At 40.9% G+C, this 250194-nt stretch overlaps 1 protein-coding gene and 1 pseudogene across 1 annotated transcript; one reads left to right on the forward strand and one right to left on the reverse strand.

The window, feature by feature from the left end:
- Positions 1 to 68835: 68835 nt before the first annotated feature.
- On the reverse strand, positions 68836 to 68953 carry LOC126096078 (5S ribosomal RNA; annotated as a pseudogene).
- A 25145-nt stretch (positions 68954 to 94098) lies between these two features.
- On the forward strand, positions 94099 to 222671 carry LOC126094586 (epoxide hydrolase 4-like). Its single transcript, XM_049909051.1, has 6 exons — positions 94099 to 94328; positions 157191 to 157315; positions 157425 to 157537; positions 183673 to 183829; positions 183935 to 184095; positions 222286 to 222671. The coding sequence occupies exons 1-6, from the start codon at positions 94140 to 94142 to the stop codon at positions 222570 to 222572; spliced, it is 1032 nt and encodes a 343-aa protein (XP_049765008.1). The 5' UTR covers positions 94099 to 94139; the 3' UTR covers positions 222573 to 222671.
- Positions 222672 to 250194: the final 27523 nt, after the last annotated feature.

The raw sequence follows: 250194 nt of genomic DNA on the forward strand, positions 1-250194 counted from the left end.
ATAGAAGAAACAGTGTAGACTTCACATCTTAACTCTCCTTTTGTGAGAGTATAGCTGACCTGCTGTATTCTCACGAATCCTCCAGTGCATTCGGTTTCCATGGAGTGAGTGGGAGTGGGTGTAGAGGTCCAGCCTGCGAATCCTGCACATGAAATAGCGTAATTACTTTGTGTGTGTTTACAACAGAATAACGTCGATCCTTTAACCCCAAACATCACTACATGTACGTATGTTTTATCGCCAGTAGGAAACAGGAACATATACTTATTAAAAATCGAGACAGCAGCAGCACAGATCAGCTTCATACACAGCTCATCTCCCTGTTGCAACTTTGTTTCCAGACTTTGAGTTGTCATGTTAACAAAATGTCTCATTGCGTCGATGTCGTGATCTATCAGCCAAAGACATCGGAGCACAGTTCTCAATTTCTGTATCATCGCTAAACCACTCCCTCCATTACTTTGCGAGTCATATACATGTGGACACATCGTGAACCGTGTTTCACAGCCTACATCATATGGCATAAATATTATTTCTCAGTGTAGGAAACAGCCATCAGCAGAGAGAAAGTGCAAAAACTACATTCCTCAACCGAAACACTTTATAAACTCAGTAAGATTTTATTACGATTTGTCATCTCCTTCCTATATGGATGGAGTTTTATAACTCCATTCGAGGGATAAAGACGAAGATTCAAAGCTCTAGCAGTCATCCCTCAATTTCAAAACGAGCTACTCCTTTTCTGAACCTTTACGCTAAAGACCCTGAGCAAAATTCTATATGGTATCTCTCCATGCATCTCGTAAGTATTCCTCTGTCTTTAACCAACCCTCCCTGCAACACTATTTCTGATTTAATTTGTAACTGAGCAGAAGTGGGAGGGTACTACACCCACTACATTCGACACCACGTGAAGGAACAGAATAGGCTGAGCTCCACGTAATCGATATACTTCAATATGTTGCTATCACAAAGTGTATAACACTTGTTCCAAACATGTAATGACTGGAGCTAGTGATACAGACTGGTTTTCTCATTACTGTAACTGCCATTCTGCAAAGACTGTTCCATACCAATCTTAACGTCCCTCGTCCAATTACATATGCTCTGGCTAGGTGTCGAGTAATTTAGCACTCCTTGGATTATAGTAGGTACAAGATCGATTCATTTGAGAGTGTTCTGGTGATATAACAGCCAACTAAAAAGAAGAAGAAGAAGAAATTGTAACAAAACTGATCTTCTGCCACTCTGACCAATTTCTGGGTAGCACTCCTCTGAAACAATTGGATGGACCCCCCTTTTGTCAGGGTTAAAAATCTGGAATTGCCGATGCTTTATCATTTTTTCTTCGGCATGGCAAAGGCTTTCGTAATCTCCGTTAGATAAGAATTCACGCGAACAACCAGCTTGTGGCAATTTAATGTTTGAATTACTTGCACAAGTTGGTATTGTGTGCAAATGGGCAGTAACTGGCTCTGTAGTCGCTGCCAACTTCTGCTGCTGCCCTGTATTCATTTGTTCTGAGCTTTGTTGTGAAGCGCGCATCGACTCTTCTATCGTTTGTTTCCAGTGCTCTAAATCAGCACCTAACTGCTGTCGCACCTCCTCAAGTCCTTTCGCAAACAAATTCTTTTCCTGTTTGCCAGATAAACTCTGGAATGCTGCCTTAACATTTTGCTCAACGTTTTCACACATTAGCCTTTTGTTTTCTAATGTGATTTCGGATAATTTACCCGTTAATTTTGTGGTCTATAACGTCTTGACGCTCTGTCAGATGTTGCTTTTGTACTAATTGCGGAACCATGTCCACTTGTTCCCGTACAGTATCTACACTCCTGGAAATGGAAGAAAGAACACATTGACATCGGTGTGTCAGACCCACCATACTTGCTCCGGACACTGCGAGAGGGCTGTACAAGCAATGATCACACGCACGGCACAGCGGACACACCAGGAACCGCGGTGTTGGCCGTCGAATGGCGCTAGCTGCGCAGCATTTGTGCACCGCCGCCGTCAGTGTCAGCCAGTTTGCCGTGGCATACGGAGCTCCATCGCAGTCTTTCACACTGGTAGCATGCCGCGACAGCGTGGACGTGAACCGTATGTGCAGTTGACGGACTTTGAGCGAGGGCGTATAGTGGGCATGCGGGAGGCCGGGTGGACGTACCGCCGAATTGCTCAACACGTGGGGCGTGAGGTCTCCACAGTACATCGATGTTGTCGCCAGTGGTCGGCGGAAGGTGCACGTGCCCGTCGACCTGGGACCGGACCGCAGCGACGCACGGATGCACGCCAAGACCGTAGGATCCTACGCAGTGCCGTAGGGGACCGCACCGCCACTTCCCAGCAAATTAGGGACACTGTTGCTCCTGGGGTATCGGCGAGGACCATTCGCAACCGTCTCCATGAAGCTGGGCTACGGTCCCGCACACCGTTAGGCCGTCTTCCGGTCACGCCCCAACATCGTGCAGCCCGCCTCTAGTGGTGTCGCGACAGGCGTGAATGGAGGGACGAATGGAGACGTGTCGTCTTCAGCGATGAGAGTCGCTTCTGCCTTGGTGCCAATGATGGTCGTTTGGCGCCGTGCAGGTGAGCGCCACAATCAGGACTGCATACGACCGAGGCACACAGGGCCAACACCCGGCATCATGGTGTGGGGAGCGATCTCCTACACTGGCCGTACACCACTGGTGATCGTCGAGGGGACACTGAATAGTGCACGGTACATCCAAACCGTCCTCGAACCCATCGTTCTACCATTCCTAGACCGGCAAGGGAACTTGCTGTTCCAACAGGACAATGCACGTCCGCATGTATCCCGTGCCACCCAACGTGCTCTAGAAGGTGTAAGTGAACTACCCTGGCGAGCAAGATCTCCGGATCTGTCCCCCATTGAGCATGTTTGGGACTGGATGAAGCGTCGTCTCACGCGGTCTGCACGTCCAGCACGAACGCTGGTCCAACTGAGGCGCCAGGTGGAAATGGCATGGCAAGCCGTTCCACAGGACTACATCCAGCATCTCTACGATCGTCTCCATGGGAGAATAGCAGCCTGCATTGCTGCGAAAGGTGGATATACACTGTACTAGTGCCGACATTGTGCATGCTCTGTTGCCTGTGTCTATGTGCCTGTGGTTCTGTCAGTGTGATCGTGTGATGTATCTGACCCCAGGAATGTGTCAATAAAGTTTCCCCTTCCTGGGACAATGAATTCACGGTGTTCTTATTTCAATTTCCAGGAGTGTATCTTAATAGCCACATACTCCTTCATTTCGACACGTACGCGGTGAGTAGATTCCTCACATTGTGCTTTCACCAATTCTATTTGTGCAGTTAATTTTCGTTCCGTCTCTTCGGCCTGATCTTTGAGTTCCTTGGTCTTCGCCTCAATCCGCTGCTCTAATTCGGAAAAACTGTCTTGTAACTGCTGCTTAATCTCAGTCTGGACTAATTTCATCTCTTCTTGAGTTTGAGTTACTGTCACTAATTGTGCTTTAATATTGGTTTTCAGATTTTCCTGACCTTCAGTAACTGAGGCAAATTTCGTGTTAATGTCGGTTTTCATATTTTCCTGCCCTTCAGTAACTGAGGTTAATTTAGTATTCAAATTATTTTGCCCTTCAGTTACTGACGCAAATTTAGCATTAATGTCGGTTTTCAAAGTATTCATGCTCTCGGTTATCATCTCCATCTGTCTCATGATAATTACCAATGGATCTAATCCCTGCTGCGTACTCGCTGTTACACCTCCAGCCGTGTCTACAGGGCGTTCTATTGCGCTATCTGTAGCCATCGGTCCTACAACTTTTCTTACTGCTTCATTATTATCAGTGCTAACAGCTGAAGGCTGATGCGTGCTGCTTTGCTCTGATTGACTCATCCTAAACATTGTCCTAGTTAAAACCACATAAATGTTCCACTGTCGCTATATATATAACTCCCTTCTACTGTCACTATATGTAACTCCGTTCACACAAGAGTACTTCTGTGTCTACTTTCTTAATGTACATATACAGATAAATGAAACTGGGACAGGTCAACCAAAACACTTCCTATATCTAACATGAACGCAATTAATCAATGCTCAAATATCAAATAACACTAAACGGAAAAGCGTATACTTCAACTGTACTAGCAAGCTTTAATAATAAAAACTAAACTGCAAAGCGTATACTTCAACTGTACTAGCAAGCTATAATAATAAAAATATAGATCTGAAAAGCGTATACTTCAACCGTACTATCACTATATGTAACTCCGTTCACACAAGAGTACTTCTGTGTCTACTTTCTTAATGTACATATACAGATAAATGAAACTGGGACAGGTCAACCAAAACACTTCCTATATCTAACATGAACGCAATTAATCAATGCTCAAATATCAAATAACACTAAACTGAAAAGCGTATACTTCAACTGTACTAGCAAGCTTTAATAATAAAAACTAAACTGCAAAGCGTATACTTCAACTGTACTAGCAAGCTATAATAATAAAAATATAGATCTGGAAAGCGTATACTTCAACCGTACTAGCAAGCTATAATAATAAAAATATAGATCTGAAAAGCGTATACTTCAACCGTACTAGCAAGCTATAATAATAAAAATATAGATCTATCCGTTTCTCAGCGCCCAGCGTGCTGTCTTTCGGCTTTATTTGTAGATCCAATTATATCACCTGCGAGTCTGTCCTCTCTTTTCCAAGCGTCAGTTAGGTTAGCTCGTCGTAACTGACATGAAACAGAGAACAAAATTATTTTAGCAACGTCCAAAAACGTGTCCTGTCACGGTAGCCATTTTATCATTTTTAAATGTTCGGATAATAAGTTGCCGTCTCTTTATCTAAGAATAGATGATGAATGCAGCTAGCCGCTATCTCTGTGTAATGTCTTGTCTGTATAGACGTGTATCTGTTGCCTTTAAGATCCCTTCACCTTCACACACAAATCTATACAGTAAAGTAATGCCTTCCCCGTTCTTGGCTGATCCGTGATAAAACAGGCGAAAAATTAGACTAATGGAGGATTATTAGTATTATCTCTATTTTCATTCGCTCTCTCTCTTTCTCTCCTTTATCTATGTACAGTTTTTAATATAATATTTCATTACGTGAAATCAGCCAAATAGGATCTTTGGTCCTTCGTCTTGGTAATCAGCGGCTGGCTTGCTGTAAGAGATCTTTACATTTATTATTACTGTTAAACACTGCAGTCAGTCGGGAGAATCAATCGTTTGGACAATTTGTTCCTTTTACGAAAGATTGTGAATTCCAGATGTGTACGAAGCCTTTTTGGACGATTTAACACAGACTCAGTGATTGCAGGCTCTCTTCGACACAGCTGAAACTTCCCCACTAATTACAGGGCCAACGTGATCATCAAATGATTCAGAAAAAACTCATTCGTTCGTTCACTCCAGAACAAAAAAGTCACAAACCTTATTTATGGAGGAAATTGTGTATTAAATCCATCTCCATTACATATCCAGATCTCCGGTGATTCCACGCCTTAATTATTTTCCTTTTACAGTCTCTTTCTCCTCAAACAAACCGCTAGCGGCACAAATGTTAACTGTCTCGCTTTAGCGCGAAGAAAAGCAGAATATGTATCTCTCAGAAACACGTCAATCCCTCAACAGATACTCCAGAAGCTGTCCTAGTTACCACTCTAACAACCATGGAGAATGCATATATGCATCTCTGTTATTTCAAAGAATAAACGCACTAGAAAATACTTTGGCGTCGTCGAGCTGTCGCCGCATATATTACGAGAAAATCAGATCAGATAACTTTTCCAAAGTGAATGAATGTGGATGGTTTGATTGAAAATGATTAATTGGTGCGTGGTAGAGGGTATTTTCTGTGGGGACATTACAAAATGTTTGAGTTATGAACGGTAGAGCTCCAGACGGAAGGGGTTTGAAGCATTTTACATAAATCATTTGTGCTATCAGTTCTGTAGAATTGTTGTAATGTCCGGATCCCATATCAAGAAGGTGCTGGGAAGAGAGAAGTGATCGTAGAACATAAACACAAATCCATAGCAGCAGTGTTTGATATGAGAAATTGCACGCCATGCTGCACTAAGTCTGTGAACAGAACACACACTCTTCCATATACACAGCATTTCTCAAACAGATGTATACACAGGGATTGCAGTACCTCACAAACCGCTGTAGTTACGAAACTGAAGACTCGATTTATGTCCAAGATATGGCAGGGAAATGGAGTACTTCATATACATATTTGTTCACCTAGGGGAGAATGTTGAAATAGGTTTTCCAACGAAGCACATGATTCACCACACATGCTTTAGAAGTTCTCTTCTGACTGTGGTATAGAGAAGTTTGTTGTTAACGATTGTAGGTAGACAGTGCTCTAAGTTACATTCAGAATACACAATTGTATAAAAGTCGATCGCAAGCTATACCACATAAAAAAGGATTAAATGCATGATAAATGATCTGCAGCAACACGTGAGGGCCCCAGACCATACTCTGAACCTACCACTGGCAAATCCACCTTCAGCCTCCGACTTGGACAAATAGCGAGTGAATTCGCCTTCAGAACCTATCCTGGCTGTAATCCATGGTGGATCCATATCCAAAACGTATCCCAGCCAAAATACATGGTGGATCCACCTTTGAAACCTATCCCCAGCCATAATGCTTAGTGGATCCACCCTCAGTCCCTATCCCTGATGTAATGCATGGTGGATCCACCTACGAGCTCTTCCTGATCCTCTTCTGAACCTGCCCTGTGCCATGGGGGTCCCCAAGTGAAAACAATACACACACACACACACATGCAGAAAAACAGTGCATTTGCGCTAGGTATTGACAACTGTACTAAATTTACAAGCAATTTTAGAATATTTGGCGAGAAGTGTTGTTATAATCGCATGAGCAGAAGTACATAAAACCGATAACGTTACGAAAATTGACAGAAAATATATATAAATAGAAGGAAAACACGCCAAAATGTGGGGAAATTGAGGGGAAATGAGGGAGTACTTGCATTTCTTTTGCTTGGTGCAGGAAAATACTTGTACCAGGGAACTAATATGTGTACTCAAAAGGAACATGAGAAAAAGTTGACCTGGAAGCACCACGAACCAGGGAAACGTTCATTTTTCGTCGACAGCGATAAGACAGCTGGAACAGAATGTTTGAGGTGGATGACCACCAAATGAAGTGTAATAAATTTCTGTATATTGGACCATAAGACCAGGCGACACCCCAAGTTATCGACAACCATCTTATAGATTTTTATATATTGTCCTCAGCTAAAGATCCTTGTATTACCAGCTGGGGGACTGCTATATACAACTAAAGACTGGATCACGTGTTTGGCCCTGTGGAAGACCGTTTAGGTGTTTTAAACCCTAACAAATTGTACTTACGATGTGCTTCTCTGTACTCTCCATCAATGAGAACCATGCAATGTCAGCTAACAAATACGTTATAGAAAAGTTGCTGCAAGGTTTTAATAACATTCTTTTGTATGTCTATTGAGGTAGCAGTGATACATGCAGTTGACTGCTATCTGTGATGGTTTCCTGGAAAAGAGAACAATTTGCCTCTAAATTGACACAGATCTGTGTTAAAGGATCATAGAAAGCAGATGGAGTGATTGGTTGAGAGGGGTTGTAAAGAGGTATGATTTAATGGTAGGCTGATGATGATTCTGAGGAGAGGGAGATGTTTCTGCAGGTCATTTATTACACATTTAAGCATTTTTCCGTTGTTCTCTCACGGTGCATCAGTTGTGTGGTAAAACTTGCGTATTTTGAGTGTGACTTAGAGCGCTGTCTATATGCAATCGTTAGTAGCAAACCTCTCCATACCACAGTCAGCAGAGGACTTCTGATGCATGTTTGGTGAATTATGTGCATTGATGGAAAACCTATTTCAACATCCTCTTCTAGATGAACAAATATGTGTGTGAAGTACTCCATTTCTCTGCCACATCTTGGACATAAATCAAGTCTCCAGTTTCATAACTACAGTGATTCGAAATTAGTGACCGTCGTTTGTGAGGTACTGTAATCACTATGTATACATCTGAGAAATGTGTGTAAAGAAGAAAGTGTGTTCTGCTCACGGAATTAGTGCAGCATGGCATGCAATTTCACATATCAAACACTGCTGCTATTTATTTGTGTTTATGTTCTACTATCATTTCTCTCTTCCAAGCACCTTCTTGATATGGAACCAGAATTGATAGCACAAGTGATTTATGTAAAATGTTTCAAACACCTTCTGTCTGGGGCTCCAACATGTATAATTCAAACATTTCTGCTTCTTCTTCTTTCCATTCTTCTTCTTAATTAACTGTTATAACACTCTCAAATGCATCAGGCTTGTGTCTGCTATACACCAATACGGAGTGCTAAACTCCTCAGCATGCTAGTACCTAGCGATACCATGTGTAATTCGATAGGTGACATACGACTGGTATGGAACAGTCTTCACAGAATGCCAGTTACAATATTGGAGCCGGCCGCGGTGGCCGTGCGGTTCTGGCGCTGCAGTCCGGAACCGCGGGACTGCTACGGTCGCAGGTTCGAATCCTGCCTCGGGCATGGGTGTGTGTGATGTCCTTAGGTTAGTTAGGTTTAAGTAGTTCTAAGTTCTAGGGGACTTATGACCTAAGATGTTGAGTCCCGTAGTGCTCAGAGCCATTTTGAACCAACAATATTGGATTGAGAAAACCGGTCTGCATCACTAGCACCAGGTGAAATTACATAAAACCTGACAAAATTACAAAAATTGATGGAAAATATGTAAAATTGATGAAGATATACAACAAAAAACTGTAAAGAGATAAGTGTATGAAAACCATTCTATTCCTCCATCGATGGGATTGACAACTGATGGTACATACCATCTGTACTCTATGGGTTTGAGTCCTGCTGAATACCCCTTGTACCACATGTAATTATGCACTGTAAGTCACAAAAATGAACAATGCAGTGTGCATAGATTTGGAGGTCAGTATTACAATGATCTAGAACACCCCAGAAGCGATCATATACCTGGGCCATTATGCACCACCAATATAAGGAATCAATGTTTAGTATCTCTTCGAAAAATGGAACATCGAGGCATCTGCTACCCCAGCACTGTGGAAGATGAGATAGATGTAGAGATCATCATCTTTGGACAGCTGTTTGGAAACGCTTCACAATGTCACAAACTCTTCCAGTTTCATACGTCACAATGCCCTCCACAGTTTTGTCAACAAAAAACATGGCCTCTGTCTTTTATTTCAACAATCTTGTGTGTTGTGGGAGCAGCATAGTTTGCACAGTGCAATGTCCAGCTTTCTGTGACAGCCAATGGATCGAAACGTGTTAATGTCAGTTTAGCACCTGACACAGACCTCAAAGTTATGGCGGAAAAACAAAATTAATGGCGGTGCACAAAGCTGTAGTCATATACTACTTGAATGTGTTGTAGCAGAAAAACAATACATCAAACTGCTTATGGAATGACCACATAGGATCAATTTCATTAATTAGTCGATTAATTTGATATCAATGTTATACTTATACCATGGAAGTGATAGGAGATAGGAGAGAAGGAGGGAATTGGGGAGGGGGCATTTTAGATGGGCAGATTACGCCCAAGGGGTCATAAATCAATCCTCAGGATGTCATAAACCACTTCAGCAGTGCAATAGGTTAGGTGAGGGGAAGCAGTTCAGAAATCAATCAAGTTTGCCCCTGAATGTATGCTTGCCTCTCAATGTATGGAACTCACACTAGCAAATCGCCCCAGAACCCCTGTTTCCCTACTACTAATAGGTAGACTAAATTTACATCTACGTATATATGCATACCTCACAAGCCATCGTACAGTGCATGGCAAAGGGTATCCTGTATCACTACTATCCATGTCATTTCCACGTGCAAAGAGAGCAAGAGAGAAAATGACTGTCTGGATGCCTCTGTATGAGCACCAATTTCTCGTAATTTATCTTTATTGTCCGTAGTCGAAATGTATTCTGGTGGCAGTAGAATCCTTCTGCAGTCAGCTTCAAATGTCGGTTCTCAATGGCATTTCTTGAAAAGAACATCACATTCCCTCCAGGGATTCCCAGATGAATTCTTGAAAAAGGCGAACCACTAATTTGGCAGGAGCTAATAGGAACACTTCTATAAGATGTATACTGAGAGAAACCTAAGTCTGCAGACTCATACACTTTGGGATGTTGCAGTCAGTAGACAGGTATTTTGCTATCGCTCACTGATTCAGCCTTTTTGTTATATTTCGAGAACACATCTCAGAATGTTTCAGTTTGCAGGACAGATGAGGGGAGCATATTACTCAAAATCCTGGTATTTGCCCAAGTCACATTTAAGCATCCGCTCCTTCTGAGAAGAATAGGACAACTTTTGTGTGCCTCTAATCATTAACAGCTGTCCAGCAAGGAGAGTGGTGGGTTGTCAGATGAGAGCAGTACAGCCCGACCAGGTGATGGCAGTGGCATCCGTTCACATGTGACCCAGTGGTGGATAGGGATGGGGGCAAAAGCCTCACAGTGGTAGAGAGGAGAGTAAGACATCCTACTGCCCCCAAAGACTGACAGTTCTCAGCTGGATTAATTTGGGAGCAGTACAGTAGAATTCCAAGTGACTTACATCCAACAGCATGACAAGGCAACCGAGAGACAGAACACAGTTAGCACTGGATGTCTTCAGCTATTTGACGAAGGCTACCATCCTTTAGGTATTGGAGGAAGTGACAAGCTAGCCTTTAGGGAGCCTCCAGAGATGTCAGGGAAGTGTCAGTAAAGGCTGCCTGGCGAGTATAATCTGACTGCAGGAAAAAAATTACTCACCATGCAGTAGGTCTCTCATGCTTAACTTAATTAATTAGTCAACGAATTTGACATCAATTATGTGCTACCAGGCAGGCGGAAGCGAAGGCGAGTGTGCCACAGATATCATTCGAGAGTTTGAGAGGTAATCACTGTTTTTCCATTGCAGCAAGGTCTTTTAATGGAATGTCAGTCTCCTACCTACACAGGGAGAGATGATTATCGTAATAAAATCAGCTATATTACCGAATTTATAAAGTGACATGTAGTATAAACCCGATATTTACCACTTGTCTGTGCTGCTACCTTGAGGGACTACATAGGTGACCAGGGATTTGGTTACTTTAAGAGAGTTCGAAAGTGAAGAGGCATCCTGTGACACAGGTAGAGCATGCTCTTAGCACTCCATCATGAGCCAAAAAATTAATTTAATATTCTAGTCCTCTGTAACAGGTCGTGGCAGATACTAGGCTGATAATAAAAGATCTTTTATTAAAATGTTCAAATGTGTGTGAAATCTTATGGGAATTAGCTGCTAAGGTTATCAGTCCCTAAGCTTACACACTACGTAACCTAAATTATCCTAGGGACATACACACACACACCCATGCCCGAGGGAGTACTCGAAACTCCACCCAGACCAGCCGCACAGTCCATGACTGCAGCGCCCTAGACCGCTTGGCTAATCCCGCGCGGCAGACCCTTTATCAGATGAGAGAATATTTAGAGGATATATAGCTTATGCCATAGTGTTTTACAGGATTTTCACGAAAAGTAACGACACTTTAGCAATGTGGGAATATGTGTACAATCTGATTTCTTCTGTGTTTGAAAACATCTCGTATAAAAGTAAGAAATCTACATTTCACGTAAGGAATTCGAGGTGTGTTGACGAAACAACAGCCCTGTTTTGGACTGGGTAAAGTGGATTTTTTAAACTTGGGAGTCTATGTCGGGGGTGGAACTGCAGTTAGTCCAAGGTGCGCCTACTTGTCTTACATTGTGCCATGGCCAGTGGCAGGAGTTCTCACGATGAGTCGGCGACTGGAAGTCGCAGCTTAAGTCATTTTCCCAGCTGGCCGGCTCTTTAGGTACACAATACACTCGGTAGATAGTGCTGGACTAGACTGGAGGTGACTGGTCAGATTTTATTTTGGTCTTGAGATGCCATGTTCACAAAAAGTGTTGTATGATGTATTTCACATGTTTCTCTTGGCTAGGATGTGACTTGTGAATTATAAATAGATGTTGCTACATGAGTTCTGCACGTAGGGGCAGATATTTATAGGCGCTCGATGTCAGTGGGTCGCTGTTCTAATATTATTACCCATCCTTATGTTCCTCCCAGCAGCTATTCATTTGTAGATTAGCAGGAGACTATTTCCCTGCACTTCAGTGGTAGCTTGCTGTCCTCTTATTATTATTATTATTATTATCCCTCCTTCCCATAAAGGGCTATTGGCTAGACCAATAGGGAAAATATCATCTCTACATCCAGCACTTTCTGACAAAACTGGATGGAGCTAATGTCTAGTGCTGAATCAACTTCACAGCCAGAGGAAAAAAAAATTTGATTTGCTCATCAATTTTTGAATTTCCCAGCAATATAAATATGGGAGTTGGACTGTACCAGTATTCTGGGTTGGCCATCTTGGATTGTGATATTATTAGATGGCCCCACTATTCCAAAGATGACATACAAATTGAACTTCTATAATTAAAGAATATGTTATGATTGTGTCCTCTGCAATACAATATAATCAGCATTGGAATTTACCACTAAATTTGGAATCTACCACCTTTTTTTTAAATTTCCTAACAAAACTTTTATTTTCCACCATTAGTTTGGGTGTGGGGTAGGGATTTTCCAGAGGTGTGGTGGGGGAAAGGGACATGTGCTGGCTGGGGAAAACCCATAACGTTATCAGGGGTGGGGTAATTAACTGATTAATTTAATTAATTTGCATAGTTAATTTGACATGAATTTGAGATCAAAAGTGGTGTCCTTGTACTGCTATTATCCCAATGCTGCGCTCCATTAGTATGATAACATTATGGCTGCATTCTGATAGTTTGGAAATCCGATCTTCCGCAGTCATTGACTGCTTACTACTAGAGCTCCCTTTGAACAATAACGTTATGGCTACATTCTGATAGTCTGGATCTCCAATCTTCCAGTGTCATTGACTGCTTTTGATGACTGCAAGAACTCTCATTGAATGATAACATTATGGTTACATTCTGGTAAAACGAAAGATTGAAAGGGCTTTGTTCTGCTAATGACAGCTATTTTCTCAATAGAGGTGCCTGTCGGCTGAAAGCGTTGTTCTTGTGGAAACTTCAGAACAATGGCCTTTTAATCTCGATCACTTAATAAGGGTAAAACAAAGACATTGCATATCGCTCCAAGTATCGTGAAGCTGAACCAGGTCCAGCACTTTTAGTCGGCCTGCTGAAATTAATGCGTCATACAAAGACGGTATTCCCATAACTAGCACGCAACACCTGGCAGATGAGCCGTCATGATGGTTGTGCACAACAACCAAAAACTGACTGGCTTCTCTCATACACGAGAGTAACGCTTCTTGCTAATTGATGTGACACACTATCATTGGGCCTCACGTGAAAACTCGTCGGCATGACGCGCATTAATTCCGTCTGCCCTTTCGTACCTCACGCTCTCCCGCACGAACGCAACGCATCGAAAGCGATGAGTCATGCCAACTCGGCAAGGCCGAACCGCAACATCGCTTGGCGATGATACTTTATATACAGGAACTGCACAAAACCGCTCTTCGGCATGTAACAGCTGTTAGCGCACGAGTTTCAGTTCCCTTGTGACTCAGGTCAGACGTGTATGACGGACGGAGACACAACTGATATTCCGTTGCGTGCATGAAGAGAGCTAAGGCTACTCATACAATACCAGAAGCACTTCTTCCACTGCTAAAGAACTAAAAAAATTATCCTATCCTTAGGTCTGTGACAGATATTTTGGCGTTAATCTACGCTGTGTTGAAACCATTTTCTTCAAATTCTCCTCTACTATATTTCTAATGTAACTTCAATACTAACTATTCTGGTTTCACTACTATTTAAAACATTGCGAAAAATATTTCTCTAGAAATTGAGACAGTCTGGTTTTTCTGTTGGGCATAAATTCCGTCTTTGCGAATAAATGGGGTATCAGTCGCGTTTCGCTTCTTTAATTTTCGAATCATCATCAGTGGTCTATAATATACATTTTGTCTCTTTCTGTATCTACGACTTGGATACGTGATGAAATAGTAATGAATTTGTTTCCACATGACAGCTTTTTAGCTATTTTAGATTAAAAACAGCTTTTTGGTAAACAAGTCAATGTCTGTTAATAGCAGTTATTCATTCCATTTACGGTATTGTGCACAGTTGTCCTCTGCCGTCCAAGACGTGGTTTCCTTGGCACTGGCGTGAACATTTCACAACTATTCTTCGCGAATTTTTCGAAAATGTGTCTTTTAGAATCGTGTGTAAATTAGGGTTGCCATATCTAGCTGGAACCTCGTCGGGACACTGTGACGGGGGCGTGGAAATGTAGTAAAAAATTTATTTAATGTAATTACTTTTTATTTCGAACACAATTACATAGAACTTGTTGTGGCAGACGTAGTTGGTACACCACATTTTTCGGAATATGTCATCTCTTACAACTTTTTTTCCCCTTTAACGTATTTATAAAACTCCATGCAAGTCAGCCTGTAATTAAACTGGCACTCTAAGATTGATTCCACAGTCTCTGGCAGCAGTCGACTTCTTTCGTCGGTCCACTGGGTCGACATCAGCGAAAATGCATTTTCCACAGAGCCGTTGTGTGCGGGAACAGAAAACAAATACTCATCTAATTTTACCAGTTGGCATTAATGTCCAGGATTTTCGGTTTCCTTAAGAAAGTAAATCCACCTTTCTTCCACGGAGTGCTTAAACTTATATTCTTCCGAGCCACGCTTATGTTCTAAATACGAGGGCTGTTCAGAAAGTAAGCTCCGATTGATCGCGAAATGGAAACGACTATGATAATCCGATAAAGCTTTGCACAGATGTGTTGGGCAGTGTCTCTAGTATGACCCCAGATAGCATCACGTCACTCCTCTCATTTCTGAGCTCACAGTGATCGCGTAAAGTTGTCTAGAGAATAGTGTCTCCCGTCAAGTACGAGGACCTGGTGAGAAATTTCGCCTGAAGCTATACAGCCAACATTACATAACTGTCGTGCAGTTTCTTCTACAAGGCAATATTCTCAGCCGCATTCTGAAGGGGCAATGAAGATGCTCCTGCATCGTTTTCAATTGGAAATGTTTGACTACCCACAATACAGCCCGTAATTGACTCCCCCTGCGTTTCATTTCTGCTCACATGAACCGCTGGCTATGAATACAACAGTTTGGCACAGAAAACGAGCTGTAGGCCAGCGTAGAGAATTGGCGGAAAGCACTGGCGGCTGTCTTTTATGATGAGGGTATTGGAAAGTTGGTACAACGCTACGACAAATGTCTTAGTCAGAACGGCAACTACGTAGAGAAGTAGCTGGATGGTGTAGCTAACTGTTAAAAATAATACATTTCTAATTTTCACTGTGGCTCCCATTTCGCGATCAATCGGAGCTTACTTTCTGAACAGCCCTCGTAGCTCTTCATGATACTTATGATCCTGAAAACAGTTGCGGTCTGAAATCCTCACACCACTTTTACTCGGGTATATAATAACGTTTTCAATTGTCACCCAATCCGGGGTTTCAGATAGCGTCATCCAATAAAATACTTGATATTTATTTTAAAAAATCTCATTTCTCTAATCAAATGCCATGGCGTAGAACGCCATTGACTCTTCCTCGAATTTCGAAATCAAATTAGTTATTTCTTGGTTGGGGTCTTATTCAAATTCATCTCGGTTTGCATGCCAATAAAATTGGCAATCTTCCTTTCATTCAAACATCTTTGAGTGTCGATTAAAATATTTCTTATTTCAATTATCGAAACTTTATTCACCTCAACGCTTTCTATGTTTTTATGAAACAGACTCAGGTTTGACTGCAGAAACATGAAGCAAATTTTCACTGATCGGACTACTGAAAAAAATCTGAAATTATTTTTATGGTCTGTCTTCGGCCTCAAAAAATCATTTTAATGGGATCCAAAGCTTATGAATTCTCTCAACTGCGCGCATTAACGACAACCGTCATGTTTTTGCGTGAGACAGAAGAGTCTGATGATTGACGTCACCGTAAGCAGAACTCTTTCAGCTTCTCTGTCCTTACCGTGTATACTGGAAAATAATTAAATTTTTTTATGACGATTATTTCAATGTCGACAGTTAAGATTCCAGCAGTGCTTGATGCAGTATTGTCTAGAATATGGATAGAGCATCCAATTCCTTCTACATTTTTTTCCTAGTTCTTCTTTCATTTGGTTAAACACATTCCACAGGTTGTGTCTATGAAGCCCTCCGAGAATGGTATTGGTATTGTCTACACAAAACGCAATTAATTTATCCAATGGAATTTGCTGTTGTCTTAAAGCGTCTAGACAAAACTTTGCAACTGTCTCCGATGTTTCATTATTCGACGAATCGAACTTCAATGCTTCTGTTGGATTCCATCAGTTTCAATAAAGTGCTGAACAACTAAAGAAAACACCTTTCCAGCCTTGTGGTTCGATGCGTCGGTGCCTATGCCGTGAAATGAAATTTCTGCAATTGTTATATGCATTCGGAAACGGAGTGTGGTGCGAGAATATTTTTTAACAATCGCTGTAGCTTTGATCCTAGCTGTAGACTGCTTTATGGCGTCTTTTGAGTCAGGATAAAGTGCGACATTCAGTTTTACGGTACATTCAAGAGAACTGAAAAACTGATTATGCTTGACAACTTTATAAGCTGTTGTTAGTTCTGCAGCAGCAACGAGCAACCCTTCCTGGGTATCTTCTTTAATCATGAATGTAGAAATATTCTCTGATGTCGATGCAGCCGCGCATCAGTTTGTATGATTCTTCGTGGAAATGTGATACCTCACACCTACCTTACGCCCCGAGATACTGAGATGAAAAAGCTTCAAATCTCACACAACGCCTCCTGATCCATACGTCCTTTCTTGACAAAAGGCCACTCTTTTGTGGAATCATCCGAAAAGTGACACTTTCTCTATCTCTCCTTAGGCATTTTCGTAAGCTATGACAAGTTAGTTACATGGTAAACAGTCGGCAATAACAGTTTAGTGGTCGAAGTACACGTCACTATACACTTCACGCGCTGTATACTCGCAGTAAACAGTTCAAACTTTACTAACTTGCACTCATTGTTCGTATTACGTTTAGAAAGAATTGTCTTATCTCATCACCATTCAAATAGGAGCTGCCTGATTCTTCCGCGTGGCGCTGCTTAAATAGTTCCTGCCCCTTACTACTGGAGGAGTCATATTTTCTCGAATGATGACGCTAGATCTAGACGGTGCTTGCATCGTCTATAAAAGATATGCAGCATGCAACGCCATCTGTGAGACGACATTGTCAACATAATCTTGTTGGCATAAATGAAACTAACTTAGGCTGCATTTCAATGTTGCGCTAACAGATGGGGTTACTTCAGTACTTGAATCGAGCTCGTAACAGTATTTTCCAAAATCGGTACAAAATTGCGTCTCGTGGGGATGTCGGGACAAGAAGGTCCATAACGGCGATGGTCACGAAATATTGCGACGGATGGCAACCCTAGTGTAAATACTAATTAGTATGTTTTGCTATTGATTGCAGTGTTTTTAACTTCCATGATGGTCTGTCGTCTTTTGTTTGTGTTTTGATGGCTGTATGCTGGTCATTTTCTCGTGCTTATTGTTGTTGTTGTCAGTGGTAGTGGTGGTGGATGTGGTCGTTGGGGTGGTGTGTGTGTGTGTGTGTGTGTGTGTGTGTCGTTTTTATAGTAATCTGTGTTTCATTTTTATTTGATCTAATTTGCAAACGTGGAAGTGGTGACCAGTGAGTTATTACTTGTAAGGGACAGTCAAAGGAAAACGGGGCAGGAAAAAAAGTAAGTGAACTGTTTATTTTTTTAATTTTATCCATATTTCGCAGCCTCAAAAGTGACTATTCAGTACATTGGAGGTCTGAATTAAAAAACGCCTTCAGTCACAACTTTTCGTATTTTATTAAGTACACGTTCTATTTCGGATCCTGTGAGTCCAGCATCAGGTGTAATTTGTCTTAATACATGCTTCATTTTTTATCTTGAATGAGGTGAAATGCATTTTCCTGTCACGAAAAAGTTTGATGTTACCTTACGAATTTTGTAAGTCAAACGCGGAAAATATGTGCGAAATAGTGGAAAAGATGAACAAAGTAAACTTGAAACGTCCCCTTAGGAAAATTAATGAATTACTGTGCTGGTAAACCCCTTACGTTATTTGATCTTCAAACAGCTGAGCAAAACTGAACGTACTCAGACATTTCTCTCTTTACTTATTCTGATCATCACTAAGCTGACACACAATATTTTTAGCGTACCGCAATCTGACTTTCAATAATCCCTACAAAAGAATGGCCCTGACTAACAATACCCTATACCTTTCATGAATCACTTACCTCACAAAAATCTTCGTTACTCGAGCTACTGCAACACAGCGAGCGCCACTACTTCCAGCTAAATAAAAGATTCTAACTACTAAAGGCACTAACTACTGATAGGCATAGTTAGCAAATGAAAGATTTTGATAGAGAACAAACAATGTATTTACCTTAATAATGTTTAAAAGTCATAAAATATATATCAGTTCATGACATCCAGTCTTACAAATTTACTGTCTCTGATGGGCACATGTCCAGATCATCCACTCTCAAAACTCCGCCATCTCACTCCCCACATCCACCACTGCTGGCGGCTCACCTCCAACTGCGCAAAGCTACGTGGTGTTCACATCCAACTGCCCAACACTACAATAGCGAATATTCCAACAATGCCAACCAGCCACAGACTGCACACAGCACAGCCAGTGATTTTCATACAGAGCACTACGTGGCGTTACCAATATAAAAACCTAAACAGCCTACTTACATAGTCCCATGCTCCCAACAAAAAATTTTACAAATTTTTTTCGGCAGTGGCCAATAGAGATTTGAAAAAAATTTTCATAATTACAATAACAGAGGTATAAAATGCACATACTTATTGATGTAATGTTGGTCAAAAGCAAAACTTTTTATCATAAATACAGTCCTGATCATTCATCACAGTAGTAATTGAAGTTTTTTTCCTCAAAGTCTGAGCAGTAAAAGAAAATGCACACAGAAGTAGTGGATTTCCATGCAGTCTTGAAGAAGTAGTGTTGTCTTTCCAACAGAAAGACAATGCTGACTCCTGACAGGTAATGTGCCATAACAGAGCAAACCCACAGCAGAGTCAGTCGAAGTTTTGATGAATATTGATAGGTTGGTCATCGTAGAGCAGACCATTGTAGTCCTGTTAGAGATTACGGTATTGGTGGGCCACCAGAGGTGCAGACCCACTGAAGTCCTTGTAGAAATAATGGTATTGGTGGGCCATCAAAGATGCAGACCCACTGTATTCCTTGTAGAGACGGCCAGCAGCCATCTGTTGCGACAGTGCAGGTGCACAACCACCATCAAAGAGTCTTGCGGACAATATAGCAAGTCCATAAACCACCACTTGCGCACTCACAAAGTTTTTGAAATTGTCCTTAGAACCAGCAATGCTGTTAACCAGTCCGTTACTGAATTATTAACAAACATATAAACACTAACAGTCCCAACTTCTCAATATTGTACATATACTATGATCAACAGAAATGTGTGCAGTGAAATGAATGCTTACAAGTTACTTAATTTGATGAACTGGTGTCAATTACAATTTTATAACATGAGAATACAATTACATAGGTAGAGAAAACATCATTAAAAACATAATAATACAGATAACATTTGTAGTAATACAGGCTTTACAAAAGAATAGAAATAAACATATACATCAGTGTTACAGAAATTATTACATAAGTAAATAAATAAAATAATGAGAATAGTTTTCGAAACATTAATTTCACACATGAGCATTAAAACCGAACAGAATAAATAATGTCTAAACATCTTTACAAAGTAAATAACATAGTATTAATGCAAATTATATTTGATGATAACAGTATTCTTCATCATAGTGAATGTAGCTTAGAATTAGAAGAGAAAAAAATTCTATGAAACAGTACACAGAGACAGAAAGAACACAAATACACAAGGGTACGCAAACACATAGCTGGATAACACAAAAGGACAGGACAGGGTTTGTTTTACTGTGGTATTGTAATATTTAATTTGCAAACAAAACTTTCTTTACTTCTTGGAGATCTCCCTTAGTTCTTCATTTTTCCCAAAAAGTCCAATCTATACCTGTTGTCCCTAAACCCTACTGTTTTGTTCATATCCTCTTTCAAAATAATTATCCTTCATTGTACACTACTCATTTTGCCCCAAATCTTTTTCATATAACTTCTCAATGCACTCTCTCCCTATTCTCTGTAGTTAGTTTCTTATATAGTATCCCCCCCTCTTAAGCTAACTTAAATCTACTGAGCTCAGATGTATAAAATAAGGGATGAGGCAATGCACCAGTACAAAACAATTAACACAAACAGCAATGACAAAGAAATACAAATTGGCAAAGCATGCAGCAGTATATCTAAATTAGCAAAGCAAATGCAACATTACAACTAATATGGGCCAATGTGCAGCAACAAGAAAAATAAATCAGTAGTAAAACTGGCTTAATACAATGTAAAATTCAGTAGAACTATGCCTGGCAAACAGCAGCCGCAAATGCAATAACTTATATCTAAACATGACAAACCCACAAGCAGAAAAAATAGTACACTAAAGACAACAATGCAAATAAGGGAAACGTCTATTCACATCTTAGTGTCTATGTCATTAAAGTGGTGCACCACAACAACTTATTCTACGAAAAATTACCAAGTACTTGAAAAGAAAATTGTGTATGCAGATACTGTTATTAGTCCCTTCTTATTGTTCTTTCCTTTCCAAGTGCTCCTTTTTCGAAGAATGTGGATCATAAAATTATTATTTAATAGATCTGTTGACAGAAAGTGTTCACATTAGCAAATGCATTTAATTGTATTTTATAAATCCAATGCTGCAACACAGCTGGAAACCAGATATCAAATGAAATAAGCAACTATGTACAAAGCAAAGCGTAAATACATCATTCAATAGCCATGTGGCATTTCACAATTCAGTAAAAATTCTCTCAATTCTCGTAGAAAGACACTTGTCATAATCAGGTGTGCAGATGTAAGAATATTTCCCATCAATTCATAAGCATTTCAGTAAGTAGCACAAAGTACGTGCTCCACAGTATAATCTTATGTTTCCAAGTAATAGCGTGTCATATTGGTGATGCTTTCTACAAAGGAATGTCAATAGCGAGGTTCATGGCCCCTTTTTTCTCCACCTAATGGCTTTTTCTCCTGGCACAGCTGGGCGCCCACATCGCATTACGTCAAGGTCACTTAGCTTTCTTACTGAAATATTTACGACAGTAGTTTGCACTACAGTGACAGTCTCATATTAAAAAAATTCACAGATCGAAAAATTACAGTAGAAATGCATAGAAATGAAATCTTATGAATAGCAGTGTTGTGATACATTTACACATGAACACACAAGTCATAACTCTTTAAGTACGATTCTTGGTTTCCAACATCGTTTTTCATAAATCAGAGTCCCTAACTTCTATTCATTATTCATATACATATAAACACGTTATCACATTCCTCATATATGGTAGCATCATACCTCAACAGCATAATACACATCCTCATTGTAATAATAACATCATAAAACCTCAGCCAAATCTCAAAAACGTCGTAGCTATCTGCAATAATTTCAAAACCTAAACAAAATTCTCTTCTTGTTTCAATAGTGTCATCTACCTCAAACATACTTTAAAAATTATGATCCCATACCAAATACGACATTCAAAGCTCTCATGGTATCACAATGGTTCCGAAAAAATATGAACAGTTCACAAAGTTCAGACAAAATACAATTTCATAAGTGTGAAATTATCCAACTGTGTAATTGCGTAAACATGTGTCACTGACATAGTAAAAAACTGTTTGTCTCTCTCAGTTAAATGATCAGATAGCTGTATAATTCTGTTACAAAAATATGGTACCGATGTGTAAAGTTGTATAAGCAAATACCATATTAGCTAGGGCTCCTAGCGCTCGCCACGCTTAGTACACAAAGTAGGCGTGTACCCCCTGAGGATTAATGTAATTATACCCTCAGCTGTTACAGATTACAGCAATGGAATGAAATGTATCGCGGAAAACCTTTGTGTCTTTGTATTTCAAAAATCTTTAAAAATAATTGTTTTAACTACAAAATTAATCACTCTAATACGTGTACTGTAGCGCTAAACTGTGCGGCTTGTAAGATAATCTCTGTCATTACTTAAGGGCAAAAAATGTGCCAAGTGTCGTAATTATCATCGTCCGTAAGCAAAGTTCTGTAGAAGTCAATGTACTTACCTCGTAATAAACAAAGTGAAATGCTATGCGTATAGATAATGTAGTTATTACGTACATTACCATGATCAAGAAAGTACTATACTGTAACGCAGGGCTTCCGAATGTGTGGTCCGCGGATCCCTTAGGGGTCCGCCGGCACTTTCTAGGGGGTCCGCCGGCTCTTTCTAGGGGGTCCGCGGCCACCTTTCACCAAATCCTGTAAAATAATGAGTAAAATTATTGAATAAAAATGTGAAAATCGAATTTATCACTATTTTTTTCGTGTGAAAAGCATGTGTACTTTAACTTCAGGTCGTATTTCAAACAGCCTTTTTGGTTCCTAAGTGAGAATGCGTACACAGTTTAGTGCCGGAGGATGCGGCTTCTCTGATCGACTGTTTCGCAACAATACGGGGTCGTTTGTGTGCTGGCTCACGGCGCTAGATGCGCTGAAACCTTTTACGCATGCATGGAGCAAGCTTTGTCGACCAATCACAGCCCTCGCTGGCACATATGCGGCCCCTGGCATCATTAAATGTTAAACTTGCTTTGTCAGTTCACTAACTATTTCATAAGTCGATTTTTGGCCAGTTTATTACTTCTAACATGGATCAGTGGTTGAAGTCAGGATAATTGAAGAAGGGTGCAGTCTCCATCACCTTCACAACAAGGGAAGTTTCTAGTTGATATGAATGAGGAGGGAGGACGACCAAAGAAGAACAGTCACAACAAGCTCCACAGCCGAATTTATTATGTGAAAACGCTGCAAGTACTCTATTGGTTGCAATATTCTGTGGAAGTGGAATAAACAAGAAGCGTAAGTACAACGAAAGCTATTTATAAATGGGCTTTATGGAGACAAAGGAGGGTAAAGCTCAGTGTGTAATTTGTGCGCGAGTCCTTCCGAACAGTTCAATGGTTCCAGCTAATTGTGCCGTCATTTTGAAGGTACTCACCCGGATTTCCAGGCTAAAGACATCGATTTTTTAAAAAGGAAGAGTGCAGAACTAGCTGCTTCTCAGCATTGCATGAAAACTCATGCAAAAACAATTAATGAAAATTCATTAAAAGCTTCTTTCTTGGTTAGTTATCGAGTGGCGAAAACAGGCAAAGCTCATACTATTGCAGAAAATCTCATAACGTCGTGTGTCAATGATGTTGTTTCTTGCATGCTAGACGAAAAGGCAGTAAAGCTTGTATCTTTGGTGCCATTATCAAACAATACTGTCAAGAGACTCATTGTTGACATGTCAAATGATGTGAAAGACACTCTTGTTTCTCGCATCCAACACAATTCATTTTCTCTGCAGATAGATGAATCCACTGATGTTGCAGGATTAGCGATTTTATTGGCTTTTGTCTGTTATGAATATTCTGGATGTTTTGACGAGGACCTCTTATTGTGCAGACCACTACCTGCCAACACAACAGGTGCTGAAATATTCCGTTGGATGATTTTTAAGGACTAAAAAAGTTTCATGGTCTAGTTGCATAGATGTGTGCACGGATGGTGCAAAAGCTATGACGGGTCCTACAGTCGGAGCGATAACGAAAATAAAACTCCAAGAATTGCAGCAGTAGTCATTGTGCTCTCCACAGATATGCTTTAGCTACGAAACAAATGCCTGTTTCGTTCAAGAAAGTTTTAGACGAATCCATTCAAATCATTAACTACATAAAATCAAGGCCGTTGAAGTCAAGACTTTTCACAATACTGTGTGAAGATATGGGAAGCCTTCATCGTTCCCTGCTTCTCCACACAGAAGTGAGGTGGCTCTCACAAGGGGAATGCACTCTCTCGGTTGTACGAATTAAGATTGGAAGTCTTAGCTTTCCTTTTGGAGCATAACACCAAATTAGCAGACCTTATTAATGACGAAAATTGGCAGTGTATACTTGTCTATTTGTCAGATATTTTCTCCAAAATGAACGAAATGAATATTTCACTCCAAGGGCAAAGTGAAACAAAGGTCACTGATATCGACAAAGTACGAGCATTCAAGAGGAAACTCAATTTTTGGGCAGAGAGTGTCGAGGAGGGGAAGGTCGATTGTTTTCCTCTTCTCAAGGAGTTTTTGAAAACAAAACATTGGTGCTTGGGAAGAATTTGTTTCATCAAATCCTGGAACATCTCCGAAGCTTGATATCACTGTTGGAGCATTATTTCCCAACAACTGAAGATGAGAAGCTGCAGAAATACGAATGGGTGGTCAATCCATTCACTGTATCTAAACAGCCGAACATTCTGTCATCAAATAAATATGAGTTGTTGATAGAAATTGCCACAGACCCTACCTTGAAATCAAGTTTTGACATTGACGGTTGCTCACACTTTTGGATCCGTTTGGATAACAAGAAATACTAACCCGCTGTTGAAAAGGCAAAACGTGTTTACCACAACATACATGTGTGAATCTGGATTCTCAGTCTATGCTGCCCACAAAACTAAGTACCGAAGATGTCTAGATGCGGAACCAGAAATCTGTGTCCATTTGTCAAGAACTGAACCCAACTTTTCAAAATTGTGTCAGCAGAAGCACCCTCAACCATCACATTAGGATTCCATTATTATTCCTACAGACTCATCTATAGTAAAGAAGAAAGCATTTTTCTTCGTAGATGCTCAGTGAACGTACCTGAACTACAACTCTGTAGGAATTTTGTTTTTTGTCTTCTATCATTTACAAAATAATTATTAATTGAATTCTGTTGGCATTGATATTTTTGTTACTAAAATTAAAATGATCTCTAAAGCTAATTTCTTTGCTGTATAATATATTCCGTCCTCTCAGTTAAAAATATGGCCTACCTATACTTCAATTACAATTACTTGCTATTACTCTGACACTATATTGTGGCAACTGGCTACGAGTGTAAACAAATGAGGACTTTTCACGTGCCACCTTGTAAAAGGTAACCTTCTCTGCCAGAATTGTTTCCTTTGAGAAAAAAGTCTTACGTTCTGGAAAATGCTTTTTCTTCTTATATAGAAATAAGAGAATCTGTTTGTTTGTTTTCCTAATTTGTTTACAGTCGAGGCTGACTGCCACGATACAGTGTCCAAGTAGTAGTTTGTGTTGTCAGCTGTGGCTAAGCTGTTGCCACGCCACCTGACAGTTGCCAGCTACCAACTGAGAGTACACTGTTGCAACGCCGCCTGCTAGCTGCCAGCTATGGACTGACAGCTGCCGTTCAATAGATACGCAAAGACGTAAAAATAACTAGACTTTCCGAGCTGTTTACATGGGCACGAAAATCGATTGTGAAACTGGAAAACGGCTTTATAAATCCAGATTTCCAGAATCGATTTTGAAGTGTTTACCAGAACAACCAAAAGCGGAACTGGGACATCGGCTTACGAAATCCGGTTTTGGAAACACATGTAAACTGGGTGAATGTATTCCCACACATTGCACGACAGATGTCACAATAGTCCTTTAAAGGCAATTCCTTCGCCTCTTTTCTTGCGTGATGTGTTTGTATCCCGAATCATGCATCTGCCTCTTTTCTTCACAGCCGTGCGGAATGGCCGCTCAGTCTAAAGCGCCATGTCGTCGTGGATTGCGCGGCCGCTCCCGCCGGAGGTTCGAGTCCTCCCTCGGGCATGTGTGTGTGTGTGTGTGTGTGTGTGTGTGTGTGTGTGTGTGTGTGTGTGTTGTCCTTGGCAGAAGTTAAACTTAGGTTAATAGTGGTTAAGGCTAGGGACTGATGACCTCAGCAGTTAAGTCCCACAGACTTAACATACATTTGAACATTTTTCTTCGGATTTCACGAAAAACCACACACACACACACACACATACGACTGTTACGAAATATGCGTGCTCCTTACACAACAGTAGCCAAACAGTGGAAGTGAACAGACCACAAGCGGCAGCTTGTCAACAGCGAACAGTTTGGACGTGACATTGATTGCTCTTGAAGGATGGCAGCTCCAACATGTGAAATGCCAATTACCAAGTAATTTTAATCAGGCTATAGTGTATTGAACAAAGGGAGTAAATCCACTAGTAAGTGTCTGGATACAGTGGGAATTCAAAATGGTACGTTAATTTCAAGTTATTTTCATTCATCTCTAAACCAAAGACTATTGATACTTCGGGGTGGGGGTGGGGAGTGGGGTCACTGGGAACATGGCACTTGCATTAAGAAGCTTTCAGTTCCCATTGGTTTCGCTCTGAAATTTAAAGTTACTGTGCTCTTGACTGACTAGGGGTCCGCCATGAATTTTTGACTGAAGAAGGGGTCCGCCAGCTGAAAAGGTTGGGAAGCCCTGCTGTAACATATTGTTGGGCTATGAAAAAGGCTGTCTCATTGTAGCTATACCACAAAAGTTACTACTAAAACATGTTTTACTTTCCAGAAGAGTTCAGAAAAACTGTGCAGATATGAAACAGATACAGCGCAAAAGCAATAATATAAATTGTCACTCATTAGTAGTGTCGTGGTATAATAATGTAGCTGTCACATAAACAACCACTGTGTCGTCTGGTATCTCTCAGAAAACACTTTAAATCCATAATGTATTTTCAAGTAAACCAAAATGTTGCATTACAATGTCATTAGCAGTACCAGTGTATGTTCTAAGTATGTAAGCCTTATACTCATTACGTAATCATGCAACAAACAAGGAAGAATGTACACACAACAACACTGTGTCGTCTGTTCACTATAAAAATGCATTCGTAATTACTGTCTAAATAAGTTGCCTAGGTTCTTGACTGGATAGTTAACTTTAAATCATTGTTGCATGTTAACAGTTTCTTAAAAAGTCTGTCAAAGCATACTAGTAATGTGAAGTGAAAATTTTATATCAAAGACTAAGTTAAAAAGCAGATTATCTCGCAGTAAACGGTTTTACATGTGAAATGTGGTGTAGTCATTTACCCTTTCTAGTGTACAGAGTTTCAACTTCCACATTGTATATGTCGGTAAGGAATGCTAAAATTTTTCTCAAGGTTAGCGTTTATGTTATTTTTCTCCGAGCCAGTCAGCACACGTGTCTGTCTTTTTGTTGGCGCGTATCGTTATTAGGATTAGGAGACCTAATTTCTACAAATTCACCTAGTCGAGAGGGCCCTGCCCTGTTTGAATCCCGCCAGTTCTGATGAAATTCAGGTCTGTCGTTATGTCGGTAGTTTCCATAGTTTCTTGTTTGTCGGTCATGTGGTGGAGAATTTCTCCATGAGTCGTAACTGCGCGCTGAACTGTTGCGTCTGAAGTTATTCTGTCTCCCTTGATAATAATTGTTTTGGTTCCCATATTGTCTGTTTCTATGGTTATCTGTGTCATATTCATTACTACGGAAATGCAATATTTCTCTGTAACTACACTCCTGGAAATTGAAATAAGAACACCGTGAATTCATTGTCCCAGGAAGAGGAAACTTTATTGACACATTCCTGGGGTCAGATACATCACATGATCACACTGACAGAACCACAGGCACATAGACACAGGCAACAGAGCATGCACAATGTCGGCACTAGTACAGTGTATATCCACCTTTCGCAGCAATGCAGGCTGCTATTCTCCCATGGAGACGATCGTAGAGATGCTGGATGTAGTCCTGTGGAACGGCTTGCCATGCCATTTCCACCTGGCGCCTCAGTTGGACCAGCGTTCGTGCTGGACGTGCAGACCGCGTGAGACGACGCTTCATCCAGTCCCAAACATGCTCAATGGGGGACAGATCCGGAGATTTTGCTGGCCAGGGTAGTTGACTTACACCTTCTAGAGCACGTTGGGTGGCACGGGATACATGCGGACGTGCATTGTCCTGTTGGAACAGCAAGTTCCCTTGCCGGTCTAGGAATGGTAGAACGATGGGTTCGATGACGGTTTGGATGTACCGTGCACTATTCAGTGTCCCCTCGACGATCACCAGTGGTGTACGGCCAGTGTAGGAGATCGCTCCCCACACCATGATGCCGGGTGTTGGCCCTGTGTGCCTCGGTCGTATGCAGTCCTGATTGTGGCGCTCACCTGCACGGCGCCAAACACGCATACGACCATCATTGGCACCAAGGCAGAAGCGACTCTCATCGCTGAAGACGACACGTCTCCATTCGTCCCTCCATTCACGCCTGTCGCGACACCACTGGAGGCGGGCTGCACGATGTTGGGGCGTGAGCGGAAGACGGCCTAACGGTGTGCGGGACCGTAGCCCAGCTTCATGGAGACGGTTGCGAATGGTCCTCGCCGATACCCCAGGAGCAACAGTGTCCCTAATTTGCTGGGAAGTGGCGGTGCGGTCCCCTACGGCACTGCGTAGGATCCTACAGTCTTGGCGTGCATCCGTGCGTCGCTGCGGTCCGGTCCCAGATCGACGGGCACGTGCACCTTCCGCTGACCACTGGCGACAACATCGATGTACTGTGGAGACCTCACGCCCCACGTGTTGAGCAATTCGGCGGTACATCCACCCGGCCTCCCGCATGCCCACTATACACCCTCGCTCAAAGTCCGTCAACTGCACATACGGTTCACGTCCACGCTGTCGCGGCATGCTACCAGTGTTAAAGACTGCGATGGAGCTCCGTATGCCACGGCAAACTGGCTGACACTGACGGCGACGGTGCACAAATGCTGCGCAGCTAGCGCCATTCGACGGCCAACACCGCGGTTCCTGGTGTGTCCGCTGTGCCGTGCGTGTGATCATTGCTTGTACAGCCCTCTCGCAGTGTCCGGAGCAAGTATGGTGCGTCTGACACACCGGTGTCAATGTGTTCTTTTTTCCATTTCCAGGAGTGTATTTTTACTCTGCCAACGGTTGTCATACGGGTGGTGTCTGTTTTGGTCACGTTTTACGTTGTAAGAATAGCCTTGTCGTGTCCAATTATTATTTCTTTCATCGCAGAATTGTGACGGATGTGACCTGTAATTGTTGTGTTCCTGTTTTCGCGTCCCGTGATTGTCAGTGTCGATTTCCAATTCTTGTAAGAGTCCCTGAAAAGCTTCAATGTCGTCTTTGCAACGTCCTGCCAAAATAATATGTCGTAAATGTTCAGGCAATTTGATTAAGCAAATGCGGATGAGTTCTGACGGGCTGTATGGGTTTGAAAGATACAGATTCTTATGCAACATGTCTTCAAAATATTTGACAAGACTGGAAAATTCAAGATTGTTCGAAATGTTTATCATTACGATGCTATGTTTTACTCGGTCTTGAGTAGCTTGAGACCCTTATGCTGAGAGGAAGGCTTGATAAAATTCCCCTTCACTGTGACAATCGTGAATGACTGATCGCATTCTTACAGCTGGTTCATTCTCTAAGTAGCCACACATAAATTCTAATTTGTGCTCCAGTGACCAGTTGGGAGGAAAACAATGAGAGAATTGGTGAAGCCATGCTTGTGGATGAATGTCGTTGCCAGAATAGTTAAATTTATTGAATTTACGTGTAGTAATAAGCAGCTTATAGTCAAAATCATCATGTCGACGAGTCGCATATCGGTCATTGTTATGTCGTGTCGGCGGTTGCATCTCAAAATTCGGTGCACCTTGCCAATTTCTTTCATAATTTCCGAAATGCCCTGTGTTATTATTTTGTGGCTGTTCCGTATTTCTATGTCCCTCTTCCCGTATTGGAGCGCAAGTGTCCTCTGAAATATGTATTACCTGTGTCAACTGATCTTGTACTTCCCGGGTTTCTCTTTTGTACTGTGTATTGATTTGATTTTGATTTTGTTTGAATTTTCTAATTTGTTCATACTCTTCTGTATCAGTGAAGGTTATGCGTCTTGTGTCATTCAGATCATCATCTACCTTTGTAGGTAAGGTAGTCAACTGATCCGCAAGTTCGGTTACTTTCTCTGATACTGAACTGATTTCCTCAGTGTGTTTTCTGAAACAAGTTTCAGAGTGTCCATTTGTGTTGAAATCGTATCTACTGTGTACTTTAAGTTTTCCTGAGTTTTTGCAAGTTGCGTAACCGAATCGGTAGATGCAACTGAGTCAATTTTAGCTTGCAATGTGTCGTGATTTTCATGAACAATAGTCTGCAGTTCTTTTATGGCTGCTTCGTGATTCTGTAATGAATTTTCATTACGCGAAAAAATAGGTTCAAATGGCTCTGAGCACTATGGGACTTAACTTCTAAGGTCATCAGTCCCAAAAAATAGGTTGAAAATGCTCACAAATTTGTGTTTTTACTTCATTACAGACTTTTTGAGATTTCGATTCGATTTTAAGTAACTCAGCAGTTAAACCTTCACGTGTTTGTTCAAGCATTAGTTCCACTGAGTCTAGCTTTTGAAGCTGTTGCTGTGTTTGTCTCTGATTTTGTTCCATCGTGTCTAACTGTTGGTGTGTTTGTCTCTGATTTAGTTCCATTGTGTCTAACTTTTGAAGATTTTGTTCCATTGTGTCTAACTTTTGAAGCTTTTGTCCCATTTGTTGCATTAATTGTAATAACAATGCACTGGTGTCTGAAACATGTTTCTCAGTGTAATTCGGCAGTGCATTTGAAAAGCCAATATTCGCATTTTGAAAAGCAGAAAATGTGTCTTGACTTGATTGAGAAACGTGTAATGACTCAAAACCAGAATCTACGGTATTTGCAAAATTGTGTCCTGTCATTTCGGATCCCTGTGGCGAGCTGTTGCCGACCGACCGACCGACAATACTACCCTCTTCACTAGCTGTTTCACTGTCTAAACGATTATTTATTGCCTGATCCATTCCCCTATGCACAATTAGCAAATTACTATGTTGAACATTAGTTAATTCATTACACGGTGGCGCTAGCACACTGCTTTCGACTTCACTGTCATTTCTCAGTTTACTTTGGAGCCTAGTATTACGTTTTTCACACGCCAGTATTGTCACACTATTTCACACGATAACACAGAAAAGTACAATTTGAAGAGCAAAATAAGAAAACACATTAACATAGCATTGAAAATAATATGTGATTAATTGCAAGCACAGCTGCGAAATACTTTGTGCAAATCTATGTGCATGCCACGTGTGTTTTACTGTACAACAATGAAAAACTACAACTACAAAGAAGATTCTCTCTACAATTACGTGCTAGCATTAAACAATAGCTACACTATTTACACAAACTACAAGAAAAAATCAGAAGATTCCAGTGATGTATCCTCGGTTAAGGGTCGGCATATGAAACGTCCCCTTAGAAAAATTAATGAATTACTGTGCTGGTAAACCCCTTACATTATTTGATTATCAAACAGCTGAGCAAAACTGAACGTACTCAGACATTTCTCTCTTTACTTATTCTGGTCATCACTAAACTGACACACAATATTTTTAGCGCAACGCAATCTGACTTTCAATAATCCCTACAAAAGAATGGCCCTGACTAACAATAACCTATACTTTTCATGAATCACTTACCTCACAAAAATCTTCGTTACTCGAGCTACTGCAACACAGCGAGCGCCACTACTTCCAGCTAAATAAAAGATTCTAACTACTGAAGGCACTAACTACTGATAGGCATAGTTAGCAAATGAAAGATTTTGATAGAGAACAAACAATGTATTTACCTTAATAGTGTTCTAAAGTCATAATATATTTATATATATCAGTTAATGATATCCAGTCTTACAAATTTACTGTCTCTGATGGGCACACGTCCAGATCATCCGCTCTCAAAACTGCGCCATCTTACTCTCCACATCCACCACTGCTGGCGGCTCACCTCCAACTGCGCAACACTACGCGCTGTTCACATCCAACTGCCCAACACTACAATAGCGAATATTCCAACAATGCCAACCAGCCACAGACTACACACAGCACAGCCAGTGATTTTCATATAGAGCGCTACGTGGCGTTACCAATATAAAAACCTAAACAGCCTACTTACAAACTTACCAAATAATCCAAGAAAAGCGCTTTTAATGTTTTAGCACCAGCATACACTCTTTTCTCCATCGTTTTCGTACATAACACTTCATTCAAGAGGAACATTCGCGTACACATCTTTGTAAACGTTGTACTAAAGATATAATTATTAAACAATTGACATATGCAGGAAACAATTGACATATGCAGGAAATAACTTTTGGAATAGGTCTTTAAAATTTTTGAAGTAGCTGTGGCTTGCGAAATCTGTTTGTTCATTCAACATAGATTCTGTTTTTTTGATTTTGTGGAGGTATATCTCCAGTTGATCTAACAGGCGTAGGGTGTTACCATTGGCTTCATTATGTAGTACTACCAAATTATTTTCTAGATCGTTGATGACATGTTTCGTTTGCGATCTAAGTTGTGCAATGACTGACTTCTCGAAGTGGTTGAGCCTGAAAGCATTTACGTGTTCCTGAAAACGGGTTTTGAAATTTCTGCCTATTTTCCCTACATAGTAGCCAGGATAACTGGGACATGGTACTCTGTGCACTCCGCTGTTGTTGTATGTTTGCGTATTTGATTTTATGATATGGACGAGTATGTTTCCTATGCATTTCACCTCATTCAAGACAAAAAATAAAGCATGTATATAAACCGTTTATTATTTTAAAGGTAATCGCCATAACTGTTAACAAAGATGTCCCACTGTGAGGCAAGACGATCAATGTCTTCGAGGAAAAGTATTGATAGTTACCTACGGAAACATGATTGTACTCAGGTGTGTGCACCTTTTTGTCCGAAGCAAATTGACGGCCACGAATATCTTCCTTCAAGACTCCAAAAATATGGAAATCGCATGTGGAGAGACTATGGTGGGTGTGTAATGGCTTCCCAGTAAAACTTCTGCAGCGTAGTCGAAACAACCTTGGCAACACATGGGCACATCCACACATCCTCCATACAGTCTCCATCCGTCCCCATTCGATTTCCATACTTTTGGAGCCCGGAGAAAGACATTTGTGGCCGTCGATTTGCTTCGGACGAAGAGATGCACGAATCGGTGCAATCATGGTTCCGTAGACAACCATAAACATTTTACGATAAAGACACTGACCGTCTTGCCTCACAGTGGGATAGGCGTATTACCAGCTATGGCGATTACTTTTGAGATAATAAACAGTTTACTTACTTTCTTTCCATTTGTCACGTTTTCATTTGATTGCCCTTTATACACTACTGGCCATTAAAATTGCTACACCCTGAAGATGACGTGCTACAGACGCGAAATTTAACCGACAGTAAGAAGATGCTGTGATATGAAAATGGTTAGCTTTTCAGAGCATTCACACAAGGTTGGCGCCGGTGGCGACACCTACAACGTGCTGACAAGAGGAAACTTTCCAACCGATTTCTCATACACAAACAGCAGTTGACCGGCGTTGCCTCGTGAAACGTTGTTGTGATGCCTCGTGTAAGGAGGAGAAATGCGTACCATCACGTTTCCGACTTTGATAAAGGTCGGATTGTAGCCTATCGTGATTGCGGTTTATCGTATCACGACATTGCTGCTAGCGTTGGTCGAGATCCAATGACTGTTAGCAGACTATGGAATCTGTGGGTTCAGGAGGGTAATACGGAACGCTGTGCTGGATCCCAATGGCCTCGTATCATTAGCAGTCGAGATGACAGGCATCTTATCCGCATGGCTGTAACGGATCCTACAGCCACGTCTCGATCCCTGAGTCAACAGATGGGGACGTTTGCAAGACTACAACCATCTGCACGAACAGTTCGACGACGTTTCCAGCAGCATGGACTATCAGCTCAGAGACCATGGCTGCAGTTACCCTTCACGCTGCGTCACAGACAGGACCGCCTGCAATGGTGTGCTCAACAACGAACCTGGGTGCACGAATGGCAAAACGTCATTTTTTCGGATGAATCCAGGTTCTGTTTACAGCATCATGATGGTCGCATCCGTGTTTGGCGACATCGCGGTGAACGCACATTGGAAGCGTGTATTCGTCATCGCCATACTGGCGTATCGCCCGGCGTGATGGTGTGGGGGGCCATTGGTTACACGTCTCGGTCACCGCTTGTTCGCACTGACGGCACTTTGAACAGTGGGCGTTACATTTCAAATGTGTTACGACCCGTGGCTCTACCCTTCAATCGATGCCTGCAAAACCGTACATTTCAGCACGATAATGCACGACCGCATGTTGCAGGTCCTATACGGGCCTTTCTGGATACAGAAAATGTTCGACTCCTGCCCTGGCCAGCAGTCTCCAGATCTCTCACCAATTGAAAACGTCTGGTCAATGGTGGCCGAGAAACTGGCTTGTCACAATAAGCCAGTCAGTACTCGTGATGAACTGTGGTATCGTGTTGAAGTTGCATGGGCACCTGTACCTGTACACGTCATCCAAGCTCTGTTTGACACAATGCCCAGGAGTATCAAGGCCGTTATTACGGCCAGAGGTGGTTGTGCTGGGTACTGTTTTCTCAGGATCTATGCACCCAAATTCAGTGAAAATGTAATCACATGTCAGTTCTAGTATAATATATTTGTCCAATGAATACCCGTTTATCATCTGCATTTCTTCTTGGTGTAGCAGTTTTAATGGCCAGTAGTGTATGTTCGTTTAGTCGTTAATTATGTGTTGCTCATTGTAAGTCCTTTTTTATTGAAATTTCCTGTAATGTTAACTCTTTTCTGTTGCGCGTCCATCTAACTTTCATATCTTCTTTCATACTTCATGATTCATCGCCATGCTCTCTGCGTGTTCCACAAAGGGTGAATGACTATTTTCATTTTTCCAGCGTTTTATACGTTCTTTGTATCATAATCTGACAAATTATGACTGTCATTCGCAGTACAATTATTTGCAGTCTGGACACTTTAACTGATTATAGTCCTTGGTTTTTCCGTTGATGGGTGTGTTTCTTGTCCTGCATTTTATGCGTGAGCCTTGTTTCTTCAGTGTACTTGGTATCTTGTGTGTGTATTTGTTTGTGTGAGTAACTGTGTACCATTTTACTTTTATTTTTTGTTAGTCTTGTTTGAGTTTTTGTTTGAGTTTTTCTGTACTCCGTGGTTGTGTCTACGGTGGTGTCCGTCTCACTTGAGAGCGCGTCTAATCTGCGTTTCAGTGCAGCCATTCTTCTGGAAGGTTTTCTTCAGGAGCTGCATCTCAGTAGGCAGACTGCCCTTGTCGCATATGTCATGACTCATGAGCTCTGCGGTGAAGGGTAGTGGGCACGGATTTCCGTTGATCTGGGTGGTGGCACCTGTTGGCATTGAGGTACAGGTCTGTGTGCGTTTTGTTTCGGTAGACCGAGTGTCCCATAGTGCCATCCGCTTTCTTCTAATATAGAATATCGAGGATGGGTAGGCACCTATTTTATTTTTCTAATTCCACTGTGAACTTGATGTTCTTGTGTATGCTGTTCAGATGGTTGAGAAGTTCTTTTAGGGTGTCCTCGCCGTGCGGCCAGACCGCGAAAGTATCGTCTACGTACCGATAAAAGAACTTGGGTTTAGGTAAATGGCTCTGAGCACTATGGGACTTAACTTCTAAGGTCATCAGTCCCCTAGAACTTAGAATTAATTAAACCTAACTAACCTAAGGACATCACACACATCCATGCCCGAGGCAGGATTCGAACCTGCGACCGTAGCGGTCGCGCGGTTCCAGACTGTAGCGCCTAGAACCGCTCGGCCACCTCGGCCGACCCAAGGCGATATCCTCGAGGTATTTAATGTACGGGTTAGCGATACATGGTGCCAGTGGGGATCGCATAGCGACTCCATCCACCTGTTGGTAAAACTTGCCCTCACACTGGAAATACGACTCCTTAAAACTGTTTGAGAATCAGAAGACACAGTGGAACTGTGTAAACGGGGCTTAACGCACGCTTGGGCGGTTGCTACTGACTGGGAGACAGCCGGTTCCAACCCCTGTGACGGAAGAAATTTCCACCGCCAGTGTTCAACCGGCAAGAGGAAGAGACGTAGTAGCGCAAAGTACCTGACTAGCAGAATTGGTGCCATTGTCATGGTTTAAATACCAAACCTTTTCGTAGTGTCTTGTGGAGTGAGGAGACGAAACACTGTTGATGGTGACCCGGCCACCGAACGGGGACATTAAGCTCTGCGTCCACGCTCGTGTGTAACACTCAAGGAAAAGCCTCAGCATATGTACAGCCCAGTCCTATTTAAGAAAAGACTTTCTAATTGAGTAACAATCATGTTTCTGTCTATGGAGTAATATAGCACACTTAATTAAACTGGGTGGACAGAAATATGGAAACACCAAAATTATAACACATTACCATTTTCCACTAAGATACTGGAACCCCGTCGGCATTCAAAACAGCTTCCAGACGTCCTTCAACAGAATCTTATATCATTCTTCCTGCAAAGTAGTGGAAAGTTCAGGTAAGATTGATGGAGGTGGATACGGGTTCCCGGGTTCGATTCCCGGCGGGGTCAGGGATTTTCTCTGCCTCGTGATGGCTGGGTGTTGTGTGATGTCCTTATGTTAGTTAGGTTTAAGTAGTTCTAAGTTCTAGGGGACTGATGACCATGGATGTTAAGTCCCATAGCGCTCAGAGCCATTTGAACCATTTGATGGAGGTGGATAGCGATCACGTACCCTTCTCTCGAAAGCTGACCACAAATGCCCGATAATACTGGGAACTGGTGATTGTAGAGCCCATCAGAGATGCGATAATTCATCGTCGTGCTTACAAGAACAGTACTGGACGATGCGAGCTGTGTGAACTGCAGCCCTGCTGTCTTGAACATAGCATCGCTATAGAGGAACAAACACTGTACCGTGGGATGGACCTGATAAGCCAAACTGGTCGCATAGTCCTCAGTAGCAATGCAACCTTGCAGAGTAACCATGAGACGCATGGTTGGCACTTAAATTCGGTCAGAAGTTGGGCTCAGCCTACACCAAGACACATCTGACCAAATGACTTTCTTCTATTGTTCCAAAATCCAGGTTTTATGGCATCGGCACCACGTTTTCCTGTTCCAGGAACTCCATCACTGATGTGTGGATTTGGAATTCCAACTCGCACTGCAATTCCCTGCATCTGGATCTGCCTTCGTGTTGTTTTGCCGCAGATGAAGTTCGTGAGTGCGACTTTCACTTCTGCATTGAATTTTGTGGTTGTCGTTGCCATATTTTTCGTCACAATGGTCTTCAATGACCGTGTGTCAAGAACAAAATGGTTCAAATGGCTCTGAGCACTATCGGACTTAGTCCGTAGCTCGTGGTCGTGCGGTAGCGTTCTCGCTTCCCACGCCCGGGTTCGATTCCCGGCGGGGTCAGGGATTTTCTCTGCCTTGTGATGACTGGGTGTTGTGTGATGTCCTTAGGTTAGTTAGGTTTAAGTAGTTCTAAGTTCTAGGGGACTGATGACCATAGATGTTAAGTCCCATAGTGCTCAGAGCCATTTGAACTATCGGACATAACTTCTGAGGTCATCAGTCCCCTAGAACTTAGAACTACTTAAACCTAACTAACCTAAGGACATCACACACATCCATGCCCGAGGCAGGATTCGAACCTGCGACCGTAGCGATCCTGCGGTTCCAGACTGTAGCGCCTAGAACCGTACGGCCACCCCGGCCGGCTGTCAAGAACACTCAACAGACACTTACTGGATGATGTTTTTACGCTTTCTCTGTATGCGGTATAAATCTTCGATATGGAGCCTGCTGAAACGCCGTTCGGTTACCGTGGTTATGGAAGCAGACAGCCGGCGGAGTGGCCGAGCGGTTCTGGGCAATACAGTCTGGAACCGCGCGACCGCTACGGTCGCAGGTTCGAATCCTGCCTCGGGCATGGATGTGTGTGATGTCCTTAGGTAAGTTAGGTTTAAGTAGTTCTAAGTTCTAGGTGACTGATGACCTCAGAAGTTAAGTCCCATAGTGCTCAGAGTCATTTTTTGAAGCAGACACCCTACGAGCACCAACAATTTTCCCAGTTTTTAATTCGCTTAGCTCCGACACAATGCACTCATAACTATAACACTGTTCGTACCATGACTGACACTTGGCCGGCCGGAGTGGCCGAGCGGTTCTAAGCGCTACAGTCTGGAACCGCGTGACCGCTGCGGTCGCAGGTTCGAATCCTGCCTCGGGCATGGATGTGTGTGATGTCCTTAGGTTAGTTAGGTTTTAGTAGTTCTAAGTTCTAGGGGACTGATGACCTCAGAAGTTAAGTCCCATAGTGCTCAGAGCCATTTGAACCATTTTGAACGACTGACACTTGCAACATGTTAAGGACACTGCACAGGTCCGTTCGTGGTCAAATACAAAAGCGCAACCTCCAGGCTTGGCTAGCACCTGTAGTCATGTTCAAGCTGTATTTTTCGCGATGTTTCCATATTTTTGTCCAGCCCCTGAACGATTCGAATGATAGCAGTCATGGGTCTATTGCGTAATTAACTGACAATCTGATAAACTTATTCAGCAGTATGATTCATTAATATCAGTTTTCCTCAGCCATCTGGACCTAACGATAATTTGCCAAGGTAGAGGACCATCGGATGGTGGGGGCGGACCATTTTTAATATACTCCAGTCAGTTAATTTCAAATAGGACAACATAAGTCAGTAAGGTTCAGAGGTGCTGCATTCAAATTTCTACTACAGACACGACATATTGTACGTGTAAACGATCTTCCCCTGCGGCCGCAGTCCTAGCGCGATGTCTGATTTATAGTCTTAATGCCAGGAGCTCTCATCGCCCCACCGCAGGGGCCGTCTTCACTGCCACCCCTGGTAATGTTGGCGATAGAAACTACATTCTCACGGAGTATGCACACTGCCACTCCAATGCATAAAATCAAGGAGAGACTCCCTCCATTTCGTTGCACACCTGGGAAGGGATCACTTCGCCATAGATCTTAGTGTGCAAGTTGACGTCATATTTATTTGGCATGAAACATCGTCCATCATCTTGGAAGCACTCTCAGGTTCATTCAGATTAGGAGTAGTTAGGTCGCCTCGCGATAGTACACCGACGTGATAAAAGCCATGGGATAGCGATATGCACATATACAGATGGCGCCAGTATCCCGTATACAATGAATAGTAGGGCAGTGCATTGGCGGAGCTGTCATTTGTACTTCACAGTCCATCTCGGAAATCGTTAGGGAATTCAGTATTCCGAGATCCACAGAGTGAAGAGTGCACCGAGGACACCAAATTCCAGGCATTATCTCTCACTACGGACAACGCAGTGGCCGATGGCCTTCACTTAACGACCGAGAGCAACGGCGTTTCCGTTGAGCAGTCAGTGGTGACGGGCAAGCAACATTGTATAAAATAACCGCAGAAGTCATTGTGACACGTTCGACGAAAGTGTCAGTGAGGACACTGCGGCGAAATTTAGCGTTAATAGGCTATGGCAGCAGACGACCTACGCTACTGCTTTTGCCAACAGCACGACATAGCCCGCAGCGTCTCTTGTCGGCTCGTTACCATATCAGTTGGACCGTAGACGATTGGAAAGCCGTGGCCTGGTCCGATGAGACCCGATTTCGGTTGGTAAGAGCCGATGGTAGGTTTCGAGTGTGGCACACACCCCACGAAGCCATGGACCCAAGCTGTCAACTAGATTCTTTACAAGCTTGTGTTAGCTCCATAACTGTGTGTGGACTGTGTTCACATAGAACTGACTGGGTCATCTGGTCCAACTGAAGCGGTTATTGACGAAATGGCTGTGTTCGGCTACTTGGAGACCGTTTGCTGCCACTCATTGACTTCATATTGAAACTCTGTTAGTAATTATGTCGTAAGACGCACGGAAACATGTGTGTGACGTTCCGTCTCTGACAATAATGACATTGTAATTGAGAACAAGAAAGAAACGGAAGTAGCAACAGAAAATTAATTTCTCCTCCTACGAATTATAGAGCAATCAATTCTCAACTATCTGACTGCGAGTTTTAAAGAAGATTCTCTAATACCTCCTAACAACTGTTCTTCAATGCTCCACTAAGTAACAGACAACTTACCTCATCTTGCCGCTGCAACTGAGTGATCAGCAACATGCTAGAATATTTCAAAAGCAATACTGCGATCCATGCAGAGTGTAATGCATGGACTAATTGCAACAACTACTGCTATATTTTTATATATATAGAAATTGAACGTTCAGGAGGGGTTTGGTCAACTAAACTCAAACGATGTAAAGAAAAATTAAAGAAATCAATGAAGTCTATAAGCTATTATATTTGCAATATATTATTTAAACACTGTCAAACTTTACACAGACTTTTAATTATTCCACAATGTCTATACTCAATAAACACGTTTCTCGCCACGACATAGATACGAATATTTCTCTCAAAGTATGCATATAAAAATTTGACCTACGGTGGCAGGTTCGAATCCTGCCTCGGGCATGGATGTGTGTGATGTCCTTAAGTTGGTTAGGTTTAAGTGGTCCTAAGTTCTAGGGGACTGATGACCCAGAAGTTAAGTCCCATCGTGCTCAGAGCCATTTGAACCATTTTTGAACAAATTTGACAAAATCCCTCCAGTGCGCAAGCAACCAACAACTACGTGCAGCGAAAAGGTAAATTACCAAAAATCCTCAGTTAATACCAAAGTCTCTCCGGCGCTACTAGCGCGATCACGGCAGACTGCGACATCTCACATCTCGCGGCTTCCTTCCACCGCACACTGCGTCCAACCATTTCCGGCTCAACAACTGTTCGCTGGTTACTACGCGCGATAATAATACCTCAGACTCAGAGTTTGTGAATGCACACAGCAGAATCATAGACATCCGCCTTTCAATGTCGACAAACAACGATGGAATTTTTATGGATGTCAATGCGCCATGTCACCAAATTGTTCGCTGTTTGTTTGAAGAATATTTTCGACAATACGAGCGAATGATCTGGCCATTTAGACCGCCGGACTTGAATCCTATCGAACATTGACGGGCATAATCTAGAGGTTAGTTTGTGTACCAAATCCTGCACAGCAACACTTTCGCAATTATGGACGGTTATAGAGGTAACATGGTTCAGTATTTCTGCAGGAGATTTGCAACGACTTGTTGAGGCCATGCCGTATCGAGTTGCTTCACTAAGCCAGACAAAAGGAGTTCCGGGGCTTTATTAGGAGGTATCCCATGGCTTTTGCCACCCCAGCGTAGTGCGCAAGTTACCGCCGTATTTAACTGACTAGGACTGACCTCTTTGCGTAAATTCAGATTAGTGGTAGTTAGGTAGCAACGGCCTTACCGCATTGGTAACACCGGTTCCCTTCAGATCGCCGAAGTTAAGCGTTGTCGGGCTTGGCTAGCACTTGAATGGGTCACCGTCCAGGTCTGCCGAGTGCTACGGGCAAGCGGGGTGCACTCAGCCCTTGTGATCCCAACTGAGGAGCTACTTGACTGAGAAGTAGCGGCACCGGTCAGGAAACTGACAATAACCGCGAGAGCGATATGCTGACCTCATGCTCCGCCACACCCGCATCTCGTGACGCCTAAGGTCTGAGGGTGACATGGCGGCCGGTCGGTCCCCTTGGGCTTTCGAGGCCTGTCCGCACAGAGTTTGTTTTTGGCAGTTAGGTATCGTCGCGATACCAAGGCTACTTCGCCCGCCTTCATTTCGCAAGTACGAGGCTTGGTTGCTCGCTGCCAGTATCATGCGTCAACGATGCCGGGGAATTGTCGTGCTGCTCCCGTCTGTGTCCGTAACCGATATTTCTCATGTCTAACCACATCTCTCTTGACTTTTGCCTCCAATTGTTGATCTCATTTTTCTGAATACAACTCTCTAGACGCTGGACGATCTCATAGTCTAGTTTTTTGTTATGTTTTTTACAGTACTGGCCATTAAAATTGCCACACCTCGAAAATGACGTGCTACAGACGCGAAATTTAACCGACAGAAAGAAGATGCTGTGCTATGCAAATGATTAGCATTTCAGAGCATTCACACAAGGTTGGCGCCGGTGGCGGCACTTACAACGTCATGACATGAGGTAAGTTTCCAACCGATTTCTCATACACAAACAGCAGTTGACCGGTGTTTCCTGGCGAAACGTTGTTGTGATGCCTCGTGTAAGGAGGAGAAATGCGTACCATCACGTTTCCGACTTTGATAAAGGTCGGATTGTAGCCTATCGCGAATGCGGTTTATCGTATCGCGACATTGCTGCTCGCGTTGGTCGAGATCCAATGACTGTTAGCAGAATATGGAGTCGGTGGGTTCAGGAGGGTAATACGGAACGCCGAGCTGGATCCCAACGGCCTCGTATCACTAGCAGTCGAGATGACAGGCATCTTATCCGCATGGCTGTAACGGATCGTGCAGCCACGTCTCGATCCCTGAGTCAAAAGACGGGGACGTTTGCAAGACAACGACCATCTGCACGAACAGTTCGACGACGTTCGCAGCAGCATGGACTATCAGCTCGGAGACCATGGGTGCGGTTACCCTTGACGCTGCATCACAGACAGAAGCGCCTGCGATGGTGTACTCAACGACGAACCTGGGTGCACGAATGGCAAAACGTTATTTTTTCGGACAAATCCAGGTTCTGTTTACAGCATCATCCGTGTTTGGCGACATCGCGGTGAAAGCACATTGGAAGCGTGTATTCGTCATTGCCATACTGGCGTATCACCCGGCGTGATGGTCTGGGGTGCCATTGGTTACACGTCTCGGTCACCTATTGTTCGCATTGATGGCACTTTGAACAGTGGACCTTACATTTCAGATGTGTTACGATCCGTGGCTCTACCCTTCATTCGATCCCTGCGAAATCCCACATTTCAGCAGGATAATGCACGATCGCATGTTGCAGGTCCTTCACGGGCCTTTCTGGATACAGAAAATGTTCGACTGCTGCCCTAGCCAGCACATTCACCAGATCTCTCACCGATTGAAAACGTCTGGTCAATGGTGGCCGAGCAACTGGCTCGTCACAATACGCCAGTCGCTACTCTTGATGAAGTGTGGTATCGTGTTGAAGCTGCATGGGCAGCTGCACCTGTACACGCCATCCAAGCTCTGTTTGACTCAATGCCCGGGCGTATCAAGGCCGCTATTACGGCCAAAGGTGGTTGTTCTGGGTACTGATTTCTCAGGATCTATGCACCCAAATTGCGTGAAAATGTAATCACATGTCAGTTGTAGTATAATATATTTGTCCAATGAATACCCGTTTATCATCTGCATTTCTTCTTGGTGTAGCAGTTTTAGTGGCCGGTAGTGTACTTTTCCAACAGGAGAGCATACTGGCAGATAATCCATAACTGAGGGTTGTTTCATAGCGTAACAAGGCTACATCTCGTTTATTCTGTTTTTGATGAACAATACGAGGATCCCAATGGGGATGGTCAATATTGAGGATATGATAGGAACGAACATTCGAAGTAAAAACGTCCAGTAAACAAGGGCTCTAAAATGTACGCCTTAAGAGCTATGAGTAATTCGTCAGCTTCGATACTGTGAAACAAATCTCTTCTAGTGCAAGCTCTTTGCTTTCCATATTTTCGAAGCAGGTAGTATCTACCAAAACAAGCAAAAAATTTACAGGAAACATTGGCTCTAAAATGCATACCTCCAGAGCTATGAGCACTTCTTCGTCTTCGATACTGTGAAACATTTCTCTTCCATTGCAAGCTCTTTACTTTCCATATTTTGGGAGGAGGTAGTATGCACCAAAACAACCAAAAATCGTCTAGTAAACGTTGATTCTGAACTGCACATCTTAAGAGCTATGATCTATTGTTCAGTAGAAATGTGTTTCACCGTAGCGAAGATGGACAAGTGCTCATAGGTCTTAAGATGTGCATTTTTGTTTACTAGACATTTTCTTCTAGCGTTGGTACACACTACCTCCGCCCAAAATATGATAAACAACGAGTGTGCGGTAGAAGAGATCTGTTTCGTAGTATCGAAGATGAAGCCTCTTCGATTTTAGAACCCATGTTTACTAGATTTTTTTACTTAGAATGATCATTCCTGTCACATCCCTGAATATTAACCATTCCTTCTGGAACATACTGTATAAGTTGACTCCTTTAAGTGCTTGTGTTTTGCCTGTAGCAATCCTCCTCTGTCCTCCCTGTTTAATACTATTTATTCTGGCAACAGAAATGCCTGCTTGATGAGAAAAAGCCCGATGCTTCCACAATCAGTGGTTAGGCGATTTACAGGTAGGAATTCCTTCACCTGCTTACAGGGAAATCGTAAATTAGGTATTTCATTTGAATCTTTGCAAAATCATCTTCGCTACAATCTGGCCGGAGTGGCCGAGCGGTTCTAGGCGCTACAGTCTGGAACAGCGCGGCTGCTACGGTCGCAGGTTCGAATCCTGCCTCGGGCATGGACGTGTGTGATGTCCTTAGGTTAGTTAGGTTTAAGTAGTTCTAAGTTCTATGGGACTGAAGACCTCAGAAGTTAAGTCCCATAGTGCTCAGAGCCATTGACAGACTAAGTGCCGGCTCCAGGTTTCAACCACTCCTCACTTTCGTCGCCATATCAACAGCATACAGACGACACTGCACCCTGTCATCACTATCACTTACCCGAAACAGTTACGACCCCTGACACGCAAGCTACACTAATGGCATCATCAGGCCATGCGTCAGGCCATGAGCCATGCAAGCAAGTTCGGCGTGGTGTGACGTGGACAAGCTCAGTGAGGCTGCTAGGATTACATGCACAAGGCAAAAAGTTGCATCACGATAATGCCAGACCGCAAACAAGAAAAGTGACACCGCAAAAATTGAGCGCGGCGCACGTTGGTACGGCATCCGAGGTGCAGTTCCTTCATGATACTGCAGTTACGTTTCCAAAAGACAAAGAGTGTGCTTGTGTTTGAAAATAGCGTGTTAGTGTGTTTCATATACAATATAGCGAGTCTCAAAACGAAGCTAATTTCTCTTATTTCGTCTTCGCGGTCCTTTCTTGGCGGTAGTAGAAACTTTCTGCAGTCACCTGCAAATTGACGGTTCTCTAAATTTTCTCAATAGTATTTCGTGAATAGAACTCATTCTTAACTATGTCCTTAACAGATCACGAAACGTACTATCGACTATTGCTAATTCCAACCTGGATGAATCGAATTTCTTTGTAAATCGAATTAGTTGTCTATACCCTTCAAAAAGCCTCGATAAATCGAAGAATTTCTGTGTGTTTTGGTACACTCGATAAACCGATGCGACTGTTATGACAGATTACCCCTTAAAACACTGAACATAATTCGAATTCAGCGGCTATGTAATGCTCAGTAATTCGAACTGCTTCGTCAGTTGTTCAGATAATTATTTCGTCATTCAACTCTTCAGAGACCCCTTTGTTTTGTCAACAATGCTTAACTTATTACAGTACACACAAAAGTTGTAAAAATGTCATCAATGAAGTATTTAACTTTCATAGAAAAGAAGCAGGTTACTGAGACCGGAGCCGAGAAAAAGAAGATTTAGCGAAAACTTTCTAAACTCCGTCAATCCTGAAAAAGGGAGAAAACACTGACGAAAATATATCATGAGGAGAGAGGAAGCGGTCCCAGGTAGATGACTTCTCATATTTTAAGAGTACTTATTGCAATGATTTTGTCAATATAGAGAGCAAAGCGTACTTGCCGTAGGTTGTATGCAAAGAAAAGGAGGTAAACCATATACACACACCAAAAAAAAGTTTGCATCACCCCGGTTCCCAGGACTCCTAAAGATAGACGTTGACTGTGGATATTGTGTCGCAGAGATGTCACTATACCCGCCCAAAGTTGTAAACAACTACGCATGAGCAGCGCCTCTTAGACGGAGGGGGTCTGACAGCCGATCAGTTCCAGTCATTCCACCAACAAGGAGGTGCAAAGCTCGTGTTGTCTGTAGTTCGACTATGCCTAGACGGTCAATACCTCGGTTCGATCGTGTTCGCATTGTTACTTTGTGGCAGGAAGGGCTCTCAAGAAGGGAAGTGTCCAAGCGTCTCGGAGTGAACGAAAGTGCCGGCCGGTGTGGTCGAGCGGTTCTGGGCGCTACAGTCTGGAACCGCGCGACCGCTACGCTCGCAGGTTCGAATCCTGCCTCGGGCATGGATGTAAGTGATGTCCTTAGGTTAGTTAGGTTTAAGTAGTTCTAGGGGACTGATGACCTCAGCAGTTAAGTCCCATAGTGCTCAGAGCCGTGAACGAAAGCGATGTTGTTCGGACATGGAGGAGATACAGAGAGACAGGAACTGTCGATGATCTGCCTCGCTGAGGCCCTCCAAGGGCTACTACTGCAGTGGATGACCGCTACTTACGGATTACGGTTCGGAGGAACCCTGACAGCAACGCCATCATGTTGAATAATGCTTTTCGTACAGCCACAGGACGTCGTGTTATCACTCAAACTGTGCACAATAGGCTGCATGATGCGCAGCTTCACTCCCGACGTCCATAGCGAGGTCCATCTTCACAACCACGATACCATGCAGCCCGATACAGATGGGCCCAACAATATACCGAATGGACCGCTCAGGGTTGGCGTCACGTTCTCTTCACCGATGAGTGTCGCATATGCCTTCAACCACTCAATCGTCGGAGACGTGTTTGGAGGCAACCCGGCCAGACTGAACGCCTTAGACACACTGTCCAGTGAGTGCAGCAAGGCGGAGGTTCCCTGCTGTTTTGGGGTGGCATTATGTGGGACCGACGCACGCTGCTGGTGGTCATGGAAGGCACTGTAGCGAGTGTACGATACGCCTATGCCGTCCTCCGACCGATAGTGCAACCATATCAGCAGCATACTGGAGAGGCATTCGTCTTCATGGACGACAATTCGCGCCCCCATCGTGTACATCTTGTGAATGGCTTCCTTCAGGACAACGACATCGCTCGACTAGAGTGGCCAGCATGTTCTCCAGGCATGAACCCTATCAAACATGCCTGGGAAAGATTGGATCACTACTAGTCATTTTCCTCTTCCACTCGCAAATGGAGGGAAAAACGACTATCTGTGTGCTTCTGTAGGTGGCCCAATTTCTGTTGTCTTCCCGCCCGTCGCGGTCGTTACTCGAAATATAACTTGGAGCTACGTAGTAGAATCGTGCCGACCGGAGTGGCCGTGCGGTTCTAGGCGCTACAATCTGGAGCCGAGCGACCGTTACAGTCGCAGGTTTGAATCCTGCCTCGGGCATGGACGTGTGTGATGTCCTTAGGTTAGTTAGGTTTAATTCTAAGTTCTAGGAGACTGATGACCTCAGAAGTTAAGTCGCATAGTGCTCAGAGCCATCTGAACCATTTTTTTTAAGTCAGAGTAAATTGCGTACTGTATAAATTTTCTCAATAGTGTTCGCTCTAGGGCAGGGCATGCGGCGCAAATCAAGTATCAATGCGGCCCAAGAAGTGAGCATCTGTCACATGATCGTTGGAAAAAAGGTCCATAAAATTACGTTTATGTAAATTTATGGTAAACTGAAACACAATCCTAAAGTTGGGATGAAATACGCAGCCATTCTTTTCGATTTTATGTAGGAATTTGAAAATCTGTTTCAGTATCTTCGAAAAAATAATTAAAATTTTTGTGTTTATGCGATACATTTTACAGATAGTATTGATGCATTGACAGAAGAATTTTAGATGGAATGCATAATGTTGTAGTCTCTCATCCAGCTAAAAGAAATATATAGTAATGTCTCTTTATTGGACTTCTACAAATCATACCTGCTCAGGGCCAAATACCTATTGTTGCATAGTCATGCATTGTATACGTCATCCTTGGAAGGACATACCTTTGTGAACAGTTATTTTTCAAGAGTAAAGCATACAAACATTAAAAATAGATTCAAAATCTCAGATGAAACATTGAAAAATTCTGAGAGTTTCAACCACTTCGATCGAACCTGATACTTATACATTAGTTTCGCAAATTCGAAGTCAAATGTCACATCAATTCTCCGATCTGTAATTAATAAAAAATTGTTAGTGAAATCTCATATAAGATGTCAAATTAATTCCATCTCGCTCTTTTACAATAAAGAATTATCAGTCGGCGGTTATTGTTCGTGACTGTATACAGCCTCTTACAATAAAGTTTTGTGAATCAAGTCAGAACGGTCGATAGGCGGGTTATGGAGCCCCTCAGGAAAATAGCGGGTAGGTCGGGGAAGAATGCCAGTGTGTACTCGGTGTGCTTGCCGGGGGGTCTCGTCCGTAATGTGGAGGAGGCCCTTCCGGCAGCTATTGAACGCACTGGGTGTGACCGGCTGCCGATAGTAGCACATGTCGGAACGAATGACGCCTGCCGCTTGGGTTCTGAGGCCATCCTTGGTTCCTTCCGGCGGCTGGCTGATTTGGTGAAGACAACCAGCATCGCACGCGGAGTGCAAGCTGAGCTTAATATCTGCAGCATAGTGCCCAGAGTCGATCGCGGTCCTCTGGTTTGGAGCCGTGTGGAGGGTCTAAACCAGAGGCTCAGACGACTCTGCGACTATAATGGTTGCAAATTCATCGACCTCCGTTATTGGGTGGAGAACTGTAGGGCCCCCCTAGACAGGTCAAGTGTGCACTACACACCGGAAGCAGCTACTAGGGTAGCAGAGTACGTGTGGCGTGCACACGGGGGTTTTTTAGGTTAGAGGGACCCCCCCTTGGGCGAAACGATAAAACACCTGACGGCTTACCAGAGAGGACATTATCATCGTTGATAAAGAACGTCCGTCCTCAGAGACCAAAAACAGGAAAAGTTAACGTAATATTGGTAAACTGCAGGAATATCCAGGGCAAGGTTCCTGAATTAGTATCTCTTATTGAAGGAAATAGTGCGCATATAGTATTAGGAACGGAAAGTTGGTTAAAACCGGAAGTGAACAGTAACGAAATCCTAGACACAGAATGGAATATATACCGCAAGGATAGGATAAACGCCAATGGTGGAGGAGTATTTATAGCAGTAAAGAATTCAATAATATCCAGTGAAGTTATTAGCGAATGCGAATGTGAAATAATCTGGGTTAAGCTAAGTACACTCCTGGAAATGGAAAAAAGAACACATTGACACCGGTGTGTCAGACCCACCATACTTGCTCCTGACACTGCGAGAGGGCTGTACAAGCAATGATCACACGCACGGCACAGCGGACACACCAGGAACCGCGGTGTTGGCCGTCGAATGGCGCTAGCTGCGCAGCATTTGTGCACCGCCGCCGTCAGTGTCAGCCAGTTTGCCGTGGCATACGGAGCTCCATCGCAGTCTTGAACACTGGTAGCATGCCGCGACAGCGTGGACGTGAACCGTATGTGCAGTTGACGGACTTCGAGCGAGGGCGTATAGTGGGCATGCGGGAGGCCGGGTGGACGTACCGCCGAATTGCTCAACACGTGGGGCGTGAGGTCTCCACAGTACATCGATGTTGTCGCCAGTGGTCGGCGGAAGGTGCACGTGCCCGTCGACCTGGGACCGGACCGCAGCGACGCACGGATGCACGCCAAGACCGTAGGATCCTACGCAGTGCCGTAGGGGACCGCACCGCCACTTCCCAGCAAATTAGGGACACTGTTGCTCCTGGGGTATCGGCGAGGACCATTCGCAACCGTCTCCATGAAGCTGGGCTACGGTCCCGCACACCGTTAGGCCGTCTTCCGCTCACGCCCCAACATCGTGCAGCCCGCCTCCAGTGGTGTCGCGACAGGCGTGAATGGAGGGACAAATGGAGACGTGTCGTCTTCAGCGATGAGAGTCGCTTCTGCCTTGGTGCCAATGATGGTCGTATGCGTGTTTGGCGCCGTGCAGGTGAGCGCCACAATCAGGACTGCATACGACCGAGGCACACAGGGCCAAGACCCGGCATCATGGTGTGAGGAGCGATCTCCTACACTGGCCGTACACCACTGGTGATCATCGAGGGGACACTGAATAGTGCACGGTACATCCAAACCGTCATCGAACCCATCGTTCTACCATTCCTAGACCGGCAAGGGAACTTGCTGTTCCAACAGGACAATGCACGTCCGCATGTATCCCGTGCCACCCAACGTGCTCTAGAAGGTGTAAGTCAACTACCCTGGCCAGCAAGATCTCCGGATCTGTCCCCCATTGAGCATGTTTGGGACTGGATGAAGCGTCGTCTCACGCGGTCTGCACGTCCAGCACGAACGCTGGTCCAACTGAGGCGCCAGGTGGAAATGGCATGGCAAGCCGTTCCACAGGACTACATCCAGCATCTCTACGATCGTCTCCATGGGAGAATAGCAGCCTGCATTGCTGCGAAAGGTGGATATACACTGTACTAGTGCCGATATTGTGCATGCTCTGTTGCCTGTGTCTATGTGCCTGTGGTTCTGTCAGTGTGATCATGTGATGTATCTGACCCCAGGAATGTGTCAATAAAGTTTCCCCTTCCTGGGACAATGAATTCACGGTGTTCTTATTTCAATTTCCAGGAGTGTATCAAAGGTGGGTCAGATATGATAGTCGGATGCTTCTATAGACCACCTGCATCAGCAACCGTAGTAGTTGAGCGCCTCAGAGAGAACCTGCAGAACGTCGTGAAGAAGTTTCGTGATCATACTATTGTAATAGGGGGAGACTTCAATCTACCAGGTATAGAATGGGATAGTCACACAATCAGAACTGGAGCCAGGGACAGAGACTCTTGTGACATTATCCTGACTGCCTTGTCCGAGAATTACTTCGAGCAGATAGTTAGAGAACCAACTCGTGAAGCTAACGTTTTAGACCTCATAGCAACAAATAGACCGGAACTTTTCGACTCCGTGAATGTAGAAGAGGGTATCAGTGATCATAAGTCAGTGGTTGCATCAATGACTACAAGTGTAATAAGAAATGCCAAGAAAGGAAGGAAAATATATTTGCTTAACAAGAGTGATAGGGCACAAATCGCAGAATATCTGAGTGACCACCATCAAACGTTCATTTCTGAGGAAGAGGATGTGGAACAAAAATGGAAAAAATTCAGAAACATCGTCCAGTACGCCTTAGATAAGTTCGTACCGACTAAGGTCCAAAGCGAGGGGAAAGATCCACCGTGGTATAACAATCATGTACGAAAGGTACTACGGAAACAAAGAAAGCTTCATCATAGGTTTAAGAGTAGTCGAATCATAGCTGATAAGGAAAAGCTGAACGAAGCGAAAAAGAGCGTAAAGAGAGCAATGAGAGAAGCATTCAACGAATTCGAACATAAAACATTGGCAAACAATCTAAACAAGAACCCTAAAAAGTTTTGGTCATATGTAAAATCGGTAAGCGGATCTAAATCCCCTATTCAGTCACTCGTTGACCACGATGGCACCGAAACAGAGGACGACCGAAGAAAGGCAGAAATACTGAATTCAGTGTTCCGAAACTGTTTCACTGCGGAAAATCGTAACACGGTCCCTGACTTCAGCCGTCGCACGGACGCCAAAATGGAAAATATTGAAATAAACGATATCGGAATTGAAAAACAACTGCTATCACTTAGTAGCGGAAAAGCATCCGGACCAGACGAGGTACCCTTAAGATTCTACAGTGATTATGCTAAAGAACTTGCCCCCTTTCTATCAGCAATTTATCGTAGATCGCTGGAAGAACGTAAAGTACCTAGCGACTGGAAGAAAGCGCAGGTCGTTCCCATTTTCAAGAAGGGTCATAAATCAGATGCGAATAATTATAGGCCTATTTCGCTTACGTCAATCTGTTGTAGAATAATGGAACATGTTTTGTGTTCTCGTATTATGACGTTCTTAGATAATACAAATCTCCTTCATCATAACCAACATGGATTCCGCAAACAGAGATCATGTGAAACTCAGCTCGCCCTATTTGCCCAAGAAATTCACAGTGCCGTAGACACTGGCGAGCAGATTGATGCCGTATTCCTGGACTTCAGGAAGGCATTTGATACGGTTCCGCACTTACGTTTAGTGAAAAAAATACGAGCTTACGGAATATCGGACCAGGTTTGTGATTGGATTCAGGATTTCCTAGAAGAAAGAACACAACATGTCATTCTTAACGGTTCAAAATCTGCAGATGTAGAGGTAATTTCGGGAGTACCGCAAGGAAGCGTGATAGGACCTTTATTGTTTACAATATACATAAATGACTTAGTTGACAACATCGGTAGCTCCGTGAGGCTATTTGCAGATGACACGGTTGTCTACAAGAAAGTAGCAACATCAGAAGACTCGTACATACTCCAGGAAGACCTGCAGAGGATTAATGCATGGTGCGACAGCTGGCAGCTTTCCCTAAACGTAGATAAATGTAATATAATGCGCATACATAGGGGCAGAAATCCATTCCAGTACGATTATGCCATAGGTGGTAAATCATTGGAAGCGGTAACGACCGTAAAATACTTAGGAGTTACTATCCGGAGCGATCTGAAGTGGAATGATCACATAAAACAAATAGCGGGAAAAGCAGGCGCCAGGTTGAGATTCATAGGAAGAATTCTAAGAAAATGTGACTCATCGACGAAAGAAGTAGCCTACAAAACGCTTGTTCGTCCGATTCTTGAGTATTGCTCATCAGTATGGGACCCTTACCAGGTTGGATTAATAGAAGAGATAGACATGATCCAGCGAAAAGCAGCGCGATTCGTCATGGGGACATTTAGTCAGCGCGAGAGCGTTACGGAGATGCTGAACAAGCTCCAGTGGCGGACACTTCAAGAAAGGCGTTACGCAATACGGAGAGGTTTATTACCGAAATTACGAGAGAGCACATTCCGGGAAGAGATGGGCAACATATTACTACCGCCCACATATATCTCGCGTAATGATCACAACGAAAAGATCCGAGAAATTAGAGCAAATACGGAGACTTACAAGCAGTCGTTCTTCCCACGCACAATTCGTGAATGGAACAGGGAAGGGGGGATCAGATAGTGGTACAATAAGTACCCTCCGCCACACACCGTAAGGTGGCTCGCGGAGTATAGATGTAGATGTAGATGTAGATGTAGATAGGGCAACACTGGCGACTCACAACGCCGCACCCGCGTAGCGGCCGGTGTTGACAACCTGCCCCCACCCTAGTTCGGTTGAGTATCGTGTGTGTTCCGTGTTAGACCTGTTGGACAAAGAGCTTGTTTAGTGCGTTGGTTCTGAACGGAGAACAGGACAATGAACGAGCAAAGGATTAATTTTAAGTTATGTCTTAAGCTTGGCAAGACACGGGAAGAAACGTGTACAATGCTGGTACGTGTTTATGGGGTTCAATCACTGTCCATGAAGTGTGTGTACGAGTGGTTCGTCCGTTTTCGAGGAGACCGGAAAGTGTTTCTGACAATCCCCGTAGCGGATGACCGGCGACCGTCGTCAGTGATGGAAACATTGAGAAAGTGAGAACATTAATCACGAACAACAGTCGATTAACTGTGCACATGATAGCGGATGACCTGTAGTTGATCCATGAAGCCATGCGACAAATCCTTACCCAGGAGTTAGGGAAAAGGAAAACGTGTTGTCGTCTTGTGCCACATCGCTTGACTGACGATCAGAGGCAGGCACGTTTACAGGTTTCACAGGATTTTGTCGAAACGGTGAATGCGACACCCAATTTCTTGAACTGTAATCTCACTGAGGATGAAACCTGTTGTCTCTGGTACGAAACTGAAACGGAATAGCAAAGCATGGAATGGCGTTCTCCGACATTACCTCGTCGGAAAAAGGTTAGAGCCGAAAAATCACGCATCAAAACGATACTCAATAGCATTTTCGATAGTCAAGGCACTATCCCACACACATCCAATAACGCGACAGTTCCTGGCAAAAAAGGAGGCGGTGCAACTTGAACATCCGCCATCGAACTCGCTTTGAAAGGAAAGAGATTTAGCTATATTCCTGACATTCAACGAAATGTGACGCTGCTTTTGAACACCATCCCAAAGATTAGATTAGATTCAGTTTTCGTTCCATGGACCCAAAAAAATGAGATGATTTTCGTGGGTGTGGAACATGTCAGAAAGTATAACAAGAAAACATAAAACATTTGAATATATTACGTACTACCCTGATCATTTGTCAGGAGATAGTCGAAATAGGCTAATACAATGCAGTAAACTGGAACAGCTAATATTTATAGAATTAACATGCTGTCAGAATGAAACACTGTTGTGCACTATTAATAAATTTGTTGTACACAAAATACCTAATCTTGACTGTTGTGACCAAGTGTTGTCAAAACTGAAGTCTAACCGATATTTTTACTTAAGCTGGCTTAACAGTATCTGTTAAGATATTCATCTATGGATTAGGAGTTGCGTACCAAAAAGTCTTTCAAACTCTGTTTAAACTGTGCTGTATTTGAAACCAAGTTTTTAATGGTTTCTGGGAATTTATTGAAAATGTGTGTTCCTGAATATTGGACCCCTTTTTGGACCAAGGTAAGTGATTTTAGGTCCTTATGTAGATTGTTCTTATAACTAGTATTGATACTATGCATTGAGCTATTGGTTGGAAATAGAGATGTATTACTTGCAACAAATTTCATTAATGAATAAATATACTGAGAAGCAGTGGTTAGAATACGAAGTTCCTTGAACAGGTTTCTACAAGATTCTCTTGAATTTACACCACAAATGATTCTTATCACACGCTTTTGCACCCTAAAAACTTTTGCTCGGTTTGATGAGTTGCCCCAGAATATCATCTCATATGACATTATAGAATGAAAGTAAGAAAAGTACGCAAATTTTTTATAGTTATATCCCTTACATCTGACATAATCCTCATGGCGAATACAGACTTGTTTAGGCGCTTAAGCAATTCTGTGGTATGCCCTTCCCAACTGAATTTATTATCGAGTTGTAATCCCAGAAATTTAACACTGTCAACTTCTTCGATCTGCATATCTTCATATGTTATACTCATGTTGGAAGGAAATCTCTTACAGGTTCTGAACTGCATATAGTGGGTCTTCTCAAAGTTTAATGAATTGGGTTTAAACCCCTTGTTCATGTCAGTGAAAATTTGATTAGCAGCTGTTTCTAAATTAGTACTTGACTTGCTACTTATTGCAATGTTTGTATCATCTGCAAACAAAACAAACTTAGCACCTGGCAATGTAACAGATGAGAGCTCATTAATGTACACAAAAAAAGCAATGGCCCAAGATGGAACCTTGAGGAGCACCACATGTAATTAATTCCCAGTCAGATGAAGACTGACTGCTAACTGCACAGGTATTTCACAACGACACCCTTTGTTTCCTGTTAGATACATAAGACGCAAACAGTTTCGCAGCATTGCCGGTAACACCATAATATTCTAATTTACTTAATAGAATGCTGTGGTTCACACAGTCAAACGATTTTGACAAGCCACAGAAAATGCCAGGAGACTTTGTGCAAAGTTTCCAGGACATGTATCGGAGACCTCAGCGGTACACAGTTATGGGAGGTGACTATTTCGAAGGACAGTAAAGTAACTGTAGTTCATAGTTCATCTACACTAATGTTACAAGACTAATCACCGAACTTTGTTGTCAGAGGCTGTATTATGTGTGGCCCAAAAACACAGTTCTTCTTCCAATGTGTCCCAAGTAAGATAAAAGGCTAAACACTCCTCTTCTTGGGATTCTCACCTGAGTTCACGGAGTATTTCCATTTATACTAGGATGTTGATCTAACCTTCCAGTAACAAAGCTCTGAGTTGCTTCGATGTCTCCCTTTAATCAGACCCGGTAGGAATCCTAAACACTCGACCAGTACTCAAGAATTGGTGCTTTAGTGTTCTATAGGCGGTCTCCTTCATAGATGTGCTACACTTTCCTATAAATGAAGCGATGGTATGGCATTATTGGCTGGGAGACGCTGTATGGGATTGTTTGGATGGTCCATGCAAGTCTTTCTCTTTGACGCCACTTCGGCGATTTGTGCGTCAATCAAGATGATATGCTATGATTAGGACAGGCACAAATGTCTAGTCCTGGAGCGAAGATGATCTCCGACCCTTCCGGGAATCGAATCCGTGATCCCAAGATGTAGAGGCACCGATACTAACCACTAGACCACGAACTGTGGAACGTCCCTAGAATTTCCCAAAAAATCGAATACGACTATTCGCCTTCCACTTCTTACCGCTTTACAACGTTACACATACATATTTACTCAATGTGACAGTGTCAAACACTACACTGAAGTAACAGAAAGTCATGGGGTAGCGACATGCACATGTACAGATGGCGGTAATATCGCGTACACAGGGTATATAGGGGCAGTGCGTTAACGGAGCTGTCATTTGTACTCAGGTGATGCATGTGAAAAGGTTTCCGACGTGATTACGATCCCACGACGGTAATTAACATACACTCCTGGAAATTGAAATAAGAACACCGTGAATTCATTGCCCCAGGAAGGGGAAACTTTATTGACACATTCCTGGGGTTAGATACATCACATGATCACACTGACAGAACCACAGGCACATAGACACAGGCAACAGAGCATGCACAATGTCGGCACTAGTACAGTGTATATCCACCTTTCGCAGCAATGCAGGCTGCTATTCTCCCATGGAGACGATCGTAGAGATGCTGGATGTAGTCCTGTGGAACGGCTTGCCATGCCATTTCCACCTGGCGCCTCAGTTGGACCAGCGTTCGTGCTGGACGTGCAGACCGCGTGAGACGACGCTTCATCCAGTCCCAAACATGCTCAATGGGGGACAGATCCGGAGATCTTGCTGGCCAGGGTAGTTGACTTACACCTTCTAGAGCACGTTGGGTGGCACGGAATACATGCGGACGTGCATTGTCCTGTTGGAACAGCAAGTTCCCTTGCCGGTCTAGGAATGGTAGAACGATGGGTTCGATGACGGTTTGGATGTACCGTGCACTATTCAGTGTCCCCTCGACGATCACCAGTGGTGTACGGCCAGTGTAGGAGATCGCTCCCCACACCATGATGCCGGGTGTTGGCCCTGTGTGCCTCGGTCGTATGCAGTCCTGATTGTGGCGCTCACCTGCACGGCGCCAAACACGCATACGACCATCATTGGCACCAAGGCAGAAGCGACTCTCATCGCTGAAGACGACACGTCTCCATTCGTCCCTCCATTCACGCCTGTCGCGACACCACTGGAGGCGGGCTGCACGATGTTGGGGCGTGAGCGGAAGACGGCCTAACGGTGTGCGGGACCGTAGCCCAGCTTCATGGAGACGGTTGCGAATGGTCCTCGCCGACACCCCAGGAGCAACAGTGTCCCTAATTTGCTGGGAAGTGGCGGTGCGGTCCCCTACGGCACTGCGTAGGATCCTACGGTCTTGGCGTGCATCCGTGCGTCGCTGCGGTCCGGTCCCAGGTCGACGGGCACGTGCACCTTCCGCCGACCACTGGCGACAACATCGATGTACTGTGGAGACCTCACGCCCCACGTGTTGAGCAATTCGGCGGTACGTCCACCCGGCCTCCCGCATGCCCACTATACGCCCTCGCTCAAAGTCCGTCAACTGCACATACGGTTCACGTCCACGCTGTCGCGGCATGCTACCAGTATTAAAGACTGCGATGGAGCTCCGTATGCCACGGCAAACTGGCTGACACTGACGGCGGCGGTGCACAAATGCTGCGCAGCTAGCGCCATTCGACGGCCAACACCGCGGTTCCTGGTGTGTCCGCTGTGCCGTGCGTGTGATCATTGCTTGTACAGCCCTCTCGCAGTGTCCGGAGCAAGTATGGTGGGTCTGACACACCGGTGTCAATGTGTTCTTTTTTCCATTTCCAGGAGTGTACTTTGAACGCGGAATGGTAGTTGGAGTTATTGTGCATGGGACAACCCAATTCGTAAATCGTTAGGGAGTTCAATATTCCGAGATCGACAGTGTCAAGAGAATGCCGAGAACACCAAATTTCAGGTGTTACCTCTCACCACAGGGAACGAAGTGGCGGATGACATCCATTTAACAACCGAGAGCAGTGACATTTGCTTAGAGTTGTCAGAGCTAACAGCGAAGCAAACTGCGCGAAACAACAGCAGAAATCAATGTAGCATGTACGACGAACGTATCCGTTAGGCCAGTGCGGCGAAATTTGTCGTTAACGGGCTATGGCAGCAGACGGCCGACGCGAGAGCCTTTGCTAACAGCACGACATCGCCTGCCTTGCCTCGCCTTGGTTCGTGGCCATATCCGTAGGGCCATAGACAACTGGAAAACCATGGCCTGTTCCGATGAGTCCCAATTTCAATTGCTAAGAGCTGACGGTCGGGTTCGAGTGTAGCCCACACCCCACGACACCATGGACCCAAGTTGTTAACAAGGCACTGTGCAAGCTGGTGGGGGCTCCATAATGAAGTGGGCTGTGTTTACATGGAATGGACCGGGCCCTCTGGTCCAACTGAACCGACCATTGACTCGAAATGGTTATGTTCGGCTACTTGGAGACCATTTGCAGCCAATCATGGACTTCATGTTCCCAAACATGTCATCGGGCTGCAATTGTTTGCGAATGATTTAAAGAAAATTCTGGGCAATTCGAGCGAAAGATTTGACCACTCAAACCGCCCGACAAGAGTCACGTCGAACATTTATGGGGCAAAATCCTGCACCGGCAACACTTTCCCAATTATGGACGGCTATCGAGACAGCATGGCTCAATAGTTCTGCAAGCGAATTGTGAAGTTCTGCAAGGAATTTCCGACGATTTGATGAGTCCATGCCAGTCGAGCTGCCTCAGTAGGCCGGGCAAAAAGAGGTCAGGCACAATAGTAGGAGATGTAACACCATAGCTCTAATACTCTACTGATTTATTTTGCTTTTGTTTTATTTAATGTTACATCGTTGAGCTTCTGTAAACGTGTTTGATTGAATAGATAACACAAAACTGTATACTCCTTTCTTTGTAAAAACTTTGATGTCATGATTTGATTCTATGCAATGTAGTGTATCTGTTATTTAAATTCTTTGTCCCATTTGGAGGGATCGAAACTTACTGTATATATTTGGAATTTGTTTAAACAATTTTTTTTAGAAATGTCAATATGTGCAAAGGTTCTGTTTTATTTAAAGCATTTGTTCTCTGTTATGTAAACTGCTGACCTTCACTTAGGATTCTTAGTTATTCTGTATGGAAAAGGTAGTGTGGTTCCCCTCGGGAACAGATCTGTGTAGCGCGCGCAAATTGTGGTTGGCCTAGGTAGAACAGCTGGAACAAGAGTCAGTCGGGGACGCGCTATGTAGTGGGACGCGAAATTGAAGCGTCACCCATCCACCAGTGTCAGCCCAGTTTGCAGGTGAATATAAGTTTAATTTAGTTTTGTTTATGTATTTTTGTAATATTTGTAATGGTTGGGAATTGTTTAAAGTTTTTGTATTTATTTTTTATGTTTCATGTACGGAGAGGGCGGCGCAACGAACGGAGACAGCATCTTCGCTGCCGGGACCAGAGAGAAAATTGCTGGCCACTATAGTCGCGGGTCGAGAGCCAAAGAGCAACAGAAGATCCTGAAACCGAGTTGTTGCGTCGTGCTTCTAAAAATCAAATAATTGAGAATTTGTAATGTTTTGTACAACAATGATATCATAGGAAGTTTAATCTTATTGAAAATGTTAGTCCTATCTTGTCAAGGCCCAGGTTCACGTCTGTATGTAGGAAGATAATAAACTAGTGGATGCTATTAAAGTTGAAATACGTGTTCCGAGGATTTATTTATGAAGAATTATGTGAATGAATTAATAATATATTTGACAAGATTATTGAATTTTGACAGCGTTCATCGCGACTTTGAATCTCAAAAGTTTATTCAATGTGGTTCTAACACCGATTAAATCAGATAACGTGTATCAATATAATTTCTGAGGAGAAACAAACGACATCTAAAAATTGAAAAAGTTTACGCAAACCAATTGGCCTGAGTGACGTAATTCTGCGCATACGCCTCAAATGATGTTTTACATTTTCGTTCAAGAACCATTCTGAGACAATTTAAAAAGAATATAAATAATTTTGAAGTGGGTTGTAACTGACGTAGGTGACGAAGTCTGCACATGGTCATATGTCGAAAGAAAATCGTTTATAAAAAACTTACGTCGTTACACTACAGCTACCAAACTGTGCACTGCCCATGTAAAAGTTGTATATTGTGCTGGTTCCGAGAGAGGCTTTTCCTGCCGCTTACCAATGCCTCGGATGGATGGGTAAATAGCCGGAACTATTCTGGAATTGGTATCTATCATCGCCACCAAGAAGGGACGGAGTCCAGCAATTCTGCCTGCAAATTCACCTACCGACATGCAGTTGCCACCACATTGCGCAATCACTGTAACGGAATACTATAATAATGTACAGTGAAGGATCAGCTTATTGAATGTTTTAGTATGCACAGATATAAGGTAACTTATAACTGAATTTATGTAGCTACCTTGATTTCTTTCCAATCACAACACCTCTCAGGTTCCTCTCCATTTGAACTATGATTACCGAGTGTCCTAGTTTGTGGAAAAAAATGAAAGCCTCAAAGCCAAATAGTTAATTAAATAATGTTGTTTGATCTTTGGTAAGAAGGGAATATTCAGATTTACTGTGGATTTAGTGAAATTGTGGGAGGTAGTAAAAGTAGTTTTGTGCAGTTTCAAAGACACCTATTTAATCGTTTACTTGAAAGTAGAAGACTGTGGTAATAAAGACAATTTGCTGTTTCTTTTAAAGATTGAAAGCTCTTAAAACTGAGGCGTATAAAGTTTTGCTTAGTTAATGATCATAGTGCTACCTGTAGTAAATTTTAGAAGGTGAGTCAGTTTCTTGCAAATTTGTCAACATTGTGTCTCACTGTAGTAAAAGTGGAAAACTGCAACAGTGGAAAGTTATATACTCATGATTGCCAAGTACTTGTTTCTTGTAATAAGATCCACAGGTTAACCTTTTACCACTATTTATGAAAACAATAATTTCTTTATTCAAAAGACAATGAGAAGTAACCCACACTTAACCTGTGGCCAGTTCATAATTTTGCAGTGAACTACATTTATAATTTTATGTCAACTAGGAAAGTGTTTGAAAATTAATACTTAACCTATTTCCAATTTATGATTCTGCAGTGAATATTAATAGTAATGTTATAAAACTTATTCGGTTTGATAAGCCCTGAAAGAAGTAGTGTGTTCCGTTATGTGTTATATTTATGCAAATAGTCTGTCCTGCTCTGTCAGCTTCCAGTCTTAAACGTGAACATATGCAGGTGTCCAGAGTTCATTGCACTCGCGTGTGGCAAAATATAGGTTGTGTTTGTCCGTTGAAGATACTCATACCTATTTTCTTAAACAAGAATGTTAATCATTCTCTTGCCTAATTAGGCTGGCGACCGTTTTCTTTATTCTTTAAACAGTGTAGACAGGCAGAAATATTGTTTGTTACTGCTCGAAATTTTACATAATTCTGACTTTCATTTCCGATAAGCCACCTCCGTTAGGTAAAACACGGTCAACATAACAAAATTCCTCTCAGAGGGTAACACTGCTCTGTTGCTTTATACCATAATTACTCTAATAAAATAGTTCTATTTTACAAACTGCCTCCAGCTTCGAGGTTATGGTGTAGCAGCAGCAGACGGTAGTGTTATACGTGGCTTTTCCGTGACAGGACTCATAGGACGTAATAAGCCAAACTTGGTATTTGATGGTACAAGCTACGTAAAACCAGGTGCAGTGTTATAGAGATATCCCACGACTTTTGTCACCTCGGTGTATTAATAATGATTTGAAGAGTGCCGGACTGCTTTTCGTAATTATCTGCATTAACTTACATTTTTCTCGATTTAGAGCAAGCTGCTATTCTTCAGCATCATCACTTAAGATGTATAGCTAAAGTAACTCCTAGAGATTACTGCAAAAATAAATTTAGGAAATTAAACATGTTAAAAATAATAACTATACACATATGAAACAATTATTTAGGTCAAAACTAACCACGCTGCATCATGAAACAGAGATATCCATAGTTACAACGGATGAAATCAAACTAATTATCACGTTGAAGGAAACGTTCAAATTAACTGACAAAGAGCCTGTAAAAGCAGGGTGCTTTCTATACAATAGTTTGCCACACTGTATAAGGATGCTAGGAAACATGTCTGTTTGCAAAAGTAAATTAAAATGTCACGTGGTTAAAATTCGTCCGTATAGCGTTAAAGAACACCTTGAAGCTAAAAATTAAATTATTCTCATGTAACTGCGCTAATATCTAGCCTAATTCTCTTCAGGTAGCATCCATATATATTTACTGTTTAAAAATAGTTATTTTAAGATAAATAAGTATGTCTTCTATAGATATATTTTTGTAAACCCTCGTCGACAGTTTTGCAAACCTTTGTTGCGAGTTTTTGTAAAGGCCTCGTCGATACTGCTGTAGTGGCCGAGTCGCCACTGTTGTTACGGCAGGCCGAGTTAGTGAGTTCGTGAAACGGCTTCTGGTGCGGTACACATCTAACAAGGGGAGGCCGCCAATTGTGAAATTCAGATTCGATTCATACTGCGCATAATAAAAGCTCATGGCCAGAGGTGTAATGTGGCAAAGCACCAAGATGCACTTCTCAGCCGTTGTCGAGAAAATCGACAGTTAAAATAAACCGTTGCGGTGAAATACTCTCTACGGTTAATAATTTTCTACAGCGTCGTGGCGCAGCAGTAAGCGCTCGAGTTCGTAATCCGAAGGTCGCCGGATCGAATCTCGCGCCATGCAACATTTTTTTTTATTATTAGTTTTTTGTATTTCAAATATATATATATATATATATATATATATATATATATATATATATATATATATATATAAACTATTAATGAATTGCTTATGCATGTTGGTGAAGGCGGATCGCTCTCCAATTGTACCGCCTCCATTTTTCCGTTTGTTTAACAGGGCGTACCAAAGGTCTCACGTCCGCACTGATTTTCGACGGTGATATAACTTGCGCTAGGGACCGCATCTACCTTCTTTCGAAGTTAGCAGGCAACTACGCTGTTATGCGGCGGCTCGTTTCGGCCCATTCAACATCTGTCCTTCAAGTGTAACGAGCGAGTAACGGAGTTTATGTTTCATACCTGCCACAGCAAATTTGTGTTTGTGGGGTTTCTAATCTAATTCGAAGTTTGACTTACACTATACGTATTCGTTTCGGAATATCGTTTCTGCGTCTTCTGTTAACTATACGTGGTTAACATTATGAAGACAATAACATTTGTGAAATACAACTTTGTTTATGGAAAACATAATGATGTTCGAAGTCGCCAGTTTTCCCACGACAAACGACTTTCAACAACTTATTATATGCATAATTGTTGCAACTCATTGCCGGGAACTATATATATATATATATATGTGTGTGTGTGTGTGTGTGTGTGTGTGTGTGTGTGTATACACACACATTTGAATTACAAAAAACTAATACAAAAAAAAAGGTTGCATGGCGGGAGATTCGATCCGGTGACCTTCGGATTACGAACCCGAGCGCTTAACGCTGCGCCACGACGCGGCAGAAAATTATTAATCGTAAAGAGTATTTCACCGCAACGGTTTATTTTAACTCTCGATTTTCTCGACAACGGCTGAGAAGTGCATCTTGGTGCTTTGCCACATTACACCTCTGGCCATGAGCTTTTATTATGCGCAGTATGAATCGAATCTGAATTTCACAATTGGCGGCCTCCCCTTATAAGACAATTTCTGCCTGCCACTACTACACATCTATGCCCCGAGGTCAGGTAACAGGATAGGAGAACGAAGGTTCTACAACACTCCAAGAAATTGGTAACAAAGTCACACAAATGAGTTAAATGATTTACTTATCTTTGTGACTATTTGAAATATGAAGTCTGCAACACTGCATGTAATATAACACAAAAAAGGCCCTCAATCGCTTAGTGTAAATAATCGTATGTAAACTTCACAGTACATACCAAATGCAATTTACAACTGTCTGTTCACTTCCAAGAGTTCACTAAACGACGTTCCCTATCGAAGTCAGCCTTGGACGATGATCTATAACCAAGTGGGCGAGAGCTGCTCCTCTATCATCTGAGTAGGCTTCTGTCCGTTGTCGTCCGGTCATTGGCGGATTGTACTCGGCCGGCAATTGTCCGAGGCGAAGTCGATGTCTTCATCCTCAGCGCCGCCCATGGCGCTGATGGAACTCGCTCAAGTGGCGAATGTCTATAGCACTGGCAACGGATCGCATCTTTTCCGCCTGTGGTGCTTTTGCCCTGGTTGTGTCTTGTTCGGACGACACAGCATATGTAGCTTCGTGTAACAAGCTGAAAAGAAGCCTATATGTATAGCACGTCTATATTAAGATAATCATTCATTTTATTGACTTATTCATGTAATTATGCCGTTTTGATACTTGCAAAAAAAAATGTTCAAATGTATGTGAAATCTTATGGGACTTAACTGCTAAGGTCATCAGTCCCTAAGCTTACACAGTACTTAACCTAAATTATCCTAAGGACAAACACACACACCCATGCCCGAGGGAGGACTTGAACCTCCGGCGGGACCATCCACACAGTCCATGACTGCAACGCCTTAGACCGCTCGGTGACACTTGACATGATGAGTCCAGTCCGTTCAGGGTAGCCACTCAAACCTGAAAAAAAAATCTCCCTGAGGACTTCAAGTGTTGGGAGCAAGATGGCGTCATAAGATTTACATGATAATTAACGGTGAGCGTAAGAAGGTCCCTGACAGCTCGGCGCGCTGTTGCGAGCTTTCAGCTGCGAAGCACTAACGGCTGCAGCCGAAAACAGTACCCGTTCACAGAGCTGCGAGAACACTGACGCGTTACCATAGAGGTGTATACAAAATCACGTTACGTGATTGGTTGAGGTAGACCCGCAAAGTTGCCTCTTCAAGCCCACTGCAACTGTCAGAGATCAACTTTTTTTTTTTTTGCCGACACAACTGTAGCCATAAGCAGTAGTTTGACCGCAGTTTCTACATACTGATAATTTATATTGAATAATAGTCATACAGTTAACACATCTTCAAATATTAAGTATTTTAAAATTTGTGATTTATAAAACTCAATAAAATGAAATTCCAATGCTAAGTTGAAAACATAGAATTTCCTAAGATTTTATGAAATCGCTGAAATTCCCTGATGTTGTTGTTGTGGTCTTCAGTCCAGGGACTGGTTTGATGCAGCTCTCCATGCTATTCTATCCTGCGCAAGCTTCTTCATCGCCCAGTACCTAGTGCAACCTACATCTTTCTGAATCTGCTTAGTGTATTCATCTCTTGGTCTCCCTCTACGATTTTTACCCTCCACGCTGCCCTCCAATACTAAATTGGTGATCCCTTGATGCCTCAGAACATGTCCTACCAACCGATCCCTTCTTCTAGTCAAGTTGTGCCACAAACTTCACTTCTCCCCAATCCTATTCAATACCTCCTCATTAGTTATGCGATCTACCCATCTAATCTTCAGCATTCGTCTTAGTACCACATTTCGAAAGCTTCTATTCTCTCCTTGTCCAAACTATTTATCGTCCACGTTTAACTTCCATACATGGCTACAATCCATACAAATACTTTCAGAAACGACTTCCTGACGCTTAAATCTATACTCGATGTTAACAAATTTCTCTTCTTCAGAAACGCTTTCCTTGCCATAGCCAGTCTACATTTGATATCCTCTCTACTTCGACCATCATCAGTTATTTTGCTCCCCAAATAGCAAAACTCTTTTACTACTTTAAGCGTCTCATTTCCGAATCTAATACCCTCACCATCACCCGACTTAATTCGACTACATTCCATTATCCTCGTTTTGCTTTTGTTGATGATCCTCTTATATCCTCCTTTCAAGACACTGTCCATTCCGTTCAGCTACTCTTCCAGGTCCTTTGCTGTCTCTGACAGAATTACAATGTCATCGACGAACCTCAAAGTTTTTATTTCTTCCCCATGGAATTTAATTCCTACTCCGAATTTTTCTTTTGTTTCCTTTACTGATTGCTCAATATACAGATTGAATAACATCGGGGATAGGCTACAACCCTGTCTCACTCCCTTCCCAACCGCTGCTTCCCTTTTATGCCCCTCGACTCTTATAACTCCCATCTGGTTTCAGTACAAATTGTAAATAGCCTTTCGCTCCCTGTATTTTACCCTTGCCACCTTCAGAATTTAAAAGGGAGTATTCCAGTCAACTCTGTCAAAAGTCTTCTCTAAGTCTACAAATGCTAGAAACGTAGGTTTGCCTTTCCTTAATCTATTTTCTAGGATAAGTCGTAGGGTCAGTACTGCCTCGCGTGTTCCAACATTTCTACAGAATCCAAACTGATCTTCCTCGGGGGTCGGCTTCTACCAGTTTTTCCATTCGTCTGTAAAGAATTCTTGTTAGTATTTTGCAGCCGTGGCTGATATTTCCAGGTAAATTGTAATTCCCTGATATTTCCAGGTTTTCCGCAAGAATCGCCACCCCGCCGTTGCACAGAGTGATCTACGGGTCAAAATAAAACTACAGTATTACTATTACCAAACAGAAGTTCTGTCAGTCATTCCGTATCGTCTCAGTCACTTTTACCTACACTAAGCGTCATCGCAACGAGATTGCTGCTTGCTCTATCCGTCAGGTAGTTCATGTATATAGAGAATATGAGCGGTGCTGTCACACTTTCCTGGGGCACTCCTGGCGCTACGCTTACCTCTGATTCGCTGTTAGTTTGAGCGATTAAGAGTTCGCCGCTAGTGAGGCGAAAAGAAGACATAAAATCGTTTTTAATCAGATTTGTGGAGAAGGTGTGACGTTGATGACTGTTCGGCACTAAAAAATGAATTAAACCGAAGTATTCTCGGAAATTATTTACGCGCCTTTCATTTGAAATGCTAAAATAAATAAAAAATAATTAAATATGTAAAAAGCCATCTGTCTTTTGAATTTTAGATGTTACTTTATGCTTTCTGTTGTGAAGAAATACGAATGTCTTAGAAATTACGTTATCATTTCTTAAATTATACTCCTATTACGACTTTTTTCTGATTCCATCTTGATCAGTCACACATTCGCTTATCGAACCCTCAATTATTCGAAATGTTTGATAGAAGCCTTGAACTTCAAACTACCGAGAGCGGACTCTAGATGCTCACACTTACAGCTCCTACTCATTTTACTATAGAAATTGTAAATATCATTCCCCACTATTATGGAACCAGCTTTTTTTCAACCGCTTACATATTGTAGAATTGCAACGCCTGCGATTAAAACGCTCCATAGTTCGTGCAGTTACAACCTGAAGGGATTAACAAATCAAACAAACGACGTTTTTGTTAGAAGGAAAAACGCTATAAAAACTATGTATAGCGTGTAATTTAATCTGCAAGTAATTAACACTAAATCTTTGAAATATGCATTTAGTACGTCTTAATGAAACTTCCTCGCGGGGAATGCTCTTACCATTTGAGCTATCCAAGTACGTCTGACGATCCGCTCTCACTGCTTCACTTCTGCAAGTACCTTCCTCCTTCCTTCCAAACTTAAGAGAAGTTATCTTGTATACCTTGCTGGACTGGCAATCTTGGAGGTAAGGACGAAGGGAAGAAGAGTAGAGTTTAACGTCCCGTCGGCAGCGAGATCATTAGAGACGGTGGAGATAAGCGGGATACCTTCGGTGAAATTTGGTAGTTAGGGGAGAGGAGAGGTACTGGCAAAGCTGAAACTCTGAGGTCTATTTTCTAACATGAAGCGTAGGGTCTTTATCGCTCTGCGTCTTTCTGGATTTCTTCGTAATTCAAATTAATCTCCCCTTGGTCGGCTCCTATCAGTATTCGAAGTGCAAATGCGAAGTTTCAATGAAATGATTGAAACACTGCTACACACTTGAAAAGGGCATGTAAAAACATTTTCAGTGTATCGAACTCCAGTAATCCAGTGTCAAAACCCACGGAGCCCTGCCATAATGTGTTACATTAATGCTTGAACGTTGCATTTTCTACTACAGTATCCCAAAACCACATTTGAAGTTTTGCCATTGCACGAAAAACAAAAAAAAAATGAATCTCGCCGATACGCATTAGTCAAAATCGCCATTTCTGCCATTCATGTGTTTTCTATCTGTTTACCGTGTTCATCTACTGAACGTTCCAAAACTATTCATTTAAATTAATACAGGAAATAGACAACGTTAAAACAAAATATTTCGATAAGGAACGTAATTATGGTCTCTGAAGTCAACATGTAATGTAAGTGAATATATCTGACATTGCCAGAACAGGAGAAAGCGTAAGCAGATAATGAAATGTAAAATTGTAAAAAGTTTAAAAACTTTCCACAAAACTATAAAACTTTCAAGAATTTTCGATGTATTGTCACAAAGTGATGACCAGTTTCGATACATTAACTACCTTCTTCAGGTCTGAGGACAGACAAACCAAAAGAAAAATAGCCTTAAGTAAGAAAGTTGTGTAAAAACTGCTATCGGTTTACTTCTCAAAAGGTAATTAACATAGTATATCGCACTCCGTCTTCAGGCCACAAGTGGCCCACCGGGACCATCCGACCGCCGTGTCATCCTCAGCTGAGGATGCGGATAGGAGGGGCGTGTGGTCAGCACACCGCTCTCCCGGTCGTTATGATGGTTTTCTTTGACCGGAGCCGCTACTAGTCGGTCGAGTAGCTCCTCAACTGGCATCACGAGGCTGAGTGCACCCCGAAAAATGGCAACAGCGCATGGCGGCCCGGATGGTCACCCATCCAAGTGCCGGCCACGCCCGACAGAGCTTAACTTCGGTGATCTGACGGGAATCGGTGTATCCATTGCGGCAAGGCCGTTGCCAACATAGCATATATAGTGTTATAAATGCAGTCGCAGTGTACAACACCGATAATGTCCATAACATTCTTATTTCAAACCTTCAGGTAAGATGTGCTAGGTACAGCCTAAAATGAACGTAAGGACAAATGTATTATGTACTGGCAAACAAATAAGGATAGGAAATAATTGGCTCAAATGGCTCTGAGCACTATGGGACTTAACATCTATGGTCATCAGTCCCCTAGAACTTAGGACATCAGTCCCCTAGAACTTAGAACTACTTAAACCTAACTAAACTAAGGACATCACACAACACCCGGTCATCACGAGGCAGAGAAAGGAAATAATTATTTAGAGGAAAGAATGTACTCTGCTATCTGTGACTGCAACTGAAACAAAAAACCTGTACAGCGTCGTAAAAAATTATATACATTGAATCGTCCATGTAATTAGTGTCGCTACTCTCAGCAAATGCAAGCAGAAACTTACCTACGAAAATGAAGAAAGAAGTCACAAGTGTTTGTTTTCCGTTAACAGCACATAAAAGTAATATGATTATTCAAATGGCGCTGAGCACTATCGGACTCAACTTCTGAGGTCATCAGTCCACTAGAAGTTAGAACTACTTAAACCTAACTAACCTAAGGACTTCACACACATCCATGCCCGAGGCAGGATTCGAACTTGCGACCGTAGCGGTCTCGCGGTTCCAGACTGCAGCGCCTAGAACCGCACGGCCAGATCATTCAAAATAGTATTCGTAGTGAAACATGCCATGTAATCTGTACTTTAAGTCAAAAGCAAAACATAAAATATATATACAACTTCGTCACATCGGGTAACTTGTCCAAACAGTAAGGACAAATGTGCACCGGGTGACACGTGACCCCCACGTACTCATAGTTACCGCGACACTGACCGTTGTGTTTACATGTAAATGGCAAGTTAACAGTTACAGACAGTGCCAGTAGTTGGCTCTTTAGACTGTACACAGCACATTTTATCTGAAGATTTAAAATAAGAATTCTGTGTACGATGCGACGGTGTTCTACATTGCGACTGCATTTATAATACTACAAGTGCTATGTCAATTCCCTGAAAATATTTTAAAAATAATCCAGTAGCAATTTTTACATAACTTTCTTACTTCAGACTATTTTTCTTTTTTTTTTTTTGTCTGTTCCTAGATCTAAAGATGATAGTTAAGCTACAGAAGCTGTACACCACTTGGAAAAAAATTTTTAATGTTAAATGCGACTGAGACAGTATATAGAAAATATCTGAAAGTTTTAAAAAGCGTCACAGAGAGTCTTTAAAATTTTTATACTTTTAGATTTGATTGTAATGTCTGGGAAAATCTTGTTAGTGGCGCTGACGTGAGCTGTTGTGTCGGTGCCGCTGATTGCGAATGTGTACTGATATTCAAATATCCACAATTTGCCTATTTGGGCAAATATGAATACACGAGGTATTCGTCCTCGTGCTCATCAACAGCGGTTCGTTGTTAATGTGTGGGCCGGCATTCTTGGTGATAATTATCAATGAAATTCGCCAACAGCTGTGTAACTGAGATGTTATTCTATTTTATTTTGACTACCAGTTTCGGCATTCCACTATGCCATCTTTAGGCTCCATATGCATCTCTAAAAAATTAACGGTATTGTCATACAGTGCCATGTATTCCTGGATGTCCTGAATTCATAACCGTATCCCAAGTCCTTCATTCGGAAGACTTGTTTGCAGCTGCAAACTGCAGGAGTACATCGCACTGCTGTGAGGAATCATCTGAGGAATCGTTGGATCGGCCGAGGTGGCCTTGTAGCCTGGCCAGCCAGATCACGTGACCTCACGTGTCTGGGTTTCTTCCGCTGAAGACATATGAAGCAGCCGGTATATGTAACCATTGTGGAAGCAGAACAAGATTTCTTCGCTACAACTGCCGTCGCTGCTGGTACCATAGCGAGTATGCCAGGTATCTTCGAACGACAGTCAATAAATGGTTCGACGATGTGCTGCGTGCCTGCCCCAGTGGTCACGCACTTCAGCAGTTCCTGTGAATGCCACAGCTGTGGTTAGCATGCTAAACTACCTTCTGTGTAAATCGTCCCTTGCATCAGAAACATGCGTCAGGAACCATATGTATCAAAACTAAATATATTTTTTTTAATGTTCCCTACCTCCTGTATTAATTTCAAAAATTAGTTTCGGAAGACACTGAATATCGAAATTTTTCAATTCTCTATTCACCGCCATTTCAGTGCAAGTTAACGTTTAATTTACGTGTTGAACTTCGACTGCACCGAGTTGGAGCGGATAACACAATTTCTCATTGGGTCAAAATCATACTTTTGTTTTTTATTAATTGTCATTGCAGCCCTTTCCCGTTGATCTGTATTCTAATCGTGAATCACACTATTTCTTAGGAGACAACTTCAAAATTAATCCTCCTAGGCGCTACAGTCTGGAACCGCGCGACCGCTACGGTCGCAGGTTCGAATCCTGCCCCGGGCATCGATATGCGTGATGTCCTAGGTTAGTTAGGTTTAAGTAGTTCTAAGTTCTAGGGGACTGATGACCAAAGAAGTTAAGTCCCACAGTGCTCAGAGCCATTTGAACCATTTGAACCAATCCTCCTACTACAATGTAACTCGATTCAAACAACAGTTACGTCTTTTCCTCTACCCACATGCATAGGGCTTTTGTATCCTCTCGGGTTCCAGTTTTACCAGAACGGTAGTTACAACAATGACAGAGAGCTCCGCATCGTCACAGTTGGCCTCGGACCACACAAATGGAATCATTACCGGTTTTATCTTCTTAGAAAGTCATAATCAGATGGTCTGCGGACAAAGAAAGATAAAAGGCGAATAATAAAGTACCGAGTAACAAACTCAAATCAACATCTATACAGGGTGGTCCATTGATCGTGACTGGGCCAAATATCTCACGAAATAAGCGTCAAACGAAAAAACTACAAAGTACCAAACTTGTCTATGTTGAAGGAGGAAACCAGATGGCGCTGCCATAGGTCAAATGAATGTAAACTGCGTTTTTTAAAATAGGAACCCCCATTTTTATTACATATTCCTGTAGTACGAAAGAAATATGAATGTTTTGGTTGGACCACTTTTTTCGCTTTGTGATAGACTACATATGGCTCACAATTTTAGACGAACAGTTCGTAACAGGTAAGTTTTTTAAATGAAAATACAGAACGAATTTACGTTTGAACATTTTATTTCGGTTGTTCCAATGTGATACAAGTACCTTTGTGAACTTATCATTTCTGAGAACACATGCTGTTACAGCGTGATTACCTGTAAATAACACATTAATGGAATAAATGCTCAAAATGATGTCCGTCAACCTCAATGCATTTGGCAATACGTGTAACGACATTCCTCCCAACAGCGAGTAGTTCGCCTTCCGTAACGTTCGCAGATGCATTGACAATGCGCTGACGCATGTTGTCAGGCGTTGTCGGTGGATCACGACATCCATCATGTTGGAAGTACATCGCCATTCTGTCACGCAGTGAAACATCTTGTAGTAACATCGGTAGGACATTACATAGGAAATCAGCATACAATGCACCATTTATATTGCCATCGATAAAATGGGGCCAATTATCCTTCCTCCCATAATGCGGCACCATACATTAACACGCGAAGGTCGCTGGTGTTCCGCTTGTCGCAACCATCATGGATTTTCCGTTGCCCAGTAGTGCATATTATACCGGTTTACGTTAGCGCTGTTGGTGAACGACGCTTCGACGCTAAATAGGACGCGTGCAAAAAATCTGTCGTCGTCCCGTAATTTCTCTTGTGCCCAGTGGCAGAACTGTACACGAGGTTCAAAGTCGTCGCCATGCAATTCCTGGTGCATAGAAATATGGTACGGGTGCAACCGATGTTGATGTAGCATTCTCAACACCGACTTTTTTGAGATTCCCGGATCTCGCGCCATTTGTCTGCTACTGATGTGCGGATTAGCCGCGACAGCAGCTAAAACACCTACTTGGACATCATCATTTGTTGCAGGTCGTGGTTGACGTTTCACACGTGGCTGAAGACTTCCTGTTTCCTTAAATAACGTAACTATCCGGCGAACGGTCCGGACACTTGGATGATGTCCTTCAGGATACCGAGCAGCATACATAGCATACGCCCGTTGGGCATTTTGATCACAATAGCCATACATCAACACGATATCGACCTTTTCCGCAATTGGTAAACGGTCCATTTTAACACGGGTGATGTATCACGAAGCAAATACCGTCCACACTGGCGGAATGTTAAGTGATACCACGTACTTACACGTTTGTGACTATTACAGCGCCCCCATCTATAACAAAGCGAAAAAAGTGGTCCAACTAAAACATTCATATTTCTTTACGTACTACACGAATATGTAATAAAAAATGGGGGTTCCTATTTTTAAAAAATGCAATTGATATCCGTTTGACCCATGGCAGCGCCATCTAGCGGGTCAACCATAGCGCCATCTGATTTCCTCCTTCAAGCTAGACGAGTTTTGTTCTTTGTAGATTTTTCGTTTGATGCTTGCTTCGTGAGATATTTGGCCCGGTCACTATCAATGGACCGCCCTGTATATAGCTAATACACATCTGAATACACGATACACTAACTTACCAAAAATATTGTACAATCATGCGGTAAAAATACAACTGGCCAAGCCAAGGGAAGCACCACAGTGTAAGTAAAGCTGGGCTTTGACTGATGCGTTATTTCCGTCACGATCACGCCATTCCCCTGCCATGTACACTGGAAACGCTGATTTCACGCTCGTTGTTCGTTAGGCGGGCCGCAAGATGAGACGCAGGCCCGTGAGGTGACGCAGGGGGGCTCACGCCGAATTCCTCACGGCAGCGTGAGTCAACGGCGACATTCATCGCAAGTTGGATCGCAGTTTCAATACGCAGCTTGCTGAGGAACTTTGGCCCTGGCAGAGATGGCGACTACTTCTGCTATGTTAATAGATATAAGTTCAGAATCGGGAAGAGTATCTGGTGAGAAAAGCCCTTGCTGTCGCCAGGGCTACTGTATATATAGCGAGAAATGGGCAAATTTTATTATTATCAATTAACAGAAACCGTATTTTCAAATACAGATATTAGCAGAAACAGAATCCTATTAGTCATCAGGACTATCCGACAACAAATCAATTCAAACAGTGCTCATAGAAATTTGTGTCATTCTCTTTATATATATATATATATATATATATATATATATATATATATATATATATATATATATATATATATATATATAATGACACAAATTTCTATGAGCACTATATATATAATGTACTCGGACGACAGTTTCGATTCTATATTGATATCAAAGACGCGGTTAAATCCATCTATTCCGTTTTTCACTGGTAGATATGGAGGGCTACACGCAAGTAAGGAATGATATTGTAAGGAACCTAGGGATCTTTTTTGATAAACATTTAACCAGGACAGAGTACATCAAGAAATTTTGCTACAGAGTTTTAACAATGTCAATGTAAAATGTTAACAACGAATTACAATGGAACTTACCATTTCGTATGTACGTTTCGTTGGCCACTTCCTCCCACTTCTCAGCTTTCAGGTTCGTTTTCAAGTAATCTTCATGGCTTGTATCATACAGAACTTTGCGAACACGTACGGCTTCAATTAGCTATTAGCTTTTCCTCCATTTCGAACTACCAACAGCCAGAATCACCGTGAGCCTCGCAGTAAACTGCGTACAGGAGACTGCGATCCGCAGGGTCACCAAGCGCAGGAACTGCGTCACGTCACGCTGCGCTCTAACGCGCAGGACCATTCAGTTGTGTGGCTCGCAAAAACTCACCGTGAGTCACCCTGCGTCACCTCACGGACCTGCGTCTCATCTTGTGGCCAGTCTAGAGCGAGGTGGCGCAGTGGACTCGCTTTCGGGAGGGCAACTGTTGAAACCCTCGTCCGGCCAACCTGATTTACGTTTTCTGATTACCCTAAATCGCTTCACGCCAATTCCGCGATGGTTCCTTTGAAAGAGTATGGCCGATTTTCTGCCCCATCCTTCCTTAATCCAAGCTTGTGCTCCACCTCTAATGACCTCGTTGTCGACGGGACGTTAAACACTGATCTCCTCCTCCTCTCGTGTGAACTTCTTACTGCATACCTACGCGGGGGGATGTCGGAAATCCTTTTATGCGTAGTTCCACAAATGATTTATTGCTACATTCCATTTCGAAATGTCGTCGGGTATCTAAATAGTGGCCTGTTTCTTTAAAAGCGGCACGTAGCTGATTATGCACTACCTGAGTAAAAAAGTGAAACACCCCGATAGATTAGATTAGATTTACTTTCATTCCAATTGATCCGTAGTGAGGAAGTCCTCCGGGATGTAGAACATGTCAGAAAAACAATAGTACATGACAAATATTTACAACTCGAACAAATAAGCTAATGTACCACTCCACAGAACCCAAGTGGAATGATCGTCATTTTTTTAATGAACACTATATGAAACAATCATTTTACAAATACTAATGTACTGAATTTAAAAGAAAAAAAGTTTTTTATTTATACGTTAATAAACATGTAATACAACTACTACAATACTTATTTACAATGAACACATTACTGCACTGGTATTGTGCAGAAGTTACACTCCTGGAAATTGAAATAAGAACACCGTGAATTCATTGTCACAGGAAGGGGATACTATATTGACACATTCCTGGGGTCAGATACATCACATGATCACACTGACAGAACCACAGGCACATAGACACAGGCAACAGAGCATGCACAATGTCGGCACTAGTACAGTGTATATCCACCTTTCGCAGCAATGCAGGCTGCTATTCTCCCATGGAGACGATCGTAGAGATGCTGGATGTAGTCCTGTGGAACGGCTTGCCATACCATTTCCACCTGGCGCCTCAGTTGGACCAGCGTTCGTGCTGGACGTGCAGACCGCGTGAGACGACGCTTCATCCAGTCCCAAACATGCTCAATGGGGGACAGATCCGGAGATCTTGCTGGCCAGGGTAGTTGACTTACACCTTCTAGAGCACGTTGGGTGGCACGGGATACATGCGGACGTGCATTGTCCTGTTGGAACAGCAAGTTCCCTTGCCGGTCTAGGAATGGTAGAACGATGGGTTCGATGACGGTTTGGATGTACCGTGCACTATTCAGTGTCCCCTCGACGATCACCAGTGGTGTACGGCCAGTGTAGGAGATCGCTCCCCACACCATGATGCCGGGTGTTGGCCCTGTGTGCCTCGGTCGTATGCAGTCCTGATTGTGGCGCTCACCTGCACGGCGCCAAACACGCATACGACCATCATTGGCACCAAGGCAGAAGCGACTCTCATCGCTGAAGACGACACGTCTCCATTCGTCCCTCCATTCACGCCTGTCGCGACACCACTGGAGGCGGGCTGCACGATGTTGGGGCGTGAGCGGAAGACGGCCTAACGGTGTGCGGGACCGTAGCCCAGCTTCATGGAGACGGTTGCGAATGGTCCTCGCCGATACCCCAGGAGCAACAGTGTCCCTAATTTGCTGGGAAGTGGCGGTGCGGTCCCCTACGGCACTGCGTAGGATCCTACGGTCTTGGCGTGCATCCGTGCGTCGCTGCGGTCCGGTCCCAGGTCGACGGGCACGTGCACCTTCCGCCGACCACTGGCGACAACATCGATGTACTGTGGAGACCTCACGCCCCACGTGTTGAGCAATTCGGCGGTACGTCCACCCGGCCTCCCGCATGCCCACTATACGCCCTCGCTCAAAGTCCGTCAACTGCACATACGGTTCACGTCCACGCTGTCGCGGCATGCTACCAGTGTTAAAGACTGCGATGGAGCTCCGTATGCCACGGCAAACTGGCTGACACTGACGGCGGCGGTGCACAAATGCTGCGCAGCTAGCGCCATTCGACGGCCAACACCGCGGTTCCTGGTGTGTCCGCTGTGCCGTGCGTGTGATCATTGCTTGTACAGCCCTCTCGCAGTGTCCGGAGCAAGTATGGTGGGTCTGACACACCGGTGTCAATGTGTTCTTTTTTCCATTTCCAGGAGTGTATATTGTACTTCAGTGTATCAGTTGGTTCTACTGAGAAATTCATCAGTGGACTAGAAGGAGTTGCCCATCAATAAATCCTTTAGGCTTCTCTTAAACTGAATTTCATTGGATGTTAAGCTCGTTATAGCTGCTCGCAAGTTATTGAAAATATGTCTTCCTGAATAATGCACACATTTTTGTACAAGACTAAGTGACTTTAATTGCTTGTGGAGATTACTCCTATTTCTAGTATTGATTCCATGAATTGAGCTGTTCGTTTGAAAAAGTGATATATTTTTAATGACAAATTTCATTAAGGAATAAATATATTGGGAAGCAGTAGTTAGTATACCTTGTTTCCTAAAAAGGCTTCTGCAGGAAGTTCTTGATTTCACACCATATATAGCTCTTACTGCACGGTTTTGTGCCCGGAAAACATTGGCTTGGCTTGATGAATTACGCCAAAAAATGATCCCATATGACATTATGGAATGAAAGTAAGCATAGTATGCCAGCTTTTTCATTTTTATATCCCCTATGTCTGACACAATTCGCATAGCAAATACAGATTTGTTAAGACAATTCAGCAGTTCTGTGGTGTGCTCCTCCTACTTGAATTTATTATCAAGCTGCAATCCCAAGAATTTAACACTGCCCACTTCTTCTATCTGCTTGTGTGATGATGATGATGATGATGATGTTTGGTTTGTGGGGCGCTCAACAGCGTGGTTATCAGCGCCCGTACAATTACCCAATCTTTGCTCAGTCCAATTGCGCCATTTTCCTGGATGATGATGAAATGATGAGGACAACACAAACACCCAGTCATCTCGAGGCAGGTGAAAATCCCTGACCCCGCCGGGAATCGAACCCGGGACCCCGTGCTCGGGATCTATCTGCTTGTCATCGTATGTTAGGCATATACTCGTGGACGCCCCTTACAAGTCCTGAACTGCATGTAGTGTGTTTTTTCAAAGTTTAGTGACAAAGAATGGCCAGGAATCAGTGATTAATGTCCACAAATATTTTATTAGCCGAACTTTCTGAGACTACACTTGATTAGCTACTTATTGCAATGCTTGTATCATCGGCAAACAAAACGAACTTGGCATCTGGTAATGCAATTATGTACACGTAGACACAGTTGGCAGGTATGTAAACGATTATACAGTTAACAGTTCTATGTGACAGGTCGAACGGCGACCAGAGCGCATTAGTACTGTTGGCTTTTAGTGTTGCTGTCGAGTATGGTAGGATATCCAGGATGGTCCATTGATAGTGACCGGGCCAAATATCTCACGAAATAAGCATCAAACGAAAAAACTACAAAGAACGAAACTCGTCTAGCTTGAAGGAGGAAACCAGATGGCGCTTTGGTTGGCCCGCTAGATGGCGCTGCCATAGGTCAAACGGATATCAACTGCGTTTTTTAAAATAGGAACCCCCATTTTTTATTACATATTCGTGTAGTACGTAAAGAAATATGAATGTTTTAGTTGGACTACTTTTCTCGCTTTGTGACAGATGGCGCTGTAATAGTCACAAACGTGTAAGTACGTGGTATCACGTAACATTCCGCCAGTGCGGACGGCACTTGCTCCGTGATACATTACCCGTGTTGAAATGGACCGTTTACCAAATGCGGGAAAGGTCGATGTCGTGTTGATGTAAGGCTATTGTGATCAAAATGCCCAACGGGCGTTTGCTATGTATGCTGCTCGGTATCCTGGACATTATCCAAGTGTCCGGACCGTTCGCCGGATAGTTACGTTATTGCCGGCCGCTGTGGCCGAGCGGTTCTAGGCGCTTCAGTCCGGAACCGCGCGACTGCTACGTCGCAGATTCGAATCCTGCCTTGGACATGGATGTGTGTGATGTCCTTAGGTTAGTTGGGTTTAACTAGTTCTAAGTTCTAGGGGACTGATGACCTCAGATGTTAAGTCCCATAGTGCTCAGAGCTATTTGAACCATTAAGTTACGTTATTGAAGGAAACACGAAGTGTTCAGTCACATGTGAAACGTCAACCACGACCTGCAACAAATGATGATGCCCAAGTAGGTGTTTTAGCTGCTGTCGCGGCTAATCCGCACATCAGTAGCAGACAAACTGCGCGAGAATCGGGAATCTCAAAAACGTCGGTGTTGAGAATGCTACATCAACATCGGTTGCAGCCGTACCACACTTCTATGCACCAGGAATTGCAAGGCGACGACTTTGAACGTCGTGTACAGTTCTGCCACTGGGCACAAGAGAAATTACGGGACGATGACAGATTTTTTGCACGCGTTCTATTTAGCGACGATGCATCATTCACCAACAGCGCTAACGTAAACCGGCATAATATGCACTATTGGGCAACGGAAAATCCGCGATGGCTGTGACAAGTGGAACATCGGCGACCTTGGCGGGTTAATGTATGGTGCGGCATTATGGGAGGAAGGATAATTGGCCCCCATTTTATCGATGGCAATCTAAATGGTGCAATGTATGCTGATTTTCTATGTAATGTTCTACCGATGTTACTACAAGACGTTTCACTGCATGATAGAATGGCGGTGTACTTCCAGCATGATGGATGTCCGGCACATAGCTCGAGTGCGGTTGAAACAGTATTGAATAGCATATTTCATGACAGGTGGATTGGTCGTCGAACCACCATACCATGGCCCGCACGTTCACTGGATCTGACGTCCTCGAATTTCTTTCTGTGGGGAAGGTTGAAGGATATTTGCTATCGTGATCCACCGACAACACCTGACAACATGCGTCAGCGCATTGTCAATGGGTGTGCGAACATTACGGAAGGCGAACTACAAGCTGTAGAGAGGAGTGTCGTTACACATATTGCCAAATGCGTTGAGGTTGACGGACATCATTTTGAGCATTTATTGCATTAATGTGGTATTTACAGATAATCACGCTGTAACAGCATGCGTTCTCATAAATGATAAGTTCACAAAGGTACATGTATCACATTGCAACAACCGAAATATAATGTTCAAACGTACCAACTTTCTATATTTTAATTTAAAAACTTTACCTGTTACCATTCAGAAGGATGTAGGTTGCAGTTTGCAGTAGGTACTGGGAGATGAAGGGGCTTGCACAGGATAGATTAGCATGGAGAGCTGCATCAAACCAGTCTCAGGACTGAAGACCACAACAAATAACAACCTGTTACCAACTGTTCGTCTAAAATTGTGAGCCATATGTTTGTTACTATTACAGCGCCATCTATCACAAAGCGAAAAAAGTGGTCCAACTAAAACATTCATATTTCTTTACGTACTACACGAATATGTAATAAAAATGGGGGTTCCTGTTTAAAAAACGCAGTTGATATCCGTTCGAACAATGGCAGCGCCATCTAGCGGTCCAACCATAGCGCCATCTGGTTCCCCCTTCAAGCTATACGAGTTTCGTTCTTTGTAGTTTTTTGTTTGGCGCTTATTTCGTGAGATATTTGGCCCGGTCACGATCAATGGACTACCCTGTAGAGTTGCAGTTCTATACTACAGGTTGAACGGCGACCAGAGTGCATTAGTAGCGTTGCCTTTTAGCGTTGCTGTCGAGTCTGGTAGGATATACACTCCTGGAAATTGAAATAAGAACACCGTGAATTCATTGTCCCAGGAAGGGGAAACTTTATTGACACATTCCTGGGGTCAGATACATCACATGATCACACTGACAAAACCACAGGCACATAGACAGAGGCAACAGAGCATGCACAATGTCGGCACTAGTACAGTGTATATCCACCTTTCGCAGCAATGCAGGCTGCTATTCTCCCATGGAGACGATCGTAGAGATGCTGGATGTAGTCCTGTGGAACGGCTTGCCATGCCATTTCCACCTGGCACCTCAGTTGGACCAGCGTTCGTGCTGGACGTGCAGACCGCGTGAGACGACGCTTCATCCAGTCCCAAACATGCTCAATGGGGGACAGATCCGGAGATCTTGCTGGCCAGGGTAGTTGACTTACACCTTCTAGAGCACGTTGGGTGGCACGGGATACATGCGGACGTGCATTGTCCTGTTGGAACAGTAAGTTCCCTTGCCGGTCTAGGAATGGTAGAACTATGGGTTCGATGACGGTTTGGATGTACCGTGCACTATTCAGTGTCCCCTCGACGATCACCAGTGGTGTACGGCCAGTGTAGGAGATCGCTCCCCACACCATGATGCCGGGTGTTGGCCCTGTGTGCCTCGGTCGTATGCAGTCCTGATTGTGGCGCTCACCTGCACGGCGCCAAACACGCATACGACCATCATTGGCACCAAGGCAGAAACGACTCTCATCGCTGAAGACGACACGTCTCCATTCGTCCCTCCATTCACGCCTGTAGCGACACCACTGGAGGCGGGCTGCACGATGTTGGGGCGTGAGCGGAAGACGGCCTAACTGTGTGCGGGACCGTAGCCCAGCTTCATGGAGACGGTTGCGAATGGTCCTCGCCGATACCCCAGGAGCAACAGTGTCTTAATTTGCTGGGAAGTGGCGGTGCGGTCCCCTACGGCGCTGCGTAGGATCCTACGGTCTTGGCGTGCATCCGTGCGTCGCTGCGGTCCGGTCCCAGGTCGACGGGCACGTGCACCTTCCGCCGACCACTGGCGACAACATCGATGTACTGTGGAGACCTCACGCCCCACGTGTTGAGCAATTCGGCGGTACGTCCAGCCGACCTCCCGCATGCCCACTATACGCCCTCGCTCAAAGTCCGTCAACTGCACATACGGTTCACGTCCACGCTGTCGCGGCATGCTACCAGTGTTAAAGACTGCGATGGAGCTCCGTATGCCACGGCAAACTGGCTGACACTGACGGCGGCGGTGTACAAATGCTGCGCAGCTAGCGCCATTCGACGGCCAACACCGCGGTTCCTGGTGTGTCCGCTGTGCCGTGCGTGTGATCATTGCTTGTACAGCCCTCTCGCAGTGTCCGGAGCAAGTATGGTGGGTCTGACACACCGGTGTCAATGTGTTCTTTTTTCCATTTCCAGGAGTGTATAAGAGGCGTTAACAGCGTCAGATGTTGAGAGGAAGCAGTCATAGTCAGCCAACTTAAACGTGAGGAGGATAACAGTCAATCCTTGAGTTTTAGTGAGGCACAGCCCACCAGCTTGAACTCCATACTAACATAGAAAGTCATGCTGTTTTAATTCAGGATTCCGGCCCACACCATTGGTCGTTGACTAGCAGCAGCCATACTTGGATTGTACCGCCCACACGTAGGCTGCCGACAACACCACAACACAAATGGTCGCCTTGGGGTGCTACCGTGACTGGGAATCATGGACTGCCGATGAATGGTGTTGTAGTGTGTTCAGTGATGAACAGCGGCTCTACACTAGCCATCATCGGTGAGTAAGGCGGAGAGCTGTGGAGAGGTACCATTCTTTCAATATTCTGCAGAGGCACAACAACTGTCACTCCTCGCATCATAGTGTGGGGAGCCAGCAGTTATGACTTCGTGTCACGGTTGGTAGTGGCTGAAAGAACTCTGACGGCACAGCGGTACGTCATGGAAATCCTGCGTCCTCTTGTGTTACATCGCACAAGACAGTATCTTGGTGCCATTTTCCAAAATGACAGTGCTTGTAAGATGGGCATGTCATTTTGGTTTTTGTAAGTTGTCGTCATCCACGTCAGGGAGAATGTAAGTTATGTTAGTGTTAAGCAATCTTTAGTCTTGTTGTGCCACGGCCTTTGCCCCTGCATAGTCCGATACATTCTTATTTGAAATGTGGTAGGTGATCGACGTATTCAGCAGCGCTATTTTGACTTCTGATTATATCTGTTAGATGAAGAAAGATTTGTTGTAAAGGATAGCAAGGATGAATATGATGTACGTATATATTGAGAAACGAAAAGAATATAAATATTGAGTAATGTTATTTTTTTAAGAGAAGAAGTTTGAGGTAAGACTGTATCACTGCACAGCTAGTTTGTCGTAATGATTATTGTCAGCTAATTAACTTGCTCAGAGCTGAGAAAAAGACCACCCTACTTCTGAGTCATTCATTAACATATCAACTGACTCAGTTGTTTGGTTTTCATAGAAATTCTCTGTTAGCCTTGTAGCCTTTATAAATCATTGTTCATTTTGTTAAGCATTGTATGGTTCAGACCAACGTTATGTGTGAAGAGTTTTACTCTGTCTTTTTGAATACAAGCGTCATTTTAGAATCGTTGTCTGGGAATATCATTTCATAGGAATAGTTACACTCCACATCCCACAGTCTAAAGAAGATACATCATTACACACAAGCAGGTCAGAATTCCTTGATTACGCATTACCACATTGCATCATGCGGTATGCAACAGTTTGAAAACTGTTTGGAAATTTTATTTAAAAGATAGAAAGCTAGCTTGGCCGCTACCTGCTTGCTGTTTGCTGTTGTGCTTTCGAGAAATCTGCAACAATGTTGTCAAGAAGCGAGGGAAGTGAAAATTTTGATCATGGTCAAATTATTGTTTTACTTCAGTTGAGCATTTAATATAATGATAATGAAGTCCCATACTCCGAGGAGGGTAGGGGACGATGCAGGGCCGCGCGGGATTAGCCGTGCGGTCTAAGGCGCTGCACTCATGGACTGCGCGGCTGGTCCCGGCGGAGGTTCCAGTCCTTCCTCGGGCATGTGTGTGTGTGTGTGTGTGTGTGTGTGTATGTGTTTGTCCTTAGGATAATTTAGGTTAAGTAGTGTGTAAGCTTAGGGACTGATGACCTTAGCAGTTAACTCCCATAAGATTTCACACACATTTGAACATTTTTTTTTGGACGATGCAGCAGATCCACACCGCTGTACTAGGCAAGATCCTAGTGAAGGTGGTTTGCCATTGCCTACGTCCGACCGTAATGGGGATGAATAATGATGATGATGACGGCAAAACGACACCCAGTCATCTCGAGGCAGAAAAAGATCGCTGACCCCGCCGGGAATCGAACCCGGTACCCCGCGCGCGGCAAGCGAGAATGCTATCGCAATACCACGAGTTACGGACAGGTAATACAAAAACAAGACGTATTCAGAGCTGTTACAGTTCAATAAAGATTAGGTTCTGTTTAGTCAAAGATTAGCATACGAGTTTGTGGGCCACAGCGGCCGGCTGCTGAATAATAGTTTGTGGGTACACAGTTTTGGTATACGTAAAATTTTATAGACTGGGAAGTAAATTTGCCGTAACTTTGATACAGAAACACATAGCGTGAAACTTACATGCTCATTCACAAATGGCACATGTCTCCTTCAGCTGTCTGCGCTATGTTGCGGTATTTCCGTAAGAGTGTGGTTGCCTTCTACGCAGGTGACACCGCCATCTTTAGCGCAAGATTGGAAATCCACAAACATTAACTCACAACTTCAGACAGCACTCAGAACTGTCGTGCCTTGGTTGGAGAAATAGCGTGCCAAGGTAAGCATCGACAAGTGCGTGGCAGTTCTGTTTATAGATTGTCCGGAACAGCTGCACAAACATCAACATTGCAGACAAATTGCACTACATGCCCGCCGAATACATTTCCGTATGCATAACAGGCAAAGAACACTAATTAGGAGGGTGTCGAGGTCCGTGGACGTGACACTTAGTAGATTATTTTTGAAAGATTTCTTGATGCCTTCAGCTGCCATTCTCTTTATTTCATGTACGATAGTACAATTTCGGCCTTAGATCATTTTCAAGTGTCTTATGGATGATTTTTAGTAGTAAATTATTTCATGTACGTCGTTGCTCCTATGACACCATGTTATGCTCATAAAATAAATGAACATGAAGTAAATGTCACTGATCGGACTACTGGAAAAAATCTGAAATTATTTTAAGTGGCCTGTATTCGGCGTCAAAAAATTGTTTCAATGTGATCCAGAGATTAAGAGTTCTCCAAACTGCGGGATTAAACGACAGCCATCTTGTTTTTGAGTGAGATAGAAGAGTCTGACATCAACGTAAAAGCAGAGCTCTCTCAGCTTCTCTGTCCTTACCGTGTATATTGAAAAATAATTAAATATTTTCATGACGATTATTCCAGTTGCGACAGTTAAGACTCCAGCAGCACTTGATATAGTAAGAATATGGGCAGGGCATCCAATTCCTTCTACATTTTATCCTAGTTCTTCTTTAATTTGGTGACACACATTCCACTAGCCGCATTGATGAAGCCCTCCGCAATTTGGTATTGGTACTGTCTCCACAAAAAGCGATTAATTAATCAAATGGAATTTGCTGTTGTCTTAAAGTATCTAGACAAAACTTTGCAATTGTCTCCGATGTTTCGTTATTCAGCGATGCGAACTTCACCAGCTTCTGTTGGATTCCCTCAGTTTCTGTAAAGTATTGAACAACTAAAGGAAACATTTTTTCAGCTTTGTGGTTCAATGCGTCAGTGCGTATGCCGTAAAATGAAACTTCTTGCAATTGTTTGATGCATTAGCACACGCAGTGTGATGCGAGAACATTTTTAACAATAGCTATAGGTTTGGTCCTGGCTGTAGACCTGCGGCGACTTAGAATACATGGCGGCATTAAGTTTTTCGGTACAGGATCTAGGGGGGGTGGGGTGGGGGAAGGGGGACAAACCGGGGCATCTGCCCCGGGCGGCTATTTCAGGGGGCGTCAAATTCGTATTTCGAGACGCAGACTAGTAAAAACAGTCCACTCACCCACATTCAGCTCCCTAAAAAATTACCACCCTCAGCATGGTCCACGGCCTCTAAACTATATCAACGAAAACTGTATAGCTGGCTGGTTGAAAATCCATTTTATAATGTAACAGAATTTTTTGATGAAAAAAATGTAAACATATGTTAAAATTTAAAATATATGGCTAAATTTTTGTAGTTGTGTAGGTAATTCAGTATAAATGGTCGAAATTGTGTATATAATTAAGTATAAATATCTGTGATTGAGAATGTAATAAAATATGCGAAACATATCTTAAAACTTAGAGTGTACAGTTAACGTATGTAATTATGTATAGAACTAAACATATCAGTATTATGTATAGACATAAAGCCTATTCCGTTATGTTAATGGTCCACGGTGAATAAAGATGAACAAAAATTAATATTGTTGAAGAAAAAACCTTTTTTAACAAATCTCCTAGCATCCACCACACGTCTATCTATCGATTATTCATATGATTTTTAAACCCATCCCTGTTGGTTTTTGAACATTGTTGAACACTTTCTAAGTTGATTTCTAAACGAATCATAAGTTGATTTTTGAGTGTATGCATTTGCGTGATGTTTCTGCCAGGGGAATCCCCTTCACATATAGCAATATAAAAACTTTCTCGCAGACAAAAGAAGACGGGATTATACGAGCTGAGGCGAATAAACGCGAACTGGTGAATGCCAATCGCTGTTTGTTTATGTGGTTGATTGGGTGTGCGGATGATCAGCGTTGTAATAACTATTAGCGAAATCCATAGATGAAAGGAAATACATGGCTAACAGGAATAACAGGTAAGAAAGATTACTTATTATCTTCTCAGTGTATCCAAGAACACGAAATTTTGACAGAAAATTTTTGGCAGATCGACACACTACTAAAGACCAGTTGCACAGTCCCCGGTTAGCAGCCACTTAAGTTCAATTCTCGGAATAGCGCGGAAGACGCGTTTAGGAAGACGTAATAACGCCTACCCGGAGAATAAATGCTGGATAACTAAACCGATGGTTCTGGCAGGTTTGGTGAAATTAGCCGAAGAATATGTTTTGACAATGGCAGAAATAGTTACAGAATTAGTGATGACGAGAGTGTTAGAGCGAAGAAGGAGAAGGAACGGGGTATCACGCAAATTATATGGAAGAATATGAAGATTCCAAATTTATATAAAAAATTCGTTCTACTATTTTTCGATCTCGTACTTGAGAAACTGGGGTGTATGTATGAAATGTGAAAATATTTCATTACATTTTCGTTTTATCTAACAGACATTGACAAAACAGACGTAACCAAATTGCGCACTATTCGAATTGACAGCTTTTTTAGTATTAGACAACGACATTTTGATTTTTCATGCAGCAAAACGCTTGACGAAGTTTGAGGAGGTAACATGTTCTTTCTCACATAGGAAAGCACGCCGTGTATAGATGTAGCAAGATTAGAGAGGAAAAAAACTTTTGGGACCTAAGGATTGAAGAAAGGTGGTCTGTCTTGCTTGTCTCTTGTCTTTACTGGTTCTATGTTTCCTATATTTAATTTTATGTCACACAATAGAGAAAGTTATTAACTAATAGGCAACAAAGAGTGTAAATTTTCTGAAGAGGTCTTATTCTCCTGGTTACAAACAATCCAATCCAGTATTAATCGTGAGCTTTCTAAAGGGGGGGGGGGGGGGTAGGATGTCATACCGGCCGACGGGGAGCAGGAGAGGCACCACAGAACATTTTAATTTCCACTGTCCTGAATATATATTTGATGGTTTCCATTACAAAATATATGCTTTTGACTTCGACAGTGCGAAATACAATGACGCGCGATAGAAAAATGCTGTGTGAGAACCAAATAATATGTCTTACACTTCCTCTTCAGAAAGACGGGCGCTACAAAGTGAACATATTTTTGAAAAATCGATTTTTTTAAAAATTTTTTACTCTTATCTCAAACGTTCGAGGAGGAGAGGGAAGGGACAGGAAATATCGTAGATCCGGGGTATTGTATTGTATTGTATTGCATGTTAATCAGGGGCCTAGAAACGATGGAGAGGGGCCGTCCCCGCCGCAGCCGCAGTAGTCCACAACCCCACGACGACTACCAGAGTCCACTTCACCCCTCCGCGCCCCACACCGAACCCAGGATTATTGTGCGCTTCGGTCCCCGGTAAAGCCCCCCAGGGAACGCCTCACACCACACGAGTGTAACCCCTATGTTTGCGTGGTAGCGTAATGATGGTGTACGCGTACGTGGAGAACTTGTTTGTGCAGCAATCGCCGACATAGTGCAGCTGAGACGGAATACGGGGAACCAGCACGCATTCGCCGTGGCAGATGGAAAACCGCCTAAAAACCATCCACAGACTGGCCGGCTCACCGGAACTCGACACAAGTCCGCCGGGCGGATTCGTGCCGGGGACCAGGCGCTCCTTCCCGCCCGGAAAGCTGTGCGTTACACCGGAAGGCTAACCGGGCGGGCAAAGATCTGGGGTACAGATAAGAGAACTGAAGGACTGATGATGCTTGATGACTTTACAAGCCGTTGTTAGTTTACAGCAGCAATGAACAATTCTTCCTGGGTATCTTCTTTAATGATGGCTGTAGAAATAGACTTTCAATCTGTCTGTATGATTCTTCGTAGACTTGTAATGCATCGCATCTGCCTTACCTCCGTGAGTTATTGAGATGAAACAACTACAAATCTCACACAACACTTCCTGATACGTACGTTTTTTCTTGACAAAAGATCACTCTTTTATGTAATCATCCGAAAAGTAACCTTTGCTCTTTCCATCATTAGGCATTATCGTAAGCTATAATTAGATAAGTCTATTAGAAGGTAAGCAGTCGATAGTAACACTTCAGTCAGTGAAGTAAATGTTACTACACACTTCACGCCCTATACGCTCACATTAAGCATTTCAAACATTACTAACTTGCATCCGTTGTTCGTATTACGTTTAGAAAGAGTCTTCTTATCAGATCGCTATTCAAATGGGAACTGCCCAATTCTTTCCAAGTGGCGCTGTTTAAATAGTTCCAGCTTCGTTCTACTGGAGAAGTCTTGGTATTTTCTCAAATTATGGCGGAAAATCTACAAGGTGCTTGCTACGTCAATACGTCCGTTCATGCAACGCCGTGTCAGACGATCTTGTCAATGTAAACTTGTTGACATAAAGAATATAATCCTGAACGATAATGCCAAGCTTTATTGTGAGTATAGCTTTGGCATCATCAAATCTATTAGCATTGTGCTTACGGACTGTTTCCATTTTAGCGGTGTTGGTACGATGTCGCAGCAATCGGTCGCTCGTCTCGACCCCATCAAACATAAGCGATTTGTCAAGCAACTTCAACTTGTGTTACGAATGCCACTGTGTCGAGAAGTTCTGCAATGGAAAATGAACTACAGTGTGTAGCGGCAGTGGCAATTGATCGGCGCGCGGTGTGGCCGCGCGGTTTGAGGCGCCATGTCACGGATTGCGCGGCCCCTCCCGCCGGAGGTTCGAGTCCTCCCTCGGGTATGGATGCGTATATTGTTCTTCGCATAAGTTAGTTTAGGTTAGTTTAAGTAGTATGTAAGTCTAGGGACTGATGACCTCAGCAGTTTGGTCCCTTAGGAATTCACACACATTTGAATAGATGCAAAAAGTAAATTAAAAAAAAAACGGGGTCCGCAATTTATTGAACTTGTTTTGAAACTCTTTTCCTTGGGAACTGTAGAGACTTCACAGATCATATTACTTTTTCACTGGCGCTGAGTGCGTTGCGTACGTCTTTCCAGTGTTATAATACAATTCGTTTTTCGGTTTTTAGTCCTGACTTCCTCTTCCATTCATTAGTCATATAGTCTAACTGCAAGTATTTACACAGTTTGTTTTGCAGTCTCTATGTGTATTTAGAAATGTTGTCAATAACAGCATTGCTGATAACTGTAACTTTTGCTATAAATTGTATAAGGGAGGAGTTAAATTATCGAAAATGGCAGTGGACATGGTTATAGCTGTGTAATGCTCTTACCCTAAACATTTATATTAAGATGTCCACTCCATATTACGGTACTTGATTCTGTTTAGAAGCTAAAAACTTCGCCGGCCGCGGTGGTCTAGCGGTTCTGGCGCTGCAGTCCGGAACCGCGGGACTGCTACGGTCGCAGGTTCGAATCCTGCCTCGGGCATGGGTGTGTGTGATGTCCTTAGGTTAGTTAGGTTTAAGTAGTTCTAAGTTCTAGGGGACTTATGACCTAAGATGTTGAGTCCCATAGTGCTCAGAGCCATTTGAACCATTTTTGCTAAAAACTTCAATGATGCGTGTAGTTGTCTAATAAATAACTCAGTCCTCAGATGGAGCCTAGTGTATCGTAACTATTACCGTGAGCTTCCCATCAGTTCCAGTTCTACAGAAGAGGATTCAAATTTGTAATCGCTGCAAAAGGGAGGCTGATTTTCGGCTTACTTCCTAATACGAGTGTCACCTCCTGCCTCACCTTCACTCTCGGTGTGGTTTTTGGTCCCCAATAGCAAATGTTAACGTGAAGCTCCTTCTCATAGTGGGCAAAGCGAAACGAAACAAAACTACACTACATTTAATAACCAAACAAATCGCAGGCAGTCAGCCACATTGTCACACATCGCATACGATTTATGAGATTGCCTGGGATTTCCGTGCCATCAGCGAGGGATCGATTGTTGCAATTTGCACGCACAAGTATGATCTACAAAGCCATCGCATGCCCTTGCGACGGATCGCTCGTGTGTAATGGATTTATAGCTGGTCACAGTGGCATTCAGTAATCTGCGTCAAGAGATATTTGAAACAATACCATACACTTCAACAAGAAACTAGAAAGAGATAGGTTAATTGCGGTACGTCTACAGTGGCGCACCCGTGTGGAGATTATTTGTGCCGTAGCGAGTGTGTCTAATGGTACATTTCGATGTTCAGAGCTTGTTTCGCAGTAACTGCGAGTGGGGAGTGTATAAATCTGTACTTATTTGTAAACAGAGAAATTTTATGTTGTTCCTTTGACAGCAGATCCCAGTTAACATCTTGAGTCTGCCTTTTTCACTGTAGACTGTAGCTTCACAAGTGAGTGTATGAAGTAGTTAACCATATTGCTGTACTGTGTAATAAAACGGCTGGTTCACCAAGGACGTTAACGGAACAGACCGAACGGTAGGCGATGTCATCGACTAATGGTCAGTACAACGTCGCTAGCTTACTTCAGTACTGAATGGTGAAAGTGAGATTACGAGATACTATCCGTAGTACAAAAAGTCGGAATATAGTATTAGATAAAGATTGTTAATGGACAAAGCGGTCTTAATAACGAATGTTTTTGACAAAGTTACACGATAAAAAATATGTATATAACCACATCAAACAGTATTTAGAGGACTATACATAGAGTCTTATTACCTTAACTATTGTGCTTCTTCCCTTTGAAGTACGAAATAACATAAAAAATAACTACATATTTCTCCTTCAATTGAATTAACTTTTCTCTGTTAAAAAAGGGTTCTTCTTGAAATTGTTTCATCAATTTTGTTCTTATTTTGTCAGACATGCCAACTATCTCCGCAGATGACGAAGAGATTGGAGAAATGTATGATGAGATAAAAGAAAATATTCAGATAGTGAAGGGAGATGAAAATTTAATAGTCATCGGGGGATGAAATTAGATAGTAGGGAAAGGAAGAGAAGGAAAAGTTGTAGGTGAATATGGAATTGGGGTAAGGAATGAAAAGGGAAGCCACCTGCTAGAATTTTGCACCAAGCATAACTTGATGGTAGCTAACATTTATTTAAGAATCATGAAAGAAGGTTGCATACGTGGAAGAGGCCTGGAGACACTGGAGGGTTTCAGATAGATTATACTTATAACGGTAAGACAGAGATTTAGGAACCAGGTTTTAAATTGTAAGACATTTCCAGGGGTAGATGTGGACTCTGACCACAATCTATTGGTTATGAACTGTAGATTAAAACTGAAGAAACTGCGAAATGATGGGAATTTAAGGAGATAGGATGTGGATAAACTGAAAGAAGCAGATGATGTAGAGTGTTTGAGAGAGAGCATTAGGGAACGACTGACAAGAACAGGTGAAAGAAATACAGTAGAAGAAGAATGGATAGCTTTGAGGGATGAAATAGTAAAGGCAGCAGAGGACCAAGTAGGTAAAAAGACGAGGGCTAGTAGAAATCCTTGGGTAACAGAAGAGATATTGAACTTAACTGATGAAAGGAGAAAATATAAAAATGCAATAAATGAAGTAGGCAAAAAGGAATACAAACGTCTCAAAAATGAGATCAACAGGAAGCGCAAAATGGCTAAGCAAGGATGGCTAGAGGATAAATGTAAGGATGTAGAGGCATGTATCACTAGGGATAAGATAGATACTGCCTATAGAGAACTTTGGAGAAAAGAGAACCACTTGTATGAATATCAAGAGCTCAGATGAAAAACCAGTTCTAAGTAAAGAAGGGAAAGCATAAAGTTGGAAATTCTTTCAAATTCTAAAGGTGGCAGGGGTAAAATACAAAGAGCAAAAAGCTATTTACAATTTGTACAGAAACCAGATGGCAGTTATAAAGAGTCGAGGGGCATGAGAGGGAAGCAGTGGTTGGGAAGGGAGTGAGACATGGTTGTAGCCTATCCCCAATGTTATTCAATGTGTATATTGAGGAAGCAATAAAGGAAACAAAAGAAAAATTTGGAGTAGTTATTAAAATCCATGGAGAAGAAATAAAAACTTTGCTGTTTGCCGATGACACTGTAATTCTGGCAGAGACAGCAAAGGACCTGGAAGAGCTGTTCAACGGAATGGACAATGTCTTGAAAGGAGGGTATAAGATGAACATCAACAAAAGCAAAACGAGGATATGGAATGTAGTCAAATAAAATCAGGTGATACTAAGGGAATTAGATTAGGAAATGAGACACTTAACATAGTAGATGGGTTTTGCTATTTGGGGAGCAAAATAATGGATGATGGTCGAAACAGTCAGGATATAAAACGTAGACTGGCAATGGAAGGGAAAGCGTTTCTGAAGAAGAGAAATTTGTTAACATTGAGTATAGATTTAAGTGTCAGGAGGTCTTTTCTGAAAGTATTTGTATGGAGTGTAGCCATGTACGGAAGTGAAACATGGACGATAACTAGTTTGGACAAGAACAGAATAGAAGCTTTCGAAATGTGGTGTTACAGAAGAATGCTGAAGACTAGATGGGTAGATCACGTAACTGATGAGGAGGTATTGAATAGAATTGGGGAAGAGGAATTTGTGGCACAACTTGACTAGGAGAAGGGATCGGTTGGTAGGACATGTTCTGAGGCATTAAGGGTATCACCAATTTAGTACTGCAGGGCCGCGTGGAGGGTAAAAATCGTAGAGGAAGACCAAGAGATGAATACACTAAGCAGATTCTGAAGGATGTAAGTTGCAATAGTTACTTTGAGATGAAGAAGCTTGCGCAGGGTAGAGTAGCATGGAGGGCTGCATCTAACCAGTTTCTGTGCTGAAGACCACAACTAAAACATTTTTATTTGCCTAGGTACTGTAAAGCTTAGATGGTTTTTGGCTTTCAGCTCTCTGGTCTCTTTTGTGGAAGAATACTCGTAGAAAAAATATCCAAGTCGCCATGGGATATTTCCAGTGTGTCAAAAAACATACAATAAAATAAAAACCAAGAAGACAAAGCGCTAAATCTGTACTATAAGTGTGAGTCCGGTCAGTATAGGTTAACTTAGGATTTTAGCAGCCGACATTAACGTTTCCCTGTCCACGTCGAGGTCAAAACCTTCTTCCGGAGAAACGTTGTAGGTGTCCACCGTCCCATCCTGTTACGTTGCGCTGACGGTCTGTGTGAATACCGCATTTGTAACGCATTGTTGAATGTTCTGACGATCCTTCCAGTTCCATTCCCTCACGTGTAATCGACAGTAAACCTTCTGATAGCATCTACTATAATTAAAATCTGTGGTTGAATGCCGTGGTCGTTGACTCGTTACATGTATCGTTGACTCGTTACATGTTTCATTACGAGCTGTTAGAGTTACTTTAATTGACGATAACGTTCTATTGTAGTAGCTCTGCGGGCTGTCTAATAAGACCGCTGCACGTTAGTAAGGATTCGTTTTTTCGTTGTTGCTGCCATTGTGACTTATTTATCAACTACTGAATCCTCTGACTGTTGTATTAAAATTTTTTGCATGACCATGCTGCGTAGAGATAGCAATGAGCGTGCGTCGTAAATTCATCCTCTCTTTCTCTCACACACACAGAGACAATGTTTCTCCCGAACCGGTGCGTCCCGTGCACATACAGTACTTCCTAACCTTGTTTTTCGACCTTTGTACACGCTACCTGTGCCCGTTTGGCGAGCGATAATCTCTGCCTGCCGCTAGATGTCAGCACCGTCGCCGCGGATACAACTCTCGATTAGACAGACAGAAGTGAAACAAGCGAAGAGCAAGTAGGAACATGGGGCTCTTCTCCGTCCTGGTTATGTACGGGCTCTCCGCCTTCTACAGTTGTCTCGTTTTCACATTTCTCGTCGTGAAGTCGCTGTTCAACCCGAGCAAGCCCTTCTGGTACCGGAAGAAGCGCGACAAAGCTCCGGAATGTTTGCAAGACCCCGCGCTAGGTACTCACCACTACGCCAAGCTCAAGGTTCGTAAAGCTCTTGTTTCACATATCATACAAATTTTTGCCCGCGTACTCTTAGGGAACTGTTCCTAAGTATACAAAACAACTCTTTCCGTAGTAAAAACCATAAACAGCTTTATTAAAGACCTCGCGCTAGGTACTCATCACTACGCCAAGCTTAATATTCATAAACGTTTGTTTCACATATCATATAGAATTTTAACCGCGTACTCTTGGAGAACTGTTCCTGAGTATACAGAAGAACCTCTCTCCTTAGTAAAAAGCATAAACAGCTTTGTTACGTTCGCAAATAGTTGCCCGGAACGGACAAGCTAGGTAACAATGATGTTTGTACTACAAACTTTGTAGCAATGCTGGAGACGTCAATGTGGTGATAAAACGAACCTAGAGAAAACTGTCTTCAATAATGGATCATGCATCCTCAATGAGAACCTTGAATTTCTAAGTAATATGAGCAATCTGTGCTTAAATTTTATTACATAGTTTTGCATAATGCTTCCGTTTTTCATGATGTTCGGTTTTAGCTGACAAGAAATGTATGTTTCTCAAGATTCTTTTATCATTTCGTATTTGGTGTTCTTGATTATGGTATCGCTATTTTTAATTAAAATATTTGTGTTTTACGTGCAGCTCACGTTACAAGGGGTTTTAACACATCACGTCTTTTTTCCCGCTGTATCCATAGTCCAATTTTTGTCGGCATAGAGTGAAATTCTGAACCGTTGAGAAACATTTCGATTGTACACTAATGTATGTCACTAAGTACACTTAATTTTCACAGGAGCTTAAACAAACCTATGGGTTATTCCAAATGCGGCACACTACCTTGAACGATGTTTACTGGCGGCTTGCACTGCAGTCTCGCACTCTTGCCGAAGCCCTCAGCAGTGTTGCCAACTCCCCAAACCGAAATAAGCAAAACGTGTCTACAAAAAAGTCAGAAGAAAGCTGATATAAAACAAGTTGTATAACTGAGCAGTTATATTTTTGCGATGATTATACTGTGTTAGGTATTTAAGAGGGGAAGGGGTGCACACGAAAATGCAGTAGGCAGATATTTTTAGTTAAGTCCAACTTTATGAAGAACAATTGGATCAATGCTGATATTATTTCGATGGATTTTTTTTTCTTTAGACTGAAGTTCTTGAAATATAATTTTCTCATTTTTACTCGTATCAGATATGTAATTCAGTTTTAAACAACTTCAAGAAATAACTGTTCCACAGGATTTTGCATCGTGTGCGAAGATTCATTTTTATGTCTTCAGCAGCTAAAGAGAAAATGTATAGATATTCATAAAGTGCAAAAGAATACAAATTTAGAGGTGTGTCCAAATTTAGAGGTGTGTCCTCCGCATCTCGTTAGAGAAATGATTTCTGGACGCACTTGTACTTCGAACGCAGATATAATAATCTGAGATTTCATTTCTATGACATGCATATAAAATATTAGCCAATCTTTAAAACCTCGATATTTTGAGGCAAAAATGTGTTGAAATAAAGACCTTCATGTCACTTTCTTTGACACAATTTTCATTTTCTCACAGTAAATATAGAAATAATGTTTCGGCTGTGTACTTCACAATATATGCACTCTAATTTCACATTATTTCTTGTACTTATTATACTACTACACTGAGTAGAAGTTCGCCGTTCCTCTCCTCAGTTCAGTCGTTGGCACACTGTTTATTGCAACTGTGAAACATGTGATTTTTTAGTCATGTTTTGCTTAGGATAGCTTCCTTCATTACTATGAAGCTCTGATACTTTTCTGCTGTAAGCTATGCTGCAACAGCGTTCCAGCAACGCTCTCAACCTTGTATGTGTATGTTGCGGATTAACCCTGGGTTCGGTGTGGGGCGGCGGGGTGACTAGACCGCTGTAGCCTGTTGTGGGGTTGTGTACCACTGTGGGCTACGGCGGGGACGAAGCCTCTCCGTCGTTTCTAGGTCTCCAGTTCAATGTAATACAATACAATGCTGACGGGACTGAAAGACACACCCACACAGCTTTTGTTTGCTTTGTCATGCTTTTTAATTGAGTCCAGTAATACATTTTCATGGAATGTTTAAGCGTGTCTTCACGTCTTAATTCAATGGAAATAATTTTTCTATAATAAACATAGATTTAATGCTTTCCTATAGTCTAGAAAGAAATCTAGGAAAGAAACCAAATGATTGTGGGGAAAGCCATACTTCGGAACGCCAGCTAAATCACGGATTTGCCCAGTAAATGGTATTAAAAAGAAGCCAGAGTTAGCTCTAAAAAGAGCTGGTTTGGCAACACTGACCTTCAGTGAGAGGTTTTGCCATCGCCTTTCTTTTGTTTGTGACTTCCTTCGTATCTCGTATCATTTAGCGCTGAACATAGATGGCCTTCACCTCGGAAGCGCATTGTCGTCGGAGATGAGACTGGTAAATAGGGAGAATGCAAACCTCGGTTCATACGAAAGCGATAGTCTTTTGGGAGGTACACGACTACAAATTTACATTGCATGTAGTTCCTTTAGCAGTGTTTGCTCGGAAACTGACAGACACGGGCCTATATTCACTGCCAGCAGCGATTCTTCACAGGTTTGACATCGATTGCCATTAACAGTGCGTGACATTCGTCTCCGTTACCAGCGGGTTAGGATCTCTATATGTCCTCACTTCTTACGGCATACTGCATGGTTGCGAGCCATACACCATTCTTTGTAGACACACTGAACAGACTGCGTTGGTATACTGACAATTTGAGCAACTTCATTTGCTATGTAATCAGGGCACGTCTAAGCACGATAGCTACTTTCTGCGGGTCCGTCACGTCACGTCACGTCTCGTCTTCGACCTGTCTTACTGCTCTGTTTCTATACAACTATGGCCCTGCCGTGACATGACAGTGGTAAAGGCTCACATGACTGCCTGTTACTAGTTCTAAATCATCGACATCGCTCCAAATCACCTTAAAGGCGTGCAGCCACTAGCAAGTAACAGGCAAGAGCTTGCTGAAGTGTTTGCGTTAGAACAAAAATTTGCGCTAGTTTACTTCTGCAATTCGCTTGGGCAGGTTAATTTCAGAAACTGGGTGCAAGCACATGCAGAATTGTTTCCGCTAAAGTCGCATCATGAGAAGTTTACAGTGCCAGAGCAGCCGCCACTGTTATTTTACTATTAGTATTGAAGAAATATCGAAACAAAAAACAAAAGTTAAGAAAAAAAGAAATGTTAGACTGAAAAAAATTGAAACAGAGGTGCACATACTTATCAAGAGATACTATTCAATAAATTAAAATCAGAGGACATGACTCAGCTTAAAAACTTTCTGATAATGTCGTATACAAGTTTCGAGCATCTTTTGTCTGTTATACAATCAACTATGCCAAAACAGTATACAAATATACGGCACGCTATATAATCAAGAGATCACCATTTGATTACTCTTCGACATTTGCAACTAGTATTTATTTTATTACAGATTTAATATTTTTTAGACTAACATTGAAAAATCAACAAATTTAATGACATGTACTTTCCTTTTTGGTGAAACAAAGTAACTGGTAAATTCATTTCCCGCTTTCTTGGTTGACAATATCGTTACATGCTTTGGGGTGCCAAACTTCCAATGGTTATTTCGACCTATTTGTCTTTGCGCCATTCTTTTTTTCGACACTAACATTTTCTCACCGTTATTGAGCACGCAATACTTCTGCATTGATTCAGATTTTTGTGTTACGATGACTAGTTCATAATTAAACAATTATAGGTTTACAAGCATCCTTATACAGAAGTACTGGTGAACAAACTATACATCGTTATTACAAAAAAGAACAGCACATTATTTACGGTTTACAGTGTTACGATTTACAATATTACGAAACATTATTTACAGTGATGTTTGACCTGCAACGGACATGAATATACAGTATATTGCAATGTTTATGGTATTGCACTTTTTATGTCCGCCTCTGTTTGTATTATTGACAAGGTAACAGTACCAACTTTGGACGTCTATTTTTATGCTTGTCATGGATATTATACGTGGATAATTGACAAATTATTGTGTTGGTTAAGTGGAAATGAGCGTTTGGCGTCATTGGCCGGGAGGCCCCTCGCGGGGCAGGTCCGGCCGCCTTGGCGCAGGTCTTATTACATTCGGCGCCACATTGGGCGACCTGCACGCCGGATGGGGATGAAATGACGATGAACACAACACAACACCCAGTCCCTGAGCGGAGAAAATCTCCGACCCAGCCGGGAATCGAACCCGGGCCCGGAGGACGGCAATCCGTCACGCTGACCACTCAGCTACTGGGGCGGACTGTTGGTTAAGTAAGGAAGTTTGATGTAAAAGCTTACAGATATGGAGCGGATCGCTTCTGAAACAGTTTTAATTTTTAAGTCATTATGAATTGTTGAGTTTCTGACGAACCGTGGAGCATTTAATATCATTCGCAATGTCGCATTTTGGATAAACTGAGGTTTGTTGAAGTGTGTAGTCGTAGCACGGCCCCAAAAGGGGCAGGCATAACACACTACTGGTTGTATTGCCGACTTGTAAAGTAAGAAACTGGTATTCCTATTTAGAGACGACTTTAGTTGTTAAGGGACATTGGGCAGTAAACAGACTGTTTTCTTATTCGCTACGCCTGTTGTTTCTTGAAGTTTTTGTCTAAGTGAAAACAAGCATTTGGCTAATAATAGCAGTGAAGGTAATAAATTCTGTCTTTTTCTGCATAATAGGTAGCTAGACATTTCCCACGTTTATTTTGACGCGCCATTCTGTAAATCATTTTTTCAAGCGGTAGTAAAGCCCGTTGGAATTAGTCATGAATATTCGTTATGTTGTCATCGGTGTAATGAATCGCTGTACCATTAGCGCCGCGAAGGAAGCTATAATTACTGGTTGGAAGTCTGATATGTCAGATAAATGTTTCTTGAACAGAGTAGATCCTAAAAGGGTACTTTGTTATATCTCGACACTTGTGGGGTAGACATAAGAAGTACCAATGATAGATCTACTACAAGTACGACCTTTAAGATACGAACCAGTAATCTGACTGTATACCGTGGGCATTTTATTTTTATTTTTCGTAACTTTTAGAATAAACTGTATTGTTATACTAATCTGTCGAAGGCTTGAGCAATGTCCAGGTGTATGTCTACCGTAGATTTAACATCAATATAGCCACCTGTGATTGCAGTTTGAGAAAAACTAACAGCAGCTGACTAACTCGGCAAGTACTTGCACAAGGAGCAAAAACCTGTTTCCACTAACTTGCGGGAACTACATCAGGAAGTTGACGAAACTTAATGGGCGGGGCGTCTCCGCATCAAAGAACTTAAGTAGTAGTTGCGGACGTCTAGTTCACTGTGCCCTTTATGCTTTGGCGTGACGACTGATAATGGTGGAGGGTTCTCAACAACTAATTTTTGAATACCTTGAGAAATTATTTGTTTGATTGAGGTTTGCATACGAAGAGTTACTCTTTTGGTCTTGCATGAATGGTTCAAAGAACGAAAATCTTCCAGTAGTAGTCATTTTGAATTCTTACCATTAGGATTAGTGTTGTACAAAGCACCACTTAGTTCATCTCTGATGATACATTCATGCGAAACACGAAATATGCAGTAGCATATGTGGAATTGGCTCAAACAGTAACAAGACAATGGTGCCACAATCCACTATCTCGCGTCAAACCAAGAACTCCCACAGTCTAATCTACTGCATCCCAGGCTTACGAATCACTATTTAAATTTACGACACTGTAACGCCAAAATTTGGTGGTGAATCACTTTGCATTGTGCTTTTCGCCTTTATCAATAATTTCTCAATTTTTTTTTTTTTTTTTTTTTTTTTTTTGCCAAAAAAAGAAAAGAGTACCACGAACTCCCGACGTTTCCAACGTATGAAACGTAGAAATTCCAGAGAGCACGGGCTAATGTCTCGCCTCTAATGACTTCGTCGCCGCGCGGGATTAGCCGAGCGGTCTCAGGCGTTGCAGTCATGGACTGTGCGGCTGGTCCCGGCTGAGGTTCGAGTCCTCCTTCGGGCATGGTTGTGTGTGTTTGTCCTTAGGATAATTTAGGTTAAGTAGTGTGTAGGCTTAGGGACTGATGACCTTAGCAGTTCAGTCCCCTAAGATCACACACACACACACACACACACACACACACACACACACACACACTTCGTCGCCGACGGGAGATTAAATCGTAATCTTACTAAGAGGAGAGAAATTCAAGTTACTTTCGACAGTACAAGTAGTTTTGCAGTTGACAGAATGTGTCATGCCATCTTGTGAGAGATAAGTTTTTTTTATGTAGTAGCATCATCCACGCTTTCTGAGTAACAGACTAATTGCAAAGTAGTAAATGCACGTGATTTTCTGCAGGTATTGTCTTTCTGGGCGTCACTGACCCTACATGAGCGTAACACAGCTGTGACCTATCTGTCTTCTATCATAAGCAGCTATGTATGAATTAGAAAGACCCTCAGGATCCGTTGCTACGTGCTGAAAAAGACAACGTGTAGGTGGCACGGCGAAGCTCTCTCAGCGTGTCGGCTCAATGTAATCTACATGACACAGCGATACAATGTTTACTCAGGGCAGCGTCACGATCTAGCGGTTTATTGATACGAAGTGTCATATCGAAGCATTTCAGTTTGCGTAGTGTATCACTCCGCCGGAAACTTAACGTTTACATATTGTTGTTGTGCTTTAAGATGCAGTAGAGCAGACGTTTGTGGGAGACATTTTGACCAGAGACAGTGGTTTGTGGCGCTATTAGCTTGTTACTATTTGAGACAGTTCCACACACATGTAGTGCGTGTTTCGTGTTTCGCGTTAATGGTTGGTTGGTTGATTGATTTGGAGGTAGGGGGCAAACAGCGATGTCATCGGTCCCATCGGATTAGGGAAGAAAGCCGGCCGTGTCCTTGTAAAGGAACCATTCCGGAATTTGCCTGAAGCAGTTTAGGCAAATCGCACGAAACCTAAACCAGGGTGGCCGGACGCGAATCCAGTGTGCTAACCACTGCGCCACCTCGCTCGGTCCGCATTAATGGATCATCATAAGTGAACGTATGGTGCTTTGTACCAACACTATTCCTAATTGCAAGACTTCAAAATAACTAATTCTCGAAGATATGTCACTCTTTGAACCATCCACGACGAACAGAAGAGTAACTCTAGGTATACAAATCTGCATCAAACAAATAATTTCTCAAGATATTCAAAAAATACTGGCTGAGAACACTCCACCATCATCAGCTGTCGCATCAAAGCGTAAAGGCGCATGTCCACTGTCAACTAGACATCCGCAACCTCGCTTGCAGAAGTTGATTCCCGAAGTTCTTTGACATAGAAACACTCTCCCGACAAGTCGACTTACGTAAGTGTGACTTACGTTAAGTTTAGCCAACTTCCTTAAGTAGCCTCCGCAACCTAGTGGAAACAGTTTTTTGTACCTTGCTGCCAGTACATGCCGAGCTTGTCAGTTGCTGTTAGCTATTTTTTCTTCATACTGTACAGGTGGCTGTAATGATGTTAAATCTTCGGTAGACATATATCTGGACATTGCTCAAGCCTTAGACAGAGTACGGCAACATTGTAGAAGTTAAAAAGATGGGCCGTATTTTACGGAAATATTTGGCCGCAATAGCATTGCTGTCAGCATGGGAGAAATGTAGCTACAGTAGACGACAAATCTGCGGTGTGGCTGGACAACGTTGCTAGTGTGCAAGCAGTTGCAGATAGTTGCCCACGCATTGCCGAGTGGTTGCCGGTGTTGCCCATCAAGGTAGAGAATATTTCGTATTGCAAGGGAATATCTATCTCTGTCATTGGTTGAAAATTGTTCCCCCTTTCTCTCACCTTTGCTTCCTTCTCACACCAACAGCACTGCAGTCGCATGTTTGAGCGAAAAGAATATAGGTTCCCTTTTGTTCCAGAATTTCGATACGTACGTACCGCCGAATGTTTTGTAGTTGTTTGCTGTCATGAGTTTGTTGTGCACAGCAATGGAGAAGTAGACAAACGAAAAAACTGCGAATTTTATAAATGCGATGCATCTATGACCAGAGCTATGGGGTGTCGAAAATTATGTGTACACAAAGATCGCAATCTGAAAAAATAAAAAAATAAAAAAAAACGCAGTTGGCAAGCTGTTGCCGATGAGCTCAGGTTCACTCCTGACGATGCATTAAAAAATAAAAATAAAAAAACAGAAGTCTTCGAACCTATGCCGAATGCGAGGTAAAAAAGTTGCCTACGAAAAGTGGAAGCGCAGGGGGTTTGCATTTAATCTCTCAAAGAAGGCAGGTGCTGATAGTGAAAACCTCAGTTTGATAAGTCATCGTTGCAAAATGTACCACGAATTATTTACTACAGAATGTAAAGATTGGTAGAATCCGACCTCGGGGAAGATTAGTTTGGGTTCAAGAGAAATAGAAATGTAAGAAAACGTGAAGTAACACCCTACGACATACCTTAGACACCTTACGTGTAGATTCGGAGAAAAGTTGGGGCAAAGTTAACTAGAATATACTCTTTCAAATTCTGAAGGTAGCAGAGGTAAAATGCAGGTGCGGAAAAGTTGTCCAGAACTTTTACAGAAATGAGACTGCAGTTACAACAGCCGAAGGTCATGAAAGGGAAGCAGTAGTTCAGAAGGGAGGGAGACAGCGGTTTTGCCCGTCCTCGATGTTATTCAGTCTGTGCATCGAGCAAGGAAAGGAAAGCAAGGAGAAGTTTCGAAAAGGAATTAAGTTCAGGTAGAAGAAATAAAACATTGAGGTTTACCGATGAGATTGTAATTCCGTCAGTGATGGCAAATGTTTGGGAGATCAGTTGAACAGAGTGGATAGTGTCTTGAAAAGAAGTTTGAGACACTGAGAGGGGTAGATGAGTTTTACTATTTGGGCAGCAAAATAACTGACGGCGGACAAGTGGAGAAGGTATAAAATGCAGACTGGCAATAGCAAGAAAAGCATTTCTGAAAAGGAGATATTCGTTAAGATCGAATGTAAATTTAATTGCTAGGAAGTACTTTCTGGAGGAATTTGACTAGCCGTGTACAGACGTGAAACATGGTCGGCTGACAGTTCAGATAGGGGGAGAATAAAAGTTTTTGAAATGTGGTGCTGCTGAAGCATGCTTCAGTTTAGATGGGAATAGTGCAAAATTAATGAGGGAACTGCTGTGTGTGTGTGTGTGTGTGTGTGTGTGTGTGTGTGTGTGTGTGTGTGTGTGTGTGTGTGTGTTTGGTGGAAAAGTGGGGGGGGGGGGATTGTAGAGGGTGCTGGCCGCTGTGGCCGAGCTGATCTAGGCGCTTCAGTCCGGAACCGCCCTGCTGCTACGGTCCCATGCCTCAGGCATGAATGTGTGTGATGTCCTTAGGTTAGCTAGGTTTAAATACACTCCTGGAAATTGAAATAAGAACACCGTGAATTCATTGTCCCAGGAAGGGGAAACTTCATTGACACATTCCTGGGGTCAGATACATCACATGATCACACTGACAGAACCACAGGCACATAGACACAGGCAACAGAACATGCACAATGTCGGCACTAGTACAGTGTATATCCACCTTTCGCAGCAATGCAGGCTGCTATTTTCCCATGGAGACGATCGTAGAGATGCTGGATGTAGTCCTGTGGAACGGCTTGCCATGCCATTTCCACCTGGCGCCTCAGTTGGACCAGCGTTCGTGCTGGACGTGCAGACCGCGTGAGACGACGCTTCATCCAGTCCCAAACATGCTCAATGGGGGACAGATCCGGAGATCTTGCTGGCAGGGTAGTTGACTTACACCTTCTAGAGCACGTTGGGTGGCACGGGATACATGCGGACGTGCATTGTCCTGTTGGAACAGCAAGTTCCCTTGCCGGTCTAGGAATGGTAGAACGATGGGTTCGATGACGGTTTGGATGTACCGTGCACTATTCAGTGTCCCCTCGACGATCACCAGTGGTGTACGGCCGGTGTAGGAGATCGCTCCCCACACCATGATGCCGGGTGTTGGCCCTGTGTGCCTCGGTCGTATGCAGTCCTGATTGTGGCGCTCACCTGCACGGCGCCAAACACGCATACGACCATCATTGGCACCAAGGCAGAAGCGACTCTCATCGCTGAAGACGACACGTCTCCATTCGTCCCTCCATTCACGCCTGTCGCGACACCACTGGAGGCGGGCTGCACGATGTTGGGGCGTGAGCGGAAGACGGCCTAACGGTGTGCGGGACCGTAGCCCAGCTTCATGGAGACGGTTGCGAATGGTCCTCGCCGATACCCCAGGAGCAACAGTGTCCCTAATTTGCTGGGAAGTGGCGGTGCGGTCCCCTACGGCACTGCGTAGGATCCTACGGTCTTGGCGTGCATCCGTGCGTCGCTGCGGTCCGGTCCCAGGTCGACGGGCACGTGCACCTTCCGCCGACCACTGGCGACAACATCGATGTACTGTGGAGACCTCACGCCCCACGTGTTGAGCAATTCGGCGGTACGTCCACCCGGCCTCCCGCATGCCCACTATACGCCCTCGCTCAAAGTCCGTCAACTGCACATACGGTTCACGTCCACGCTGTCGCGGCATGCTACCAGTGTTAAAGACTGCGATGGAGCTCCGTATGCCACGGCAAACTGGCTGACACTGACGGCGGCGGTGCACAAATGCTGCGCAGCTAGCGCCATTCGACGGCCAACACCGCGGTTCCTGGTGTGTCCGCTGTGCCGTGCGTGTGATCATTGCTTGTACAGCCCTCTCGCAGTGTCCGGAGCAAGTATGGTGGGTCTGACACACCGGTGTCAATGTGTTCTTTTTTCCATTTCCAGGAGTGTAGTTCTAAGTCTAGGGGACTGATAACCTCAGATATTAAGTCCCATAGTACTTAGAGCAATTTGAACCATTTTTGATTGTAGAGGGAAAGCATGACTGCAGTAAGCAGGCTGATTGGTGTACGTTGAAATAGTTAGGCTGAGATGAAGAGGCTTGCACAAGATAGACGAGCGTGGAAAGCCGCATCAAACCGGTTTTCGGACTGAAGATCACACCCTTCTGACGTAGTGTTAGCTTACGTGGTGTCTGCAAATTGGCGTCGTGTGCGGCTTTAGTGACTGCTGCGCAGTATTTGCTGTAGTCTACTGGGACAGTTTTGGCTGGCCGTATTCGGATGTCTCCATTGAACGCTGAATGTCGTTCAGTACAGCCGAGTAACATCGGATACACAATCGGCCGCCAGGCATGTGACCTGCTTCGCTAGTCCGTGGATAGTTAAGTGTACTTCGTAGGAAATGCATACAACGTGAGGCGAAGAAATCAGCGAAAGCGAAGAGTACTGAGACATTTCTATACTAACCAAAAGGAGCAGACTAGGAGAGTTTAAACATCTGCATTGTGTACTGAAGAGGATCGGGGGAAAATGTTTCGACCACTACGTATTCCCCATTCAGACGTTTCAGTATTTCCTTCCAGCTATTCAACACACGATTACAAAATGGTCGAATTTCGGAAAAATGATGCAACCTGAGCCCCGAGGAATTTCTGGCTTTGAACTGGTTTTAAAATACAGGGTGTAAATTTTAAATTGACAAACCAGAATGGCTCGAAATATGAGCTTCACACGAAAAAACTGTGTTGAATCCAATGTTGATTATTTTCGAGGGGGACATCTGCTAGTACTAAAATTAGCCCGCCACCCCATCCCCCTGGGGTGGGGCGGGAGGCAACTTTAAAATTTCAAATAGGAACCCCTATTTTTTATTGCAGGATCAGATTCTACATAAAAAAACTACGTACATTTTGTCTTAAACATTTGGTTTGATTCTTGGTAGTTGGCGGAGTAATTCAAGAAAATCCATGTTCTCATTTCTGCGTAGACTTGCCAAGTCTGAAACCGATTGGACACTTCTGGGATGTTATTAAACGTGGCGTCAGAGCTCATAGCCCTCCTCCTCGGAATTTACGGGAATTAGCTGACATATGTGTGCAAATGTGCTGCCAACTCCCTCTAGCGAGCTTCCAAACCTCATTGCTTCCATGCCACGATGCTTCGCCGTTATTATCCGTGCCAGTGGTGGACATACAAACTATTAGGTAAGTGGTCTAGCGTTCTGGCTGATCAGTGTATGTGGGATGCGAGGCAAGCTGTAGGAACCCCAGAGAGAGAGAGAGAGAGAGAGAGAGAGAGAGAGAGAGAAAGAAAGACTGATGACCTCGCCTCTTCGTGTCGACGAAATCGAAAGATCTGGTGTACATTTGTGTGAAACGGTTGACACTCAGTGATCCCGATTTTGATCTAGCTAGCAAACACAATTCTAGCCTTACATCGAAACGGGACAACGGAATTCGGTTGTCGTATTTCACAACTTACGCTGCATGAAACGTAGTGAGCAAACTTACTGGCGGCGACAGCCCATCTGTGAGTGGTGTAGAATTGAAAGCCGTCAGACTATATCGTAGTCCATCTTGGTGTGGCAACTATCCCCCGGCAAAAAATTGCACGTGACAATTACTCTTGCATCAAAGCTGCATTGTACGTCTGAACTCTGCAAGATCGCTGTGTAGTTCGTGGCAGAGGGTACTTAGCGTTTTTATCATATGTTTGGATTTCCTCTAGTTCCAATTGCGAATGGAGGATCGGAAGAATGACTACTGAAATGATTCCGTGCGTTCTATAATATTAGTCCCCATGTTGTCTTTACGATTCCTACAGAAGCTATGCATACGGGCCTGAAGAATATTTGTACATTCTATACTTAATACTGGTTCTTCCAATTTCATACGTAGGCTTTCGCGGAATGATTTACGTCTGTCTTCAAACGTCTGCCAGTTTAAGTTTTTAAACATTTCCGTGACGCTCTTCCGGAACTCAAAGCTGTCACCATTTGAGCTGCCCTCCTTTGAATACGTTCAGTATCCTCTATTAGTCCTATTTGGTATGGATCTAACATGCTCGACCAATATTGTAAGATTGGGTGCTCATGTGATACGTAAGCAGCGTCCTTTCTAGACTGCGTACATTTTCCCCCGTAATCTACCAAGAAAGCGGTGGTGAGAGGTAATTTCTGAAATGCGGTATTCTCGGCATACTCTTGACATTGTGGATCTCGGAATATTGAATTTCCCAACGATTTCCGAAATGTAATATCCCACGGGTCTAGTTCCAAATATCATTACGCGTCCAGATCCTGTTATTTCCCGTCATGCGGCCATAATCACGTCGGAAACCTTTTCACATGAGCCACTTGAGTACAAACGCCTGCTCCGCCAATGCACTGCCCTTTTATACCTGATGTACGTGATACTACTGAATATGTGCATATCACTATCCCATGATTTTTAGCACCTCACTGTGTACATCTACATCCATACTCCGAAAGCCACCTGACGGTGTGTGGCGGAGGGTACTTTGAGTAACTCTATCGGTTCTCCCTTCTATTCCACTCTCGCATTGTTCGTGGAAAGAAAGATTGTCGGTATGCCTCTGTGTGGGCTCTAATCTCTCTGATTTTATCGCGAGATATACGTAGGAGGGAGCAATATACTGCTTGACTCCTCGGTGAAGGTATGTTCTCGAAACTTCAACAAAAGCCCGTACCGAGCTACTTAGCGTCTCTCCTGCAAAGTCTTCCACTGGAGTTTATCTATCATCTCCGTAACGCTTTCGCGATTACTAAATGATCCTGTAACGAAGCGCGTTGCTCTCCGTTGGATCTTCTCTATCTCTTCTATCAACCCTATCTGGTACGTATCCCACACTGGTGAACAGTATTCAAGCAGTGGACGAACAAGTGTATTGTAACCTACTTCCTTTGTTTTCGGATTGGATTTCCTTAGGATTATTCCAATGAATCTCAGTCTGGCATATGCTTTACCGACGATCAACTTTATATGATCATTCCATTTTAAATCACTCTTAATTTCCCTTTTAAATCACTCCTAAAGCCAACTCCCAGATAATTTATGGAATTAATTGCTTCCAGTTGCTGACCTGCTATATTATAGCCTAATGATAAAGGATCTTTCTTTCTATGTATTCGCAGCACATTACACTTGTCTACATTGAGATTCAATTGCCATTCCCTGCACCATGCGTCAATTCGTTGCAGATCCTCCTGCATTTCAGTACAATTTTCCATTGTTACAACCTCTCGATTTACTACAGCATCATCTGCAAAAAGCCTCAGTGAATTTCTTATGTTATTCACAAGGTCATTTATGAATATTGTGAATAGCAACGGTCCTACAACACTCCCCTGCGACACACCTGAAATCACTCTTACTTGGGAAGACTTCTCTCCGTTGAGAATATGCTGCGTTCTGTTATCTGGGAACTCTTCAATCCAATCACACAATTGGTCTGATAGTCCATATGCTCTTACTTTGTTCATTAAACGACTGTGGGAAACTGTATCGAACGCCTTGCTGAAGTCAAGAAATACGGCATCTACCTGGGAACCCGTGTCTATGGCCCTCTGAGTCTCGTGGACTGTCTTCTCTACCGTTCCACCGTCGAACAGCACGCGGGAAAAACGAACACTGAAACCTTTCCGTTTCAGCTCTGATTTCTCTTATTTTGTCACAATGATCATTTTCCCATATGTAGGTGGACGTCAACAACGTATTTTAGAATTTGGAGGAGAAAGTCGTAACTGGAATCTCGGGAAAAGATCTTGCCCAACGAAAAACGGCTTTGTTTCAGTGACTGTCACCCCAACTCGCGTGTCATACCCACGACACTCTCTCCCCTATTTCGCGATAATATAAAACGAGCTGCCTTTTTTTGAACTTTTTCGATCTTCACTGCCAGTCCTACATGATGCGGATCTCAATGCACGCAGGAGTAATCCAGAAGAGACCGGATAAGCTTAGTGTAGGCAGTCTCTTTAGTAGATCTGTTATATCGTCAAAGTATTTCGCCAATAAGGCGCAGTCTGTGTGATCCTTCCAATCTAAGTTGTTCGTAATTGTTATCCCTAGGCATTTAGTTGTATTAACAGTCTTTACATTTGTGCGAATTATCGTGTAATGGAAATTTAATAAATTCCTTTTAGTACTCATGTGGATGAACCTCACACTTTCCATTCTTTAGTATCAGTTGCCACTTTTCCCTCCATACAGATATCTTGTATAAATCATTCCGCAATAAGTGCTGAGTTTTGATCTTCTGATGACTTTACTAGAAGGTAAACGGCAGCATCATCTGCAGACAATCTAAGAGATGATGCTCCACAAGCATGCCATTTGATTAGTAGCTGCTTATGAAGAAAATGTTAAAAGCCTTCTGCCAATCTAGGAATCGGAATCAATTTGTAATCCCGTGTCAATAGCACCCATTACTTCGCGTGAATGAAGAGCCAGTATATTTCACAAGCATATTTTCCGAATCCTTGCTGACCATGTGTCAATACCTCGCTTTCTTAGAGATAATTCATAATGTTCGAACACAGTATATGTTCATGAAATCGACGTCAGTGATATGGGGCTACAGTTTAGCAGGCCGCTCGGGGTAGCCGCGCGGTCTGGGGCGTCATGTCACCATACGTGCGGCTACCCCCGGCTGAGGTTCGAGTCCTGCCTCGGGCATGGGTGTGTGTGTTGTCCATAGCGTAAGTTACTTTAAGTTTGATTAAGTAGTGTCTAGGCTTAGGGACCGATGACCTTTGCGGTTTGGTCTCATAAGACCTTACCACAAATTTCCAATTTTTTTACAATTTTGCAGATCACTTCTTTTTCTTGTGTATTGGTGTAGCCTGTACAACTTTCCAGTGGTTGGGTAAGGATCTTTCGCCAAGCAAGCGGTTGTACATGATTGCTAAATATAGAGGCATTACATCAGCATAGTCTGAAAGGAACCTAAATGATATACAATATACTGCGATAGACTTGCCTTAATTATGCGATTTAATTTGCTTCGCAGCACCAAGGACATCTATTTACAAGGTGCTCCTGTTAGCAGCGGTTCTTGATTCGAGTTCTGGAATTTTTACTGTCTTAAGAATCTCTGGTAAAGAAATTTCGCAAAACCGTGTTTAATTCCGCGTCAGTGGTGCTGTCATTCGTAACATTATGACTGCTGTCGCACAGTGAAGATAGGTGATGGTCTGTTGCCGCTTGCGTACATTACATACGACCAGAATCTCATTGGATTTTCTGTCAGATTTCGAACTGAGTTTCGTTGTGGTAACTATTAGAAGTATCTCGCACTGAAGTCCGCGCTAAATTTCGCACTTCTGTAAAACGTCGTCAGTCTTGGGGGTTTTTGTATCCTTTTAAATCCGGCATGCTTTTTTCATTGCTTCTGCAACAGTGTTCTGACGTTGTCATGTTGATTAATCGGGTTTCTGCCGGTAATTCGCGTCTTTCCTGCACGATATTTCAACTGCGTGACTCGCAGTCTTCTTCAGGTGCTGACCGATATTGATTCCAGTGTGGAATGAGTCCAGTATTTATGCCTACGTTGTGCAAGGCGTAGGCATAAATACTGGACTCGTTCCACACTGGAATCAGTATCGGACGGCACCTGAACAGGACTGCGAGTCACGCAGTTGAAATATCGTGCAGGAAAGACGCGAATTACCGGCAGAAACCCGGTTAATCAACATGACAACGCCTCACCGGGAAAGCCTGAAGAATTACAGTGTTCTGACGTGTTTTGTGTACCATGTCTGGTCTATTTCGTCTCTTACTAATTTGTTTGGTATAAATATCTAATTGTAGTCAATATTTAACCTTTAAATGGTTGTTTTGTTTCCAGTAAAAAATGAAAAATACACAAATTAAAAAACAAAACGGTTACCATGTTGACACGGAAACTAAATCAGTATTTCGGAACCAACATCTGAATAGGGAACATACAACTGAAACAGTTTTACGAATACAGATATTTGGCTAGTACAGTTGTTGATTTGCTGCACAAATATTCAATCAGATCTAGATAAAAAATGGTTCTAATGGCTCTGAGCACTATGGGACTTAACTGCTGTGGTCATCAGTCCCCTAGAACTTAGAACTACTTAAACCTAACTAACCTAAGGACATCACACACATCCATGCCCGAGGCAGGATTCGAACCTACGACCGTAGCGGTCGCGCGGTTCCAGACTGTAGCGCCTAGAACCTCTCGGCCATCCCGGGCGGCAGATCTTGATAAGATTTCAAATTTGTACAAAGATTAACAATTTACTTTAAATGTACAGAAATGTAAAATTGTGCGCTTCACAGAACGCAAAACGAAAACCAGTCTGCTATGAATTAAATATCATTGAGTTTAGCTAGAATTGGTCAACTCAAACAAATACCTGTGTGTAACAATACAAATATGGAATGAAATGATCACACACTGTCAGTAAGGCAGTTGGCAGATGCCACTTCATTTAGCGATCGACAGCAGCAGCGTTTGCGTAGAGTTGTCAGTGCTAATAGACAAGCAACAGTGTGTGAAATAACTGCTGAAACCAATGTGGGACGTACGACTAACGTGTCGATTAGGACATCACGGCGAAATTCGGCGTTAGTGGGCTATGGCAGCAGCCGACCGACGCTAGTGTCTTTGCTAACATCACGACATCGCCTGCAGCGCCTCTCCTGGGCTAGAGACCGTATCGGTTGGTTAAACCGTGGCCTACTGAGATGTGTTCCTATTTCACTTGGTAAGAGCCGATGGTAGGGTTGAGTGTAACACCGACTCCACAAAGCCATGGACCCAAGTTGTCAAGAAAGCGCTCTGCAAACTGGTGGTGGCTCCATAATGGTGTGGGCTTTGTGTACATGGAATGGACCGGGTCCTCTGGTCCAACTGAACCGATCATTGACTGGAAATGGTTATGTTCGGCAACTTGGAGACCATTTGTAGCCATTCTTGGACTTCATGTTCCCAAACGTGTCACTGCGTCACAATTGTTCGTGACTTGTTTGAAGAACATTCTGGACAACACGAGTGAATGATTTGGCCAGCCTGATAGCCCGACATGAATCCTATGGGACATAATCGAGAAGTCAGTTCCTGCACAATCTCCTGCAGCGGCAACACTTTCGCAATTATGGACGGCTATAGAGGCAGCGTGGCTCGGTATTTTCGTGGAGGACTTCCAACGACCTGTTGGGTCCATATCACATATAGTTTCCGGGAGAGAGGAGATCCGACGCTATATTACGAGGTACCTCATGACTTTTGTAACCTCAGTGCAGTGTGAAGGTGGTTCGATGAATCCTCTGCCAAACACTTAAGTGTGACTTGCAAAAAGGTCATGTAGATTTAGATGTAGATATACGTTTGGAGCAAGCAATAAAGGAAACAAAAGAAAAATTCAGAGTAGGTATTAATATCCATGGAGAAGAAATAAAAACTTTGACGTTTGCCGATGACATTGTAATTCTGTCAGAGACAGCAAAGGACTTGGAAGAGCAGTTGAATGGAATGGACAGTGTCTTGAAAGGAGGATACAAGATGAACATCAACAAAAGCAAAACGAGGATAATGGAATGTAGTCGCATTAAGTCGGGTGATGCTGAGGGAATTAGATTAGGAAATGAGAGACTTAAAGTAGTAAAGGAGTTTTGCTATTTGGGGAGCAAAATAACTGATGATGGTTGAAGTAGAGAGGATATAAAATGTAGACTGGCAATGGCAAGGAAAGCGTTTCTGAAGAAGAGAAATTTGTTAACATCGAGTATAGATTTAAGCGTCAGGAAGTCATTTCTGAAAGTATTTGTATGGAGTGTAGCCATGTATGGAAGTGAAACATGGACGGTAAATAGTTTGGACAAGAAGAGAATAGAAGCTTTCGAAATGTGGTGCTACAGAAGAATGCTGAAGATTAGATGGGTAGATCACATAACTAATGAGGGAGTATTGAATAGGATTTGGGAGAAGAGAAGTTTGTGGCACAACTTGACCAGCAGAAGGGATCGGTTGGTAGGACATGTTCTGAGGCATCAAGTGATCATCAATTTAGTATTGGAGGGCAGCGTGGAGGGTAAAAATCGTAGAGGGAGACCAAGAGATGAATACACTAAGCAGATTCAGAAGGATGTAGGTTGCAGTAGGTACTTGGAGATGAAGAAGCTTGCACAGGATAGAGTAGCGTGGAGAGCTGCATCAAACCAGTCTCAGGACTGAAGACAACAACAACAACATACGTTTGGAGTATAAACATTACTTAATCCGACGCAGGGCAGCAATATACATAACCAACTCATCAAGTTTTTTGGATTAAGAAATCTGAACGTCCGCTTCTGAAGTAATTCGTTACACCAGTATTAAAGCTTGTCTGTTGACGCATACTAACTGGTAGATAAAGATATCAGGTTGACAGACAAGCGTTTCGTAATCTCTCCTAAACACAGGTAACGTTAGGTCCTTCCATATCAAAGGAAGCCCTTCACTAACAATCCTGTTAGTTTGCTTTCCTCTGGATATCCTCTTTCTGCCAAACGCGGAGCTTTGACGCTTGTAATATGAGTTATTCCTATTACGGTTAGATGCAGGAACGTTTTAGCAAGTGGTTTTGTCTGGAGTCATTTCCTTGGTTTGTATGGAAGGGTATTAGCTGGTGACTGTCGGATGACACCTAAACGCTGCCTAGTCGCCCGATATTTTGGTAAAACATATTATAGACCGTATCAGTCCATAGTATAAAGTACTAAGGATGTCCAGTTGGGCTCCCCACGCCAATCGATTTCCAGTACTTCCTGTTTATGTAACAAGATGATTAACTTGTTTGGTCCAGGATTCTGGATCGGTCTAAAGGGTTACAGGTTTATTGTATTCTTTGGGTATGTTAGTCGATTTCGTATAAAGAGAAACACAGAAAATTTGGAAGGTATCCGATTGAGACCATTCTTCAGGAACCAGTTACATTCCTCTGTCATATTTGCGTTTGAAATCTGGGCTAGGGCCGCCGAGAACAGTAAATTACTTTACACACGTAGTAAATAAGCACAACACTTTATTTAGCACTGAAAGAACACTTATCTTTTATAGCTCTGCAATCTTATGTGATAGAAGATGATAAGCGTGGGATTAGATAACTCATAGGTTGCTGCTAATACACGAAGAAGCAGCCGTCAACATTGGTCAGAGTGACATTGATCTGTAGTACTTGAACTCTGAATGTTCTGTTCTACCCGCCACTGTTACTTTACACTTGTGAGCTGGACAGCAACTCTGTATTCACTAGATCAGTGGTTCCTAAACTTTCTGAGACCATTACCTCCAAGTGCTGCCAGATATTAGATAGTCGCCCCACCTTCCCCCCACCATCAACAACATAAGCGCCCAACTAAACTTTTGAATGAAAACAAATTTTCTTTGAACACTTCTGTTTTTTAAAATGACGTAAGATAAATGATATTTAGTTTTTGCAGGTAATGAGTCAACGAAACAATTGGTACTGCTTATTTCTGACAACTTCCTTTTATAACTGATGAAACAATTTTCATTGTATCGCAAGTGCTACCTTTGAGTCTTTGACTCTTTCTCAGGAAAGAAAGCTAACTGTCCGCATTATGGGTTGGCACCTTTTACAAAACATGCTTCCTCTGCAGCACTCTTCTCACGAACGACGCTTGCTTCACCCACACCCTGCACCCCCATTTAAAATCAACCAAATTGAAATGTATGTACTATACTTTGGTCCAATGTTTGTAAATCACTTGATTGTTGTACCCTTTACATACGAACTGACAGAAATTGGAGGAATTCAGGCTGACAATCCTTTGTCTCTCCCTTCAGCCACTCATAATGATGATGATAATAATAATAATAATAATAATAATAATAATAATAATAATAATAAACCCCGTGGAGACCCGGGTATGTTCTGCCAGTCGTAAAAGGCGACGAAAAGAACAAACCACTAATAGGGCTAACCCCCTTTTATTGTGATTAATTGGTTCAGGACAGAACTAATGAAGCCTCGGACAAGCGCTGTCATGGTCGGGGACGACGCTTGAACCCTATGCCCGTCCACAATGGTAACGACACTGCTAACCACACGGAAAATGATTTAAATCCAAATAGAAGTGTTTTGCAGGATATGCTTCCTACAACCACTCTAGAAGGAAAACAAAGACAGAGGATGAGATGGTCAGATGAAGTTAACCGACACCTCATGTTCTGTTATTACCAGGGAACAAACTTAGGAACCAAAACAATTGGATACAGATCACAAGTATACACAACATTTATTACCAGATACCCAGAATTAAAAATTTTAACAGAACAACGACTAGCTGATCAGATCCGTGTAATAATCAGAAATAACAGGATACCCCAGTCAGAATTAGAAAACATCAAACAACAAGTACAACAAATACTGGAACAAAATAATATGCAATAAGAAGAAGAAGAAGAAGAAGAAGAAAATACACTAATGGATTCCAACATTCCAGAACAAACAAACGAAGAACAACACGCATCAGTTGAACAATCAGAGGAAAACGAAATCTTAAGACAGCCACCAGAACAAGCACAAATAGAACACGAAGTGACACACATGTTAGATATAGAAGAAACATTTCAGCTGACATATATAGAATACAAAAACGCAAATACAGACATTAGACGATTCTTGCATAGACCACCAAATAACCCACAAGTCGAAACAACAATAACAACTATCAACACAATCATGCACAACAAAATAAATGAAAATACAACTATGGAAGAGTTACAACTACTGGTTTATATAGGAGCACTCACTACACTAAATATACACACTAGGCAGATATCAGAACCAACTAACACACAGAAGAAACCCACAAAACCAGCATGGCAACACAGGCTACAGATCAGAATAGAAAAACTGAGAAAAGACATTGGACAGCTAACACAAATGATAAGAAATGAAATATCAGACAAAAAACGAAAAATGTTAGGTAAAACCTCACAACAAGAAGCGATAGAGCAATTAGATGAAAAGAAGCAGAAATTACAAGCATTGGCCAAACGACTTAGAAGATACAAAAAAAAGTGAAAATAGAAGTAAACAAAACCAAACATTCAACACAAACCAAAAGAAATTTTACCAGACAATACATAACACACACATTAAAATAGACAATCCACCAAACATAACAGACATGCACAGTGGATACAAGCAGAAACACACACATACAAGATGATACCACAAATGCCTGAAGTGATAATTTTGGAACATGAAGTCACCCGAGCAATTATACTATCAACTACAGGAGTCATACCACACAATATCCACCAGTACATGAACGCAATACAGCTGCATCCAAAAGTATATTTACAACTACAGAAATCTGTAATTATTGATACATGTTCAATTACCTGAAAGTTCCTAAATGCAATGTAACATATACCGTAGAGTTAAAAGGAAGTCACGCTTGATCAAGGTCCGCGTCACTTCCCATTTTTTACCAGACGTAACGTCTGAGAAAGGAAAGAAATTAATAATAATAATTACATTGTAAGCCCTACAGCAGTATAGCAGCCATTAGATAGTTAACTTACGTTGTGCTATTAATTTGCCCATTTACTGTTGCGAAGTGAATAATGAAGCAATTTTTGCTCTTTTCGGGAACAACCTCCAACTGAGAGAAAGTATTTTCATGATATCTTAAAGCGTATGTGATGTATACGTCTCAATTTTACTATCAAAAATGCATGGTGCAAAGTACGTGTGGATGGACTATGTGAGGAAGATGTTCTTCATGCATTCGGTTCACAAGCTGTTACGTTCTCCAAATTGTGTCGTGAATTGATGCTAGTATTTGAAAAAAAAATAGTTTTTGGTAACTTTTGAAATGAGTATTACAGACAGAAATAGTGATAATAGTAATGATACAAGGTATCCATGAAGTCCCTTTAATACTGCAAAATTTTATTACGACGGGAGTTGTTGAAATATTTTAACATTTCTGTCATTGTGATCAGTGTTTATAAAAGTTTTTTGACAGTGTTTACTAGACCTGTGTAAGGGCGCCTTTAGTTGCACGAAGCACATCAAGACGGTACTAGATTTCTTGCCATGTTCGCTGTAGCATAGCGTCATCAATAGTGGCAATGGCATTACGAATCCTTTGCTTCAAGTCAGCAATGTCCCATATCCATGTTTGATACACGATATCTTTTACATACCCCCACAAAAAAGTCCATGGGAATGATATCTGGCGAACGCGGTGGCCAAGGAATTGGCCCATCCCTCACAATCCATCTGCCTGGAAATGTTTCATTGAGAAACCGACGAACACGCAGTCCCCAATGTGGTGGTGCACCATCTAGCTGGAAAATGATTCTTGGTTGTAAGTCAATCAATTGTGGTGCTACATATTCTGTCAGAAGGTCGAGGTAAACGCCTGCGGTAGCTGTTGACCCGTTGAAGAAAAATGGACCAATTATTCTGTTGCACATGATTTCACACCACACATTCACTTTTGGACTATCCCGGCGAAGCTCCCTGGTCACATGGGGGTGTTCATATCCCTAGATTCTCACATTGTGTCTATTTAATGTCCCAGAAACATGAAAAGTTGCCTCGTCACTGAAACGAACTCGCTTGAGGAATGCTTCATCTTCCGAAAGGCGTTCCAGTTGAGTGCAAACTCTGTCCCTTTTGGCTTGTCATTTGGCTCAAGTGTCTGTAACAGTTGCACTTTGTAAGCGTATAACCGTAACGTCTTCTGGAGGAGCTTATGCACAACTTAACGTGGTAGTTGCAACTGTCTGGCAGCAGTGCGGATGGACTTCGTAGGTGAACGAGTGAAGACGTTTAAAACGCGATCCATGTTTTCCTCGGATGTTCTTGGTCGCCCGCTCCTCCTTTTATCCAACACTGTCCCTGTCTCCATAAATTTTTTGTGGCATGCACGGATTGAAGGGCGCGATGGTGGATCTCTTCCATACTTCGTTCTGAAGTTTCATTAAGTCTGAAAATCCGATTTTGACTCAGTAAAGCAGGACACACATTGTGCCTTCTCTTGAGGACTTGCCAGTTTATAAAGGTTCGTTCCTTCCATCAACAGACTATCTGAAACATAAAACTACAGCATATACAAAAAAATTAGTAAACAGTGATTACAATAAAAGAAATTTTGTCAAAATATTTCAACAAGTGTCGTTGTAATAAAATTTTGAAATTGTGAAGGGGCTTTATGGACACCTTGTATATTAAAAATAAGTTAAGAAAATTACATTGTACTCCTCGGGGGGGGGGGGGGGCGTAATTACCCCAAGTTGCAAACCACTGCATTAGACCGACGTGATCCCGGCCGAACGAGGACTCGACGAGTGCAGCAAATAGAAGCAGAACCTCTCCGCTTTTCTCCTGCGGCCATATTTAATAGCAGGCTTCGCAGCAGTGGCGCCTAGTAACTGTGGGGGCGTAGCTCGAACCGCCGCCAGTGACGCTGCGTTGGCATGCAGCACCTCTGCGGTGGTCGACTGCTGAGGTGAAGTTGTCGATAGTCGACGACACCACACCAGTCAAATAAATCATCTGCGTTATTCATTTGTATTTATCCTTTGCTCATGGAAGGCTAAGGCATCCACCAAAATCTGTAACATGTAATTAATGTCCTTTCGTGAGTCTACTACGATCCGTTCAACAAAGAAAGCTAATCCGTTCAAAGCAAATAGGTCCCTGTGCTGATACCAAGACGTCAAAAATGTGCTCCACTGTCGACCGATGCGATGGTACGAAATATCTTCTCAGATTTCTGATTGGATCAAATAATTTCTGACTCATAAGACACAGTATTTTTAACTGGACAAGGAATGTTCAACAGAAACGGAAGCATGCTTAAATGTATCTGAAGTAAGAGCAATGGAGGCGGTAATATTTTGAATACGCGTAAACGATTCAATAGGGACAGCATCACTCAGGTTGTTCGCCGATGGCTCTGTTGTCTACAGGGAGAAAGATGCCTGGATGATTGTAAGGAAATGCGGATAGGTTTCGACATTGTCAGATGGTATACTGAAAGGCATCTGTACCTAAATCTTAATAGATGCACCACAATATCGGTAAAATGGTCAGTGTCAAATTATAGCCTTGGTCGTAAACTTGTCCCGGCTGTGACAACATTTAATTTCAAAGGGGTCAGTTTTCTAAGCGGTAAGGAATTGAATGAACAAGCGTCCCATAGGGAAAGCTAGAGGAAGATCGGTTTGATGTGAGAAAGTGGGAAACTGAAAAACATTTGTTACGTGTATAAATCCGGGACCCATTATTTCATCTGCGAGCATTTATCTATATATACATTACATCTATATCTACGAGTACATCCTTACTCTGCGGACCACCGTGAAGTGCAAGGCAGAGGGTATGTCCCATTGCACCAGTTATTATCGTTTCTTTGTCACGTTATGAAGCTCTCAGGAGATGAGACAGTCGCCTTTTTTTCTGCTGCGTGCAGCTGTCTGCAGCTAAGACGCAAAAAATCTCCATCATTCCCCTAAGTGCTCGGCAAACATCTCACTGGCGCACTGCCCACAGGGAACGCGAGGCTCCGTGATGCTTGTACTTTGTGTTCTACACTGCTCTCCGTGCTACGACAGCTCCCGGCGGCACACTTTGTAATAACACAATGAACTGGTAGCCAAGATCGCAGGAATTCTTTTTATTCCACGATTACCGGTTTCGGCGAAACTAAAGCCGCTCTCATCGGATCTTAGGACACATACAGGTTACATCATCAAGGCAGACAATTATGATATTAATAGTTGCCTATAACACGCAGGCCTCCGTGCTCCCTACGAAACGTTTCGTAATGTTAAAGTCTCTGGCGCATTCTCGTCCAAAGACACAGTAGTTAGATATTCTGCTATGTCATAAGACCATACTTTAACTACAAGGAAGAACAAAAACTGCTTCTACATATTTTCTATCCGATAACCTCTCTTTGCCTGTATCTCATATACAGGGTGACTCTCATTAGCATTTAAAATCCCCCGAATCGACGTAGGTGACGCTGAGACAAATAATTTGATATAGGACACATGTTGTCGCAAATGCTGGAAGATACCCCTAAAATAGATGAGAAATGTTGAACTTGTGAGCACCTCACGACGTACCTCGTCTCACGTGGAGCGGCTGGACTTGGGAAATGGATATGAGCGTATGGCGTCAGTGGCCGGGAATTCCCAATCGGAACGTGCGGCTGCCAAGTGCAGGTCTTATTGTGTGCGACGCCACATTGCGCGACCCGGCGTCGACAATGGGGATGAAATGATGGTGACAGCACAACACCCAGTCCCTGAGGGGAGAAAATCTTCTTCCCCAGCCGGGAATCGAACCCGGGCCCCCGTGCGTGGCAATCCAATGCGCTGACCATTTAGCTGAGAGGGTGGACTGGGTTCTGGAATTAAGGGATGATAGAGCGATGCCATACTTGCATTCGAGCATGCGGTGCAAATTTCGAAAACTTTTCGTAAATGGAATCTGCTGTTATTGTCCTCATGTAACCTAGTGCAGGCTGTTCTTATTTTGCGTTCTTTTGCTTTCGTCTCTTCTTTCGTTGTTTGCAGACATTATTTAGTAAAGAAAATGTAGGTAATCTACTTGTAATGACGCAATTAGGGAGCTTATACTCGATTACTTGTAATGTAATACGGTAGGTTTGTGTTGTCCGGTACTGTATTTTGCGATGAACCAGACGAGACCCACGCGACCACTAAATAAAATAATAAATCTTACCTTAAATTAACACAGAGTTGTCTAATTCAGTGAAAAAAATACTGCCTTCCGGGCACAAGACTCGAACCCTGGGTCGCACGCGCTGAAGTCGCACATATGGGCCCAGAGCCACACCGACGTGGATATTTAACTTGACTTGGGATGATCGGGTGCGACAGACCAATAGGTTCAGCTGCTGCACCTGCGGCGAGGTACGTCATCTGGTAACGTCACATGTTCAACATTTGCCATCCACTTTTTGTACTTGTCTCAGCGACATTCACGTCGCTTCGGATGATTTTAAACGTTACTAACCCTGTATATTCAGCAAGCCACCTGATGGTGTGTGGTGGAACATTTACCCCTTTCCGTGTACTGTTCGTGAAACCTGTGAAAGCCTACTTACGAAGTTTCATGAATCAGCTTGAAGTGATGAATCTAAGAGTGTACTACAATCCCTAATTACCACTCCCGCAGGGATCGCAAAGACTAATTTAGACTAATTACAACGGGCACAGAGGCGTTTAAGCAATAATTGTTCTCGTGCTCTAAATATCTACGTATATACTCAGCAAGCCACTTTGCGGTATGTGGCGGAGGGTAGTTTGTGTACCATTGTCACTTCCCCCCTTCCTGTCCCAGTCGCGAATGGTTCGCGGGTAGAAACGGTAGCCACTAAGCCTTCGTGTGGACTCTAGTATCTCTTCTTGGTCATTTCGCGAGGTACACATAGGAGGAAGCAATATACGCTGATTAGTCAGAACATTATATGACCACCTACCTAATAGCCGTTATGTCCACATTTGGCACGGATAAAAGTGGCGACGCGTCGTAGCGTGGAAGCAGTGAGGCCTTAGCAGCTGGAGGGCGTTGGCACCACATCTGTATATAGAAGTCACCTCATTCCCATAAATTCCAGGGAGGGGACGATGAGCTCTGTCGCCACGTTCAGTCACACCGCATATACACTCCTGGAAATGGAAAAAAGAACACATTGACACCGGTGTGTCAGACCCACCATACTTGCTCCGGACACTGCGAGAGGGCTGTACAAGCAATGATCACACGCACGGCACAGCGGACACACCAGGAACCGCGGTGTTGGCCGTCGAATGGCGCTAGCTGCGCAGCATTTGTGCACCGCCGCCGTCAGTGTCAGCCAGTTTGCCGTGGCATACGGAGCTCCATCGCAGTCTTTAACACTGGTAGCATGCCGCGACAGCGTGGACGTGAACCGTATGTGCAGTTGACGGACTTTGAGCGAGGGCGTATAGTGGGCATGCGGGAGGCCGGGTGGACGTACCGCCGAATTGCTCAACACGTGGGGCGTGAGGTCTCCACAGGACGTCGATGTTGTCGCCAGTGGTCGGCGGAAGGTGCACGTGCCCGTCGACCTGGGACCGGACCGCAGCGACGCACGGATGCACGCCAAGACCGTAGGATCCTATGCAGTGCCGTAGGGGACCGCACCGCCACTTCCCAGCAAATTAGGGACACTGTTGCTCCTGGGGTATCGGCGAGGACCATTCGCAACCGTCTCCACGAAGCTGGGCTACGGTCCCGCACACCGTTAGGCCGTCTTCCGCTCACGCCCCAACATCGTGCAGCCCGCCTCCAGTGGTGTCGCGACAGGCGTGAATGGAGGGACGAATGGAGACGTGTCGCCTTCAGCGATGAGAGTCGCTTCTGCCTTGGTGCCAATGATGGTCGTATGCGTGTTTGGCGCCGTGCAGGTGAGCGCCACAATCAGGACTGCATACGACCGAGGCACACAGGGCCAACACCCGGCATCATGGTGTGGGGAGCGATCTCCTACACTGGCCGTACACCACTGGTGATCGTCGAGGGGACACTGAATAGTGCACGGTACATCCAAACCGTCATCGAACCCATCGTTCTACCATTCCTAGACCGGCAAGGGAACTTGCTGTTCCAACAGGACAATGCACGTCCGCATGTATCCCGTGCCACCCAACGTGCTCTAGAAGGTGTAAGTCAACTACCCTGGCCAGCAAGATCTCCGGATCTGTCCCCCATTGAGCATGTTTGGGACTGGATGAAGCGTCGTCTCACGCGGTCTGCACGTCCAGCACGAACGCTGGTCCAACTGAGGCGCCAGGTGGAAATGGCATGGCAAGCCGTTCCACAGGACTACATCCAGCATCTCTACGATCGTCTCCATGGGAGAATAGCAGCCTGCATTGCTGCGAAAGGTGGATATACACTGTACTAGTGCCGACATTGTGCATGCTCTGTTGCCTGTGTCTATGTGCCTGTGGTTCTGTCAGTGTGATCATGTGATGTATCTGACCCCAGGAATGCGTCAATAAAGTTTCCCCTTCCTGGGACAATGAATTCACGGTGTTCTTATTTCAATTTCCAGGAGTGTATGTTCATTCGGTTTCAAATATGGCGACTTGGGACCAGTACATCAACTGGAACTCGCCACTGTGTATTTCGAGCTACTCCATCACACCCTGGCCTTGTGACAAGGCGCGGTATCCTGTTGAAAAATGCCACAGCCGCCGAGAAACATGATCGACATGAAGGGGTGTACGTGGGCTGCAACCGATGTACGATACGCCTTCGACGTCATGGCGCCTTGCACGAGCTCCAGTGGATCCATGGACACCCAAATGAATGTTCCCCAGAGCATAATGGAGCCGCTGCCAGCTTGTCTCCGTCCCGCCGTCAAGGGGCTGTTCCCCAGGAAGACGACGGATTCGCTCTCTCCCATCGACATGATGAAAAAGGTACCTGGATTCATCAGACCATTCGACGCTCTGTCAACGCCCAGTGCCCATTTCTGTCGTAGCTGCCAGTGTTGTGGTGTCAACAATGATACACGCATGGGTCTACGGCTGCAGATGCCCACAGTTAGGAGTGTTCAGTGCACTGTGTGTTGAGACACACTTGTACTCTTCCCAACATTCAAGTCTGATGTTAGTTTCTCCACAGTTCGCCGCCTGTTCTGTTTTAGCAGTCTTCCATCCATGTCCGAATTCTGTAATGAGGGATGGCCGCCCAACCCCGCGACGTCTGGACGTAGTTTCACCTTGGTTTCGCCACGAGACACTCACCACAGCCCTTCTCACACACCTGACAAGTTGTGCAGTTTCCGAAATGCTCGTGCCGAGCGTCCAAGCCATCACAATCTGCCCTCGCTCAAACTCAGACCGCGTGCCTTCCCCATTCTACACACGGACAGCACGCTCACTGATACGAGATGCGCCGTGTGTGTGTGTGTGTGTGTGTGTGTGTGTGTGTGTGTGTGTGTGTTTGGGTGTCTGGCAGTCATTCCTCGCTAGGTGACGCTGCTATCGCCTGGACGGTTTTATATCGGTAGTAGGTCGGTTGTCATAATGTCCTAGCTGATCAGTGTATTTGTTGTCTTCCTAGAAACGCACTCTCTCGGAACTTTAACAGCAAACCACACCATGACCCAGAACGTCTATCTTGTAGTGTCTACTGCTGGAGTTGTTCGCTCTGATTTGTTCATTTGAGCTTTTTTCGGTTGAGGAGATGTCTCATTGTGCCACACCTTCCTTTGTCTGTTTGTCTCAGAATCGTACTAAAAAATCCAGCATTCATCACCTGTGATCACACGTGATTATTGGCAGTCCCCTCAAGAAGACCAATGCACACGTTTCTTAAATTGTCCCTCTGCTCTGTTGTGCGGTTTTTCGGCACCATTTCGGCGCAAACCTTCCGCATGTGCAAAACTACTCTGGTCAAAATTTAATTTAGAGTGAAAGTGTTTAACAAGTCATCCATCATCCTTATTGTTAAACGTTTGTCTGATCTCACAAGAGCATACACACGTTCGACTTTTTCGACGGTTTTTGAAGTTGTTCTGGGCCTTCCGCAAATGATTTGTGCCAGCAAAAAGCTTGTGCTCTTGATAAGAAATATTCCTCGTAGGGTTTTTTCAGCTTTTCAAAGGTCGCACTTGCGGATTCCACTAGTTTAACACGAAACCTGACGGCATAACGTTGTTCTAAATTCGGCTGTTTCAATTTCGTAACACACAACAAAAACACAACTTCACTGATGGTGCTCTCAAGAATCGCGTTATGGCTGTACGGAGCTCAGCCTGGGTCTGAGCATCTGGAGTGGATGAACACGCCGGTCTACCCAAGTAAAACAACACAGCGTTGCCAGATCGATCGCAGTGTTGTCAGTCTCATTGCTTTTCTCACACAGCTCGTATGAGACTCTTTCGGGGCAAGTCCTGGAGTCATCTTTAACTCTGAAGACTTTCTCCATGGATAATGACACCCTCAACTCAATCACACTGTTGGTCTGATGCCCTGTACACTCGTACTTTGTTTATTAGGTGACAGTGTGAAACCGTATCGAGTACCTTATGGAAATAAGTAACATGGGATACACCTTCCCACAGGTATCTACAGCCTTTTGGGCCTTGTGGATGAACGGAGTAGGCTGGCTTTAACATGATCGTTGAATCCTACAGAGGAGATTTTCAATCTCCAGATATGTCATAACACACAAGCATAAAACATGTTCCAAAATTCTACAGCTGAGTGAAATAGGTAGATCTACGGTTTGTAGAGCGTGAAGCTCTTTCTACCACGTACTTCACAATTGTTTGGAGAGTGTGAATGTAAATGTTGGAGCAACGACTGTCAAAAACTTTCTGGATGAGCTCTAATTTCTCTGATCACGTTACGGTCATTTCGCAAGGTACCCACTGCATGAAAAAACAAGTGTAGCACCCAGAAGACATGGACAGAAGAAAATATAACTTCATACACATTTGCATCATTAGCAGACATCTAAATGATTAGAGCTACAATTCTCTCCGACAGTTATAATGCTACCAGACAGCATTAGCGTTGTTCATTTTTAGTGTTGCTACCAATCCTAGTAGGGTATGCAATGGGAGTGAAGAGTGCCAGATGATGAGTGACCATTGTGAATGACAAAAAGATATGGCATACACGTCTGAGACAGCGTTGTCAGTAACGGACAGAATACGAAAGGGATCTCTTTGCGGGTCTCGGTTTGGCTGGCCAGTCGAATCATGCAATATTCAGATATGTGGGGCACTCGTATGTAACAGTGCCCAATGTTGGGATGCATGGGATAACATCGGAAGTTCACTGAGGCTTTTTGCAGATGATTCTGTAGTATATTAAGAGGTTGTAACAATGGAAAATTGTACTGAAATGCAGGAGGATCTGCAACGAATTGGCACATGGTGCAGGGAATGGCAATTGAATCTCAATGTAGACAAGTGTAATGTGCTGCGAATACATAGAAAGAAAGATCCATTATCATTTAGCTATAATACAGCAGGTCAGCAACTGGAAGCAGTTAATTCCATAAATTATCTGGGAGTAGACATTAGGAGTGATTTAAAATGGAATGATCATATAAAGTTGATCGTCGGTAAAGCAGATGCCAGACTGAGATTCATTGGAAGAATCCTAAGGAAATGCAATCCGAAAACAAAGGAAGTAGGTTACAGTACACTTGTTCGTCCACTGCTTGAATACTGTTCACCAGTGTGGGATCCGTACCAGATAGGGCTGATAGAAGAGATAGAGAAGATCCAACGGAGAGCAGCGCGCTTCGTTACAGGATTATTTAGTAATCGCGAAAGCGTTACGGAGATGGTAGATAAACTCCAGTGGAAGACTTTGCAGGAGAGACGCTAAGTAGCTCGGTACGGGCTTTTGTTGAAGTTTCGAGAACATACCTTCACTGAGGAGTCAGGCAGCATATTGCTCCCTCCTACGTATATCTCGCGAAGAGACCATGAAGATAAAATCAGAGACCCACACAGAGGCATACCGACAATCTTCCTTTCCACGAACAATACGAGACTGGAATAGAAGGGAGAACCGATAAAGGTACTCAAGGTACCCTCCGCCACACACCGTCAGGTGGCTTGCGGAGTATGGATGTAGATGTAGATGAGGGCAGGCGTACTCATCGTCAAGGTTCAGGTCGATCTTGTCTCACCTCCACAAGGGAGGATCGCCGTATTGTACACCAAGCACATTGTAACCCTTTCACAAAAGTGGCTGGAATCGGAGAACAAGTAATGGATTCCTTGCGACATTCAGTGGCGTCCTGCCCCATTGGTAGGTGATTAGCAGGAGCCGGAATAGGGAACTACCATCCAGTGTGCAGACTTCTGTGAACATTACAACACCGTTGATTGCGTCTAGAATGGTGTCATGACTGGGAAGCATGGACTGCTGATGAAAGATGTCGCATTGTTTTCAGGACTGCATAGTGGTTCAGAACTATGCTGGATGACCGTCGTCGACGAATATGGCAGCGATCTGCAGAGACGTCCCATTCTTCCAATACTCTGGAGATGCACAGCGATGTTACTCCCGGAGTCATGGTGTGGGGAGCCATTGGGCATGAGTTCAGATCATGGCTAGTAGGAACTGGGAGAACTCTGACGGCAAAACGTCACGCACACCTTTGTCCTCCTGTTTTACATCTCATGCGACTGTGTCGTGATGATGCTATTTTTAACAGGACAGTGTTCCTTCACGCTTGGCACATGTCTCTGTGAACCGTCTGCGTCGTGTGAGGTACTCCTGTGGCCAATGAAATCCCCAGATCTGTCCCTGATAGAACACGTTTGGAAGCAGCTCGGACATCGACTCCGCCCCATTGTAGTATCCATGATACCAAGGACCAGCTTGCCTCAGGAGAGGATATAACGGCTTTTATAACACCTTTCCAATCAGGGCATGCATCCAACCCAAGGCGAGTGCAAAATCATACTAATAATTGGGGTCATACTGACAAATTCTCTGTAAATTTGACTCGATTTTTTAATCGCTTTGCCGACCGCTGTGGCCGAGCGGTTGTAGGCGCTTCAGTTCGGAACCGTGCTGCTGCTACGGTCGCAGGTTCGAATGCTGCCTCGGGCATGGATCTGTGTGAAGTCCTTAGGTTTAAGTAGTTCTAAGTCTAGGGGACTGATGACCTCAGATGTCAAGTCCAATAGTTCTTAGAGCCATTTTTTAATCGCTTTGACGCACAAGCGCTTATTAAACGCACACGTGGCAAAACGCGCCAACTCTTCGTTTGATCTTTTGTTTATCCAACCGTGTAAGGGTCACAGACTTAAAAGCAGCCGTGTTTGTAACAGCTGACATGCAACCCAAAGTATCTGTGGCGTCGTTATGCCTATGTAACTGTAGACGAAATGCCGTTGCCATTACACGGCGGACACTACACTGCCGTCACCTTTTGCTGTTGGAACGTGACTTGCTTTCGTACGCGTAACAGTTCCCTGTATGTGAATGTGAATAGTCTTAGCAAAGCACAGATTAAGTTCTTTCTACACCGTCTCGAATGGAATGATAAATTGTTCTTGAACGTACCGCCATGGAGACTTGGAGCACCAATGAGGTAAAACAGACCAAATGTGTTTTTTTATCTGCCATCTGGTGAAGCTACCCGCCACGAGTCCCTCTTCTGCGCCCTCGTTTCATGGCATACACGTTCAGTGTCGTCAATTATTTGTTGGATATATTCGAATCTCTGTCTTCCCCTCTTTCGTCACAAAAATTTTTCCTGCGTGCCTTAACATACACCGATGAGCTGGAACATTGTGACCATCTTCTTAGTTCTTAATAGCGCAAGGGGAAAAGTGGGCGGGGGGGTGGGGGTGTAAGAGAGGTCACTTCCGGAATCTGAAGTACATAGTTAAAGAATTATCGTACACTTCTGGAAGTCAATGTATAACCATCAGTTCCCTGGGGTATAAGAAGTTTTTTGTGTCACATATAAAATGAAGTTCTTGTTGCAGTGCATATCTCGAAATTAAACTACTCTTTTATATCAAAAAGGTTGCGCACCATGTTAGTAAACCACTCGCAGTACTCCATTCTACGATCTGGGTCGTCCTCGTTCATTGTGTGTAGCAATCGTGGGAAGTAGCACTTCCACTTTGCTGTCTTCAAAATTCGCCGGACACTTGAGCGAACCGAGCGAGGTGGCGCAGTGGTTAGACACTGGACTCGCATTCGGGAGGACGACGGTTCAATCCCGCGTCCGGCCATCCTGATTTAGGTTTTCCGTGATTTCCCTAAATTGCACCAGGCAAATGCCGGGATGGTTCCTTTGAAAGGGCACGGCCGACTTCCTTCCCCGTCCTTCCCTAATCCGATGAGACCGATGACCTCGCTGTCTGGTCTCCTTCCCTAAAGAACCCAACCCCACTTGAGCGACTCACTCCACTTTCACGGGCTCACTGTCTCACAGACTTCTGTGGTGAGCGAGTAAATTGTCGTAACACACGACGGGAGTTAGCTGGACTTGTTACTGTTACAGGTCGTCCAGATCGTTGTTTGTGTACATCTTTAACACAGCCTTCGGCTTCAAATTTGTCTCGATTGCGACGAATCGTTAAACGTCTCGGTGGCTCTGTTTGATACTCTTTCGCCAGTGCCGTTGAACCTCCTTAAGGTTTTCGTACTTAAAATACCACTTCAAAACTGACTTCCTTTCATCGAATGTAAGCCTTGCGCCAGCCATGTTTACTCGAGTAACTAGGTGCAACTAAGAACAAAACACTATCTGGCGACTGTCATTTGCCAAAACAAAACAACGCAATACAACCCTTGTGTGGCGATTGCCGGAACTACAAACTATTGCACTACCAAAGATGATACAACTCCGTCTATTAGTTTGCCAGTTATGGACTTTTAAACAGTGGATACATTTTTTTGGACCCCTCTGTAGATAGGGATTTCTTGGATTTTGTCGTTTCAGCATTGCCTTTAAGTATGATTTCAGTGTGTGATATGTGGGTCATAAAATAATTAACTGAAAATAATTGTCTCACCCCACACGGGGGAAGAATGATACACAACGCCTCTTTCTAAAATTTTTGTGTGTAGCGCTGTAATTGTACTGAAATATACTAAGATGGTATCTGTTCTTTCGGACATGCCCGAAAGAACAGATACCATCCGGCCACTTGACCATCTTCTTCTTCCGTGCGAATGTACAAACAGTGCCCGAACTCTTACGGGAATAGGCAACGCGCCGCGAGTAAAGAGTGTAATGGGCGGGGGCACTACGAATGTAGTGCGGGACAATACGTTGAGAATGTAGGTTTCGCGGGTGGCGTGCCACAGACAAATCCCTGCAGTCGCGCTATCCTCTGTGTCCTCGGTGGCTCAGATGGATAGAGCGTCTGCCATGTAAGCAGGAGATCTCGGGTTCGAGTCCCGGTCGGGGTACACATTTTCATCTGTCCGCGTTGACGTATGTCAACGCCTGTAAGCATCTAAGGGTGTTCATTTCATTGTAATTGTACTGTCGAAATCAGTATAAAGGCATGGGTTTGTCGGTTGCAGTACTTGTGCAAAGTGTATATGCAATAGTATGAGATCCAGTACAGCGACAGATGCAGTCAAATGGTATCACATTTGATGTTAGTAGTGCAGTATATAACGAGTCATCAACGATTCAGGTGGTAGAGGTTGGAGCTCGGTATAAAGGCAGTCGGCTGTGTGCGATGTTTAGTGTGTGCGTACTTGGCTTTACTGTAGATACGAAACAGGCACCATTAGTGACAGTGTATGTTGTGTATATACCGTACACCACGATTCTAACAATGCCACTCGGAAAACGGTTTTCAAGTGATGAAAAAGCAAAAACCGGTACGTACAAGGAAATAGGATTCTCTACTCATCAAATCGTCGAGAAGTTGAAAATGTTCAACTACAGTGATTAATAATTTCGTTAGATTGGGCGCACGATATGGGCAGAGAGTAAAATGTGGGCAAAGCAGAAAATTATCTAACGCATGGAAACGGTTACTTTTCCGCAATGCAGGGGCCATAAGCCGTTATTTTTCTCAACTTGTTGCTGATTTACAGCTGCCAGTAACTGCCAGACATGTAAGACAAATTTTTTCACGTGACAAATATCTGGCATTCAAGAAACGACTGCAGAAACCTGCTCCAACATTCAAACATAAACAGGGTATATTGGAGTTTGCTGAAAAACGTTTGTCATGGACTTCAGAATGGGATAAAGAGATCTTAAGTGATAAGATATTTAACTTGGATGGGTTGGATGGACTTCCATATTACTGGCATGACCTGATACAGAGCAGCAGGTAAGAACGAGGAGAATTTATGGTGGTGAAAGAGTTATGATTTTGGTAGCCTTCTGCGCGAGGTAAATTACTCATTGCTTGAATGAACTCCACAGTGAACTCTATAAAGATATCAGTGTCTCATCCTGGCCTGCAACCTTTGGGGGAATACTTCCAAGGCGAGTTTATTACAATGGAAGGCAGTTTGAAGCCGTATGTGAGCGGAGAGGGAGAAAAAAGGAAAAAAAAAATATGAGAAGAGTGGGTGAAAGAAGTACAAAACCTAACAAAATCAATACCGATTAAAATTTTTGACATAATTGGAGGAATGGGGGTAGGAAAAAGTACCGTTGATGTGGTTTTCAGTCCAAAGACTGGTTTGAGCAACTCTCCGTGCTACTGTATCCTGTGCAAACCTCTTCATGTACGGGTAACTACTGCAACCTACATCCTTCTGAATCAGCTTACTGTATTCGCGTCTTGGTCTTCCCCCTACGATTTTTACCCCTCACGCTTCCCTCCAATACAAAATTGGTGATCCCTTGATGTCTCAGAATGTGTCCTACTTAGTCAGGTTGTGTCACAAATTTCTCTTATCCCCAATTCTGTTGAGCACCTCCTCATTAGTTACGTGATCTACCCACCTAAGCTTCAGCATTTTCTAGCACCACATTTCAAAAGCATCTGTTCTCTTCTTGTCTAAACTGTTTATCGTGCATGTTTCACTTCCATACACGACTACACTTCATACAAATACATACAGAAACGACTTAAAAATCTGCACTCGATGTTAAGAAATTTCTCTTCTTCAGATATGCGTTTCTTGCCATAGCCACTCTACATTTTATATCCTCTGTACTTCGACCATCATCAGTTACTTTGCTTCTACTACTTTAAGTGTCTCATTTCCTAATCTAATTCGCTCAGCATCCCCCTACTTAATTCGCCTACATTCCACTGTCCTCGTTTTGCTTTTGTTGACGTTCATCTTATATTCTTCTCAGATACTCTCCGTTCGTTCAACTGCTCTTCTATATCATTCGCTGTCTCTGACAGAATTACAATGTAATCGGCAAACCTCAAACTTTTATTTCCTCTCTCTGGACTTTAATTCCTACTCCAAATTTTTCTTTGGTTTCCTTCTCTGCTTGCTCAGTATACAGACAATAACATCATGGATAGGCTAACACCCTGTGTCACACCCTTCTCAACCACTGCTTTCCTTTCATGCCTCTCGACTCTTATAACTGCCATCTGTACAAATTGTAAATAGCCTTTCACTCCCTGTATTTTAACCCTACAACGTTTAGAATTTGAACGAGATTATTCTAGTCAACACTGTCTAAAGCTGTCTCTAAGTATCCAAATGCCATAAACGTAGGTCTGCCTTTCCTTAATCAATCTTCTATGAGAAGTCGTTGGGCCAGTACTGCCTCGCGTGTTTCTTCATTGCTGCGGAATCCAAACTGCTCTTCCCCAAGGTCTGATTCTACCAGTTTTTCGATTCTTCTGTAAAGAATTCGTGTTAGTATTTTGCAAACGTGACTCATGTGAGTTCGCTAATTTTCGCACCTAACAATGTAATAATACAAAAGGACACTGAGTGCCTTTATACCAGTCTCCGTCCAGGAAATGCGAACGCCTGATTTACACGTGTTATGAAACAAGCTATGTAAATTCGTCATGACTCTTCATGTCTTTCCTGTATCTACTACTTTCCTAATAAATTCGATACAATTTGCTTCTGAGATTGTAAATTACCTTTGTAGAATCCCTACATTTGTACTGGTTTTCACTGCTGTATGATTTGGTGCTTTAATACTTAAACCTAACCTTGATGTTATATCATTCCGTGGCAAACGGATAGCTGCTAACTGAGGTTCAAAGTTAAGTACGTGCCATTCCCCCTCCTTGCCCTAGATACATACATTTTTATAAGATATGGAGATTTTTTTAGTATTTCTGACCTCTTGCAAGACGAAGCTGGTTGTACGTAAGTTGTAGTTTCTTCGTCAGTGTTAGCGTTAGCGTTCCAAACTGCCACTGCATTTTTAAACGATAAAGGTATCGTAGCTGCAAACAGAAAGAATAACAATTTCAGCTATCAGTACGTGCGGCGCGTGTTCTCTGAAGTGGACCCACGGCGGCTCTGACAGCTTAAGGTCGATTAACACTTGACGGAACGGAACGTCAAAACATTGCGTTTCAAATGCCTGCTTTCACACAGACCGTCACCAGGACGTCAAAGTCAAGGTTACCCGAGAAGAAAGTTTTGACGTTGGTGGGGGAACGGTGACACCGATTTCTAACATAGAAAGTTTGTCCATTCTCGCCGCTCTCCTAGAGGATTTTGTGTCTTCGTAGTCTTTGCTTTGTTTTCGTGACACATTGCAAAGAGCCCGTGGGCGCTTAATTTAGGTTCTAAAGTAACTGAACAAAGAAAAAGCCTACCGTTTGAAACTGATGGAAACAATTTTCATTAAATAACATTTTTTAACTCAGAGAACGTCTATTGAAGCAGCAAAATAAATTTTTTGACGTTATTTCATACTTACAAGGAAAGTACCCAAACTCGGACGTTTGGAACTGCGTAAAAATTCTTTTAAATTACATAGATATATCGTTCTACCAACTATCAAGATCATTCATCTGCAAAACGCATCTGTATACAATCGATGTTTGATGGTTAACTTAACCAAAGATTAGAGAAGCGTAAGTCGCAGAAGAAACATTACTGTCTAAAAGACAGTTATAGTATATGATCACCAGATTCACAGGAGCGATAAATATCATTGGCAAAAAGCTAAGCATTAGCCTGAAACAACGTACATGAACATATGGGATACGAGCGCTGTTCAAAAAGTAAGATGACTTTTCAAATTGCGCAGGCAACATACATTCGACTACCGATCTTTTTTTGTTATGTTGGTACATATGTCCTGAACATATGTTCACAGTTTCAAGTGTACAGCATACTTCGTTTGTTTTTGATAGACAAGAAGGTTAGACGTGTTTAGTGTGTTCGGCGATTTTCGATTATTGTACATACATACATTAATCCTTGTTCCATAGATCATGAATACGACATTTCGTAATGATGTGGAACGTGTCAGTTTAACATAAGTTTTCTTTACACAAAATATTTTTTTTTTTTTTTTTTTTTTACAGTTACTACCTCATATCTAAGAATTCATCTATTGAGTAGAAGGAGTTGTCATTCAGAAATTCTTTTAATTTGCTTTTAAATGTTGTTTCGCTATCTGTCAGACTTTTAATACTATTTGGCAGATGACCAAAGATTTTTGTGGCAGCATAATTCACCCCTTTCTGTGCCCAAGTGAGCTTTAATCCAGAATAGTGAATATCATCCTTTCTTCTAGTGTTGTAGCTATGCACTTCGCTATTATTTTTCAATTGGGATTGGTTATTAATGACAAATATCATACGTGAATATATGTATTGCGAAGGTACTGTGAATATCCCGGGTTCCTTAAATAAATGTCTGCAAGGTGATTTTAGGTGGGCTCTGATTACACGCTTTGGTGCAATGAATACTTTCCCTGTTAATGACGAATTGCCCCAAAATATGATGCCATATGAAAGCAGTGAATGAAAATAGGCATAGTAGGCTAATTTAATGATATTTTTATCACCAAAATGTGCAATAACCCTAATAGCATAAGTAGCAGCAATTTTGAGTATTCTACCTTAGCAACAGACTTCCGTTCATAGTCTACATTTATCAATGGTGTTATGCGATTTACGGTACAGAATTGTGTAAACTGTGTTTTATCAAAATTTAGTGAGAGTTCATTTGCAGCCAGCCGGAGTGGCCGAGCGGTTCTAGGCGCTTCAGTCCGGAACCGCGCTGCTGCTACGCTCACAGGTTCGAATCCTGCCTCGGGCATGGATGTGTGTGATGTCCTTAGGTTAGTTAGGTTTAAGTAGTTCTAAGTTCTAGTGGACTGATGACATCAGACGTTAAGTCCCATAGTGCTGAGAGCAATTTAGTCCATTTGCAGAGAACCACTTAATAATTTTCTGAAAGACATTATTTGCAATTTCCTCAGCTGATTCTTGCTTCTTGGGTGTGATTACTATACTTGTATCATCAGCAAGAAGAACTAACTTTGCATCTTCATGAATATAGGGTGCAAGTCGTTAATATATATTAAGAACAATAAGGGACCCAAGACGGAACCCTGTGGGACACCATTCTTGATACCTCCCCAGTTAGAGGACTCTGCTGGTTTTTGTAGACTATCTGTACGTTAAATTTCAACCTTCTGCATTCTTCCAGTTAAGTATGAATTAAACCATTTGTGCACTGTCCCACTCATACCACAATACTTAAGCTTGTTGTTGTGGTCTTCAGTCCTGAGACTGGTTTGATGCAGCTCTCCATGCTACTCTATCCTGTGCAAGTTTCTTCATCTCCCAGTACCTACTGCAACCTACATCCTTCTGAATCTGCTTAGTGTATTCATCTCTTGGTCTCCCCCTACGATTTTTACTCTCCACGCTGCCCTCCAATACTAAATTGGTGATCCCTTGATGCCTCAGAACATGTCCTACCAACCGATCCCTTCTTCTGGTCAAGTTGTGCCACAAACTTCTCTTCTCCCCAATCCTATTCAATACTTCCTCATTAGTTATGTGATCTACCCATCTAATCTTCAGCATTCTTCTGTAGCACCACATTTCGAAAGCTTCTATTCTCTTCTTGTCCAAACTATTTACCGTCCATGTTTCACTTCCATACATGGCTACACTCCATACAAATACTTTCAGAAATGACTTCCTGACACTTAAATCTGTACTCGATGTTAACAAATTTCTCTTCTTCAGAAACGCTTTCCTTGCCATTGCCAGTCTACATTGTATATCCTCTCTACTTCGACCATCATCAGTTATTTTGCTCCCCAGCTTATCTAGAAGAATTTCGTGATTCATACAATCAAAAAATTGAGCAAAGAATTTGCATCATATTTTGTGTGAGAAATGGAATCAAGTGCTCTAAAACGTTTGAAATGTTGACATTGGCAAACTGTGAGTCTGCTCTAAGTAAAAAGTAATGTTTACAAGTAGTACAAGGACTTCCAAGATGGCCGAGAAGATGCCAGTGACGAACTTCGCTCTGGACGCCCCAGCACATCAACAGCAGATGATAACGTCGAAGCTGTGAAGAAAACTGTTCTGGAAAATCGTCGAATTACTGTAAGTGAAGTTGCTGAGGCTGTTGGCATATCGTTCAGCTCGTGTCATGCAATTTTTTTCGGATGTTTTGGGCATGAGACGTTTGTCAGCGAAGTTTATTCCAAAACTTTTCAATTTTGATCAGAACCATAGTCGCATGAGCATCGCTCAGGAGCTCTTGAATGACATCAGTGATGATCCTGATATGGTCAAAAGGGTCATAACTAGTGACGAAACACGAGTTTACGGTTATGACGTCGAAACCAAAGCCCAATCGTCCCAATGGAAGCATCCCAGAGAGCCAAGACTGGAAAACCAAGCCAATTTCAATCAAATGTCAAAGTTTTGCTCACTGTTTTTTTCAATTACTGTGTCTTAGAGCATCATGAATTTTTGTTTCAAGATCGTACGGTCAATAAGGAGTATTACCTTGACGTTATGCGCCGTTTGCGGGAAGAAATGCTCAAAAAAACGCCCAGAAATGTAGAAAAACAATTCATGGCTTTTCCATCACGATAATTCAAGTGCTCAATCATCGTTGCTTGTAACAGATTTTTTTGCCAAAAACAACACGCTGTCTTGTCTCAGCCACAATATTCACCGTGTTTGGCCCACTGCGGCTTTTTCCTGTTCCCAAAATTGGAGAAACTTATGAAAGGATGAAGATTTTCAACGACTGAGGAAAAAAACTGCATCGCTGGAACTACTCAAGGCTATACCAAAAAGTGCTTATGAAAAGTGTTTGGAGGATTGGAAGAAGCGTCGGCACAAGTGTATTGTATCTGAGGTGGTACTTTGAAGGGTACAATATGAATATTGATCAATAAATAAATATTTTTACACAAAAATATAAAGTCACCATACGCTTTGAACACACCTGGTACATGCAGGTTCACTTTTCTCAAAACAGAAGTTCCTCCCTTATTCGCCGCTGAAACGCAGATGTAGCGTTCCCGTGAAGTGGTTAAAATACGTGGTACAATATGCATACTTAACAAGGGAAGCCAAGAGACATACTTTGTCGTTTTCTGCAGTGCACCAGTGCATTATCAAACGCTACAATGATGGCATTATACACATCTTTATCACGAGCTGTTCTATTCTGCTGTGCTTAATCGTTTTATTGATACTCTGCGTTTCCACCAGGCTGACGGAAAGGGGGAGAGCACACCATTACGCAGAAACTTCTATTTTGGGAAATATGACTCTGTATGTACTACATGTGTTAATAGGGTATATTGTTTCAAGCAGATGTTTATATTTTGCCAGATAATACCAAATTTACGGCTTGTGACTGTGCTGCCTATAATAGTCTGCTAAATGGTATTGTTTCTTGATTGGCTTTGGCTTTTGTAGTTTTTATATTCGTCGAACTTCAAACATTGATTGAATAAAAATGCTGAGTTTTACAGATAAAATACGTCGGAGTTATAGAACAAACACATCTCCATATTTTAAAATCATTTCAACTCCGTTGTAGCTGTTCGAGCTCTGGTAATTCCCTTGTTAGAAAGAAAGAAGAAAACACGGATAAGGCACAATGGAAAATAAAAGTCGATGTTTTGAAAAGTTCAGAAGACGCCTTTCCTGTTGTTTCACTTCTCAGTAGTTTGCCCTACAACTTTGTCTACAACTTGCGTTATGAATTCTGTTTTGGCTGTTAAACCTACGTTACTCGTGCGGATGACTGGTGTCATCCACAAAGCAAGCGGTCTATTTGTGTACTTGGAACGGTCTTTATGACTGGTTTTATGATTTTTTATTACATCTAAATATAACACATTTAATATTTGCACGCAGTATAATATATTCTAACGTTTGAAACAGTTTGACCATTCGAAGAACAAAATCTTCAGCTGAATTACTGGCAGTACATGGTCCCTCTTGTTGCTTACTGACCTACGGTTCTAAATTCAAAGTGTAAGCTGTTTTTACATCAACCAAAGCAAACACTTTTATCCCATACTTTGCTGGTTTGTTAGGAATATATTACCTGAACGGCCAGTTTCCTCTAAATGCCAAAAGCTGTTCGTCAACAGTAAGATGTTCACTAGGTGAAAAATATTTTTGGCAATTGTTCGTGAATAGTTCAAGTACCTGTCTGATAGCTGCCAACTTGTCAATCTTTGTGCGAACACCTCTATCACGGATATTATCAAACCTCAGACATCTCAAGAGAAACCAGAATCGGTTTTCAGTTATGCATGAATAACATGATTAAAGTCAGTTTCCCTTTAAAGTTATCCCACAATTTCGAAATACTCTTCCTAGAACTAATGAGGATGTATTGAGCAGAATTGGGGAGAAGAGAAATTTGTGGCATAACTTGACTAGAAGAAGGAATCGGTTGGTAGGACATATTCTGAGGCATCAAGGGATCACCAGTTTAGTATTGGAGGGTAGCGTGGAGCGTAAAAATCGTAGAGGGAGACCAAGAGATGAATACACTAAACAGATTCAGAAGGATGTAGGCTGCAGCAGGTACTGGAAGATGAAGGAGCTTCACAGGATAGAGTAGCATGGAGAGCTGCATCAAACCAGTCTCAGGACTGAAGACCACAACAACAACAACAGAACACCTCAAAGATCCACATAGATACAACAAACCAATGAAAGCTCCGATCTCTGTCACATCTGTTACTTTAGAGTCCCATTCCCTAGAGAAGTTGACACGTACTTAATTGATGTATATATTTGTGCATGTTGCGACAATGGTTATTATGTTTTAATCCAAGGACAAATTCAGAATTTATATTTCTGTCTTTTTTTACACGAGCTTGATTGTTTGGTCCAGGCAAATGCGTAATAAAATTACAAGATCTGCTTCTAACACTAATAGGATATTTATTTTTCCTCCGTTTAGTTATTCCATCTTTCCCTAAAAAAAAATGCATCCTCTTGAGTTACTTCTTCCTGTGATTAATCTTCATCATTTTCTGACACTTCTTGTTCTGTTCCTGAATCATGACAGCTTTCATGAACAGAATCCTGTCCCCGAGTCAGCGCCATCACTGTGAACATCTTCATCACTAGCTCATTGAACCATTGTAACCATACATTAGTATCTCTACTAAACTCTGTGCGAGTTTCAATACGTCTAAATTTACGCACGTGAAAGATCGATTGAATCTAGGAAAACAATAAAGTAATACAGACTTACTTTGTTTCAGATTGTGGCAGCAAAGCTCGCGCGGAAGACATGTGTCCTCTAGACTATAATAATGTTTCATAAACAATGTATCTTTCGTAACTGAAAGCCAACAGTGATTAGAGCTAACAGCCGGAGAGTTAACAGAAAGGTACTCAAAATGGCGCGAACTCAGTCCAGTAGAGTGGGGCAACACGATTCTTTTTCCCGATTTGGTTCCTACGATTCAATCTCACATTGCGAATCGATTCCTACGATTCGTTCACGATTCATTCATGTCTATTGTCTAGTCTGCGATGGCACGATTCTTACGGAATGCAAAAAGTTCTACATCTTACTCACAGATGGCAGGACATGTCTGAAATTGTCAGTGGGGTTAGAATCGAACTGTGTCATGATATGCCAGAAATAGTTTATTTATGAGTAAACATGCATATGACGTTACAAGTGTGATTCTCGATTTATACGTGTAATGCCTTAATTAATGAAAGGTCACATTTGATTTGATTGCATCTATTGTTTTCACGAGTAATATTACGGCCCATGAACTTCGTTTGTTCGTTCCGAGCTTCCTTTGTTCACACGCATCCTCAACTTGACTGCCATCTGGCGCTCGTAATCATTTGGCACGACTCGGCATGATTCGGAAGTTGCCTTCGAACGAGGCCAACGAGTCTTTCTCGTTGGCCTCGCCTTCGAAGCATAGCGTACTAAGAATCGATGAATCGTTGGAACTTGGAATCGTAACGACTCGGAAACACGCAATCGTTCTTACAAATCTTTTGAACGACGATTCGTCCGTATCACGATTCGATTCTTACGGTTCTTTAGAGTCGTTCAAATGAACGGCTCATTCACGAATCGCCACAACTCTGCAGTCCAGCTCTGCAGACAAAACTGAGCGGGAAAGTCATGTGGATGATTAGCGTCGTCCGCGCGAGCTACGGAGGGTTAATAAATAATTGCCGATTCTTTAATTCTTATACTACATTCCGCCTTAGTACATTACGAGTAGTATTTTATAACCTCACTTTCACCTTGAAATGCTGGTCCAAACTGAGACTGCGTTGGCGTTCCGTCTAGTGTGAACACAACACCATTGGACGCTGACGTCGCTTTCCTCTCCGCTGACGCCCAGTGTGAATCTGCCTTTAAGCGGGAAGTGTCCCAGATGCTGCGAGAAAACGCGCTCTCGCGCAGGCAAATTCGTGTCACGCGTGCTCCGCACGAGCTAGCAGGAGAAGCTCTGACTTCTGCAAATATGTCGAGGTGGGTCTGAGGAGGATGTATAACATTGTCACGATGTCACCTGGGAAGCTCGCGTCGTAAGAGCTTCCACATATGGGGAGAGAGAGAGAGAGAGAGAGAGAGAGAGAGAGAGAGATAATCAATGTGAATTTAATGGCTTGTCGATACGTACCTGTGTGGATAGTATCAGTTATCGATACTGCTTATTTTTGAGTCTCTGTTTATAACAGAATTTACAGACTTCCGAGAGTTCCGGCTTTCATGGAGGGTTTTTTTTTCCCGTACAGTCTGCTATTCCGTGAAACACGCGCACTCGGTGTTTCCTGATTCTGGCAGAGAAGGACAATGAGATACTGACAACTAAAGTGCTGTATCCCATGTGTCGCTTAAGGACCCCACACACAAGCGACGGACATCTGGCGATGTTGTAGTGATATCGGCTGCAATCGATCCTCGCTTCGACCTCGCCACACACGAGCGATTTACCAAGCAATTTCAACCAGTATTACAACGCAGTTGTCAAAGTTCTGCTATGCAAAATGAACTGCTGTGTTTAGCAGCGATGGCAGTTGATCTCCGAATCTACAGGAATACTTTCAAAAAGTTAATAAAAAACCAACATCGTAATTTATTTAACTTGTTTAGAAACACATCTCTTGGCAGCTGTGTATTACTTTATAGAATTCTTTTTCAATGACGTCAAGATGATTGGGTGCATCTTTCCAGTGTGCTAATGCAATTGGTTTTTTTTTCTTATTAATCCTCACTCCTTTTCATTCATTGGTATTGTAATTTAATGGAAAGTATTTGCACTATGCAATCTCGGTGTGTGTATAGAAATGTGATAAATAAAAATCAAGGAAGGAAGAGTATAGTGTAACGTCTCGACGACAGCGAGGTCATTAGAAACGGCGCTAAAGCTTAGATAACGAAAAAAAAACAACGAGAAAGAAAGTAGGCCGTGTCCTTTTCAACAGAGTCATCCCGGCATTTGCCTGGAGCGATTTAGTGAAAGTACGGAAAACCTAGATCTGAATGGCTGAACGGTAACTTGAAACGTCGTCCTCCGAATAAGAGATGTTGGCAATAGTAACACTGCTGATTTCCATAACTCTTGTTATAAAGTGTATGAGGCAGTGATGGGGCCCAAGTAGATCGTCTCTATTACCATTAATTTCCCATGAAATCTGTGTCTGCAGCACAAGCTTCAAGATACAGCTGACTGCAAAATCGTAAGGTGTCAGAGTCATTATATTTGTATTGATTCTTAATATAAATGGCAACTCCGGGCTCAATTTAATTTGTAAGAGTGATTAGTACCCCCTGAATAATAATTATAAATTGTAACGTAAAGTTATAAATCACTGTGGACAAAGGAAAACGAAACAATACTACACAACCGGGCTGTGCATAGACAAGAGTCCCAATCACGCATCCACATTGTAACACGTCTACATTTAGTTATATACTCCACAAGCATTACCAAGTATCACTACTAATCATTTCCTTTCGTGTTCCACTCGCAAATAGGGCAAGGAAAATACGACTGTCTATAAACCTCCGTACGAGCCCTAATTTCTGTCATCTTATTTTCACGGTCCTTAAGTGAAATGTACGTTAACGGCAGTTGACTCGTTCTGCGCTCGGCCTCAAATGCCTATTATCTAAATTTACCCAATATTGCTACGCGAAAAGAGTGATTTTTCCTTCCAGGGATTCCCATCTGAGTTCACGAAACGACTCCATAATACTTGCATGGTGGTCGAACCCACCAGTAACAACTCGAGCAGCACCCTCTGAATTGCTGCCATACCTTCCTTTAATCTACATCTACATCTACATCCATACTCCGCAAGCCACCTGACGGTGTGTGGCGGAGGGTACCTTCAGTACCTCTATCGGTTCTCCCTTCTATTCCAGTCTCGTATTGTTCGTGGAAAGAAGGATTGTCGGTATGCCTCTGTGTGGGCTCTAATCTCTCTGATTTTATCCTCATGGTCTCTTCGCGAGATATACGTAGGAGGGAGCAATATACTGCTTGACTCTTCGGTGAAGGTATGTTCTCGAAACTTCAACAAGTGCCCGTACCGAGCTACTGAGCGTCTCTCCTGCAGAGTCTTCCACTGGAGTTTATCTATCATCTCCGTAACGCTTTCGCGATTACTAAATGATCCTGTAACGAAGCGCGCTGCTCTCCGTTGGATCTTCTCTATGTCTTGTATCAACCCTATCTGGTACGGATCCCACACTGCTGAGCAGTATTCAAGCAGTGGGCGAACAAGCGTACTGTAACCTGGTGGTGTCAAAACACTCGAACGGTAACCAAGAATTGGTCGCACTAGCGTTCTATACCCCATCTCCTTTATAGTTGAGCTACACTTTTCCAATAAAACAAAGTTGAGCATTCGCCTTCCCTACTACCAACCTGACGTGCTCATACCGTTTCAATCGCTTTGCAACGTTACGCCAATATATTTAATCGATTTGACTGTGCCAAGCAGCACACAATTATCGCTGTGTTCGAACATTAAAGGATTGTTTTCTCCACTCATCCGCATTAACTTTTCTACATTTAGAGCTAGCTGCCATTAATCACACCAACTAGAATTTTTAAGTCATCTCGTATCCTCCTACAGTCAATCAACGATGAAACGCTAGCGTACACCACAGCGTCATCAGCAAACAATTGTAAATTGCTACTCGCCCTGCTCGTCACGTCTTTGACATATACAGGGTGGTCCATTGATCGTGACCGGGCCAAATATCTCACCAAATAAGCATCAAACGAAAAACTACAAAGAACGAAACTTGTCTAGCTTGAAGGGGGAAACCAGATGGCTCTATTGTTGGCCCGCTAGATGGCGCTGCCATAGGTCAAACGGATATCAGAGCGTTTTTTAAAGTAGGAACCCCCATCTTTTATTACATATTCGTGTAGTACGTAAAGTAGTTGGACCACTTTTTTCGCTTTGTGATAGATGGCGCTGTAATAGTCACAAACGGAGTATCACGTAATATTCCGCCAGTGCGGACGGTATTTGCTTCGTGATACATTACCCGTGTTAAAATGGACCGTTTACCAATTGCGGAAAAGGTCGATATCGTGTTGATGTATGGCTATTGTGATCAAAATGCCCAACGGGCGTGTGCTGTGTATGCTGCTCGGTATCCTGGACGACATCATCCAAGTGTCCGGAACGTTCGCCGGATAGTTATGTTATGTAAGGAAACAGGAAGTGTTCAGCCACATGTGAAACGTCAACCACGACCTGCAACAAATGATGATGCCCAAGTAGGTGTTTTAGCTTCTGTCGCGGCTAATCCGCACATCAGTAGCAGACAAATTGCGCGAGAATCGGGAATCTCAAAAACGTCGGTGTTGAGAATGCTACATTAACATCGATTGCACCCGTACCAATTTCTATGCACCAGGAATTGCATGGCGACGACTTTGAACGTCGTGTACAGTTCTGCCACTGGGCACAAGAGAAATTACGGGACGGTGACAGATTTTTTGCACGAGTTCTATTTAGCGACGAAGCATCATTCACCAACAGCCATAACGTAAACCGGCATAATATGCACTATTGGGCAACGGAAAATCCACGATGGCTGCGACAAGTGGAACATCAGCGACCTTGGCGGGTTAATGTATGGTGCGGCATTATGGGGGGAAGGATAACTGGCCCCCATTTTATCGATGGCAATCTAAATGGTGCAATGTATGCTGATTTCATACTTAATTTTCAACCGATGTTACTGCAAGATGTTTTACTGCATCACAGAATGGCGATTTACTTCCAACATGCTGGATGTCCGGCACATAGCTCGCGTGCGGTTGAAGCGGTATTGAATAGCATGTTTCTTGACAGGTGGATTGGTCGTCGAAGCACCATACCATGGTCCGCACGTGCACCGGATCTGACGTCCCCGGATTTCTTTCTGTGGGGAAAGTTGAAGGATATTTGCTTTCGTGATCCACCGACAACGCCTGGCAACATGCGTCAGCTCATTGTCAATGCATGTGCGAACATTACGGAAGGCGAACTACTCGCTATTGAGAGAAATGTCGTTATACGTATTGCCAAATGCATTGAGGTTGACAGACATCATTTTGACCATTTATTGCATTAATGTGGTATTTACAGGTAATCACGCTGTAACAGATTGCGTTCTCAGAAATGATAAGTTCACAAAGGTACATGTATCACATTGGAACAACCGAAATAAAATGTTAGAACGTTCCTACGTTCTGTATTTTAATTTAAAAAACCTACCTGTTACCAACGGTTTGTCTAAAGTTGTGAACCATGTGTTTGGTACTATTACAGCGCCAACTATCACAAAGCGAAAAAAGCGGTACAACTAAAACATTCGTATTTCTTTACGTACTACACTAATATGTAATACAAATGTGGGTACCTATTTCAGAAAACGCTGTTGATATCCGTTTGACCTATGGCAGCGCCATCTACCCGGCCTACCATAGCGCCATCTGGTTTCCCCCTTCAAGCTAGACGAGTTTCGTTCTTTGTAGCTTTTTGTTTGATGCTTATTTCGTGAGATATTTGGCCCGGTCACTGTCAATGGACCACCCTGTATATAGAGAGTAATAGCGGCCCTATCACACTTCCCCGGGGCGATCATGACGATACCCTTGTCTCTGAAGTAATATGCATGTACAGACAAACAAATTATTACAACTTCAGAAAAAATGGATGATTTATTCAAGAGAAAGAGTTTTGGAAGCAGTTATTCGGCTTGGAATTGATTGATAGGGTTGTTGGATGTCCTCCTGAGTGATATCGTGCCAAATTCTGCCCAATTGGCACATAGATTGTCAAAATTCCGAGATGATAGGAGGAAGCAAAGCTATGGAGGGGGTGCAGTCCGTGGTTCTAGTGGTTATGGTGGAAGCCGGTGTGCTCCATACTCTGATAGAGGATCTCGAGGTGGTGGAGGTGGTGGTTATGGTTCCGGTGGTGGCCGCAGGTATTAAGTGCTGTGGCACTCCTTTCCTCCCTGTGCAGGTGTCGCCTATTTCTGATACTTCGCTATAAGTAGCTGAGGCTGTCAGATGTAGGAGACAGGCAAAGTCAGAGCACAGGAGAGGCAGGCAGGCAGGTTTAACCTTGAGCAGAGACAGAAGAGCAAATGAGCAGAACAGGACATGGATCAGTTCGTTGCTAGAGCAATCGTGTGTACTGCATCATCAGTCATTCCATTTTAAACAATCTCACCCTTGACACTATTATCAGTTAGTGAAGTAGTCTACATCCTATGTCTTGTGTAATTGTCTAATTACCCCATAACGCTTTAAACGTTCTCAGTTGGGGAGAGATACGGCGACCTTGCTGGCCATAGTGTGGTTTGGCAAGCATGAAGATAAGCAGGATAGCTTGCCATGAAGAGCAATAAGACAGGGCGTAGAATATCGTCGGCGTAACGCTGTGCTGTAAGGTTGCTGCGGATGACAACCAAAGGGATTCTACTATGAAATGAAATGGTACCTCAGACCATCACTCCTGGTTTTCAGGCCATTTGGTGCGCGACAGTCAGGCTGGTATCCCACCACTGTCCAGGGCATTTCAACACAGGTCTTCCCTGGTCATTGGGCACAGTTTGACGCGGGACTCGTCACTGAAGACAACTGAACACTAGCCAGTGACTTCCCAGGTCAAGGACGTGTCTGGACAGGCGCCGAACGGCGGTGGGATACAAAGCTGATTGTCGCCGGCCATGTGGTCCGACAACCAGGAGTGATGGTCTAGGGCCCCATTTCTTTTCATAGCAGGACCGCTTTGGTTTCCATTCATAGCACCCTCACAGCACAGCTGTACTTCGACGATACGCTACGTCCCATTTTGTTGCCTTTCATGGCAGACCATATTGTCTTACATTTCAGGAAGATTATGCCCGCTCGTACATGGCGAGAGTTTCACCTCCTTGTTTTCGTGCTTGTCAGACACCACCTTTGCCAGCGAGATCATCGGATCTCTCTCCAATTGAGAGCATTTGGAGTATTATGAGTAGGGTCCTTGTATTATGTCGGGATTTTGACTAAGTAACGCGCCAGTTGGGTGGAATTTGGCACGATATCCCTCACGAGGACATCCAACATATTACTGGCTTGCTCAATTTATGAAGCTGTTTCTCTTGAGTAAATCATCCAATTTTCCTTGGCAGAGTGTGTTTCTAATTCTGTGGAATTCATGGGTCCTTACGTTGATTCCATCTGACGAGTCCTTGGGTCCTTACGTTGATTCCATCTGACGAGTCCTTGAACTCAATCAGTGAAGAGTTGCCCCTTAAACGAAGAAGCTCCCCTGTCAAGTACTGGTTTCAACGCATATTTTATTCAAAGACCAGTTTATGTACAAACTGATGGAGTGGCTATGATTTGTCATTTATCGCCCACATTCAAGAAGATAGTGAGATAGGGTTGTAGCCTATCCACAGTGTATTCAACCTGTACACTAAGAAAGCAATAAGGGAATCCAAACAAAAATTTGGAGAAGGAATTACAGATCAGTGAGAGGATATGAAAACTTTAAGATTTGCCGAGGACATTGTAATTCTGTCAGAGATAGCAAAGACTTGGAAGAGCAGCTGAACGGAATGGACAGTGTCTTGAAAGGAGGATATAAGGTGAAAAAAAAAAGCGAAACAAGGGAACTGTAATCGAATTAAATCAGGTGACCAAAAGGAGCAGATGAGTTTTGCTATTTAAGCAGTAAAATAAGTGATGATAGCCGAAATAGAGAGGATACAAAATGTAGACTGACAATGGCCAAAAAAGCTTTCCTGAAGAAGAGAGATCTGTTTACGTCAAATATCAGGGATGTTTGGAAATCTTTTCTGAAGGTTCTTGTCTAGAGTGTGACACATGACGTTATGCAGTAGTAAAACATGGACGATAAGCAGTTCAGACAAGAAGAGAATATAAGCTTTTGAAATGTGGTGCCACTGAAAAATATTGAAAATAAGATGTGTGGAATGTGTAACTAACGAGGAAATACTGTGTGGAATTGGGGATGGAAGAACCCTGTGGCACAGCATGACTAAAAGAAAAGTATGGGAGATGGGTGGAATTGTAAAATGAGAAGCGGATGGACGTAGGTCGCAGCAGTTGCACAGAGATGAAGGGGCTTGCACAGGTTAGAGTAGTGTGGAGAGCAGCATCAAACCAGTCTTTGGACTGTAGACACAAACAACAGCAGCAGTTTACAATTTATTATGAGAGATTTGATGACAGGTTTCTGAGGACGTCAGCTTTGAAACTAACCCATTTTGGAAGATATGCGAATGACACTCTAGTGGTCTGGCCACACGGTGTAGTTGCTCTTAATCAGTTTCTGAAGAAACTCCCTAGTGATCTCATCCCAACATAAAGTTCAAAGTTGGAAGTGTTGGCAAGCTATGTTTCATAGCTTTATTTGGGCCTGGGCCAAATGATGTGAAATGTGCAGCCAGGTGTGCAAAGGTGAACGATCAGGCTTTGCATGGTTAATCTGCTGCCGATCAGCCAAAGCCAGACCAACTACATAAAGATCCCATGAACCATGGACCTTGCCGTTGATGGGGAGGCTTGCGTGCCTCAGCAATACAGATAGCTGTACCGTAGGTGCAACCACAATGGATGGGTATCTGTTGAGAGGCCAGACAAACGTGTGGTTCCTGAAGAGGGGCAGCAGCCTTTTCAGTAGTTGCAAGGGCAACAGTCTGGATGATTGACTGATCTGGTCTTGTAACACTAACCAAAATGGCTTTGCTGTGCTGGTACGGCAAACGGCTGAAAGCAAGGGGAAACTACGGCCATAATTTTTTCCCCGAGGGCATGCAGCTTTACTGTATGGTTAAATGATGATGGCGTCCTCTTGGGTAAAATATTCCGGAGGTAAAATAGTCCCCCATTCGGATCTCCGGGCGGGGACTACTCAAGAGGATGTCGTTATCAGGAGAAAGAAAACTGGCGTTCTACGGATCAGAGTGTGGAATGTCAGATCCCTTAATCGGGCAGGTAGGTTAGAAAATTCAAAAAGGGAAATGGATAGGTTAAAGTTAGATATAGTGGGAATTAGTGAAGTTCAGTGGCAGGAGGAACAAGACTTCTGGTCAGGTGATTACAGGGTTATAAACACAGTCAAATAGGGGTAATGTAAGAGTAGGTTTAATAATGAATAGGAAAATAGGAATGCGGGTAAGCTACTACAAACAGCATAGTGAATGCATTATTGTGGCCAAGATAGATACGAAGCCCACACCTGCTACAGTAGTACAAGCTTATATGCCAACTAGCTCTGCAGTTGATGAAGAAATTGAAGAAATGTATGATGAAATAAAAGAAATTATTCAGATTGTGAAGGGAGACCAAAATTTAATAGTCATGGGTGACTGGAATTCGAGTGTAGGAAAAGGGAGAGAAGGAAATGTAGTAGGTGAATATGGATTGGGGGTAAGAAATGAAAGAGGAAGCCGCCTGGTAGAATTTTGCACAGAGCACAACTTAATCATAGCTAACACTTGGTTCGAGAATCATGAAAGAAGGTTGTATACATGGAAGAACCCTGGAGATACTAAAAGGTATCAGATAGATTATATAATGGTAAGACAGAGATTTAGGAACCAGGTTTTAAATTGGAAGACATTTCCAGGGGCAGATGTGGATTCTGACCACAATATATTGGTTATGACCTGTAGATTAAAACTGAAGAAACTGCAAAAAGGTGGGAATTTAAGGAGATGGGACCTGGATAAACTGACTAAACCAGAGGTTTACAGAGTTTCAGGCAGAGCATAAGGGAGCAATTGACAGGAATGGGGGAAAGAAACACAGTAGAAGAAGAATGGGTAGCTTTGAGGGATGAAGTAGTGAAGGCAGCAGCGGATGAAGTAGGTAAAAAGACGAGGGCTAGTAGAAATCATTTGGTGACAGAAGAAATACTGAATTTAATTGATGAAAGGAGAAAATATTAAAATGCAGTAAGTGAAGTAGGCAAAAAGGAATACCAATGTCTCAAAAATGAGATCGACAGGAAGCGCAAAATGGCTAAGCAGGCATGGCTAGAGAACAAATGTAAGGATGTAGAGGCTTATCTCACTAGGGGTAAGATAGATAAAGCCTACAGGAAAATTAAAGAGACCTTCAGAGAAAAGAGAACCATTTGTATGAATATCAAAAGCTCAGATGGAAACCCAGTTCTAAGCAAAGAAGGGAAAGCAGAAAGGTGGAAGGAGTATATAGAGGGTCTATACAAGGGCGATGTACTTGAGGACAATATCATGGAAATGGAAGAGGATGTAGATGAAGATGAAATGGGAGATATAATACTGCACAAAGAGTTTGACAGAGCACTGAAAGACCTGAGTCGAAACAAGGCCCCGGGAGCAGACAACATTCCATTAGAACTACTGACAGCCTTAGGAGAGCCAGTCCTGATGAATCTCTACCATCTGGTGAGCAAGATATATGAAACAGGCGAAATACCCTCAGACTTCATGAAGAATATAATAATTCCAATCCCAAAGAAAGCAGGTCTTGACAAATGTGAAAATTACTGAACTATCAGTTTAATAAGTCACAGCTGCAAAATACTAATGCGGATTCTTTACAGACGAATGGAAAAACTAGTAGAAGCCGACCTCGGGGAAGATCAGTTTGGACTCCGTAGAAATGTTGGGACACATGAGGCAATACTGACCCTACGACTTATCTTAGAAGCTAGATTAAGGAAAGGCAAACCTACGTTTCTAGCATTTGTAGACTTAGAGAAAGCTTTTGACAATGTTGACTGGAATACACGCTTTCAAATTCTGAAGGTGGCAGGGGTAAAATACAGGGAGCGAAAGGCTATTTACAATTTGTACAGAAACCAGATGGCAGTTATGAGAGTCTAGGGGCATGAAAGGGAAGCAGTGGTTGGGAAAGGAGTGAGACAGGGTTGTAGTCTCTCCCCGATGTTATTCAATCTGTATATTGAGCAAGCAGTGAAGGAAACAAAAGAAAAATTTGGAGTAGGTATTAAAATCCATGGAGAAGAAATAAAAACTATTAGGTTCGCCGATGACATTGTAATTCTATCAGAGACAGCAAAGGACTTGGAAGAGCAGTTGAACGGAATGGACAGTGTCTTGAAAGGAGGGTGTAAGATGAACATCAACAAAAGCAAAACGAGGATAATGGAATGTAGTCCAATTAAGTCGGGTGATGCTGAGGGAATTAGATTAGGAAATGAGACACTTAAAGTAGTAAAGGAGTTTTGCTATTTGGGGAGCAAAATAACTGATGATGGTCGAAGTTGAGAGGATATCAAATGTAGACTGGCAATGGCAAGGAAAGCATTTCTGAAGAAGAGAAATTTGTTAACATCGAGCATAGGTTTAAGTGTCAGGAAGTCATTTCTGAAAGTATTTGTATGGAGTGTAGCCATGTACAGAAGTGAAACATGGACGATAAATAGTTTGGACAAGAAGAGAATAGTAGCTTTTGAAATGTGGTGCTACAGAAGAATGCTGAAGATTAGATGGGTAGATCACATAACTAATGAGGAAGTATTGAATAGGATTGGGGAGAAGAGGAGTTTGTGGCACAACTTGACTGGAAGAAGGGATTGGTTGGTAGGACATGTGTTGAGGCCTCAAGGGATCACCAATTTAGTATTGGAGGGCAGTGTGGAGGGTAAAAATCATAGAGGGAGACCAAGAGATGAATACACTAAGCAGATTCAGAAGGATGTAGGTTGCAGTAGGTACTGGGAGACGAAGCTTGCACAGGATAGAGAAGCATGGAGAGCTGCATCAAACCAGTCTCAGGGCTGAAGACCACAACAACAACAACAACAACAACAACCATGTAATATTCATTGCCAGGGTAGATGTTACAGGTGGGAATGGTGTCACGTTTCTTGTCAACAAGTGTACGGCCAATATGTTGAGGCATGAAGATGTGTTATGTATCAACAAGCATACGGCCCAATATGTTGAGGTATATAGATCTATCAGGGAGACAATATTGACATTCACACTAAAGATGAAACAATATAAATTAATATAAATTACATCATATCCAAATATATCTACCCACCATTGATGCAGATGACAAAGAAATTGAAGACTTCTATTGGGAGATTTCAGTGTGACAGTTGGAACCACTTCGAAGAACGACGACTTGTTAGAGACTGTGGAACAATATGGCCATGTAATATGCAATGGGCGACGTAAACAGTTGCTACTGTATGCACCTGACAACAACTTTCCCATTATGAATACCATGTTCAAACATCACAAACAACATCTCTGTACATGGGTTTCCCCGGAGAGACATTGCAAGAACCACATTGTCTGCATCATTGTTTATAAGAGATATAGAACCTCTTTCTGCAATGTCGAAATAAAACAGAGTCCCAAATGTGAATATGATTACTGTCTACTGTGGGCCTACATTAAAATTAAGCTGAGTAAACCGATGGGAAAAATAAAGTGAAAAAGGCTGACAGCCTTTGAACAAATTATCTTCCAAGAAGTACTTTGAAGCACTGGAACACCTTACCTAGAGGGAAATTGCGACATAGCTTGGTTGAGGATAGGAAAATGGATCTCAGATGCATTAAGCAATATCCCAAAGACGAACACCATGGTGAAGTGACAATACTGTATGTCTAATGAAAATTTGGCTTTGATTGAAAGACAACTTAATATCCAACGTACAGTCACAGATCCAGAACAACAAGAACCGCTTATGAAAAAAGTGAAAAATGAATTCAAACACACTTGCAGGAAACACAAGAATAAACATATTAAAAAAAATGCACAGAGCTAGAGGCAAATGCAATAGTGAACCACAGTTAAGAACTATATGCTATATCCCCTTTTCCTAATCCCACCGGAGCCTCATCCCCCCTCCCCACCCCACCCAAGAACACCCATCATCTTGCCCGCCATGACCCTGCACACTTCCACAGGCAACACTACAGCATCTTCCCCCACCCCTACCATGCTGTCTCTCCCCTTCTCCACCCACACCACTTCTGTACCCCCACTACCTATCCCATTATCCCAGGGATTGCTTCTCAATGGCATCAGAGAGCAGACATGCGTGCACTCGCGTGTGCACCCACACACATCCATGTGTAAACATACGCGCGCGCGCGCACACACACACACACACACACACACACACACACGTGTGTGTGTTGTGTGCGCGTGCGCGCGCGAGTGTATACCTGTCCTTTTTCCCCCTAAGGTAAGTCTTTCTGCTCCCGGGATTGGAATGACTCCTTACCCTCTCCCTTAAAACCCACATCCTTTCATCTTTCTCTCTCCTTCCGTCTTTCCTGACAAAGCAACCGTGGGTTGCGAAAGCTTGAAATTCTGTGTGTGTGTGTGTGTGTGTGTGTGTGTGTGTGTTTTTTTTTTTTTTTTTATTGTGCCTATCTACCAGCACTTTCCCATTTGGTAAGTCATGGAATCTTTGTTTTTAATATATTTTTCCCATGTGGAATGTTTCTTTCTATTTTATATATATATGATCTGTGCTGGGATAGGTACTTTGGCACAGAACAGGTGTGGGGGCATATGGGAAGAGATAGCAGGGTAGCTGCGGGGGAATATGCTGTAGTGCTGCCTATAGGAGTATTCAGGGGCATGCTGAGGATAGGGCAGTGGGTTGAGCTGCTAGGTGCAGCACAGGAGGCTGCACTTTGGGGGGGGGGGGGGGCAGCAAGAAAACATAAAGGGCTTTGCTGGTGCACTGGGGTGGTTGAAAATGTGTATGATGGTGGAAGCCAAGCAGGAAAAGGGATGTAGTGACAAGTGGAGGACAGGGACTAGAATAGAACATTGATGGGAATCCTATAGCTCCTGCCACTCCCAGGGCTGCTTTAAAGCCCAAGCAACACAAGCTGCCACTTGGTGTGCCAAGCTGAGAGGGGCACTATAGTACAAAATTTGTGTATAGTGTGTATCACAATTAGTAGCCAAAACTGATAGGAGTGAGACTGTATGAGGTAAAAGGGGGTAGGGGGCATGCCAAATGATAAGTCATTTGTGTGGAAAAATGTTCTCGAACCAACCCTGGATCTGTCCCACATCTCAGCCTCCATAATAACCCCTTTTGTTGTCTTCCATGGTCAAAATCTCTGTTGGTCGTACTCCTATGCCTTGTCTATATTTAACTGTTATCAATATCCCAGCACTACATGTTAGTGAAAGTGGTAGTTGTTAAATTGCAAAGTTACAATTCGATCTAGATACACATCTTTTATGCAGGATGAACTAGTCCAGGTTTTACAATACATAAAATTAACGTAACTGGTAATTTTCCTTTATTCAATAAATATGTAAGACAAAAAGTGTAGTTTACTCATAAAATGAGTGTCCACAAAAACATTCCTTCACCACCTCTGCCATGTGTACATTTATAGCTTTATTACAGTCAACACTGTACATTTCTTTATTGCAAAATCACTCGTAATTAACTTCAGTACATCATAATTATTTTACAAAGTTTTTCACTTTGCATATCAATTTATCTATAATCAATAATATTACAACCATTCATGAAAAATTTTTATTCTTGTCAGAAGTCTTTTTCCCTTATTTATCACACTCTGGTATTCTTTTACACATTTTGCTACTGGTATTTAGCTCTAGCAGTTGCCTTCATTTATACATAATTTAATTAATAAATTTTATCTGAGTATGTCTCAGCTTTGCTAAACATCACATTTTGCATAAAGCATAGAGAATATTATGACACGGAACAATGAACCATACATCATCAAAGTATCATCATTGTTCACATACAATACAAAAAATTGTGTTTTCAAATTAAAGTTATGTACCCTTTTATATCCACATTGATCAGCTATCTAGCATTCATTAATCCTGACTACTACATTACTTAGTTATTTAAGAAAAAGCAATGTTTCAGATCTTGCACGCTCAGGTATCACACATTTCACAATATGTCAGTATTAGGCAGTTCATTAACACCGTATTATATCTGTTACATCTCACTGTTGGCATCTGTTCAAGCAGCTGGGCATGCTACCACTACTGTCACAATTTATTTACTTCCTTGCGAGGTTTGCCTTTTAACTCTAATTAAAACATGTAGAATAAAAATTACATCCACTATTCATGACTAAGGATTATTGTCACATAGAGGGAGGAAATTACGCCACCGTCTTCCTCTTTTTCGAGGTCTTCCAATATCTGTTTTCCCATTCAGCTTGTAAGTTCAGCATCTTCTGCGGAATTGTGTGACCTAGCATTCTCATGAGGTGTTATCTCCAATCTTCATGATATTTTGGAATTTTATCTTATTATGAAATATTTAATTATTTTCTAATGTCTTCATTTCTAATCATCTCTCTTCTTGTGCACAGTCCTTTTTCTTTTTGGGAACCTGACGCCTGTTGTTTGAATTTTATTTCCTTGTGTTTCTTTTTACCCAGATTTTGCCTCCATAGGATAACACAGGAACCACCATTACTTTATAGAATTTCGTGATAGTCTGTTTTTGTTCTTTACAGCCAATGTTCTGCTAATGGTACCACAGACGGCTTGGAATTTGTATTTTATTTATCAGTACTTATAGCACAGCCTAACTAACAGATTTGAGACTATTGTTCTAAAAGTGAATCATAGAAAACAGTTTTTGATCTGACTAGAAATTTTCCTCAGATTGCCATTATTTTTGTTTTGTTACTAGAAATTTGCAAATTTCATGCAGCTAATATACCAATCTTTGGAGGTCATATTCATTCCTTTGAATAATAATGATGTCACCATCAAACAAACAAAAAATACTTCAGGTATTCCTAATTTGTTACCTTAATTTCTTTACATACCTCACATTTCAATTTACAAAGAATGACGTCAGTGTATTCTTCTAATCGATTGCTACATGTCTTTATAACAATGCATGTAGTTTTTTAAAGACTTTGCACTACCTCTGTTACATAATAAGAATATCCACATTCACACATAATCTTCTACAGGCTATCATTCAGACGTAATCTTCTACAGGCTAACATGGCTTACATGGCCAAAAGCCTTCTCAAGGTCAATAAAGGGCTTATGGGTTTCTATATTAAATTCTCTGTGTTTTTCTATAATGTTTTTAATTCCAACCACATTGTCTGTGCATGAATGACCTGATCTAAATCCGTTTTGCTCTTCAGAAATAACAGCTTCTATGATATTCTTCATGCAGTTATTGATTATCTTTGAGTATAGTTTGCATCCAGTATTTATAAGATGCATGCCACAATAATTTTTACAATCATGACATTTCCCTTTTTGGAATAGAGAATATCATGCTGTATACCAAGGGTCTGGGATCTTGCAGATCATCCAATATTCATTTATTAATTGTAAAAGTCTTTTATCTAGTGGTAACCCTCCATATTTAATTAGTTCTGCATTTATTCCATCTATCCCAGTAGATTTTCTGTTCAGCATGCCTTTCAAAACTTCTTGTACTTATAGATTCTCCATAGGAACTGGATCTACTGTTTCATTGTACATGTTTCCTCAAGCATCATCTTTGGCCTTCTGTATATACCACAAGCCTGTAAAATGACTTATCTGTTGTTTATGGGGCATAATGTTCAGTGGGGCAGTCACTTTTTCTCCCTTGTTGAGGGTTTTCATGACTTTGTACGCACATTGCTGCCTACCGTGTGTATTGTGTTCTAAGATGCTTAAGAATGAGACCCATGACTCTTGGTGTGCATTGTGTACTATTTGTCTTGTAACATCCCTTTTTATTTTGTATGTTTACCAGCTCTGATGTTCTTGTCTGTAGAAACTTTAAATAAGCTATTAGTTTTTGTTTAATTTCTGTGCAAGTTTTTGCAGCATTTTAGAGCATGTCAAGCATATCTCTTCATCTTCATGCTTCTCTGCCTGTCAGAATCATTGTGTTCAAAAATTGCTGCTTCTGTGTCTAATATCTGCAAGACTTCTGCCATCTACTTCATAATCAACTTTCTTGTTTTTTTTTAACTGATTCTGCATTGCCGTCAGTGGTCTTCGTAATTTATTCAAAATGTTACAGATTGTGCAAATTTCACCAACATGCTCAAGTTTCTCACTGCAATTCATAACTTCTAACAAAAATAACTTTCTACATGACTTCATAAATACTTCTTCATATTGACAGACTCACCATTCTTTTCCCTCTCTTTGTGAAAATAGAACATCCCAGCTGCAGTTACAGATCTACTGCAGTGATATAACAGTGAAACAGGTACATTTCGAAATGTGGAATCATCAGTATTACTGTTTCACATAATGACAATTAGTGCCAAAATTGTTGTCTTCTCATGCACATGAAACATGATTTATGCAGTAGTGAAAACACAAACAACAAAAGCATGTATACTGATTTTAGCTTTGTGCAGCTCAAATTTGTCATTGTACACCAATTAAAAATAACTTAAAATATGTTTCTTTTTTTAATGTTTTTATTGCAATGCTTCTTGGCTCTCAGTGCTGGGGAAATTTCTCAAGTAGTAACATGTAGTAACATTTTCAGGGAATCCAACTGCATTATGTTGAGAAAGGCGATCATTCGAAACCTCTTATGCTCTTCATCCATGGTTTCCCTGAATTTTGGTATTCTTGGCGGCATCAAATAAAGGAATTTTCAAAGGATTACTGGTATGAACTTAAAAACATTGGTATATGAATTAGATCTATATACAGAAGTAATTGAACAAACAAGCTATTAAAGCTCAGCTTAAAAAATTTACTATATATTCTATTACAGGGTTGTTGCATACGATATGCGGGGATATGGGGACTCAGAAAAACCTGAGTCTGTAAGCAGTTATTCAATGGATTTACTTGTAGATGATGTCAAACAGCTTGTAGAATATTTTGGTATGTTCTTGACGTATTATTCTTTAAAATTTGACACACGTCTCTCAGTATAATTGCTTATCCTTGTGTGTGTCACCATTTTTTTCACTTTCAAATATTTTACAATTAGCAGGGACCAAATTACAAGGTAAGTAGTTAAGTTGTTCACCCTGCAGCTTTAATTTTTTAAAAATGAGGGTGTGTTTTTTTGAATAGTTTCTCCATTTTGGGGAAAGTAATGTTATTGATGACAAGTAAATTTTGAATAATTGGGAAGGCTTCAGGGTGTTACACCTGTGTGCTAAAAATACAGGGACTAAATAAATAAATAATAAAGCAAGAATGGAGTGGAATCTCATTGATAAAGTGAAATATATATACTGTACTAGACCTGATGACAATATTGAAGATGGAAGTGAATGCATTGAGGCACAGTATATGAATATTTCAGAAGGTTGATAAAAAATCAGTACACTCAATCTGTTTTAGAAGCAAAGAAGATCAAAAGTAGATTACTGAAGGAGGAAAAATGGAAACAATACTAAAGACTTAAGGCAATAGAAAAAAGTAATTTTAAAGTAACTATTTTCAGAAAGAACTCATAAAAAATTAGGAAACTATGTAACACTGTGGAGGAAGAGCTGCTTTGAGTATTGTGGGAATTTAACATGGGAGAAAGAAATTTTTCCTTACAGCAATCAGGTATATGTCTTTCAAGAATGATTCCAGATTTGTCCCTGAAACAGCTACAGGAAGCCTATTTGAACATAATTTAAGTTGGGGCTGACAAAACTTGAAATGATATGTGTATGCCTAGTAATTTCAAGAGCAATAGCAGAGAAATGGTGTATGTGTCAGGGGAAGGGTATAAATTAATGGCGTGCATGCAGGTGCCTAGCTGAGAAAACCTGAGAAAAGGAAGAAATGGTTTGAAGTTACTAGAGCATCTACAGAGATGACAGATAAACTCCAGTAGAAGACTCTGCAGGAGAGATGCTCAGTAGCTCGGTACGGGCTTTTGGTGAAGTTTCAAGAACATACCTTCACCGAGGAGTCAAGCAGTATATTGCTCCCTCCTATGTATATCTCGCGAAGAGACCATGAGGATAAAATCAGAGAGATTGGAGCCCACATAGAGGCATACCGACAATCCTTCTTTCCACGAACAATACGAGGCTGGAATAGAAGGGAGAACCGATAGAGGTACTCAAGGTACCCTCCGCCACACACCGTCAGGTGGCTTGCGGAGTATTGATGTAGATGTAGATCTTTCATGGTGATGTTACTTCAATTACCATATTTGGTTCTTTCACATTTTTTTCACAAATTGAGTAGACTGAGTGAGCAGTAGAGATGTCATGCTTATGGGGGGAGAAGAGATAATTGATAGAACTTTTATTGTTGACATATTTCTTCCTTTATAGCCTTAGTAAGATCTTCACTGCAGTTGGGCTGCATTGCTTGTCAGATGTGAAAAGGAACAAGTCATGAGAGATTGGTTAATTTGTGCATTCTACAACTGATCTGTTGGTAATGAACTCATAGCAAATTTTAGAGAGAATATAGGCTGCTGTTTTTTTACCCATTTGCCCAACTCTGCCTTCGCACTTTTATATTGTCATCACATTTTCTACAGGACAGTTTCCTGTGCAAAAGTGAAGTTCATCTGATCATTTGCCTCTGAAATGTAACATTTTAATTCCACCATTTAACAACGTACAGCCAACCATCATCTCGTTATCATAACTAATAGAATCATGATTGCACTATAAGTGTATACATATTTATCAACTTCACAAATTGGTGAAGGATTTCATATTATTATTACTATTATTATTATCTTCTTTCCTTTCTGAGACCTTAGGTCTGGTTAAAAATGGAACATGACGAGGACCTTGATCAAGCGTGACTTCCTTTTAACTGTACGGTGTATGTTACATTGCATTTAGGAACTTTCAGGTAATTGAACATGTATCAATAATTACAGATTTCTGTAGTTGTATATATACTTTTGGATGTAGCTGTATTGTGTTGATGTACTGGTATGACTCCTGTAGTTGATAGTATAATTGGTATAATGTCAACTTTATCCTGATGCCACATGTCCTTGACTTCCTCAGCCAGTTGGATGTATTTTTCAATTTTTTCTCCTGTTTTCTTCTGTATATTTGTTGTATTGGGTATGGATATTTCGATTAGTTGTGTTAATTTCTTCTTTTTATTGGTGAGTATGATGTCAGGTTGGTTATGTGGTGTTGCATGCAGTTGTCAACAATGAAAAAAATATAAAAACCTGGTTATTTATGAGGAAATTTTTCTCTGAGACCTGCCAGTAAAATAATAGCACAGTGTGGTATTTGTAGTCAAACATTGTTTCAAAACAACTGTGAGTAACCTGAGAAAATTACAGAATGAAACATCCAACAATAAGGTTGTCATTTCAGTGGCAAAGTGTGCTGGTTTCATCATCAACTAAATGAAGTGCTGTTTACGACAATATTGATGATGTCAATGGAAGAGATAATCAACAGCCATAAAGTTAATCTACACACATTGTTGATTATAACACATGAACCAATGGCATATTCCTCAAAAATTCAAATTATAAAGGTAATATGAAAGTCTGGCAAACACTCCTAGTGACTTCATTTTGGAGGGGGGGGGGGGGGGGGGTGTTAGGTGCACAACACCGAGAAAGAAACTAGCTAATCTCCTTTCAAGTTATCCATTGAATATTTTCAGTCTTTCTCAGTTGTTGAAGACAAAGGTTTTATTGCTATTGTCAAAGGTTTGAATCCAGTACATTGTTTGCCAAAAAGAAAGGCAATTTTGTGAAAGTATGCTTCCAGCAGCAGAACACAAAAATTGCATAGATGCTGCACAAGAACTCCTTATTACAACTGAAAGAAACTGCTTGAAAGCTATGTAGCTGTGGCAATGCATTTAATACCATAGGATTTTCAACTCCAGTGAGATAAGATTTTGGCTGTAATCACTGATGATGTGGCAAACATGAAAAATGCAGTAGTAAACGAACTCAGGTGATGCACTGAAAAAGTGGAACTGTTGACAGAAAACATAAAAACATCAGGTGCTTACTACAAGTAGTGTGTGGAAAAATAGCTCAGAAAAGCCTAGGATTAAGTCCAAAATGCTCATTTAGTATATCCCAACAAAGTGGAACTCTGCTTGTTATATGATTGAATGTCCCAAAAGAAAAAAAAAAAAACTGAGGGATTAAAAACTGTAGTGATAATAAACAGACATTCTAGCTCTGTCATAAGGTATATAAATACTCTGTTCTGAAGCTTAAATAAATGAAAATTGAGAATGAACCATATAAAATACTTAGAAAACATTTCTACAGTAGTTCAAACTATTTTGCTGGTTTCAGTGTAATTCACAGCCTCTAGCAGACCTAGTAAATAATTAATAGATTTCTGTAACTATTTATTTATTTTATATGAAGAAATACATATCATTTGTAGTCATACAGTTAAGAATTTAGACACAAAACTAATATGTTTAAATTCTGAAAATTAATAATTAATACTAGTAACAAGAGAACATTTAGCTATAAGATTAGGGCTAAATTAAAATAGATACATTTAATCAGAGTTCAGCATTAAGTGAATGATGATAGTTGATAACAGAGGGAGCAGTCACTGAATGCTCCTGATACTTTCTCAGAGGACAGTGTTTGACAATATGCTGAATGATTTGTTCTTGGACCCCACAATTGCAGGCTGTAGAGTTTGGGAGTCCCCACTTGTGCATTATAGCATTGCACCAGGCTCTTTATCTTGTTCAGTCTCATCTACTCACTTATCTTCAGGTCAAATACTGGTAGGCTGGCAGATGTTTTTTGAACACTTGATGTTTTATTGTTGCAACATTCAAGTTGCCTTACACCACTCTTTTTGCTGTCAAACTTCTTGTTGTGTCTTCCATTATGCGTGATATCAAGTGATCTGGATGAGGGTCATTTAAGACTGTAAGAATTGGAAGGTCTTGGCAGTAGTTGAGGTGATGCAGCTTCCTCCAGTCTCAATTGGTTGCTTTCAGGCATCGCAATTCAGATGATGGAATGTTTCTGGCAGTGTGCATTCAAGGGATTGGTGTGGGTTTTAGTGCAAGCATAATAATTTTCATAGATTCATTCAGATGAATGTCTAGTTTCCTTGTATGAGTACTGTGATGCCACACTGTAGCATAGATTGAGCTAATGGGTATCCAAGTATCTAGACAATATAGTTTTTCCTTCCTCCAGTGTGCTGTTTTGCATGCCTACGGCTATGTCATCTGCATAGCAAGACATTTTGCTAGCAGTGTTTGGAATGTCACTGGTGTACAGGTTGAAGAGCAAGAGTGCTAGGACTGATCCTTGGGGAAGCTCATTTTTTGTGGTAAATCGCGTACTCTGTTTTTGTCTAGCACTGTCCTTGAAGTAACAGTTAACATATCTCCCACAAGAATTGTCAGTTTCTTATTTGGGGCATGCATTTTTAATTTCAGTAGTAGTCCATCTAGCGAGACATCTAGAACTATTGGTTAGTTGGAACTGGAACATTATAAGCTATTACTGATATATAACGTATAGTTAAGCTCATCCCTATATCATACTGTATGCTTTCCTAGAAAAAAACAAACAAATGTAACAAAGAAGTAATGTGAAAGATTACAAAAACACTGATAAATGGCAGTTGATAAATGTATTTATTATTTATGGATAATTGACTCCCAGGTGAAAAGTCTGGCAATTAATGCAGAGTGCTCACATTAATAATGAATTTGGAGTCTGTGGAATTTAAGTGATTGTAAAATAAAAATTATGAACATAATGATAAGTATGTTAGTGATGAAAGGTCAGCAAACTGATTCTCGTTTGATGTAGTTTGTAATCTGGAGCTAAAAACAGTTGTTTTCTTCAAAATGAAGATATTATATGGCTAAATCTTGGAAAATGTGATACCATAATTCAAATGTTTTGTGCACATGTGACTTAATATAAATTATTTTAGCAATAATCTGACAAATGTACACTACCAGTTATTGAAATTCCCAAGAGAAAATGACATGTGGCAACGTGTCAGTAATTAATAAATGCATCATAGAACTGTTAAGCAAAGTAAAGTTAACACATACCACTCTTGATCTGCCTAAATGCAGTGATTAATGTTCTTTTTACATTCATCCATTCATTATATTTTGCTGTCTGGCTGTCTAGTGGTCAAGTGCATGCTTGGAAACAGAAAGGTCATGGGACCATATCCTGTTCAGTCTGTATTTTAATCTGTCTTACACCTCTCAACGATGTGGGAGTCACCAGAAACGGAACATGATTAACATTACTTGTTAAACTGTAGGTCCGCTTTTCCCTGGTTGGATAACTGGAGTAGGTTAGGAACACGCAAGTCATCAAAGTGGTATCCAATTGAAAGAATTGGACCAAGACATTAAGCCCCACAAATTATTATTATTATCATTTCTTTCTATTCTCAGACGTTATGTCTGGTCAAAAATGGACGGTGAAGCGGACCTTGATCAAGCATGACTTCCTTTTAACTCTACGGTATATGTTACATTGCATTTAGGAACTTTCGGGTAATTGAACATGTATCAATAATTACAGATTTCTGTACTTGCATATATAAGTTTGGATGTAGCTTTATTGCGTTGATGTACTGGTGGATATTGTGTGGTATGACTCCTGTAGTTGATAGTATAATTGGTATAATGTCAACTTTATCCTGATGCCACATGTCCTTGACTTCCTCAGCCAGTTGTATGTATTTTTCAATTTGTTCTCCTGTTTTCTTATGTATATTTGTTGTATTGGGTATGGATATTTGGATTAGTTGTGTTAATTTCTTCTTTTTATTGGTGAGTATGATGTCAGGTTTGTTAAATGGTGGTGTTTTATCGGTTATAATGGTTCTGTTCCAGTATAATTTGTATTCATCATTCTCCAGTACATTTTGTGGTGCATACTTGTATGTGGGAACATGTTGTTTTATAAGTTTATGTTGTAAGGCAAGCTGTTGATGTATTATTTTTGCTACATTGTCATATCTTCTGGTGTAGTCTGTATTTGGTAGTATTGTACATCCGCTTGTGATGTGATCAACTGTTTCTATTTGTTGTTTGCAAAGTCTGCATTTATCTATTGTGGTATTGGGCTCTTTAATAATATGCTTGCTGTAATATCTGGTGTTTATTGTTTGATCTTGTATTGCAATCGTGAATCCTTCCGTCTCACTGTATATATTGCCTTTTCTTAGCCATGTGTTGGATGTGTCTTGATCGATGTGTGGCTGTGTTAGATGATACGGGTGCTTGCCATGTAGTGTTTTCTTTTTCCAATTTACTTTCTTCGTATCTGTTGATGTTATGTGATCTAAAGGGTTGTAGAAGTGGTTATGAAATTGCAGTGGTGTAGCTGATGTATTTATATGAGTGATTGCTTTGTGTATTTTGCTAGTTTCTGCTTGTTCTATAAAGAATTTTCTTAAATTGTCTAACTGTCCATAATGTAGAATATAATAGAGGGAAACATTCCACGTGGGAAAAATATATCTAAAAAGAAAGATGATGAGACTTACCAAACAAAAGTGCTGGCAGGTCGATAGACACACAAACAAACACAAACATACACACAAAATTCAAGCTTTCGCAACAAACAGTTGCTTCGTCAGGAAAGAGGGAAGGAGAGGGAAAGACGAAAGGATGTGGGTTTTAAGGGAGAGGGTGAGGAGTCATTCCAATCCCAGTAGCGGAAAGACTTACCTTAGGGGGAAAAAAGGACAGGTGTACACTCGCGCGCACACACACACATATCCATCTACACATACACAGACACAAGCAGACATTTGTAAAGGCAAAGAGTTTGGGCAGAGATGTCAGTCGAGGCGGAAGTACAGAGGCAAAGCAAAGATGTTGTTGAAAGACAGATGAGGTATGAGCGACGGCAAATTGAAATTAGAAATTAGCGGAGATTGAGGCCTGGCGGATAGTGGGAAGAGAGGATATGCTGAAGGGCAAGTTCCCATCTCCGGAGTTCTGACAGGTTGGTGTTAGTGGGAAGTATCCAGATAACCCGGACGGTGTAACACTGTGCCAAGATGTGCTGGCCGTGCACCAAGGCATGTTTAGCCACAGGGTGATCCTCATTACCAACAAACACTGTCTGCCTGTGTCCATTCATGCGAATGGACAGTTTGTTGCTGGTCATTCCCACATAGAAGGCTTCACAGTGTAGGCAGGTCAGTTGGTAAATCACGTGGATGCTTTCACACGTGGCTCTGCCTTTGATCGTGTACACCCTCCGGGTTACAGGACCTTCTATCTTCTTCCTAAAATTCACAAACCCAATCATCCCGGCCGTCCCATTGTAGCTGGTTACCAAGCCCCCACAGAACGCATCTCTGCCTACGTAGATCAACACCTTCAACCCATTACATGCAGTCTCCCATCCTTCATCAAAGACACCAACCACTTTCTCGAATGCCTGGAATCCCTACCCAGTCTGTTACCCCCGGAAACCATCCTTGTAACCATTGATGCCACTTCCTTATACACAAATATTCCGCATGTCCAGGGCCTCGCTGCGATGGAGCACTTCCTTTCATGCCGATCACCTGCCACCCTACCTAAAACCTTTTCCTCATTACCTTAGCCAGCTTCATCCTGACCCACAACTTCTTCACTTTCGATGGCCAGACATACCAACAATTAAAGGGAACAGCCATGGGTACCAGGATGGCCCCCTCATGCGCCAACCTATTCATGGGTCGCTTAGAGGAAGCCTTCTTGGTTACCCAGGCCTGCCAACCCAAAGTTTGGTACAGATTTATTGATGACATTTTCATGATCTGGACTCACAGTGAAGAAGAACTCCAGAATTTCCTCTCCAACCTCAACTCCTTTGGTTCCATCAGATTCACCTGGTCCTACTCGAAATCCCATGCCATTTTCCTTGACGTTGACCTCCACCTGTCCAATGGCCAGCTTCACACGTCCGTCCACATCAAACCCACCAACAAGCAACAGTACCTCCATTGTGACAGCTGCCACCCATTCCACATCAAACGGTCCCTTCCCTACAGCCTAGGTCTTCATGGCAAACGAATCTGCTCCAGTCCGGAATCCTTGAACCATTACACCAACAACCTGAAAACAGCTTTCGCATCCCGTAACTACCCTCCCAACCTGGTACAGAAGCAAATAACCAGAGCCACTTCCTCATCTCCTCAAACCCAGAACCTCCCACAGAAGAACACCAAAAGTGCCCCACTTGTGACAGGATACTTTCCGGGACTGTATCAGATTCTGAATGTGGCTCTCCAGCAGGGATACGACTTCCTCAAATCCTGCCCTGAAATGAGATCCATCCTTCATGAAATCCTCCCCACTCCACCTAGAGTGTTTTTCCGCCGTCCACCTAACCTTCGTAACCTCTTAGTTCATCCCTATGAAATCCCCAAACCACCTTCCATACCCTCTGGCTCCTACCCTTGTAACCGCCCCTGGTGTAAAACCTGTCCCGTGCACTCTCCCACCACCACCTACTCCAGTCCTGTAACCCGGAGGGTGTACACGATCAAAGGCAGAGCCACGTGTGAAAGCACTCACGTGATTTACCAACTGACCTGCCTACACTGTGAAGCCTTCTATGTGGGAATGACCAGCAACAAACTGTCCATTCGCATGAATGGACACAGGCAGACAGTGTTTGTTGGTAATGAGGATCACCCTGTGGCTAAACATGCCTTGGTGCACGGCCAGCACACCTTGGCACAGTGTTACACCGTCTGGGTTATCTGGATACTTCCCACTAACACCAACCTGTCAGAACTCCGGAGATGGGAACTTGGCCTTCAGCATATCCTCTCTTCCCGCTATCCGCCAGGCCTCAATCTCCGCTAATTTCTAATTTCAATTTGCCGCCGCTCATACCTCACCTGTCTTTCAACAACATCTTTGCTTTGCCTCTGTACTTCCGCCTCGACTGACATCTCTGCCCAAACTCTTTGCCTTTACAAATGTCTGCTTGTGTCTGTGTATGTGCAGATGGATATGTGTGTGTGTGCGAGTGTACATCTGTCCTTTTCCCCCCCTAAGGTAAGTCTTTCCGCTCCCGGGATTGGAATGACTCCTCACCCTCTCCCTTAAAACCCACATCCTTTCGTCTTTCCCTCTCCTTCCCTCTTTCCTGACGAAGCAACTGTTTGTTGCGAAAGCTTGAATTTTGTGTGTATGTTTGTGTTTGTTTGTGTGTCTATCGACCTGCCAGCGCTTTTGTTTGGTAAGTCTCATCATCTTTCTTTTTAGATATGTCCATAATGTAGGTTTTTTATGTCGATAAATCCCCTTCCTCCTTCCTTTCTGCTTAATGTGAATCTTTCTGTTGCTGAATGTATGTGATGTATTCTATATTTGTGGCATTGTGATCGTATAAGCGTATTGAGTGCTTCTAGGTCTGTGTTACTCCATTTCACTACTCCAAATGAGTAGGTCAATATTGGTATAGCATAAGTATTTATAGCTGTTGTCTTGTTTCTTGCTGTCAATTCTGTTTTCAGTATTTTTGTTAGTCTTTGTCTATATTTTTCTTTTAGTTCTTCTTTAATATTTGTATTATCTATTCCTATTTTTTGCCTGTGCCCTAGATATTTATAGGCATCTGTTTTTTCCACCACTTCTATGCCGTCGCTGTGGTTATCCAATATGTAATCTTCTTGTTTAGTGTGTTTTCCCTTGACTATGCTATTTTTCTTACATATGTCTGTTCCAAAAGCCATATTTATATCATTGCTGAATACTTCTGTTATCTTTAGTAATTGGTTGAGTTGTTGATTTGTTGCTGCCAGTAGTTTTAGATCATCCATGTATAGCAAATGTGTGATTTTGTGTGTGTATGTTCCAGTAATATTATATCCATAATTTGTATTATTTAGCATATTGGATAGTGGGTTCAGAGCAAGACAGAACCAGAAAGGACTTAATGAGTCTCCTTGGTATATTCCACGCTTAATCTGTATTGGCTGTGATGTGATATTATTAGAATTTGTTTGGATATTAAATGTGGTTTTCCAGTTTTTCATTACTATGTTTAGGAACTGTATCAATTTAGGATCTACTTTGTATATTTCCAATATTTGTAGAAACCATGAGTGGGGTACACTATCAAAAGCTTTTTGGTAATCAATGTATGCGTAGTGTAGCTACCTTTCTTTAGTTTTAGCTTGATATGTAACCTCTGCATCTATTATCAGTTGCTCTTTACATCCTCGTGCTCCTTTGCAACAGCCTTTTTGTTCTTCATTTATAATTTTGTTCTGTGTTGTATGTGTCATTAATTTCTGTGTAATGACTGAAGTTAATATTTTGTATATTGTTGGTAAGCATGTTATGGGGCGATATTTAGCTGGGTTTGCTGTGTCCGCTTGATCTTTAGGTTTCAGATAAGTTATTCCATGTGTAAGTGTATCACTATTATTATTATTATTATTATTATGTATATGATTTACCTGACCCAGAACATTGGGAGGCAGTTGTTTTCACATAAAACTAATTAGGTCAGGAGGTATCATAATTGAAGATATCATAAATTCATTACTATGCAAAAATATGTGTGATAAAACTGAAGCTTAAGAACTAACAACCTCTTGAATCAAGAATTGAGTCAGTTTTGTAGACTGATTGTTCTTGATTCAGAGAATGTAATTAGATTATCTTAAATTTCTGCAATTCAAAAGTATCAAGACAGGATTTCAAGACGCCACTCATTTTTATACTGTGATGTCTCGGAAATTTGGTGGAGCAAATTTAGTTTAATGCCTACTATAGTTTTTACTTTTTCTATCTTTTATGTTAATATCTAAAATGTAAATTCTTGCCAATTTGTAATATATGTACTGCTTGCATCTCTATTTAGGCTCAATAGTGAACTCAAAAACTTCTGTGTTTAATATTTCATCATATAAATTTCAGTCTGTTATTGTGTGGTGATGATCCTGTTAATTAAAATGTCAGTTAGTCAGTAACAGGCAGTTGAAATATGAATATATATGTTAATTGCTCTAGATCCAGATGTAAACTTGCAGACTTCTATGTCAACTCTGTGTATTTACCATCTAAAAATTCTGTCAAACCACTGGTAATATAAGTAACTTAACTGATCTGTGGTGTGAAATCTACATCATATTACTGGGAAGCTGTTCATCTTAAGTATTGAGTAACTATAAATAAGAAAAGAATCAAAAAATCAAAATAGCCTGTGATGTATTGCTTCATCATTAATGGTTTGTATAACTTAATAATTAAATGTTCAAAAGTGTGTGAATTTCTAAGGGACTAAACTGCTGAGATCATCAGTACCTGGACTTACATACTACTTAAATTAACTTATGCTAAGAACAACACACACACCCATCCCCAAGGGAGGACTCGAATCTCTGGCGGGAGGGGCTGCGCAATTTATGACATGGCGCCTCAGACCGCGCAGCCACTCCATGCAGCTTAATAATCACTGGAAGAAGATTAGACTTACTAAGAAGGCACCAGACAAGTTGGTGAATTTAAGACTTGAGTGTCCATGTTTTATCATTTCTTTGTATTTTATGCACTTTCTCCAGGTAAAGGAAATAATTCACAAAACCTAGCTCATCAAATATGCAAACTACTAAACCTTTTAATAATGTATTTATCTATGTTTGGTACCTATAAGACTATTTAAGGTCCTTCACTTTATTACTTAACTGATTCATCCAATACAAGGTGCAGAAAGATCATTAAGTTTTTAAACTCTGATACATTTGCAGTGAATCAGAAACGCCATGCAGATACAGATTTTCCATGGTTTCTGTGAATGGCAGCTGCAAGAATAGTTCTTTTGAAAAGAACATGATTGATTTCATTCCCTAATCTCCATGCTCGCTCTGATACCCCATTATCAATGTAACTTTAAATTTTCCTTCTTTGTCAATTCACACAATGATTGTTCTTCAAACATTTGCTTTAGGAATTATATTTTCAGGGAAAATTATGTCTAGTTTGACATCATATACTCCTCAAAACTCCTCTTTTCCCCATTATTATAAGTGACATAAGATATGCTCCATGGCTTGCTCAAATGGCTACATGCATTAACGTGCCTCTTCTAGGATTTGGGAAAATATGCCAGTCCCACATTGAATCCACCAGGTGGATTAATGATGGCCAGTGTGCTGGCCAGTCTGGATGTGAATTATAGGGTATTTACCACATATAACCAGATGAATAAAGGCTGCCATCCACATACCATATCAGTTACACAGTTCCCAAACATTTAGAAAACTTGCACACACTTTTACATGGGATAACAGTAATTCAGACAGATGAGGTACACCAGTTATGAAATTCTGTCCTGAGCAGATGGGGGTTTGGGGGCACAGGAAGGGAACGTGGCTGCACTCTACCGCTAATATTGACAAAGCCAATAATTATCACGCTGAAAAGACATAATAGTTGGTCCATAGGGAAGTGTTACAATACTGGCTGAGGGAACTGAAGCTCAACTGTTCCCTCCTAGTTACATTTTTGGGCACTTGCAAGGAATATTTATTGTCTGCAGAAGTTGTTTTCCAAATTAGAATGAATGGAAAAGTTAATTGCTCTAATATTCAGTTTGGTAACAGATCAAAATTTTTGTCCAAAACATGGCTGCAAAACTGGATTTTGTCATGTTAGAGAATACACTATAACTAGGTGATTGGACAAAAAGGCATCTACCAGAGTAATATTGTCAAAAGCATTAAGAAACTTTCTGATCCCAAGTGAAAAAATAACAACATCCTTGTTTTTAAAATCACACTAAACTGTGACTTGACATCCAAGCAAGACTTTGAGGGTTTCACTCATTCTTCATACATAATTTTATGTAGTGTCCATTATAAAGGAGAATTTTCAGGGATATGGAAAAAGTAGTAAGTACAAAATACCATAAAGATGCAGCTGTGAGAAACAACTTCTGGAGGCAGACCAGCAGCTGTTATCAACTGCAAGAAACTATATTGTTTGTCAAAGGCACTTGTCTTTTTTCATTTTCTGTAAAAGAATCTGTAAATTAGCATCTTAATGGAAAAGTATTTCATTTGGAATAAAAAAAAGCAAACAACTGACAGACTCACAATCCTTCTGTTGGCAGAAAGTTGATCATCATAATCAACCTCCATAAACTTGTGAAAATTCTACATGTACACTTAACTTACATCTAACAAAGCTCAGTCTTGATTTGACATTCAGTTGTCACATCATGTTATTCTGAATCATCTCATGTACACTGAATCATTAAACATCATCAGAACTGTTTTGAATTCTCAAATGAGAAAATTGCAGTTGTATACCACTCTAACATTGCAGTGTTCAATAGTGAAATGTGAAATCATTGTTGTCGTTGTGTATTATGAAAAAAGTATTTTGTGCATTCATGGTAAGACCTTCTCAGAGATAACTGTAATGTCTACATTGATCATGTGGCAGCATCTGATTAGTTAAGAGAACTAAGGAACACTTGCTTTCTTAGATTGAATAGTGAGCTACTGGTCTTGCAACCTTCACTGTTATTGAAGTTTACTGTTGACGGTATGCACTGTACCCCTCAAAGTGGTATTTGCTTGTTTTGTGATTATCAAATGACAGTTGTCACTTCATCCAATACCAGGCTCCTTGCTCTAGTACCATGAGGCTTTGGGATAGATGTGTCAAGATTTCAGTGTTGATTTCATGTCAGATAGTAATGACTGATGTCCAGCTTTTGCCTTTTATATCCCACAGTGAAATTCCTTATGACAGGGTGCTGTAATATGTATTGATACTTGGCTTGTAAATCTAGCTACTTTCAGTGATACATAAAATGATTTATTCCTGCATAACTTTAAATAAAGATTTTTTTTTCTACATTTATACTCCGCAAGCCACCCAACGGTGTGTGGCGGAGGGCACTTTACGTGCCACTGTCATTACCTCCCTTTCCTGTTCCAGTCGCGTATGGTTCGCGGGAAGAACGACTGTCTGAAAGCCTCTGTGTGCGCTCTAATCTCTCTAATTTTACGTTCATGATCTCCTCGGGAGGTATAAGTAGGAGGAAGCAATATATTCGATACCTCATCCAGAAACGCACCCTCTCGAACGACCTGGCGAGCAAGCTACACCGCGTTGCAGAGCGCCTCTCTTGCAGAGTCTGCCACTTGAGTTTGTTAAACATCTCCGTAACGCTATCACGGTTACCAAATAACCCTGTGACGAAACGCGCCGCTCTTCTTTGGATCTTCTCTATCTCCTCCGTCAACCCGATCTGGTACGGATCCCACACTGATGCGCAATACTCAAGTATAGCTCGAACGAGTGTTTTGTAAGCCACCTCCTTTGTTGATGGACTACATTTTCTAAGGACTCTCCCAATGAATCTCAACCTGGTACCCGCCTTACCAACAATTAATTTCATATGATCATTCCACTTCAAATCGTTCCGCACGCATACTCCCAGATATTTTACAGAAGTAACTGCTACCAGTGTTTGTTCTGCTATCATATAATCATACAATAAAGGATCCTTCTTTCTATGTATTCTCAATACATTACATTTGTCTATGTTAAGGGTCAGTTGCCACTCCCTGCATCAAGTGCCTATCCGCTGCAGATCTTCCTGCATTTCGCTACAATTTTCTAATGCTGCAACTTCTCTGTATACTACAGCATCATCCGCGAAAAGCCGCATGGAACTTCCGACACTATCTGCTAGGTCATTTATATATATTGTGAAAAGCAATGGTCCCATAACACTCCCCTGTGGCACGCCAGAGGTTACTTTAATGTCTGTAGACGTCTCTCCGTTGATAACAACATGCTGTGTTCTGTTTGCTAAAAACTCTTCAATCCAGCCTCACAGCTGGTCTGATATTCCATAGGCTCTTACTTTGTTTATCAGGCGACAGTGCGGAACTGTATCGAACGCCTTCTGGAAGTCAAGAAAAATAGCATCTACCTGGGAGCCTGTATCTAATATTTTCTGGGCCTCATGAACAAATAAAGCGAGTTGGGTCTCACACGATCGCTGTTTCCGGAATCCATGTTGATTCCTACATAGTAGATTCTGGGTTTCCAAAAACGACATGATACTCGAGCAAAAAACATGTTCTAAAATTCTACAACAGATCGACGTCAGAGATATAGGTCTATAGTTTTGCGCATCTGCTCGACGACCCTTCTTGAAGACTGGGACTACCTGTGCTCTTTTCCAATCATTTGGAACCTTCCGTTCCTCTAGAGACTTGCGGTACACGGCTGTTAGAAGGGGGGCAAGTTCTTTTGCGTACTCTGTGTAGAATCGAATTGGTATCCCGTCAGGTCCAGTGGACTTTCCTCTGAGTGATTCCAGTTGCTTTTCTATTCTATTTCATCTTAAGAGAAGTAAAACTGAACAGCTGAAGGTAGTCTAAATAAATAACATTTGCAATTAAAGTAGCTGAACGTTGTCCTCCATGTGTCTGAAGATTCCCTAAAAACATTTATCCATATCAAAGCTACCAAAAAATTGCAGAACCTCCATTTTGATAATTGTTCTCAATCCACATCAAAATGCTCTTTGCCTGCAGCCTTAGTATATGTGGATATCCCACCTCCAGCAGAAAGCAGGAGTTATCAAAAGACACTGATAACTTGTCAAGAGTCTTTTCAGATACTATTACTTGTTAATTGATAAACTGCTCTTTTTATACTGCCTCTTCTAATAATCACTGTTAATGAGCGACAGACTATTACTCTTGAATGATTCAGGACAGAGCACATTGGGGCAGTGATTGAGGTTCTGGACGTGGAAGGTTGAACTTTTTTATGTTTGATCTAAAAGATACTCCCTTAAGAATATCCTTTCAGTTCGTATTGCAATCAGCTCTAATACTAACATAATTTTTAAGTATGTTAATTCTTTTGATAATTGGATCTTCTTCATCTTTACCTATTACAGATACTGCAATTGTTTGTTCGACACCAACATGTTCACAGCTACTACTGCACATAAAGGCTCGTGTTATAAACTTTTTGGTATTGACATTTGGCAAATAAGAACAGTACAAGGCCAATTTCCTTCTCCAGTCTGAACTAATGACTACTCTGTAACATCCTCATTATTTATGAGACATTGAACTCTAATGTTTTTTCCTCACTTACTTCCTTCATACCAATCATGCTTTGAGTAACTCAACCATGACCTTCATCACGGCTTTGACTTACTGTGGCCTGATATAAGGGATAGACGATTCTGCTGTAGCCCCAATGCCTTTATTCCATCAGCTACCCAACCTGTCCAGTCCTAGTCCATCTGCATGCACCTCTGCACCCAATCTGCACCACCACATGGGTCCTTACTCTATGGACAAACTCACGTGTAGCACCTGTCCATTACATCCACCTAACACCTCTTACTGCAATCCTGCCACAGGTATTTCACATTCTGGCAGAGGTAGGATCTTGTGTGAAAGCGGGTAAGTCATCTACCTGGTATGCAGCAACTGCTGTATATCACTACGGTGACTAGTTGTCATACTTACATGAACTATCCATATGGAAGACAAGTGCTTACCTGTGGCTAACAGTGAAATAAGTTACCTGGTTGTTGAACATGTTTTGTGCTAAAACACTGGTGACTTAAAAGCTCCATGAATCCCTGTGTCAATTTGATCTCCCACCCCCTCTCCCCAATTATTTGCAGCACTAGATCTTGTACTGTGGAGGTGGTATCTGTCACTTCAGTTGATCCCTCATTCCCACACGTCTCCTTTCCTTAACTTATGATAGCCTCTATTGTTGGCTACTCCATTCCCAGTCTCTTGCCTTCACACTTTTTGTGATTATTATTTTCATCCCAAGTCCACTCCTGTCCTCTTTCCTTTCCTTCTCACAATCTAAGACCTTCATGATTTTGTGGTTTTGTATTTATTTTTTTATATAACATTTATAAGAGCTATGCATTTGTACAATCCAAAAAATTCTGTGACTGAATGAAACAATTGTACACTAACTAGATTTTATTAAGGGCATGTTAGAATAACTTTACAGCATGTATTCAAATAATCTGCTATGAGCCAGATGGTGTGAGGAACACTTAGATTTAACATCAGGACTGGTTTGGTAATTGCTGAAGGAAGGCTGGAAGCTTGCCAGTGTGAGGTCAGAGTGATCAACCCTGTCATCATACCTTTCATGACCATGGTACCAAGTAGTACATTCCAGTAGGATAATGCAAGAGCCCACACAGTACTTTCCCACAAATGCTTCAAAGAATGTACAGATCCTTGACTGTCCTGTCCTGTCCCCTAATTTGTTATCTGTAGTGGTGCCACCTGGCATAACTATGAAAATGAGTAGCTGACACTCATTACTGTTGACCATCGTGACACCATTATCCACATGGTGCCCTCCGGCGAGTCAATGCCATATTTCTACACATAAGCCGGCCCAGGGCTGTTCTGAATCAGAATCGGTTGTGATCTGTGGAGTGTGCTCTTGGCTTGGCTAAAACATTTTTATTGCATACTTTATTTACTATAGCTGGAACTCTGATACGATGTGGAATGTACTTTACTTTAGAATATGGATTTGATATAGCTTGCACTGTTTTCAAGAAATAACCAGTATGTATTTTTTGTTGTGAATAAACTGGTACGATCCCCATGGTTTGTGTGCAGATTGCCTTTTATAAAAATGCTGATGAGGATTGGATACATGGCACATGCAGATTGAATATTCAGCATTTTTGTAATTAGCTGGTAATGTGAGTTTTCAATGATGGATCATTTACAACCATTACTAATGCAAACAGCACGGGGTTATCCGAAGCTGATGACAGCTATATTACAGGCATTGCAAGCACTAGTGAATTTAGCAGAAATGTCTCCCATAGCACCTGTGATTATGATTTTCCACCACTTAATGAACAACTTGAAGATTGGCACTCTTACCACTGACAAAATTACGTTTTGTGATTTTGGCAAATTTTTGAATTGCAAAGACAGGTGACGTTCTTGTCAGGAAATCCTGAACTGTATCACCTAATTCAGAAATTGGAGCCATTAACAAATCTGGCAGAACTTTAGTCATCTTAAATATTTCCCTTAATTAAAGGGACATTTCTCAACAAAAGGACAAGTTATTGCACTCCGGCTAGAATTTTGGCAGCTAAAAAAGGCTTATGCGCACTAAGTGACTGACTTACAAGGGTTAAGAAAGAATTTTTGTGTAGGCATAGTTATGTGAACTCTTTACTCAGGGTCATTATAGTGCAGTTTACACATAACTCAGAAGTGAGGAAATCTGATCTTTCTTTAATAAAAGCGATGTGAATTGCTCAATCCCACAAAACTGCCCACACAGCGCAAAGTTTGTTTGCAATGAAAGATGATGTTGCAGCTCTCTACACATCATCCTGGGTGGAGCCCTCACATATATCTGGACAACTTTGTGAACAAATATACCAGCAATGATGGGTCACATCAGCAACAGTACTGTTGCTCACCATTAAGCATTGTTTCCTTTGCCACATACACAGCATATGGCTAAAAGGGGATCTTGCAGGAGTTATGTGAAATTTTCTGATGGTAGCTTGGCCCAAAAAGGACAATGTTTCTCGGAACAGTCACACAAACCCAACAGCATTGTAGGACTTTGTGGTGAACTTTAGGACTTTGTGGTGAACTTTAAGTAATGATAAGCATCCAAGCTAAACTGGAAACTTATGAATTAAATCTTTGCAAGATTAAGCCTCAGCATCTTATTTGTAAAATTGATCTTGCAGAGGCATATTTTCAAACTCCCTAGGATGCTGCATCATGAAGTTACCTAGGTGTCAGTGTGCCATATGACAGATGCCATTAAATGCCTTTTGAAATCTGTTCAGTCCCTGCCATACTACAATTTTTAATTGCTCAGTCACTACAAGATATTCCAAACTGTGTGGCATACTGCCACTACCAGAGCTCCTGCTCCACAGGCTGTCGGCAAAAGGACTAAAATGCAACCTGCATAAGTGTTTTTTCATGCAATCATCTGGGGCAGGGTTGGGGTTCAATCTGTCAGGCAATAAACTCAAACAGACAGAAGATTATGTCACAGCTGCCACTTGCAAGGAAATGCTGTCCAACACTGCACTTATGACTACCCAGATCGAAAGTCACTGGCTGGCAAAGTGGTTTCATGTGACTACCTTCCGCACACCCACTCAGATGTGTTGCACCCAGCACATGTCATTGTCGAGGCCTCTTCCTACTAGGTGTGCATCCAAAGTGTGGTCCCACAAGTTCAGATGCCTCTCAACCTGGAGCTGTGGGATGATTTCTGTTGATCACAGATCCATAATATATACAATGGCCTCCACACATGGACTTCAGTGAGACCAACAAAATAAATTTTGCCTCTGCCATCCTGGTGAGCAGCTGCCTGTTTCTCCACTCCTAGTGGACCCTTTAGATCCAGGGTGACTCATGCAACTTCCACAAACCTGACCCTTCCCCAGCCTTTCGCAGTCGTTCCCATGGACAAGAACTGCCGTCCCTCCTGACAACTGCTCCTCTGGACGACGCACCACCTGTATTTTTCTCCCAAAGTGATTGCTGCTGAGGAGGAGTAAGGGATGTAATGTTACCACCCAGTGTCCAATAGAAACTGTGTAGCTGGCACAACATTACTGTCAACCACCATGGTACCATTACCCAGGTGGTATCTTTAGGATTGCCCTCCAATGGCACCATGCCAGACTCTTGCTTATAAACTGGTCGATGACCAGTCTGAGTTAGTTGTACTATGACCCAAGGAATGCATGATGAGTATGCCATCAGTTTGGTTAAGATGTTTATATTCTGGTCTCCATTTGTCCTTATCAGAATTCTAATACTCCGTGGACTGGACTTTGATTTGCAATGTGGACTTAAGGTAGCTTGCACTATTTCTGAGGAACAATCTATATGTAGGTCTCTTGTTGTGAATGACTGGGACAAGCCTCTTTGGGTAGTGCGTGTAGATCAACTTGTACAAAATCACCCATAGGGCATGTCTAGGATGTGATGATAGGATGTGTACTTCCATAACAGCCTCTAGCTGCCAGTCTTCATGAACTGTCACTGCAGGTGTTTCAGGCATGGCAAGAAATTCTTCAAAATGATATTCAGAGGCTGTTTGCATGTATGCCACAACAAACACAGGGGTGTATTTGTGCCTTGGGGGGTTACACCACATACTGATGTTTGTGATGAACATCAGTTTGTAATGGAACGGAAGTTTAATCATTTAATATCCTTTATGTGATCAAATGGATCTGAGCACTATGGGACTTAACTTCTGAAGTCATCAGTCCCCTAGAACTTAGAACTACTTAAACCTAACTAACCGAAGGACATTACACACATCCATGCCCGAGGCAGGATTTGAACCTGTGACCGTTATGGTTGTGCAGTTCCAGACTGTAGCGCCTAGAACAGCTTGGCCACTCTGGCTGGCTTATGTGATGAACATTTCCACAAAGTTTGGATATTAGATTGGTCCTTCAGGGTGTAATGCTTTTGTCAGTGTATGTGTCAGATGGGTAAGAAACTGTATACATGATCATTTTCTAAAATTTTTGAGAATGAATGAATATATATGATGCATCTTGATTCCCTTTGTTGTACAGAAGCTTAATTTCAGCATACTTTAGTCAACAGAGGATATGTTCTAGTGATTAATGAGCTGTTATCTGAGTAATGTAAGAAGTCACTGAACAAGAATGGTTTTACTTTTTTAAACTGATTTGTTATTTGACTGTAACTACTAGAATGTCATAATTTAATTTGAAGATTTTGTGGAGGATGATACTAATTTTTGGTGAGGTGTTATATTCATGTTCTGAAGTTATTGGTAATGGTGGGTCTAATGTATTCCAGGACAGCATTTATTTAAACTGACAAATTTATGTTTTGGTAACAGGTGTAATGTGCTTGCTAAAGAGATTTAGATTAGTTATCTGCTAACCATCTCCAATTTTACCTCCATTTCTCCTGCATCACCATATTCCAACCCACTTCCATACCCAAGATCAATGATGCGTGCCTATGAGGTGGTGCTCAACCTGGAGGTAAGCCGGTTCAAATTGTGGTGATGGATGAAATTTTCACTGCTAGTATTTGGTCAGCAAGGGGAGGAGAGGTGTTACTAATCACCTGTCTTTGCAACAATATTTTGATTAAATTCCAAATCTTTCCACAGTGTCTCATGAAGTGAAGGCATGCAACACTGTTGATAGTGATCTTCTGTCAGATGGGAACATTAAGCTTGGCAGTCCTGTTAGTGCTATTTGAAAGGAGTACGCTATGTGCTCACATCAGGTTTCACCTTCTCCTTTCTTGTATCATCATCGTCATCATCGTCATCATCATCATCATCATCATCACCATCATCATCATCATGCAACACATAACCCTGCACTATACAAACATCCATTACACTCATCTACACTCTACAAATGGTCAACTAACACTATTCTCATATACCTGCAAAGGAAGAGGACCATTGTGCCCAGAGGAAGAAAACCCTTTCTGATTACGCTGTTGAACCCACACTGTGGTATATCCCAGCCAACAGTGCCATACATCCTTTACATTTTTACCGTGTTCAACAATGTTGATATTTGTTTTTTCCTTCTATGACCATTTTACTTTCATAATGTAAATAATTAATCTATTAGCTTTACTGCCTGCAGAATGCCATGTGTGTATGCAGAATCACCATTTACTGCTCCAGCATGAAAGATCTGAGCTATTCATATTGACAAATGTAGTTTCCAGTTGGTTCTGCAAGATATATTTATTCCTAGAGTAATAGATTTTCTTAAACTTCAGTTTATTATTAAGCTGTATAATTATTAAAATCTTTATAGTAGCAGTTTTACTTCGTGAACACTTTCAAATACAGCTTCATCATCAGGGCTTCAGTTTTTATCCGAGGATCTTCATTATGTTGCCACAATTTTCACAGATAACACTAAACATTTCAAAGAACATTGCAAATTGCAACTACTTTTAAATCATTAGCATCACCTTTTAAAACTGTATATATTAATGTAACAGTGTAAACAATATGTGGGTGTTACTTCATTATGATGTCATACTGAACAGAAACCAGTAATAATGGGAACTACAGGTAGGAATATCTACAATGTAGGGAAAGATATATTGCTACTTACCGTAAAGATGACATGTTAAGTTTCAGACAGGCACTGTTAAAAAAGCTTTTGGTCACTGCCTTTATCAGAAAGAGAGACACATACCATTCATTCACACAAGCAAACACACCTCACACACACATAACTACCAACTCTAGCAACTTGGACCAGAATGCAACTATCACATGGGATGGAAGCAGCATTCTGGAAGGGACAGGGAAGGGGAAGGGATACTGGTGTAGGGGTGGTGGGAGAGAGGAGCACTGTCCTGTGGAGTGTGCAGGGACTAGAATGCCAACAGTTGCAATATCAGGAGGTTGTGGGGCAGAGAGATGGGGAAAAAAGATATAAAAATGGACAAATGCTTGGACAGAGAGCAACAAACATAGAGTTTGGGAGACAAGAATGGCAAGGAAGTGATAGGACAGAGGGGGTGTAAACTGTTGGGTGGAGGATGTGGGGACTGTATGTTACTGTAGGTTGGGGCCGGGGTAATTATGGAAGCGGAGAATGTATTGTAAGGATAACTCCCATATGTACACTTAAAAAAAGCTGGTAGCGGAATGGAGGATCCAGATGGCTTGGGTAATGAAGCAGCCATTGAAATCGAGCATTTTATGTTCAGCAGCATGTTGTGCCACAGGGTGGTCTATTTTGCTCCTGGCTAGTTTGGTGGTGGCTATTCATCCTGGTGGACAGACAGATGGTAGTCGTACCAATATAAAAAGCTGTGCAATGATTGCAGCAGAACTGCTTTCTTAAATGATCTGGCCCCTGATGGGGTAGGATAAATCTGTGAAAGGATTGGAATAGGAAGTGCTGGATGGGTGGATTGGGCAGGTCTTGCACCTGGATCTTCTGCAGAGATATGATCCATGTGGCAAGGGGCGGCTTCCAATCCCAACTCCACAACCCCCTGATGTTGTGCTTGTTGGCATTCTAGTCCGTGCACAGTGTGCCAGACAGCTCTCCTCTCTCCCTCCACCCCTACACTGCTATCCCTTCCCTGCCTCCACTCCCTCCAGATTTCTACTTCCATCCCATGTGATAGTTGCATTCTGGCCTGAGCTACCAGAGTTGGTGATCATGTGTGTGTGTGTGTGTGTGTGTGTGTGTGTGTGATGTGCTTGCTTGTGTAAATGAATGGTGTGTGTTTCTCTTTTTCTGACAAAGGCTGTGGCCAAATGTTTATGTGTAAGTGTATTTTAATTGTGCTTTTCTGCAACTTAATGGTCCATATATCTTTTCCTACATTGTAGAAATCTGTAATATACACTAACGTGCATTTCTGCTGTTTTGACATTACATTGAAGGTTCTTTGATAGCAATTGAAGTGCTGATATTGAAGCTGTGTTTGAAATGTACATTGGCAAAGTAAAACACTACTGAAAAGTTAGTGGACAGACATTATTATTAAGTTTTCCATTCATTTCACTGCCTCGATTTTGCCAAGAATAGCTACTATGGCTGGCATAAAATTAATTTTAATGCTACTTATGTAAGCAGATACAGTATCCAACAAGATGGTAGTTTTATTAACAATGGGTTAATGACTATTCACATTGTGAGTGCTGTAAAGATGTCTCTGGTTCTGGTTCAAAATAAATGCCCAACAAAGGAGTAGTACATATCTTCAATCAAATGAACTTTTAAGAAGGACTTTGGAAAAATTAATATATATTTTTCTTGAGATTTATTGGTTCTGCATCTACACTCCTGCAAACCACTGTGAAGTGTGCAGCAGAGAATATGTCCCATTGTACCTGTTAGTAGAGATTTTTCCCATTTCATTCACATATGGAGCACAGAAATAATGTTTCAATGTCTCTGTGCACACTGTTGTTAATGTAGCCCTGTCCACACACTCACTATGGGGGTTGTAGTAAATTCCTAGAGTCATCATTTAAAGCCAAATCTTGAAACTTTGCAGTAGGCTTTATCAGAATAGGGTTTCTTTATTTTCAAGAGTCTGCCATTTCAGTTGCTGCAGCATCTCTGCGACACTCTCCCATAGGCCAAACAAATATGATACCATTCATGCTTACCTTTATATACATTCAATATCCCCTGTTAGTTGTATGTGATGTAAGTCACACACAACTGAGCAATTATATATGGATTGCATGAGTGGTTTGTAATCTATCTCCTTTGTAGATTGATGGCAATTTTCTAATATTCTACCAGTACACCAAGGTCTACCACCTGCTTTTTCCATGACTCAGTCTGTGTGATCATTCTATTTCATTTTTCCCAAAGTGATCATTCCATTTCATCTCCCTACTGATCTTTACACCAAGGTATTTGTATGAGCTGATCGATACCAGCTGTAACTCATTGATGTTATAGTCATAAGATATTATGTTTTTCATTTTGTGTAATGCATAATTTTACATTTCTGAATATTTAAACAAGTTGCCAATCTTTGTACCTCTTATTTATGTTATTTATTTAGCATATTGTTGTATCACAAAAAATAATATTACAATTAGCTCAAATTACCAACTAATATTGAAGCCATGAATATAGTGTAGTTATCACTCTCTCATCACCAGGAACTCTGTTGGATTGCTAGGGAAAGCTTTCTGAGGATATTCTTGAACTATCCGGTGAACAGTCTGCTTTGAGTGCCACATTTGCAACATGATGAAGTTATTTTCTTCCACTGGTGCAAAGAGTCAGCACACCTTCCAGTGTTGGTTCTTATTCAGTTAAGAACCGACCACATCTGGAGTGGCAATTCAAACCAGGTGACACTGGTATTAAAGCCATTTTCAATTAACATTCTTTCTGTTTCCAAGGATGGATTATGACAGCAAAACCTACATTTGCTGATGCTTGGGATGTCTGCATGAACAGGAGGATTAGGATTTTTCTGTAATTTATTGTACTCCTGTACAGTTGCACTTTCCCACTGCAGAGGTGGAGCTGATATGTGGTTGAGTATGAGTAACAAAAAGTATTTGTAGGTCTGATGATACCAGTTTTAAGATGTGTGGTAAGGATGAGCTGTGTATCAACAAGCTTTCTGTGAACGCTCTTCATATAGGCTGGTGAACAGTGTTCCATAACAAGGTAAGCTAATTCCAGAACTGAAGTAGCAGTGTTGATCCAGTTTATCCCCACAATGTGCCACAGAGTTTCTGGAGGATGCTGTTTTGTGTTTTGACTTTGGCAGCTGTTCTCATTTTGGGTTTCTGTAATGTCTGAGAAATCTTCCTTCAAGGTGGACCACGAACTCTTTGTTGACAATCTTGTTGTTGAGATGAAACACTGATACCATCTTCTCGGTACAACTTTGTAATGTTATCAAGAGCTGACTGGATATTTGTGCAGCTTCTTTCAGGGAGAATATGTTTTTGTTGTGCAAAGAATAAGACAGTCAGTCTCTAAGCAACTGTTGTTTTTGTATTTCTTCAGCTCTTTCTATAAATACCTGTGATTATGATGTATTGTGTTGTTGTTGTTGTTGTTGTGGTCTTCAGTCCTGAGACTGGTTTGATGCAGCTCTCCATGCTACTCTATCCTGTGCAAGCCTCTTCATCTCCCAGTACCTACTGTAGCCTACATCCTTCTGAATCTGCTTAGTGTATTCATCTCTTGGTCTCCCTCTATGATTTTTACCCTCCACGCTGCCCTCCAGTACTAAATTGGTGATCCCTTGATGCCTCAGAACATGTCCTACCAACCGATCCCTTCTTCTAGTCAAGTTGTGCCACAAACTCCTCTTCCTCTGTTCAGTATCTCCTCATTAGTTATGTGATCTACCCATCTAATCTTCAGCATTCTTCTGTATATGATGTGTTATAGTACAATATTTTCTATATTTTGAAGATTTATGACTCTCTCACTTGTTAGTATCGTTATTATTTACGTCACTGTTCCTGTATTTTTAATTTCACAATATTATGTTCTCTTTTTTTATTTCTAGGAAAACAAAAGATTACTCTTGTTGCCCATGATTGGGGTGGCATGGTAGCATGGTACTTTTTGCTAAAACACCCAGAAAAGGTTGAAAAATATATAATCATGGATACTGGATTTCCAAAAGGATTCTTCAATTCACTTAAACAGTTTTTTAAATCATGGTATGTTCATCTTCTTCTTTTATCATCTTTTAATATTCAAGGCATCATTGGAAATTTTGGAGAAGAAGTTTTTTCTGAAATATATTTTTTTCTATTCTTTTACAGGTACATATTTTTCTTCCAAATGCCTTACCTTCCAGAGATGTTTGCTTCATCTTTTGATCTGGAAAATTTCACCAAAGTATTTATAGATGATGGTTCAGTTGAGACGGGTGGTATAACTGAAGAAGATATTGAAGCTTATAAGTTTACTTTCCAAAATAAAGGTAAGTGTTTGTTTGTGTTTGTCTCATGTACATATGGTTAGAAGATCCGCACATATTAAGGAAGTGAGCTATAATTACTGACATGCCTGTGTGTTCTGTCTGTTGTTCTACATTTTTTGCATACTTTTAGTATCTTTTGTCATAATTTTTTATAGTCGTAGAAGGTTTTGGTAATATTTAATATAAGTATTAAAATAACAGTGCTACTGAATTGTATATGTCAAGCAAATAATACATTCTTTGCTGAACCCAGTTAAATTCTTAATAGGTTAAGATTCACCAACAGAAGTGAGTTTCTATCGTCACTTGGTTTTGGATGGTAATGATAAAACTAGTTATCTTCTTGCTCATAAAATTTCAGTAATTTTAAAGAAATCAGTACCACTGATGCCTTGTTGTTATAATAAGTTATATGGTACTTTTTAACTTGCAACTGATTATGCACAGATATCGACATATGGTCGAGATATTATTTGCACACCTGTAACATATTTGTTCTGTTGGAACATTTCATTATCATTCCAGGATGCAGTCATGATTTCATTAATAAGTATACAGGGGCATGGTATAAACTCCTGAGTGGAACATTTTTGTTCCTTCAGTATAACATTTAATGGGGGAGACCCAACTGTAGAATTCAGAGTCATTCCACTGCACTTCCAACCTGAAATCCATGACTCATTTACAGCTACAAGGGTATTGTGCATTCATGACCTTCCTTTGCTGTTATATTATGCAGACATGACATACTGTAGGAAACTGAAGTATAGAAATTTCATATTCAGTTGCATGCAGTTGTCAACAATGAATAAAATATAAAAACCTGGTTATTTATGAGGAAATTTTTCTCTGAGACCTGCCAGTAAAATAATAGCACAGTGTGGTATTTGTAGTCAAACATTATGTTTCAAAACAACTGTGAGTAACCTGAGAAAATTACAGAATGAAACATCCAACAATAAGGTTATCATTTCAGTGGCAAAGTGTTCTGCTTTCATCATCAACTAAATGAAGTGCTGTTTATGACAATATTGATGATGGCAATGGAAAAGATAATCAACAGCTATAAAGTTAATCTGCACACAGTGTTGATTATAACACATGAACCTATGGCATATTCCTCAAAAATTCAAATTATAAAGGCAATATGAAAGTCTGGCAAACCCTCTTAGTGACTTCATTTGGGGGGGGGGGGGGGGTGTTAGGTGCAAAACACCGAGAAAGAAACTAGCTAATCTCCTTTCAAGTTATCCATTGAAAATTTTCAGTCTTTCTCAGTTATTGAAGACAAAGGTTTTATTGCTATTGTCAAAGGTTTGAATCCAGTACATTGTTTGCCAAAAAGAAAGGCAAAAGTATGCTTCCAGCAGCAGAACACAAAAATTGCATAGATGCTGCACAAGAACTCCTTATTACAACTGAAAGAAACTGCTTGAAAGCTATGTAGCTGTGACAACACATTTAATAACATAGGATTTTCAACTCCAGTGAGTATTGCTACAGTGTTCATAAATGGAGGATTCTCATACAAGTGTTCATGTGGTATGAAAGAGAGAGGGGGAGGGGAGAGAGAGAGAGAGAGAGAGAGAGAGAGAGAGAGAGAGAGAGAGAGAGAGAGTTTATTACTAGTAGTTCAGTCTTTGAGATAAGATTTTGGCTGTAATCACTGATGATGTGGCAAACATGAAAAATGCAGTAGTAAATGAACTCAGGTGATGCACTGAAAAAGTGGAACTGTTGACAGAAAACATAAAAACATCAGGTGCTTACTACAAGTAGTGTGTGGAAAAACAGCTCAGAAAAGCCTAGGATTAAGTCCAAAATGCTCATTCAGTGTATCGCAACAAAGTGGAACTCTGCTTGTTATATGCTTGAATGTCTCAAAAGAAAAAGAAACTGAGGGATTAAAAACTGTAGTGATAATAAACAAAGACATTCTAGCTCTGTCATAAGGTATATGAATACTCTGTTCTGAAGCTTAAATAAATGAAAATTGAGAATGAACCATATAAAATACTTAGAAAACATTTCTACAGTAGTTCAAACTATTTTGCTGGTTTCAGTGTAATTCTACAGCCTCTAGCAGACCTAGTAAATAATTAATATATTTCTGTAACTATTTATTTATTTTATATTTATTTTATATGAAGAAATACATGTCATTTGTAATCATACAGTTAAGAATTTAGACACAAAACTAATATGTTTAAATTCTGAAAATTAATAATTTAATACTAGTAACAAGGAGAACATTTAGCTATAAGATTAGGGCTGAATTAAAATAGATGCATTTAATCAGAGTTCAACATTAAGTGAATGATGATAGTTGATAACAGAGGGAGCAGTCACTGAATGAATGCTCCTGATACTTTCTCAGAGGACAGTGTTTGACAATATGCTGAATGATTTGTTCTTGGACCCCACAATTGCAGGCTGTAGAGTTTGGGAGTCCCCACTTGTGCATTATAGCATTGCACCAGGCTCTTTATCTTGTTCAGTCTCATCTACTCACTTATCTTCAGGTCAAATACTGGTAGGCTGGCAGATGTTTCTTGAACACTTGATGTTTTATTGTTGCAACATTCAAGTTGCCTTACACCACTCTTTTTGCTGTCAAACTTCTTGTTGTGTCTTCCATTATGCCACAGTACATAGTGTGATATCAAGTGATCTGGATGAGGGTCGTTTAAGACTGTAAGAATTGGAAGGTCTTGGCGGTAGTTCAGGTGATGCAGCTTCCTCCAGTCTCAATTGGTTGCTTTCAGGCATCGCAATTCAGACGATGGAATGTTTCTGGCAGTGTGCTGTCAAGGGATTGGTGTGGGTTTTAGTGCAAGCATAATAATTTTCATAGACTCATTCAGATGAATGTCTAGTTTCCTTGTATGAGTATTGTGATGCCACACTGTAGCATAGATTCAGGTAATGGGTTTCTAAGTATCTAGACAATATAGTTTTTCCTTCCTCTAGTGTGCTGTTTTGCATGCCTACGGCTATGTCATCTGCATAGCAAGACATTTTGCTAGCAGTGTTTGGAATGTCACTGGTGTAGAGGCTGAAGAGCAAGAGTGCTAGGACTGATCCTTGGGAAGCTCATTTTTTGTGGTAAATCACGTACTCTGTTTTTGTCTAGCACTGTCCTTGAAGTAACAGTTAACATATCTCCCACAAGAATTGTCAGTTTCTTATTTGGGGCATGCATTTTTAATTTCAGTAGTAGTCCATCTAGCGAGACATCTAGAACTATTGGTTAGTTGGAACTGGAACATTATAAGCTATTACTGATATATAATGTATAGTTTAGCTCATCCCTATATCATACTGTATGCTTTCCTAGAAAAAAACAAACAAATGTAACAAAGAAGTAATGTGAAAGATTACAAAAACACTGATAAATGGCAGTTGATAAATGTATTTATTATTTATGGATAATTGACTCCCAGGTGAAAAGTCTGGCAATTAATGCAGAATGCTCACATTAATAATGAATTTGGAGTCTGTGGAATTTAAGTGACCATAAAATAAAAATTATGAACATAATGATAAATATGTTAGTGATTAAAGGTCAGCAAACTGATTCTCTTTTGGTGTAGTTTGTAATCTGGAGCTAAAAACAGTTGTTTTCTTCAAAATGAAGATATTATATGGCTAAATCTTGGAAAATGTGATACCATAATTCAAATGTTTTGTGCACATGTGACTTAATATAAATTATTTTAGCAATAATCTGACAAATGTACACTACCAGTTATTGAAATTCCCAAGAGAAAATGACATGTGGCAACGTGTCAGTAATTAATAAATGCATCATAGAACTGTTAAGCAAAGTAAAGTTAACACATACCACTCTTGATCTGCCTAAATGCAGTGATTAATGTTCTTTTACATTCATCCATTCATTATATTTTGCTGTCTGGCTGTCTAGTGGTCAAGTGCATGCTTGGAAACAGAAAGGTCATGGGACCATATCCTGTTCAGTCTGTATTTTAATTTGTCTTTCACCTCTCAACGATGTGGGAGTCACCAGAAACGGAACATGATTCACATTACTTGTTAAACTGTAGGTCCGCTTTTCCCTGGTTGGATAACTGGAGTAGGTTAGGAACACGCAAGTCATCAAAGTGGTATCCAATTGAAAGAATTGGACCAAGACATTAAGCCCCACAAATTATTATTATTATCATTTCTTTCTATTCTCAGACGTTATGTCTGGTCAAAAATGGACAGTGGAGCGGACCTTGATCAAGCATGACTTCCTTTTAACTCTACGGTATATGTTACATTGCATTTAGGAACTTTCGAGTAATTGAACATGTATCAATAATTACAGATTTCTGTACTTGCATATATAAGTTTGGATGTAGCTGTATTGCGTTGATGTACTGGTGGATATTGTGTGGTATGACTCCTGTAGTTGATAGTATAATTGGTATAATGTCAACTTTATCCTGATGCCACATGTCCTTGACTTCCTCAGCCAGTTGTATGTATTTTTCAATTTGTTCTCCTGTTTTCTTATGTATATTTGTTGTATTGGGTATGGATATTTGGATTAGTTGTGTTAATTTTTTCTTTTTATTGGTGAGTATGATGTCAGGTTTGTTAAATGGTGGTGTTTTATCTGTTATAATGGTTCTGTTCCAGTATAATTTGTATTCATCATTCTCCAGTACATTTTGTGGTGCATACTTGTATGTGGGAACATGTTGTTTTATAAGTTTATGTTGTAAGGCAAGCTGTTGATGTATTATTTTTGCTACATTGTCATATCTTCTGGTGTATTCTGTATTTGGTAGTATTGTACATCCGCTTGTGATGTGATCAACTGTTTCTATTTGTTGTTTGCAAAGTCTGCATTTATCTATTGTGGTATTGGGCTCTTTAATAATATACTTGCTGTAATATCTGGTGTTTATTGTTTGATCCTGTATTGCAATCGTGAATCCTTCCGTCTCACTGTATATATTGCCTTTTCTTAGCCATGTGTTGGATGCGTCTTGATCGATGTGTGGCCGTTTTATATGATACGGGTGCTTGCCATGTAGTATTTTCTTTTTCCAATTTACTTTCTTCGTATCTGTTGATGTTATGTGATCTAAAGGATTGTAGAAGTGGTTATGAAATTGCAATGGTGTAGCCGATGTATTTATATGAGTGATTGCTTTGTGTATTTTGCTAGTTTCTGCTCTTTCTATAAAGAATTTTTTTAAATTGTGTATCTGTCCATAATGTATGTTTTTATGTCGATAAATCCCCTTCCTCCTTCCTTTCTGCTTAATGTGAATCTTTCTGTTGCTGAATGTATGTGATGTATTCTGTATTTGTGGCATTGTGATCGTATAAGTGTATTGAGTGCTTCTAGGTCTGTGTTACTCCATTTCACTACCCCAAATGAGTAGGTCAATATTGGTATAGCATAAGTATTTATAGCTTTTGTCTTGTTTCTTGCTGTCAATTCTGTTTTCAGTATTTTTGTTAGTCTTTGCCTATATTTTTCTTTTAGTTCTTCTTTAATATTTGTATGATCTATTCCTATTCTTTGTCTGTATCCTAGATATTTATAGGCATCTGTTTTTTCCATTGCTTCTATGCAGTCACTGTGGTTATCCAATATGTAATCTTCTTGTTTAGCATGTTTTCCCTTGACTATGCTATTTTTCTTACATTTGTCTGTTCCAAAAGCCATATTTATATCATTGTTGAATACTTCAGTTATCTTTAGTAATTGGTTGAGTTGTTGATTTGTTGCTGCCAGTAGTTTTATCCATGTATAGCAAATGTGTGATTTTGTGTGGGTATGTGCCAGTAATATTGTATCCATGATTTGTATTATTTAGCATGTTGGATAGTGGGTTCAGAGCAAGGCAGAACCAGAAAGGACTTGATGAGTCTCCTTGGTATATTCCACGCTTAATCTGTATTGGCTGTGATGTGATATTATTTGAATTTGTTTGGATATTAAGTGTGGTTTTCCAATTTTTCATTACTATGTTTAGGAACTGTATCAACTTAGGATATTCTTTGTATATTTCCAATATTTGTAGTAACCATGAGTGGGGTACACTATCAAAAGCTTTTTGGTAATCAATGTATGCATAGTGTAGTGACTTTTGTTCAGTTTTATCTTGATATGTCACCTCTGCATCTATTATCAGTTGCTCGTTACATCCTCGTGCTCCTTTGCAACAGCCTTTTTGTTCTTTATTTATAATTTTGTTCTGTGTTGTATGTGTCATTAATTTCTGTGTAATGACTGAAGTTAATATTTTGTATATTGTTGGTAGGCATGTTATGGGGCGATATTTAGCTGGGCTTTCTGTGTCTGCTTGATCTTTAGGTTTCAGATATGTTATTCCATGTGTAAGTGTATCAGGGAATGTGTATGGGTCTGCAATGTAGCTGTTAAATAATTTAGTTACATGTGAATGTGTTGAGGTGAACTTCTTTAGCCAGAAATTTGCTATTTTATCTTTTCCAGGGGCTTTCCAATAGTGAGTAGAATTAATTGCTTGGGTGACTTCATCTTGAAAAATTATCACTTCAGGCATTTGTGGTATCATCTTGCATGTGCGTGTTTCTGCTTGTATCCACTGTGCATGTCTGTTATGTTTGGTGGATTGTCTATTTTAATGTGTGTGTTATGTATTGTTTGGTAAAATTTCTTTTGGTTTGTGTTGACTGTTTGGTTTTGTTTCCTTCTATTTTCACTTTTTTTTATATCTTCTAAGTCGTTTCGCTAATGCTTGTAATTTCTGTTTCTTTTCATCTAATTGCTCTATCGCTTCTTATTGTGAGATTTTACCTAACATTTTTCGTTTTTTGTCTGATATTTCATTTCTTATCAATTGTGTTAGCTGTTCGATGTCTTTTCTCAGTTTTTCTATTCTGATCTGTAGCCTGTGTTGCCTTGCTGGTTTTGTGGGTTTCTTCTGTGTGTTGGTTGATTCTGATCTCTGACTAGTGTGTATATTTAGTGTAGTGAGTGCTCCTATATAAACCAGTAGTTATAACTCTTCCATAGTTGTGTTTTCATTTTTTTTGTTGTGGATGATTGTGTTGATAGTTTTTATTGTTGTTTCGACTTGTGGGTTATTTGGCGGTCTATGCAAGAATGGTCTAATGTCTGTATTTGTGTCTTTTTATTCTATATATGTCAGCTGAAATTTTTCTTCTATATCTAACATGTGTGTCACTTCGTGTTCTATTTGTGCATATTGTGGTGGCTGTCTTAAGATTTCGTTTTCCTCTGATTGTTCAACTGATGCGTGTTGTCCTTTGTTTGTTCTGGATTGTTTGAGTCCATTACTGTATTTTCTTCTTCTTCTTCTGATTGCACATTATTTTGTTCCAATATTTGTTGTACTTGTTGTTTGATGTTTTCTAATTCTGACTGGGGTATCCTGTTATTTTTGATTATTACACGGATTTGATCAGCTAGTCGTTGTTCTGTTAAAAATTTTAATTCTGGGTGTCTGGTAATAAATGTTGTGTATACTTGTGATATGTATCCAGTAGTGTTGGTTCCTAGGTTTGTTGCTTGGTAATAACAGAACATGAGGTGTCGATTAACTTCATCTGACCATCTCATCCTCTGACTTTGTTTTCCTTCTAGGGTGGTTGCAGGAAGCATATCCTGCAAAACACCTCTATTTGGATTTAAATCATTTTCCAGCTGGCTAGCAGTGTCGTTACCATTGTGGGCGGGTATAGGGTTCAAGTGTCTTCCCCGACCATGACGGCGCTTGTCCGAGGCTGCTTTAGTTCTGTCCTGAACCAACTAATCACACTAAAAGGGGGGTTAGCCCTTTTAGTGGTTTGTTCTTTTACGACTGTCAGAACATACCGGAGGCCTATTCTTTTCCCGGGCCTCCACGGGGTTTATTATTATTATTATTATTATTATTATTCCCTTTCTCAGACCTTAGGTCTGGTTAAAAATGGAACGTGACGCTGACCTTGTTATTATTATTATTATTATTATTATTATATTTGGCTCACACAATTCTTTATTAATATAGTACATCACATTCTTGGGAAATTTGCCTGCCGGTATAAAAACTTACTGGACAGAAACAGATTGTATAATTATAGAAAATTGTGCAACCATTATTTATTAGGACTTAGTATTCTACCAGATACCCACATATAAAACAGCTCCAAACATCTGATTACTTTAAAAATGAGTCAAGGAGTCAAATATTTGATGATAGGTGTGAAAGCAAGAAAAAGTTTAGAAAAGGTTTGAAATTGTGCTTAAAGCTTATCGGGAGTTGTTAAGTCCTCAAAGTATGAAGCACTGGATGAATATTGTGTTGGTAATTTGTCCTCCATTTTAAGCAAAAGATAGTTTTCCATGCATCTCTACGTTTATGACATCTTTTCTCTTGAAGATTTGCAGGTACATTGAGTGGTATATGTTTATACTGTTGGCAAACTGTGTTGTGAATAGAGTTAGTAACAAAGAAGTAATAAATTAAAATGTCATTCCTGATGCTGAAGTTTGATTGCATCAACAGCAAAAATGATAAACTTTCTTCCTTTCATCAATTTGTAGGGATGTTAATGAGCATTTTTTATAAAGGTTTGAAATTATGTGTAAAGACTGTTGGAAGTTGCTAAGTGCTCTCACTCTCAATTACTGGATGAATGAAGTTCATGTATGTGTGCTCAGTCAGTCGCGCTGCCCGAAGTCACACATGTTCAGTTTCTGACTGTAATACATGTCTTATTGTGTTGAACTTTTGACATTAGGATTGTACATCTTCATGAGTATATTACAACAGCATTTTAAATTCAGTCAATAACCATGCAAAATACTGAAATTAAATTTTTTTACCTGGTAGCTGTTAGGTAGGCAACCTGCAACTGGTTCCGAGTTGTGGGATAGTTGCTTAATAATATAGATCCCTTCCATGTATCTATATATTTAAGGTTGTCATGCATGTAAGATTAACAGGTTATAACACTCCTACTCACAATATGCCGCTTGGGTTCTGAGGCCATCCTTGGTTCCTTCCGGCGGCTGGCTGATTTGGTGAAGACAACCAGCATCGCACGCAGAGTGCAAGCTGAGCTTAATATCTGCAGCATAGTGCCCAGAGTCGATCGCGGTCCTCTGGTTTGGAGCCGTGTGGAGGGTCTAAACCAGAGGCTCAGACGACTCTGCGACTATAATGGTTGCAAATTCATCGACCTCCGTTATTGGGTGGAGAACTGTAGGGGCCCCCTAGACAGGTCAGGCGTGCACTACACACCGGAAGCAGCTACTAGGGTAGCAGAGTACGTGTGGCGTGCACACGGGGGTTTTTTAGGTTAGAGGGACCCCCCCTTGGGCGAAACGATAAAATACCTGACGGCTTACCAGAGAGGACATTATCATCGTTGATAAAGAACGTCCGTCCTCAGAGACCAAAAACAGGAAAAGTTAACGTAATATTGGTAAACTGCAGGAGTATCCAGGGCAAGGTTCCTGAATTAGTATCTCTTATTGAAGGAAATAGTGCGCATATAGTATTAGGAACGGAAAGTTGGTTAAAACCGGAAGTGAACAGTAACGAAATCCTAGACACAGAATGGAATATATACCGCAAGGATAGGATAAACGCCAATGGTGGAGGAGTATTTATAGCAGTAAAGAATTCAATAATATCCAGTGAAGTTATTAGCGAATGCGAATGTGAAATAATCTGGGTTAAGCTAAGTATCAAAGGTGGGTCAGATATGATAGTCGGATGCTTCTATAGAGCACCTGCATCAGCAACCGTAGTAGTTGAGCGCCTCAGAGAGAACCTGCAGAACGTCGTGAAGAAGTTTCGTGATCATACTATTGTAATAGGGGGAGACTTCAATCTACCAGGTATAGAATGGGATAGTCACACAATCAGAACTGGAGCCAGGGACAGAGACTCTTGTGACATTATCCTGACTGCCTTGTCCGAGAATTACTTCGAGCAGATAGTTAGAGAACCAACTCGTGAAGCTAACGTTTTAGACCTCATAGCAACAAATAGACCGGAACTTTTCGACTCCGTGAATGTAGAAGAGGGTATCAGTGATCATAAGTCAGTGGTTGCATCAATGACTACAAGTGTAATAAGAAATGCCAAGAAAGGAAGGAAAATATATTTGCTTAACAAGAGTGATAGGGCACAAATCGCAGAATATCTGAGTGACCACCATCAAACGTTCATTTCTGAGGAAGAGGATGTGGAACAAAAATGGAAAAAATTCAGAAACATCGTCCAGTACGCCTTAGATAAGTTCGTACCGACTAAGGTCCAAAGCGAGGGGAAAGATCCACCGTGGTATAACAATCATGTACGAAAGGTACTACGGAAACAAAGAAAGCTTCATCATAGGTTTAAGAGTAGTCGAATCATAGCTGATAAGGAAAAGCTGAACGAAGTGAAAAAGAGCGTAAAGAGAGCAATGAGAGAAGCATTCAACGAATTCGAACATAAAACATTGGCAAACAATCTAAACAAGAACCCTAAAAAGTTTTGGTCATATGTAAAATCGGTAAGCGGATCTAAATCCCCTATTCAGTCACTCGTTGACCACGATGGCACCGAAACAGAGGACGACCGAAGAAAGGCAGAAATACTGAATTCAGTGTTCCGAAACTGTTTCACTGCGGAAAATCGTAACACGGTCCCTGACTTCAGCCGTCGCACGGACGCCAAAATGGAAAATATTGAAATAAACGATATCAGAATTGAAAAACAACTGCTATCACTTAGTAGCGGAAAAGCATCCGGACCAGACGAGATACCCTTAAGATTCTACAGTGATTATGCTAAAGAACTTGCCCCCTTTCTATCAGCAATTTATCGTAGATCGCTGGAAGAACGTAAAGTACCTAGCGACTGGAAGAAAGCGCAGGTCGTTCCCATTTTCAAGAAGGGTCATAAATCAGATGCGAATAATTATAGGCCTATTTCGCTTACGTCAATCTGTTGTAGAATAATGGAACATGTTTTGTGTTCTCGTATTATGACGTTCTTAGATAATACAAATCTCCTTCATCATAACCAACATGGATTCCGCAAACAGAGATCATGTGAAACTCGGCTCGCCCTATTTGCCCAAGAAATTCACAGTGCCGTAGACACTGGCGAGCAGATTGATGCCGTATTCCTGGACTTCAGGAAGGCATTTGATACGGTTCCACACTTACGTTTAGTGAAAAAAATACGAGCTTATGGAATATCGGACCAGGTTTGTGATTGGATTCAGGATTTCCTAGAAGAAAGAACACAACATGTCATTCTTAACGGTTCAAAATCTGCAGATGTAGAGGTAATTTCGGGAGTACTGCAAGGAAGCGTGATAGGACCTTTATTGTTTACAATATACATAAATGACTTAGTTGACAACATCGGTAGCTCCGTGAGGCTATTTGCAGATGACACGGTTGTCTACAAGAAAGTAGCAACATCAGAAGACTCGTACGTACTCCAGGAAGACCTGCAGAGGATTAATGCATGGTGCGACAGCTGGCAGCTTTCCCTAAATGTAGATAAATGTAATATAATGCGCATACATAGGGGCAGAAATCCATTCCAGTACGATTATGCCATAGGTGGTAAATCATTGGAAGCGGTAACGACCGTAAAATACTTAGGAGTTACTATCCGGAGCGATCTGAAGTGGAATGATCACATAAAACAAATAGTGGGAAAAGCAGGTGCCAAGTTGAGATTCATAGGAAGAATTCTAAGAAAATGTGACACATCGACGAAAGAAGTAGCTTACAAAACGCTTGTTCGTCCGATTCTTGAGTATTGCTCATCAGTATGGGACCCTTACCAGGTTGGATTAATAGAAGAGATAGACATGATCCAGCGAAAAGCAGCGCGATTCGTCATGGGGACATTTAGTCAGCGCGAGAGCGTTACGGAGATGCTGAACAAGCTCCAGTGGCGGACACTTCAAGAAAGGCGTTACGCAATACGGAGAGGTTTATTATCGAAATTACGAGAGAGCACATTCCGGGAAGAGATGGGCAACATATTACTACTGCCCACATATATCTCGCGTAATGATCACAACGAAAAGATCCAAGAAATTAGAGCAGATACGGAGACTTACAAGCAGTCGTTCTTCCCACACACAATTCGTGAATGGAACAGGGAAGGGGGGATCAGATAGTGGTACAATAAGTACCCTCTGCCACACACCGTAAGGTGGCTCGCGGAGTATAGATGTAGATAGAATATTGATGAGTATTAAGTCAGAATTTCGATTTAAAAATATTGTTTGTAATATCCACATTCTTGCAAAATTATAAACTGAGTTTTGAAGCAGGGAAAGTTACCCAAATACTTGGTTTCTTTTCTAGTTGAATCAGAAGTGTCAAAGTTTATTGTTCATATTTAAATATTATTTACATTTGTTGCAGAAGAACTGAGATAATTCTTAGGTTTTTTCCTACTCTTATCTGATTGCAAAGATTTAAATTAATGAAAAGTCTTCAGACAACTCATTTTCTTTATCATTTATTCACAAAAAGCAAACTGAACATGACAGCAGTCTCACTGAATGACTCGCTCTCTACCGTTTCACTCACTTCCTAGTGACTCAGTGATTCTGTGCAGTCATAACCACTGTCCCCTATATAATCTCAACAATGCTTGTTACTTACGGTACTGTTAAAATTGGAAATACTTGTACAAAATTATTTAAGTTTGATATTACATTCAGCAGGAAAAACATTTTGCAGTATTAGATTCATAAAATGTAGAAGATTTGAAAGTTAAATATTATGTGAGTATTAATAGTTAACATGGCAATAAGTATATTTTCATTTGAATTAAATTGCTATTTCACTTGTCTACAATACAGGTAATTCCATTCATCAGTCTTAATTATCCTGTGCAAAATACTATGTCCCACATTGTATTCAAAACCAGTAAGTAACACATTTACTTCATGAACGAGTGTTAACATCATTCTATAAGGCTTGAAAAATATGTATTAAAGTATTTTCTACATTGTCTGAAATGTCATCAAACAGTAATTAGTGACATTTAAAAATTGAAACATGACCACAAGTATATTATCACAACAACAAAAAATTACAGTGTATCGTGATGATTAGTAATCAGATGTATCATGTACTACAATAGGTGAATCTTTGTCGGTTTCTTTACAATGTAATGGAAAACATGTTTTTTCCGAACAAAAATTTGTGTAATTGTGTATGGTACCTAATGATGTACACACAAATCACTGTTACACAAATCTTTGCAAGAGATATGTGTCATTTGGGAAGAACTGTTAGATAGGTTGCTGAGTCAATAGAAAGCCAATTCTGAAATACATTTTTTTTAATGGTAACATTAACAACTATTACAAAACTGCTTAACACCAAATAAGCGGGTCCAGGAAATAAACCGACCAAACAAGATATTAGTCAACCCATTAATAGAGCACGCTTGTCACTTTCAAGTGCTGTGGATGGTTTAGAACTGTTACTAGGCAGTCGTGTGACCCTTCATCATTGATCTAAGTAGTGGATGTGAAATGTTGTGTATGTGCTAGTCAGTTGTATGCAATCAGCACAGTAAGGTGGGTCAGAGTGGAGACACGAAAGAAAGGCAAAAATGAGCTATCATGTTAAACATGTCCATGATGACACCGTGAATGAAGTTGCTCAATTTGTTAGAATATCAGTGTGGACTGCCCAGTTTGTATATGAGGAATGGTGTACTATTCAGTCATGTATGGTGGCTTAAGAATAATGGTCTCAAATGATACCAACTGACAGGGACCAGACATGAGTGTCACAACTTGTCAGTGACAATTGGTTTCAAATCCAACAGGAACTGCTGCTGTCAGTGAATGAAGACTCACCTCAATGAGTTTTTGATCAAACATGGTGAAGGGATCTCCATGCAGTGGACATTTGGAGTGTGGTAACTTATAAAGTATCATTGATCCTGAGACAGGCACATAAAGCTGCACATATTCAGTGTATCAAATATGGAAACTGCACAGTAGCTGATTGGAAGTGTGTAGTGTGGTCCAAAGAGTCACAATTTTCAGTGATGAAAACGTTTGAGTGTGTCGACATCCTAGCAAGGTGTTTAATCTGCATGTGTTGAGTATGTAGCTTGCAAGACACAAATGAATTGAAGCTTGCAGTCTTCCCAATTAAATATATATGTGTTCAGATTCAAATTTGTCTTCATCATGAAGTGCTGAACTGCTGCACTTGTAATAAAACTTTCTTCTTGGACTGTACAATAGCAGCTTGAGGGATTTGGTTACCACTGCACTTCTACTGGTCCTGGTGTTTAATATACCTCACCAATTTTCAACTTTACATGAAGGAGTAAGATAGACTTTTTCTTTTAATAACTATTTATATTGCATCCCAAGAAAGCATTTTTTATTGTATGACAATATTTAGTTATAGGGAACATCGCTCACATGTCCAATATGAGATCACACATAGGTTGACATTTTATGGAGACACGTGGCATCCATCTGTATAAGCAACATGTGCAAAACAGATGAAAAACAACAATGTAGGAAAAGATAGACTGCTATTTACCATAAGGAAGACATGTTAAGTTGCAAACAGGCACAATTAAATGGCACTTAGACACAGATTTCAGCCACAGCCTTCATCCAAATAGGAGAAACACACACCATTCATATGCACAATCAAGCAACATCACGCACATGACCACCAGTTCCAGCAGCTCAGGCGTGAATGTCATTTTCTCCTACATTGTTGATATTCCTACATGGAGTTTCCATTGTTTAAACAGGTGAAATAAAAATCATACAAAGAGCTTTCATTTTTAATTATTTAACTACTATGTGTTTTCACCCCTCCCATGAACCATGGACCTTGCTGTTGGTGGGGAGGCTTGCGTGCCTCAGCGATACAGATAGCTGTACCGTAGGTGCAACCACAACGGAGGGGTATCTGTTGAGAGGCCAGACAAACGTGTGGTTCCCGAAGAGCGGCAGCAGCCTTTTCAGTAGTTGCAGGGGCAACAGTCTGGATGACTGACTGATCTGGCCTTGCAACACTAACCAAAACGGCCTTGCTGTGCTGGTACTGTGAATGGCTGAAAGCAAGGGGAAACTACAGCCGTAATTTTTCCCAAGGGCATGCAGCTTTACTGTATGGTTAAATGATGATGGCGTCCTCTTGGGTAAAATATTCCGGAGGTAAAATAGTCCCCCATTCGGATCTCCGGGCGGGGCTACTCAAGAGGATGTCATTATCAGGAGAAAGAAAACTGGCGTTCTACGGATCAGAGCATGGAATGTCAGATCCCTTAATCAGGCAGGTAGGTAAGAAAATTTAAAAAGGAAAATGGACAGGTTAAAGTCAGATATAGTGGGAATTAGTGAAGTTCAGTGGCAGGAAGAACAAGACTTCTGATCAGGTGACTACAGGGTTATAAACACAAAATCAAATAAGGGTAATGCAGGAGTAGTTTTAATAATGAATAGGAAAATAGGAATGTGGGGAAGCTACAACAGACAGCATAGTGAACGCATTATTGTGGCCAAGATAGATACGAAGCCCACGCCTACCACAGTAGTACAAGTTTATATGCCGACTAGCTCTGCTGATGAAGAAGAAATTGAAGAAATGTATGATGAAATCAAAGAAATTATTCAGATAGTGAATGGAGACAAAAATTTAATAGTCATGGGTGACTGGAATTCGTCAGTAGGAAAAGGGAGAGAAGGAAACGTAGTAGGTGAATATGGATTGGGGCTAAGAAATGAAAGAGGAAGCCGCCTGGTAGAATTTTGCACAGAGCGCAACTTAACCTTAGCTAACACTTGGTTCAAGAATCATAAAAGAAGGTTGTATACATGGAGGAAGCCTGGAGATACTGACAGGTTTCAGATAGATTATATAATGGTAAGACAGAGATTTAGGAACCAGGTTTTAAATTGTAAGACATTTCCAGGGGCAGACGTGGACTCTGACCACACAATCTGTTGGTTATGAACTGTAGATTAAAACTGAATAAACTACAAAAAGGTGGTAATTAAAGGAGATGGGACCTGGATAAACTGACTAAAGCAGAGGTTGTACAGAGTTTCAGGGAGAGCATAAGGGAACAACTGACAAGGAGGGTGAAAGAAATACAGTAGAAGAAGAATGGGTAGCTTTGAGGGATGAAGTAGTGAAGGCAGCAGAGGATCAAGTAGGTAAAAAGAAAAGGGCTAGTGGAAATCCTTGGGTAACACAAGAAATATTGAATTTAATTGATGAAAGGAGAAAATATAAAAATGCAGTAAATGAAGCAGGCAAAAAGGAATACAAACGTCTCAAAAATGAGATAAACAGGAAGTGCAAAATGGCTAAGCAGGGATGGCCAGAGGACAAATGTAAGGATGTAGAGGCTTATCTCACTAGGGGCAAGGTAGATACTGCCTACAGGAAAATTAAAGAGATCTTTGAAGAAAAGAGAACCACTTGTATGAATATCAAGAGCTCAGATGGAAACCCAGTTCTAAGCAAAGATGGGAAAGTAGAAAGGTGGAAGGAGTATATAGAGGGTCTATACAAGGGCGATGTACTTGAGGACAATATTATGGAAATGGAAGAGGATGTAGATGAAGATGAATTGGGAGATATGATACTGCGGGAAGAGTTTGACAGAGCACTGAAAGACCTCAGTCGAAACAAGGCCCCAGGAGTAGACAACATTCCATTAGAACTACTGACAGCCTTGGGAGAGCCAGTCCTGACGAAACTCTACCATCTGGTGAGCAAGATGTATGAGACAGGCGAAATACCCTCAGACTTCAAGAAGAATACAATAATTCCAACCCCAAAGAGAGCAGGTGTTGACTGATGTGAAAATTACCACACTATCATTTTAATAAGTCACGGCTGCAAAATACTAACACGAATTCTTTACAGATGAATGGAAAAACTAGTAGAAGCCAATCTCTGGGAAGATAAGTTTGGATTCCGTAGAAATGTTGGAACATGTGAGGCAATACTGACCCTACGACTTATCTTAGAAGCTAGGTTAAGGAAAGGCAAACCTACGTTTCTAGCATTTGTAGACTTAGAGAAAGCTTTTCATAATGTTGACTGGAATACTCTTTCAAATTCTGAAGGTGGCAGGGGTAAAATACAGGGAGCGAAAGGCTATTCACAATTTGTACAGAAACCAGATGACAGTTGTAAGAGTCGAGGGGCATGAAAGGGAAGCAGTGGTTGGGAAGGGAGTGAGACAGGGTTGTAGCCTCTCCCCGATGTTATTCAATCTGTATATTGAGCAAGCAGTGAAGGAAACAAATGAAAAATTCGGAGTAGGTATTAAAATCCATGGAGAAGAAATAAAAACTTTGAGGTTTGCCGATAACATTGTAATTCTGTCAGAGACAGCAAAGGACTTGGAAGAGCAGTTGAACGGAATGGACAGTGTCTTGAAAGGAGGGTGTAAGATGAACATCAACAAAAGCAAAACGAGGATAATGGAATGTAGTCGAATTAAGTCGGGTGATGCTGAGGGAATTAGATTAGGAAATGAGACACTTAAAGTAGTAAAGGAGTTTTGCTATTTGGGGAGCAAAATAACTGATGATGGTCGAAGTAGAGAGGATATCAAATGTAGACTGGCAATGACAAAGAAAGCATTTCTGAAGAAGAGAAATTTGTTAACATCGAGTATAGATTTAAGTGTCAGGAAGTCATTTCTGAAAGTATTTGTATGGAGTGTAGCCATGTATGGAAGTGAAACATGGATGATAAATAGTTTGGACATGTAGAGAATAGAAGCTTTCGAAAATTGGTGCTACAGAAGAATGATTAAAATTAGATGTGTAGATCACATAACTAATGAGGAAGTACTGAATAGGATTGGGGAGAAGAGAAGTTGTGGCACAACTTGACTAGAAGAAGGGATCGGTTTGTAGGATAGGTTCTGAGGCATCAAGGGATCTCCAATTTAGTATTGGAGGGCAGTGTGGAGGGTAAAAATCATAGAGGGATAGAAAGAGATGAATACACTAAGCAGATTCAGGAGGATGTAGGTTGCAGTAGGGACTGGGAGATGAAGAAGCTTGCACAGGACAGAGTAGCATGGAGGGCTGCATCAAACCAGTCTCAGGACTGAAGACCACAACAACAACATGTGTTTTCAACCATTGTGACAATCATTCAATGGCTAGATGAGTTACACAGTGCTCTGCTGAAGTGCTATATTACACCATATACCCACCTGCTCAGAGGAATGTTGTTACCACCATTACGTAAATGTAAATAATTATTCAGCAATACCTGTATTTGAACTCTTGGCCTTTCAATTCCTATATATTCCCTACTGTTTATTATTGATTTTAAATGGAATCGAAAAATCTTATTTTCTTTTGTGATCCCAACATTAGAGTACTTCATCCAGAAGTCACTTGAATATTGCTACTCATGTAAACCATTCTTAAATTCATTAAGTGTGGCAAAACTATTGAATATTTTAACAAAAAAGTATGTTTGTTACTTCAACTATTCATACAGGCTAAATACAACTAACTATTATAGCCAATAGACACACGAAGCCCCCATCTACCACAGTAGTACAAATTTATATGCCAAGTTTATGTGAAGAGATTGAAGAAACGTATGATGATATAAAAGAAATTATTGAGGTAGTTAAAGAAGGCAAAAATTTTATTGTGATGGGGGACTGGAACTTAATAGTAGGAAAAATAGGTGAATATGAAGTGGGGGGAAGGAATGAAAGAGGAAGCTATCTGGTAGCACAGAGCATAATTTAATCATTGCTAACCCTTGGTTTAAGAATCATAAAAGAAGGTTGTGCATGTGGAAGAGACCTGGAGATACCAGAAAGTTTCAGATTGATTGTATAATGGTTGGACATAGATGTAGGAACCAGATTTTCAATTGTAAGACAGTTACAGGGGCAGATGTGGACTTGGATCACATTTTATTGGTTATGAACTGTAGATTAAAACTGAAGAAATTGCAAAAAGGTTGGAAATTAAGGAGATGGACCTGAATAAGTTGAAAGAAACAGTGGTTGTTGAGAGTTTCAGAGATAGCATTAGGCAACAGATGACTAGAACAGGGGAAAGGAACACAGTAGAAGATGAATGAGTAATGTTGAGAGATGAAATAGTGATTGCAGCAAGCAGAGGATCAAACAGGTAAAAAGACAAGGCCTTGTAGAAGGTAAGGCCTTGGATAACACAAGAGATGTTGAATTTAATTGCTGAAAGGAGAAATTACAAAATGCAGCAAATGAAGCAGGCAAAAGGGAATACAAACATTTAAAAAATGAGATTGACAAAAAGTGCAAAACGGTTCAGCTGGAATGGCTAGAGGACAAATGTAAGGGTTTAGAAGGATATTTCACTAGGGAAAAGACAGATACTACCTACAGGAAAATTAAAGAGGCCTTTGGAGATAGGAGAGCAGCTGTATGAATATCAGAAGCTCAGATGGAAAACCAATCTTAAGCAAAGAAAGGAAAGTTTAAAGGTGGAAGGAGTATGTACAGGGTCTAACAAAGGATATGAAATTAAAGGCAATATTATTGAAAGGGAAGTAGACATAGATGAAGATGAGATGGGCAGTATGATACTGAGAGATGAATTTAGTAGAGCTCTGAAAGTTCAAAGTTGAAACAAGACCTCGAGGGGATATAATATTTCATCAGAACTACCGACATCATTGGAAAAGCCAGCTTTCACAAAACTCTTCCATTTGGTGTGCAAGATGTATGAGACAGGCAAAATACCCACACACTTCAAGAAGAATGCAGTAATTCCAATTCCAAAGAAAGCAGTTGATGACAGCTGTGAAAATTACTGAACTATCAGTTTAATAAGTCATGGTTGCAAAATACAAACAAAAATTCTTTATAGATGGATGGAAAAGCTGGTAGCAGCCAACCCTGGGGAAGATCAGTTTGGATTCTGAAGAAATGTAGTAACATGTGAGGCAATACTCACCCTATGACTTATCTTAGAAGATAGCAGTGATTGAGAAGGGAGTGAGATGGGATTGTAGCGTATCCCTGATATTTTCAGTCTGTACGTGCAATGAACAAGCAGTAAATGAAACCAAAGAAAAATCTGAAGTAGGAATTAAAGTTCAGGGAGAAGAAATAAAAACTTAGAGGTTTGATAATGACATTGCAACTCTGTCAGATATAGCAAAGGACTTGGAAGATCAGTTGACTGGAATGGACAGTATCTTGAAAGGAAGATATAAGATGAACATCAACAAAGCAAAAAAAGTGTAAAGAAATCTAGTTCAACAAAATCAGGTGATGCTAAGGGCATTATATTAAGAAACAGGCACTTAAAGTAGTAGATGAGTTTTGCTATTTGGACAGCAAACTAACTGTTGATGGCCAAAGTAGAGAGGATATAAAATGTAGTCTGGCAATGACAAGGAAATCATTTCTGAAGAAGAGACATTTGTTAACACTGAATGTAAATTTAAGTGTTGGGAAGTCTTTTCTGAAGGTATTTGCCTGAAGTGTAGCCATTTATGAAAGCGAAATGTGGTCGATAAACCGTTCAGACAACTAAGAGACTAGAAACTTTCAAAATTTAGTGCTACAGAAGAGTGTTTAAGGTAGATGGGTTGATCACATAACTAATGAGGAGATAAAGAATTGAATTGGAGAGAGAAAAAATGTATGGCACAACTTGATCAAAAGGAGGATTGGTTGATAGGACACATTCTGAGAAGAAGTAGACTGCAGTAGTTATATGGAGCTGAATAGGCTCGCACAGGATAGAGTGGCATGGAGAGCTGCATCGAATCAGTGTTTGGACTTAAGACCACCACCACCACCACCACCACAACAACAACAACAAACAACAAAGAGAGTATTGGTTAGCCAGTTACACTCCCTACTTAGTCTTAAATTCCTTAATTAAGTCAAGATAAATGAGCTTGACTACTTGTAACAGGTTAATAAACTAAAAGTAGTACAAAATTCCTTTGTACAATCCCATACCAATTATTGTTCATTCACAGTGGGTTGTTCATTGGGTACAATCATTATTATACGGGGTGTCCCAGCTATCTTGTCCACCCAAAATATCTCTGGAACAATAACAGCTATTGGAAAACGACTTTCACTGGTATCAATGTAGGGCTGGGGCCCATGAATGGACATATTTGGAAACATTCTAAAACGAAAGCATATGTGTTTTTTAATACAAACTTATGTTTTTTTAAATGGCCCTCTTATATTTTTTCTTCAGCAATCCATAGCATGACAAAGTACATACACAATGGCGTTGATTGCATCGCAATATTCCCATTACATCCCGAGATATTGAGATGCGAAGTTGACGCTTGAAACACCCGACATGCGCTGCTAGCGCATGTCCTGAGGCTCAGGCATGAACCCCATGCTGCCCATAATCGCGATGTGATTGACATGTGGAATCACACCTCCATACTTATCAAGAGGTCCGAAATGAATAATACGGTCTGCTACCATCAACTCTCATAAGCACATAATGGTTTCCCTCTTGCACGTTTTACATATCTACGTACAAGATATGAACCAGTACCGATCGGTGTACACCTGTCAGGTTGTCTTATTTATCCTGCACACCCAAAATAAGATTTATCTAATGCGTTATATGACCCATTGTGCCTGTCGCGCAGGACCTGGCTCTACCTAGTCAAGTGTCCAACGTAGTTCCCACTACTGCCACAGTTACCGCTTCACCTTGTTTATGATTTGCGACCCATGCAAACTCCTGTACTCCACCACCCTCCGAGCATCCCATTTGTTGTTGCTTTGGCGTGCAGTACACTGCTTGCCAGTGTAGTTGTGCATCAGAGTAATCTAGTGATGGCACAGAGGTAGTACACATTGTGAATAAACGTTGTGTTGTGGAACTTATACTGTACAATATAATGTACACACATGAAGATATGGTAGAAATGCTGCTGATCTATGGAGAATGTACGTTGATGGGAAATACGTTATGAGATTGCTTGTTTGTTGATAGTACTGTTAGCGAACATTATGATTATTAAGTTAATATGCCTGTTTTCTACCCTACTCTACATACCTGTAGTGTACCCTGTTGTAGGTGGATGAAATGCTGTTCACGCAGAACGACTATACAAAAGACGATTCCTTGACAAGCCATTGCCTTCGCACCGGATGTTTGGTCTGCTCACATCTCGTCTATGTGAAACGGGATGCTTAAATCCAAGACGTCGACATCATCCTAGAATATGCACAGATGAACGTGCTGAAGTTGCTGTGCTAGCTACCATAGCTGTGAATCCTCAGATCAGCACACGTCAAATTGAACGTGAAGTTGGTGTGTCGAAATCAAGTGCACAGTGTATTCTTAAACGTCATAAATTTCATCCTTACCATGTTCATTTACACCAGGATCTTCATGGAAATGACTTCCGCAGTAGGGTAACATTTTGTCGGTGAGCTCAGCAAAAACTTCTGACTAATCCAAATTTTTTTGCAGATGTTCTCTTTACTGACGAGGCATCATTCTCCAACAAAGGAATTGTCAATATGAGGAATGTGCATTACTGGTCCGCAGACAATCCAAAATGGTTCCATCAGGTAGAGCATCAACGTCCGTGAAAAGTTAATGTTTGGTGTGGGATTATTGGAGATACCATTATCGGACCTTTCTTTATAAATGGCATCCAAAATGGCAGACAATGTTCCAGATTTATACACAATCTTCCTGTTCTCTTGGACACTGTACCTCTGAACCGGAGAATGGTCATGTGGTATCAGCATGACGGATGCCCTGCACATAATGCCTTACGAGCACAATGACTTCTGAACCGTAAGTTCCCTGGTAGGTGGATTGGATGAGGTGGCCCAGTTAGGTGGCCTGCCCGATCTCTGGACCTTACACCGCTGGATTATTTTCTTTGGGGAGCAGTGAAGGATGCTGTTTACCAACATGAACCAACAACACCAGAGGACATGAAGCAATGCATTATTGATGCTTGTACAGCCATCAAAGGGGAAACAGTAGCACGAAGTAGGGCATCCTTCATCCGCAGAGTGACCCTATGTATGCAAGCCAGTGGGCATCACTTTGAGCATGAGATGTGAACGCTATGTTTAGTATGTAGTGCTGGTATCACAGTGGAAGTTTCTACAAAGGGCCATTTTACCCAGTGATGTTAAGAAACATTTGTTTGCAACAATTTGTCATTTAACGCATTAGATAAACATAACATTGATAATTATGTGATAATAAAACTAATTGGTTGAACATGTTTACATTCATCTTCTGTCCTACCTGAACTTCCCAAATCAAAACATTTTTACCTAAACAACGGTAAAACTTTTAGTCCACTTGCTCGTTTCACTAAAACCATCAACATGAATTTTACTATTATGAGTGAATGATTAACTGTCACTTGTGCTAGATCTACAGTAAAGTAAAGTTTTAACGTTGAACGGCATTACCTTTTTAGTAACGGATTAATGATAAGCGAAGTTAACTCTGTGACTAATGTTGCGGTACACAGATATGTTACAGAACCGCATCACCCCTAGCCTATGGGATAAATACTTGCTGGAATGTATGACGTTAATGCAGGATGGCAGCAGACCGTATTATTCGTTTCGGACCTCTTGATAAGAATGGAAGTGTGATTACGCATGTCAATCACATCGCGATTACGGGCAGCATGGGGTTCACGCCTGAGCCTCAGGACGTGCGCTAGCAGCGCATGTCGGGTGTTTCAAGCGTCAACTTCGCATCTCAATATCTCGGGATGTAATGGGAATATTGCGATGCAATCAACACCATTGTTTATGTGCTTTGTCATGCTATGGATTGCTGAAGAAAAAATATAGGAGGTCCATTTAAAAAAAACATAAGTTTGTGTTAAAAAACACACATGCTTTCATTTTAGAATTTTCCAAATATGTACATTCATGGGCCCCAGCCCTACATTGATACCAGTGAAAGTCGTTTTCCAATAGCTGTTATTGTTCCAGAGATATTTTGGGTGGACAAGATAGCTGGGACACCCTGTATAGTAAACAAATAGCATTTCTATCCATATTGTTTCTCCTCTCTTTAATACAGTACCATTTTTGTTAAATTACTGTCTTAATTCTAAATTTAATCAACTTGTACTGTTTTGTACTAGCCTAATCTTTCAGGTGACGGCAATCCAGCAGATGAAATTAAGTTTTGTGAACCTAGCAGCTTTTCAGTGTTGTATACTATGATCCGTTAATCCCTATTACTTTCATTCTTGGTCAGTATAGAAAAGTCAGACACTTGTTTCCTTATTAATCATTTAATAATCCAGTATATCTGTTTGACCACAACAATTCAGGTAGGTGCCTTTAATTTGGAGCTTTGGGGTAGGCCACAACACTTCTCTCCTCACAATGACTTCTTACACATTGTATTACCTTTCACACAGAAATGGCCCCTATATAAAGGGTGTAGTCGATATTTTCAAGTGGGGGCATCTGTCAGTGTGAAAACTGGCCACACCTTAACACCCCCCCCCCCCCCCTTACAATCGTGGAATCAAGTTTTTGTTTTCAAATGAGAACCTCTCATTTTTATTGCAGATTTGGATTCTATGCCAAAAATTACCTAGGATTTATCAACATTTTATTTCTCCTTTCAAGATAGATTGCACTGTATTTGACAAAATTCAATTTTTCCAGTTCTTGCAATTAAGAAAGAACACACTGATTCATTTTCAATAAAGACGTAAACTTTTGGTCTGAACAATTGATAAAGACTTAATTTAGTTTTGCAAATTTGATTGCACAATACAACTTTTACATTTAGTCATTTAGATCTGCCATATAAGCTACATTTAATGCAATAAAGTTTTCTGTTCCCTTTGGAGTTGATTCCGGTGAGCCCTTAGACCATGAAAATGCTTGATTTCAGTGAGTCCCATTGAATATCAATATCAGGGTGACTGATTTCATTGTGTTCTTTCATCCAACCACCATGACTCTTGGACTGATTACATCCCAATCTATTACAAATGGGAAAAAAATGTGACAGATAAACCTTAGGTATTTTTTAGCTTAGACTCTGAATCTACAATGAAAAAGGGGGGGGGGGTGGTTCCCATTTGAAAATAAAAAGCTTCTGTCATGTGTAGAGGGTGGGTGTTTAGGCGGTAGCCTGTTTTAGTACAGACAGATATCCCTTTTGAAAATATTAATTTTCCATCTGGAACATTTTTTTCATCTGATGTGTGTTTTTCAAGATATTTACTTGTTCCAACTTGAAACAAACACCCTGTGTATTTCTCCATTTCCTCAGCTCAGGTGTAGATCAGCCTTCCTTGATACACCTACCCCATGCCTCACATATAAGGGTACAGAATCTTGGTGATGCATTAACACCTCTCTCCTCATGTATTTTGAGATGAATTTCTTCCTATATTATTATCAATCCATACCCAATTGTCTGGGTTTCTTTCTTTCTGTTTCCTAAATTCTCCTCCATACCCAGTTGTAACTAGTAATCTGTTTATCAGTACCCTATTTTTATTTGCCTGTATGAACATTCAGTTATTTATTAGGAATCATCACTAAGTTATTCATTACTTATGCCGATTCTCCTTGCTATGGATGTTCCTGATACCTTTGGGCTTTAAGCTGGATGTTAGCATGTCAATCAAACATAATTTAAATTCAATACTTTTCACTATTCCCATGTTCCCCACCTCAACATAGTGTTGGTAACACGTGCACAGCAGGCTGTAGGATAAATATATTCAAATTATACAGTTGTTCTTCTGATGTATAGTCAACATTTTAATTCTCCTTGAAGTGTGTGTCAGATTGTTTAGAGATATCTTCATAGATATGGATGAAATTAACTAGTTCTTCTTAATCATTTATATTAATTGTAGTGTTTCAATTCTTTCTTCTTGTAAACATCTGTTTGTGAAATTGCAATCCTGAAAAATTTCTCCAAAGGAAAAACATATTTTAATTGGAAACAAACACAAGGAAAAGAGATGGGTCACTAGCAATGAGGACTATTGAATATGGAAAGATGGCGGATCAAAGTGATTCCTGAAAGAAGGAAACAAGAAAAGAAATAAAATATCAGGAATGTTGAGACCTAAGAAGGAAAATGACAGCCCCAAAGGCAGACACCCTTGCCAATCCCTCCCTGAATATCCTCTCTGGCAGGTGCATCACTAGTGGGTCAGAGGGTAGGATTTATTGGTCACTGACCCTACACGGTAGACACCACCAGCTGTGCCTCCACAGTCTCCAAAAAGTGTTCTTCAACACCCTGCTACTTGGGACCAATGTTGATCATGTGCTCACCAAAGAGCTCTTCGTTTTTTTAATGGAGTGCGCTAACTTCCTTTTACTGTTTACCTGGACATTTAATCACTATAAAATCATATTACGGCACATGATATATTCATATATTCTAATAACTTTCCCTGTGCATATACACCACTAAATCAATACTGAAACTTTTCTCAGTACATTTCTTTATATGCAACTTTAATTCATCACAGATAACACAAGGTTGACTGGATTATGTAAATGGACCAAAAACACAATATTTTGTTTTAAATCTTCAATGTTCACATTAGCTACTACCTTTGAACCATTATTGCTTAGTTAGTTTTGTGAAGGTGTACTATTACTAATTGTGTGCAAGCAAAATACAAATTTCTGCTGTTGTCTCTTGGTTATTTTTGTTGAAAATCCTTGAGTACTGCCTGCTGGAAAAAATCAATCTCTCAGTTGTAACTGAAGCTTCTGCTAGTATTTCATTGTTCCAGCATAATAAATAGGTAGTACAGTAGAAGGAAATAGAATAGTAAAAGAAGAATGACTGTTATACAGAAATAAAAATATGAAGGAATATAATTATCATCTTGGGCTTTGTAGGCATCGCTCTACAAAATTCACAAAGATTGTGAATCATCTGAGGACTTGTTTCTCTGTAATAAATTTTTTAATCAAATCTATGTTGTATAATCCTGTTTCTCTGTTGTCTGAGGGATCTATTAAGAACACTGCTTTTGGATGTGGTATGTCTATCACCTTGGAAGGACTCTCATGTTTATGAAAAAATTCAATCATCTCTTTCTTTAGATTTGAGCAAGTGTAATAGGCCTTCATAAGTACCATGTTGCCCACCTCAGATCCTGGCCTTACTGCATTTGTCTTGTGCTTCTTTATTCATTGTTCCATCTTTTTAATTCCTTCTTTTCTTACAATTATTGAACATTATCACTGTCAAATTACTCCATCAGGCCACTTCAACAACCTTAACAACCACTCTCTAATAGATCTTCTGCTTGATGCTACCATTGGAGAATGTCTGGTAAATAAATATGGTAGTTTATTTAATAAATTTTGCAATTCCAGTATCATCTGGACCAACTGATATTTTTATTTGACTCATGTGTACAACAGTGTTTTCCAATCTCTTTCTTTTCTGTGTTCCAGACGGGTTGGATTGAGGATGGTATTTGGAAATAGGAAGATGTTGTACACCTTCCCATGCCAGAAATTATTAAAAACTTGTAAACTGTGGACCATTATCAGTAAGCGGCCCCTAGTTTTCCCAATCTGCAATATATTCTCTTAAACAGTTAATTGTAGTGGCCATGTTCTCTAATTTTGTAAGGTATAAACTTAACGTGTTTTGACCAGTATCCATCTGCAACAAATGCGGAAGATACTCCACTTTTACCTTTAGGTAGAGGTCCAAATAAATCTGCAGCTGTTAGATCATTTAAATCCATTGGATTTACCAGATATATTTTATAAGTTACAGCAATCTTATGTTCCATCACCTTTTGACATAAGTCACATGTTCATAAGATCCTTGTTACTTCCATATCTAAGTTCCGAAAATACTCATTGTAAAATTTAATAATATATTTAATACACTTTCTTATACCAAAATCCTTATAACCTTTGTTTAGAAACCAGATTAGATCTTCTAGTTCTATACGAGAAATACATAATTTCCAATTGTTCAAATTCTCATTTACCCTCCAGAAAAAAAGTCTTCACATACCGGCTACTTGTTCTTTTTTTCTGACAATGTTCCTTGGTCCCAGGATGTGACAGTATCACTTAATTGTTCATCAGACTTAAATCCTTCTGTTTCTGTCTTAGTTAATAATTGTTCTTCATTATTAGTGTAATTCATAGACATAAAGTTATCTCTAAAGATTACTCGATGGACTCTTTTTATTATTATTATTATTATTATTTGTATCTAATGGTAATCAAGAAAGTGTGTCAGGTACTACATTAAGTTAACCTTTAATGGAATTAATTCACAACTTAAACATCAGTAACAACAGCAACATGTTATTAATCAACTATATTACAGCCTACTCTCTGTTAATAATGCTAAGGCTTTGTGACAAGATATTAACTTCACCAAAGTAGAAATTAAAGCTGCGTGCAAGATTGTTTGACAAGTCTCAGTATCAGGGGTGGGAAAAAAATTGTATTTGGATCCTGTTGGCCACAAGATTCACCTCCTGATGTAACTGAAAGCTTTAGAGAAAAACCTTAATTTGCTAGTGCATAAGTTCCCCAGTCATACTGTAATCAACAGTGGACACTGCAATCATTCATCAATCAACTCGGAAAATTAGTTTTGTTAGTGGTGGGTGTGACAAGACACCCTGTAAAACATAACTAAATACCTTCCCTGAAAACTGTTCAGAACATATAGTTTGTAACTCCAATCATGATGGAAATATATTAGATGTAATGGCAACAAATAGACATGATCGCTTTGAGGATATTCACATCAAAACTGGTGACCATGCCATGGTTGTGGCAACAAAATTGCCAAAGTACAAAGGACAATTACAAGAAGAAGAAAGATGTGTATGTTCAGTAAACCAGATAAAAAAAAGTAGTGTCATATCTCAATGAGGAAATATATACTTTTAGCACAGGACAGTAGCATGTAGCAGAACTATGGCTTGGCTTTAAAAGAAGAGTTGACCATGACCTGGACAGACCTTGTTGCACAGTTAGTGATGGGAGGGTGTACAGTCACTGTGAAGTAACCTCTAAAGAAACAGATACTACTGCATAAAAGGTGAAAAACAATGCATAGGACTACAGATAGAGAAATACTGGATGAAACCCTTTTGGATGTCATGAGAGCAATTTATGAAGTCTTCAGTAGCTACTGTTGCAGAATATAGTCAAATGATCTTTCATGAAATCCAAAGAAATTCTGATTGTATGTAAAGGATGTTAGTGGCACCGGAGTTAGTGTTCAGTCATTCACAGATGTGCCAGGAACCGATATCAAGGGTTGCACCCTTGCTGTTAATGTTGTATATTAATGACCTTGTGAACAATATCAATAGTACTCACAAACTTTTCGCAGGTTATGCAGTCATAATGAAGTACTTTCTGAAGCAAGTTGCATAATTCATTCAGATCTTGATAAGATTTCAAAGTGGTGGAAAGACTGGCAACTTGCTTTAAATGTTCAGAAATATAAAATTGTGCATGTCACAAAGTGAAAAAATGTAGTATCCTTTGACTATAACATCAATGTGTCACAGATGGAATAGGTCAGCTCATACAAATATATGTGGACGTAACACTTGGTAGGGTTGTGAAATGAAATCATTACACAGACCTGTCGCAGGTGAAGCAAGTGGCAGGCTTTAGGTTACTGGTAGAATGCTGGAGAAATGAAATCCATCTACAAAGGAAATTGCTTACAGCTCACTCATTTAAGACATCCTAGTACTTTTTCAAGCGTGTGGGACTTGTGCCAATAGGAATAACATGGGATATTAAACATAGACACAGAGAAAGGCAGCACAAATGGTCACAGGTTTGTTTGACCTTGGAAGGATGTCAAAGAGACATTGAAAGAGCTGAACAGGCAGATTCTTGAAGATAGACATAAACTATAATGAGAATGCCGGCTTTAAATTATGACCTATGAATATACTACAACCACCTACATATTGCTTCTGTAGGGGTTGCGAGGACAATATTAGATTAATTTCAGCATGTATTGAAGCTGTAATACAATCATTCCTTCCCGCATTCCATACATGAATGTAATAGGAAAAACCTTAATAAATTATTGGGGTTACAATGGGATATACCATCTTTCATGCACTTCAGAATTTCAACTTCCTTCGTCCTAGGATGACCTAAAATTTTTGGATTAAGAGTGCTGGTTTAATATTATTAAAAACTTCAATGTTTTCTTTATCCCAAATCCACTTAGATCTTTGCTCTGTAAACTCAATAAGTGTGGATTGTTCATTGCTTGACTGTTTACAAAACCATCAGTAAAAAGCGGCTAGTTGTAGAAGGAAATGTAATTGTTTTACATTTCTCAATTCAGAGCATTCATTTGTAACTAGTATTATGTTGAGATCAAGTTTTATCCTGTTTATCCTCACAGTATGGCCCAGAAACATTAATTCTTGTGTCCCAAAATGTTACTTAGATAGCTTAATTGTTATTCTTTTTGCTTTCTGAAAGTTCTTGTTAGTAGTTCACTCTGGTCTTTCCAACTATTAGAAACTAGTAATAGGTCATATACGTACATTATTAGTTATTGTAAATAATTACTATTAAAAACAGTCTTGATCACGATTTATTTAACAAGGTGACCGGTTTCGACCACTACTGTGGTCATCTTCAGACCATTGAATAGAAACCTCATTCTGTTGAATTCTTCAACAGAAAGAAGTTCCTACTCAATGGTCTGAAGATGACCACAGTAGTGGTCGAAACCGGTCACCTTGTTAAATAAATTGTGATCAAGACTGTTTTTAATAGTAATTATTTACAAGACATTGATCACTGCTGTTCCCATAATGCATTCAAAAGTAATTAGTTATTGTATTAACTGACTACCCAAATATTTGTCTCAAGCATAAATGGAAATAGGTACACATATGTTCAACCCAAAAGACAGTACTTTAAGTTGATATGATTTACCTTCAAATAAGAATGCTGTGTAACATCTTGACTATGTATGAAATAGTGCTTCACAGTATCCAACTGTTAACTCCATCAAACTTAATGCTTGTGCATCTAGAACTAATTGAACAGCTCCTCATGGCTTTTTAACTACCTATAATGTGTTAGTATAATCAGTTAAGCTATTTTCAGTAATATTGTTATTGATCATCTTATGTATCTCTTCCTTTACTGCAGGCCAGAGACTCCTTGGTATTAGGCAAGGTGAACAAAACAAAAGGTTTATCTTCCTTTAACTATACCTTAACATGTGTACCTTAATAATGCCTTGTTTGTTGAAGAACGTGCCTTTGTATGTTAATAAAATACCTTGTAATTGTATCTTCTGTTCCATACTTGATATACTACAGTCTTGTGGTTTTAATTTTATACTCGCCAATAACTCTTGTCCTGCTTGGTTCTTTTCCTCCAGTGTGATGATATTAGCCATAAACACCAAATAACCATGTGTTTCCAATAGTTGTTTTTGATTAAGTTACTGAATTATTTTAAAAGACATGCTGTCGACTATTCTCTCCTTCCCGTAATACTATATTCCTGGTAAAGTCTAGTGACACTTCACTGCCAAGTAACCACTGTAAACCTAGAACTATATCAAGTTTAGATTAGCGACTAATGACAATGTTTGATAAAAATACAATGTTATCAAATGTGATAGGTAGCCTCATTTCTTCCTTCATTTGTTTCCCTTTACTGCTTGTTATGCCCACAACATAAATTGCGTTCGCAGGTGGTATTGTACACAAATGTTTGTTACTCATTGTTACCATTAAGTCCCATGATATTAAAGATATTTTTCTATCAGAATCTAAATGAATCTCCAATTTTGTTCCAAAAATGTTTTAGACACTGTTGCTTTTAATTGTTCTTTTTTTATCTTTACTACTCCCCTCTTAAAGTAATCACTTGTGCATAGGGGAGAGTGGGGCACTCTGAACCACAGGGCACAATGAATCAGGTAGCATAATTTCAGTATAACACGGTAAATTATTTTTTTCTCTGGGCATATGTTGTCAGTACTGCTCTACTGACTGCCATTTGTTTTCTGCAGGATCTAGTTCCCGCTATTAGTGTTGTACTGGTGATATGTTAGTTTTGCGACAGTGAAGTAATTTTTGGAGACATAGATAGACTGAATTTTGTTCAATTCTTTGTCACCAAATTTTAGAGAAAGTAGGTCATTGTAACAATATCAATACTGTATTTTAATTATATAGATTTTCAAATATTAACAGTGTTCATACATAACCTCACATGAGCTTTGTTTGAAATATGTACTGTTGGGGCACATTGAACCAAGCTCTCCCGGGGCACAATGGACCATGGCACAATGAGCCATGGTCCATTGTGCCCCAGGGTGGTCCATTGTGCCCCAGGACTCTTTTAATTGTCCAATACAAGCACTATGTACTTTATTTCCTTAGCAAGGGTAAAAATATATGTGTAGGTATTTAAGGCTTGTGGATGTGTCTGGTGAATCTGAGTACAACTTTGAAGACTTGGACAAATTACCAGAAACAGATGATTTTGTTTTGACCAAATTTGAACTGGAAAACAAAACACCAGTTTACTATGTGGGTAAGATTTTGAAACCGAAGGATGACGCAGGAGAATATCAGGTATCATTTTTGAGAAAAAGTGAAAAAATGGGAGAGAAGTTTTATTTTCCTCAGGTAAAGGATGAAGCTTTTGTTCCAGCTAGCAACATACTTTATATGCTCCTATGACCTGCTACTGATGGTGTGAGAAAGAGACAAAAATCATATTTAAAATCTGGAATCAGCTTCAAGTCCATTGATGTTCGGTAATTCCAAAATAATTTACATGATTGTGAGCCTACAGATTTAATTATATGATTCACACATGGAATATATGTAAACATTATGTTTAAAGTACATTTACACTTACTTTCTATGCTAAATAGGTTCTTTCAATGAAACTGTTTAAAGTGGTTCATTGTTCCCCACATGTGGGGCACAATGAACCATTTACCAAATTTTCTTCAAAGGCGTGCAGCTAAAAGGCAATTAATGACAATGCAATCATATAAGGCCATTTGATACTTGAAGGATTAAACTGTAACATCTGTAAATCTCTACTCTGTAATAAAATTATTGGATGAGTAACACGGGGAAATATTTTTTATGGTTCAATGTGCCCCACTCTCCCCTAGACATCGGATGAGTGATAGTTACTAATTTTCCCCATTAACAACCTACTGTGAAGTTGTTACTTCCTGTTGCCTGTCCTTGCTCTAGAATGTTTCTTTTCCAATGATTGGTGCAAGCATCTCTTCAAATGGTGCATATTATTTTTCTGACTGGGAAAAAATATCTCAGGGTGTTCCTCAAGGCTCCATGTTAGGGCCAGTCCTATTTCTCTTATATTTTAATGACTTACAATTAAATATCAGCTCCCCATCAGTTCTGTTTGTAGATAATACTTCTCTCTTAGTTGAAGATCATGATTTGGAAAAAATTCCCAAATTTGTGATTAGTACACTCAGTACCTTAGAAACTTGATTCAGCGAAATGGGTTGAATCTAAACATAACTGAGACTCGCATGATGCAGTTCAAAACCAGAGAGACAAAATGTGAGCAGATTAAGATTGTACACAACAACCAAGATATAGAAGAAGTTAACTCAGTCAAATTATTAGGTTTAAATGTAGATAAAAATTTGAGCTGGTAGGCACACATTGAAAAAATACCTAGCATACAAACTGAGCACCTTTACATTTGCAGTGCAAATATTATCAACTGCAGCTAACATGGACACATGAAAAGTAGCATATGCAAGCTACTTTGAATCCATTATTAGGTACGGAATTGTTTTTTGGGGTAACTCGACAAACATAGAGCGGATACTTCAAAAACAGAAGAAAAAAAAAATCATTCGAAATATGTACACAGCAAACCACAAAAAAACCACGTCAACTGTTATTTAGAAAGCTCTGCCATTCTTATACATATATGAGATTATTGTATTTTTGTACACCTGACATGAATTATTTGAGGGAAACCATTTTGTCCATTCACATGATACTAGAAACAAAGAAAATTTTATGGTCCCCACCCACTACCTGAGACTGTATATCCAGGAACCTCAATACCTGGGAATGAAACAATGGAAATGAACAAATGGTTTACAATGATGAGGAAAGTGTCTAATCCCTCTGTGAAAGTCAATAGTTCATTTACTCTTGACCAACCACAATACCATATCTCTTTTGTGACATGCTACAGCAATCTACGAACCAACACTTTTTTTCTGAATAGCTCTTTGGAGGGTATCAGTAATTTTTCTGCTTCCTTGACTTCAACTACAGTTTTCTTTAGGACTGTACTACTTTCTTTGAGAATGTTGTTTTTTTCACTTTTGGTATCCATTTTCATCAAAGATTTGGTTAGTTATTCTGTCATTATTCATCCTACCTATGTGCCCACAGGCAGGTTTCCAGGACAGCAAAAAAATGTAGAGCTGGAAGAAAGGAAAATTCACGCAGAATTTAAATCTCCTTTGTCTCATTATATCTGTTAGCTTTTCAATTTTCAGTCACAGTTCTGTATTAGATCTTAATCTGTATTCTGACTCACTGCTGCTTTTTGGTACTAGTATCATTCTTAGAATTCCTCTTTCAATTTTTTCTAATTTTTTTGAGCACTCCCTTCATAGCCAGATTAAGAGATTCTGTTGCATACAGTATTTCTGGTCTGACCACTGTTTCATAATGTTTCAGTTTTGTGATCCAGTATAATGGTTTTTTAGCATAGATGTTTCTTGTTATTTGAAAGGCCCTCTCCATTTGATGTTTCTAATCTCTATTGCTGTCTCTTCCTTTATGTTGTTTGATATCCATAACAGACTACTACAGCTATTGTATTGTTATTTACCTTAAGCTTTTGAGTACACTACTGATATTTGTGGTGAACTGTGTTTTTTCAGATGATATTTTTGTTCCACTTTTTCTGTGTGATGTAGTTCTGTGATTTGTTCTTGTGCACTTTTGGTGGTTTTGAAAAAGTGATATGTCATCTGCAAATGCTAGACAGTCAACAGAGATTTTTTTTGTCCTACTTCCTAATTGTATACCCTTAATATTTATGGTCGTCTCCCATTCTCTAACTATTTTCTTTAATGCACTGTTAAAAAGTAGGGGTGAAAGGCCATTGCCATGTTTTACTCCTGATTTTATTTCAAAAGTTTCCAACAATTCTCTCATAAATTTTACTTTTGATGTTGGGTTGATTAAAGTTGCTTTAGTCCATTCTTTTTCCAGACTTAGAGTAGTGTATTTCTATCAATAAAAGTGTACACCTTTTTAAAATCTACAAATGTTATCAAATATTTAAACTAACTGATACTTTTAGTAAATGACTCCCCTTCATAGCATCACCTAACTATTTAAATCTTAGATGTCATTCATTATACATCTTGTAGCTAACCCCAACTATTATTGTAATACCTGAGGTCTAGTTACTCAAGCAGTAGCTTTTCCTGACTTCTTGATGACCAATACTTCTTTTTAAATTTATCCTGAAAGTCACTCCAGGAAGAGAATTTTTCCAAATGAGCTGTTCCCCTTTTAAATAATCGAGGACAATGTCAATGTTCTTGAAGTTATCCCAACAGTTATGCAAGGATTTAGAAAATACACTCAAAATGTAATTAGGATTAACACTCTCTTCTGGTTTAAATTTAGGAAACTGTGTGGATAGATAGATTATGCTTTCTATGTGAAATTCCATACAATTCAAGTGGAAATCCATGATTATGATTAAGTCTCTTTTTACTAACCTTGTCCTTCTTTTTAGCAAATTCATCGTGGATCTTTTGTAACTCCACCTTCATTCTATCTGTCTTAGCTAATGAATATTTTGTACTGACAGATGATTCAGTCTTTTCTTGTACTTTTTGTTCCTTTAAACCCCCAGTGTGCTGCTCCACAGTTAAGAGACTGGAACCTGATACTGTAGTCACATCAGAATCTTTATTCTGCTATAGTACATTTAAGCTTATTATAGTGTCTGAGATTTATTTATCTATTTATTCTTTGTCCATGGACTCCAGTTGACAATCCAGCTGAGAGTATTGGGTGTGTTACACAATAGGCTATTAACATCAAACTTGATTTCATTATATATAAATGAAACAAATAATTAAACAGAAATAGTCTATAAGCATACAAAGGTATTACATGTTTCACATTTTATATACACACACAAATCCAAACAACACACAGAAATAATACTTCTTTAAAGGTACATTTCAGTAATGATATAACATATTTAAACACCATCTTAGCATTCACTCATACTGTATATACATTTCTCTGTAACATATAGTTTCAAATGATTTTTAAAACATTTTAGATCTGTTTCTTTTTTAATGATTTTGGGGAGTTTATTAAAAAACTTTTGCCTGCTTCTTCAGGGGCAATTATAGACAGCTTTAGATTTCTGTTTCTCATGTAGTAATTTTCATTTCCTCTTGTACCGTGCTTGTGTACATCTTTATTTAGGAGGTGTTTATCGTTTGACCTTACTGCCATTATGCTTTGGTATATGTACAGTGAATATACTGTCATGATATTATAGTGTACAAAAGCCACCATTCTCGGTGACCAAGTACTGTACTTTGTTTTGCATCTTCATGATGAGTACACTATGGACTCTCCATCTTCCAAGATGACACCATAATGCTGCATGCATAAATTTTTGGTTTGATAAACACTCAGGCACACTATCACACCTCGACCATGCCACTAAACAAAGTGATCTTAATCCCATATAAAATAACTGGGACATTTGGAGGAGTGGGTGATAGCAGTCAGTGTCACAGCAATATGGTAAGTCTACTTGATATAATCAGACCAGAAAGGCACACACACACACACACACACACACACACACACACACACACACACACACACACACACACACACACACACACACACACACAAAAACCATAGTCTCTGGTTGCTTGCGAGATTGTGGCCTCTACAACCAGAGACTGTGGTCAAATGGTCATTATTCCATACTGGATTTTCCATTGTTTGAAACTTAAGTACTCTCTTCGTTAGTGAATAAAGGTCATTATCAAGGAAAACGCCAATTTTACATGCTATTAGTTTGATATGCCTTGGCGGCAGGTGGGGGGCTAATTTTCTTTGGTATACTTATTTTTGTGTGTTATATTCATATTGTATAAATCAGTTTAAATCAAAATTATGTTTGTTATTAGCCCATTAGGGAGTAAAGGTGTTGCTAAGCAAGCTCAAGAATTTGAGATGTTTAAGGGGCCTCTGCAGCCTGTGTAGTTATACATTTAACTCAATGCACCCATTTCTTAAATTTGCTGAATAAATACTTACATACTGGGATTGTTCCAGAAGATGATTCCATAGCACAACAGGGCGTATAAATATTTATAATTTACTATCACTCTTAAAGAACAAAATCTTCCAAATTAACCGACTGAACAACAAGGAATTTACATACAGTGTTGCATTCTATTTCATTTAATGTATGACCATTAATCTCTATTATTGGTAGCAACAGGTCAGTTTACCTTGGCTGTCTATTAATTGCAGAATATGATAGCTTCCCAAATATAATTTTCTCATGAAAACAACTGAATTACCTGGCATGAATACACTATTATTATGACAGATTAATTTTTCATGATTAATTCTTTTAGGTATTTGTCAGGTAATAAATGGTATTGTCTGTAGGAAATCCTTTTCCAAAATTATACTAATAAGTACTTTAAAATAGAGGTCCTTGAAAGGAAACAGCAAATTGGTGCAATTAAGTCAGAACAGAATGAAATAAAGGGTGTATTTAAGTGTACAAAGTCAAGGGAGGCTAACGTTATGCAAAGTATGAACTCCAGAGGAAGAGATTAATGAATGTGTTTCTAAAAATCAAACATGTGATGTGTAATTGTGCGCAGGCATGTGAACAAAACCATAACTCCTGTTATGACTGATAAACTTCTTCATTTCTATTGCAAACTTTAATATTTGATAAGCATGAAGCCTTTTGTGACTTTTTGTTAGTTAAATGTTGTTGGCATACTTTTATATTTGATATTAGAACTCAAGAACTCTCCGATCTTGTTGTCTTAACATTACTAAAATCTTCAAAATTATTATTAATTTTATGATTTTTATTGTCATTACAGGTGGTTTCACAGCTCCGATAAACTATTACAGAGCATCAATGCGGAAGAGAACTACCAATGAGCCGCAACCAAAACGAGCGGAACCAAGATTTGATCTTCCTGTTGGACTATTTCTATTTGCAGAAAATGACAGGTACTTGGAAGGAGAATCATTACTGAAAACCGCGAAAACATGGATTCCAAATCTGAAGACTCAAATTGTCAGTGGAGGAAACCACTTTGTCCAGCAGTCAGTACCAACACAACTCAATCATGTTATGAGGGAGTTCTTGAAAAGTTCCTCTTAAACTAATTGGAAAAATACTTTTAAGTTTGAGACAAGTGATTTATATTACATGAGAATATGTTGTATTCAGCTTGTTATTTTTGTAAAAAAAAAATAAAAATTCTTGGTTGTTGCAATACATACAGTGTCTTGTCTGTTTGTGCTTATGGATGCCAACTGTTCCACATTCTTCTCCCCTTTCTCTGTTATGTTACCATAAGATGAAGTTGGTTAATAAAGTGCACATTTCATACTCCTAAATAACAGGTGAAACAAACAATAAGAAAAGATATTTGGAGAAAGAAAGAGAGAGTTACATATTAATGGTATAGCTGTGGCAACAAAAAATGGACCCTATTAATGCTTTTGCTGCTGTAGGCCTCTGTACATGCCCTGCTACACTGTTTGCCAGATGCTGTGGACATATATAAGTGAGCTGCTTTGGTTATCCTACTTTGTTCTGGAGGTCTGTATGCACCTTGAGTTGCTGACCTCATTGCTGCAGACAAGTGAATAAAAAAGTTTTGAGTATTTACCATACAATATATGTGCCTTATTGTGTGTCTTGTTGTGCTCAGGAGAAACTCAGCCCTAATATCATAAAGCAGACACTTGTAGTCTTAAAAACAATCAGTCTTGTAGGGTGACACGTCCATCAAGTGTTCAACAATTCAAACTCACATTCAAATCAATTCAGCAGAACTTTCAAAGTCTTAGCAATAAGCACAATGAGTTGGATACCACTGCAGCAATTGATAATCCTGATGTTTTAGTTATGAGCTCATCTGTGTACCAGTGTGTAAGCCACTTTCCATGATCTTTTGCTCTGCCTTCAGTAGAAAAGAGAAACATAGTGGTGGGGTAGCTATCTTTGCAGCCAGCAGTAGTAATTATGATGTAACAGATGCAAGTGCTTTCACCATTGATGGTGTAATAGAACTAGCAGCAGTTAATTACAAGTGGGGGAAAGAGAACTTAATTATTATAGGCCTATACAGACCTCCATCTGGTAGCCTAGGTATTTTCTTTGATGTTCTTAATGACCTGCTTATTGACATTGACAGTAAACACTACAATAAAAATGGCTGGGTTAACATTATACTAACTGGAGATATAAACATTGACTTGCCATCCAATGACTCTATATCTAAAAAACTAATGCTACTAGCTCAATTTAACTTAACATTTCTGATAAACGAGCCCATTAGAGAGGTCAATAGTATAAAATCATGCATTGACAACATTATAACTAACATGTCCCACTTTACATGCAGTGCATCAGTTCTGAAGCTTGCCACCTCTGACCACCAAAGAGAAACAATATGTGACAAAAAAATTACCAATGATGACAATGTTAAAAATCTCAACAGTTTTCTGAAAAGCTTACAATGGGGTGAAAAAAACAGCATTACTTTCAGTGAATTTGCATCAGATTTTTATTATTGCTTCAATGTCTCATGCCCAGAAATGACCTTTACAGTAAATGACTGCAAAAAGATACAAAAAAATAACTGGATAAATCCTGAGGCAAAAACAGCAAAAGAGAAAGTTAGACTTTTCCAATATGCAATGGTAAATAATAACAATAATAATAGACTAAATGTAGAATTTAAGAACTATCATGATTACTATAAAGATCTGCTGCTAGAAACCAAAAGTAAATATGTAGCCACAATGTTAAGAAACTCTACTAACACTGGTTTAGCTGTTTGGAAAGTAATAAATAGCTTTAGGGATTGTAAGGACAGATCAACTAGTGATTTTACTATAAACTGTAAAGGGCATATCATGAAATGTCAATGTCAGATTGCGAATGTTTTTAATGAGTACTTCTCTTCTGTTGGAAAATCTGTCATTGACCATTTTAAGAATCTTCAGTATAGATATAAGGACATTCCAATCAAACAAAGCATATACTTGGCTCCAACCAATAGCAAGGAAATCGAAAACATAGTAAGGTCATTAAAAATTACAAAATCAGCAGGCTATGATAAATTGTCTATCAGTACAATGAAAAGATGCATAGACAACATATCTGATGCCATGGTCACAGTAGTAAATGATGTAATTGCATCAAGTTGTTTCCCAGATGGTCTAAAGATAGCACAAGTAACCCTGATTTACAAGGAAGGTGATAAATCTAAAATTTAAAACTACTGCCCCATCTCAATCTTACCTGCATTTTCTAAGGTAGTTGACAAAGTTATTTATACCAGACTAAAGGCATTCCTAAGTCAATACTATTTAATATTTGACATTCAGAATGGCTATATGAAAAACAAATCAACTTCAGTAGCTGCAGCACAATTAATAGACAAAATAATAACTGCTGTAGAAAACAAGGAGTATGTAACTGGAGTGTTCCTTGATCTAGAAAAAGCTTTTGATTGTGTCAAAATCACCATATTACTTGATAAGCTGTGGAACTTGGGTATTAGAGGGACTGGCTATGAGCTAATAAAATCGTATATGAGCAATAGAAAACAATTGGTCTTGCTTAAAACAAACAATGGGTCTTTCAAATCTATATTATTCATATCAAATATGGAGTGCCTCAAGGTTCTGTCTGGGGACCCCTTCTTTTCTTGATTTATGTTAATGATGTACAGTATTGTTCTCCTAATTGTAAAAAAATATTGTATGTAATTGATACATAAATTGTGTGTAAACATGAAGACTATGACAGTCTGGAGGTGCTGTGCAACAGTGTAACTAATGAAATAGTCAAGTATTTTAATGAAAGCCATCTAAATACACTCCTGGAAATGGAAAAAAGAACACATTGACACCGGTGTGTCAGACCCACCATACTTGCTCCGGACACTGCGAGAGGGCTGTACAAGCAATGATCACACGCACGGCACAGCGGACACACCAGGAACCGCGGTGTTGGCCGTCGAATGGCGCTAGCTGCGCAGCATTTGTGCACCGCCGCCGTCAGTGTCAGCCAGTTTGCCGTGGCATACGGAGCTCCATCGCAGTCTTTAACACTGGTAGCATGCCACGACAGCGTGGACGTGAACCGTATGTGCAGTTGACGGACTTTGAGTGAGGGCGTATAGTGGGCATGCGGGAGGCCGGGTGGACGTACCGCCGAATTGCTCAACACGTGGGGCGTGAGGTCTCCACAGTACATCGATGTTGTCGCCAGTGGTCGGCGGAAGGTGCACGTGCCCGTCGACCTGGGACCGGACCGCAGCGACGCACGGATGCATGCCATGACCGTAGGATCCTACGCAGTGCCGTAGGGGACCGCACCGCCACTTCCCAGCAAATTAGGGACACTGTTGCTCCTGGGGTATCCGCGAGGACCATTCGCAACCGTCTCCATGAAGCTGGGCTACGGTCCCGCACACCGTTAGGCCGTCTTCCGCTCACGCCCCAACATCGTGCAGCCCGCCTCCAGTGGTGTCGCGACAGGCGTGAATGGAGGGACGAATGGAGACGTGTCGTCTTCAGTGATGAGTCGCTTCTGCCTTGGTGCCAATGATGGTCGTATGCATGTTTGGCGCCGTGCAGGTGAGCGCCACAATCAGGACTGCATACGACCGAGGCACACAGGGCCAACACCCGGCATCATGGTGTGGGGAGCGATCTCCTACACTGGCCGTACACCACTGGTGATCGTCGAGGGGACACTGAATAGTGCACGGTACATCCAAACCGTCATCGAACCCATCGTTCTACCATTCCTAGACCGGCAAGGAAACTTGCTGTTCCAACAGGACAATGCACGTCTGCATGTATCCCGTGCCACCCAATGTGCTCTAGAAGGTGTAAGTCAACTACCCTGGCCAGCAAGATCTCCGGATCTGTCCCCCATTGAGCATGTTTGGGACTGGATGAAGCGTCGTCTCACGCGGTCTGCACGTCCAGCACGAACGCTGGTCCAACTGAGGCGCCAGGTGGAAATGGCATGGCAAGCCGTTCCACAGGACTACATCCAGCATCTCTACGATCGTCTCCATGGGAAAATAGCAGCCTGCATTGCTGCGAAAGGTGGATATACACTGTACTAGTGCCGACATTGTGCATGCTCTGTTGCCTGTGTCTATGTGCCTGTGGTTCTGTCAGTGTGATCATGTGATGTATCTGACCCCAGAAATGTGTCAATAAAGTTTCCCCTTCCTGGGACAATGAATTCACGGTGTTCTTATTTCAATTTCCAGGAGTGTATAAGTGCTTCAAAGACTGCAATGATGGAATTAAACACAAGGAAACAAATAGAATTTGGCATGAAATTATCCATAGGAAATGACATTGTAAAAATGGACAAAGTTCTTTGGAATTACAATGCAGGACAACCTCAGGTGGGGCTTGCATATCGATTCCTTAGCCTGTAAGCTGTCGAAGAATGTATTTGCTAGAAATATGATTAGCAAATATTGTAAGGATATGGGTGTACTGAAAAATGCTTATCATGCCCTATTCTCATCAAATTTAAACTATGCCGTAGAAATGTGGGGTGCAACAGTTCAAGCCAACCTAAACACATTATTAATACTACAGAAAAAAGTTACCAGAATTATTTGTGGTGCCAAACCTAGAGAATCATGTCGGAATCTGTTCCCAAAATCAGATGTGCTTACCATTATAGGTGGAAAGTTATATTGCTTGTGAAAGCAATAAATCCAAATTTCAACTGTGACCTGCACCAGTACGATACAAGACAAAAGTTCAGATACCATGAAAATAGACACAGAACAGCTTTATATGAAAAAATGCACTTCATGCTGGGCTCAAGCTAGCCAATGCCCTACCAAAAAGTCCCTTCCTACTAACAAATTAAAAGATTAATTAAAAAGAATTCTAATTGAAAACCCCTTTTATTCCCTAGACGAGTACTATATCTATATGAAAAGTGCTTCGTAAGTATGTCGAGGTCATAGTTTTAAGTAACCTACAACTAATATAATGTTGATAACGACAGTATTGGTAATATTGTGATTGTATACTACCAAACATAAAATGCATCAAAATGTAAAATTTATTAATACAAACAAATCTTTAGTTTGTAATTTATAACTGACGCATTCAGAAGAATAATCTGTATGATGTCCTGAAACTGTATTATTTCTAGGGATTGTATATGATTATTCGATGTTGAATAAATATTATTATTATTATTTATTATTTGCAAAGGACCTCATTTTGAGTCATTTGAGATATGACATTTATTATTGCCACATGATTCACAATGCTCAAGTACCATCCTTCAGATATAAAAACCCATAGCTCAAAAACAAAGTAAGATATTGTTCTCCTCTCAATTTTAAATGAAATTGTGGTGTCTTATCTACTTTTCATTCCATGCAGTTTATGAGCTAAAGTCCACCATATGCAAAGTTTACCCAATGTGTTTTAACCTTCCCAAAATCTTTAAAATTTCACACTATGGTTTTTGCTTAATTTTATGCAGTGCAGTAAGTATCATGGGTAACAAAAATAAATTCAGTTCTTTATTGAGGGAAGATGTAAGACTGTAAGATGTGCAAAAATCGAATTTTTCATGTAATGTTTTTCAAAAAATCGTATGATACATACTTCATATTGGCCAAAACAGTGTCTCTCAGCGCATGCACCAGCATTTGGTGAGTAGTACAACCATAATAAAAGATGCCTCAGCATAGAAGGCAGGGAGTGCATCTGTATCAGTGAAAGGGTTAATATCATCACTCTTCAAGTTTATAAATATCATTGACTGAACCTGAAAGTGAGTTATCCACTTCTGTCAGATCCTCAGTTTTGACATCATCTTAAGGATTTTCTTGAACTATACCCAAAGCTTCAGCTGCCCAGAGTATAGTATGCTTGGTGTTGGTGACCTATATTTGCTCTTGTGAAGGTATGTCATCACTATGATTCACAAGCAGCTTTGAGTAATGTCATTTAATGGCTTCAGTTACTCACTGGTCCATGGGATGTACATCTCAATTATCATCTCACTTTTTAACAAAGTTTCTGGTGTGTGGGATTAAACATTGTCGAACAATAGAAGAACCATCTATGGACACTCCTTAGACATAAGATATTTTTGAGCTTTAAGAACAAATATGCTGTAAAACCTATTATGAAAGAGATCTGCTGACATCCTCACACTTTAGTAATGTTTTCCTCACACTTCAATAATTTTTATAGTACACAGGGAAAGTTTCAAGAGAAATTTTTTCCAAAGTACTTGACTTGACAGATCATAAGTGGTGAACAGTGATTGCACAAAGCGTTAATGCATACCTTTACTGTCAATCACTCTTTGTTCTTTAACACCTGCTATACTCATGACATTTCATGACAGTAATATGTTGCTAGTGACATTTTAACACATTCCAGTTGGGCCACAGTGACTGCTGCAGTACTTTTTCCACTTGTGTGTCTCCTACTTACTAGATGGAGGAGGAAAATATATTACGGTCTATTTTAGAAATATTGTCATTGATTTCAAAACAATTATCATCAATTTTGGAAACAGATTTTCTCATGCAGCCTCAGAATTTTTTCATCAGTCAAACTTTCCCCCATTTTATGACAAACTTTTGCGGTCAAGACAACTACAGAAGCACACTGCAACAAATGTGCAGGAACTGACCTTGTGTGTAATATATTTTTTCAAGTCACGTAGCACTTTTTGGAAGCAGGATCATCCATTTGCCAGCTTTCCAAAAGTACTAAAAGACCCAAAAACTGACTTCAAGCCATCACTGCTCAGAAATAGTACATCATAAAATAGCAATCAGGAAAGGTGCACTCAGAGATTCTTCGAGTGCTGACTGTTAGGGAAATTACAACATGCCCTTAATTTCTACCAGCAATGACTGGAATGTGTTAAAATTTAAGCATGTTTGTTGTGCACTGTATGGCTGATAAAGTGTGTAACCCTTTTTCTTTACCAGATCGTGGCATTTTTGACTAAACAGAACAGCTGCTGTGTTGTCTGCTGATAAGTTTTTGCTCAAATTGTAACTGCCATATCCCATCACCCTTCACCATGCCAATAATTTTTGTGAAGCACTAAACTTTCCAGATGCCACTTACACATTATTCATAATTATGGGATCTGAAGTGCACATACTTCTATTGCACTGCTTTCCAAACCAAGTGTGAATGGTTTATCCGTTTCCAGGCAAGTCAGCTGTCTATTAATTTTTACCATGGAAAATGGAAGAGAACTGTTCCACAAATTTATCTTTTTTTCCATAACCATTAGTTTGAATAGCTTCAGCAAACATACTACCAACTCAATAGTTTCTTACCATAAGTTTTGTTGCTTCTAATTTCATTCCAAGTGAAAACAGTGCATCCTGCATTTTACACTTGTGTTTTTCCTGAACACAATGTTTGATAGAGCATGGTTTGAACAATGACATACAGCTAAAACTGTATCACAAGAAGACAATAATGCTGGTGTTTTTTAGATTGAGTCATCAACTCTTGAAGAGAACAGCTATAGGACTGTCAAGGTAGCACTTGAAATTAAAGCCAGTTGTTATTAATTGTATCTGCAACTGAACTGGAATGACTGTGATGACAAATTCTTTTAAGCTGTCATCTCTTAGATCACTCAGATAACTGAATCAGGTTAACCAATTCTCAAGAAAACATTAGAACCCCAAAATTACTCACTCCTACATCATATAATTGCAAGCTTGTTTGTCCTAGAAAGATCAGTTACTGAAATATTCATGAAGATTAATAAATGGTTCCTAACCAATACTTTGTCACTAAACCTTGAAACTTGCATGCCGTTTAGGACATGTAAGAGTCTTCCCACCAGTATATGCCTAAAATATAAGGACAAATAGATAGAAGAAGTTGACAGTGTTATATTCTTGGGATTGCAGTTTGATAATAAATTCAACTCAGAGGAGCATATGACAGAACCACTGAAGTACCTAAGCAAATCTCTACTTGCAGTGCAAATGCTGACAGGCATAGATCACATAAAAATTTAAAAAATCTGGCATATTATGCTTAATTTCATTCCATAATGTTATACAGGATTCTTTTTTGGTGTAATGGAAAGCCAAGCTAAAGTTCTCCAGGTCCAAAATTATATAATAATAATTATTTGTAATGTGAACTCAAGAACATCCTGTAGAGGCCGGTTTAAGGAACTAAGAATACTAAATATTGCTTCTTCATACATTTATTTCTTAATGAAATTTATCATTAAAAATGCAGCCCTTTCAAACCAACAGCTCAGTTCACAGAATCAATACAAAACTAAGAATAATCTTCACAAAGGTTTGAAGCCACTAACTTTGGGCCAGAAGATGTCCATTATTCAGGAGCACACATTTTTAATAACTTGTCACCAGCCATAAAATGTTTAGCTACTAATAAAGTTCAGTTTAAGAGGAGCCTAAAGGATTTATTGGTGGCCAACTCTTTCTGCTCAGTTAATGAATTTCTTAGTAGAACTAACTGATGTGTATATGTTACTAATAATATCAAATAAGGTGGGTACTAGTACAATCTGACTTCTGTACAAATTCAGTGCAGTAATGCAATCGTTGTAAATAACTGTTGTAAAATATTTTTCTATTGATCGATGCATGGTTATGACAGCTTAAAAAGAATCAGTGCATTAAACATTTACATATTTTGTGACAAGTTATTTAACTGTTCATTACAAATATGTTAAGATATGTTTACTGATTCCACAGCCATGCAGTTCATTTCACCTGGGACCTGTGGAAGGTACATTAGCACATTTTTTTCTTTGTAAATATTTATTGAGTATTGTTGTTTTACTGACATGTTCAACATACAGGATGATCACCTCACTATGGATCTATTGGAATGAAAAGTACATGTAGTGTAACGTAATCCAACCCTCTGGCAGATTAAAACTGTGTCAAACTGAGACTTAAACCCAGAACCTTTTCCTTTTGTGGGCAAGTGCTCTACCACCTGAGCTACCCAAGCACAGCTCACAACCTGTCCTCATGGCTTTACTTCTGCCACTCCTACATTCCAAGCTTCATGGAAGTTCTCCTGTGAAAGAATATTGAGGAAACATGGCTTACAGGACAATCATGTTTTTGTACTTTCATATATTTGCGGTACATGAAGTTCAGAACTCAGATATCAGTCCCGCAGAGCAGTTCAATGCAACTCTCAAAAATCCTCAAGAAAATCGACCTTGATGTTTTCTGAGTGGCTTTAATACTCTAAAATAATGTTGATTTTTCGACAGGCATCGTAGTTATGTGGTAGGAAGGTTGACTCCCATGTGGGGTGGGGCTTTGGTTCGATATCCAGTGATGTAAATTTTTAAACAACACCTTCATACGAAAATTTCCTGGAAGTATGAAATACATAAAGATGAAATAAAATTTAAATTTAAATTTTTTAATTTAAAGACTCATTTAATAAAAGATCAATAATTAACACAATGACTGCCGCTGGCTGCTGGGATCAGAGCAGAACTACATACCTGATGCCATGTTGCCATTGGCAGCCACAGAAGAGCCTCATCACCAGGTAAGCAGCAATCGACATATTAAGAAATAATATTGGCAATGAAAACAAGATTTGTGTGTGTAATATGTAATTAGAAATTAAAAGACGAGACTTTTTCTTAAAATGCCTATTAGATATTGATGGTAGGCAATGGAAACCTCATAACTCCATGTGTCTGTGAAAACTCATAATTCCAGTAACTAGTAACATATCACTTTATACTGTCAAGCCTCAATATATCGAATTTGTAGAGAAGGCAAAATTTATTCAATATATCGAGGGTTCAATAATATGTTGTTTCCATGTGTGAAGGGGTGGAGTTTCCGGGTAGGGGGGAGGGAGGGGGATTTTGGAGGGGGGGGGGGGGAAGAGTACAACCTACTTTTTTTTATGATTGTACTGTGATTTTTTTCACATTTGTGTGATATAAGACCATGTTTCGTTTTGGCAATATAATAAAGAAACCTAATTAGATTATTATGCATGTTGTTTTATTTCTTCTGAAATTGATAACAATTTATAAGTTTAAATTAAAATACTTTCATCATAAAAACATTAAATACAGTAAAAATTATGCAGTATATTCATAAAAATTTCTAGAAATCATTGGCTTTAAAAGTTATCCATAATTTTGGCTTGCTTTGAACTTTTGATCACCCATGAATCTGTTTTATTGTCTATGATTACAATGTCTGAGAACACACTGTCCTTTACCTCCTCACACTACTCCATGTACACTACAATTGTGTTGAGAGCCACTCTGGCATGCAAGGCATCATTCACCTCCCCCTCCCCCTCTTTTTATTTGTCTTCAGCATTGTGGCCGCCCTCTTTCTCATTCGCTGTCTTCAAGGAGTCAACAGTCTCGGCTTCTGTTAGTGATCCTGCTATTGCGACATAATTGTCCACATCCATGTAATCTTCAAAACAAACGTGAGCGGTGTTCACCACTTTCATCCAGTTGGACCCGAGGATACTGATGGGGTGTCTCCTGCAAGCATTGTATAAAATAAAATGTCTAACCAAATTCCCAGTGTCAGAATCAATCTAAGATTTTACATGCTTAAGTATTGAACCCACCAACTGCTCATTTTCATCTGTCATCAAAAATCCACATTTGGAAATAATTGCCAATTCTTCTCTCTTTCTTGTTTCTCCGTGCTTTATCCAGCATTCTGATAGCATCTATAATGTTGATAGTTGTACAGTTGTCATCATCAATATTGTGGACTGTCATACAGACCACTTCATAGCTATAATTTTCTTTGACATTTTTGATTATTCCTTGACCTATTTTGATGTATTGTTAGGTTGTAAAAATTGTGCTGTAATGGATTTTAACAGGGGAATAGCATTTAGTAAACTGCAATTGTCCACAAACAACACAACTTTTCGATTTTCAAGAGTCATTTTACCCAGCTGGAAAACATTTCTGTAGTCATTCATGCTTTCTTGTTCGCAGTGTACCCCACAGCGAATGACTTACACCCAGAAAAAACATCACGGTTCTGTGCCAGTCATATTTGCTGCTGACAGAACAGTAACATGATCTTTGCTTAGCTTGCCCATGTGACATTTTTATCCTCAGAATGTCAAAGGTTTGTCTGGAAGACATTTGTGAAAGAGCCCAAGTTCGTCTGCATTAAAAATGTAAACATGTTTCTAATTTTTAAGATTCTCTGCAATTATGACTTACACTCATAATAAATTTTGTTATGTACCCTGATACTTCGCCCATTCACCTTTTGGAAAACAATACTGTGTCTTTTCTTGAAATTTTATAAATATCTGTTACTCACACGAAACATATCTCAATGCTGCTGCAAAATAATCTGCTTTTTCTTTAAAAATAAGTCCACCAATGTTCATATTATTGTTCCTCTGTTGTCGGAACCACAACACTAAACACTGTTCTAAATCTGGAAACTTAGCCTTTTCTTGTGGTTTCCGATCTGCCCATTCATCCGTGGTAATCATGCAGCCTTCATTTTTGATTATTGTCGACAGTGTTCTTGCCAGAATCCAATACTTTGCAGCTGAGTCCTTCTTTATCTTTGCTGCTGCTTTCACTTCATCAGTTAGCTTTTGCTTTTCAGTGGCTGTCAGACATTTCTGTTTAGAGCTCACAGTTGATACTTACAGCTCACTCATAATCAGAACAAACACTGCCTCAAATCACACCTATATGGAAGGTGCATGAACTGCAATACAATGCAGATCTTACTGACATGTCAAAGCAGAAAGGGGAGGGCTCGGATTCCCATATTTGCACACACTTCGATATAGAGAGGTACCATACAAGAGACTTTGATATGTAGAGGCGACTTCAATAGAAAGAGTTTTTGTCCACTGAACTTCGATATATAGAGGTAAAATCTGCCTTTCTTCAGCCTCCCAAAAACTTCCATGGCGGGTTTTCTTTGAAATCAAATCAAATCAAATCTTTCACTTCCAAGGGAATGGAGTGAAGAGAAAATTCCATATAGATAGGTCTTTGATATATCAGGGTTCGATTTGCTGAGGTTTGACTGTATTATTTTTTAAGAAACCATTTTTCATCCACCTGTAAAATTCAATGAAATGAAGTTATTAGGTTTTCATTGCCTACGCTGATGTGTGTTAGTTAGCATATGTTTGACAAATTTTGTTTTTAAACAATGTGGATATTTGAATTGAACAAAAAAATTGACTGACATGAGACTCGGACCAGCAATTACTAGGCTTTCGGGCTGTACCAATTTTTATTTTACACTTCTTGGAGATGCTCATGGAACACTTATCTTTGTTTATAAATTTGCATCTGCTGAGAATTGAGGAGAATTGATCCCTTGTCTTTCATGTGACAGTTTGCAGTTGAGCATTCTACCAGCGTGTCACACTGTGCCTGTGTAAAAAGTGTCCCTACCTTATGGTATTAAACACAATCAAGAAACTTAAAAGTTGATTTTGTTGAGAATTTTAGAGGGTTACATAGAACTGCTTGAAAGTCAGATTGCAGTGTGTCTTCTTGTTAGCCACAGCCTAGAGGATGTTTCCAGAATGAATTTTTCACTATGCATCGGAGCATGCACTGATACCAAACTTTCTGGCAGATTGAAACTGTGTGTTGCACTGGAACTCAAACCAAGGACCTTTGACTTTTGCAGGCAAGTGCTCTACTGGCTGAACTAGATCCCCTGCAGATAGACTCCGTCGGAATGATGGTTGAGTGGTAGTGACCTCATGGTGGAAATCGACAATTCAACAGATGATGACTCAATAACTCACTGATTTGATGACCTGCATGACTGGATGGCCAGTATTTACATGCACCAAAAGGGTTTTGTTGTGGTACTGCTGCTACAAATGTCATGTACGTCACATTCCAAAGTGTTCCTCATTTTGATAACTAGCTGGACACAGATTAGCAGACAGTGGTGGCACCCTGTGGGTGCCGTATCATAATGCTGCACCAGCAGATTGTGGCAAGTGTCTGTTTTACTATATTATGCCCTCTTACAAAGGTTTGCACCATTACAGATCAATAAAAAGTTCTGAAGCACTTGAAAATCCCTTGACATTCATGGATCCTTTTCTAGCGTCCTTAAGTTACATTTTGAAACAAAAAAAGTGAGAGGTCTATAAGACCCTCTGAGGACTTTATGCCTGTACCAAGTAAAAAAAATCAATAACTTATTTAGCCCACAATAATACTGGTCTTTTTTTTTTGCAATACATATTTAAACTGGATACTGATATTCAAAACAGTAATTGAAGCCACTTGCTGTATATTTGATGTGTTGACCAGTCGACAGCCCCATAAATAAGGCTAAAAACACACACACACACTCAGAGACAGAGAGAGAGAGAGAGAGAGAGAGAGAGAGAAGGGGGGGGGGGAAATACTGGCAGGTGTTGGAAGCAAGAAAACAGGATAGGAAAAAGGCACATTCAGTCCCTCCTTGGTGCAGGGAACTGAGAGATGTGTTGCACATGATGAAGTGGAGAAGTGGGTAGAGAGGGGAGTTACGATAAGAGAAAGAGGGAAATCACAGAGAGTACTTTCAGGGCCTCTACTACTGGCAAGAGATATTGTAAATCATTTATGAAAATCAAGAACAGCAGATGTAGTAATGCAGAACCTTGAGGTACTCCATAACCAATAGACTACACATAAATATCGTATTTTTGTTGCAAAGTTTGCAGTTAAATAAATGAGATAACATAGCTACCGGCCCTTCAGCACAAAAATTCATTCATATCACTTACAAATTGCAAATCACACATCTGTACCTTTGTATGATCGGATGAAATTGTAGGAAAGTCCACATTCATATTTAAGTTAATTCCTAACAACAACTGATAGATCATTAGTGATTGCTTGAAAGTAATAGAAACAGAGTTCACTTGCAAGATACTAGCTCTGAGGGAAGCTTCATTCTCAGTGGCTGTACGTGCAGCAGCCAGGGGACCACATCATGTGGAATACTGTGACACAGTGCAGTGTACAGCAGAGCATCCAGGCTGGTGTCTGTGAGTTCTGATTGATGAGCTATGAGTGTAGCTGTCTCCTGGCCCGGATCTGAGCAAGCATTTGAATAATGCTGCTGGAGGCTGTGCTTCACCTTAAGTATCCAGAAGGCACAAGCATATCTGTGGCCTTGTGACATGTGGGCGGTCCTTTTCTCGATAGCAACACTACTGATCCCCTGAAGCATGCACTGCATGGAAGTGTGGCTGGTGCCCTCTAGTGGCTCCAATAATAACAGTGTATCGACAGACTGTTTGTATATAGTATGGTGTCCACAACTAGCAATGGCCTTGTGGTATTAGTAAATCGTCTTCTGATGAGAGACATCTGCATCCCACAAGTAGAGAAAAATGCTGGGCAAAAAGGTTGTACTGACAATACTTTTCACAATGATGATATGTAGTTACTTGCCAGTAGCAAACTTAATATTTTGGATGACATCTGACTATTAAAAGGCTGGTGTATGAACAAAGTGTTACTTCACAAACTACATGATTATTTGAAAAACTGCTAGGTTAGATTTTGCCACCCAGGATGGACTATAAGTGTTGACAATAATTTTGATTATAGAATATTTACTGATCTATACATTCAGAAAAGTTTACGGAACCATTTTATGCATCTGCATTAGGAATAACCTGTTTATGAGCAAAACTTCCATATTGAAAATAATAGTAAGTCATGCAAATTTCTTAATTAATAGCCTAATCAATTAATGAAGTGCACAAAAATTAGGTTAACAGAAATATATTGTAGAAGGTTTGAACTTAAAAAGCTCAAATGCAGAATCTGGAATGGAAAAAGTGGCTACTTCTGAACTGCAGTGTTTATTATTTCATAAGGTAAGTAGTTCCCTGGTATTTTACTATGTTGTTGGAAAGTTGGAGGCTAGTATTTACAATGAATGGTGTCATCACTATCAAATCAATTTATTATCTATTGAGTCTGACCTCAGTAGCCAGAGACAGTAGTCGTGTGTGTGTGTGTGTGTATTTTCTATAATTCAAAAGAAGCCTTTTTGGCTGAAAGCTTACTTGTGAAGTCTTTCTGTTGTGCCTGTATGCAACTCAACATCTCTACTATATCCTTTTCATAATATTGTTATCAGCACAAGATGTTTTCACCATTTTAGACTGTACCAGAAGTTTTAATTAGGAATAGTTTATATAGGTGTTTAACAAAACTGATTATATTTTTGCAGTCAAATAATATGAGACTACAACTGTAATAATGAAACAGTATGAAATTCAATGTAATTAAGAACAACATTACATGCAGAAAATCAGAGCCAAATTACACTTAGAGGCAGAAAGGAAAAATGGTTGAAAAGGTGCATTCTGGCACCTCAAATTTTAGAAATTACACACTGTGCATAGCCAACAAATTTCTTGGATAAGAAGAATTTTTACAATTTTACAAATGCTTAATGGTTACAGTTTTACTCTTTATATGGTTTTTTTTTGTTGGCTGCAACAAGTACTTTTACTACAAAACTGAATAGGTAATCATAGAATTTTTTTTTCATTTTACACTCGCAGTACACTTTGCATGCACTACTAAAGAACGTCTGCTCACAACCTCCAAACATCCAGGTGTTTAGTTTGTGGGATTTCGGTTGAGCTGCAGCCCAAGGAAACACACTCATTTCTGTAAGACTTGGTGTGTTTCATTACAGATGTCCACATTACAAGTCATACAGCCAACTGAACAAGCAAGGTGGTGTGGGCCATTAGATTACAGAGTCAAAGCAATTGCAATTGTGGAGATATATCATTCATACTTGTCAATGTCACACAGCCCCCCTTCCCCCCCCCTGCCACTCCCCCCCCCCTCCACCCCATGCAGTGTGGATCACAGTTTAAGTGGAGAAAGGGGGGCGTCTCCGGTGGTGAAGGCGGCGAGGGAGATTGCAGTGATGTGATGGGGATATCCATCTCCAGAGGTATCCTGTACATGTTGTGCTTGGATGAGGTTTCGGCCTGCGCATGAGGATGAAGGTGTGTGGGGAGGGACTGTGTCCCACACATGATCAGCTGGCAGGATTCGAACTGTAGCCATCCCTAGGGGGTTACCGTAGCTCGGAGGAGCATGTGGTCAACCCTGCGCAGGAGCAGGCTGGAGCCAGTGTTCGACTGATGAACTGGGTCCCCAGTCGGGTGGGATGAGTTGTCTTACAGCAGGATGAAGCTGTGGTTGTTGTTGATGAGGATGGTTACGTCCTTCACAGCTTCGGGCAGGATGTTGGTCTGCAGAACCATTAGAGAGCGTAGGGGAGAGGAGGTAGAGAGAGAGGGCAAGAACCTGAGGAACTGCATTGATGGTGATGCAGACACATGATCAGGTGAGGGCTGTGGTAGCAGCTCTAAGGGGTCATAGCTTGAGTGCAAGTCCTCAGTGCTGGGAGGCTGCATAATGTTGTTGGGCATGAAAGACACTGGGTCTATGTGTGCCGGTTTCACTCAGTGGAGAGAAACAGTGAGTGGCAAAACCTTTAACCCAGATGTCCATCGTGTTAGCAGTGCAGGAGCTGGTGAAGCAAGTGAGGCCCGGACGATGTCATTGAGGGAAATACAAACTTGCATGAAAGGAGATCGGAGGGCACATAGGCGCAGGGGGGAGTATGATGAGATGGGAGGGCCAGGAAAATGTTTGCAAAATGGATTTGGATCTGGCTTACAAAGTCAGGAATGGAGGTGGGATTGTTGAGGGAGGTAGGTTGTAGCAGCTCCCCAGGGAGGACAGGGTTTTCACCATAGATGAACTCACTGGCAGTGCACTTGATCTGGTTTGTACGATGACCATAGGCTGAGGAATATCCATGGAAGGGCCTCGGTCCGAAGACTGTGGTGACACCGGAGTGCTGTCTTAAAAGTGCGATGCCACTGTTCTGCCAGCCCCTTTGCTTGGGGGTGGTAGGCAGTCATGTGACATTTGTTGATACCACAAAACTGGCAGAGTTGGGCGAAAAGTGCTGATTCAAACTGCCAGCCCTGGTTGGTGCTGATGGCAGTGGGGCAACCAAAGTGGGAAATCCAGGAAGGAACAAAAGCCTTAGCCATGCTTTTGGTGTTTATGTTGATGAGAGGTAAGGTCTCTACCCTTACTTACTTACTTACTTACTTACTTACTCACTGGTCATACCGGACTCGAGAGTCCATTACCGCAGCAACGTATTTTTGCCACCTGTCCCTGTCTTGGGCTATTCCCTTCCATTCACCTTCAATACCTAGGCTCCTTAAATCAGCCTTCACATTGTCCTCCGATCTACGCCTCGGTCTCCCCACAGGAAATTTTCCCTCTAGATGCCCTACCAGTACTCTGCACACTGCCCTGCCCTGCATCCATTCGAGCTACGTGACCCGCCCCTCACAGCCTACGTGATTTAATAATACTGATTATGTCAGGGCTTGAATAGAGTTCGTGAAGCTCTTCGTTGTGCAGTTTTCGCCACTCTCCGCTAATGTCATCCCTTTTTGCTCCAAAAATTTTCCTCAAAATTTTGTTTTCAAATACTCGAAACGGCTTTTCATTTTGCACAGTGAGAGACCAAGTCTCTCACCCATACAGCATAACTGGTAGAATAATAGTTTTGTATATTCTAATCTTTAAATTCCTAGACAATATCCGTGATGAAAGTAATCTATTCAGTGAGAAGTAGCACGCATTTCCCACCCGTAATCTCTTCTTCAGTTCGGATTCAATCTCATTTCTCGAAGTGATGTCCACGCCTAGATACTTAAATGTGTTCACTTTTTCAAACTGCATGTCTCCAACTCTTAACATTTCCTGATCTACTGCTGTTGGCATTCTAGTAATAACCAGGTATTTAGTTTTGTCTTCACTTATCCTTAGACCTACATCTTCACTAGCCTTGATTAACGCATTCGCATTTGCTGTTACAGATTCTTTCCTATCCCTAATGATGTTTAGATCATCTGCATACCCTAATATCTTAATATGTCCATTTAACTCCACACCCTCTGAATTATCTGCTGCCATTCGTACAATATATTCTAGGACTAAATTAAAAAGTAGCGGAGACAGGGCATCTCCCTGCTTAAGTCCGTTCTTTATTACAAATTCTTCTGACTCCAATTTCCCCATGCATACTCTATGTTTTGTGTTTTGCAAACTCGCTTCTATAAGTCTAACATACTTCTTTTGTATTCCAAGTTCCAAAAGAATTCTGTACAATTTTGATTGCAATACTGAATCATATGCTTTTGTAAAATCTATGAAAAGATTATGAACTGGTTTATTGTATTCCCATTTTTTTTCCAAAATTTGACGCAGGGTGAATATTTGGTCTATAGTAGATCTGTTCCTCCGAAAGCTGGCTTGGTAATCCCCCACAATTTCATCTGCATATGGTGTAAGCCTGCTTAGCAGAACATTTGAGAAAATTTTGGAACATACTGGTAATAGCGATATCCCTCTATAATTACTACAATCCATTTTGTCGCCCTTCTTAAAAATTGGGTTCAGAATCGACTCCTGCCACACTTCAGGTGTCATCTCTGAGTTCCATACTTTAGTTATCACTTTGTGAACTACTTCCACCAATTTCTGTCCCCCATTTTTAACTAATTCTGCAGTTATGCAGTCTAATCCTGGTGCTTTATGGTTATTCAATTTGTTGATTGCATCTCTTACTTCCTATAACGTTGACTCAGGTCTCTACCCACCGAGATAAATGATCGATGCAAGAAAGAACATAATGGACACCCTCTGAGAGGGGAAGGGGGCTGATGAGGTCCAGGTGTACATGGCAAAAGTGGCCAGATGGAATGTCCAGTTTGCAGAGTGGTGGAACAGTTTGCCTGGTGACTTCGATGTGCTGGCAGGTGATGCAGTTCCAGGCCCAGGTCTAACAATTGCGCTTCATGTCTTGCTACATGAATCATCGGACACCGGCATGTTGATAACTTAATTCTGGGGGTGTGCTAGAGAATGTAGTGTGCCAAACACTGAACAGAGGAGGTGGGTGGGGATGAGGGGTCGGAGGGTGCCGGCGGAGGAGTCAAACCAGACTTCCTCTCGGATGTCTGTGAATTTGGCTTTGGTGAAAGTCAGTGAAGTGGAGGTGCTGTTGCGAAATTTCTGTGTATCCTCGTCCTGGTTCTGTAGGGATGCGAGGTCAGAATGGTCGACAACCATTGAGATGGTGCTAATGCCGGAAAGGAAATCTGCAAAGATGTTGTAAACACCTTTGATATGGCGGACGTCAGTAGAGAACTGAGAGATGAAATCAAAATGCCGAAAGTGACAGGGAGAGAGTCATTATGGGGGATGCGTATGGCATCTGCTACTGGTTTATAGTTAGTCAGGATGTGGAAAGGTCAGCGCTCAACGTAATGGCAGAAGTGATTCACCACCTCATAAACTGTTAAAAGTTTCTCTTTGAAAAGAATTGAAGTGGCATGACCATCTTGGTGTAGAATCACGCCTACCATGGAGTCACTAACATCCATGGTGATGAAGAGTTCAACATCTGAGATTGGATGGCTGAGGGTGACGGCTCGGGTGAGAGAGTCTTTCACAGCCTGGAAGGCTGCGTGCATTGGTTCCATCCACGGAACTGGTCACATCCCTGAAGTTTGCTTACTAGTGAGGGTGTTAGTTCCCTGGCCACATGTCATCCATTTCCATGTGCACCAAAAAATGAAGGGCCAAGTCACAATATTGTAGCCTGTTTGGGGCTTCATTTGGTGTACATTCTGAATCTTGTAGGGATAGCAGCATAAAATATGCAACAAAATCTTTTGAACTGTTGACTGGGGAGAGATAATTCTCATGACACAGCCTGAGCACTGGCTGCAGACATTGAGGCATGTGCTGCACAGTCGGCTGAGCTACATAAACTTCATCAACATTTGCCAAGGGAATGGACTGCCTCCCTCTCCCTGCTGCACTACCTAATTCACCGGTTTCTTAAAGTTTCTAAATCATACTGTTTAACCTATTTATTGACATGGGACCTCTTCACAGCTGATTCTACACCTACACCTACCTCTGCATGGATACTCTGGAAATCACATTTAAGTGCCTGGCCAGGATTCATTGAACCACCTTCACAATAATTCTCTGTTATTCCAATCTTGAACAGCACGGAGAAAAAATGAACACCTATATCTTTCTGTGTGAGCTCTGATTTCCCTTCTTTTATTACGATTGTTTTTTTCTATGTAGATCGGCATCAACAAAATATTTTTGCACTCAGAGGAGAAAGTTGGTGATTGAAAAATCATGAGAAGATTCCACTGCAAACGAAAAATGCCTTTGTTTTAATGGTGTCCACCCAAATTCCTGTATCATGTCAGTGACACTCTCTCTCTTATTTCTCGATAATACAAAACCTGCTGCTCTTCTTTGAACTTTCTCGATGTACTCAGTTAATCCTATCTGGTAAGGATCCCAGACTATGCAGCAGTACTCCAAAAAAGTATGAACAAGCATAGTGTAGGCAGTCACTTTAGTAGATCTGTTACAGTTTCTAAGTGTTCTGCCAATAAAATGCAATCTTTGGTTCATCTTCCCTACAACATTTTCTATGTGTTCTTTCCAATTTAAGTTGTTTGTAATTGTAATTCCTAGGTATTAGTTGAATTTACAGTGAATTTACAGCCTGTAGATTTGACTAATTTATTATGTAACCAAATTTTAACTGATTCCTTTTAGCACTCTTGTGAATGACCTCACACCTTTCATTATGTAAGGTCAACTGCCAATTTTTGCACCATAAGGATAGCTTTTCTAAATTGTTTTGTAATTTGCTTTGATCTTTTGATGACTTTACTAGACAATAAATGACAGCATCATCTGCAAACAATTTAAGATGGCTCCTCAGATTGTCTCCTAAATCATTTATGTATATAAGGAACAGCAGTGAGCTTGTAACACTACCCTGGTAAAGACCAGAAATCACTTCTGTTTTACTCAATGACTTTCCATCAGTTACTGCGAACTGTGATCTCTCTGACTTGAAATCATGACTCCAGTCTCATAACTGAGACAATATTCTATAAGCATGCAACCTGCTGCAAGTCAACGTTAATGATATGGGCCTGTAATTTAGTGGATTACTCCTACTACCTTTCTTGAATATTAGTGTCACATGTGCAAAATTCCAGTCTTTGGGTATGTATTATTTTTAGTGTATGGAGCTACCTGTATTGCATCAGCATATTCTGAACAGGATATACTGAACAGGATATAAAATCTGTTAAATCTGAGCTCAAGAGGGTAATCAGTAAGCCAAAAATTGATTATTTTAGGACACTCCTCAGAGACATTCACTGGACTGATGTTTACAGTGCTCATGGCATGAATGAAAAATATAACATTTTTGCTAATAAAGTGCTTACCTTATTTGAACACTGCTTTCCCCCAAAACTTACCAAGGTTAGAGCAAAGTCTACAAAGAAGCCATGGATTACTCGAGGAATAGGGGTATCTTGTAAAACAAAAAGAAAACTGTATCTGTCAATCCGCAACATTTCCAATGTTGATGCTATAGCACATTATAAGAAATACTGCAAAATATTAAAGACTGTAATACGGATGTCAAAGCAAATATATTTCAAGGAAAAGATAGTCATATCAGATAACAAAATAAAGACAACATGGGATATAGTGAAGGAGGAGACCGGTAGAACCAGACATGAAGAGGAACAAATAGCATTAAGAGTAAATGATATGTTGGTGACAGATGTGTATAGTGTTGCAGAACTTTTTAACAAACATTTTATAACTGTTACTGAAAAGATGGGGTTGTCAGGTTCGGTAGATGCTGCTATGGATTACCTTAGACCAGACATTTCAAGTAACTTCCATAATATGAATTTGACCCTCACTACCCCAACAGAAATAATGTCCATCATAAAATCTTTAAAATCAAAAACATTTAGTGGGTATGATGAAATATCAACAAAGTAAATTAAAGAATGTGATTCTGAGCTAAGTAACATATTAAGCTATCTGTGTAACCAGTCGTTTATCAGTGGAATATTTCCTGAATGGCTGAAATATGCTGAAGTTAAGCCACTGTTTAAGAAGGGAGATAAAGAAATAGCATCAAATTTCCGTCCAATTTCACTGTTGCCATCATTCTCAAAAATTTTCGAAAAAGTAATGTACAGTCGTCTTTATAACCATCTTATCTCAAATAACATACTGTCAAAGTCACAGTTTGGATTTCTAAAAGGTTCTGATATTGAGAAGGCTATCTTCACTTACAGTGAAAATGTGCTTAATTCATTAGACAAAAAATTGCAGGCAACTGGTATATTTTGTGATCTGTCAAAGGCATTTAACTGTGTAAATCACAATATCCTTTTAAGTAAACTAGAATATTATAGTGTAACAGGAAATGCTGCAAAATGGTTCAAATCTTATATCTCTGGCAGGAAACAAAGGGTGTTATTAGGAAAGAGACATGTATCAAGCTATCAGACATCATCCAACTGGGAACTAATTACATGTGGGGTCCCACAAGGTTCCATTTTGGGCCCCTTACTTTTCCTTGTGTATATCAATGACCTTTCATCAGTAACATTACCAGATGCCAAGTTTGTTTTGTTTGCCAATGATACAAACATTGCAATAAATAGCAAATCAAGTGTAGTCTTAGAAAGATCAGCCAATAAAATATTTGTGGACATTAATCACTGGTTCCTAGCCAATTCTTTGTCACTAAACTTTGAAAAAACACACTACATGCAGTTCAGAACTTGTAAGGGGTGTCCCAAGAGTATATGTTTAACATACGATGACAGGAAGAAGAAGAAGTGGACAGTGTTAAATTCTTGGGATTACAGCTTGATAATAAATTCAACTGGGAGGAGCACACCACAGAACTGCTGAAGCGTCTTAACAAATCTCTGTTTGCAATGCGAATTTTGTCAGACATAGGGGATATAAAAATGAAAAAGCTGGCATACTATGCTTACTTTCATTCCATAATGTCATATGGGATTATTTTTTGGGGTAATTCATCAAGCCAAGCTAAAGTTTTCCGGGCACAAAAACGTGCAGTAAGAATTATATGTGGTGTGAACTCAAGAACATCCTGCAGAAGCCTGTTTAGGGAACTAGGGATACTAACTACAGCTTCCCAATATATTTATTCCTTAATGACATTTGTCATTAAAAATATATCACTTTTTCAAACCAACAGCTCAATTCATGGAATCAATACTAGAAATAAGAATAATCTTCACAAGGATTTAAAGTCACTTAGTCTTGTACAAAAAGGTGTGCATTATTCAGGAACACACATTTTCAATAACTTGCCAGCAGCCATAAAAAGCTTAACAACCAATGAAATTCAGTTTAAGAGAAGCCTAAAGGATTTATTGGTGGCCAACTCCTTCTACTCCATTGATGAATTTCTTAGTAAAACCAACTGATTTGTATATAAGTACAACATAACTTCTGCACAATTTCAGTGCAGTAATGTGTTCACTGAAAATTTGTGTGTGTGTGTGTGTGTGTGTGTGTGTGTGTGTGTGTGTAAGTATAATCTAACTTCTGCACCATTTCAGTGCGGTAATGTGTTCATTGTAAATAAGTATTACAGTAGTTGTATTACATGTTTATTACCTTATAAATAAATAAAAAACTTTTTTATTTTAAATTCAGTGCATTAGTATTTGTAAAATGACTCTTAGTGTTCATTAAAAAATGACGATCATTCCGCTTGGGACCTGTGGAATGGTACATTAGCTTAGCTTATTTGTTTTAGTTGTAAATATTTGTCATGTATTGTTGTTTTTCTGACATGTTCCACATCCTGGAGGACCTCCTCATTACGGATCAATTGGAATGAAAGTAAATCTAATCTCTAATCTAATCTAATCTGAAAGGAACCTAACTGGTATACTGCCTGGACTGGAAGACTTCCCTTTATTAAGTGATTTAAGTGGCTTCACTAATCTTAGGATTGTCTACTCCTAAGTTACTAGTACTCATGTTGGCAGCCATTCTTGATTTGAATTCTGGAATATTTATGTACAATAATACGGGGTTCAACAAAAAGAATCATCCAATTTGGCACATCTATATTTCTGAAACTAATGAACATATAACGAATTTTGTTTTTTGATGAGCAGGAAACTCAAAAAGTATTCTTTCATACCTTTTCATAGGTGTTCAATATCCCTCCCATGAGATGCATGAAATATGTCAATGCAGTATTCAAATTATTCCCAGAGTGCAGCGATCATGTCTGAATTACACCTTCCACAACTGCTGTTATGCGATGTCTCAGTTCATTCATTGTTCTTGGTAAAGGAGGCACATAAACAGAGTATTTTATAAACCCCCACAGGAAATAATCAAATGCAGTCATGTTTGATGACCTTGGAGGCTGAATCATTTGGTCCATTGTAACCAATCCATCATTCTGCAATCCTTTGATTTAAAAATTCCTGCACTTCCAGATGCCAGTGTGGTGGTGACCCATCCTATTGGTAAATGAAGTTGTTCGCATCAGCCTTCAACTGTGAGAAAAAAAAAGTTCTAAAGCATGTCGAGATGTGTGCTTCCTGTAACTGTTTCCGGCAAAAAACATGAACTGTACACCTTTTCTTGTGAAACTGCATAAAACACGTTAAATTATGGAGAATCCCTCTTATGTTGTACAACTTCATGTGATTGTTCCATACCCCACACTCTCACATTATGATGGTTCATCTTTCCACTTAAATGGAATGTTTCCTCGTCACTAAAACACCTAAGCATGGAAGAAAACTGTCGTCCTCTACCTTCATGAACAGCTTGCAGTAGCTGAATTTTACACGGTTTTCTGTGTAAATGTTGATGCAAGACATGCCAGACGGACATCGAGGCATGTTGAACTGCATGGCGAACGGATTTCAGAGGACTCCTTGTGTAGCTATAGTGCATTGCTTTGATGTCTGTGTCAGACACTCTGGGACAGTCCAGCAAATTGCCTTTACACAAATAACCTGTTTCTCAGTATTGTCCATACCAACGCCTCATGCTCTTTGCTGTAGGAAGATCCACACCAGACCTAGTATGAAAGTCATGTTGAACAGTTATTACTGACCCGCACTGTGCAAAACATGGAACACAAAATTCTTTCTGTTGTCCAGACACCATTTTTACTAGAACTGAAATGGGCGCACACTGCTGCTACCTAGTGGGAACCATGTAAAACTTGTGAGTTTGCTTTTTCCAACAGTACATTGTTTACGCACGTATCTCAAATAACATTATAGTTATGATTTATTTTAAATCAGATGATTATTTTTGATACACCCTGTATTTCGCTATAATGCTTGTGAACTGAGGGGGATCAATTCCATTGTTTGTTAATTTATTTGGTATAAATCTCTCAATTGCTATTGACAATATTTCTTTGAGTTCAAGCCACATCTGGTCTACACTTACTGGTACACTGTTAATTTCAAAGGAGTGGCCGTTGTTTCTCAGGAAGGTGTCAAGTGAATTTTTATCTTCTTTTTTGAATAGGTATAGTTTTCATTTATTTTTGAAGGGTTTGGGAGTTACAATATTCAGACTCGCTATGACAACCCTGTTTTCACTAATCCATGCATCCAATTCGATACTTGTTATTAGCTCAGGATTATTTGTTGTTAAGAGGTAAAGTGTGTTTTCACAGCTGTTTACTATATTCTGTTTACGATATTCCCACAATCAAGCACCATTATTTGTGCTGTTCTGATAAAACAACTTTACCAGCTGTGCTCGATCTTTCTTCTTAACAGTCTTTGTATTGACAACTTCAACTTTTTTTAACTCTTTATACCAACAATCACTTCACAAAAGCAGTCAACAAGTGTCGCAAAGCAATAAACATCATGCTGTCGTCAAAATAGCAAACATTCTGACTGCTTATTGTGCTACATTTTCACCTGGTGTCAGAAAGTTGAACTATTATTTTTTCAGCATACTTTGTGAGCACACTGATTAATGAAGATGCCTACAATGTTCCACTGCCCTGTGATGTATACAGCCTGCACTGCAGCATTTGGAACACCATCAGTTTAATTACAACCACCTGATACATCATCATATAATCACTTAATCATGAAAATCTCTCCTCTGTTCTCTTTGACAAAAATGACACAAAAAATAACTGTTTACGGCAACAGACCATTATAATTTAATAAAACTTTATTCTCTGCTACTCACCAGGTGAAAGCTTGTTCTTTTATATTATATGAGGATCTTACTTCACTTCAAAAACACTTATTCTTTTCTTAACCTGCTTGAAGGACTTCCTTGTGCCAAGCACTTCTCTTTCTTAATTATTACTGTAGGCAACATTACTTTTTATCCTAAAATTATTTATTCAGCCTGGTGGACAAGATGTTGACATACTCCTGTGACCATTGGCACATAACGATGACAAAATAATTTTATTTCCATTTTGAACTGAGGAATGTAATAGCAGACTATTTCTACTGCTACTATCTTACTGGTTAATTGCATTACCAAGTTTATATATCATTAAGCCGAGAAAAATTTAGAATTAATTACACAATTTTTCCAACATTACTGCATTCAAATATAGCATAGATATTTTTTTCGTTAAGTTTAGCTGACAAAATATTCAATTACCATATCCTTCCAATACACTGCTTCCATTTACTGACACATAAAAAAAACAATCATTGAAACAGTTAACTTTTATGTATGTGAAAATGTGCAATCTGGATGAACTACATTTCCTCACAATCCATTGATAGGGTAATTAGACAACAGATGTAGAAAAAATTATATTAAAACTAAAAAAAAAAAAAAAAAAAAAAAAAAATCTGCAGGTTGGGATGGAATACCAGCAAAAGTCCTTAAATTTGTGTGTAAAATAATAGGATACTCACTATCTAAAATAATAAACCAATCCTTTGAACAAGAAAGCTTCCCAGAGGAGCTGAAGTATGCAGAAGTAAAACTGTTGCTCAAAAAAGGGTCAAGAGACGATATGGGGAATTATCGTCCCATCTCCCTCCTACCCGTCCTATCAAAAATCTTTGAAAATGCTGCTGCTATGCAGATTCGAAATTTTGTGGAGAAATATGATATTATTATGGAAAACCAATTTTGTTTCCAGCATGGCAAAAGTACTATTGATGCAATTAACAAGTTTATCGACAAGATCAACACATCATTAGACAACCATAATAAAGTTGCAGGAATGTTTTGTGATCTCACAAAAGCCTTTGACTCTGTAAATCATGCACTGCTCATCTATAAGCTTGACAAGTATGGGATCAAGGGTAATGTTCTAAATTGGCTTACTTCATACTTATCAAATAGGAAACAAAGAGTGATTGTTTCATCAAATGCAGCAAATTACTATTCAAAATGGAAAACAGTAGCCCAAAGTGTCCCTCAAGGCTCAATTCTAGGACCTATTTAAGTTTTGGTTCTCTGTTAATTATTTACCAAACAATATAAATGCTCCATCGATTTTCTTTGCAGGTGACACATCTGTATTAATTGAAAACCAGGAGCCAGAAAACATCCTTCTCTACACAATAAACACAATGAACAAACTAGAAACATGGTTCCAAGTGAATGGATTAAGGTTGAACATCCCCAAAACCCACATGGTCCAATTCAGAACAAAACATTAAAAGCCCCAAGAAATTAAAATAACTCATAAAAATCAGTATATAGAAGA

The sequence above is a fragment of the Schistocerca cancellata genome, chromosome 8, assembly GCF_023864275.1.
Source record: "Schistocerca cancellata isolate TAMUIC-IGC-003103 chromosome 8, iqSchCanc2.1, whole genome shotgun sequence".
NCBI lineage: Eukaryota > Metazoa > Arthropoda > Insecta > Orthoptera > Acrididae > Schistocerca > Schistocerca cancellata.

Bases quoted from the DNA above. Each gene is read 5' to 3' on its own strand.
- LOC126094586 (XM_049909051.1), top strand. From the start codon at position 94,140: ATGGGGCTCTTCTCCGTCCTGGTTATGTACGGGCTCTCCGCCTTCTAC. The intron at 94,329-157,190 runs GTTCGTAAAGCT...TAACATTTTCAG, and splicing joins ACCACTACGCCAAGCTCAAG to GGAATCCAACTGCATTATGT. The intron at 183,830-183,934 runs GTATGTTCATCT...ATTCTTTTACAG, and splicing joins AAACAGTTTTTTAAATCATG to GTACATATTTTTCTTCCAAA.